Consider the following 288,358-nt stretch of genomic DNA (forward strand, 5'->3'; position numbering starts at 1 on the left):
AAATGCAGCTAAGAATATTTTCCTGCAACCACCACATCTTTCTCCCTCTTAACGCTGACACATCTTTTCTTTTCTTTATGGTTTTTATGGTGTTTTTCTTTTTTTTTCTTCCTTTATTGGCTGAAAGAATTCTTCAGTTATAATAACATTATAATAACGTTGTATCAACACCAGGGAAAGTACATGATACTGCATGTGCAACACTGAACATAGAAATCTAACACACACACTAAGCATTATATACAGCAAATATATATTGGATTAAAACATATCTCATTCTCAGGGTACTTGTGGTTCTCCCCCCAACAAATCTCTTCTTCTTTTACTTAAGCAATAATAAGAAGTGGCAACAGTAATAATAATGTGTATGCTAATCTTGCTGCAAATAAGGTTTCCCATACTACCAGTAAGTCCCAAACTCTATTAAAAAAATCTGATATTTGGTTTAAAAGCCATTGCTTTCAGAGAAATAAATAACCTTACAATCAGCAACTTTTTTGGCATTATTTTGCTCATATAAATATTGCGTACGGAAGAACTAAAATGATTTACTTCCTCCAGTCACAATAATCATATTCGGTACTCATAGTCACTGCTGCTACTTTCTAGTAACCCCGATTGATCAACACAAGAAAAAACGCTCTGTGGAGCGTTTTCATTATGTGTTTTTACATTTTTACACATAATGTAAAAACACATAATGTGTTTTAAAGTACTTTCTTCAGCACTGTTCAAAAGTCTTGAGCCAACTAGTTTCCATACACGTTTTGTTAGGAAAATAGCAAATATAATATATAAGGCAAAAACTGAGTTTTTACAATTCTAATGAGCTTGAAAATTAATATTTCTTACGATCAACTTCAACACAGGCTGAACTGTCAGAAAAGCTTTCTTCTAATTTCTTTAATTACTAGGACCTTCAGAACTCTTCTGCCTTTTGTTCTCTTCTATGTCTATAAACACATCACATTGCCACACTGCTTCAAAGGTCTACAACTTCTAAAACACCCTCAGGAAGCCTGAGAAATATGACTCGAAACCACTTTAAAGCTTGGAAGGAAAATACGGTATAAGGAGACAAGACGCCCTCAGACGTCTGCCAGGCAAGCTCGCTCTCCTCATTTACGTCATTATTGTATTTTCTATACATTCATTTTGTTTTTTTGTTCTTTTTAAAGATGCTTTAAGCAGATTGTAGTTCAGCAAAAACAAATGCAAAGTGCAGGCCTTTACTTGACATAGGTTTGAGTACCATTATTTTTTGTATTTTTTTTTTTTATCTATATGGATATAGTACAGGTATAGAACTCATTAAATGTTTAGTAAAATTTATTTGGAATATTAATGATAAACATCAAGTGAAAAAAATGTTTTCATCAGAAATTTAATTTGTTTTTTAAGCATGTATAAGCAGTATACAAACAATGTAGTATATCTACATACTTATGCAGGAACATTGTATTTTATTGTGTTTAAATTGTAACCTGTTATTATAATGTACATATTAAAGTCATAATAAAGTAACATGATATTTAGAATCCACAAATATGATTCCCTATATGCTGACATGTTGTCAATACAAACAGTGAAATAAGAAACATAGTTTCAAGTAGCTCTATATAGAATTATTACTACTTTTACACTTAGATCAGTCTATTGACCTTCAAGGAGAGGTCAGAGGTCAGATAAGACATGCTATTATAGATCCTTATACAGCTCATCAGTCTTGTAAGAATCTAAATTTTTAAGTTATAAGGCATTTTTTCAATTTTGGATCAATAAATTATTAAGCTGACCTTGAAGACCTTGGTGGTTGTAAGCCAGGTTTGAATGGATTGTTAATATGACTCCTATCTACACCCCTATAAAGTCTTTCATTCAAAACTTTTTGAGTTTAGTTAAGTTTAGTTACAGGCAGAATGATGACATGAGCGCACACAACCAAAAACATAACCTTCTTGAGTTAATAATGAGTAGCTGGAGACTTTTTGCACAGTGCAGTACACTAATGAAGGGGGGGGGGGTTGCTTGGTTTAGGGGAACTGACCCTCTGCCCCTGACCTCAAACAATGGCGTATTATTCTACTTTATAGTCGCCTTTTAACTTAAGTTACAGATGGTGTATGTATTAAATATCAACACCCTGGCCTTGAAAGCATACAGCCTTCTTTGGATCCAACCTTGGACTCAAGTCCAAAACATTTGGTTGTTAGTACAGTTATGACTTTGTCTTTGACCCTTAAATCCCTAAACTGATAGTCTTTGAAAATAATTATTTACCATACAGAGAGTAAGAACGGCTTACGGGAGATTTACTGTTATAAAATGTCCAATGAATCAGTTATGCAAAGTGTTTTCTTGAGTAGTAATGATAGAAGCCTGCCCTCTAGTGTCTCTTATTTAGTAGAACAGCCATGGCCTGTTAAGTTTTTTCTGCACACGCCTCATTGAACCGTTTTATTCTACATGCAGATCATTTGTGCTTTGGAATGTGAAAATGTATTAGTGTGGCATTGCGTCCTTCAGCGTCACCTTTTCCAGTTATACCTTACTGCATGCATCGTTGTTGCTGTCGTACCAGTGCAGCAATAAATAACCAGCATCTTGCATGTTGAGGTTCACCGGTGCCATCTTTGCTCTGCCCGTGTCTCTCCACACTTGTGTTTACCAGTGCAGGATCCCATGACAGTTACCATAGAAACTTCGGCGCCTGGCACCAGCAGAGCCAAGAGTGGAGTTCATTTCTGAAGGGTCTCCGTGTGCAGGAAAATAAAGCCTGCAGCTGAGGGGAAAAGCACGTTTCACACGATCTGAGAGAGAGTATCAAAAGACTGCTTTATTTCTTCATGTCATTTACAAACACTGGAAGATATTAAAAAGGACATTACAGAATTGCTCATTTTCATGGTTTGTTATGATCACTGGCATACATTAAGAGCAGAAAGGTTGTAATAGTGAATATTAACACTGATATAATGTTACAGATGGACAATTGTAGTAGTCTTTACTTGTCTCTGTATCTTTTCAAATGTGTATTTCTATGTGTCTCCTAATGTCAATGTCTCATGCACTGACACAAAAGATTAGAATAATTTACTGGAGAATGTCACATTGACTGTCCATTTACATGCTACACCTCAGCAATGGCAGGAAGCATACAGGCTCGAGTGCGTGCCTCCCTCCATGCCAGCGTGCAGTCAGAGATCCACTGAGAGATGAGGGACTGTTTGATGGCTGGATTCAGCCTCTCTCCCTCTGCCTTTCTGCAAGCTATGCTGGCCTCTGACCTGGCCAAGGTGTGTTTTGGGGAGATGTTTGGAACTGAAGTGTCAGTTTTGCTGTTTAATTCAGAGCAACTGCTCTCATGTTGTTGTGGGAAATCTGGATTTGAACCAAGGGCAATGCTGTGGGCTCGCACGCACACTCTGCTCTCCCATACGCTGCCGTGCTGCCTCATAAACCTCCCCTCGACAAATGCTCTCCTCCTACCTCCTGAGAGGGTAGAGAAGCTGTTCTGGTGTCCATAAATATACTCAAGAGGGTCAGAGTTGCCAAACTTCAGCTGTCTGTTTAGTTCTTTCCCCTCTGCCTGCTGCGCATCAGCAGCACGTGCCTCCTCTTTCGAGTTGTATTCAATCCACGATGGCCTCAGCTTCTGCTGCGCAGTGTCCTGCTGCTGTGTGTGGAAAGTGTCCGGGGAAACATCCCGGCTGGGAAAAGTGGGGTGGGCCAGGTGGCAGATGGAGAGGAGGTAGTCCTCCGATGACAAAGCCTGGCAGTGACCAGAATTATGGAGCGTGTTGGCTTCGTTCAAATCTCTAACCGTCTCCTCGCTGCCCTCTCTGATTGTGGGCAGCGTCAGTCTCCTCTTGGAGAGCAGTCTGGACCGCGGCCGCATAGCTGAGAGAAAGACAAGACGGGAGAGGTCTCATTTAGATGGGGAAAAAAACTGTGTAATGTGAAATACTGCATCCAAGTCTCAAAAAAGCAGAATCCTTTAGGAAAATATAATCACCATTTGGAAAACTGGATATTTTGATAGATGTGACACATTCCTGATAGGGTCAGATGCAGCGTATGCAATCTTACTTCCTAGTTTACAAAGTGAGAGCCCTGTTTGTGTGTGTCATTTATGTCGAAACTTGCAATATGTGTCTCCACACGATACAAATAAAAAGATTAATCTGTGCACTATTATCTCACGAACTGACTTATAACTTCTGGAGTTAATTTCTCATTCGTACACACTGTTGTGTTGCATTGTATTTGCAAAAATTTTTCCTCAGTTTCTTTTGAAAAGCCTCTTGTTTAATCACCTCATCAGTCTAATGTGTTTTTCTAATGACATAATGTGCATCTGGACATTGCTCACATTGCCCGAAGCTCCCAAAACACAACCGACTACAACTGCTGGCTGTATCGATAAAACCAAGTAAACATAGAAGCCTCTCCTCTCCCTTCCCTTCATTTCAGGCACCGTGCGCTGCTTACTCTGGAGTTGTGTGTGTTGACCGTTCAATATACAAACAATCCCAGTGAGAGGCTGCACACACAGATGACTGTTTTGTGGGATCTCAGACACGTAAAGCCTCAAACTGTTTCAGAGTGTGGAGCCCAGAGCGTAGCCAACAATATATGCTTGTATTGACCTCATGACAAAAATAGCGCAAGCCAAACCAAAATGCCAGCCTCTCCCAGTTTCTTCCAAGGTGTAACCACTGCTAAATATAGACCACACCTTCTGTATACAACAGCTAAAAATGGTTCCACGGCGGCAGCTCGAGGCTGAAGCACAAAACAGGCACTCTGTGTGTGTGTTCGTCATGCATTCTCAGGAATAATGTAAAGGTTTTCTGCTCAATTTGCCTTCACACTCACCTTTACGGATGATCTTTGTTGAGTCCACCGAATCTTTTCTTGTCTCTTCTCCTGGTGCAGCTTTAAATAGCAGCCTGCATCCGTCGCTCTCGTCCTCTCTTTTTTTTGTCTCCTCAATTTTATTTACGATCCTCTGTTTTCATCTGCTGCTGCTTGTTAATTGTGCTGTGAAGCTTCAACTGTCTCTGACCAGAGGCAGAGGCAGAATGCAGGTTTATCTTCTCCTCACATCCCCCCTCCCTCTCCTCCACCTCATCCTCCTCCTCCCTCTCTCTCTTGCTCCCTCTCTCTCTCGCTTACTTTTGGTTTGCCCTCCTTCCCTGCTTCTAAAAATAGACACACCATCCATTTCCTCAGCCCCAGCACTGTCTCTGGCTGACTGTTTTGATGGAGCGAGAAAAACAGATGCAGAAGAAATAGGGAAGAGGAAGGAGACTCAGACACAGATGTAGCAAAGGAGGGGTGATGAGAGAGAGAGAGAGGGAGAGAGGAAGAGAAGAAAACAACAAAACAAACAAACAAAGTGGAGACAGGTTTATTTTTTCCACATTTTTTTTCATCTTATAAGACGCCATTTCTAAAAATGTCTCATTGTAAATGAACACAGTCAGCCACTGTAATTTTGGTAAAATGTGCCAAAATGAATGATTCCTTCTAAAAACAAAAATGGAAAAAGGACTGCAGAGCTGTAAACATGTTGTGTAAAGTTTGTGACATACATCATGCAGATAATCTGATCAGATGGGTACGTTTGCTCTGTGTATGCATGTGTGTGTGTTTATGCGTGTGCGTGTGTGTGCACATAATGCAAACAACACATTGCAGTGATCATGGGAGCACTGACTTATGGAAACCCGTCTCATGATTCACATGAGTCAACAGTTCCCCTCTGCAGATACATTTCTGACTCTTTAGACCTTTAAAAATTGAAATGCTTTTTACACCTGATTGAGTTTTCATAGACCGTGTTTTATTGTGTTATTATGTTTTATTATGTTTCATTAATACTCAGTGGCATGCACTAGCAGACTGCAGTTTACAGAAACAAAGACTCAGAGCCCACCAGGAAACAGTCTGAATTTCTGGTTAAAAACACATCTAGACACTCGTCCAAAAACACTTTAGCTTGTCTTAAACTGGACTATTTGAAAAAAAGAGCATTTCGAGGATTTGGAGCAGACATAAAGAGAGTTACGTAAACAAAAACAGTGTCTCCTCTGCAGTTCGTGGTAAACGGGGCTGCTATTTGTCACTTGGGTAAAGACTTCAAAACTGGGTCGCAGGTGGTGGGATGCACACAATACTTTTCATTTCTCCTAATCAGACTTTCATTGCTGCTAAAATTGAATTGATTTCCTTTTAATCTAGAAGCCTCTTTTATAGTTTATTTGGGTCGTTCATCTTAAACGATAATATTCTGCTGGGCAAACTTCTTGCTTGTAAAGAGGATTCAGTTTTTGTCGGTCAGTTGTGGCCATCTTCCTGATGTACTTCAAGATATTTATTGTCTCATCCTGGACTGTGGTTCTGACACACCAGTCCTCGGCTTTCCTCCTTACCGTACAGTCTCAGGGTGCTGGATTTGGGGTGAACCCTTCTATGCATGGTCAGAAGCTTCCTTATCTTGATATCTTTAGCTTCTCCTCCTTTGGCCAGCTTATTATCCCAGCAGGGTGTCTGATCCCTGGCAGGGCATGGGAGTTGATGAGCAGGATTTTGTTCTTCCCATTCAGTTTACTCCTCAGGACCCAGGTGGTGCACAGGTTGGTGAGTCTGGTTTTGTAGTCTCCAGGGATGGATCTATCTACCAGGAGCTGGTGTTTCACCCCTCTGGTATTCCTACAAATTCTTTGCTCGTGTATTAAATCATGTGCCTCTTCATCTTATCTGCTATGTGATATCTGTCTTTCTGGTATATCTCTTCAATCGACTGGCTAAGGCTGTAAACGTTAGTGTGGCAGTTTCCAATGCCTCAGGTATAAGCAGCTTGTACTTCTTAGGCGTCACTTTCTTCATTGCATGTTTCTGCAACTCTGATAGTTGTCCCTCTCTGCCACCTTGATCTTGGCCTCTACTATCCTTCTCCATGGAGGCCACTGCTTCTTCTGGCTGTTTATCTTTTTGCCAAGCATCTCTGTGATCACTGCTGCCATGGTGTAGATCAGCTAGTTGGTTTTGGTGATGGTCGCATTATGGATTGTCCATAATGCCGCATTCACATCTTCTAGTAGACCTTCGGAAGGTACTTCACTTTGTCTTGGTAAGTGGATACAGAGGGTCCAAGTTTCCACCTTCGTCATGATCCTGCATTTCAGGTCAGCTCGTCTTGCACTCAGTGCTCCTTCTTTCGTATCTCCCCCGCGACCTGACGTTCTGGCTTTCCCTTGCCGTAGCATTTGTGTTGTATCTCATCAATCTCCAGTTGTGATAGCAGTTCTTTCTTCCGAATGTTGGAACACTAAGCTAGTAGTTGTTTCGTCGTCAGTCTGGATGTCGGGTATTGAAAATTCCATAGGTCACACCTCCTCTTCATGTAACCTCTTCCGTTGGGGTTACTTTTGTAGTAGCATTCCAACAGCCCTGTTCTCATCTCTTGCCACCTTGTGCCTTCTTCTTCCAGTAGCCCACTTCTCATCGCCTGACGAGGACCTTCAATTATCTCTCTCTCACTCACACTTGACAAACCAACATGTATTTAAACAACAATATACCCTTGTGTTTGGGGGAAACACTTCCCCCCTTACAGTATTGATGACTGCACGTGTGTGTGAGGGCGTGTGCTGGAGGCAGCGTGACCTATAATGTATAAAATGAGTCACACATCTGCCTATATCAGCCTATAGAAAGATTTCTGTCTTTTTATAGACCTCTAATGAACTAGTCACAAGAAACTAAATTTGCTTCACACACACATGCACACAATGGTGCCTGGCTTGCCTCAGTTACATCACTCAGACTGTTTAATACAAACAGGCACCACACTGACTGCACAAGTTGATGCTTATTTTGCTAATGACAAACACTAGGCACATAAATGACCGAGCTAGTTCTTACAAAAACAGCAGCAAGCAAATTTCTGAAAGAAACAACAAACAAAAGATTATTTTAAGCAACAGCTGTGATGATATCTGTAGCTCTATGTGTGTTTACAGGGAAATAGCTGACTTATCAAGAGCATACCAGAGGCTATTATTCTCAAGCTCCCACTTTCTGATAGCTTTCAACTGTACATGAGCATAATATGATATGATTTGTGTAGTGTAGAACTGGGGTCGCTGTAGCTCAGGAGGTCGAGCAGGTCACCTATTAATCCAGAGGTTGGTGGTTCAACCCAAACCTCAATGCCAAATATCTTTGGGCAAGATGCTAACCCTCAGTTGCTCTCTGATGCCTCTATTGGAGTGTGAATGTTAGATAGTAAGCACTTATATAGAACGAGCATAGAAAAAAGTACTTGGATGAATGAGGCAAGTTGTATAAAGCGCTTGGAGTGCTCAGTTTGAGCAGAAGAGCGCAATATAGGGACCAGTCCTATTCAACATTCAGAACAACTTCCAATTAGCAGCTACATCATGATATTTTTGGATAACAAAATTCAAACTGAAGACAGCTACCTTGTTAGTTAGTCCAAAAATCCAAAATGTAAAATCAACCGCCCATTTCTTTCTCCAAGCTTTACAAAAATTTTGAATTACTTTTTGTGTTTTTTAACCAACATTTGTTAAAGGTTGTGGTTATGATTGCTAAAACCCATGGGCTTTTTACTTACTCTAAAATCTTTTTACAATACAGCTTTGTGCTTTTTAATAAATGTCATTTTAAAAAAAGCAGATCCGTATCTACCACAGTATTAAAGTTTAATACTTATTCATTCAAAAAAGTGAATTGTTCATTCATCTAACAGTTTATATGCAGCTTACAACACCGTGTGACTGGTTACAGATAATGTCAGCACTGTCACAAAGCTGCACTTCTGGACTTTTAAAGCTGATGTAAAACACATCTATTCAGTCTTGTTTTATGCATATCTTCTCACCATCATTAGCCCCATATTTACAACCACTTGTGTATTCACTAAGAATTAGACAGTCACAGGAGGATGGCTGTGTTTTGCGGCTGAAGGGAGCTTGAATGTGCTGCCTGAGGGATTCTTGGAAATGGTTGGATACAGCAGTTGTCCTCTGAAGGGCAGAGAGTGCAATTTTCCACAGAAAGATGATTATTTCCAAGAAAACGTTGTTTGCAAATTATTGAGAAAAAGAAATCAAATTATAGGGAGTGGACAAAATAACAAGAGGAGAGAAATAACACGTGTATAATGCGTACATCATTCTGCATACAAGCTGTCCGGTTTGAAAATGCATATTTATGTGGATGACTGTAATCTAATCAAATTCATGGTTCACAATTAACTGAAGTCTTACTTAATTAAATTTTCTTGTGTGGTGTTTTCTGTGATTTGCATTTTTTATTCACCACTTGTGATCTGTGGAGTACATTACTGAGTACAGCACTGTAATGAGCCAGGATTGCTGTCATTTACTAGCTAGTCCCAAAGCCATGAGTCAGTTTTAAAAAAGAATCCACATAAAATATAACAAACAAACAATAACCAGGCTCAGTACACCATGAGACATATTTGTTCATGTCGCCAAATAATATAGATTTGGACCTCGAGAGGCTTTTTTGCTTGAAGCAAGACTTGCTTTGCCTTTAGTTCTTTTTCTTTATCACAAAATCTAAAGCGCTCTGCTGTTTTACAGAGGCCTTGTCAAGCTAAGGTCAGTCATATTTTTACTAGTGCTGGTTCAGATCCTGCTTAAACATTTGCTCAAACTCAAAAAAACCAAACACATCCTTCAGGAAACCTGTTTGGAAATAAAGGCTGTTGCTTTTCCAAACAGGAAATGTTGCCTACAGATACCCTCAAGGTGTCTTCTTAAAAATCCCAGGCGGTTTACACATGTTTATGTTGTTTCTCTTCATAAACATGTAATTCTGGGCTTCATCTTGCTCACTTAGTTTGTTCTTTATCTGGTTAACTGAAGTGTTCCCGGAACTCGCCCATCTGCTTTTCCCCGTCTCATTATGAACTCCTCTTCTGCACCTGTAAAGCTGCTAGTTTCTGGGAAAGATTCTGTTTGCACATGTGGCTTGTGTGCGTGTGGACCACAGCTGATTTGATTCCTCCTGAATGAAAGATTCAACGACCTTCTTTATCGATCGTACCAACATGGGTTAAACCGGGTCAGTTAGACAGTCTTAATGTTCTTTTGTTCAATAAATTTCCAAGTCTTACAGAAAACATTGAACTTAAGAACCATTTTGGTCTTACAGGGGCTATCCAGGATTACTTTCTGAAGAAATGGCAGGCTATAAGTTATAAGACCAAACTTGTCAAATTGATGTAAAAGCAACAACAAAAAAAAGTCATATGTTTGGTTCACAATTAATAGGCTGCGTGAACATGTTACACCATGCTAGAAGAAAAATGCTAACTTTTAAATGTCATATACTTGGAATAGATCCCATATGTTTTACTCTATTGAAGTGGTTTTGATTTCTGGAGGACTATTGATTGACTATTGAGTTCAGGAACGCCTTTCAACATAGACTTTCATTTGTGAATCATTTTGATCCAAAAATTTACTGGTGTGAGCAAATGAATAAATTTCATTATGCCATTGAATGTGGCAAATATTGACATTCCACTGTAAATTAATATTTCTCTTCTTTTCAGACCTGAGGAGGGCAACAACTGAGCCTACGAGGATACAAATATTACACTTAACAGCATTGCAAGCATACACTGTGCTTTTTGTTTCTCTTCAAGTGGCACAAAATGAAATCTAACAGCCAGCGTTGCTGACCACGCAGCCTTAATTTGATGCACATGCTCATGTGAAGCATTTATGAGTAAATTTAATATTCTGATGACAGATACAATGGAACAATGGAAATGACTGTAGCAAGAGTCGCGTGGGCACTTTATGATAGACTGTACAAGCCAGGTTTGAAAAACTCAGAAACAGAACAGAGGGAGCATGTAAATGAACATTTGTAGTGAAGTTTGAACTTTGTTTTCTAAATCTGAGTATGTGCTCGATGGTATTATGGTTGCAGAATTTGCAAATGTTTCCCCCGAGAATTGTGTAAGTGTGTCTCAGTCCAGGTGTCTGTAATGTGATTAGAAACTCTGGATGCACACTGAGATTTCTAAATGTGTTGATTATTCTGCAAAATGTTTTCTCGGAATCTTGTTGCGTAATCATATTTTGACGTGTGTAGAAAAAGAAAAATCTCCCAATCCGTATTTCCAAGTATGTAGAGATTTTTCGGTGCGTAGAATGAATAAATATAAAGTACCGAGGCACAGTGCACACTAAGTGGGGTGGGGTCACAAATATGCGTAAACATTTGCAGCTCAACAAATGCATTTTGTCAGTGTATATTTTCAAATTTGTTCACACATTAGATTTTTTTCATGGACGTACATTTCTGCACCGACATATTCTGAAAATTTCCAAATTATTTCACAAAGATTATTAAGGACACAGTGGTTGTGACACAGTTTCACAGCTCTTCAGATACATTTGCAAATATCGCTAGAGTAATACTTCCTCATATAAGCTATTTATTTAAAAACAATTTTTACTGTCAATAAGACAGAGCAAATAAGTAAAAATGTGAATAAATAAATGCGAAGCCTAAAAAGTTCACTTTAATTGCTTATCTCTGTTACAAAATGTCATGCATAGCAGCTGTTTTATTAGCTTGGCCTGTGCACCCAGTACAGTATAGACCATATGAAATTTATAGTGATCAAAGTAAAACCCATATGACATAAGAGAGTCATGAATCTTAATTACAAAAAAGGAAAAAGAAAAAGGAAAGGTAATTCATGTCCTGGGCTAAATGTTGTATACAAGGTTGCCAGAGGTTGCCAAAGTCAAATATCTTGTAAAGTTCAGGTCAGTTTATTTCCTGGTCATGCTACACCAACACTTTTACCATGATTACTTAGATTTTGTCCATCTAAACTTTGTCTAAGCACCAAGTATTCACCAATGTCCCTCATCAAACTGTCATACTGTAGCTTTACTTACACAGGTAACACCCTGATTGTAATAACATGTAATAACATTTGTCTTGATGCATGCTCAATTATACAGGTAAGAAATACCAAAAGGTTGATTCTGTTCATCTGGACGTAGCGTTTTCAATGGGAGAAACGTTTCGTAACTCATCCAATGACTACTTCAGTCTCACCTGACCTTAACCTTATAAACAGTACATTTTCATAATAACTGAAGCCAACCCACTGAATGAACAATGGGCTGTGATGTCAGTTCTTTGATATTTAATATGAAATTGCTATTATCACTGATCAAAGACCACTGATCAATGATCAATACACCTACAGGCCAGTGGACACCCTTTCAATGATGAGGATGTACACATTCTAGACAGGGAGGAACGCTGCTTTGAGGGCGGAGTCGAGGAGGCCATTTACGTGAAAAGGGACAGACTATCTCTGAATCGAGGAGGGGGCCTAAGGGTACATCTTTTGCCATCTAACAGTGCTGTGATTGCAGTCATTCCCCAGCTCTCTGTGAATGGTACTCATGGCCATTAATCAACAGTCATGACAATTTGCATATTAATGATCAAGGAACTGACCTCACAGCCCATTGCTCATTCAGCTGTGCTAGTTTCAGTTATTGTGCAAATGTACTGTTTATAAGATTGGGGAAACCTGCAGTCAGCTGAGACTGAAGAAGTCACTCAGATGAGTGACGAAATGTTTCTCCCACTGAAAACGCTATGTCCAGATGAACAGAATCAGACCTTTGGGATGGAATAACATTACATCAAAAATCATGGCCCTAACATTATCAGATTTTGTTGTCATAAAGAAAAGCAAGAGAAATGTTAGTGCAATGTTGAGAGGAATTAGCTTCTATGTTTTGTATGTGTACCTGGTGCCAGGTATTGCAATTTTAAAAAGGAATATTAATAGATTAAAGGACAGCTTGTAATAATTCTGATGGCTACTCACAAATAGCTGAGTCCATGGCTGGTTTGTGTGTCCGTATTGTCATGTGCCACAATAACAAAAATCACGCTTGTGATTGCAAAATACCACAGGCACTTAGTCTTTAATAAATAGTAAACATTAACTTCTGTTTCATATATACATGTATTGTACAAGAAGACTTGTAGATGCAGTTGCCGCACATTAAATGCACAAACAAAACCTTTTATACAAAAAAAAATAAAGATAACAAACTGGCCTTCAAAGTTTTTCTTTGGATAGAGATACCATAAAAAGCCTTGCATACTTTCCTTTTAAATTTTTGTAGTTTTCCTATAGAAATAAATGCATGAGGGACATCGCTTTTAGCAGCCGTGACAAACAAAGCACCCTTGAATGTAAAAATGTTTTAATAAAAATGTGTATTTTTTCTTTTTCTCTGGTTATTTTTTTGTACTGCTTACCTTAATGACATATTATAATTTACTATTTAAGCACCAAGTATTTGGCAATGTCCCTCATCAAACTGTCATACTGTAGCTTTACTTCCTGAGAGATAAGTAACTGCTCTGGAAATGACAACAGAATCCAACCAGTGTAAACTTTTGCAATTTAGTTTGCAGTTAAGTGAAATAGAAGCTAAATGTCTGCTTTGCGTATTGGCCACTCAACTGAAATGTATTCATATTTGTACTGTGCAAACTGCAGTCCTGGGCTGTAATCTGAAATGGGATGAAAATTTGGATTCTAGGTGGTAGATTTTGTTGCCGTGCGAGTGTCAGTACCACTGTCATTTTTTAAAATCTACATTATCACTGAATTCTTAAGCAAAACAAAGGGTGGTTTAGGGAAATAAAAGCCGAGCTTTGTAAAGTGCTGTAATCCTGGATGTACATTTTTTTTAATTCCTTCTGCTTCTCTTTATTGTGTGTGCACAGGCAAGGCGATTTGCAGCAATCGGTACCCTAAAGGGCTTTACTCAAAGCAACTGTGCAAACATTTGACTGATATGACAGCTTTTTTTTTTCTTTCTTTTTTTGGTGGAACTACCCATTAGAAAGCATTGCGGCAGATAAGCGGTGTTTTCAGACAAAGTGTTCATCTCTATAAGAGAAATGATAAGGCTTGGTTTATTGTACTGCGTGGCCTCTCTTCATCCTCAAGAGAAAGTTTCGCTTCTCCTCTAGGAGCTCCTGAATGCGTTTGTTCCTGGTTCTTTCTCTAAGGTTGATCCGATGCTTTGGGATCAAGTTGTTCTGAGAGATGTCGCTCTCCGAGTTGATGACCCTGCTGTAAAAAACATCGATCGAGTTGTCTTCACTGTTTTTCTCAGCACTTCGTGGAGGTCTTAGAGTGGAGATGGTGGTGGTGAGGGTTGTTGGGTTTGCATTTGTGGTGGGAGGTGAGGCAGTACCTGTGTTTGAAGATGTTGTGTCAACAGGTATATTCGCAGGGATGTACTCCGCCTGATCCAGCCAGGATGAAGAGCTTAGCTCTGTCATGTCATCTCCATTTATGATTGGGAATGCCATGGTGAGGCTGTCCTCTATCACCATGGTGTTACTGACCACGCCCACATTTCTGTAGGACACGGTGATGTCATCACCACTGGGATTGCTACCATTGTCTTCTGAAGAGGGAGGGAGAGTAGTTGTGTAATAACGTGTTTTCTTCTTTGGATAAGTCTTTACCACCTTAAATCTACTCTTATCAACTTTGGCTTTTAAGTTTACGCCACTTTTGCTATAGGACACTGTAATGGCATCACTACTGGGATTGTTATCACTGGGGACTGAAACATCGACGCTTTTAGTCACTGGCACAGTGATGTAAGGCATGGCTTCATTGGGCGTTGTGATATCCTCGACAAAACTGTTTTCAGTTGGTATTACGAGATCATCAAAAGTACTTAGTGTTGTTGTTCCAGCATTTGCACTGTCATCATACCACGATTGAGTTTGATCTGTAGCTTCCATGCTATTACTGACATATGGGGCATTGATTCTTGATTTAGGGAAAAGGGAGATCATTGCTGTACCAGTAATGCTTGAAGAAATAGTAGAAGAAAGATCCTCTATTGGGTGCTGCCCACTTGAATAGGGAGGGAAAGTAGTTATGTGATAATGTGTTTTCTTTTTTGGATAAGTCTTTACCACCTTAAATCTACTCTTGTTAACCTTGGGCTTTGTTAATACGTTTGTGCCGCTTTTAGTGTAAGACACTGTGATGTCACCACCATCGCGATTGTTGCTACTGGTAACTGAAACGTCAACGCTTTTAGTCACTGGGACATCTATGTAAGGCACGGCTTCCCTGGGCATTGTGACATCCTCGACCAAACTATTTTCAGTGGGTATTACGAGATCATCGAAAGTACTGAGTGTTGTTGGTCCAGTATTTGTGCTGTCATGGTACCAACATGGAGTTTCATTTGTAACTTCTACGTTATTAATGTTGTATGGCACATTGATTTTTGACTCAGGGAAAAGGAAGCTTATCGTTGTACAGGTAATGCTGGAAGAAATAGTAGAAAAAAAGTCCTCTGTTGGTGGTTGCTTGGTTGAAGGAGGAGTAGTTGTGTAATGATGTTTTTTCTTTTTTGGAAAAGTCTTTACCACCTTAAATATATTCTGATTAACTTTTGCCTGTGAGTTTAAGCCACTTTTGGGTGCTGGTTTTGGGTTCTCTGGTGGCTTGTGCTTTGTAACTTTTATCTTTGGTTCAGTTTTCTTTTGAGTATTCGAATTTGGTGGAGCATCTTTTTTAGGGGAAGGTTTAATTTTTTCCCCTGGAGTCTTTTTGGGGGGTTTATTTGCTGAAGTTGCCTTTTTGGGAGCAGTGCTTGATGAAGTAGTCTTTTTCACTGGAGTAGTGTTTGGTGGAGTAGTCTTTTTTGGAGACGTGATAGCAGGAATAATCTTTTTGAGGGTAGCGTTTGATGGAGTAGTCTTTTTGGGAGCATTGTTTGATGGGATAATCTTTTTGGGAGAAGATTTTGATGGAGTAGTCTTTTTTGGAGAAGTGGTCAATGGAGTATTCTTTTTAAGAGTAGTTTTTACTGGAGTAGTCTTTTTGGGAACATTCTTTGATGGAGTAGTCTTTTTCGGAGTAGTGCTCGATGGAGTAGTCTTTTTTGGAGTAGTGCTCGATGGAGTAGTCTTTTTCGGAGAAGTGTTTCCTGAGGTAACCTTTTTTGGAGTACTGTATGACTTCTTCTTGGGATTGAGCTTTGGTATAGAGGGTTTTCCTGGAATGCTTTTCGGGGTCGTATTCTTTTTTGGATTCTGCTTTGTTGGACTCATCTTTTTCAAGGTTTTCTTTGGCGGAATAGTCTTCTTAGGCTTGGAGTTCTGTAGGATGTCTGTCTTTTTACTGTTTTCTGCTGGCTGGGTCATTGGCAGAGTGGTTGTTGTTGTGTCCGTTTTCAAACCAAATGTTACTGGTGTATTTGTAGATGTGTGCACCAGATTTTCAGTGCTGTTGTTTATGTCTGGAGGAGGCAAAGGTAGAGGATATGTAGTAACACTGCGAATGGTTGTGGACTCCCTGGTGATTGCTATGGAAGAAGTTGTAGGGTAAACAGGGGCCCTGGTGGTAGCCGGTGAATGAATGGTAATCATTTGTGCGGTACTCAGTGGGGTGGCATGAGGAGCTGTAGGGGAAGATGTAGGAGGATGAGCAGTAGACGGTGAACTAATGGTAGAAACTGATGTGATGACAGCTTTGGAGGGTTGTAAGGTGGTGAAGCCAGAGCTTGGGATGCTTGTGGTTGGAGGAGATGTAACTGTGATGGATGTGGCTCTGGGGGTGGAGCTGGGGACAGGCACTATGTTAGGGACATTGCTGCAGGATTCGCAGCATATGCGCTGGTAGTCCGGTAGAGAGCAGTAGCGTTTCAGCACCTCCATGCGACAGAAGACAGACCGGTCTCCATGACAACGGCCTGTAAACAAAAAAACAGAAAGCTGAACAGAGAGGTAGAAGCTACGATAATATGTGTGTGTGAGATTGCTCTATGCTAAAGAACGTGAACAAAACTATATTGTTACAAATTGGCATTACTCTCAAGTTACGCAGACATAAATCCATGCACATGTGAGTGAAAGTACATGTTGGTTTCACGCTGTTAGAAGTACAGTAGTAAAGCCAGACCACTAGCAGAGGAAGGAGAAAAAAGGAGAAAAATCCACACATCAAGAGCATTGATGAGATTCATCCAGAGCAACTGAAATGGGAAAATAAGGGTCGCCAGTCTTGTGTTGCACCTATAAGAGATCAGGATTTTTCATCTAATTCTGCTTCTGCTCATGTGTTTCTTCATTTTTTTCAGACGTGCAACATTTTCAGTTCAATATTAAGTCTACCACTTGACTTGTACCCTTTTTGTACCATGCCAGTCAAAAATAACTACTTTCTTATTGCAGTATATACCAATCTGACAAAAAAAATCTAACCAGTGAACATTCCCATTAGGAGAAAGATCACACTTTTTAAAACGATTTTTATTGATACAACTTTGCTTTTGAGAATGACAGGAACTGAAACAATGAGATGTACGCCCCGCCCTCCCCTCTCAATATATAGATATATTTTTTTTCTTAAGAAAAATAATTCAACTGTATCGAAAGTTACAAGTTCACAGTCACTTTGGTAAAACACTTGATTACTTGGAAATCAACCAGTCAATCTGTTTATCGATTGAAGAAGAAAAAGAAAACAAAAGAAAACAAACAAAGATGAAATACATAAATGATATTTGCTGCTTAAATAAAATACATAATTTTCATGTTGATGTAAAAACTGGAATGGCACATTAAGTGTCATATGAAACATTTACAAAACATTAATAAAATTTCCCTGATAAATCAAAGTGCATATAGACGCAGTGCACGTAGTCCATCTGAATGTTTCTTCAACGTTAGCCAAACGTTAGCCAGCCCCACGCAGCAGGCCAGTGAAGCCACGAAACAGTTACCCATAGTATAGAATATTATAGAAGAAGATAACAGTCATGAACATTATTAAATACAGTCAACACCAATGTTATATACAGTATCGCACTGCTAGGTCTGGCTTGGTCTCATACAGTCCAACTCCAGCAGAAGGAAACCTTGGATAGCTCGCTACATAGTCACAACAGAAATATGTGTTCACAATACAATGACAAGTCTGAAGTGTTTTTTTCTTTCTTTTTTTTCTTTTTCTTTTTTCTAGATGCCACATGTGTCAATACCCTAGGCCCTTGGAAACCCTTCCCAGTAGTCGGACATTGGTCCAACATCATCTTGGTAGGTTTGATGGTTGGCGGGTGTGAGTTTGTTACGTTGGTTTGAAGCTGCCTCTATTCCGAGTGAAACTTTGAATGAGTAAAGCCATCTCTTTCACAGATAAATGCCATTACATTCAATCCAAGATAAGGCATTGTTCATGTTTTCAATGTTCACCAAAATAAAATGAGATCATCGGACGCTCTAAAATCAAAGTTTATGAGGTATTTCTGTATCTGATCGCAATGTGTAAAAGCCCAAATGATGAAGCACCCTCTCTCTCTCACACACACACACACACACACACACACACACACACACACACACACACACACACACACACACACACACACACACACACACAATCACGCAACGATTAAGGACGCTCATTCATCTAACGCATACATCCTCCCAAACACACATGCACAAAGACGCGCACCCACACACACACCAGTGCACTCACGCACGGATTGATACAAACACACAGGTGATGGACGCAAATGTGCATGACAAAACGTGATCCTGGCCGTAAAGAAAACGAGAAGCAACAGTAAACCACTGATCCATCTGAGAAAATGGAGAGGCAAATAACTGACCAAGTCCTGCATAATATAGGTCTAACCCTTTCCCCCAAAACACTTTACCTTTATTAAATATTCATCTGTATTCATGTAAAATCAATAAAAAAATACACATAACAGTCAAGGATCTAAGCGATCAATAGCAGTCCAAAGATTTTAGGCAAATAAGCTACAGCTTATTCATGGTAAAACATTATTAATATTATTGTTACTCATATAGATTTATATTTATAGTTATATATAAATACAAATATATTTATAGATGTATTTGTTTAAAGTCTGCAAGCACAAATAAGCTGCATTTATTGAACTTTTGTATAACAGTCAAAGAGAGGATGGCTGATGATGAGGTGAAATGGGAAGCAACCTCAATTGGTCAAACTACCCTGTTTTTTTTTCTTTCTTCTTTTTTCTTTTCTTTTCTTTTTCTTTTTTTTTGTGTCGTCACCTCAGAAGACCCACAAAAATCAAAAGGTTTACTGACTTCACTTCCTGCTTCTGTGCTGAGTTCCTGTCAATCTGAGAATGGAACGTGGGATGAGACACCACTCTCATCCCCAAATGGAACCAATATGTCAGATGAGCACTTTAGCAAAGATGTCCTCAGATCACATTCACAGTAAAGCTTTCATATTATATATATATGTATATATATATATTTTTTCTATATAGATATTTATACCTTTTCTGTTTATTTTGACACCTGTTTCTCCCCCACATTGACAATGCGCTACAAAAAGAAAAAAGCGCAGCTGCATGATAGCACGCAGCTAGCTCGCGCAAATCACGGCCGCCGAATGCAGAGGGGGGGGGGTCCCCTCGCACGTGAACGGCTCTTCGACACATCTCAGGAGATGCCAATGAAAACTTGTTCGCCTTGCCACTACGAAATCCTTTTCACATCAAATTTTTTGTTCATCTTTTGAGTTTTCGACTGGCCAGCGGTTACAACACAATGCTCCACAAAGGAGACAGAGAGAGAGAGAGTTAGAGAGAGAGAGAGAGCAAGAGAGAACCAACTAGCACACGCAGGAGCCAGAGACCTCCCCCAGTCAGAGCCGTCTCAGACACAGAGAGAGAGAGACAACATCCCCCCCACCCAAAAGAGAAGCGAAAGCTTTTGCCGCTCGCTCACGGGCGTGGCACAGGCACAAGGCTTGGGGCAGGGGGCGGGTCAGGGGGCCAGCCGGGGCCGGCCCTGCAGGGACAGGAGGACAGAAATGGGCAGGGCCCAGCAGAGGACAGACATGCAGCTGCAGCTGCTGCTGTGGAGGCCAGGCTGGGAACTATAGAGGGAGGTTTTACGTGAGGAGATCTTCGGGAAGTTGGGGTTGGGGCGTGACAGCCACTGGATCAAAATGTTGCCGTTCTTGTTGAGGTCTGGTGGGCCCTCTGCAGAGAAACATGGAGAGAGGCATGGAAACATTAAGAACGACTATAAGGGAACATGAGCAATATGTAACAATTTTTCATCCTTATCCTTTTAATTCTTTTAGCATCCATCACACCTAGCTTCTACACTGATGCCAGGGGCTAAATCTAGTTTAGTTTTATCTGTTTATTAAATATATTACGCCTCCAGAATGTGTCTCTGACATTTCAGCTGAAGCTACGACTAAAATCGGTTCAGTTTGAACTGACATATTTACATGCAATGACAGCGACCTTGTGACAATTTATTACTTGGTCGCGACACATAATGTGTTGAAATTATATGTGTATTATCATGCCAACAATACCAGCTGAAGGCCAATTTCAAGCTTTACCAAATTACCTGTTGGTGACATGAGCAGAATCTCCATACTCAGATTGCATGGTGGCTCAAAGCAAGGCAAGAACAGGACTCTCACACTGTGGATTATTGCCCCTGTTATGCTGCCACTTTGTTAGATATTTATCACTTTCTATTTATTTATTTCTTACTTTTATAATCTTGATTTGGTTAGTCAAGCAGTTTTACTTCATCTTTAGTTACATATTTAGGCAAGTAGCTGGTTAGGAGGAGAATGCTGTCACAGAAATAACTGCATGTAAAACTTAAAAAAAGAAACATGGTGTTGTGGTAACCATAGGCACTATACAAAAGATGGACACAGCCCCTCACTGATTTGTGGAATACCCTTAGTGTTACCATCTTGGTTTTTTAAAAACTGAATGTAATCTATTTCCAATTCTGCATGTTCTACATGGAGAGAAACAAAATATATCTATAGCACCACTTCATTATGTACATCTTTTCAACTGCTCATTAATGCAAGTATCAGTTCAATGCATTTATGCATGTACACATGGTCAAAACCAGTGAGCAGTAGTTCTCTGAGAGAAAATGCTTTGTTGATGCCTTTTGACTGCTTTAAAGTGATAGCAAGGTAACAGTAACTCCAATGAACACTTGTTACAACCAAGGTATGCAATGAATACCTCTCAATGCATAACACATTAAATCTAGCAAAAGGGCTACAGCAGCAGAAGACCACACTGGGTGCTTCCACAAGTCACACAGTCTCACCAAAACTGGACAACAGAAGACTGAAAAAACATCAAACATGGCTGGTTTGTTGAGTTTCAATTTTTGTTGAAGGATTCAGATGGTAGGGTCAAATGTTAGTGTAAACAACATGAAAGCATGGATCCATCCGTCTTATATCACTTTTCAGGTGTGGCGACACCACAGCCAGTTTGAGTATTATTACTGACCATGACCATCCCTTTATGACAGCAGTGTACCCATTCTCTGATGGCTGCTTCCAGCAAAATACCGTGCCATATTACAAAGCTAAAATAATCTCAAACTGGTTTCTTGGATATATTAATGAGTACACTGTGCTCAATAGTTCTCCACAGTTACCAGATATCAATCGAATACAGCACCTGTGGGATGTGGCGGAATGAGGAGATCACATCATGGAACTGTGTGATGCTGCCATGTCATTATGGCCCAAAATCCCTGAGAAATGTTTCCAGCAACTTGCTGAATCTGTGCCATGAAGAACTAAGACAGCTCTGAAAGCAAAAAGGGGCTCAAACCAAGTTCTAGCAAGGTGTACCTAATGAAGTGAGTACCCTGGACATTTTAAACCTATAAAAAATACTCACAGGGTGGGCTCGCACAACACTTACTGGAACACGGTGTCAGGCGACAAACTCTTATGGTGTCTGGCTTACTGTCGAGACACAGGCCGATGGTGTTGTCCCTGGTGTGACACAAAGCCTGTCTCTGCTGGGTCCCATTACCACATGTCACTGAGCACTAGGGATACAAAAAATAAACACACAATGCAAAAAAATCATCACAAACTACTTACAAAATGTGAATAAAGTGCAAGCATCTTGAAGGCTCTAGTTTAGCCCACATACCTGTGACCACGGTCCAACTCTCCACTGGGTGGGGCAGGGAAATCGGTTGCAGGATCTGCGCGACTCTGGTCGGTTGTCGTTGCAGTGTTTGTTGTGGATAGCACGTGTTGTGTTGTCATCCGAAAGCTGGACGCAGCTCACCGATCGGACTTGCATGCCCGTCTTTCCACATGGCTTGCTGCAGTTCTGCCACTCGCCCGTCACCCAGCTGGAGAATATATGACAGCAAAGAGAGGAAAGAGCATCGAGGGACATCAAAACATATCGACCACAAAGGAGAACAAAGGGCGACCTGAATGCAGAAAAAGTTGCTTTAATCCGAGTGTGGATTCCTACTGTAAGTCACATTTTCACAGATGTTGTGCTTCTCATGTGAATACATACATGGGAGGAGGGCAGGCCTTCTGGTTGCAGTCCCTCATGTCACCTCTCGGTTTCATGTTGGACTTGTTACAGAACCTTTTATGAACCATCTTGCTGTCGACTTTTCTTCTGCAGCCGTATCGCAGGTACTGCTTTCCTAAAAAAGGGTGGAAAATCGGACATCATATAAGTCAAAGAAACAACGGTTTCACTGTGAGAATTTTCTTTGTTCTACTGTACCTCCACCACAAGGCCTGGAGCAGTAAGACCATTTCTTTGGGGCCCATTCATAAGCGCTGTCCTCCACTAGCATGTTGTTCTGAATTCCAGAGTCAGAGTCTGTTCTCATCAAGTACTTGTACGACAAATTCACATCCTCATCCCCGTGTAATTTCATCTAAAATCCGACAGATCATCATAAAATTAATGAAGGAATCAAGATAATGCATAATTTCAACCACAAAATGTGATATTATGAGATTATTATGAAATTTAGGTAACTATAGATTCAATTTTAAAGTCATGTTGTTGCACACCATGATCAGAACTCCATGTCTGAGAGGCCCGGTTGACTGAAGGGTCTCCTTGTCATTGTCATTCTCATATTCCCACTCCACCCCCTTCTCTATGACCGAGTAGGATTCTGGCTTCTCCATGTCCCCGTTTATGAAGAACTGTCCTGATGCCACATTTTTCACCACTGCAGATGGGAGAAAAATTGACAACACTGCAACGAGCAAATCTACATTCCAGTATCTGGCACGGAAGAAAAAAGAAGCTCGAATTTAAAATACCTAGAGTGTGCGAGGTGGCTTTCAGCTCTTGGATCAGTAAGTGCCTCGTTCCTCGGGGGATTTCGAGAACTTTAAAGAACCCTGAAATAAAACAGACATCTGGTTTGTGCCAAAAAGTCAATTTTACTGTTTCATACCAAAGAACTGCACCAAAGCCAGTAAAGCTCCCTTTCTAATTTCAATTAAATACCCTTGCGCACTACTGAAAATCCCTTCAGTCGTGATTATTTTCATCCAGGGAAAACATCTGATTCTGAGAATTTCGCTGTTATAACATGTAACTCTCCCAACACCAAGGGTTAGATAATACTGTCATAAATATTAGGTTATGAAGTGATTGTTGACGTAACTTCTTGGCAATGCTCAAATGGAAACATGTGAGCTTGGATTTTTACTGAGGTTTGCGGCAATTTTAAAACCTTGCTCTAGAGGGCGATGTTTAACCAAAAGATAAAATAAAAACAGAGAGTCCAGTCAAATGTTTATACTATGCTTACCAGAATGACAGCTGGCTGCTAGACTGGTAGGACTGAGTCAAGTCTCCTCTATGAAACAAATTAAGTGTTATTCAGTGTGTTAGTGGGTTACCTTGTTTCTTGGCGTTACGTGAGATGGTGTCTTTGAAGATTTTGCAGCTGGAGTTGTCACCTCCACACACTCCACAGTTGTCCTCCTGCTCCGAGGAGCCGACCACTCCGTCGCATCCCACTTTCTGTTAATAAAGAAACGTAGAATTTGACACATGCTGATCTCAGCACGTGTGCGGCTGTCTTTCCACGCGCATGCCCCTCACCTTACACTCCGCACCCACGCAGACACTGTGTGGGTCCTTGTATGAGCACCGCGTACCATCCAGGACCACTGTCTCCGTGAAGACTGCGGTTCTGGTCTCCTTGGACTGACAATGCAGGTAGCAGCGTTTGCTAGCTGGAAAGCGGACAAAAATGAACATAGAGAATGAAAACCACTATCCAAGTGATTGTCACAGAGTCACCCCTGTGGTCTGACTAGAAGATTTCATGTTTACAACCGACATGCGATTATTTTTATGCTCTGAATAAGCTCTCTGTGAGTCAGCACGACACTTTGTCTCATTGTGTCTGTCTGAGTGAGTCATACTACAACTGCACGAGCCCCCAGAGATGAAGCCTGGCAGATAGTCCGAGTGCGAACGAACACTCCTACTTCATCACATTTATTACAGATGGCTACAATCCAGAGACCTTGTCTTTTGGACCGTTGACACTAATAAACAGGTGGGAGACACGCAACAAAACTGCTCAGTTCGATCACGTGGAGAAAACACAATCTTGTCAGGTTGGACTGAGAATGCACAAACAATGTACAAAATCCCTCCTCAGTATTCTAAGTCTTTTGCTGCTCTGTGGCAGTTGACACATGCACACACATTACAGTGGAGAAGAAGAACTACAGAGGCTAAACAACAAAATATATAACCTCTATTTTCTGGTTCTTATCTGAGGAATCACCAGTCTAAGCAGACATGCCTAGACCTAGGTCTCCCCAGCTACCTCCTTCACTTCTTCTGGGGGGACACTGAGCCAGCTGAGAGACATAATATGTCCAACATGTGGGGCCTGCTCCCAATTAGATATACCCACAACACTGCACCTAGGAGGCATCCCAGTCAGATGCTTGAACTACTTCAACTGCTTCCTTTGAATGTGGATGAGCAGTGGTGGCTTTACACTGAATCCCTATTTATGCACTGTGAAATGCACTACACACAGGTACACACACACACACACACACACACACACACACACAGGTCTTTATCACCAGCTTCCACATTTATTTATAGTTTTCCCAGGTTATGATATGAACACAGTCTGACAGCTGTCGGTCCCAGCTGATTTCCCTCGTACTCCGCTCCTCTCTGTCTCACTATAAAAAGGGAAGGAAACCATTATCAGTCCAAATCGCCATCAGCTGTTCTCACCGGCATCTCCAGCACCACCCCGTTGAGCCCACTGCACCACTCCTCCCCTGCAGCCGCGCCCGGGACCACACCTCCGCCACATGCACCAAACTCTTTACCCCATCTCTAAGAGTGAGCCCAGTCGCCCTTCACAGGAAGCACATTTCCACTGCTTGTATCCACAATCTCCCTCTTTTGTTCACTTCTAGCAGGTCATGGCCATAGATCAGGGGTAGGCAACTCCAGGCCTCGAGTGCCGGTGTCCCTGCAGGTTTTAGATCTCACCCTGGGTCAACACACCTGAATCACATGATTAGTTCATTATCAGGCCTCTGGAGAACTTCAAGACATGTTGAGAAGGTAATTTATCCATTTAAATCAGCTGTGATGGATCAAGGACACATCTAAAACCTGCAGGGACACCGGCCCTCGTGGACTGGGATTGGGGACCCCTGATGTAGACTGATGTAATGGCCCACACCTCTTAATCCTTGAAATCAGGCGTTTGCCATTTCAGCAGTATAAAATGAAGCCCATAACTATGCAGTCTACCTTCACAAACATTTGAGAAAGAATCAGTTGTTGTAATGAACTAAATGGTATTGAGGATGGTACTGTAATAGGATGCCACCGTTGCAACAATTTAGTTCTTGAAATTTCTTCCTAACTTCAGACATACTGTTCAACTATGTACAATAATACATGCAAAAGCAAAAACACTCCGAATTATATATAGTGTTATATTTTAGATCATTTCAAAAGATATTTTGGATTCAGGTATTTTTTTCAGTTTGACATTGCAAGTATTAGAGTTAAGGTTAGCACACAACCTCAGAGGGTTAACACAAGAGATAAATATAGGTGAGGTTCTATGCATATAGACTGATAAACTATAGAAGAGAAACTAGAAGTTCACATTCAGAGCAGACACTGTACGTTGTCAGAGTCACAGTACACACACTTCTGGAGATGTCAAGCTATGAATTGAATTCAGTTAAACCTCAGTTTTTTTTCCCTCTCATAGAAGCATGTGTACATTAACACGCATGCAAACACGAGCGCACACATCGAAAAGTAATTTGAGATGGTAAAAGCTTTGCTGAAAAATTTGCCATTTGGAAATAATAAAAATGAAGAAAAACAATTTAGCAAAGCCTTCTTAGCTGATTTTGAGTAGCGTGACCTCTGTGTAGATAAAGAGACAGCTCAGCACTTTTCTCGAGGGCTGCCCTTTAGTTGGACGATAATTTAATATGTATCAGGAAGGCAGTGACATCTCAACTCAGAGGCAAGGGTGGAGCTTCACACTCACACAGTGTAGTGTCAAAGGTTTGGAATATTAATTGGATAAATTTAGGTTTGGGTTCTTTGTGAATATGAGAGTTTGTCCACATGTGCCAAATGTATGGATGCAGAAAAAGTTGGAGGAGGAGTTTAAATGACATCAGCAAAAGGGTGGAGAAAAAGAAGACACTGAGTTCATAGAAAAATGGTTTTAAAGTTGTGGCTTTTTACTTTTTTTTTGTGGGAGGGCGTAGCCATACTTCAAAGCTGCACCCACTGCCAGATGTCACTGATGATAGAAAAACACAACCTATATATATATATATATAAACGCTCCACAACCCAACCACATTCAAGACTGTGCTTCCTTCTGTTGTTGGCTTTCATTTATATTTATGACTTCCACAGTATATCATCACTTAAGGTTTGTCTGGTTCATATCTCCACCCCAATACATTGTTTGCACGTGCATACTCACGGTCTGGGTGTTCATAAGGCAGCCAGTGGTGCTTGTTGGTGTAGATTTCAGTCGGAAGGGCCCAAGCGTGGCACTGCTCTTCTCTTGGATCGCTGTAAATATCCTCACACTCGTTGGTGTTGCACATCTGGAATTGGGAATCCTCCCCCACGCATTTCCGGCCTCCGTTGTGCGGTCTGGGGGAGTGGCAGGTCAGAGAGGACGGGAATATTTTGCTCTAGATTATGTTTTACCTCTGAAACCTTAATCATTCACATTTTTTAATCAAGTGGCTCCTCTATCAGGAGTGACACAATACCTAAAAGTGATATTTGTTTTTATACATGCAGTGGTAAAGAGTTTCCTACCTTGGATTATTACAGCTGCGTGTGCGAAACTGTACTCCTCCACCACAGGTGCGCGAACACTGGCCAAACTCGCTCCATGCACCCCAGTTTCCATCTTGCCTCATGAGGTCGGGGGTCAGCCAGATGCAGTGACCTCTATAGCAATGCTGCAACAGTCCAAGCGCATAAGTTACCAATTGGAAATGTTGTACAATAAAACACATTTTCTTTGGCTTCCAGTAGCATTGCACTACACTTTATTGTACTAAAGCAGTGTATAAATACCTTCCCTTCCCCACACATGGTTCCATCAATGGGCGGCCCTTTCTTAGTCTTGCAGAAGAATGGATTGTCTGGGTGGCTACACCACAGCTGCTTGCATGGTTCAAATGTGCGATACTGTGGGACACAGAGAGAAACCCATTCTCATAGCTGAAAGCTCCAACTTCCAACACACGCTACTAGGATGAGATTAAACACTGAATAACGGAAGCACAAGTAGAGATGGGAGGAGAGATATCACAACAACAATAGCCACAACAATAGTATTATATCCAACACTAACAACACCAAACCTGTGCTGAGTCACTGCACTGTACATTATGCTCCACTGAGAGATACACAGCCATTCATGCAAACTAAACCAATGGATGTGTGTTTGCGTGAGAGAGACAAGACTCTCATAATGAGACAGCCTAGAGTTAAGAATGTCACCGCGGAGGGCAGAGGGCAAAAGGTTTCAAAAGCCATAGAGTGAGGTCTCAGTGACCTCTAAAAATGCCCCTGGACACAGATCAAGTCCAAATTCTCCTTCTTGTCTGATATGAGCCACAGATGAGGATATCAACCAACCAAACCGAAGTGAAGTCCAGTGTCTGAGGGGCGGTGCCCTCCTCCCTCCAAAGGCTTTTCTACCCACCATGACCCCAGTGGACCTTTACAGGTCTTAGTGTGAGTCACAGTCAGTGGGTAGACTGCGGTAGGTAATCAGCAGTAAGATCAGACTGGAGGATCCTAAAAGCTGAGGAGAAAACATGGAAAAACAGCCTCTGTTCTGGCTAGGCCCTTTCCCCTTGGATGGGAAAGGCATCTTTCCAACCTTTTCCGCTCGTTTAAGTCGCGAGAGTGCCAATATAATGAGGCTCTTCCTGCCAGGGCTGCAGTGATTTAACACAGATTTTGCAGAAGAGGACTCGGGATATGGTACTGTTCAACTGCTGGATTGCACCACAGCCAACCAATGAACCAGTAGCTTCACAGTTGTTTTGAAAGATTTTAGCGCCACTTTGAAGCATTTTAGAATCCTGCAGACTAACATCCAATGTTAACATCCAAACTATGACAATGGGTAGGACAGATAAACAAAGTACAGTAAAAAGAAAAAAAAATTGAAAATAAGGAGCAACATTACAAACAGTTACAACTTCAAATAGAAAAAGAAAGTCTGAGAAAATAAAAGACGAGGCCACATGTCTTCCAGGAGATGGGGTAACCTTACCTGCGTTCCTGCCTGCCCCGCCTTTTGTAGCTGAGGGGAATGAGTTTGACAAGAGAATAGAGGGTAATCTAGCAAGGTGTGCAAAGCCCCTGAACAAGCTGTCAGTCAATTAAGCAACAGCCTCCCAACAGCGTGCCACAGTGGCTTCACAGTCATAGAGCGGGTGAGGGTGACTGGGGTAAAAAGGCCTGGCAAGATGCTGCAGCTGGGTGAAGCTTTTCGTGTTTACAAAGAGCTGCTTGTGAGAGTTTCATGTAAAGGCACTGTGGTATCAAGGCATATGTAGTGTTATTATAAACAAATAAATAGTTGATTGCTATTTAACATTAACAACAGAAAAGAAGTATCTATCAAAACCAATTACCTGCTTTTAAGTAAGATGTCAATCCCACCAGAGGCCGGGAGAGGAAACAGAGGACATCAGAAGAACGTGAATAGCTGTGTATGAGTGACTCTCATTTCATTACAGTGTGGCCCTTGGTTAGTAAGGAAAACCTTCAGAGCTTAAGGGGTCACATAAAAAGTACATATGCCACAGTGAAATTCAGCAAACTGAACTGAATTAACTGATACAAGCAATTCAAAGCGAGCGAGAGGATAAAGCAATGCAAAGTTTGCAGAGGATGCCATTGTTGTGTTAGCGGAGTTTTCAGGTGTCCGTAAGCTAGCGACTGTATGCTAGTAAAGAGACTGTTTAGGACTACGCTGGTCTCTTACCGCGGTGCACGTCGTGTAGCCCACGCCAAAGTCAAAGCGGCACTGCTCGTTCATGGAGTAATGCAAACCAGGAAGTTGAGGCAGCGATGGCCAGTTGTGGTCAAAAGGGTCATCACGAAGACAGTCATAGGAACTGAAAGAAGAGTTTAAAAACGTGTTCATCTTTATTTTCTTTTTTCTTTTCTATGTACACTCTCGTCTGGCATTCTTTAGCCGTAAAACGAAGACTGGGACTAATATCATATTCTAGTATTAATAAATTAACAATTAAATGGTGTTATCACAATTTGGCAGACTTTAGTTTTCTCCCATTCTAATGACTTGAGCATGTACATCTGCTCACTGGATCACTTTCGCTCCACCAACCGGTTGCAGCAGATGGCACCCCTCCCTGAGCCTGGTTCTGCTGGAGGTTTCTTCCTGTTAAAAATGAGTTTTTCCTTCCCACTGTTGCCAAGCGCTTGCTCAAAGGGGGCCATTTGATTGTTTTGTCAATCAAAACGATCAAATGACGCTACAGCCATGGGGGTTTTCTCTCCACGATTGTAGTTTCTTTACAATATAAAGCACCTTGAGGTGACTGTTGTAGTGATTTGTTGCTATATAAATAAAATTGAATCGATAAAGTGGAATAAAACAGCAACTCTTCAATTTCAGTTTAATTTTGGGGAAGTAGAAAAATCTGGTGAGCAAAGACTGGTGTTGGCATGGCCCAACAATGTCTGCGGGTTTAAATGTGCTGTTGGGTGGCACGATGGCATGCGCCACATCGTATTCAAGCGATGTCTGAGGTGCTCTGTGCGTGACAGCTTCTTCCAATCCTCACCCGATGTGCTGCCTTCTCACTTGAACACTGGATTTTTCTACTAAAAGCTACTGTTTGATTTCTGAGGTGTGGCCAGAGTTCCAGCTCTCATCACCAGCAATGATCCCAAACATTAGAAGTGGATCAGTTTCACGCAGATGTTTCCTCTCTGTGTAATTTGAGGTCTACGATGAAAATCACAGAGCGCACATGCAAGTAATCAAAAAGGGACACTGAGGGAGTGAACTGGAAGAAGCAGCCACAGTGGAAGCAGTGAAGCTTTGCCCGAGAGAGAGGCATATAAAGGGAGATCAGTGATGAAACATTAGCAGAAACAAACAGTTTAATTGGTTCAGTGTGATTTTAGCACGACTTGTAGATTTCCATGCTGTCAAAGCACCTAAAAAGTGATGCAAAGAAGTAATCAAGTGCCTTTAGAAGTTTAGGATATCGCTAGTCTTTATATGTGTGAACATCATGGACGACATAATTTTATAGGATATTTGTAATTTGTAAAGTACAGAGTGTATCAAAAAGAATCATCTCATTCCAAAAGGCTATATCATTTAAAGCAGGGGTAGAGGAACTTCAGGCTTCAAGGGACGGTGTCCTACAGGTTTCAGATGTGTCCTTGATCCAACACAGCTGATTTAAATGGCTTGAAGTTCTCCAGAGGCCTGGTAATGAACCAATCATTTGATTCAGGTGTGTTGATCCAGGGTAGTATCTAAAACCCGCAGGACACTGGCCCTAGAGGCCTGGAGTTCCCCATCCTGACTTAAAGAAATGGAATTTTAAAACACATGAATGAATGCAAAGTTTTACATATAAAAAACTTACAATGTTTACAAGTGTTTAATATGCCCCCCTCCACACCCATAAGACAGTCAAACTTGTCCCATACATTTGTGAGCATGCAGCCGCTGATGTTGTTAGGCTACCTATCAGCAGGAAAGGAGGAAACTCACAAATCTGCTCTTTCTAGCAGTACATGTTTCCGTTGTTAACACTGAATGTTTGCAGAGTTAGAGCGCTTTGAAATCGGCTGATTCGGTTTGATACGCCCTGTATATTTTTTATTCAAACCTAATCTTAAAGACAGCACAGACTGGCAATATCCATGCATCAGCTGGATCCAAATCATACCGATGCCAGCACTGACCTTTAAAAGCCCATAAATCAAATACTTCTGTACGTGGGGTTGCATGTGTATGTGTCTGTGTCTCACTGTAGGTATCGTCCCAGCTCCTGCATGCTACATTTGGACCACTGAAAGCGGTGGAAAGCAGCTTGCACCAGAGGAGCCATGATGCTGCCCAAGTGCACCTCGTCTCCGCAGCGGTTTCCCTGGCCATCATGCTCCATCCCCAGCCTACACAAGAGCGAGAGAAAGAAAAAAAATGAGACATCAAGAGAGAAGTAAAGGGAAAAAAGATGAACCAGTGGAGACAGATTGGGAACGTGTGGGAGTTAAAGAACATGAAACAAAGGCGGGAGGCAGTGTTAATTCACTCAACAGATATTTACTGAAGTGGACCAGCGATCTAAAGCTGTAATGCATCAATCCAGTTCTTCAAGTGACTGCTTTGTTTTCTTTTGTTGTGCCAAGTTAGCAGGCTCGAACCATCATCACGGCAACGCACTTACACATGTCCGGTCTCGTGTGCCACCACAAAGGCGGAGGAGAAACCGTCCTCGTGGTTCAGGGTGCAGCTCCTAACTGGGTGGCACATGCCTGTCACCGGAGCATAACCTTAGCGACAAGGAAGAGAGAGAAAAACTTGAAAGATTTATAGACACACTAAAAGATTTATAGACGCTCAAACAATGATAGAGACAAAGCGTTACAATTTTGGACAGTCAAAAGACAATCTGTGACACCGCTCAGTCAGTCAAAAGTAGTGTTTAACCTCACACTAATCTATTACATTACATGAATTTTCACAAGAATTTTACTTATCAAGCTCATAATCACACTGGAACATTTCTGGTCAGTCACCAAAGTCATACTGAAATACACTGATTGGTGAGATGAAACCAAAGACACACTTACCTCTCACCCCAATGTCTGACTGCTATATAAAGATATATATGATGCATGATCCACACACCCAGAAAGAAAACTGTGTCACCCACATAAGAACAAATGTGTTTGGATTTGTGTATCTGATCCTAACCCTAAACCGTCCCCTCCCGCCTCTGCGTATGCTAATCTCTTGCTCCCTGTGAGCTTTTCTGTCCTGAAATGCCTTTAATTGTGACTCTGTGGCTGGCCCTTCTCTGTTTATTGATTTTCTGCTGCTTAAGGATGAGCCCAAGGGCAGCTGAAGGGCTTCTGGATAGCTAGGCCACTGCCTTTAGAGGCCTCTCCCCTGGGCCTGACTGTTAGCCTGTACTCTGCTGCACAGAAAAACCACCAACCACCAAAGCCACAGCAGCACTACGCAGCTATATGAGAGAAAGGCAGAAAGAGGAGAGATTTCTCTGAATGATGGATTTTATTTTGTCAGGGGAGCAAATGCATTTGATTTGGATACATGTACCATTATGCTAAACACATTATGAAAGCTGATTGTGTACATGTCTTTAAGTACCCTGCATTCCCGTGGGGCCAAATTCCTGCCGTGTGAGGAAGATGGCGTGGTCGTGATACTCGGCATCCCCTGTGTCTTGCTTCTGTTGCAGAAAGGCCCAGCGACACACGTTCTCCAGACTCTGGGATGGGTTTCCAAGTTCAATCAGGCTCATGGACTGGAAAGACATTCACACGCAAAGGTAAAATAAGAAGAGGGATCAAAAAAATCATACAAGAAACATCGTTTCTTGTTCTAGTTCTGAAACATTATCCTCCTCAGCCCTGTAGAGGGCAGTGTCACAATGTTATATATTGTCAGCATATCTTGTAAATTGCTGATGTGTACAACAAAAATACACACACACACACACATACACTCAGGGGGAAGGACAGTACTTACAAAATAATAAATGAACTCTGAATTGATAATTTCAGTCATGAACATGAACTAGAACAAAAGCAGCCTGCTAACGAGCTATGCACTAGTAGTCAAAAACATGCCCAATTACAAAATATTTACTTACAGTTACTTGCATAATGCCAACACCCACACAAACATCCAGATGCTTGCAGTTGCTTCCACTCACCTTCACCTCACACGCTCTTTCTCATTAGGATCTCTGCTTATCTACACCCCGCCCCCTTCGAAGCTTTCCATGTCTGCCTTTGCCTCTTTTCTACATTCGCTCTCTGTTTTCACGCATGCACAATGCACAGCTGAGAGAGCGCGCGCGGTGTGAGTGAGTTGCACTGAAGACATATGGCCTGCCTCTGTACACATGATGAAGTGTGAAGCCTGCACGCTGCGTAAACGCCCCGTTAGACAACGCACGGTACACCTATGTGGTTCCTCATGTTCATCAGTTGCTCGTGAGTGTGTTTTGGGGGTATTTTTAATGATCTTTCAAAATGTGTTTGCAATGGTGTGTCGTGTGTAAATGTTGTGTTGGAGTGTGTGAAGTGTGGGAGTGTGAGTGCGCCCGCATTCAGGGTCACACAGCCAATCTGCAGGCTGTCTGGGTGCAGCTCTGTTGCCACGGTAATTGGGAATGATGGACAGCCGGAGCTTTGGCTGAAGCTGCATAGGGGCTGGCCCAGAATGACCAATGTAGTGCGGTGTGTGTGTGTGTGTTTGCACGCGTGTGTGGCGCTCGTGCGTGTGCGAGTGTGTGTTTCCAGAGTTCTACTGGGACTGTGGACATGTAGAGAGAAGAGAGGAAGAGATAAGGCTACAGCAGCGTAAGTATATCACAGAGCACCTATCCAGCAATAAAATCACTTGTATCATCTGTTGTGGTAATCCCTGCCCTACTTCATTTCTGCCATGTCTTGCTTTATCGCTCTTTTTCCTCTCTTCCACTTTTCTCTCTTCCTCTTTTCAGCACAGATGTGCAGATAGTGTTACAGTCAAGAAGAAAAGGATGCCCCCACCCCACCCCGACACCCATTGTCCAGTCTCTCTCTCTTTATGAATGAGGGAGGGCTATCATTGATTGTTTATCTTTGCCTGGACTTCCCATGATTCTGTGCTGCAACCCACTGGGAAGGAGGCTGATTGCATAACGGGAAGAGCTTCTGTATGTGCTTTGGTGCTGAACTGTGAAGGCGTGCAACTTGAAAACACTCCCTTGGGATGCTGAATGCTTTTAGTTCCTCTTTTGCTCAGTCCACTGGAATAACAGGCTCTGGGCATCAGCGTGTGCTGATGAGTATGTGGGTGTGTCTGTGTGTTTGTTTATGACACTGTATGTATGACTTTGCCATGCTTTCTATAGGTACTTAAAGCGACTGTAGCAAAATAGAGAGACGAGGCGTTCACTTTCCAGGAACTGCATCCCAGTTGGTATTTCAGCAGAACTCGTGTAGTTTCAGGTCTTACCTTGCCGTAGCCCAGCATGATAATCCGCACCAGAACCACATTGATTTTTGCTCCTAAAGAACTGTCATGGTAGATGTCATTCACCTGGAATCATACACCGAAACACAAGGGAAAAAACAGCGTCAGTAGAAGAAATCAACCCTTTATAGAACACTTTAATATAACCTAAACAAACTCTGAGGTGTAACAAAGAACTTGGTTGATTGTAAAATAATTTGTCTGCGGTTGAAAATTTTAACAATTTTTCAAAGTTTCAAACAAGTTAACATTTTCATCAAAATGCTTATTTGCTGTCTTGGTAAGAATTGTCAGGGTGTCACTGAACAGTCACAACAGTTTTAAAGGTGTTGATGCTTTGGGATACACTCACTCGGTTCAGTGAATGCATCCCTACGGCTGTGCTGGATTCCCAACTGTGAGCTTATATTTGTATGAGTTTGGTACTAACACAGAAGGTCAAGTGGGATGTCCACCAATTAGAAGGTCGGTAGTTCAATTCTTTAATGTGCATGTCGAGTTATCCTGGGGCAACAGTATCCAAAGTATCCTTGGACACAGTACCCCAAGTGTCCCCGAGGACATCCATCAGATTGTCACAATGTGAATGGGTGAATGAGACTTGTAATAAGAAAAATGCTTCGAATTACTGCATTTGCAAAATATAAAACATCTTCATTCAGTGAGCGTCTCCTCACAGGTGATTCCCTTCTTTTCAAAACAGTAATGCATATTTATGTACACATGACCTGAAGCCCAATACTTGTCTTTATAAAACAAAGCTATATGTGAAAACACAAATCAGACATTAAACAGTGGATAACTTCCTAACTCCTTTGTGCAACATCCATACTGTATGTTGCACATCTGAGAATAGCACAGGTGGTGAAATAACAGCAAATGAGATGGCATCATGTGCCCTGCCTTGTGCTCGCTCTATACGGCTTCCTCTCCTATCCCAGGGTATTTCCAGTAATGCGAATGTAGACTAAATGTGGACTGCGAGCTTCTACTGTGTGTTACATGTGAAAAAAAGAACAACTTCAGAGAATTTTCCAACCTGATTCTTCCACCGTTTTCTGGAGGCTGTGTGTAAAAACAGCTATGCATACCTGCAATCCACGATTGGTCCATTCAGAACATGCATGCTTTAATCGAGGATTGCACTAGTCTAACTAATAAAGGATGTAAGAGTGAGCAATAATCGTATTTCGGATAAAAATTATTTCCTGTTACACTTTCAATACACTTCAGGCTGCTTGCGAACGGCTAAGATGCGCAGCTGCACTGGCCACCTGGCTGTCGGTTGGCTCCCCAAAGGCAGAAAACTTTATTCTATAGCGACATCTCGAAATATGGCATCTTCACAGGAAGCGTCCCTCAAGGTGCTCTCTCCCAGCTACAGCCATGTTCACTGGAACTCATGTGAAGCTGTTTTGGATGCTATTATTAGTAATGATCTGTCCCACTGCTGCTTTTTTACCCTTCATCTGTAAAAGGCTGATGGGGTATTGTTGATACATTGCCGGGCAGACGGGCAGCACTTACACCTACGTTTGTGAACGTGATAACTCGAGAACGGGATGACGTAGGGAGCTTTATATCGATATTATAGATGCATCTACTAAAAATCTCGGACAAGTTCCAATCTCAGTGACCTTGACTTGAAGGTAAAGTTGTGCATGGGATAACTTGGGCACGTGGCAATGTAGGATTCTCAAATTAGTCTGTCTACCAGGAGGTAGGTAGCACTTTTTACACTGCAGTGTTTATGTCAAACCAAGGAACTGATAAAAGTTAAGTTTTCTTTTGGTCCATTTTACCATAAGGCAGACTGTTGTACTATTATGCTGCCTACAGATTGAGGTTTAGCACTATTTTGCTGAAATAAGCAAGATGCTGAAATCTACACTTTACACTCTACACTTTAATCACATCTTGACTGTTTTACTTTAAAGTCTGCTGTGGTGGTGTACAGAAGCAAAATTACATATAAATGCCATGTTTCACACAGCAGTGAAGCCCTCATCATCCTTAATTTGCAAGACTCTCCCTCTCTGGGATGGGAAGACTCTCTGCCTCTCTCTCTCTCTTTTAACCCATCAAGTTGCTAAATAGTTGTGAGATGTTCCACCAGGTATTTTGCTGCCCATGCCCCAATTTTTCTAAACATGCTGCAGACATCAGTTCTGCGTTATTTACATTTTACTTACATTTGGAAAGTGGTTTGTGCCTCCAAAGAGCATATAGTGGCTTGCAAAAGTATTCGGCCCCCCTGAACTTTTCCACATTTTGTCACATTACAGCCACAAACATGAATCAATTTTATTGGAATTCCACGTGAAAGACCAACACAAAGTGGTGTACACGTGAGAAGTGGAACGAAAAACATCCATGATTCCAATTGCAGCAAAAGGTGGTTCTACAAAGTATTGACTCAGGGGGCTGAATAATTACGCACACCCCACTTTGCAGTTATTTATTTGTAAAAAATGTTTGAAATCATGTATGGTTTTTGTTCCGCTTCTCACGTGTACACCACTTTGTGTTGGTCTTTCACGTGGAATTCCAATAGAATGATTCATGTTTGTGGCTGTAATGTGACAAAATGTGGAAAAGTTCAAGGGGACCAAATACTTTTGCAAGCCACTGTATTTTTACCTTCTGCTTTATAACAGGGTTTTGATCTAGATGACCTGTAGATATTTTGGAAAAGTAGAAGTAAGTGAAAGAGAATTAACGCCTAAAATCTGTTGTTTTTAACCGCTACACATGCTTATGTTCTTATGCAGTCTTAATTAATTTATGAAGTCTCCTATGACCTACAAGTCATAAGCTACAAGTGACAATTATGTGACAGCACAGTGTTATAGTGGTCCTCAATGATGGCACACAACAAGAGGGGTTTTAGTTTAAACCTACTCTGGGGTTTGTACAGTCTCCCTCTTTCTCTGTGGTTTCTTTCCAGACTCTCCAGCTTTCACCCACAAAGACATGCATGTTAGGCTATGGTGTGAATGTGACCATGAATGGGTCTATGTCTTTTTATGTTGGGCCTACAATAGACCTACGACTCTGGGTGTATCCCGCCTCTTGCCCTGTGACAGATGGGATAGGCTCCAGCTCGCACTCGGATGGATGGGTAATTATAGATTACAAAGCTGATATAAAAAGTGCTTCATTAGAAAGTTGTAAAAAGGATATATTTATTAACTAAAGAGTGAAACAAACAAAATAAATAAATAACTAAAAAAGATATGACTTTTTATAACAGGAGCTCAACAAAAAGATAGAGGAGAGTGAGTCGAAATTTAGAAGGGATGGGTAAAGCATGTAGAGGCTGGTTAGGGAACTCAGTATCCCATGACCATGGATGGACGACAGATGAGAAAGATGCAAAGGATGGGAAGAGCCATAATACAAGAAAACAAGGTAATCTGTGGCAAAGTAGATGCAGAAAGCTCTCTTCTGTCTCTCTCTCTCACACACACACATACACAAAGCCACCGAGAGAGAGGTAAATTGGCACTGGAGTTGAGACCTGCTGTCCTCAGTTGGCTGTGCGTGGTGCCTAATGAGGCAAAGGGATGTAAAAACAGACAGCCATAATGAGATGGCTGATGGACATGCTGTGGAAAAGGAGAAACACACACAAATGCACGCACACACAAATGCACGCACGCACACACACACACACACACACACACACACACACACACACACACACACACACACACACACACACACACAGACGGAAAGAGAGAGAGACTAGGAACAAAACTGTAGACACATCCAGCGAGCGAAAGCTATGTGAAAGAGTTAAGGAATGCTATGAATAGAGACAGTGAGGCAGACGGAAAGAAGACCAGAAGCTGAGCGTAGAGGGGAGAAGCAGCAAAGGTTTAAGGGAAGAAAAGAGGAAAAGCTTGGAAAGGATTTTTACGTAGAGTTGTGTGAGAAGATTTTTTTTATCTTTTTAAGGGAAAAAAAGAAGGAGAATCCATGAGTGAGCTAATGCTTTTCCTTTTTTCTTTTTTTTTTTTTACATATGGAGAGTAAAGTTGGAAATTCCAGCATCTTGTTCGGAAAAATCCAGCGGCCTCATTCTTGAAGTCTGACTAGCAACTTGTTATCCACAAACTGTCTGGAATTTATTTACTTCATCACGTCAAAGCACAAGCATGTCTGCTACCTAAAGCAGTAAGAGCTTTACAACATGTTCTGAAACCTCAAAATAAAGTCATGTTTGGCTTTCACTGTTGCATTTATGTCATCTGGGACATCTGTTAGCTGCCAGCAGTCTGAAGTAACTTTCTAATGGAGGGAAATGTTATTATGGTAACATCAGCAGCTTTCAGTGCAAGAAGTATTTTGCATGAAGAAAATCACATGTTGAAAGCATCGGTGGTAAGTGAAAATAATGCAGGCTGTAATTAATCTGAGAAACTGACTGCAAATTTTTGTTTGACCTTTAAGTGGGAATGGAGACAGAGCATTGCTTATAGACAAGAAGGTAATACTTGGTGATTTGATCATAGGGGACTGAGCACTACTAAAAGTGCTGGATGTGTATTTTGTGAATTCACCTACCAGCAAAAATTGGCTTTCACTAGTAAAGTAGCAAGACCACCAACAGAGTGTAGCCCAGCTAGAAAAATAGTAAAAACTAATGTTTGATGTTCTAATAATTCAAATAAACATTTTTGGTTAACTGAGAGATACATGAATTAGATGACCTGTGTTGTTTTTCTATGAGTCCCTACTGCTGCCCCACTGCAGTCACCACTGTGTTCATGTTACAGCATCAAAAATACATAAGTAACTAAGGTTTATATAGAGAGAGAGGTTTTCAAGAACAAAAGTCACAAATTGCTTTTCAATACTGAACAAGATACAACAATTAAAAGGGTATAAAATGATAGAACTAAATAAAGGCTAGTCTGCACAAGTGGATCTTAAGTTTCTTTTTAAAGATATCAAAAGTGTCCACAGATCTTAGGTCAGCTTGATGGCCGGAATCTTACAGTCGCCTTTTGTTTTAAACCTAGATCTAGGTACAGCCAACAAGGACTGATCAGAAAACCTCAGAGATCTAGACGTTACGTATTGATGTATTACCTTATCTATATATCGAAGCACCTGACTGTGGAAGGATGTGAAATTGATCACCAAAAGTTTAAATTGAACCCTAAACTTTATGGCAGTAAGGAATACAGAATGAGTATTATATGGAACTTTTAGGGGACCTGGTGATAAGCCTCATAGCAGCATTAGGGTTCAGTTGTAAGCAATCCAGGGATGATTTGCTCAAGAAAAGATACAATGAATAATAATAATAAAGTCTTGACGAAATAAATGCATGTATAACTATCTATCTCTATTTCACATTAAATTACAATATATTTAAAATGGGCATTGCTCTGCAGATCATTGAAAACAAGCAAGCATAGGTGAGCCAACATGCTTTTCAAAGCTGAACATCATTCTTAGATATCTGCGCCATTTGTGTGAGTCGAGCACATGTGTTGAGGCTAAAAGTGATTGTGCTGTAGGGATGGGTATCGAAATCCGGTTCTTTTTTCCCACTGTTTCAATTCCTTAGAATTGTTTGGCATTTTTGATTCCCTGGCTGGCTCAGATGATGGCAGTTCTTGCTGCAGTCTACCGGTAGCGTCTCCTTTCAGGCCAAGTTTGTGGTAAAAGGCTTGCACCCATTTGCCACAGCAGATGCCCCCAATTTTCAGTAAGTGAATGTGTTTAATTGTAGGCAGGGACATTACTGGATATTCTTGTGTAATTGCTACAGAATAATTTATGTTATACTTTGTTATTGCTACAGAAGAATATTTATTTTATTATTTTACATTTACAATTTTTTTTCTTGTTCAAAGAGAAGATATAAAACAAAGTTCTAAGCTAATTAGTGTTCTCCTTTTTTAAAAATAAGAATCGATAAGAGAATCGATAAAGAATCGAATCGTTAAACAGAATCAAAAATGGAATCGGAATCGTGAGAATCTTATCAATACCCATCCCTATTGTTCTGTATTGTTTGTTGTCCAGAACGTGCTCAGTGGTGAGTGAGACAGTATATTTTTAGGAGTTGTGTAACAGAAAAATCAGCTAGCCATTAAGCTAACAGCCACAATATAAAATGCCATAGACTTATGCTAGCATCACTAGCATGTCGTGTGTGTGGGAAACATGGCTAGCAAGCAGCAGTTCTTGTACTTTGAAACTATGTGAGTCAATTCTGTTACTGTTAAAAGTTACTTTGGTTATGTAAGATTATCTTGATGCATTTCCAAGCATTTCCATATGCATTTCCAGAATTATTCCCTTCAGTTTCCGGCTTTAAAATAAAGTGATACATCTCAGGATGTTTATCGTGATATAATTACATTTATCCTTCAGCTAAACCAGTCGCCATGATTTACTCTGTGTTAGACTTAGTACCCAGCCAAGGAAATAGTGGAACCAGAGTGACAATATGGGAAAATACTGAATTACGACTAAAGGTAAGTAACAGAAGGAACAGAACATGCTTCAATATGAAAAACAGCACAGCAACTTGAGCTAAATCTCTCACCATTATAAGGTGATGCGTTGTTTAATTCAAAACAAGGCATCGTATGCTGTAAATGTGTTCTACCAGACAAATGTAATGATGGTATAAGGTCTAATTTAAGTACAAAATAGCATCCGATTTCAATAATACTAACGCGTAAGTAAATTCTCTCTCTATTTATTGCTGGATTCTGAATAGATGGAAAGAATGCAATGTGGGACACAGTGGGAAGACGAGGAAAAGTTCTCTTCGGGCGACCTTGAGTACGGTTACACTACACAGGTTTGTTGTTGTCTCTGCTTAACCCAGTCTCAGATGGTGTGTGAGTGTGTGTGTGTGTTTGTGTGAGAGAGAGGGTGACACAGAGAGACTAAATGTGTGCCACTGCAGTTTTCATCTTTCCTCCTTTCTGTTTTCCTGTGTGTGTTTACTTACTCGTAATTCTGCTCATTTGAGAATATATGTGTCAGTCCCTTGTTATCTTTGCAGGTTGAAGCATATGCCTGGGGGTGACATATGTACTCTGCAGGTTGTGCGCTGTGTTTGTTTAAGATGGACATAAACACTTTGGTCACTTTTCCCTGGGCCTGATCTCCAGCCTGTTTCCTTGACAACTGTTATGCCAATTAGGGGAAGTTGACTTCCAGGCGACCCTGATGCTCTAATGAGACATGCATGCACACATGCACAGGGGCAGTGTAGTGTCCTTTCGGTGCCAACTTTGGCTTTATGTGTCTTCTTACACACTTATCTCACAGATGGTAAAGGCTGGAGGACAGATATGGCACAGCAGACCGTAATCCAAAACACTCCCACATATTTGCCGAGATACGCTTATCCACTCACACGCACGGTCCCTGTGCCGCTCGCTGTCTTCTGACATTCTGAAAGGGCCACACTAGGTGTCATTCCTTATAACCAAGCCTATACATGCAAATCCAAGACAGCTTGTGTATTAACTACTACAGGCTCAGAGGTCAACAATGCACAAAGTCATCACTATCACATATTTACTGCAGCGAGAGATGACACTAAAATGAAAGGAGCACAAGAATAAGTGTGAAGGCATGACCAAACTTAATCATCAAAAATTACAGCAGTACATATTTCAAATTCAAATTAATTGTGTTGATTTGTTTGTTTGTGCTCATCATAATTGGGAATATAGGCCAGTTTTATTTATGTGTACAAACAACTCATGTAAAACAAAAACAAAACTTAACCCTAACCCTAACTTGCATGTTTGTTCAACTGCTGTCACCTCATTCACAGGTTCACACCTGCATTTAGTGTTACAATGACAGACTACGAATGCCTTCATAAGGACTTTAATACATTTAAGCCAGTATTTTTGCAGTGCTTCGTACTCGAATTTCATGTGTTTAAAGAAGCTCATCTTGGAAAATGGATTTCATTTATTAGGCGGTACGATTTTACAGAGATACATTTTGGAAATATGCCTTAAAAACATTCTCAGCTGCTGATGAGACAGAACTGAGTCATCAAATAAAATTTGGCTGAAGTGCTACATAAATTAGATAAGGCTTTAGACAGCTTCGCTACATCTTTTTTCATCGACACACATGGGAATATTTAAAAACTGAAACCCAGGATTTGAGTTCTCAGTCTCACAATGCTCCTTACACATTTGTGACACTTCTCGCTAACAAGGTGTCTATTATTACCTGGACTACATCTCCTTTCCCAGCTCTTCCTGCCACCTATTAATATGAGTTTTCACTGCCTCTAGGAGCTTTGGTAAAGACAAAAGTGAAAGATCTGCACCACTTTCCAGACAGCTCTTATAGACAGGATCTTTATCATAGTGGAGGCATAAAACTGTAGACGAAACGCGCATCAGCATCAGCGTGCCTCATCAAAATTATATATGCACATGCATGTTTGCACACACACACACACACATACGCACCTCCATTAGCAGACTATTTTGGAGAGTGTAATTAAGACTTTGTAGCACCTCTGCAAAGGTCTCCCTTAATGGGTGAGAGGAAAAGGCATATAGACAAATCACCGTTGGCAACAAAGTGTATCACCACTGCCGCAAGAAGATTACCGTACCAGTGCCACAGCACAACACATTCATTGTGATATTAAGTAATTGCTTAATATTGCAATAAGCTCATTGATTCACCGCTCTGACTGTCATTATTTATGATTAGCGGATGTACTACCTTGAAGACTTGAAGTGCTGCATGGTTGATGATATGCACTGTCGAACAAAGCACTGGAGTGAAAGCTACACCACAGTCTGTGCTAGAGAAGCTAGCCATGTGTACTCTATGGAGCTTGGAAAGAAAAGCGTCTGGACTTCTTTCCAAGCTCCTTAGACTACGATGACCTGGATGACTGAGAACCTTCACAGACATGTGTACCCTCATACTGTAGTTCTGCAGTCAGTATTGGGAATGTTTAACGTCCAATGCCCTATTTAAGTCTTGTCTGTGCATCGTCCTCACTGTTACAATTGTTACCCTCAGTGTCCTTATCTGAGCCCTCTACCCCATCTGCCTACTTTTACACTCACTTGTTCCCTGGACCTATTCTGGAACTGAATATTCCTCACTACACTACTTTGTTTGTCCCACAAAAAGCAATGTATGGGTGGGTTGATACAAAAAATGGTCCTCAGCTATAGTTTTGATACAAATACAAACAAATAACAGACTCTTGATACTTTTACTAAATAACAAAGGCAAAGCAGTTCCCAGCTTTCAACATTTGGCCATAACCCATCCATTCAACTATTTATTCATCCATTCTTGTAATTTTTTTAATGTATAGAGGATGAAAAGGGTGCAAGACTATCACAGAGAGACTAGACTCCACATGTAAGACCAATTTAGAATTACCAGTTAACCCTCAGGCATGTCTGTGGACACCTAGAACCTTCCTTGTGTTAACCCTCTCAAGGCAGGCGTTGCAGATTTGCAACAGTTAAAAGCTAACAACCTGATTACCCCACATACATATTTTATGCAGTATAGTCTAATGTCCATCATACATGTATTCATTCACGCATACATGCATGCAAAAGTCTATATGAACGTTTGAAGGCTTTAATGAGCATATCGCTTCAGAATCTCATATTTTTATACCATCCAAAATGAACAAAAAAAGTCAGTATCAGCCGTACTGGCAACAAATGTGAAGCATTATATTGCATTCGAGCATCTAGCAGGTTTTAGATATCTGCGAGTGATTGATACAGTAATAAGAAGAAATCATTTCCAAAGTGTAAGCCAGCAGCTGCAAGTTCTTACAGAGTTGTATTGCATCTGTAAAACCATCCAAATGTCCTGGTAAAACATATACTTGTGTTACACTTTTAAAAGTAATGTGTGTGTTTTTCTAGGCGGCAATGATTGGGTGAATTTCATAGATGTTTCAAAATTTTAGTTGCTTAACCTTTACCTAACTGAGGAATGTGTAAGATTTAGGAGGATCTCTCAGTAGAAATTGATATTGCAGTATAGTAGTCTATACATAATTTTGTTTTAATTAGTGTCCTGTATAACCACTATAAGTTAATGTTTATTCTTTTAGCTTTAAATGATACATTTAAACAGACAAACCAAGCACTGGGTCAAAGAAGATCTCAGAAAGGTTTGGGGGAGTAAGGGGTATTTGCTAAGTTGCTGCCAGATGCCACAGAATCCCACAAATTGGTCTTTGAGATCATGCTCACACTAGGCGTGGTTGCCTTCCACTGTGCTTGTGTGTGACTGTCCTCTTGCTGACCAGCACTCAAATTAGTGTTCTAGGCTTGATGTGCTTGAGTTTTTCAGTTTTGATCGGTTTTAACCCGTACTCTTGTGAAAGGAGCAACTCAACTGCTCTCCCCCTCTTGCTCACAAAACTGGATATCTGCGTTGAGGTTTCTCATGTGATGAGGGTAAAACATGTATTCCCTGACTGGTTGACAGTGGTTTTTGGACATTGTTGGCTGTGGTTGATTGAAACTGGTTGCAAAGAACGTGCTGCTCCTATTGACTGCTTTGGTTGCTAACAGACTGCTGCAGTTCCCTGTAGGTCTTTCTGTTTGTCTGCAAATACTTGCTAGCCCACAAATATAACTACTAGCCATTGGTTGCAAATGAAAATGGAGAAGGTTTGCCTGACATATAGCCAAAATCCCAACTTTTATTTTGAAGGCAAGCCTTCCATTTCTGGTTTGCGTTGCACTTTTCAGGGTTTCTTTATAAGTCAGAGAGCAGCTGCACCAATGTTTGTCCACCACTTCCATTTAAACTGCAAATGCAGCAATATACTAGCAACTAGTTGGGGAATACCACCTGGTAACAGGTCGTTCCCACTGGATCACTAACTGGTCTGTAGGCCTGCGTGACTGGGACTTTACCAAGCATTTTGCCAGTGACCATCAACCTCCAGCAATCACAACCGGTCATAGAATACTCATTTTTCTCTCTCAACTGGTGGTTTTCAGATGGTTGCAGACCAATCTCTAGGCCTACAGTGGGGCAAAAAAGTATTTAGTCAGCCACCGATTGTGCAAGTCCCCCCACTTAAAATGATGACAGAGGTCAGTAATTTGCACCAGAGGTACACTTCAACTGTGAGAGACAGAATGTGAAAAAAAAATCCATGAATTCACATGGTAGGATTTGTAAAGAATTTATTCGTAAATCAGGGTGGAAAATAAGTATTTGGTCACCTCAAACAAGGAAAATCTCTGGCTCTCACAGACCTGTAACGTCTTCTGTAAGAAGCTTTTCTGTCCCCCACTCGTTACCTGTATGAATGACACCTGTTTGAACGCATCATCTGTATAAAAGACACCTGTCCACAGCCTCAAACAGTCAGACTCCAAACTCCGCCATGGCCAAGACCAAAGAGCTTTCGAAGGACACCAGGAAAAGTATTGTAGACCTGCACCAGACTGGGAAGAGTGAATCTACAATAGGCAAGCAGCTTGGTGTGAAAAAATCAACTGTGGGAGCAATCATCAGAAAATGGAAGACATACAAGACCACTGATAATCTCCCTCGATCTGGGGGTCCACGCAAGATCTCATCCCGTGGGGTCAAAATGATCATGAGAACGGTGAGCAAAGATCCCAGAACCACACGGGGGGACCTGGTGAATGACCTGCAGAGAGCTGGGACCAAAGTAACAAAGGTCACCATCAGTAACACACTACAACGGCAGGGAATCAAATCCCGCAGTGCCAGACGTGTTCCGCTGCTGAAGTCAGTGCATGTCCAGGCCCGCCTGAAGTTTGCCAGAGAGCACATGGATGATACAGCAGAGGATTGGGAGAATGTCATGTGGTCAGATGAAACCAAAGTAGAACTTTTTGGTATAAACTCAACTCGTCGTGTTTGGAGGAAGAAGAATACTGAGTTGCATCCCAAGAGCACCATACCTACTGTGAAGCATGGGGGTGGAAACATCATGCTATGGGGCTGTTTTTCTGCCAAGGGGACAGGACGGCTGATCCGTGTTAAGGACAGGATGAATGGGGCCATGTATCGTGAGATTTTGAGCCAAAACCTCCTTCCATCAGTGAGAACTTTGAAGATGAAACGAGGCTGGGTCTTCCAACATGACAATGATCCAAAACACACCGCCCGGGCAACAAAGGAGTGGCTCCGTAAGAAGCATTTGAAAGTCCTGGAGTGGCCTAGCCAGTCTCCAGACCTCAACCCCATAGAAAATCTGTGGCGGGAGTTGAAAGTCCATGTTGCTCGGTGACAGCCCCAAAACATCACTGCTCTCGAGAAGATCTGCATGGAGGAATGGGCCAAAATACCAGCTACTGTGTGTGCAAACCTGGTAAAGACCTATAGTAAACGTTTGACCTCTGTTATTGCCAACAAAGGTTATGTTACAAAGTATTGAGTTGTATTTTTGTTATTGACCAAATACTTATTTTCCACCCTGATTACGAATAAGTTCTTTACAAATCCTACCATGTGGATTCATGGATTTTTTTTTCACATTCTGTCTCTCACAGTTGAAGTGTACCTCTGGTGCAAATTACTGACCTCTGTCATCATTTTAGGTGGGGGAACTTGCACAATCGGTGGCTGACTAAATACTTTTTTGCCCCACTGTATGTGACTGAGGCTTTAGCCACATGACCCTACACTGTTGCCATCGCCATCAAACCTTCAAAATGGCAGACAAGTTAACAGCACATGGTTAGGTCACATGTTTGCAAAACCTCAACTGAAGAAAAGCACTCTTGCATAGCATTCTCGATTATTTAATACCGAGATGTCGAGAAAGCACTCAGGTTTCATGCTTGGGCACAGTGTTGCCAGCATTTTAGATTGTGCATCTGTAAGAATGAGAGGGTCTGCTTGACTCGAATTGACGACCGTTTTGTTGTTAAGACACCTGTTCTTATGACCAGGGCATTGTCTCCTGAAACGTGCAGTGTATCTTCACACTAAAAACTAACAATTCAGATTTTATGAACTTGAAGTCCATCGCCTAAAATTTAAATGAGTTCCTACGAAAAAAGAAAGAAAAAATTAAGAGAAAATAAAGAAAGAAAACGCTGTTATTTTAAACAATAGCCTCTTGCACTAAAACACAAGCGAGCTGCTTATCGTTTAAAGGTGGCTGTACAACAGATGTTGTGAATAAATGTCTTTTGTTGGGTGAACTGAATGTTTTAAAGCGAACACGTGTTTAAGGAAAGTAGAGGTTTGCATAGTTTCAAAGCAGCTCTTAGTTTCAGCCTCTGTTTTAGCTCGAATATAAAGACAATATGGAGCTAATATTAATTTATGAAAACTCTCATCAAGTTGTTTTTACTAACTGCTCAGTATTAAGCACTACACTAATGCAATAACTCCCAATCCTACTTATAATTACCATTAGTTAGCATTTCTGGCAAGAAGTATCCTCTACATATCTCTGCTTATCATAAATTTACCTCCAGTATGTCTTCCAATAAACCCGTGCTTTCACTCCTATCATACTGAGATTTTTTTCCCCCACACCATTGAGGATTTTTTGCCATAAACTACCCAAGTCAGGGAGGAGTAAACCAAGGAGCAACACTGCTGGGAACCTGGGAGAGTGCGAGGAAGGAAAAATAGAGAAAGCAAGAAAGAGAGAGGGAGAATCAGACAGAGCACACCCATCCTGAAGTGAGCAAAGCAAACTTTCAAGAAGAAAGTCGCCCAGATGCCACGCGTGGGAGGCAAAACCTTATTTATTTATTTCTGTTTATCTGGCTGTCAGTAATTTATTCTGAATGCGCTGTTTAAAATACTCCTTCTCCCTCTGTTTCTCTCTCTCTACCCCACAGATGAGAGGGGGGCTGTGACAGGGCTGCGCATTCCCTTCTCCTATATTGTCTAACAAATATCTAAAAGGGGAGGCAGAGAGCACAGCGGCACTTGTTCTTTCTCAAGCGCTGAACTTAGACAAAGAGGTGTGGAAGGATTTGTTGCACCTGCATAACAGTCGGAGATTGGTTCCTTGCGCGGTGGGTCGCGGTAAAACAAAAAGCAAACAGGAGCGCACACAGAAAACAGATGCGCACGCACGCACATCTACGAATGCATGCAAACAGCACGCTCAACGCAGGTTTCATTTGCAAAGATTAAAGTCTGCAGTGTGTTCAGTGTCGGACCAACACACAAAAACATGTGCACACAAACACACACACACACGTAACAACACCTGGGTGTGTAAATGCTAAGTGTTGTTGTGGCCTGAAGCATGCTACCTGCTGTTTTTGCATCTCTCTCTCTCTATTTCTTTTTCTCTCTTATGCACACACACACTCACAATGAGTGATGACATGACACAAAGCCTGATGAAACGATATGTAGGAGCTCCTTCAGCAGAGAGGGCTCACCTTACACACACACACTCATGCACAAATGAAATCTCATCATATTCAGATAGAGAAGACAGGATTACCCGCGGCTGATTGCTGGATGAGAACATGTAGGAAGGGAATTGAATCCCATTCAGTCGGTGGGTGTGTGCTACCCGTTTTCTTTGACCTCTGTGTGACTTACTTTCTATTCAGCTCAAATGAAACAATTTCCCCATTTGATGATTTCATTTTGGGGCATCTGGAAATCTCTGTATGACCTGTGTACATTAATGTGACGCTTGAAATATGTCCGATTTGCCTAATTCAATCATGCATCATTTTACCTGACATATATTCATTCACTCCTCTGTCTGTCTGCTTTTGTTAGTGTGCTTACCCCTTTGTTAGCTATCGACTTACAATGTTCATAAGTGTGAGAAGGTACTTTTGAACATGCTCCTTCCCGTGAAACTGGACCACTGAGTCGTCTACGCCCAGCAGCACCTCGATGTTGTAGGCTCTGTCAGAGGTCTGTCTGCGCATTCGCCCTGCTCGCGTGTGGTTGATGCTCTGCTCCACACCACGGTACAGAGACTCCAGATCCATCAGGCCACCAAGATCTGCGCCTAGAAACAGAAGGCACATCAATACGGTGTTGTGAAAAACTAACATACATCATGGTTTGCTTTTTGGCTGATTTTGCTTACAGCCTTTTAAAGAAGCCTCTACTCCAGTCCTACAATAGCACTTTCAGTGTTTCAACATAAACAGCAATATTAGAGTTTGTACAATTCTAGTGAGCTTGAAAGTCAGTATTTGAAAAGACCACTTTATTCTTCAACATAGTCCGAACTCGCTTAGAAACGCTGTCTTGAAGATTTTTAAGTAGTATTAAAGTCTTCAACCTTCAGGCTCTGTGGAGGCCAATACATGACTGATAGTGGTCCATTGTGTGCTTTTCTATCCAGCTATGCTTTTACTGTGTTGGCAGTGTATTTGGGATTATTGTCATGCTGAAAAATGATGCAGTTGCCAATCACATCCTTTTTTGTATTTTATAATTCCATCAATTTTGACAAGATGTTCCCTTCCCAAGACTGTGAACATTTCTGATGAGTCTTCAGTGAACAGCAGCTGGATAAGGTGAAGAGCCAGATGGATCTCTCAGGTCTTGTGCAATGTCTTTGCTAAAAATTTTTTAGACACTTTTCATCTGCTGTAGATAGATTTTTATGCCTGCCACCTCTTCTTCACTTCGCCCAGTTTCCTTAAAATTTTGAATGGCACACTGCACACCATCCTGAGTTGAGTCAGGTTAACTTGTTTGCTTTTTTTTGCTCCAAAAATCCAATTTTATGCCCGTTAAACTGTCATGTCCAGCATTTTTTTAGGTTAAACTAAGAAACTGAATTAAATTCTTTTGCAGCAGGCTGCTTGTCACAAAGGGTCCAAAAATACAATTTAAAACAGGTTCTTGGCTAAGATGTCAGTTATGTGTAGACACTGATTCATCCCTTGAGTTAGTTGCGTTTTTTGTGCTATGTGTTATGCGACTAGAAAACAAACAAAGAAAAAAAAATCCCCTGAAAACGTCTTGATTCACGCTCAATCATCCAGATAAGGACATCCCATGAAGTCGATTCTGTTTATCTGGATGTCACATTTTCAGCGGGAGAAACGTTTCATGACTCATCCAAGTGACTTCTTCAGTCTTAGCTGACTGCAGGTTTCCCCAACATAAAAATGGTCAAGTACAAGGACTGGACTGAAAATGAGTGAAAAAGCAGCATTTGTCCTTCTTAAAGCCTGGAGAATTATTGGTCAAGACTGGCTCCTTGGAAGCAAAATATAAAGAAATGAGGGGGTGGTTCAAGACTTTTGCACAGTACTGTATGTACACTCCTTAAAATCTGCTCAGCTCAGCTGGTGTGTGCCTGCTTCTGCCTGCTACATTTTTGTAAACACAATATGCTTACTGTCTGTGTGCTGTTCGTGTTCACATCCATATGCACGTGTACTTATCTGTGCACTCGCATGTTGATGTCTGTATGTCTGTCTCTCATTTCCTTTCCAAGACACCAGTTGATAGACTCGAGCATGTGCGTCCCTTGTAGCTGGTGGTAACGGTGCAGCTATCCTTCACAGATCCTTTCCTAATCAACCAAATATTTCTACTCCCATCTGAATAAAAGGAACAGATGGTGCTTGCTAAACACATGGATTAAGACAGCTCCCTTACACAAGGGGTTGCCCACCCTGCACTCTTCTTGGCTTGCTATATGCTCGAAAAAAATGCAAATCGCACCAGAAACTGAATTTAAGGTTATGCTGTCAAAGAAGATGCAACATAAAGCAGCCCTGATTTGTTCAGATCGCTAATTACATCCAGGTATGTCGGGCTAAGCGCTGTGTTTTGAGTCTTTTTGGATAAACTCCAATCCTGCCTCAAAAAAAAAAGAAGAAGAAGAAAGCTTTTATTAAGTTTGAAATGTCAGATCTGATCATCTTTCTTCCTCCATTTTAAGTGAGGCAGACTCAGTGAGGCTACAGAAGATAAACTGTCCTGTCTCCAGAGCCAAGGCCATCCTTCCCTAACGCGCTGTCCTTCTTCACACAACCCAACCCCGGTCTCCTTTTCTCTTTCATCCTCCTCGTATATGCGAGCATCGTGCGGCCTTGCTCGTAAGGAAGCCATGGAAGGCCAAGCCATGCAGTCTGGAACATGTGGTCTCAGTGGATTCAACAAAGCGCTATTCTCACTGACTCCAGCCAAGGCCTCCCACAGCCAAGGATGACACATAGCACAACTCAAAGAGTGGCGTGTGTGCGTAAGAGAGAGTGTTTACAGGTGTTTGTGTGTGTGTGTGTGTGTGTGTGTGTGTGTGAGTGAGAGCGCTCTGTGGACAAACATTTCCAATTGGGCAATAAATCATTGTGCCAACAGGCACTTTAATTTAGTTGAAACTGGGCTGCATGGTTGAGAAACTGTAATAGCTGTACAGTTTGTGACTGTAGACACAGGCATAGACATCTTTATTCATATTCAGAACATGCATTTGTTACCATCAGTTAAAAAGGGGGGAAATGCAGATGTCTCCATAATGTTACCAATAGGGGCAGGTCTTATTTTTCCTTACAAACAAAATATAATGTGAATTTTGCACTCATATAGTTACTTTGAGACAAGTGTAAACACCCCCGCCATACATGGTAAAGCTCTGGTTCTGTGTGCACGCCAGCAGCTTGATGAAACCAGAAGGGGAAAAGATGAAGACATTTTTCTTGTGTCAAAGCTAATTTCTAAACCACCAGGTTACATTTTTCCGTTTACTTGGAGAAGCGTACTTTGCTAACTTCTCCTTCTTTGGACAGCTAACTTCAGCAGTTGCCATCTGCCTCCATCTCCAGCATCCTCCTCTGTCACGCCATCCCTCTCTATGCCCTCCTTAACTACATCAATGAATCTCCTTTGTGGTCTTTTCTCTCCTGCCTGGCAGCTCCATATTCAGCATCCTTTGTCCAGTATACCCACTATTCCTCCTCTGCAAATGTCCAAACCATCTCATCCTCGCCTCTCTAAGTTTGTCTCCAAACCCCTCAACCTGAGCTGTCCCTCTTATATTCTCATTTCTAATCTTGTCCATTCTGCTCAATCAGGAAGCTTACTAACCAGTCTTAAGATAGCTTTCTGTCAGCTTCAGTAGCATACTTGAAACGTTTGCTGCATGAGTCCCAAAATATGTACCCAAAAACATACAAGTGGCATGTTTTGAATTTTCATTTTCGAGCAGAAATTAACAGAAGTCTTCATGATGCGAGCATAAGCTATTAAAGCTTAGGGATTGTCTAAATTAATCAAAATGCCTACATGATTAGATGCCATGTGCACACTTAGAGTAAAAAACAAACAAACAAAAACAAAACAAATAAACCGAAAAAACACCCACAAAAGAAAACAGAAAAGAAAAGCCTGCTTGTGTGCATCAGGAACGATAACATTAAACTGGAAAAGATCTACAGCGGTGCAGAACGCCTGAGAGCCTGCCTGCTTCATATTCCAATTATTGTCACCTGGTGCCTAATTTTGTTTTTTTTGTGTTTGTGTTGTCTTGTACATCACAATGCAGAAATAATGCTGATGCAGAAATAGCAAAAACGTGTGCATAAAAATCCCCCCGACTTGCAGGAAATGAAGTATTTGATGCTAAAAACATCCTGTGGGAGGACCCCTAGATTGCATTCAGCTTCATTGGGAGGTGCTGCATACGAATCTCCATTCAACATGTGCCACAAGGGGTGCAGCTGGACTGCCGCTGCTTGGACACATATGGTGCTGAGTAGAGGGGGGAAAAAAGAAAAAGGAAGCAAAACAAGACGGAGATAAAGGGAAGACGAGGCGAGAGAAAGAGAGATCTGCCACCTTGTCTCCCAATCAGCAAGGGGCATTCTGATTTCCCACTCCCTCTTATGCAACGTTTCCAAGACAACGGGCTCATGGGTAAAACAATAACCACGTGGTTAACATTGGCTCCTGAGTTGCTAACAGAATTAATCTGAAAGTCTGACTATTATCCCATATCTGCCCACATTCCAGTGAGTGACAGAATACAAGCAGAGAAACAGGAGGTGGGGGGCAAAGACAGGCAGCATTATCCAGAAAGAATTAAAAGATTTTTTTTTTGTCTTTCCACACATACTTTTGTTCTGTTTCATAGCACATTTCACACAGACACTGAGCATTTCTTCTCCTTGTTAGCAGTGGAAGCTGAACTTAAGGCGGTGTACTTTTCACAACAACCCTTGGCTCTTCCTCGTTATAGCTGCCTTTAACGAGGCTGATGTCACAACCACACCATCTGCTTCTAAAGACAGGTCCAGATATTTTTACCTTTTGCTTATGTAATGTTAAGGGAAAAAAGTACAGGAACAAAAAAAAAGTATTGTGTTCTCACTTTTAGTTCTGTGTCGCCACAAAATTGCAGTACCTTGAAAACAGTGAGTACAACAGTGCAGGGACATTGCATAACACCGGACCACAACTGTACGGAGAGTGGATGAGAGAAATAACTCAAAGTGACAAAAGCAGAGTGGCGAACAATAAATGACTAAACCAAACAAGGTTGACTTTTTAAACCTGTTGTTTCATCCCACTTCTGTCCTTGCTTACTCTTGCTGCAACACTATGTTTCTCTCTCTTGCTTCAGCTGTTTAGGAGCAAGATTTTCAGAGAAAAGCGCGGAGGAATAAACTGCAGGAGAGATCAAGGGAGGTGGTAAGAGAGGTGAGATGTAGAGCTGAGGGGGTGTGATGGATGGATGAGAGGGAGAGCAAGAGAGAGATGAGACCAGAAGGACCTTGGCTGTTGTGAGTTCCGCTTCAAGTTCCTGCAGTGATGGAGAAATTCGCTCTCTTCAAGAGCAACAACCTGTCTTGAGTCTGTCTGTGTGACTGCAGGCGAAGCGTCGGGGTGCACTGCTGTGTTTCTCACAGCTTACAGCAGGCATTAGCCTCTGAAGCCAAACGGTTAACACTATCAACCTGTGTATAGGGATCTGATCGTAACAATGCTTTTACTGTCCTTTACACAGTGTCAGGCTGAACCCTAACTATCCTCCTCCTCCTACACGCACACAAACACACACACACTCCTTCATTTGTTTCCTACCTGCGGCTCTCCTCTTTCTGATGTGCCTACCCATTATTAGTGCTCATTTACATTCTCACACTACCGTCAGTGTTCCTGTACGCCATACCTCCATGCCCCCAACTGTCACATGCACACCTCTCAACCTAAACACAAGCTTCCCCACACACACACACACACACACACACACACACGCACCCACACGGAGCTCTTGCTCTCCCAGTGTTTTTATTCAGGTGGGGTATAGACCGTGGCCTTATTAGGAGACAAAGGTTCTTTGTCTTTCAACCTTTGCAAAATGTCAAGAATGTCTAGGTGCCCACTGCCCGGGGCTGGGGTGGGGAGTGGAGGGGGGGGGGGGGGGGGGGAGTGTTGGTGAGGGGAGGTGAGAGATCCAGTCCAGCGGTGACTACAAGCCACAACAAGAGAGGGCGTGAATGGTGATGATAATTCAGGTCAAGCCACATTTTACTACAGAGCAGCGGCCTTTGGTTTAAAAGCAGCTGGGTGTGACGCATCACTCTGATGGAACTGACCTATAATGGTCACTCTGGCCAGGTTAGAGATAGATGTGGATGACAGAGGGAGAGAAAGAGTGCATTTGGATTATATTGCATGTTATGGACCAGACAAAGAGCGATTCAGAAGACCCTTATGAAAAGGATATCGAGGGAACAGTTTACCCTGCCCGGGATAGGGTTACCGGGGCCCCGCCCTGGAGCCAGGCCCGGGGAGGGTGCCCGAGGGCGAGCGTCTGGTGGCCGGGCCTTAGTCCATGGGGCCCGGTCGGACACAGCCCGAAGAGGAGACATGGGCCCATCCTCCCGCAGGCCCACCACCCGCAGGAGGCGCCATAGGGGTCGGGTGCATTGTGTGCCAGGTGGCGGCCAGGAGCGGAGGCCCTGGCGGACTGACCCCCGGCTGCCAAGACTGGCAATAGGGACATGGAATGTCACCTCTCTGGTGGGGAAGGAGCCTGAGTTAGTGCGTGAGGTTGAGAGGTACCGGCTAGATATAGTCGGGCTCACCTCTACGCATGGCTTGGGCTCTGGAACCAGTCTCCTGGAGAGGGGCTGGACTCTGTCTCAGTCTGGAGTTGCCCCTGGTGAGAGGCGGCTGGCTGGAGTGGGTATTCTAATATCCCCTCGGCTTGCTGCCGGTACGTTGGGATTTTTCCCGGTGGACGAGAGGGTTTGTTCCCTGTGCCTTAGGGTCGGGGAACGGGTCCTGACTGTCATCTGCGCTTATGCGCCGAGTGGCAGTTCAGAGTACCCAGCCTTCTTAGAGTCCCTGGGGGGGGGAGTGGGGGGTGCTGGAAGGTGCTCCACCTTGAGACTCTGTTGTCCTGCTGGGAGACTTCAATGTTCAATGCTCACGTGGGTAACGACAGCGAGACCTGGAGGGGGGTGATTGGGAGGAACGGCCTCCCTGATCTGAACCCGAGCGGTGCTTTGTTATTGGACTTCTGTGCTAATCACAGTTTGGCCATAACGAACACCCTGTTCGAACATAAGAGTGTCCATAAGTGCACGTGGCACCAGGACGCTCTAGGCCGTAGGTCGATGATCGATTTTGTAATCGTATCACCAGACCTGCGACCATATGTTCTGGACACTCGGGTAAAGAGAGGGGCTGAGCTGTCAACTGATCACCACCTGGTGGTGAGTTGGATAAGGTGGCGGGGGAGGACGCTGGACAGACCTGGTGCACCTAAATGCGTAGTGAGGGTGTGCTGGGAACGTCTAGCACAGGCCCCAGTCCGCGAGATCTTCAACGCACACCTCCGGCAGAGCTTCAACAGCATTCCGAGGGAGACTGGGGACATTGAGTCCGAATGGACCATGTTCAGCGTCTCCATTGCCGAAGGTGCTGCATTGAGCTGCGGCCGCAAGGTGGTTGGTGCCTGCCGTGGTGGTAATCCCCGAACCAAATGGTGGACACCAGAGGTGAAGGGAGCCACCAGGCTGAAGAAGGAGTCCTATCGGGCTTGGTTAGCCTGTGGGACTCCGGAGGCAGCCGACAGGTATCGACAGGCCAAGCGGAATGCGGCTCGGGCAGTGGCTGAAGCAAAAACTCGGGTGTGGGAGGAGTTCGGAGAGGCCATGGAAAAAGACTTTCGGACTGCCTCGAAGAGATTCTGGCAAACCGTCAGGCGTCTCAGGAGGGGAAAGCGGTGCTCTACCTGCACTGTGTATAGTGCTGGCGGAGCGCTGCTGACGTCGACTGAGAAAATTGTCAGGCGGTGGAAGGAATACTTCGAGGACCTCCTTAATCCCACTGACACGTCTTCCGAGGAGGAAGCAGAGTCTGGGGATGAGGGGAATGACCCGCCAATTTCCAGGGGCGAGGTCACTGAGGCAGTTAAACAACTCCTTGGTGGCAGAGCCCCTGGTGTTGATGAGGTCCGCCCCCGAGTTCCTGAAGGCTCTGGACGTTGTAGGGCTGTCCTGGTTGACATGCCTCTGCAATGTTGTGTGGAGATCAGGGGCAGTACCTGTGGACTGGCAGACTGGGGTGGTGGTCCCCATCTTTAAGAAGGGGGACCGGAGGGTGTGTTCCAACTACAGGGGGATCACAGTCCTCAGCCTCCTTGGGAAAGTCTATGCCAGGGTGCTGGAAAGGAGAGTTCGTCTGCTCTTCGAACCTCGGATACAGGAGGAACAATGCGGTTTTCGTCCTGGTTGCGGAACACTGGACCAGCTCTTTATCCTCTCGAGGATACTTGAGGGTGCATGGGAGTTTGCCCAACCAGTCTACATGTGTTTTGTGGACTTGGAGAAGGCATTCGACCGTGTCCCTCGGGGTGTCCTGTGGGAGGTGTTGCGGGAGTATGGGGTGTCTGGCCCATTGCTACGGGCCATTCGATCCCTATACAACCGTTGCAAGAGCTTGGTTCGCATTGCCGGCAATAAGTCGGACTCGTTCCCGGTGGGTGATGGGCTCCGCCAGGGCTGCCCTTTGTCTCCGGTTCTGTTCATAATTTTTATGGACAGGATTTCTAGGCGCAGCCAAGTGGCGGAGGGCTTTCGCTTTGGTGGCCTCAGAATCTCATCTCTGATTTTTTGCGGATGATGTGGTTCTGTTGGCTTCATCGGGTGAGGGTCTCCAGCTCGCACTGGAACGGTTCGCAGCCGAGTGTGAAGCAGCGGGAATGAGGATCAGCACCTCCAAATCTGAGGCCATGGTTCTCAGCCGGAAAAGGGTGGAGTGCCCACTCCGGGTCGGGGATGAGTTCCTGCCCCAAGTGGAGGAGTTCAAGTATCTCGGGGTCTTGTTCGAGAGTGATGGGAGAAGGGAGCCGGAGATCGACAGACGGATTGGGGCTGCAGCTGCAGTAATGCAGACGCTGCACCGGTCCGTCGTGGTGAAGAGGGAGCTGAGTGTAAAAGCAAAGCTCTCAATTTACCGGTCGATCTACGTCCCTACCCTCACCTACCCACGAGCTGTGGGTAGTGACCGAAAGAACGAGATCGCGGATACAAGCGGCAGAAATGAGCTTCCTCCGAAGGGTGGCTGGCCTCTCCGTTAGAGATAGGGTGAGAAGTTCGGCCATCCGGGAGGGGCTCAGAGTAGAGCAGCTGCTGCTCCACATCGAAAGGAGCCAGCTGAGGTGGTTCGGGCATCTGACAAGGATGCCCCCTGGGCGCCTCCTGGGTGAGGTGTTCCAGGCATGTCCCACCGGGAGGAGGCCCCGGGGCAGACCCAGGACAGGCTGGAGAGATTATATCTCTCGGCTGGCCTGGGAACGCCTTGGTATTCCCCCGGATAAGCTGGAGGAGGTGGCTGGGGAGAGGGAGGTCTGGGCCTCTTTGCTTAGGCTGCTGCCCCCGCGACCCGGCCTCGGATAAAGCGGATGAAGATGGATGGATGGGTTATGGATGTATTAGAGCTACGGCATGGTGGCTTTCTGAAACCAACACTTTTTCAGACCTGAGCTTGAGCACATTCCTCTGCCTCTTCATTCTATCTGAAGTTCCCAGGTGGAACACCTGGAGTGCCTCCAACCCTGACTTATAATCTAAGATGGTGCCAGTGCATCTAAACATTAATAAATAAACATTAATAAATAGTTCCTAACTTTTTCTCCCCCCATTGGCCAATTTACACATGCTCTTTAAATGACAGTAACTTTGTTATTTTTTGTGCTAGAGACAAAATTCAAAAGGTTTCAGAAAGAAGAAAAGGTCACCTTTACTGGGGATATTATTATCAATGTGTCATGGTAACAGAAAGCATTCGCAAGGTACTGCTGTCTGAACACAGGCAGAAAAATCAGGGCTAAGGCCAAAAAGTAAAATGGGAAGCAGCACCTTCAGATTTCAGGAACCAGCTCCCAGTTAGGAGGTGGGAGGCATACACCCTCTCTACTTTTAACCAGACGTGTTAACCTTAACCCTGTGTGATTCAGAGCATTTTTGAGTTTGTATGTATTATTTTACATTGCTTAGCAGTATCATTATCATATCATAAAATATCTCAAAAGCTTCTGTGCCATATACAGTAAGATGGGTCCACAGCATAGAGAACATAAGCTTGGTTATTTTGTTAGCTTTGATCTCTTTTTGTGGCGTAGGACTGCATCTAACTGTCAATAAAATCCACACATCTACACTGGTAAGATTATGTATTTGTGACTTGCTAAATAGGCCGTACGCAGAGCACCGACCAGGCTCTATCCATGAGCATGCTGCTGACTTTACTACTGGAACACATGCAAATTGGGAATCATGTCACTCCCAGCTCTTAACGCATCATCTGGGTCTCTTCTTTTTCATTTGGTTTGGCAAACAATCTTTAATCACAAAAACGTGAAACAGCATCAATACGTTTAAGGAGAGAGTGCTCGGTGTTTAAACAGCTATCACGTGTGTCCACTGAGAACAGCCACAAGCTTCCCAGTTCTTCTAAATTTCCCTCTAAGTCGAGTCTTACAGTCTTACTTTAAAGTCTTTCATGACTTTAAAGAAAAGCCTTAGAAAATAAGGTTGGTGTTAAGTGTCTATGGCTGCTAAATTACAAAAGATTATGCGACTTAAATCCACTCCCATTTTTTTCTTTATTAGGTATGGGGAGTCCTGGAGGATAGAAGCCATAGCTTTTAGGGAAACTGATTGTTTTATTGTTTCGCGGAGAACTCTTGATAATTTTGCTGCTTTGTTTCAGTTCTTAGAGTGAAAAAGTGCTCATATTAAACACGGAAGCGAGCATTATACCAACAACATGTGGCTCTGTCTACGCAAACAATTTGTCCCTCAGGAGTGGTTCAAATCTTTATGTGTGCTTTAGTTATTTTTCAAACACAGTGCTTATTTACGAGTAGCAAACAGCAGGAGGGGAGATGCTAAACTCATTAGTCCTTACCTGAGTTCAAGGCTGCTTGTCCAGAGGGAGGCACAGACATCCACACACACGTCAACTAATTTGCTTACAGACACGTCTTGGTTGCATAGCTCAGGGCACAAATATTTTGTCTCCTCAGTGACAGCTTTATGCGTTGTCAAGGTGATGAATCGCTCGGACAGTGGACTGTTAATACTGCTGCTAGCATCTGGGCAGGTAGCAACATGTCATGCTGTCCCAAACAATGTCCCTATACTGAATGCTCATTATACCTAAGCTGCCATATGACAGCTGCAAATGCTAGAGAGAGAGGATCACATAGTGAACCACAGTCCCCCGTAATTACACCGCTGTTAATTATTTAGGTTGGCAATCAGCAATCTAATTTTACATGGACAGTTCCCTGAAGATCATAATAATTATTCATACATCAAGTACTGAACTTGGCCTAGTAATTAATAACTGCTTTAGGTTAGGGCTGTTTATTTTCAACCGGGAATTTCGATCATGCTGATTAGATGTTTTGAGTGGTTGAGCCTTGGCTGTGATTCCCACATCCAAACACCCATAACATTCAGTTTGTTGAATTTCATTTATCCGTGTTCCACGAAGTGGACTAAAGGGTCTTTTTTTATTTAATTTTTTTTTATTATCATTGCACGAAGAAGCTTTTATTATTAGCAGGTGAGTGGGTTACCTATACTCGCTGCTGCTGTGTGGATTTCTGGTGGTTCAGGAGACAAAGCAACCTTTAGCTCTGCCTTCTTACATAACCGTCTGTCTGTCAGAAGCACACAGGGCCGCTGGCTGCCTGGGAGGTGCTGCGGTGCACGCCGATCCCCCCCGTGTCCTCCTGTACCGTGGTTTCATTAGTGGAGCTGAGCCTTTCCTTCATAAACTCTATAATGTATGCAGCACCTACACATTCATAAATCAGAGCATCCAAATGAAATAAGCCTCGCTGAGGTTTGAACCTGACATAATTCATAGTCAGAACGGTTCGATCGCAAATGTGCCAAAAACTTCAATGGCAGCATTTCAAGCCGTGAGGACGTCCATAATTGCGGGAAAGACGAGCAGTCCGCGTGAACATTGCAAACAGATCTCAAAACAAATTAATGCAATCACTGTCATCCACTGAAGAAATATTGCTGGCAAAGATAAATCATGTCCCCCAAACTCTTTCTCTTCGCTCTGTGGTTGGATGCATGGAGCTCAATGTAAACGGGAGAGCTTTAGTGTTCAATAAGAGAGTAAAGCCAAGCTTATATAGGGCTTACCGGTCTCTTTCGGTCTGAAACTGACCTGTTTGAGTGCCTGTCTGCCTGTCCTTCTCTGCGTCTGCCTACATCAGTCTCAGGACATTTATAAAGGTCTGTTATGAAATCACAAAAAAAAAAAGGGAGGAAAACAACCACAACCACCACAGGCCGGCAATGATACACAACGGCGCCAGTATGTAGATGACAGCATTTGCAGACCAGTTGTTTAGCTTCATCTCTTATTACTGTTTTATCACGCGTCACTGCCTGAAAAGGTGTACAGCTATAGATCTGTCTTACTGGGAATCATGGTGCACAGCAAGAAGACAAAGAGAGAGAGAGACTGACAGTAAAGTGCAAGGTCCATCTAACAGAGTAACAATAAATCTCAGCATCCCTTCAAGCCAGCAGGAGGGTGTCTCCCGCTGGATGGTTGCCTATCTCACTATCTGCTAATCCCCATCATATATCCTCTTTATCAACCCTATAATTACCAAATGGAACTGCTAAATTATTTCAATGTGTTTAAATGCAACGAGTGGTAACAGCAGCTTATAGAACAAAAGGTTTAATGCAATTTAAAATGGCATGAATTGAAGTGAAACAACTTTTGAAAAAATGTACTTTTCCTGGTTATAATAATTGGTATATTTGGTCACTTGTGGGTAGTTTAACAAGCTGTAAACAGAGAGTGACATTTTAACACCTTAAAATATGTAAATGTAGGGAACAGTGGCCCCATTTCCACATCGCAGCACAGGCATTAATTTGAAGAATCCGATATAAACACCAGCGAGTCGCTAACTTTGCCCTTCTGCTGTTTGGGCAGCTAGTGTAAAGCAGCTTTATCAAAGCTTTTGGGGTTTTTTTGTGTTTTTTTATTTTGCAGCTAAAAACTGCTGCCTGCTGTGGCTGAAAACAATGTGGTGGAAAGTGACGAAGGAGAACAAAACAGTGAAATTGTGGGCTTAAAAACAAAACAGTGAGTTAGGAACTGACAGCATCTGCAGAGTTGGGTCATAATTATCATTGAGAGCAAGTGTATATAAACAAAGTTACCCAAGGCTAAGTTTAAGCTCTGCGTTTGCAGTGATGCTGTGGCTTTCACTTGTGCTGTTGATTTTCCTTTACTGTCCTTTCACCTCTGCCTACTTTTAAATTGCATTCATCAAGGCTTTCAGTGGGTTGTTTGCTGCCTCCCTCATCCACGCAGTGTCTTGCCTTGTCCTGTCCTCAAAGAACAGCCAACACCAGCCACCTGAGACACAGCACCACTTACGAAAGGACAGCCAGGCAAAATCTGTCAGCCTGAGCACTGAAGGGATGGATGGAGTGGGGGAGGTCTTGGAGAGGGGGAGTGGAGACAAGGAGGAGGAAAAATTACTGAAATAAAGGCAAGAGAGACAAGAAGAAAAAGTAATATGATATCAGTGAACTGGGCTACCAGTAGTAGGAGTAGATACTAAATTCTCAAGATGAGAAATCAAACATGAAAGCTTGGCTTGCAGTTGTAACGTGCCTCCAAAGTCTGGAAACATTCTCTCAGTATTGCATCTGTAATGCTATCTCAACTCACTAGCCACTTTGTTAGGTACAGCTGTTCAATTGTTTGTCAATACAAATCACTAATCCGCAAACCACATAGCAACAACTCAGTCTATTTAGGTATTTACACACAGTCAAGATGACCTGCAGAAAACAGCATCTCCACACACACACACACACACACACACACACACACACACACACACACACACACACACACAAGAAAAAGCAAAAATTAAAAAGAGTCAAATGTATGCATCTAACCTTACTCCACAACAAGATTACTTCTGATTGGATCACTTCCAAACTTAATTAGTTCTGATTGGATCTTGTCTCTCCAGAATATTTTCATCTCGCTTTTATTTGCTGACGAAAGTGTCAGTACATTTCATCATAGTTTTTGACATCATGCATTAGTTTTTACTTAGTGATGTTTTTGGTAGAAAAAGAAGGTCATTAACGAAAAATATGATGAAAACTACAGGTCACCTCCTGACACAAGTAAGGTGTTTCTAATAAAGTGTCCAGTAGGGGTGGGGGAAAAAATCGATACTGTGTAGTATCGTGATATTTTGTTTGCTAATAATGTATCGATACAGGGACAGCAGAAATCGATATTTTGTTACAAACAATTTTTTCTCTGAAGTCAACATGCTCTGGAGTCAGAGCATGTTGACTTCACAGCATGTTGATCCTTTTTCTGAGCAAGAATCCTGACATTCCTTCACTGTCCAAATGTGTTTAACTTTTTTTTTTGGCAGCAATAAACATGACAGTTTACTTATTTTAATTTAAGACATGTTTAATTTTAATTAAGTTTAAAACTTTTTTATTTAATGTAAAATTATATTTTTTTAAATTTACTTTCAAATTCTTCAGTTGCTGAATGGGCTGCATAGTTTTCATAAATTGCATAGTTCAGAATAGCTATAATTGTACCAGATGGTTGCATTCAGTTAAGTTGGACTAGACTGTAATACAAACCGTTCAAGTTTGTCAACAATAAAACTGACTGAAATGAGAGAAAGACTGAGTGTGAGACTTTGATATTAGATGAAATGAATATTGATAAAGTTTACCTTTATGTGCAGAATTTAAATATCGCAAAATATTTTTAAAAAATCGCAATAATATCGTATCGTGCGTTAAGTATTGTGATAATATCGTATTGCGAGTTGTATGGTGATTCCCACCTCTAGTGTCCAGTGAGTGTAGGCACTGGACGATATTACTGTATTGTCATTTTAAACTTCAGTTAGATATTCAGGCTTCATTCATGCTTTAAGAGGCAAAAGCAGAGGGCAGCATGACTGGTACACATATTCCCCAGAGCCACAGATTAAGAGGAAGAAAAAAAGTTTTTGTAGACTTTATTTTTTTCACATTTTCTTTAAATAGACAGATATATTTAAGAGACTTTACATCATTTGCTTTTTTTCAGCAGTTCTATGTTAGAATGCAGTATTTTCATTTAGTTAATTAGCACCATTTAGCACCTTTGGCAGCTTGTAAAGTCAGCTGGTTTGTAAAGGTTTTCTAAAACAGGCTGCTGTAAAGCAAACACAGTACCGTCTGTACACTGCAAATGCAGAGCTCACGACATGCTACGACACAAATGGACAAAGCATGCATGGCAAAGCATCAAACAAGATGCATGTAATGTGCGACGTATTTGTCCCCTTAATCTAAAGTTAATACGTCTCTGAGATTATCTCCGCATCTCTATAGCCTCATGTCCTTTTTGGTTTTTATCCGATTTATTGTCAGTTTTTATTTCTAGCGTCCTGTTTACACCTGGATGAACTGACGAGGTGATCACGGGTTGGAGCGGCGAACACCCGCAGGGAAAGTACGTGGAAACAGTAAACAAATACTAATGCAGCAGCTCACATGTGTGATTGGCCTCCATAAAAACCAAATGAGCAGACGGGTTACAGGTGTCATTAGGCCTGCTGACTGACGACCACCCCCGAGTGTTTCCTCTAGCTTTCTCTTCCTCTTTGCATTCTTTCTCTCTCCTGTTTCCTTAATTCCCTCATTTATTCATTAAATGTACCTTTGGAAGTGCTTCGAAAGGTTAGCTGTAGAGCGCGAATGGGTGAGAGAAAGGGAAAGTCTATCTAAAGGTGTGAGACAATATGTATGCAAATGTTCTCTCCGAGCAGCTCGCCAGCAGAGCGAGCGCATGCCTGCCACGGGGCAGCTGAATGAGAATTTATCATCCAATATATCCTCATCATAAATGATAAAAAAAACACATTTGCCAGGCTGTAAGATGGCTATAGACCATCTCTACGCCAGCTCCCTAAACAGAGTAGTAAATCAGCACAAATTACATTGTAATGTTTTGAAGAATTAAGGCATGAAGCCCTTGAATGCACCAAAGACTTGGACATAAGGAGGTGAACACACAAAAATAATAATTTAAAAAAAAAAACAGAAAGAAAAAAAAAGTCTTTTGGCATTTAAAAAAAACACACTAAGAAATATTACTGCCTAGTGGGCCTACAAACACACAGACGGAGTTCTTTTCAATTGCACAAGACTCGAGCCAGACGGGGGAGAATTAATAAGGCTCTACAGAGTATCGGTGTTACTAAATTGGCGGTGTTTCATAACAAAGTCTTTCAGAGCAGATATCAATTAGAAACAATTAAAAGAACCATTCATCATTTTAACAAAGCGGGCTCCATACAGGGAGCAGCGCTACAAGAGAAGCTGATCAAACATAATAAAGAATCCTGTTTCAACAGAGCTCCATAACAGAGATTTATGTTGATAGAACTGATGTGTTTTTTTTATTTATTTATTTTTATTTATTTGCAAAGATCCCACCTCCGACTGGCTCCACTGGACAGAACTGTGCTTGTCTATCAAACAAACACATGGCTACTGAAGCAGATTCTGTGCAGAAATATTGACAACACACACGCACGCAAAAACAAATTTAAAATTCAAGCGGGGAAGGAACTTCCCAGTAAAACACACAAACATGTCCATCCTTAGGGCATGCCAGTGCAGCCCGCGTGTGGGTATGAAGCTTTTTACCAGTCTATCTGTGTGCGCTCGGTTGATTGACAAACAGTTTCCTTCTTTCCTGGAAAACCCTCACAAAGGCTTCCCATATCAATATCCAGATTATCTTTGCTTTGTTGGAAACCAAAGTAGATATGATCTTAATGCAAAGATGCACTGGGGGAAAGCAGGCCATACACAGTGGCACACAGTGCGACGACAACCCTCCGAGCCTCCAGGCTCACTAATCAGTGCAGTGTCTTCCGTGCAAATGTAACTCTATACCCAAGCAGGGAGGATAGAGGAGCTACCAGCATGGCCTCCTCTGCCTCTCTGTCCTAATGAAGCTCCAGGTAATCAAATCACTGCACACACAGGCTGATGGCCAATAAGCGAACATTTGGGTGCTCCTAATGGGAGCATGACAACGTTTTTACATTTTCAAATGACCTCTTTCTTTTTTCTGAGTCTACTTATCTACTTATGACCATGATATTGCACATTAGCAAATTTGTTTAATATGCCCAATGTGTCATTTATCTCTGCATGCCCGTTAAAGCACTAAAATATTGCAATAAGCCTCGTCTGCTGGGGGGTTCCCATGATGCACTGTTTCTTCTTCACGCACCTCTTTTCACTCACTATATGTTTAATCATTAGTTACTATCTCTCTCTTTCACAGTGTGTCTTTAGCCCTGTCTCTGTCCCCTTAATCCCAACCTGTCATGACAGATGAGCCTAAGCCTTGTTATGCTGCAGATTTCTTAATTAATTGAGTTGTTCTGACTGGTTTCCAACTGGGTGGCCAGTATGCCATAACCCTAGATGCCCCTTTTCACTGTCTAAGTGATATGGACAGCTGCATGGCACAAACTGTTCTCCAGTTAAATACATGAATACAATGAAATCCAAAATCTTATAATGAAACCATCCAAACTTGGACCCCTTACATGCAAACAAGAAGCAAGCTGCCAGAAACTTTGGGGTGTTTTTCAACTCATCCCTAACCTTTTAACAATCACAAAAGTTAACAGTAAAAGGAGCAAAAATGAAACCAATATTTGCAGCCAGGCTTTTGTTTTCCTTCAGCTAGAATACTGCAACTCTCTTCTTTCTGGTCACTCTCTCCTCTCCAGCTGGTTCAAAATGCAGCAGCTCAGCTTCTTACTGGTATTAGCAGACGGCATCATATTACCCCGATCCTGGCTCATCTCATTTGGCTCTCTGTACGCTTTAGAATTGATCTTTAAACTTTACTCGTCACTTTTAAAGCATGTTGCGGTCTGGCTCCAAGCAACATGGCAGATACGATGGCTCCACATGAGCCTTAGATCCTCAAATGCCTCCCTCCAAAATCAAGGCTCAAGTCTTGAGGTGACCATCGGGGCCTCTTGGAATTGGAAGAATCTGCCTGAGGAGGTAAAGCTCGCAACATCTATCACGTCTTTCAAATCACTTGTAAAAGCACATTTTTATGAACTTTCTTTAGAGCAATGCCAGTTCTCTCTTTTTTCTCCTTCTTAATTGTTTGTGCCTCTCTTTTTTTAATTGTCTCATGTATTTTTATGCACTGTTTTCTTGCGTTTTAACTTCTCTTTAACTTTATTCAGTTTTATTTATGGCCATAAGCTCTGGCTCGTTATCTCATTATCAAGTGAAAAAATGTAAAGTCAAACTAAAGCTCAGTGAATCTTTTCAAATTGTCAAACACTAGTCAAACTGCTAAAATTAATGGCACTGGTTGCTGGGAAATATCCATCATTCTGCTCTTGTTCTTTCCTGCTGTGACAAGTCTAGGTTTAAATGTTAAAAAAAAAGTGGGGAAGAAAAGAATGAAAAAAATGTGCTTTGGATACCATAGAATAGAACAACAAAGAAAATCTGTGTGCAGGTAAATATAGCTCTAAACCCACATGATATTTTAAATCATGGGTGTCAAACATAAGGCCCAGGTGCCAGAATCGGCCCAGTGCACACTTCAATGCAGCCCACTGGATTTGGAAAATGTAGAGTAGGGCATAAATATTAGAGAGTTTTGCAGCTTTTCCTACTGATAAAAGCCTTCCCCGTGGCCATTCATACTACACCAAAGTAATTACTATATTTTTCAGACTATAAGACCGAAAAATACGGCCTTATAATCCAAATCCTTTAATTTTCTTAAAAATCGATAGTGCACCGTATAATCCTTGTGTATTAATTCTGGTTGTGCTTACTGACCTCGAACTGATTTTATGTGCTACATGGCGCTCAAAAATCTGTCAAAATGTTTTAGTATGACTTTGGTAAGCTACAAAGTTACATCGCTTGATGGATTGTTGGAGCAGTACGGCTACTGTAGTCAGGAGCCTCGCGGAGGAAAGTAGTGACATGGACAATGACAAGAGGGATCCGGGCATGCTTGATGCCGAAATCGCCCAACCGTTAAACTCAGACACTGAACATGAAGAATTTGATGGATTTGTGGAAAAGGAATGAACTGAAAAAGTGAGTGTATTGTTCTGTTTTTTTTGTGTTACAACTGAACAGTGTTGAGAATTATTGTGAATGAGTTGAATAAAGTTTGACTTATCTGACTGTTTTGCTTCGCTTAATGCGCCTTATAATCCAGTGCCTTATAATCTGAAAATTATGGTAAGTATTAGACAGTAAAATCCATTTTTTTTCACCATCTAATATAGAAATGTGTCTTTTTTTTATGGGTGCAAAATTTAAAAAAAAAGAAAAGTGCCTTTTCTGTGAATTAACAAAAATCTGCTTTTTAATGAATATATTACAAGACAGCCTAGGCAATAATCTACTTTAATTTTTTTAATGCAATTTTTCACATTTATATCTTATAATTTAAAGAGTCGTGCCGACAGATCTTTCTTTAATACAGCAACATTTCTATGTCACGTAATGCTGATATGTTATGACGATGTAAATATTTTTTTAAAAATGTAAACAGTTAAACTTCTTTACTTTGATAGAATGGGGAGTTTCACTGGTCCGGCCTATTTAAGATGAAATTGGGATATATGTGGCTGACAGTGTAAAATGAGTTTGACATCCCTCTTTTAAATGATCAAGGATACATCAATTAAGCCTGTTTGTAGTGGCTGAAGTGGATGTGTATCTCAGTTGTCAAGCAGCACTCTGTCATGCGCATTTACATAGCTCGCTCTCGTGCCTCCAAACACACTCTCTCAATTTGGGGATCTATTTAAGCTGGGAAATTTCCTCTCTCCTTCTGACATGTCAGTACTGCAGACCTGAATCCTTATTTCAAACTCTCTGACACTCGAGCATTCACCTGTAGGCTCCAGGAGGATGTTTTCTCATCACTCTAGTGATGGTGCCTATAGATGCCAAACTCTAACTAGATTGTGATCCTATAATAAATGAGAGCTGTGTGACTGAAAGTATAAGGTAATGTGGCAGATTGCTATTATGATGATGATTTGAAATGTTTTTGCAGACAAATGACTGCGTTTGATTAACAGGCTGTGAAGAATCACTAGAACCACATCAGCAGCTGGGATGATACCGTGCATGAGGTTTGCATAAAGTTTTGTCAAACTCCTTCTGACGAACAGATTGTGTGATAGCCGAGTGTAAATTTTAAAACATACTCTCGATTCTGTAAATATTTTGTGTGGTTAGGTTTCCAGAATGATGTTTCCTCAGGGCTGGGCAGTTGATTGAATTTTATTTTCAATAAAATATAAGCTATCCAAGCTAAAACACTTAGTGTGCCACAGCCCATTTCACAATGATCATCTAGCTTTGCTGTTGTTATAAATCCAGCACAGCCCTTCAGGGCACCGTGCTTTCGCCTGTCCCTAAATGGCCCAACTCTCTCCCTGCCTGGCCCTCGCCTGGTAAGATTAGCTCAAGCCAAGAGAGCAAAAAGAGAGCATTTGATCAGGAATTTTAACTTTAATTTTCACATTTATTAATTTGAGGAAAGTCACATCTGAATCACACACGCACCATATCATAAAGAATTCAAGATTAACTAATTACCTTTCAATCAGCGCGTTAACAGTGATTAAATCAGAAAAAAGCTCAGCGTTATCCGAGCACACGTGCTGGCAGGTGTACAGAAGCTGCTCAGCTGCTGTGTGTTCTCCAGCTTGATTAAATAATGAGAGATTATAATACGCACGCACACAAAAACAACGTTCCCTGTCCTCCCAATCTAGGAACTGGCAGTAAGACCTGTCTCATTCTCCTCGCTCAGCAGAGCAAGTAATATCAACTAATCCTAGACACAGAAAGACACTGTGGGGCTGAGAGCAGGACAGAGAATACATGATAAAGCTAATGTCATTATTAAGTTTTTGTACTGAAGCCCTTTCTTCAGCCATTCAAACTTTTAGCCTCAGACCCCAGGATTCTGCAAGCCTGTGGGTTTAAGGAAATGTGTGATTTTTCTGTATGTGTGTGAGTGCTTTGTTACCAGTGCATACCCAGTGTGACACCATGCAAAGAGTCGCAATCCCCAACAGTGTTCATTTAGAAGAGTTCACATTGGCAGCACAGACACACACACGTGCGCGCGCACACACACGCACAGAGGAAGCTCCCAGGCCTATCCTATCCACTGTGATGTAATGAGATATCTGCTGTTTCCCATTTGAGCCTCTTTATCCTCCACAGAACAGAAACAACTGATGGAGATGGGATGGGGATGGGAGAGGATAGAAACTAAAGTGAACGAAGCAAAATCAGATTCCTCTGCTTCTCTCTTTTCTCTCTCTCTCTGTTTAAGGCAGTAATATGTCTCCATCTATGTCTATAGTATTGTAATGGGTGGGTCTCACTACCCTGCCTGAGGAAATTGCTTTATAGTCCCTCTGCCCTCCTCTATATGTGGACACACACATGCACAAACAGACCCCACACACTCTCATGGCAGTAGCCCCAGTGACACTGCTTAAATATTAATGACCTGATTCTCTCTCATTAATAATAGCTGTGGTGCTGATTACTCTGTGAATACCACTGAGTGTGTGTGTGTGTGTGTATACACATGGAAGTATGCCTACTCACAGTGCGTGAGCCAAGTATTTGTTCTGCCTGTCACTGGCATATTATACTGTGAATGACTCCAAAATGATCACTGACATTGCATTACTGAGGTAAATTAAATATTATTAAATTACATAACACCGGGGATGTTAAAGGTTAATGTACGATGATAAATCCATTGTAATTTATGTCAGCGTTGGTGTTTGTGTTTTGCAAAGGACAAAAGAGCAGAAGTGTGGCCGGAGGATGCAGGGATGATATGAAGAGACGTGCACAGACACAAGGGAAAGAATTTAACGTGGTGAAACAACGTGCACACACACGCACACACAAATAAATACAATTGCAAATGCAAAGACATACAGAAACACTCACACAGACTAGCATTCGCTCAGTTAAGCCATGCATGAGTCGTGTGCGATGCAGCTGGCTTAAGCTAGCTTAGTACCAGACACAACACACAACACACACACACACACACACACACACTAAGGCAAAGGGAAAGCAAGAGTAGACATCAGAATCCAGTGGGTTGTAATGGAGAGCTGTCCTATCCTCTGCTAAGAATAGCAAGGGCTAGCCATGAAAAGGAAGAGAAAGTAAGGCTGCAGATAAAAAGGGGAGTGTGACACCAGGAGCTGTGTGTCCTTTAGGAATGATGAGTCAGGGGAATTACAGTGGCACACATGTCAAATAAAAAGAAACCCAAAAATGACATATTCACTAACAAATGATTTTTTGCTTGTGATATGCTGGCTTAAGATAAAATACAACTACAGGCATCGCTTTTGCAAGAAAAGGGCAGCGTACTAATGCCTCAGCAGCATGAGGTGCGCGCACACACTCTCTCACACACATTGCGTGTGTTCGTACTTGAGAGTCTCAAACACCTGAAAAATTCACATTTCTCATTTCCCTGATGAATTACACTGAGCTGTATTTAGACAGGAGGAAAGAAAGTGCTAAACAACAAGAAGAAGGAAGGTACTGTGTGTTTGTTAGGGTTGTAACACAGTCACAGGTCAGCTGAATGTGGGTCTAGATTTAAAGGATCCACATGCAGTGTTGTCTCAACAATCCATGTAACAATTGTTCACCCCCTGCCGGTGACTGATGCCTTCAGGGGTCGGTGCATTGGTGGTTCTTGGTGTCCGGGGCTGGGCGCTCAGGTATGTACCAGCTCACTCCCGGTGGCTACTTGGCAGGGCCTGGCGCCTGTTGCTCGGTCAGCCCTCTTCTGGGGCGCGGGGGGCCCTCGGGCCTCCGGCCTCTGGGCCTGCGGCTCGGTTCACTCTGGCACAGCTGGCTTCTGGCAGAGCCGGCGGGCACGCCGGTGCAGCCCCCTCTAGCTTCTGCTCGGTGGCTACTGGGTGACCCCTCGTCTGGGGATCCTCAGCCCTTCCCATGAGGGTGGCACGGATGCCCCTCCGGTGGTCCTCCTTGGGCTCTCGCACTCTGGGGCCTCTGGATGTCTGGGGCCTGGATCTCCTCCATGCCTGCTTCATGCCCTGGGGACAGGGCTATGGCTCTCTACATCCTCTTGCAGACCATTACATGTGGAAACCATTTGAATACAAGCGCGCTGATCCACACAGGTGTGCACACGGGTGTTCACTGCTCGTAGACTTAAATTACACCTTTCTTGGCTGCTACTTCAAAGCACATTGTGCGCTGTCTGTCCTGCGTGCTGCACAACAACATTGAATATTTAGTATTTACTGCTGTTTACACTTAGCTAGATTAATGCGATGGTGTTGTGTTTAGTATGTTGCTTTGTTTTTTTTGTTTTTTTTGCTTGTTTTCTATTCTTTCTCTCTCAACAGGTGATCCAGGAGATTTTTTTTCCCTTTCTCACTGTCCCTCTCCCCTTCTGTTTTTCTTTTCCTTCCTCTTTCTTTCTCCCTTTCCTATCCCTCACTCATGTCTGTCCCGTCTGTAACAACTGAAAATAAAATAAAATAAATAATAAAAACAAAGGTCGATCAAATGGACCAATACGGCATTGTCATGATGATCCATTTGGCAAAATAAATCCATTGGGTATCCTTGTTGGTCTTCAGACAACAATTCTGACGGCTAAAGAACCAAATGGGACAGGCAAAAAAAAAACCCCAAAAACCCCCCCCCAAAAAACAAAAAAAACCCCCCCAAAAAACAAAAAAACCCAAATTGTTTTAGTATCCTGCTCCTCTTCTTCTTCTTTTTTCTCCTCTCCTCCCACTTGACTGACATCTTCCTCACTACCCAGTGCAACCCTAACCCCCCCCCCCAGGCACAAGTCAGACTTTAACACCCAACCTGCTGCCCACCCACCCCAGGACATTCTGGCCCTGGCTGTCGTTGCCTGCACTGTCTGTCTCTAGCTGATGGAAATCATCTTATTAGAGCTGTGCTAATGTCTGCTCTGGATTCCTGGGACACTCCGGCTGCCCCTATTTTAATTGGCTGCCTCTATTAATATTTCATTCGTTTAAATACAGCACGCCACCTTTCACTCTGCTGCCCGTGACCCCGCTGGTGGCTCCTCGCTATGTCAGACTGGGAATATTGATAGGGGAAAATTGTTTTAACAGTGACACACCGCATTATTGCTTTGGATATTTTGTGAGCTGCATAGTTTAAGTTTGCTTTGTGAACGCCTGAGTGAAATTAATTTGTTGTGGAACTGATTTGGAACTGGAATCGATCAGTTATGGCAAAAAGACACAGTAATTGAAAGCGGATGAGAAATGTTTGTGTAGCTTTCTACTTGATATGTCACAGAACTTCATACACTCGTTAAGTCTTGATTCCCTTGTTAGGGTTTGTAAGAGAGTCGACGTGTCATTTGGAGTCAGCTAATGAAACTACAGAGCAAAGAAATGCTATAAAGAAGGTATCAAAGTTCTTCCAGCTGCTGTTTTCTATCATCCATAATGTCACTATTAAAAAGCACTAAGAGGAGCTGTGGAAATCAAGGCAAAACCTGGAAGACCAAGAAAAGTTTAAAATAAAACTGTGGTTCTGGCAGAATGAAATGTTAAACCCCAGCACGACTGCAAAAGATCTGCAGGACCAGATGAAACTGAAATTTTGTTTTTTTTGGTGAAAAATGTGGAACTGATCTAAACTGTACTTCAAAATGTATTTATAGGGACATGTTAGACACACAGGCTTTGAGACTGGTCTGCAACCACGTGGCAACAACTGTATCCTGTGACTGGTGGTGAGTGGTTGCTGGCAGTCGCTGTGAAACTGACTGGTAAAGTCACAGTCACACAGGCCTAGAGATCAGTGAGTGACCCCCCCCCCCCTCCGTTAGGGAGCGATCGCGAGGAAAAAGTGTGTTTTCTGCAACTGTTGCCGGTAGTTTGCATTAGAATGTGGACTTATCTGCAAACACTCGCAAACTATTCACCAAGTGTGAAAAACTGTTCACCTTCAAAGTAAAAGCTGCACATTTTGAAATGTGTTGGTTGCAGCAATAAGGCACAGCTTTTATTTTGAAGCTGAACATTTTCTGTGTCCGGTTTGTGTCACACTTTTCAAGTTTCAATGTAAAATAGAGGTGACCATGTCAATAATAAGGAGGTTTTCAGTGCAGTACCATATACTTGTATGTATGATTTCACCTGGTAACAGCCACCAGCCTTCAGCAGCCGCTCACAAACTCGTTGGGGAATGTACATCTTTTTCATAGCAACTGTTTGTTTCCAGGGGCTCAGCGACCGGTCTCTAAACACTTCATTGGTGTGACTGAGGTTTTATTTATTTTCCAGTTTTCAGTTTCAGAAGCTACTCAATAAGTATGGTGAGAAGGAGTAACTGACATTTTAATTTTATGTGTGCTACAGAACGCAATCTTGCTTAATTTTATTTTTTGCAGAATAAGCCCAACAAATATCTAAGTGAGACGCATGCTCACTCTGTACTTGCTGAAAAAATGCAGGTGAGCACATTGCTCACTCAGGAATGCACAGATACACACACATACGTGCAAACACAAATGCACAAAGAGCCTGGGGCTACCACCAGGACAGAAGTGCAGCTGGAAGAAGGAAAGGAGGAAACACAACAAGTGGAATAAGTTAGGATTTGTGGCATGAAAAGTGAAGAGAAAGAAGAGAAGAGGTAAAACAAATGAATGTAACTGTTGCTTTAGTTCACAATCCTTCATCGACTCGTTACATTTAACAATTATTTTCTCACCTTCTGTTGTTTTTCCGGTATTGTGGTTGATATTTTTTGACAACAGCAACTCTGGGCTTCCCTGGCGCTGAATCAGGAATCCTCCACACACCTTCTATAAGGATTAAGTACTCTATCTGTAGAGTGCCAGAGAGTCTGATGTGCATTCCCTGTGTAATTTTGCGGTTTATAGTTAAGCAGGTATTTTCTGCTCGAGGTGAAATTCAGTCAGCAGGGTCTTTACTGTAAATTGAGGTGGTTGCATTATTCACCATATATTTGTTGGTTTGTTTGTTTATAGAAAGAGTTCTAATACATTTATTATATAAAGCCATTCATGGCCCAGAAAATGTCTCATAAATTGATGTCACCTGAGTCAGGTTCAAAAAAACAGTCACCCTGTGGTGATAGTTAAGAAAGGAACAGACCTATGTAGAGATGCACCATACTGACTCCTTTGGCCCCAAATATTACAGTTTTCAGCTGATTCAGTCTGTGCCAGTTAAAAAAAAAACACCACACTTCAACAGTGCAATGCAAACTTAACGTCATATCCTGTTATTATCAGTGCAAAAAGTTTGAAAAACTGCTACTAATAACTTGGTTAAAGATTCTGCTGTAATGATTTTGCTTTATTCCAGTGCCATGATGATAAATGATAGTGTTTTTAGTATGAGTATTTAGTATTATTAGTATTAGTATCTAGTATTCTTCTCAAAGAGAAACTTGAGAAATCAATACTTAAATCACATAAATCCCACGATCCCATGTTCATTCATTATTTTAGTGTAACATCAGTGTTTTAATTTTATTTGATGCTATTGTAATGTTAGGTGTGTAATATTAGTTCAAGGCTATACTTCGCAGGCTCTAAGCAATTAGCAGCTAATTTAATTGCATTCAATTAAAAGCAAAACACTTTAGACACACTGGACCGGGTAAGCAAAAACAGCTGTAATGAATTTCAACTCTTCAACAAAGTAATAAACCAAGTAAAGTTATCAATACCAAACTACTGTCTGCTGTTCTTAGTCCATAAAAGTTCAGTATTTGGAAAAAGCTGAGGATTTCCCACATTACTTGGAGCCTATAAGAGCTAGCATTCAAACTTGCCATTGCATTAGATTTTATTTGACAGTCCTAAAAGTGAAAATGCAAGCACAGGTAGGATTATAATGTGACAGCCATGGCAGCAAGGAGTCAGTCCGCACATGTGTGTATGTGAATAATGGCAGCTCCTGCGGCCTTCAACACCCATCTGTCATACGTCAACTAAGCTCTGCACTGCTGCCATCTCAATCAGCTGACATAATGTTCCACACACACACTTTCTCTGTCTCTCCCTTTTACACGCATTATTTTGACAGCGTGCCACCGTGAGTGTGAGTGGCGAGAGAAACACACACTGTGTCCCCACAGCATTCCCTGATTAACGAGATGGTTTGTTCTCTTCCTCAGACATCGGCCAATCAGGCACGAGGACACAAATCTCTCCCCACTGGTGATACTGAAGGCCACCGGCCACTATTTATTGGCAATCTCAGCCCTAACTGCCCAGACAGAGAGAGCAACACGCTTGCACAGGCAGACACCACCAACGTGTCTGTCTGTGTGTGTTTTTCAAGTCAAATCTGCTACAGGAAATATGATGGCAGGCATATAATAAATATAAGTATTACAACGATGAAATAACAGCTTGAAAAACCCCCCACAAAAAAATACAAATACACAGCAACATACATGGAGGAATCTCCTCATTTTTGTTTGTGTTGGTGTTTGAATAGAGTGCAGGTATTAAAGCTGCAAATCACCACATCAAGGCTGTGATTAAAGCAGATTAGGCCTTATAATGGTGTTTAATTAGTCCCAAAACTCATGCACATCAAAATCAGGGGCATGCACATGATATGAGCACACACACCAGTATTTGTAAGCATTTGTGTTTTATGTAGATGTGATGTTGCAAGAATGCATGAGGCCAGCATAAGGACAAATGGACCTTCTACACTATGCATCTGCAATTCATTAAAAAAAACAATGGTTTATTTGAACTTAACAGTTTCCACAGTGATGGTTAGAGGCTGGCTAACATATTGGCTAATATTAGCTATTTGCTGTTAGCCACTGCACTATGAAACGGCTAACACATTAACCTAAAACGCAAAGGATCATTGGTTTGAGACCATGGAAAGATACAAATCCCTCAAAGGATGCATCAGGAAACATCCGCGGTGTGGTGACTCCTCTCCCTCACTGCCCAACCGGTCATGGCAGATGGCTGCCCCTCCCTGAGCTTGGTTCTGCCGGAGGTTTCATCCTGTTAAAAGGGAGTTTTTCCTTCCCACTGTCACAAAGTACTTGCTCATAAGTTGTAAAAGTTTTCTTCAGAATACTTATGCTTACAGTATAACTCACCTTGAGATGACTATGGTTGTGATCTGTCCCTATAATGAATAAACATGAATTGAAATTAAATAACTGTGCAACTGAAAGACACTATATGCTGACCAAATATTATCAACATCTATAAAGACCAATAAAGGATAAGTGAAAATTTAACAAATTCAGAAGAGATGAGAGAAAACAATGTTTGCAAGTGTTATGAGTTTTTACATTATACAGTTTGTCCACCAGAGGACAAACTTCGCTGTTTTAAAACCACATTCCACAATAAAGTTAAATTCGATTCAATTCAATTTTATTGATATAGCACCAAATCACAACAACAGTTGCTTCAAAGCGCTTTATACTCTAAGGTAAACCCTACAATAATACATACAGAGAAAAAAACCCCAACAATCATATGACCCCCTATGAGCAAGCACTTTGGCGACAGTGGGAAGGAAAAACTCCCTTTTAACAGGAAGAAACCTCCAGCAGAACCGAGCTCAGTGAGGGGCGGCCATCTGCTGCGACCTTGGGGTGAGAGAAGGAAAACAGGATAAAGACATGCTGTGGAAGAGAGAGACAGAGATTAATAACAAGTGTGATCCAGCAGAGAGGTCTATTAACACATAGTGAGTGAGAAAGATGACTGAAAAGGAAATACTCAATGCATCATGGGAATCCCCCAGCAGTCTACACTAGTGATGGGAATTCTGGCTCTTTTTAGAGAACCGGCTCTTTCGGCTCAACTCACTAAAAAGAGCCGGCTCTTTCAGCTCCCAACCGGCTCTTCAGGTTGTTTTGTTGCTTTAATTAATTTATTATCAACAACAATATACAAAAAGGAATTACTAATGTAAAAAAACATGGTTTTTAGTATATGTTTACATATAAATATATATGGTGGCCCCTAGAGACAAAGCACGTACAAACTCCAAAACACATTGCTAGCGTTAACTGAACTTCCAAAACAGAGCTACCTAGATCACTTAAATTATATAATTGAAAGCATGTGTGTATTGTTTGTGTATTTATACACAAGCACTCACATATATTCAAATAATTTAAAAAAAATTTCATTTACCTGTTACTACCACACACCAAATCCGGTCGTTGGTACTTCCTGGCTTGTGTAGCCACTAGGTAACAAAAGCTCAACACTGCCCATAGCATCCTGAAGCACTTCCGTTGTGTTTTGGAGTTTGTACTTGTTTTGGAGGTTTCACATGCTTTGGAATTTGTATGTGCTTCAGAATTTGTATGTGTTTTGGAATTTGCATTTATGTTGGAGTTTTTACGTACTTCGGAGTTTGTACGTGTTTTAGAGTTTGCACGTGCTGCTTCTAGGGGCCACTGTAAATATACTTTTATTTATTCACTCCACATAAAATGTAATAAATAAATCATATAATACAAAAACCAACTATTTCCATTTCAACTTTTAACTATTTCAATTTTCAGCTTTTTCCTTTTAAACAAATTTAAAGTGAAACAACACAAAACACTGCAAACCACAACACAATTAAATATAAATTAAAATATGAAAACAAAAAGAACATGCATATTCTCTGTCATATGGGCCTGCATGAATAAACTTTCTGAATCCTTTATCATCTGCAACTGAAAATAGTTGTGGATGATTACTATACCTTTCTAATGTGATGTTCTTGTCCCTGGCTCTATTTTCTCTCCCTTTCCCTCCGCTCTGTTCCTACCTACCGCCCCTCCCCCCTCTGCTCAGCGCAAGCACAAGGCTCGCGTGCGGAGTGAAGCGGAAAAAAAGTGCGAAAGAGAGGGTGAGAGAAAGAGAGAGAGAAAAAAACGCGTCCAATAAGGAGTTGGTTCGCGTCGTTCACAAAGATTCGGCTCTAAGAGCCATTTCGTTCGCAACCGACACATCACTAGTCGACACCTATTGCAGCATAACTAAGGGAGGATTCAGGGTCACCTGGTCCAGCCCTAACTATATGCTTTAGCGAAAAGGAAAGTTTTAAGCCTAATCTTAAAAGTAGAGATAGTGCCTGTCTCTTGAATCCAAACTGGAAGCTGGTTGATGTAACATCACTGAAAAGTCTTTTAATGACAGGCGAACAGCTAGCTAGCTAGCTAACAACAAAGTAAGAGTAAATACATGCAATTGAAGTAAAATTAACCAAACAAATAAATAAAAAGTAAAAATCAGCTTGATGCAAGATGATTTCATGAATTATTAGATGAAATATTGCCTTTTTGTTAACCTCTGGGCTTAATTGGAAGGATTATTGAAAGGAAGGATTGGTGCTGTAGAACTTCAGCTAAACATTAGTAATCGCCTTGTTTATCTGTTTTCACAGTAAAAATAACCCATGTAGAGAGGTTGTGACAGTGTCACAGCTTTTGCCAAAGACATATTCCTGTTTTGTTTGCTGAAATCTGAAAACAGCTCCTCATGGCAGTCTTTTTCTTTTTTTTCTTTTCCTGAAAGCACTTGACAGCTTTGTTTGTGAAACATTTAATTGTGTTCCCATCAGTTATTTTAAGAAGATGTTGATTGTTTACAGCCTTTCTTTGTTTAATGGCCCCTAACATCATATCTCAGTGACTAAATTACTGATAATCCTGCCATGAACTACAGCTTTAGAACCCAGGCAATGTAGCATCTTTGCATCTCTCCTTCACTTCACTTATCTACTCATGATCCTGTTTCTATTTTAAAACCTTTGCAATCTAGTTCAAGTCAAAAAACAATAAACAGCATACGTAAGACATGTACACTGTAAGACAGATCCTAAATATACATAAGTGATAAACTACCAGAGGACTTATTAGAGAGGAAGTCTGCAAGCCACTGCACTCTTGTGATATTGACACCATATCACATGCATAGCGACACAGTGGGAAGAAATGTGGAAGAAAAGCGAGAAGTGAACTTGGCCCAAATTCTGAACTGTCGTGCATGTGAGTCATGCTGAATATTGCATAGTCAGAACTGCTGTGATGGCAAACATGGCTCAAAGTTATTTCGGCATGCAAGCTAGAGGACAATTATTATAAGGGAAGAGGGAGAAGCGGGGAAGGAGTGAGAACATTAATGAATAGATAAACTGCAAGATTTAAATCTGTAAGAGTTAAATCCGATTTTAAAAATCTTTATTTTGCTTGAAAATGTTAATAGCCATCAGATGCATTTATTTTAACTCTGAGTGGCATGCTGACTGTATAACACTAAGACTTAAGTAAATATTAATTAGGTAAATAGTTATGTTTTTAAAAAAACGCACTCCAATTATATACTCGGCCCCTGAAAGTCACATTCACCTGGCCATTTGCTACCCCAGCTCCATCTCCCCAAAAAACTAAAATCCTGAAGCCTCCCAACCCCAAAAACAAATTCAAATCCATACACTGTTTTCTATTGTCCAGGATGGACACTGCCTTTTGCTCTATGTCACCTGGGATAGACTGTCCTGCAACCCTGAATATAATACAGTAAGAGGTCAGAAAAATGGATGGATGGATGGATTTAAGCTTTTTGGATTTAGATCAGAAACCCAAACAAAATAATTCATTTGATTTTATTCATTATTTGTCTTTCAAATACAATTTTTCTTTCAATATAGTGTTGTATCCCTTTTGGGGGTCTTTAGAGGTGTGACGGCGCATAAGCTGGAAGGCTAAGAAACAGAAGACAGCAAAAGAGAGAGACAGATGGTTGAAAGTCAGGAAGAACATGCTGAGAAACAGAGGTCAAAAGGAGAATGCATGGGTACAGAAAAGTTAGCTGTGCTGAATGAGCAGAATAAGCACAGAAAATACATAGAAGCCTAAATAGTGCCAAAAAACTGGGGTTTATCAGACTGCCTGGGAATACTTTCAGAAATCTCCCAGAGTTCTGAGCAATGGTGAAGTCTGGAGAAAGTGAGGGATCACAGGGGGATTGTGGGTAATATGCCAAGGAAGCGAACTAACTTTTCTCTGGTGTCAGCACATCTTCTGTGGAGACTGATCTATCTCCCTCTCATTGCTACAGGATGACACACATGGCAGGAGAGGTAGAGTCTACACATAAGCTGCTTTTTGACAACACACACCCATACGCACAAGCAAAGAGCGCCACACTCATGACATGCCAGCTCGCTCTGTAATTCTCTCAGTGTGATTGTGACCACAGCTGCAGAGGAGTATTACATAAAAGCAAAGACCTTCAGTAGTTCAACTGACTGCACAAACCACTGCTTTATTTATGGCCATTAAACACTCCGCAGTTGGAACAAACTGAAATGTTTTAACACATCAAACTGACCCTGATATGATTTTTAAAGGTTTTACTTATTGGTTATCGTCATTGCTCCTACACAGAAAAGTCTGGATTGTCTGCACAATGAAGTACGTTTGATTTAATGTAATGCCCAATGACAAATGATCTCATTAGTTTTCTTCACCACAAGAAGGAGACATTTATCTTGAACATATCTAAAAACGGAAAACAATATGCAGATTCAGTGTTATGTATTTCATGTCCAACTACATAAAAGTTTCTTATGACCTCTCCTTTTTGAATTGCCTGAAAAACATTTTTTCTTCTCTTCCTGACATATAATTTTTCATTTATATGTTTAAAGTAACAAGTCTTGCAGACTTCAAATTAAAGTGGACATCGCAAAATCAATTATTTTGCTTTTCAACAAAATATTATGCCCCATAAAACACGAGAAAACTTTCCAAAGAAAGTAAAAGCATGGCTGAATGTGCTTTTTTAAAAACTTTTTTTTCAGCTCACAATGACATCAGAAGAGCATCATACTACCACCTCCAGCTAGAACAGAACCTTTGCCAAAGCCTAAGACCTCACGAACACACTTTGCATGATATGGGACTGAGACCATTCAAGTAAAAGTTGCACCTTTTAAAATGAGTTACTTTTCAACAATAAGGCATTTCAGAAAGCATGAGTTTCCGTAAAAGTAAATGTTTTCCATTTCTGGTTTGCACTGGACTTTTTCACGTGTATTACCACCCAATGTCTTCCATGCAAACTATAGGCAGCTGCAGCAATCAAAAACAATTTTTGGATGTGGCACCCTGTTTGTAACCAATTTCACCTTGCGACAACTAGAAACCTCCAGGAACCCTTTTCCGGGGTCGCTGTCCAATCTGTGGGCCTAATCTTAGATGATATTTGGTAACCATGATGCTAGCTAGAAAGGTACAGCCTCGTTCTGGAATGGGTGTGGCAAGCAGCAACTCATTTGCATTTAAAGCAACAGACGCTAGAGCAGACTTAAAAGCTAGGGATGTACAGATATCCTGGAAGTATTTGTATTATGAGCTGAGATTTCAATGATTCTCGGGAAATGTGAGTCTAAAATGAACCTGTTGTAAAATAACTGTGAAAAAGCCAGTCTTCATTGCAGAATACGTAATGCTGGTGTTTGAACACACGAACCACTAATGAAGGTAGCGCATTATTTATATTTTTGCAGTATTATGAAAAAAGTGTTTATAGCAACATTTTGCCAATGTAAACAGAACATTTTATACTGCTGCATCTTCTCATTAACAGACTAATTAACAAAGATATGTGTTCGCTTGTCTGTGTCTAATCTGCAGTTTTTGTCACTTCCTGTTTCCCACGCTGTCAAACCGAGTGCTCTTCTCATTATTCTGATAATCATCTTGCCAGACTAATGTAAGTCAATCAGTATCTTTAAAATGCAGCTCAGTTCTGTCATTCACGCACCTTATCCCAGACGCTCAGAAAGCCTCATCCAAGTTATCATCGTCCATTTGCTCCAATATCAGCGTCAAAACTCTGGAGGTCAGTGATCTCTCGTTATTGAAATAAAGTAGTCACAGGAAATGCAGTGTCCTAGTAAGTGAGCAGTCAGAAACTCTTTCTCAAAAAGTTATTTCTTAAAGACAACAATGTTAATAAGAGGAAAAACTGTAAAACTCAATCTTAAATTCATAATTTAAAACAGAAATTATGTTTTATCCAAATAGCAGATTAGTTCATTATCAATTTTTAACTTTTTAATTTCACATTTCTACTTAATTGTGACCAGTTGCATTATAGATAAATAACAATGCATTACTTGGCCTTTCATCCACCCTCATAGTGACTAAATTGTGATGCTGCAGTCCTATTACAAAAAGGGTTTGCAGAGCCTGAGTTGCAGAGTTTGTCTCCTACAGTACCACTACTGTATTACTGTAATTGCTCCACACAAGCACATATGATTAAAAGTCAGGGATCAGCGGTATATCAACCACAAAATGACCCATCTGGATTTGACGGTCACTCCGGGTCAGTGGGTGCAGTAAACGGAATAACAAAACGGGTATTTTCATCTCCTTCTAAGCTCTAATCGGGCCTTGTTTTCTCCTCCTCCTCTTCATCCTCTCATCTCTACGCACTCGCCGCTTTTGTTCGAGCTAAATCTGAACACATCAGACTAATGCTACAAGACGTATCAGCCGGCTCGGTGGAAGAAAAGACACAGGAAGAAAGGGATGATTGATGATTCCCCTTCCCCTCCCTCATCTTTCTTCATGACATTGAAAAAAAAAAAAAAGGCACTGATTACAAAAAAAAAAAAAAAGGAGACTTAAATACTATGTTAACCATCAGCGAGTTTTCCCAGAGTCATAACTGCATGCGTCTATCTTCGATACTTGCATTATAGCCTTTGTGGAATGAACAGGCACAGAGCTGCGCTTTATTCAATTAAAGTCCCTAGGGGGCGCAGCGGCAAATGAACTGCAGCCTAACAAACTCCCACCACTACACATCACCCTGCTAATCAGGCAAAGGCAACAAAGCACACACTCTCTGACATTTTCAATCTCGCTGCATTGATATCTGAGCTTTACTGCTATCGTGCAAACAGAAACACACAAACTCAAAAAAATAAAATGCTTAATTTACACAAGCCACAAACAGAAACAAAATATGTGGTTTGACTTTATTACCAGTAAATTAAGAAACTTAGTTGAAGGCAACTATATCAATAACACTAACCTTTCAGCGTTATCATATATCACCATGTGAGTTGGCTGTAATATCAGGTGAAGTACGCGCACACACACACACACACACACACACACACACACACACAGAGAATAAAGTCTAAAGAACTGTGTATTTTAAATATCACATGCTGCATATCTAAAAAAAAAAAACTAAACAAAAGAACAAACCCCTTCTCTACACACTCACTAATAATTTTGCTTTTGAGGAACATGTTTACTCGTGCTTGTAAGCGCTACACACAGGATGGGGAATCTGCTGTAATAGCGCTGAATGCATCTCTGTCTCCACAGGGATGAAAGCCTCATTCACATGAGAGGCTCCATTAACCTCCGAATCAGCTGCTTCGGTATTACATCCTCTTCACACAAACATTCCTGCATTAACCTACACGGTTTTTCAATGAATGGTTTCTCATCCTGTGCGCCATTATATTGCAATTTGAAGTCCCCGTACACCCACACAGGCACTTTAAGTTATTTTGGCTGATTATAGTTAATCTCACACTTATGCTGGGTTGAACTGCAATGGAAGTCAGTAATAAACTTGGAGTAGTTATCCAGGTTATTTGGTTCCAAGCTGCCTTGCCATAACAGATTCAAGTGAATAGAAATTATCCTGGGAGGAACCATAATCAGGAAAAATAACTTTTTATTTATTTGTACCGGAGCCATGTAGAAGGTTTAACCCTTGGAAACAATGTCAAAATTCTGCCAAGGCGCAGAATTTTTAGGAATGGCAGCGGATCTGGCGCTTCTCTGAGGTGTGCCAGATTTAACACAGCGTGTGTGTCACTGTGTGTGTATGTGCATGTTTGCAGCACTGTGACAGTAGTGGGAGGAAGGAAGTCACACACCATCTCATCTTCCTTGAGCGTCTGTCCCTTAGGTTGGCTGGTTATATAACTGATGTCAAGACAGAACGCTGGCCACCTCTAGGGAGGTATGTGGCACGAAATTGTAGTTACACAGTACCTGCTGCCTTGTGCCAGCCCTGTGATGAAGCCTGCACAGGTAGAAATAATGTATCTTATTGTATTAGCCTTGCACACTTTCAGTCCAATTTATTACTTTCGTCAATTAGATCAATATTATACCACATTTAAATCTGAAGCAATAAACCTATCTTTGTTTTTATTTATTTTGTCTTTAAGTATATTTTATACCTGACTAAGGCTTAACAGCTGTATGATGTACTTTCAATGCCTGAATAAGTTGTAAACATGCTATATAAATACACCAGATGTGGGTATGCGTCCTCAGTAAGGCTTTGCTCTGTCCTTCACACAGTTTCCCACCACAGTGGGAGAGTTTCTGTACAGGCTGTGTTTTTAATATTCAGCGCTGTCTGACTTCCAGCCCTCCTCGTCTGCTCTGTGCTCTTGACGCAATTTCTGTATTTTTAGCATAATAGAGAGGAGATCCCTTTCTTGGACACTCGTTGGATACTTCGAAAACAGGATGGCGCACGTCTTCTAGAATCACAGCTAGAATGTCTATCTCTCTATCTATCTAAATCTAAGCTAAACATCTAAGCTGTGATCTTTTCAATATTGCACTTCATTTACAATTTAACTGACGGTGCTGAAAAAAACAAAAACCCAAAGAGAACCCTTTTGAAGAAAATCCAGTTAAAAGGCCGCACATTTAACTGTGCCGTCGAATTTCACCATCAAGGGCAAGGCTCTGAATATTTGAACACCACACCAGAGGCAGTGCAGAGGCTCAGAAAGGTGCTAATCTTGTCAGAGCACTATGATCACCATGATTATAGTGACACTCTCTCAATCACTAGGCCTGTAATAACGCTCTACCCCTTCATCCCTGTAAGGCTTCCCTTCTCTTCCACCTCACTCACTCTCTCTTTGTCTTGCAGGCAGACAGGCACCCACGCACAGACACATGCGCACACATGCACACAAACACACAAACACACAGACAGACTGTGTGTGCATGGGTCAGTGCGGCACCGGTGGCTGCAGACTGGAACAGAGGTCGGCCGCACCCTGCTATTATCCCCAGAGACCTGTTCAGTTTAAAGGCAGTGCTGTGGCACACTGAGTGACAGCTCAATGGAAGGCCCGCTGGGAGCTTACAAGCAGGTGAGGAGTCAGACAAACCAGAGGGAGAACACACACAGAGGGACATAGTGCAGACACACCGGCAAATACACACCTACACACCGGCAGACACATAAACATCAATGCTCCTAGTTGGCTGTGAGTTAAACAGGCAAGGGATAAAACTGTCAAATGCAGTGGGAAGCACACATACATGCAGGGACACATGACTACACAAACACACACATGCTGAGTATGGTAATAAGGCAGTCATGTTCTTCAGGGATGGAGCCAGTGGCCACAGAGAGAGAGAGAGAGAGAGGAAGCAGCTGGCTGTTAAAATACTTCCCCTCCTAGCACTGTAATTTCCTCCCAGAGGCACACCTGGCCAACACTCATTCACACATACGTACTGTATGCGCGTGTGTGCTTTGTGTATGTTTGCGCACAGTGCATGCATGCATGTGTGTTTTCGCATCTGCGTATGTGTTTCTTCTTTAGTTCTGCTTGACTGCGCGCGCCTGTGTGTGTGAGTGTGTGTTTATGCTGTCACTAATGTTCACGGCTGATTCAAAGTGGATCCCTGCTGCTCAATATAACACCCATATTATTATACAGCATTACAAGTTATTACAAACACGAGGCTCATGTTACAGAGGCAGCTATTGGCACAAAATCTGAGACTAGTATCTTTTTTGGAAAAAAAAAAAAGAAAAGCCTGCAAAACTATTGTTAGAAAATTTGGGTATAAATAAAAAACTCTTAATTCAATGGTTTCCATTTACAGCTCTCTATATTTATTTTGGACAGCTAGCTTTAGTTTTGCCCCTATTTAAAAACAGTGAGGTTTTTAAATTAATAATTTTTGCTGCCAACTTTGGGGTTTCCCTGCTTTAGATGCCCAGCCTTGGAAAATGACTTTGTTTACACAGGTTACATATGGTAAAGGTTCTCCTCTAGAACCGCTTCTTCCAGAAGGGACACATGTTTGGTACTAGATGTTCTGGTTTATTTTGGTAGTTTGAGCAATTCTGGTTGTGAGCTGGTAGAGAGAGACTAAGGAAGAAAACGGTGGCTGTGGCTCAGGTGGTTGAGTGGGTCAACTATCAGTCGGTAGATCCATCCCTGATTCCTCCGTGTGCTAAAGTATCCTTGGCCAGTTGCCCCAGTTGTGACAGTGCAGGTACTTCAACTTCCTCCATCAGGTCAAAGACAACAATTAAGTTAAGCTGACTTAGGTTGATCCTAAACTGGCTGAAGGTAAGAATGTAAGCGTGAATGGTCTGACATCATTAACCATTTCTGTGTCCAAAGGTTCCTTTGGTTCCCCAAAATGAAACAAACACTGAAGCTCGAGAGTTAAGAATTCTCCAAATTCTTACAGCTCCAATAAAATGATCAGTGTGGCTGTTCTCCCAGATGTTGCAATAAAATCTAGCATTCAGGCACCCATAAAAGAGGCTTTACAAGGGTTTAGCAGAGTTAGAAATTAGCAGGAACTTAACTCATTAGTTTCCATCTAAAGGTGCTGACTTGTTCTAAAATAAATAAATACATAAAATGTACAGCTCTCCTATCACTTTGAACGCAAATAAAGACACAAAACTTAACAACAGGAATGCTTGGAGAGTTTTGAACTTGGGCTAGCTAACGTATAATAATGTGCTATCTGCTATGCTAGCTACAATGTTGCTACCTGCTATGCTAGCTACAATTCTATGCTTAGGCTAATATAAACACAATATAAGAACGATGTAAAACTAGGGTTACATTTTTCCTCAATAAAAGTTTAGGGTCATCAATGAACAGAGATAAAAAACCATCATACAGCAGGAAGAACTGAAATGGAGCAAATCTCACCAGATAACACCGGAGATCATCCCACAACATGAGATTAGTCATAAATTTCTCCATGGTTTGGATTACGCACTGTGAGAAAGTTGTGGTCTTAGCAAATTATCAACAGTGTTAAGTGTTCAAATATTTGGTGTTTCAGACACCGTCAGCCCTGTGGTTACACAATGAGTTTTTAAGGATTTAGCTTAAACACATGCTTCACAGGAACGGCTTCTGTTTTTAGGGGCTTGTTTTTATTAAATAAAATAAGACATAAATCATGACAACATGTTAAAAAGACAAAAGCCTTAATGAACTGAGTAATAGCTTGGAGCCAGAGGGTTGGTATGGACTTATACAAGCAGATGGGGAAAAGTTTAAAAATGGGACTTTGGTTGTGTGGAAGTCGTTTTTTTTTCTCTTCATGCATTTAAAGCTTGTGGTCTGAAACAAAGGGGTTAAAAATGACTCAAGCAAGAGAGAATGTGACCTTCCCAGCATTTCACGTAGCTATTTGGGATTTCCATCAAGAGGCACGCCATAATGCAAAGTGTCTGCTGGGGCCCCGGTTACACGCTGAAGATGAGTTCAGGCCATTTATGAGTTGCGTGTGCTCACATCTCTAAGTGCTTAGTCATGAGTCGCCTCTTAAAACCCTTGCACCATATGACTATCCATGTGTCACACCGGCAGACGGAGAGGTGGGGGCAACAGTGGTGGAGGGGATGCAGTTTAAGGAAATAAAAAAGGAGTAAAGTGAGAGAGTTAGGCAAAGAAAGATATACAGAGAGAGAGCGGGACCCGAGGGAGCCTCCTTCATTTTCTGGATGTGGGAGGCAGACATTAAGCTACAGTGACTAGCACTACTGGCCTCTGTCTGACCCTCTCCAACTTCCTCTTAGCTCAGGCCAAGACTGACACGTCATCGTATCGGCGCTGTGCAACGTGGCGCACACGAACAACACAACAGCACCAATCTAACAACAGCTCACATCAGCCCTGAACGTTAAAGCGGATTAGGGTACAGCACAAAACATGCGAGAACACAGAGAATATCACCGCCTGCGGGGTAAAACAAATGTAGGCTTTGTATGCATGTATAAAGCCCCGTGTAGCTGCCACAGCCCTTCGCCAGCTAATTGCAGGCATTTCCCCCCAAGGTTGCAGGGAGCCTTTCTGCCTTGAGAACAAAATATCAACCTTGGGAACGAAATGTCAGGGAAAACACAAGAGCTGCAATTAATTACATTTATATTATGTATATAAGTACAAAATAAAACCAAATGATACCACGCAAACAGAATGTTAGGCTACGTTCACACTGCAGGTCTTAATGCTCAATTCCGATTTTTTGATCAAATCCGATTTTTTTGTCTGCTCGTTCACACTACAAATAAAATGCGACAGCAAACGCTCTCTAGTGTGAACGCTCAAAGCGGCCCGCATGCGCAAAAGAAGATGTCACACACAACGCGCTCTGTTTAGACCCAGAGCAACAGTATTGTTTGACTGATGGCCCTTAATATAAAGACTTCGGTCTTCACGTTTCCCAATTTTTGCTTTAAGTTATTTTGTTATTTACATAATAATGTAAATAACCTAATAATGATCCTTATTGCCGTTTAAGAGAGGAGCGGTGCTTCAAAGGATAGCTGTAGATTTCTGTCAGAATCTGCAGATTATACAGTACAAATAAAATGTTTACGTTGTCTTCCCAACAGTTTCGCTGACATCTACACTGGATGGCCAGGAAGCGTTCGCGATGTCTTCTCGGGCGCTTCTCTGGCGCTGATAATTGGCTTCAGTCTTGTGTCGGTGACGTAAAAGGCGGATTTAATGCGACTTGACCGTTCAAACAGCAGTCGCTTTCTAAAACATCGGATATGTATCGGATTCAGTACCACATACGAAAGTGACCCAGATCGGATTTGAAAATATCGGATTTGCGCCGTTCACACTGTCATAGCATGATTGGATATGGGTCGCATAGGGTCAAAAAATCGGATTTGATGCGCTTTCGCCTGCAGTGTGAACGTAGCCTTAGAGCAATGCATCATCTAAAGCAATAGATCCGATGTAATTAAGTAATAATGCAGGATACAGTAGCATTAATAAAGAATATTTATGTGAGATTCAGGCACATGTAAAAGAGTTTGTGAAGAGCGTTATGGGGAAAAAGCCCTCCAGTAGTCCATCTGTTTGGGCATGTCTCAGCGCCCTGGACAAACACTGCAGTAGCACTAAAACACATGCTTGCATGCATGCAGCTGGAGGAACACATGCACAGACAGTCCTGCCTCCAAAGACTAAACATTCAACTACAGCCTTATAGGCTGGCCTCTGGAATTTGTCTGGGGCATAAAGTAAGCAAAGCAAAGTCAAACTCTGTATAAGAGAGCAGACGATTAAGGAAAATTAGCTGAACAGAAGGGCACTGACCAAAAACCAGATAAAATGAGATAAAATGAAATTACTGGGGAGGAAGAAATGCCTTATTAAAAGATGGGGCTCTGCCCGCCCAGCAGTAAAAAAAAAAAGAAGACAAATACGGCAATCCTTTGCTTTTTTATTGCCCCAGCAATTAATTGACAAATGTGTCACATTAATAATAAAGCTCGCTCTCTCCACTTTGGACATTGATTTACACCTTCCTCAGCTTATGGTGTAAGAAAGTGATCAATCTCACTCCTCCTTCATCTCCCTCTCTCTTTCTTGAGCTCCACTATTACCTTGCTAAATATAACTTCCTTCCCTCTGTCTTTAGCCAGGAAATGAGTCCAGCATTCATTATCTGGCTGTGAATTACACAAGCCTGGCATAGGAGATCTTCAGAAATGATTGATCTATTATTAATTAATTTGCTAATGTCCTCGATTGATCTACAGGTGGGGAGTGATTGTCTGGGAAAGAGAATATGAGGGGGATACAAGAGGAAAGTAAAAAGAAGAAGAAGAAGAAAGAATTGATTTATTTTTAACCTGAGGAAGGTGGAGAGAAGAAGAATCTGTGTGTAAGATCTATACTGCATTTCTTGTATAGCGCTGAGCGATATGATGCAACAACTGGAAGGTAAACCTTGTGTTTACATAATGTTGTGGTCTAGAATAGCTAGGACAAAAATGATAAAAAGGAAAAAAGAGAGAGAAACAAAGAGAGCGATCCACATCAAATGCTACTGGGAGCAGCACATGCCTGCTCGTCTGTCTGTCTGTCAGTCTGTCTGTCCGCTTAGCCTTGAAAATCCCAGCACTCAAAGCCAGACGACCACAGAACTCATGCCCACGCCACACACGCACACAGACACAAACGCGCACACACACACACACACAAACGGGCTCGCACAGTAGCCTGTTCTATCCTACGCTATTGATCTGCACCCCACTCTTCATTAGAAAGAAAGATTCAAAGGCAAGAAGGAGCAGTGAGACGTGTTGTGTGTGCCTATGTGTAAGGCTAAGTGTAAACGTATGATCAAGGGAGTTGTGTAAGCTGTGTGTGGTTGTATATGTATGTGATTCCATAAAGTTCTTCTTTCTTTCTTTCGTTTTTGTAAACCCATATGCATGTGTGCATGTATGTATGTGGATGTACTGCCAGGTATCAGTAACAGTGGGAGCAGATCTGTGTTACTCTAATGCAGTCTGTCCTCACTGGGTGTTCCTATGGAAACTCTCTCTCTCTCTCTCTGTATATTATTAGACATTCTTGAGTCAACTGCTCAGAATAGGAAGACACAGATCTCATCTATTGCAATGCACTCAGTATAAAGTCCTTCAGCTCACACCTGAACTGCGCGGCAGCTTAATTTCCTTGAAATTATTTTCACTTTTGCGATCGTGGGAGATACTGACTCTTGAACTGGTCAGTTTATTAACTTGTAGACATCAGATCAATGAGAGCAACTGGAGGGTCACGTCTACTGACTCGGGCCTGAGGCGTGCAGAGCAATAGCGGCGCTCTATTTTCTGGTAATTTTTCGATTTTTGTTTGATTAATTCTTTTAGTAATAGCACAAAACAAGAAGGCCTTGTGAAAAAAATACTCACATACCTCCAAACAAAACAAAAACAAACAAATTTAATACTAGTAGGTTTTTGTAACATGTAACAGACTAATTAGTCCAGTTCTTTTTTGCAGACTTTTTGCAGTTCCTTTGATTTAGATCTGCTAAATAACAAACAGTATTTCTCACACGACGTTAAAGAAAGAAGCTTTCCCAGCAGATTCTGACAATAATGCGTGCTTTACATTTGCTTTAGTCAGTATATGAATGACTAACTATAAACAGGTGTGTTTATTGAACCTTTTTACAATTAAAATAAAGAAATAAATAATCTGAATCAATTTGTATATTTGTTTCTATTTGTTTAGTTTATGTTAGCATATAAGGAGGTTAGGATTATGGCTTGATGATGTAGACCTTTCAAAAACTCATGTATCTAAAACCTTCAGCTCTTTTGAATAGTATTGTATCTGTGGTTCAGAACAAACTCAGTGAGATTGGAAAAATTTCAAGCTAGATTCAAGGTCAACAACAACAGAGCACGACACGGCAGTGGAAAGAGTGAAGTTTCCACAACGATCTATGTAAATATGAGTTAACACAAGCTAGTTTACTCCAACTGCAGGTACCAAGCTGGGATCAGTGGGAAGGTTGCATCAGTAAAGGTTTTTTAAACCCAACCCCCACATGAACCATCATCTTTTTTGCATTATTTTATTGCTAAATAAGGTTGACCACTCATCAACCTTTAAAAAGAAACCTTTTTGCATCTAAATGTGTTTGAAAATTTAATATGGTTGAAGGTCATTGTCAAACAACATATTAATAGCATTCTTCTGAGTGGTCAAATGACCATGAACAAAGAGCAACACACTGCCAAGGTACACAGACTAGTATTACCAGAATAAACATGTTTATAGCATTTATGTACAGCTATGCGTAAATTATGTTTCTCATGTAATCACAGGGTTATTGTGTTGCACATTGAGCCTCCGGACAGCCAAAGCACCGCAGCTGTGCAATGTTCAACTCCACCGATTGATGGAGTTCAAACAATTTAAGACTAACTTCTTCTTTTAGTTGCTGCATTGTCTGGCAATAAATTTACATTTATATCATAATATTCAGAATATTGAGTATTTGACTATATACTCATCTTCCCTTCCTCTAATTCGTGAGCTGACACAACATGGGAAACCTTTATATTTTGCTCGCCAAAATGACATCCATACCTGTTGTTTCAGTTTATTGATTTCATCTGTAGAGTGGAAAATGGAGGCAATCGCGACGAGAAACAAAAGACTTAAGACGCAGCTGTCAATTATTAAGGGAGCCAAGGCAGTGCATAATTCTGTACAGGAACACAGAGGGTGGTACCTCACCAGTCACACATGTGTGTCTCCATATGTTACTCCTTCCTCACTGGAAAATTAGTGCAGTGACAAGATGTGTTTGAGGGTGTGTAGGTGTAATCTTTTTGACAGTGAGGCACGCTCGCACTGTGACTCACTGTCTTTGCACACAATAGTTTGATATGATTATATAACAAGGTGAGCGTTAGGGAAGAGTTTATTTAATGGGAGAACAGCTTGGGTTGTGCTTCAGCATATATTGTTGAGAACATAACCATGGCACAACTAACACTTGCACGACTTATCCAGGTTTAAAATTTAGTGTGAATGACCTGCACTTAAGTTGGAAGTCAGTGTTACTGAATAACTTCCACGTGTGGCTAGCTCCGATATAAAAAGAGAGGAGAGTGTAGAGCTGAATCGTGCCTAAAGAGCTTCAAAAGTAGAGGACAGTGCGATGAGAACTACAGACTAACCTCTGGAGTGGTAGTCGTTCGCTGCGCTGCTGATGGGCACTTTCTTAACGGCTGAAGAGCGATAGACGATGTGTGTCCTTCCTCCTCCCCCCTCCTCCTCCTCTTCTATCACTCCATCGCCCCTCTCGACTGGCTCGATAAAAAACTCCTCTCTCTCTGTCTTGATCATACCGGCCTGAAAAAGAAACATGACTCATTATATCATAGTAATACTTATCAGTCGCTAACATGACACCCAGCTTCTCCTCATCCAATATGTGCCTCCATCCCTCACCTCCCTGATAATTTAAAGAAAGAATCGAAGGAGAAGAGAAGGGGAGAGCGGTGATCGCTCCTGGGGCCCCCGCAGAGGTCCAGAGTGACACCTGGCATCTCAAATGGCCAACACAAGAGCAGGAGATGAGACTGTCCCACTCCCATCCTCCGCTAACACATCCTGTCAGGTAATTCCCCACATCCCTTGTGCACACACTCACACAACACACATCAGCCATGCTCACTGGGAATGTGCATGTGAACAGGGGTGAGGAAGAAGAGGTGGTGGCAAGTAAAGAAGAATACCCACAAAACACACACACAAAAGGGGGTTGCGTACACATACATGGGGAAAACAGGCACTGGGAAAATTGCCCGTCACTCTCTGTTATTCCATCTGTCTGTTTAAGACAACTGGTAATTACCAAGGCAACGCACTGCTGTAGAGGAAAGAGAACACACAGAGAGGATTGCGAGGCTTTTGAGAGGAAGAGAGCAAAAGAAAGAGGGTGATAAATGAAGGGAAAACATTGATACGATCAGCATGTGCCTGTCGGCTTTTCTCTCCGCTCTGACAGGAGAAGGAAAATATGACGAACAAGCTGAAGACAGGAAAGTGAGCTGATGATAGAAAAAAAAACATGCGTTACAGATGAATGAGGAATAAATAGCTGCGTGTGTACTGTACTGCATAGAGATTAGCTGAAGCAGGTGGAGTCAGAAGCCTTACAATGATACCAACACCTCAAATAAAAACAGGCAGTCTATTAAGCTCTGATAATGTCTGGGGGCGTGGTCAACATGATCTCTTAAAAAGCAGACCCCAAATGCATGTCCCCCTGCAACACAGTGCCAAATTTAAATGCAAAGTATGCCAACAACTGTTACACAATAAAGGCTTATTGAGAAAAGAAGGCTTTTAATCCAATACAAGGGTTTTTAATATGAACAGTTTATATGAAGTGTATTGTAGCGAGTTCCAAGGTTTTTAGTGAAACTCCTGGACAAGCATGCTATCTCATAATAACCTATGTGTTTGTTCCATTGTAAAACTCAAGACTCAAGACACATTACAGTCCAACTGATATAGGATTTGATGATTTTATAATCTGATATATACCTGAATGCCTAATATGGTAAATATGAAAGGTTACAAAGGTCGATCAAGATGTCATTAGATCAATGGAATGAGTACATGACTTAAATAATTAGGCTGGCTCTTCAATGAATGTGCCATGCTACCTTTAAAAAAATGGTGCTAGTTTGGTTTTATATCCAATATAAGATACTGGACCTTTAGAGCAGCGGTCCCCAACCCCCGGGCCTCGGACCGGTATTGGTCCGTGAGTCGTTTGGTACCGGGCCGCGAGAGTTGAGGCTCAGGTGTGAAATGTATGGTTTTCAGGGTTTTTATCGGTTTTCAGTGTTATTTTGTTATCGTTTTTATCGTTAACTCGGTTTTCTTGGGTCTTTTCACGTGTGTTATGAATAAATCTTCTTTTTTTCGATACTGGTACTAGTTTTATTTTGTTGTATTTATCCGCGACACCTTAAAGGCCGGTCCGTGAAAATAATGTCGGGCATAAACCGGTCCGTGGCGCAAAAAAGGTTGGGGACCGCTGATGTAGAGGGACCTCGAAATCCCTCAGTCATAACCAAAAATTAAAATAAGCTTTGTCTGTTTATTTGCTTGGTGTGTTTATTTATGTATTTGGAGAAATTCAAAGCATTTCTGTTTTTGCTTGAGTTTTTCTAGGACATTAGATCATTTTCTTGTGATTTAGTGGACAAATACACACGAATGATGAATTTAGTTGATGCGATGTACAGTGTGTTTTTTGCCACTGCGCTGTATGAATACAACTGATTAGACTTCATGCTGTGTGAGAAAAAAGTTAAATAACACATGCACTACATTTGTCATTATTTCTTTTTCTTATTCAGTGCAGTCTTTAAAAAATCAATTTTATTGGCTACATCTGTATCAGTAATGTCTCTATAGTAGAGTACAGGGAGTCTAAATGCATCAAATCTAAAGAAATATGCTTGGTGGAAAAAAGTATGCGTAGTACTTATTGACTTTTCTATCAGAAATGGAGAATATGAATTTGTATGCTCCTAGTATTCCTCAGAGAGGCTGATTTGAAAGGATATTAGCAAAAGTTGCCCCTTAGAAATTAAAAGGTGCTCTTATTCTTGCTCTCTTCGTTCCTTCCTCTGTCTGCCTCTCTCCTTCACCCTGCCAGTCTGATGCTTTAGTCCCAGAAGGATGTTGACAAGTCACTGACCTGCCTCCCCTTTTCTCTTTTTCTCTTTCTCTTTTCTCGGCTCTCTCTTCCCATCCCTCTATTTTTTCGAGCTATGGTGCAGCATTCTGATTGGATCTGATGGATCTGCGATGGTGCATGCCTTCCCACTCTAGAATACCAAGCAGATGTGAGAGGAGAGCCGTGTCAAAGAAAAAAAGATGACATGTAGGACTGGGAGACATGCTTAGATCAACCAGAGCCCGCATAGTGGGGGTGGAGGGTCAGAGAGAGGAAAATGAGTGTGATCATATAAGAACTGGAGAAAAGCTTTGAGAAAGTGATGTAAATAGACACTATAATAGAATGAACAGTGAAAAGCACCGTCTTTATCTCCTCTAAATCATGGACACCCAAGTCCAAGCCAAGGGGATTAAAGGGAGGCTTGTCCAAATGCTTTGTCCGGATGAAGCAAAAGTTCAGATACAGAGTCATCAAAGCAGAGTCATTCAAAGACACAACTGAAAACCATGTTTGTATGTAGGCAACCTGGACTCTGCTAGCTTTGCTACTCAATTAAGTCTCTCTTATTTGAAATTTCCTTTATTGGTCTTCATGAAAAAATGAGGTGTGTTACTGTTTGTCTCCCTGTTGTGAGAAAAGCTTCAACTATAACACTTGCTATTAGAAACGGAAGCAGGGATTTTCATTTACACAGGGATCATTTTGTTTAACTCCCATGAAAGAAAACAGGAAGAGCATCAGCACATAATTCAGTTTTGTCAATTTCCATAAAACTCACAAATGCTCACAAGTGTAATTTTTAAAACTTTGTAGTCGTAACCTCTGAAGTCTAATGACTTCAAACCACGCTGCTTTGGCAGTCGTTGCTTTCACGTAAAATCTTTCCCGCTTGAATCACACCGATACGCTTAATGGTGAAAGCTGCAAAGAAACGTATCCTTGACTGACACTGCACTACTTTGACTAAGGAGAGTGATTTCTGCTAATTCGATGATCCTTGCAGTAAGTGTTGTGCAATCTGATGGCTCTGCATGACGTGTGGCATTTGGCTGATGGGTAACTTCAATAATAGTGCACAAAAATGTTGTCTCCATTTAAAGAACACTGTTTGCAAATGTCTGTATTCCTCTAAAATTATGTAACATCAGAAACACACATTAAAATGATGTCATCTGGTGATCCGTAAAATCTCAAGCTTCCTGCCAAGTGGATATTCAGCTGCTTTTATGAATTTTTTTCATTTCCTTTGTAATTGCTGTAGCTTAAAAAAATCATCGCCCTATAACTAGTTTTGCCTGTTCGGGGACTGCTCTAGGCTCAGCTGCCTTGCTAGCTGCTGTTCTCTTATTACGGTAAATTCATTGTGCTCCTTTGGGTGATGAGCCTCACGTTTTATTAAGTTTGACATGTTAAAATTTAGCTTATTAGCTTCCCTCCCCTCATGAGGCACTTAACTCTAACAGAATCACTCTCTACATTTCATCATCATCTAAAAACCTTTTATAATCTGTATATTAGATCACACACATAAAGCAACCTTGGGTTTGGGTGAAAAGGTTGGGAATGATCGTGAATTTCACAAGGAGGATTAATATCTTTTTCATCATATGAATGTAAATATATATTTATATATTCACTTTATGATAGCCGTATGTGATAGGGCTGTGTATAGCTGTAGTCCTGGTAGAGTGCCTGTTGGCTGGGGTTCTCTCAAGTGAACGAGATTAAGACTTCACTTTGGTTCTGATCAACAACCAGTGTAGAGCATTGGGACTTCTTAGGTTTCTTTGGTGGGGTATATATATTTTTTATCTGATATAAAAATGTCAAATTGCAAGAAGCAGCATTTACATCCCCTAGTGAACACAACAATGAGACGAGCCCAGGCATGTCTGAGAGCAAGAGCAGTGTGTCAGCTTTTGATGATGATTTAATACCTATAAAGGGAGCTACTCCACAAATTGAAGCGCACTATACTTCGCAAAATATGTACGAAATTTATTCTGACACAATTTTCACCACTTGAGGCAAAAAGATGCTTTCAAGTAAAAGTAGTCTACAAAGGAGGAGATATTAGCAGCTGGTGACGTGCAACCAAAATGCAAACATATGACTTTAAGTGTTGCTGGAGCACTCGTTAATTACATAGTGAGTGCTTATGCACAGTTGATAGATATAATGCGGTGTCACTAATATTATAGTGAGGGTGTGATGGGAGTGTCTGGCAAAGGCAAACCTTCACCTCCTGCAAAACTTCAGCAACATTCCAAGCGAGTCTGGATGCTTCATATTCCCCAATATAACTCGAAAAACTAGATCATGGACAACACAGGTAAAGTTGGCCACCATCCTTAAGAAGCCTTATCAAAATTGGTCAAACCTGTGGGACTCTTGAGAGAACTTACAAGTACTAATGGGCTAAGCAGAATGTGGTTTTGGTGGCTACCAAGGCAAGAACCAGTGTGATGGGATTTCAGTGTGGTTTGGAACAAGAGAAATTCTGTCAGAAAACTCAGAGGGGTGAAGCAGCTTTTAGGCAAAAATGTGTGTGGTGGGAGTGGAAGGAATATTTTGAGGATCTCCTGAATTCCAGTGGCATGCCGTACTTCCATAGAGGAAGCAGAGAACTGAGTTATTCATTAGCTGTTCGGCGGCTGAGGACAGATGAGATCCACCCTGTTTGTCAAAGCTCTCGATTTTACGGCATTGTCTTGATTAGCATGTCTCTGCAATATTGTACTGTCTTATTCTGTCAATGTGTAATAGTTTAGATTGCCACATGTTAATGTGAGTTATCGTTTGCATACAGTGTTGTGAATTTAGTCTGCCATAATGGTTGATAGCTAACTGTCAAAAAAAACAGGCAGGCTGCTGCCATGCTGTCCTTGCTGTTGTTTGACCTCTTTGCAAAGGTCATTGTGTGCACTGTAATTTATTTTAGATTTTTGCAAGAATCTGGATCTAGGGTCTGAGATAGATAGTAACTGATCATCCTGGAAAAATGGACCACATTGTCTTTAAAGGTGAGACATCTGAAATAAATTGCTATCATTTTGAAAAAAAAAATATAGAAACAAATAAAAAGTTAAATCCAAAAAAAGGAAAACTGCTTGTTTCTCCAGGTTCACATCTGGTTTAGAGATTAGTTATTACAGAGCCAAGTAAACGCTGTGTTCTCGGAACACAGTATTTTCTCAGGGAGAAAGTAAATTGAGAACAGGGTCCTCCAAAGGTTTCCTGCTGTTGTGACTACTTTTGCCAGGTTTGAGTAAGAGATAATCTGGATTCACGGTGGCAAACGTGTCTATTGTAGAGATTAGCACACCAGACATATAAACCTACATAGTTCTAAACAACAAGTCCAGTAAAGAAAACCCCAATGAAAAATGGGTGCCATGTCTCCAAATGTGGGGAAGGAAAAACATGGAGACGGGGCTCTATTATTCATGTTTGGGTAAAACATGAGACAGCTAATGGAGCTGGAAGAAATAAAGATCAAATAAAAGAGGCAAAAGCCAAGAAAAAAATAAAAATGAAACATTTTATTGAAATTGAAAAGTACCTGAAGGCATTAAATGTGTAGAAATCTGACACAGAGTCCAAGGACAGAAGGAAAATTAAGGGAAAGGGCTCAGCAGAACAGTAAAGGGGATACGAATGAAACAGTTAAATCTGACCCTTCCAGCCATTCTCTGACCACAGCCCACCACTGAAGGTTTCACATCAACAAGCCTGAGAAAGCACAACCACCTTCATGTCAGAGTTTTTTCCCAATATCCCACCAAACAGTGAGACCCTCCAATTCCGATTCATATGCATCAGTGGACAGCCCCTGCTCGACCTTTGACTCCTAACTAAGGAAAAAAAAAATTCTAGTGAATATCCTACATGAGACATCAGCAGACAACATCATGACTCGGATGATGATGACAATAAGGCGTACAGGGAGGTCATTTCAACCCCGTGTAAGGTCAGACATCATGTCATCTTGACAATCTCCTCAAAAAATGGACAAAGAGCTCTGCATAGCAGCTCTAACCATGTACCAGTCTAGCCAAGCTACAGCCTTTGTGCCAGAAGCCCTGACAGCAACCATGTACAAAGCTCCTGCTTGATGCGTGCTATCTTTAACAATTAAGCGATGGGACGATATGACCCAGACATGTGTTTCAAGTGCTATCAGAAAGGACATTGGGCTACAGACTGCCTTAGCAGGGACAACACTGAGAGACATGCAACTACTCTGACTCAGCTGATGGTTGCAGTAGACCAGGGGTGTCAAACTCAAATACACAGTGGGCCAAAGTTCAAAACTGGAACAAAGTCACGGGCCAACATTAATATTTATTGAAAAAAAAAATCTTCCTCTAGATATAAGAATGAATCTTTTCTTATGGACTCAAACAAGTTTTGCTGAAAAACTGAATATGGAACAAGCAAAGCTTAATACTAAACGATATATATATTAGCTGTATAATACCAGTAGGCCAGCTCTAATAGTAATCTAATAGTAATTTGGCAAATGTAATTAGGCTGCGGGCCAAATTTGGCCCGCGGGCCAGAGTTTGACACCTATGCAGTAGACGGTGCTACACCTACAACACACACAGGTGATAGCATACACACCCTATGCTCACGCTTAGTAACACACGCTATTCCCTACCAAACCAAAAGCTTCAAACTCCTCCACAGGTTAGTGGCACCTGTGTCTCGTCTGTTAGAGGGTGAAGAGAAGTGGTAAGAAAAAAAACTTATGTGTAATGATGAATGAAGGAAATTGAAACTTCAAACATTTTTGCTGTCTGCCTGATGCCATGATATAATGTGTTGTTTGGGTATTTGAACCCCTGAAGGCCTCACTGTAATTAAACTTGAAGGGTTTGAGCCTGACCCCCACATTTTCAGGCCTGATCAGCTTTAATCAATAGAAGCTGTCAGGTGGTAACATAAGTGACCTACTTTTGGTAGATGCTGGGAAATGTACACCACACACACCAAGGTACTGTGGCTTTATTTTTAAAGCCACAGTACCTTGTATTATTTTAACACTTTATTTTTAAGGTGTTAAAATAATACAACAATAACAAAGACAAAAACATGATCAAACAAGGCAAAACATAATGAAAAAAATTAATTTAATAATGGGTCTTCCTTTTCCCCCCATTAATATAGTTAGCTAAAACCAAACTGAAAATGTAAAATCTCAATTTAGCTAATTAAAAGAATAAAAAGCATATATATATATATATATATATATATATATATATATATATATATATATATATATATATATATATATATATATATATATATATATATATATATATATATATATATATATATATATATATATGTATGTGTGTGTGTGTGTGTGTGTGTGTGTGTGTGTGTGTGTGTGTGTGTGTGTGTGTGTGTGTGTGTGTGTTTATAAGCAGCAAAAGCAAAACTGAAAAGAACAACCACTTCTAGAAAGTAATTGAAACTAAACTGAATCGTAAAATCTTGATCCTTTGCACTGAACCTCACGTGTCTCTATAGATATCGATAGTGACTTCAAGAAACAATGCCACAGAGAATTTATGACCACACACTTGTTCATGTCAAAACATAAATGTGCATTTAACAAACACATAGTTTAACATGTCTGATGTATCAAATCTGCTCCTCAAGAGACAGATAGGAAGATTTTGGCCCTCACTCTGTTTTGGTCAAATATAGTGAACTTTCACTTGGCGTGGCAGACATCGCTTTCAAGTGCTGCAGTGTTTTAAATGATGCTGTGTTGCTACCTGTTGCAGGGGAAGGGGAAAACAACTCAACCTGATATGTCAGTGTCTTGGATATCTTGTTTGGGAGGCCCCTTAGAGATGGATTGGGTCCCACCAACCGCTGTGAAAGTGGGATATTGCAAATCTTCATCTTCTGTGCTATCCCAAATTTACAGACAGATGAAGGATGGCCTAGCCACCTCAACCTGACAACCAACAAGTGCAGACAGTTTACTCCCTCTGGGTTAGGGTTACTGCAATACTACAGGAAGTTTAAAGACAGTGACTCTGAAATAGGCATCTGAGACTGTCGTCCTTGGTTTTACTTTTCAAGAAGAGAGTAGAGTCCACCCATGCTAAACTTTCAGTAAATGACCTAAGAGACAGCCAGTGACACTGAAGAATACAGTTACTTGAGATATGACCTTCTAGGAAATATATTAGAGGGTCACCCAGGCAACTGGAGCTTCAGCGTGTACATGGCTTTAGCCTCTGAGGTTATTTCGTGAGCTTATTCAAAGCTAAAGTCTTTCTTGGTTGGTTTGGGAACACTTTTAAGTCTCCCAGAAGGGCTGGAGGAGGTCCCTAAGGAAAAGGAGGTCTAGACTGCTATTGCAGTCTGGAACCTGGATCTCAGTAAGCAGGAGAGAAAGTAGATGAGGAGCCACAACCAAGATTTTTACATCTTCTTAGTATAATGATCGTAGCCTTAAGTATGTAAATATGCCTGTATATACCCAATCTCCTCCTTAACTGGTGGGCGAATCTCAAAGGAACTTTACACAAACATCGTCGTGCATACAGTGATCATGAACATGTATTATAAATCCCAGTTCTACTGATTTTCATATTTATCATCGCCCTGTGAATGCATCCATTTGCATTTGTTTGTCATGTCATGTTCAGTGTATGTCACCCATACGTAACTTCATGGTCACCAAAATTTGTATCCACACTCAAAACGATGCCAAAATTATACTTTTTTTTAAAAGAGTGAAACAAATGCAGCTTAAACTTAGCTTAAACAACCGCCAGTGAATTGCCATTCTAATCGACTATCAAGTATGAAAACATTAGCACATAGAATGCGCCACATATTCACTTCTGGCTCACACTCAAACAATCATTCATGTTCACAACTCAGCAAACTGTGCTGTATATAATGGGTTTTCATTACTCTCACGACAACTGAGACAGTGACACTAACCACAACCCTCCCTCTCAGACCCTGATGTCCATCTGAAGAATCCAAATGCGGATCCTAAACTGAGTCTCACTTTACATCTGGGGGATATTTGAAACCACACTGAGCTCTATTTGAAGATGTGAAGGTAGTAACTTGAGTCCAGGGTAAGTGTCATGAGGAGGACATGAGACAGAGTAGCAGAAAAGCCGTGTTGGAGTGGAGGAGTGGATGTTGTGGTGAGGATCAAAGTCACACCCGGTTGGGACCCTCCAGCTCAGTCCAGTGGCAGTCATTGTGTGTGTATGCGTATGTTTGATCTGGTGTCACTATATGTGTATGTGTGTGTGTGTGTGTGTTTGATCTGATTCATAACCCTGCTACTGCTGGCTTACTTCACACACAGTTGCACACATGCATCCACAGGCAGGCGGAGCAGGCACAGTCACACAAACCCAAACACACATCTTCGCACAAATATAGCTTTGATAGTGACTCACTCTCACTGTGTAACCCTCCATTCATTCACCCTTTGAGTCATGAGATAATCAGTGTCATACAATAGTAAAGCTGATTTGGAAAATTAGAGACACTTCAGAGAGACAGATTAAGAGGAGACGTCATCGCAAACATTAATACTGTTTTAATTACTCGCATCAGCAGCAAATTATAGCTTTTGGCTCAGCGAAAACAAGCTCTGAAAAAAAAAAAAGATTTGTATTGTGGACTATAAATACGGCTCTGGAAATAATGTAAATTTATATAACTCAAACCCAGCCTTTAGTGACGGTAAATATAAAAGAAACTGGAAAAATGTACCGCTTGACTCTCACTGGGGAGAGATGGAGAGCAAAAGCAGCAGAAAACTTCAGATTAGGACAGATTCATTAAGTGAATTAAACTGTTTTCTTAATGTTGTCAGGAGTGAGGCATTTTCCCAATTATGTTAATCCGGGATATGGAAGCAGGATGAGGAGAATAAATCTGACACAGCAGAAAAAAACATGAATCTAAACACATTAAACGCATAAAGAGAGTCAGGCCTTGTTGTACTTAAACTTTCTGAAAGCTTTTCTACTTCAGCTCCCACACACTCATAGGATGACCGAGTGTTTGTGTGTGTGTGTGTGTGTGTGTGTGTGTGTGTGTGTGTGTGTGTGTGTGTGTGTGTGTGTGTGTGTGTGTGGTGTGAGCCAGATGCCAGTGTGATTTAAGCCAGAGAGGACTTAGTGACACTGCCTCATCCCTGTCACCCTGCTCAGCTCATTACATAGAGTGGTCTCTAAAAATGGCCACTAAAAACAGAAGGAAAAAAAACCTGCAAGCACTCACCTACACACTCTCTCTCTCACACACACACACACACACACACACACACACACGCACGCACGCACACACACACACACGTCGCAGCTCTGTCCCAGTCGCCCTTATATGTCTTCTTTCTGCACCTCATTTCTAAATTGTGCATTTTTGACCTACATTTCAGATCACCCTATCTCTATGTTTCTCCCTTACACACACACACACGCACACACTAGGGGTCATTTCAGGTTTAAAATTTTCACTCAGGCCGACACAAATTAAAGATCTACAAACACAAATTGTCTAAAACAAATTGAAAAAAAAGCAAAAAACAAAGCAGTCAAAGGAAGAGGATGAGACACGAGTATACAGGAAAAGCCCTCTGTGAGTCCCCTACAACACCACTCTGGGGCTTTACTCTTCCCCATTGATGCACTTATGGAATTTTCTGTTTCTGGCCAATCAGCTCTCTTTCCTGTGTCCCCTTCCCCCCCCCCCTTTTTTTTTTTTAAACTTCTGCTATTGCATCTGCAATGATTTCAAACAGTTCTGTAAGCATTCCATTCTACTTTCCTCCATTTCTTTCCATTAAGTAAGTGGGGAAGGCCTCCGATGGGTGAGAGTGAAGACCCAGGTGCTGGAAAAGGACAAAAGCAGAGTGCAGCACGTATTATTTTAACAGACTAATAATAGCAGTAGTAAGCCAAACTTAGTTAGCCTGACAGCACGATCTGTGGAAATTTTGGTTCGGGGTCAAAGTTTTGACACAGACAGAAACACAGTTGCTGACAGTCTGGCAGTTAGACCTAGCCAGACAGACAGTTTGGAGCTGCCTCACTGTCCCGTTGTCTCTCTCCCTATTCCTGTTGTTATTCATTAGGACAGAAGCTCCCTCCCCCTGCTGTCTATCCAAACAGAGATTATGAATCAGCAGTACAGGCAAGAGGACAAGTGTAGACAGAATAAAAAGAGGAGCCAAAACAACAGAAATATGTGTTAACCAGCTGGGTAAAGGTGTTTCTTTCTGCTAAAAATGAGACAATTTAAAAGTGACAGGTGAGAATTAAGTGTGACATTGCGGATGGTCTAGAGAAAGACTTGAGGGAAATTATGGGTCAATGAATAGTCACTGAAGAACACATATAAGAGATAATTTAAAAACCTAATCACAATTAGCTCAAAACTGGAATAAATCAACTGATTCAATTATCAGAAGCAGCCATACTTGGTCTCTACTGTTGTCTGTGTGGCTCAGGTATTAGCAGAGGGCCTGTAATTCCTGAACAGAGTGTCAGGTTTGACTTGAAGAGCCAGAGGCTCCATAACATAAAGCTACTCTAATCTCACAGGAAGGTTTATTCTAATCATGAACAACTGTGTGGAGAGGAGCTGATTTACAACACTGTCCCAACAATGACAAAACAATGCTGTTAAGAAAAACTCAGAACTCCAAACAAACCCTGGGGCGCTGTAACAGAGACGGTCTCTGAGGAAATGCACGCCTATAGGGCTTCGTGTTTGTTTTCACCTTGGCAATTTTCATTATATCCAGTGTACATTAGGAGTTAAGTGAAAAACTATTAGAACAAATTCAAGAACTTTGCAGGGTGAAAATATTAAAGGTGTTGAGTTAATTTTGCAAGACACATGTGATGTGGATGCTGGAGGCTACGAACACAGACATATATAAACATATATAAGACAAAATTAAATGATATGCAAATCTGTTACCTCATATTTTACTCAGAACAGAATACAGAAAACACATTGAATGTTTATGTGAGAAAATGCGCCATTTTAAAAAATATATATATTAGCTCTGAATTTAGTGGCAGCAATATTTCTCAAAAAAGTTGTAACAGACCAATAAAAAGCTGGGAAAGTATGTGATGCTAAAAAGATATTTTGCAGCTACGTTTTTTAATTGGCAACAGGTCCGTAAGATGACAGGCAGAGTTAACAGTGAAGATGGGCAGAGGTTCACTAATATAAAAAAATATGTTCCTATGAATTATGGAATTATTTGAATATCTTATGATATACAGTACACAATCATCAAAAGATTCAGAGAATCTGGAAAAATCTGGGCTGTCTGATGGAACTACATTCATAATTCCTCCAGAAATCACTTTGTTGGGGGGAATTTGGTTGTTGATAGGACATAGGTTTGAGTCCTTTATTTATAAGTGTACAACTGTATCAAAGTTAGGGATGGGTACCGATAAACGGTAGTAACCAGACCGAAAAGCAGCGCACATTTCGGTGCTTTATTATTTTTTTCCTGAGATGTCATACACTTTGGATTCTAGCCAATCATTTTACCTTTCCAAGGATAGTAGGCGGGCCCAGGTACGTACGTTCTTTTAGAGCAGAGCTACAGATTAAAAATGCCCAAGGCGAAGCGGTCAAAAGCCTGGCTTTACTTCACAGCAAAAGATGCAAACTCAGCAGCCTGCAACAAGTGCTTTAAGCTGATACTGTGCAAAGGAGATAACGCCTCGAATCTGATGAAACCTGGCGATGCATAGCGTTTTTTTAAAGCCGAGAAATGTACTGTATTTGATAGCTTGCTGCAAGACCGAGCACCGAGCACATCTACTGCCGGTGTAGTAAATCTCCATTAGCGAGTTAGCGTGGATCGCCCCGTGCGTGAGCTGGACAGTGCTTATCATTTTGCAGAAAAAAGAGACTGCTAAAAATAAAAACATGAGGTTTTTGGACAAAGTTTGTGTTCTCCATTCTTTAAGCACCGGTTCGAGCACCGTTTAAGCACCGGCACCATGTCAAAAGTACCAATTTGTCACCGGTATCAGATAAAACCTAAACGATACCCATCCCTAATCAAAGTATTGGCGACTTTCAAGCCTTTGAGTCGCCGAGCAGCTGAATAGGGGAATAATGTTGACGCGCCCGCTGTTTAAAACGTTAGTCAAAGTTCCAAGTTAAAACTCCTTTATTTGTTATCAAATCCTTAAAATCCGTAGAAAAACAGTGATCAAAAACATTCCAAGCTTGAGCGGTCAGCAAAAGTCGACTTCCCCCATCACCCACTCATTCACAAAATTTCCCTCGGGCCGTGTACAGGTGATATAGCAATCACTATTACTGACACCACGTGACTCAAAGCTACGCCTATCCATAACATTTGGATAGGCGTAGCATTTTTACAGTAATAATTACACATCCAACACCACAACTCACAACACACACTTCATCATATCACAAACACCCAGTGAGACAACATAACATACTCAAAAAGTCCACCAAAGTTATTTTCTCATGTCTTCTCTTCTTTTCTTCTGTCTGCACATGGTCAGTCAGTCATAGGCCAGAGGTTACCAGCACTTAGCCTAAATATAGTCAGTCTGTAATGTACATCTCATAACATTAAAGTCAATTCAAAGTTAGTTATGTCACACTGTGTCAAAATGTCATAGTCATGGGTCAGAAGCCTCCTGAAGAAGGCATATCTTTGTGATGGGTCTGCACACATGGCTGGTTGGGGTCTTAATCCAGACCTGACGCACAAGCCCCTTTTCATCTGGTGCAGCTCCGGTGACTCTCCCAATGATCCAGGAACCACGAGGTGCAGAATCATCCACTATAAGGACCACATCTCCGGGAACGAAGTTGCGTTTAATCCTTCCCCATTTCTGGCGCTCTAATTCTGTGACTGGGACTCTCTTTGCATATCCTCTAGATATAAGATCTGTCATGAAGGCAGTGTAGTCTTTGTGAAAGTCTTTATCTCTGATGAACCTTTTCTTCAAACCTAAGGCTCGTTGCTCAATTGCACGGTTGTCAGGCATTCTTATGTCTCGGTCTTTTAGTGGCAGGGCAATGCTGTAGTGCCAATCCCCCAAAGTCACCGTCTTGCTGGCCAATTCCAGGAACTTCAAGTCTTCCTTTGACAGCCCCATCTGTTCATCATTGCTGCTCTCAGGAAAATCCATCTTGAACTGCTGTTTCCATAGCTTGTCCAGTATGACAGCAGAAACTGTCTAGAGCTCTGGGCATATTCATGCCAATCAAAAGCTCAACATTGGCCTTAATTTCTGGCAAATGAACGTGCTTCAAATGTGGCCAGTCATCCAGGTCCTGTTGATTTGGGATGTTACCAGTATCTACAGGCATTTTATGCTGAGTGAAGAGGTTAGGCATATCACAGTACATGTCACTGTCCAATCCAGCAACTTCAAGTTCAGGTACAATGAAACTGTCCACCACTTTCTCCTGTCCCATGGTGCGCAGGAGAATCTTTGTCTTCCTCCCAGCAATATTCAGCTTGTCCATAAGACCCACTGTACAAAAGGATGCTGAACTCCCATGGTCCAGAAAGGCATACGTTTCCACTATTCTTTGACATCTCTTTGATTTTACTTTAACTGGCACAATGGCAAGCTTACAGTCCTGTTCACCGGCCCCAGTAAGACCACTAGTCTGGATCGTAACAGGAATGTTATCTGCCTCATTATTAGGTTTGACTTCATTCTTCTCTTTGTGGTGGATATGGAGTATACTTGCATGTCGGAGGCCACAGATTTTACATGAAAGGCGTTTTCTGCATTCTTTGCTTATGTGCCCAGTACACAAACAGCCAAAACAAATGCGGTTCTTTTTAAGAAAAGAAATCTTCTCATCATGAGGTTTCTTATCAAGCAGAGCACATGACTCCAGTGTGTGTCCGCCTTTGCAGAAAAAACAAGCCTTCACAGTGCTGTGACGATCTTGAGCCTCTATCTGATTCTGTCTCTCGACGTCAGAGACTGTTGTGGCGAAGCTACTTCCTTTAGCTTTTAGATGTGGAGAACATTTCCCTCCATTGCTGCCCTTGGCTGCTAGATGTGTTGCTGGAACGTCACATAGATTTCCAAAGATGGGATCTGTTACAATTTTAACTTGACGCTCAAGGAAGGAAACAATGTCAATGAATGCGGCTCTGCGATGTTGCCTCTCCTGAATGTCATATGCTACTGTTCGCCATTTGTCTTTTAACTTATATGGCAGTCTTCTAATCACAGCAAGCATATTGGCAGGTGTATTTAATTCAGAGAGATCATCAATCTCTTCCATTGCATTGCAGCATCCACGTAAGAACAAACAATATGCCTGAAGAGCTTTTCCATCTTCCGATCTAATCAGTGGCCATGAGTGAACTTTGTTCAAATAGGCAGATGCAATCACATGTCCATTCCCAAAGTGCTCATACAGCAGAGTCTTTGCCTTTACATATCCAGCACTTCCAGACATATGTTGGCAGCTTTTAACAAGTTCATTGGGCTGCCCCTTGGTGTACTGTGCAAGATAATGCAGGCAGTCACCAGCATCGCCAGTCTTTGCTTCTATGACCTGTTCAAACGAGCGCATAAAAGGCCTGAAAATGTAAAGGGTCACCATCAAAGGTTTGAATCTCCCTTTTGGGCAGTGAAGAAAGACCTTGCTGATGGACCAACATACAAGTTAATTCATTTTGTTTTTCCATAATGGACAACAGATTTTCATTGGCTACTGGAAGAGCAGCTTGTGGCTTAGGCAAAGGTGGAATTGATCCAAAAGCATCAGAAGGCCCCATAAAAGCTGGTGCAGGCCTTTCCCTTTTGATATTCTGTTGCACTGTTTTTACTTGAAGCTCTGCATTCCCAGTGATTGCATTTCCTTTTGTAAGCGTCTGAGGAACAAAAGTCTCTGCATCCGCATTAAGAATTTCAAGGCTGTTTCCCTTTGTTTTAAAATATGATTCCATTCCATTAGATTTCCGTGAAGCGACGCTCCGCATAGCGGATCCAGTTCTCAGCACGTTCACCTTTGCAACAGTTGCAGCTATATCTGCTTCAAGCTGAAGTTGTTCTTTCTTTCTCCTCAATTGTTCCTCTTGTTCTTCAAGAGAGTGTTTTTCTTTCAGCATATGTTGACGTGCGAGCAAGGCGGCCATTTCAGCTTCTGCCCTGAGACATGCAGATGAAGTAGATGATACTCTTGAGCTTGACCTACTGCCTTGATTTGACACACTGTCGGATGGCAACACGTCATCATTAACATCGTTCTGAGGATTAAGAGATAATTGTGGTTCTTTTCCAGTGTGCTCTCGAACCTCCACTTCTCCTCCCAGGGAAGTTTCCTGTGACTGTGCCTAGTCAGATGATGGCCTCCCTGAATGTTTATCAGTTTCAGAAAGCCATATGTTAACATCCTCCATAAACCCTTTATTGTATTTAGAGATGCTTGAGAACCATGTATTTTGTTTATCTTTCTCATCAAATGAGATTAGAGAAAGTAAAGATTCATGCAATGCACTGGAATCCTTAAACAGGTGTGTTAACTCATCAAACTGTTTTTTGACTTGTGAATGATTTTTATCATCTTTCATTAGCTCTTTAAGAGACATAATAACACTTTTCATTTTGTTTACATGCCTTTTCCGATCTGTTTGGATGGTTTCAATTTTGTTTGCAAGAGCTTTCTCAGTGAGGGAAGTTATTCTTTTATCCTTTTCAGTTTTTCCAACAACAGATGCAGCCTGTGATCCACTCATTTTAAGCATTCAACATAAGCAGCATGCCAAAATCCAAAACAAAGGCAACAGCAATTCCTTCAAACTCAGGTGAACGCCTGCAGAGCCACAGCACACACACACACCAAACCGAATAGCAAACGTAGCGGTGGGCGTGTCACAAAAACATCTTCGTATGGTCAGAATCCAAACTGCGTTCAAACAAACAATACGCAGCACAAAAACACAGTTTACATACCACCGTCGTCTTCTCCTTATCTGTCAGACTAGCCGATTTTATGGGTGTAGTGGTGGCGGTGTGTGGGCTCGCGTCGGCGTTTATTCAGCGCTGATTGCGGGACGCTCCATTGCCGTCGCGCTTTTTGCTGACAAATATTGGCGACTTTCAAGCCTTTGAGTCGCCGAGCAGCTGAATAGGGGAATAATGTTGACGCGCCCGCTGTTTAAAACGTTAGTCAAAGTTCCAAGTTAAAACTCTTTTATTTGTTATCAAATCCTTAAAATCCGTAGAAAAACAGTGATCAAAAACATTCCAAGCTTGAGCGGTCAGCAAAAGTCGACTTCCCCCATCACCCACTCATTCACAAAATTTCCCTCGGGCCGTGAACAGGTGATATAGCAATCACTATTACTGACACCACGTGACTCAAAGCTACGCCTATCCATAACACAAAGTATCTTGTTAACACTTAACTGTTAATTACACTCCCAAAAAGTTGATTCTTTTCATCTGGTCATAGCATATTCAGTGGGAGAAACGTTTTGTCATTCATCCAAGTGACTTCTTCAGTCTCAGCTGACTGCAGGTTTCCCCAACCTTATAAACAGAACATTTGCATAATGACTGAAACCAGCACCACTGAATGAACAATGGGCTGGGAAGTTACTTTTGGGGATTTACTTACCTGGATAATTGAGCGTGCATCAAGATGTTAATTACACTGTATTTACTGTTTATAAACCGTTTTAATGCAGTGTAAATCAGCTACAAGGGCATTTAAATGTTCATATGAGAAAAAAATGAAACTTTGAATCACTTCTTTCATAAAGAATTCAACAGATGTTTACAGTCTATTTATATACACTAACAAATTAATGCAAGGATAAAAGTAAATGCATTAACAAACCTATGGCGTGAGTTATGCATGTAACAGATTACACTTAAAGCATTGATGCTGGCAAACGAGTCGACAATGACCTCTGCAAGGTGAAAAAAGACTAAGATGTGAATAAAAAGCTGTGGAACAAGGTATTAAGTGACCTTGCTGAGATAATTTTATAAAGTGTCAATAAATCTGTCATTGTTCCAAAATTGTTTGTTTTTTTTTGGCATGAAAAACTGATCTGCGGAAATAATTTGAAACACAAAGTCCACAATTAATTGTGCAGTCCAGCTGATTTGTAGGGAACAGGGCTGACACACATTTTAATGGACTGAAGGTTAATCTTTACAGATCTTTAGCCTTTGTGTGCTCCCAGCCTTTCCTGTGCTCATGCCAGCAAACACTCTTAATGATACACACACACACACACACAAAGCTCCAGCCAAGTACCCATCAATCCTTCTCACTGCCCAAGCCCTGCCATCGATCAGTGAGTATGTGTGTGTGCGCGCGCGCGCGACTGTGTCTGCATTCTTCTTTTGGGGTGTTCACAGTTTTGTGCGTGGTCGTACAGATTGATAAATGACCCCGATTAGTGGCAACTGACCGCTCTATGATTGCAATTTAAGTGTAGCGGAACAGCTGTTCTCGGGGCAGTGTTGTCTAGAGCAGTCTGCGATTAATACAACAGCACTTTAATGAATTACAAATCAACCACAGGCCTCGGATCTGCTGGCCGGTAATACGTACACAGCTCCACCTGTGAATTTTGAGGTCTGTGGCAAAACCATGACATATTGTGTTATACAAGCATCCCAGAACCAACTAGAACCAACCAAATAAAACAGCAAGAAAATTCAGTTTTTTTCACATCTCTCCATATTCTGTCCGTATTACAGTTGTTTGTATAAGCTGTCAGCTGGGGTTGTTGGAATGTTTGTATGAAGACTTGAAGACTTCAAAGTGGCTTTTTTCCCACTCCTATCTTGTCTTTTCCAGGTAAGACTTCTCACTATTTTTCTTTCAGTGTCACTGTTCTTTCCTGACCCATTGACCTCTCCCTGATGCCTAAAATCACCTACAAACACACACTGTGACACTTCCACACACGCACATAGACACTCCGATTAACGCCCATCCTCAACCTTATCTCTACTCTATCTCTTTATCTTCACATCTATTGGGTATACCTGTAACCTAGCAACAGAGCTGAGCAAAGACCCACCCCTACCTGCTCACTGCGCTGACTCCTAGCCCTAACAGCCAATCAAACCGTGTCAGGGCAGCAACAAGAGCCAATCAAATTTTTGCTATAACTGGGAGTTGCCCCTTGCTCTCCACCCTTTTGACCCCACATGCAGGAGTATGCATGTCCATGCAATGCATGCTTACGCATTACACAGAAGGAGAGGTCTATAAAGACCACAGAGACCACAGCATTGGGCTCTGTGTTGATTATGTGAACCAGTACTTTACTAAAGAGGAAAATAAAATGTGTGATTGCAGAATTCTTGATGAACGACTGCAAGAGTAGTCTTCCAGACTAAGACATATAAACTGCTCAGTACATGCACAGAATACACTGTGAATAAAATGTTAGGTAGACTGCTTTTCATACCGAATTTTCTCTGCAAGGCCTGCTCCTTTTCTACTCTTTTTTTTTCCGCCTCTCTTGGCTACTGACATTACAAACTAATAAAAAAATACCCTCTTTGCTGTCGTGTCTCTTTGACCACTGCTGAATACTTCTTGATTTATTTCTCTAGATGAATCAATGCGCGCTACTGCTGTACTATTGTGGTGCAAAATCAACATGTACCCGTCCAAAGCCATCGGTGTCGCTATGTGGCCAGAAAACATGAACACCTACTTTGTTCAAAGCACATTTTATTTTTCCACCCTAACACTGCGTTATTTCCTTCAGAACCCTTTTGTATTGACATGCCCATACTTCCTCTTTGTAGGATAGACTATAGTATTTTCTTTTTTGCAATAAAATCAATACCCAGATACAATACACCTGAAAGCTGAAACTAAAAGACACAAACTGCGGGCTTAAAAAACCTGACAAACAGCATCGACAGTGCAGGAACAAATGGTCTACAGATGTGTCCCACCCACATTATTCTACGGATCCCAAAGTACCCCTGGTATATAATCAATATTAAGTGCAAAACCTTAAAAATATGTAAGTTAAATTTTAACATTCAGAGCTTATAAAGCTTATTTATATGTACAGATCTATATTTACATTCCTTTTCCCCAGTTGCAGATAATGCTATAATGATCAATTGCTTTCTTAATGTCAATCAAGCACTCATCAACAGTAAACTTACACTCTGACTTGGTGCTCTTCTTTTGGAAGTTTTGCTTGAAATCCACCTTTATATCCGTCTTATCCTTTGGTCCTTATCTTTGAGTTTTAGCTCAGTTCTTGCTGTGTCACATCAAGCACTTTGTAAACAGTGTTTTAAATGAACATATTTAATGCATGCAGGTTTTTTTTTCCTTGGCTTATCTTTCCTTCTTTGATCTCTCTATCCGCCTGTCCTGTGTCATCGCCTCGTCGCCTCTCTCTTCTTGTATTTTTGCATTTCTGCTCCTTTCCTGGAATCTGTCACAACTAATGCGAGTGGATGGGAGGAAGGTGGCGTGCGAGGGAGAAGATCTACCTTTGAATCGTTACAGCACTCCCTTGCACTGTGTCAATGGGGAGGAAGGGGAGGGGGAATCAAAACTGAAAAATTTTAAATTTAATCAGCCTCTAGTCGGATAGATGGAAGATGGGAAAGTAGACAGGGGGAAACGAGATGCTGGTCCGAACAAATACACACAACTGCTATTGCAAATATTCCCTTTCACATGGGCCCAGACTTGATGCACATACTGGAAAGCTGATCTATTCACTCTACTCACAGACAAATGGTCTTCAACTAGCATTTCAAAAATTCCAGGTATGCCGTCCATCGTAGCTCTACCTGACCTATTGCTTGTTCGTGTGTGCCTATAGATTTGCATGTAAGTGTAGGAGGAAGGTATAAGGCAAAGCTGCCATATTGAGACCAGCTGTAGGGTTATTTATTAATGCAATTCAGTCTGTCATACCTTTTTTCCCATCCTAAATTTCCATATCTTATTTCAAGAATACCCTCATAGTTGATTATGTTGAAACAGTGAGCTACAGATGCTGTTGGTATACTTTATGTACAATCGAACAGTTTATGGTGCACCACTCATTTTAGATATTCAATGCCTATTACTGCACCTCAAGACTTATAGATAATTTCTCCCCCTGCATAAAAAAATCAGTTTTTGATTATTTAGACTGATGATTTTTCAAGTCCAACCTGGTATGAGTATGTTAGTGCTTCTTCTCCAGATGCAACTTTGGAATCTGAAAAGTGAACCTTATGTGGAAATGGCTTAAACCTGATTTTTTTTTTTTTTTTTTTTTTTTACGATTATGTGTTTGCAAAAAGACATCAGTGGCTGGTTTCAAGTCTTGCTGTATACAACACAAGCTTTACTTTTGTAAATTATGGTCCCCATCAGTGTCCAGAAGAATGTTAAAGCAGGGCATTCATTAGGGTGGGGCCACCTTGTTATTGAGAAGTTGCCACTGTATGACTGGATTCACAGTCACCGTGCACCACCCGTGTTTGTGATGTGGTTTCACAAAGCTAAGACGGAGATGGTGAAAACAGCAAAAAAAAATGCAAACCAGTAGGTGACGTCATGGTGGCTATGCCCATCTATTTACAGTCTATGCATGTTTTTGTGTCCAGCATTCCTGTACTACAACAACTTCACGTTCAGCACATTTAAAATTTTACAGTTATGGTGGTGTCAAAACTGTTAAACTGTTTTAAATTTTACATTTTTGAAAAGGAAAAAAATTATAAAACACACTTCTCGCTAAGCAGAACTGCGTCTCAGTGATAGATGAAAAGTTACCATCAAGGTCTGGTTCTTACTTGATAAAGTGGTTGTGAACTGTCTTATTTTATTCATGCTAACGATCAGGTTTGCCTCCCTGCCAGACTGTGTTAGTACAATTTAAATTACTCATCACATACTGCAGACTGGTCCAAAAAGCTTTCCCCCCCAGAGACACTCATCAGGAAAGAGTCTCTTGAAAATTTGATCAATTTTGTCTGGTAACATTAAAAAAACTGTAGAAGAGCTATATGATTTTTTTTGTTTTTATCCCTTTAATGTGTGTGAAGAGCCAACAAGAAATCAGACAGCTCGGCTGGAGTCTTATTCACGTATGCGCTCTACCAGCTCAACTGTGATGAATGCTAATGCTCGTCCTCACAGGCCTAAAACTGGGGAAGCAAAAAACAGAACATCCAGATACTTAAAAGTGGAAGTTTGGAAATTCTTTTGGCCATATGTGCCACAAGCAGCTTTCATTTGAATGAATAAGGCGACATCTTGTAATCCAGTATCCAGCTGTCCTTGTTAAATCCCTGAGATTTAAACATATTAAATCTGTTCCTTACATTTTATTTGTGTATTTGTTCTTGGACAGGCTAACCAAGTTGGAGCATCTCTCTTATTACAGCTCTACACACTATGACAAGCTTATAATATTATTATTACTAAGGGAAGAGAACAAAAACGGGAATTCTTAACTAAAAACTTTTCCCTGACTATCCATTGATCTAAAATGTAATCACTGAATTGCACCATACAGTGAAAGGCAGCGATGTGATTAATTTCTTAAGTCTGTGTATTATGTTTCTCAAACTGTTTTGACTTAATAATACATTTTTTGCATTTTTTTTTTTCCTGTAAAGTCCCTACTTCCTGTAAGCTGCCACACATCAAAGTCCACTACACCATATTTCATAAATTTCTCATCAAGTCTTCCAGGCATATGCCTCTGAGGTGTCAGTGCTACCACCAGAGGGCAACACTGTGGCGTTCTGGGTCCATAGGAACTCAGTGGGCAGCAAGGTCTGCGAGGTCTGTCTGGTGGGCAGAACAGAGAGAGCAAGACAGAGACGAGGGGAAGAGGCAGAATGTGTGTGGGAGAGAAAAAACACTAAACAGAAGGTGAGGCGAGACAACTGAGTGGGGGGCCATGAGACTGAGATGTACTCAGAAGGAGTGTGTGTGTGTTTATGTGTGTGAACATGAGGCTTATGTATGAGATCTTGCATAAGCTCAGGTGTCAGCAGGTGCGTGAAAGCACTAATACGAAGCCGTGCATTGGCATCTGTGTGCGCGCATGTGTATGCGTGTGCATTTGTGTGCCTAAAGACAATACCACTCCCTCATTACCCTGTTTCCTCCAGTCCAGCACTAATGAGGAGCCTCACCATCACTGTGGTAATCAAGGTCAAGCCTAGGCCAAAACACAGAATCAGACACACCAGGCAGACGCACACTTTGTGGAGCCAGTGAGGAAGTGATTGTGTATGCACAGCCACAATTAGCAACACATTTACAATAAATAGCCATTTTATATAGCTTTATTTCACAAACGAGAAAGGAAGGCAAAAGCAAGAGGCAAAAGGGTGGAGTTCTATAAGCCTCCCATGTGATCCCAACAGTTGCTAAGAAAGGATGTGGGTGTGATGTTATGTCCCCCCTGTCTTCGCTTCCTCCTTTTTTTTGTGAGTTGAAGACAGAGAGACAGGCAGAACATGAGGGAGAGGATGCATGATCGAACACAGGTGGAGTCAGGTAGAAAAAGTGGAAAAAGCAAAGCAGCATAAGGATGAGAAAGGGGGGAAAAGGGGGAGGAGGGAGGGAAAAGCAGGGTGATATACAGGGGTATAAGGCTTGGAGGGGGGGTTGGGGTGGAGGGAGTAATTAAATGAAAAGAGCAAGACTTAGCTCTTTAGTCTCATCCCTCAAGACCAGCCTGACACTGCTCCAGCTAGCTAATGTCATAGCAACAGGGAGAAGGAAAGTCTAATGGGTGCGGCACAGAGAAAACGAGTAAAAAGCAGGTACAGGCGAGAAAGAGGAGGTAAGGGAGGAGAAACTGAGTGATGAAGGATGTAATGTTTGGAGGAAGGTAGGAAAAAGAAGGAAAGGAAGACACCCTGGAACTAAGGAAGACACAAACACTGTACAGTCAAGGACAGAAACATTGGTCTGTTGGGAAGGATATGAAAAAAGATGAAGACATGAAGAAAAAAGGAAGAAAAAACAACAGGAGTGGAGGAAGCCACAAAGAGTGAGAGGGGTGGCAAACAGCCAGAGGAATAAAAGCCATGCCGTCCCTTTTCTCGCTGTCCATATGAATTCCCCACTCACTTCTTCTGTTGTGCAGCTGTACCTGTGTTTTCCATTGTTTCTATATCTAATCTTCTCCTCTGAATAATTAACTAGACCATCAATAATTCAGCTTTAATTAGCAAAGAAACATCAGACAGATGTGAACTTCACTGCATCATAGTGCAAATAAAATACAAGCAAAACACACACGGTGGGGCTTCAGTCTAAAATAGGAGAGGCAGATATAAATTATAAGCAAGAGATGGGTTAAAACTAATACAGGTGTGAAACCTGAAATGAGAAAATGTTGTTTGAAAGTTGTCATATTTACAGGATCATGTGGTTCAGACTGCAGTACTGACTGGAATCCTATTCCAAGTTTTACTGCGCGAATATTTGAGAGAAATTTAAAGTTTTTCTTACAAAAGTTTAAAATAACAAAGTGCATTTCATACTTTGTAACAGGAAGTGCCTGTATACTGCATGGTCACTTAGACCAATTGTATTCCACATTGCCTTATCAGCAGTTATTGTTTCCTTTATGAGCACAGAACAGTTGAACTTATTAAGCTGTTCTAAACAAACAATCAAGCTGCCTGAAAAGGGAAGCGAATAATCATTTTAGTCCATTCTTGTTTTGGCTTTCCTTTAAAAGCTGCAAGGTAACCAGCCATAGCAGATCTGGAGTCTGGACCTGTGGGCCACTAAAGCAGCTGAGGCATCCCAAATGGATAGAATCACACACTATAAAAAAAAAAACTTTGTAAAAATATCAAGGGTTGCAGTTTCAATTCAACTTGGACCAATGGATGCCCACAAGTGACAGACCAGATCATAAAAATGTGCTTATCAATGCAGGGCTACTCTAAGCCAGAAAAACACAAAACGAAAATGTTAACACACACAACCTCAACCCTCCAGGAATGTGGCTTAGCAAAAAAACAGCTGTTGGCATACTGGCCAAAATATTGGGCATTTTAGATACAGAGTTAAAATTGTTCAAATCTTATCTCTTATATCACATCTAATTCACTATCTAATGCATCTAATTCTTTCCCACTGTCCTTTGGTGTCCCACAGGGCTCAGTTCTGGGTCTTCATTTCATGCCTGCTGTTAGTTTTAAAATAAATTGCAAATTACTTACTGTTGAAATGTTATTATTATTTTAAATATGAATGACTACAATAAAAGACTGCTAATAAGATATGATCCATTTGACTTTCCCTTGATGGCCTTTACATCATCTTATTTATCTCAACCAGCATCAACTCCAGTAAATCTGCCCTGGAGTGCTTGTAAGCAATGCAGAATGCAAACAACTGCTGGATCCCATGGTTCCATGCATGCCCAAGCTGGTGGTCAACTGACTAACAGCAATGTGGTAATGAGAGATCATCAAATTTTGAAGACATTCAGTTTCTTCAACCAACAATGGGCGAAATAACTGTTTTAAGGCAACCAATTGAAGTGACTGGCAATGAGAGTGAAGGGTATCACTAGCTAAATTATGAGGGAGTGTTAGATACATTACCTAGGCAACCAGATTCTTGACTGTGCAATAGCAAACAGCTGTCAACTAGAAAGAGTTCAAGACATGGGGTGATCAAGCTTTTAAGGCGGTGACGCCTGACCTGCGAAATTCTCTGCTTCCACTTTCAGGTTTGCTAGTTCCACTGACATTTAAAACAGCAAAGGACATGTTTGTTTATTTGGTGATTTGCCTACAACAAAAACCCTTTATTCATTGTTTTTTTCCTCCTAATTATGATACATTTAAATATTTGTATAAATTCGCTGTTCTTTTAATTTCATATTCTTTTCTCCTCTTGTACTTATTTTTCTTTGTGTCATTACTACCTGTGAAAAGCACTATAAATTTTGATCGCTTACCTTAAAACATTTTTCTAATACACAAATTATATATATGTTAAAAGAAAGGTTTGTCATTCTACAGAATCTATGGTAATGGTTTGAACAGTGAGCCACACATTCAGAGACATCCCACAACAGCATCTATGTGGTACTGACAGACGACCAGCTATTGCCAGAACAACTTGTTTCCTGCCTGTATCTAACGCCTGTGTACATCTGTGAAGGATTTATGGTGTGTGTGTGTGTGTGTGTGTGTGTGTGTGCGTGTGTGTGTGTGTGTGTGTGTGTGTGTGTGTGTGTGTGTGTGTGTGTGTGTGTTGCAGCCCAAATAGAGAGTACACCAATAAGATCTGCCTCTGGATCGATCGGACTCAGACTGTGCATGAGTTGACAGGCCGGGCTTGTTGTTTTTTGATTGATCCAGACTCTGTGTTATGTGGGTGGGTGTTCTAAGTCTATGTGTGCCTACAAAATACTAAGAAAAGTATATAAAATGATCCCTCTATACCTTTATACAACTACACAAATGATGCATCTTATTATTTACAAAAAATTGGAATGAACAAACTAGTGCTTAAGCATCAAACCCAGTGTTAAAATGTGCAACTTTAGACCAAAGATAAAGATGTAGCTATTGGCATAGCTAATTCCTCTACATCAACAACTGTGCATGTATTTTCTATAGTAACTCACTCATGGAAGTTGTACCGAGGCTTAGTAAGGACACTCTAATGTGGGGATTGTAATTTAAAGGTAGCTTTAAATTCTGCCTCGACCCCATATCATTTTTGCTATTTTTTTTATGTTAAAAACATCAAATAATAGCTGATATCTCTATGATGGACGCCTGATATGAATAAAAAAATATAAATGTAGGCAGACTAGAGATGAAATTAAAGGGAAAAGGAGGGAAATAAAGTTGGGAAAAACAAAAGAGGTAACGGATAAAGCAGAGTGGCAGAAGCAGCAGGTTAGCACTAATGGTCAATGACATGTTAGCGCTGTGGCTGGGCTTAGCACAAGCGTGTGCACTGCTGAAATATTTACACGGCTTACAGAACCAGAGGCTCATTCACTTCAAATCAGCTGGAGCAGAGAGGGAGAGCAAGCCGGGCCACTTTCCTCCCTCTTTGCTGCAATGTAGCAGCACACGTAGTTCAAATGGATGGAGACTTTTTGTTTTACTTATTCATTTTTGCCCCCGTGTGTTGGACCTTTGCTTCAGTTTGATAACGGGCAAAAAGATGGTTTAAAGATGAGGAAGTAGAAAGACAAACTTGTTTCTTCCTGTTGGCTTCCCCACTGTTATCCTATTCTTTAGCTTGACCCTGTGTACACTGTGTGTCTTTCTTCCTTTTTTTATTTCCCTGTTAATTCTTTTGCAGTGTTCTGTGCTTTTGGACTTGGACTATTCTCTAGGACATCTTGTTCTCTACATCCCTCCCATCTCTCTTCCACACGCATATTTTTAATATCTCTCAGTCTATATTAAAAGAACTATGAGGATGACTGACAAGCTGCAATCAACTTTGATTTCAACATTTCATGCAGGCCTGCCTGCACCACAGTGTGTGTGTGTGTGTGTGTGTGTATGTTAATGTCCCTCTGCATGCGTATGTGATCCTACGACGGTGTGTGAAACGGAAACATCCAAGCTCCTCGGTGTGTCTTTCGGGAGCTTGTCAGCTTCAAAGACAGGGGTCAAACCAACAGGCACCTGACACAGGCTAACTTCGCTTGCTGCTGCCATGACAACAGAAAACAAAACAAATTAAAACATACTGTATTTTCATAATGGCAGTTCTGTCTCTCTCCCTGTTCTCACTCACGTTCTCTCCCTCATGCTGTACAGATGACTGGAGAGGATTCAGGAAGAGAGAGACAAAAATCTGTCACTTGCATTCTCTCCTGTGAAATTTTCACTCTCCCTCTGTAGTAGTGTTTTTGCTTTCTGCTGTAAATGATTGAACTTATTCACCTTTTTCCTCTATGTTTTTTTTTTGTGCTTTCTGGAAGCCTGAGGTGGACATGCCTGGAAGCGAAATTCCTCCTGATCAACTCTGACAGCTCCAGTTTAATATTTCACCACTGGACGGGCACAGTTACGCATAGCCATATTGTACACATGCAGGGCATGCACAGAAGTGTTTAAATGCAAAGTCCGGTCACGCTGATGATAAAAAAGAGGCAGCGGGACTCCTCCAGGAGAACTTTCAGAGTCTTACCTAAGTGACGGCTTCTTGGCGGTACCCACAGGCTTTAACATGGTGGTTGCTGATGGCAGTGCTAATGACAAGTTATGTTTTCAGGCAAAGCTGCATGAGGTTGTCCATTATCCTTCTCCCTACTGGCCTCTTCTCTCATTCCCTCCCACTCTCCCCATCTCCCTCACTCCTGTTCTTTCTCTCACTTTTCTTTTTAATTACCTGATGTCTCCTCTTCTGGCCCAGACGCCAATAGAGATGTGAGCAGCACCGCCTGCACTGAACTGTCTGTGTACATCTGATCTCTGATCTTTCCTCTGTCTGACTGTGTATATGAGTGTGTGTGTGTTTCCCTAAGTGGGCCTATTTTGTGTGTATCTAGACACAACCTGTCTGCACTGTCTGTCTGTGAATATGATTGTTTTACAAGCTTTAATATAATGTGGACATACATCTTTTTGATGAAATGTATTGTTTTATCGCTCATTGATCTTTTGGCAGAAAGAAAATAAGCCCTATGAATGATTAACAAATATAAAAAAACAATGCATTTATTCATTTTTTAAATGTTTTAATTTAACCCTGCCTCTCGCCCTATGAGATTGGCCTTAGCCCCTCCATCACCCTGAAATGGATACGTGGAAGAGAATGGGCAGATGGTTTTAATTTACATTAAGGGTAAGAAATATGAAATAATATGAAACAATATATATATATATATATGTTCTTTTTATAATATTCAGATTCCTTGAGATGCACTAGTATGTGAGCATGATGTCAGGCTATTATCATAATTTAACTCAAAGTACCATCATGCCTAAATACTGCCACAAAGCTCCTAACATATACTTCTATGCTGAATGCACAAAGTAGGCACCCCATCACGCCACCACAGGTATGCCTTATTTGCTGACCATTGTATAGAGAGGCTATTATAATTACAAAATTAGGGTGGGAGGTCAAGGATGATGTCGAACTCTTAGAAACTCGCACAAACTCACCTATGATCCAATTGGCTTTGATGGGTTAAAGCCACTGACAGCCAAAGCGAATGACACTGAGGATTGTTTTAACGTGAAGGGACTCCTCGCATACATGTAGCACCCAAATAAATATTGTTGCAGACAAAAAAAACTGCTCAGGAGAGGGTCAAGGAGTATAAAAAAGGCCCCAAGAAGTTTAACTGTTCCTATTTAACATTGCATCCACTGGATCTGCTGAAACAAGCCCAATACATGGTGGTCCTAGACCACAATTTAAAGGACCAAAAGGATCTGCCATTATCCGAGTGTCACTCACCAAAGCTAGGACACTTGCTATTATACTGTGTCTGTGCTCCAAAGGGGACAGAACTGTGTGTGGAGGCCTACCTACTTATTAGACAGGTTATTGTTGTGGCTGATTGTCGTTTCTGAAAACGATGGTACGAGTTGTTTCCATAATCAATCTGTCTAACCTCATTATTGTTTAAGCTTTTGACCTACCAACATTTAGGAAATAGTGAAAAATGTCCTGCTCAATCTCCCAGGACCCAAGATGACATTTAAATATCTTTTTTTTTATTTTTTGTCAAGAAAGTCAACAAACTTGTTCTCATTAAACGAATGCATGCTTCAAATCACTCTTTTAAGATTTTGCACTTCAAATGCAAACAGACTGATCCGACATATTAGGCTCCCTGCTGGTGAGTAAATCTGCTTGCGCTCTCTGCACCAACAAGGGTTTACGTCACAAAAAATAGACAAAGTACAAGAGGGATTAGAATAAATAAAACAAAGTGGAAGCGACAAGGGGGAGACAAATGACAATGAGAACACAAAACATAGTTTGGAAGGTTCTGGGAAGATGATCATAAAGTGATTCAGTTAAGCTGTCGGGACAGCACTATAGAACCTACACAGGCGGGAATCAGAGGAAGTGACACTGAGGCACAAACGGATTTTGGTTATCTGTCAGTCCTTCTTCTCCACTCGGTAGATCAGAACAAGGCTTTCTGTGTGTGCCATACACTTTTCTTTTCTGAATATCCAGGTTTTTGTACACTTTTCTGTTTCCTGTGACTGATCTCTCCAGGATGTCCCTTCTCTCTCCTGAAGTCAAGCTCAGGTTTCCCATCTGCGACATGTGTGAGGACAGAGACGGCTTGTTGCACTTCAAACAAAACCGAAAGGCCCCCGGCACCCTTGGCGCTGCTGCAGAGACGACTGGATACCGAGACGGGAAGTCACCTGCCAATGGGGTCATCTGCATTCGTGTGTTTGTGTGTCTGTGTATGTGTTTGGCAAGGATATAAGAGCTTTCATTCCTCTTGTCATGCTGGCACAAACAAGTCTACATGAGGAGGGCTTTACATTGTGGTTTTTGAAAGAAAGTTTTTCTTTTGGCACCAAATATTTACCCCCTGTAGGCCTGAAAGATTTTTTCCAAGTCATTCTTCATTTAATCATTTTGTGATCATGTTTATTACAGAAAAGTGCCGAATATATGTTGTTTACAGCTTCACTAAAGCTAGAGATGTTTACAAGCAGATGTTTATAAGTGTAAGTTCTGCCAAGAGTACTTTAGTCAAAGTAGGACTGTTAATTTCATACGCAGAAATGGCTCTGCTGTGGGACATGTGAGTACACAGAAAGCTTAATGACAGGGAGAACAGCAGCAAGACCCCCTCACAGAGCAGGCAACAGTGCCAGCAGATCCTACACTGACTAAGCTGGATATAACGTGAATAGCCTGAAATGGTGCTGGCTAGGGTGGAGGTGTGTTTGCAAAGTGGCTTGCAGAGGCAGGAGCAATAGCATGCAGGCTTAAATAGCACGCTGCTTATGGAATATGACAATAGGATCCACAGAAACGTGTCATCAGCTGATATGAGCTGGCATCTAGAGCAGCTGATCTGCTGGGATGGCTGGCTCAGCTTAACGCAGCGACCTGCCAGAATTAAAACTACGCTGAATTTCTGAACAAATCAAGGGTGTAGTCTGAAAATAGATAATAATTTAAACATGCTGCAGTCAAATAAAAGCAATTAAATACATTTTTTCTTCATCATTTCTGGATCAACAGGAGTTTTCCTCATTGCCCAATTCCTGATAAATTGGGCAATGAGTTCCATGGATAGAAAGTCCATCGTCTCAGTTTAATCCTAAAGCAAAGCTCAAGATTGTGTTCTGGTTTTATTTCTATATGAATAAAATTAGTGTCATACTGGATAACTAATACACTGAAGCATCATCTCAGCACTATATAAGATTATAAGTCCTCCACCAGCAATCCCCAAAAGGAGAAAGAAAGAAAAAGAAAACACAGACCCGTAAAACATGCCACATTGAGAGAAATTTCCACATCAGACCAAGTTTTAACAAGAAAAATAAATCCAGAGAAAAGGACGGGAGAAAATCAGATCTGGAGTTCCAAAGGGAGCATTTGAAAATTGAACTATTTAGCCCTCTGACAAAGTCAAACAGAATCCGTGTTTACAGTGTGGAGGTTAGACAAGATCCTCTGAGGTCTTAAAGCTTTGAAAGCACATCTATGAGCTCTGTTTTTTAAAACATTCTAGGTGTGTAACGGGCAGGGATATATGGCACTATAGGGACAGCCAAACTACATTTCTCGGTAAGAGGATGGTTACCTTTAAAGTAAGCACTAAAATCAGTAAATAGCACAGAAAACTACTGCACTGGGTGAAAAGCCAAACTAAGGCTGCACATTCTAAACTGTGTATGTCTATAGGATTGCCCTTTGTTTTGTGGTCCAACCTTAAAGTCAGAACAGCTTTTTTTTTAACAGTTATGTTAGACAGTCAGACACTTCAGTAAGGGAACCTTTTCAACCACTAAATATGAAACTCAATTCATTTAGGCATGTAGCCATAGTACAGATGACCTTCTCGAGTCCAGAACTGAGCATCAGAATATAGAAAAAAGGTGATGTGATTTGAATGTGGCATGGCTATTGGTGCCAGATAGGCAAGGATTTTCCCACAAACCAACCTGTTGGGTTTACAGAGAAAATATACAATGAGTGGTAGTTCCTTGGGCAAAAATACCTGGGCATTCTCTTCCGACCGCACGAGGAGAATGGCCAGAATGCAAGAAGACTGCACCAGGTGCCATTCCTGCCAGCTATGAACAATGAGTCCAAACAAAATTAGGCAACAATTGGCCCAAGGACACCAATATTGAACGAAAAAACCATTACCTGCTCTGATGAGTCTTTAACTCTGCTACAACATTAAGATGGTCACAATTGAGCAAAAACCACATGGAAGCAATGGATCCATCCTTCTTGGTATCAGTGGCTGCTGGCAGTGGTACAACAATCTGAGCATTGTTTAAAATGCCACAACTTATTTGAAAATTGTTGCTGACCATGTTCCCTCTTTATGACTACAGTTTACCTGCTTGCAGCATGATACCGTGTCATGTTGCAAAGCTCAGATCATCTCTCACTGGTTTCTTGAACATAACAATGAGTTCACTGTATTCAAATGGCCTCCACAGTCAACAGATCTCAATCCAATAGAGCGCCTTTGGGATGTGGTGAAACAGGAAATCCATATCTTGGATGTGCAGCCAACAAATCTGCAGGAACTGCGTAATACTATCATGTCAGTGTAGACTAAAATCTCTCAGGAATGTTTCCATCACTTTGTTGAATCTATGCCACGAACAATTGAGACAGTTCTGAAGGAAAAAGAGGGCCCAACTCAAAATCAAAGCATCCAGTGAGTACAGCGTTCAAATTAATGAGAAGATAATCACGCAAACTGGGTATCCTCTCTTACCTTAGGCTAAAACTCAAACAGCTTAATATTACAAGATGTTGTATTGAGTGGCTAGACTTGATACAGTCTGATGACTGATGGCTGCACTAATTAAAATAGAACGCTTATGATTATCAAGAACATGAGGGAAAATGAAAGCGACAGATAGAATGAAAGACTGAGTGAGATGAGAGAATAAAATACTCCATTACTGTCAGCATATTATGCACCACACCAGAGTAATGATTATGAATGGGCCAATAAAAAACATGGCTAAAATATTTTTTTATTGCTCCTCAATAGGGATTAGAAACTTGATATTTTGAGTTAGTTTTACAACACGGAAGCTCTGATGACATAAGTTGTTCGAATAGTAACTTCTGTAAATACAGTAGGTAGATGCAAACACAAAACTGCTTTACTGAATTTTCGCTTGACCCTTTGCCTCAATGTTCCTGTGTTCGTCACGCAAAAAACCCCAAATGCACATTGAAGGTCAACTCGTCTTTATGTCACAAACCTTGTGCCACTCGGTGAATAGAAGCCATAAGAACTGTGCACAGCAGGCAAGATCCTAGAGAGAACAGAGTACAGAGATGTCTTTTGAAAAGCATAACATCATCTATCAGCTGGAATCTTGTTCAATCTGTATGGAGGAGATGCTTCAAGACGTGTCAAGGAAAGCTTAGTGGTAATGCTATTGATATTTCTGCAAGCTGTAAGGTTACAGAGAGCTGCTTTCAAATGAAACCGCCCGCTTTGAAGAGACACGACTATTTAGACACTGAGAAGGGCGGCATAAACACAAAGCTCTGCTCACAGATACACAGTGAAAACATAAGCTGTGTAGCAGTTTTCATGGTTAATTTTCAATGGTTTACAAGGGTCCACAGATCATACACCTAATGTTTCAGTGAATTATAACAACATCGGTGCACTCAGAACATAACCACTCCTCGTTGTCATGGTAACACACAGGGTCAGTAGGTCAGGAATATGTGCGGTTTTGCATTTTAGTGATTTCAGGCATTTATGTCACACACACATAACGCGCACACAGACTGCATGTCGGCATTTATCCAGCAGTCACCATGACCTCTCTCATTAGCCGGAATTAGCCTAATAATTCCTGGACAGGCGAGGGAAAGCTACTAAAACTGGGAAAACTGCCACATCCCCTCAAATTTCCTCACACTTCTTTAACCCTCACTGGGTCAGGAGAGGGCCTAGCGAGACAGACTAGGCCTCAGGGGATTGATGTGAAGAGTGGAGATGGGAGCTGCCACAGGAACCACAGGAAAAAATTCTGTGTATGGCGAAGAAGTAGAGCATAACTTGATCTTTCCACTCTCATTCCCTCTTTTCATATGCATGCACTGCACCTTATCTGCAGCACACACAAGTAGCTGAGGATTCAACTCTTTAACAAAGATGATCATGGCTTTCCTGTGTGTTAGCTGGGATCCATTAAACTGGAAAATATATATTGTGTTTATTGTATTTGTAAAGGTGGGACTGATACTTATTGTGTCTGCTTGAGCAAATGTGTCATGGTCCTGGGTCGTTGACCCAGCGTTTTGTGTTTTGTGATTATTTCCCTCTGTTCTAGTTATTCTGTGTCCTCCCCCCTTGTGTCCGGTTCGGGTTCTAGATTTCCTGTTTTGTTCTGAAAGTCTGTGTCTGTTGTCATTGTGTTCAGCTTGTGTCCTCCAGTCATCATGTGTATTCAGATCAGCTGTTCTTCCCTCCTGTGTGCGATTACCCGATTACCTTGTGTGTGTGTGTGTGTGTGTGTGTGTGTGTGTGTGTGTGTGTGTGTGTGTGTGTATATATAGTGGGTGTCGGTCTGTGTTCGTTGTCGGCTCGTCTGTGTTTCTTGGTATCCTGGTCCTTGGTCTGCGTCTCTCTGCTCCGCTCTCCGTTTTGTAAAATTTCAGGTTTGCTCTTTAGTTTCTCCCAGTTTAGGTTTCCGTTTGTAATTACTCGTGCTTCATTGCCTGTTTTTGCCACTACCACCCTGTAAATAAAACGTCATTCGTATCATCAGTTTGCTGCATTTTGGGTCCTCCTTTTCCTCCACACCACACGGCTCCCTCCCCCAGCCGTGACAGTACGAGCCGACCAAACATGGACCCAGCGGCATCCGCACCTCCCGAGGAGCTTTGGGAGGAACTAATTGACTCTGTTTCCAGGTTGGTTAACCTATGGCTCGAGCATGAGGGGGAAGAGTGTCTCCGCGCTGTAGAAGCCAGGCTACAGCAGCTCATCTCTGCTCACTCCTGGCTGCTGGACTCTCTTCACCCGCTCGCACAGGACTTCATACTCAACGAACTGCACCTTCACCCACCAGCCGCTACCGCTTCCCAACTCAGCCCGGCGGCGAAGATTTTGCCCGGCCCGCCGGAGGTTTTGCCCGGCCCGCCGGAGGTTTTGCCCGGCCCGCCGGAGGTTTTGCCCGGGAGGAAGCGACGATCGCGCCGTCGGCGCATCACCCCACAGCCGAAGACTAGGACTTTGGAACTGCCAGCTGTGGTGAGTGAAAAGGACCCTTTTTCTGTTTTGGACTGTGTGTCTGTTTATTCCGGGGCTGTGTTTTTTGAGTCGGCTGCCCTGCCGGTAGCTCAGTTAGCTGCCCAGCAGCCACTAGCTCAGTTAGCCACTCAACCGTCACCCCCATTACAGTCACAGCCAGACCTATTAGACACTTGGTTACAATCCATAGCTCAGTCAATAGCTCAGTTGACAAGACTCATCCGCCTTATTATCACCTATTCAGCCATCGTTGTCACCAACTCCTCCTGCACAACAAGTTAAGTCCATCCAACCCGGAAAGAACTATTTTTCACCTGTTCATGTCAAGCAGAGAGACACACCACATAATATTGTAATCAGTCCTCAAAAGCTGGCCAGCCCAGAGACTGTGACACACTCCAGGGCCTCCCCAGAGGCTGGGTCCCAGCCCCCGGCCGACTCTGGACCCCTGGAGATTAAGAAGCCAGCTGAGGACTGTATCCGGCTGTCGCTGCCCGAGCTGGGTCAATGCTCTGTGCAGCTGCAGTCTGCCTTGTGTTTGCCAGAGGCCCGTGTGCCTGCTGGTTCTGACCCGTACCTGCCAGAGGCCCGTGCGCCTACTGGTTCTGAACTGTGCCTGCCAGAGGCCCGTGCGCCTGCTGGTTCTGAACTGTGCCTGCCAGAGGCCCGTGCGCCTACTGGTTCTGACCTGTGTGTTCCAGGGGCCCCGGTGCCCACTGGTCCAGAGACTGTTTTCGCTGGGGGGCCCGAGGAGCCCGTCCAGCCTCCTGCTTCGCCTGCTGGGGTCCCGAGGAGCCCGTCCAGCCTCCTGTCTCGCCAGCTGGATGGCCCGAGGAGCCCGTCCAGCCTCAAGACTCGTCAGCTGGGGGGCCCGAGGAGCCCGTCCAGCCTCAAGACTCGTCAGCTGGAGGTTCAGGAGAACCTAGCCAGCCTCCTGCCTCGTCAGCTGGAGGGCCCGAGGAGCCCGTCCAGCTGCCAACTGCAGCCTCATCATCCTCGCCAGCTGCAGCTTCATCCACGCCACGGGCAGCAGCAGCTTCTTCCACGCCTGCAGCGCTACAGTCTCCGGCTTCCACGCCATCGCCTGCTGCAGCCTCATCATCCTCGCCAGCTGCAGCCTCCGAGCCTTCATCCTCGCCCGGTGCAGCATCGTCATCTGCCTCGCCTGGTCCGGCCTCTGCTTCAGCCTCGTCTGGTCCGGCCTCCGCTTCAGCTTCAGCCGCGCCTGGACCAGCCGCTGCTTCGGTCTCGTCTGGTGCTGCGACGGCCACGCCACCTTCGGGTCCCGAACTGCCGCCTCGACATCGGCGGTCATCTACCAGGCCGCTGGTGGAGCGTCATCGTCAATATGGACGACCTCCTAGACGCCGCCGCTGCCTTCCGCGCGGTCGGCCTCCAGACTTGTGTCATCGTCGCCATTGCTGTCCGCACGGTCGGCCGCCTGAACGGTTTCCTCGTCGCCGCCGTTGCTGTCCGCACGGTCGGCCGCCTGAACGGTTTCCCCGTCGCCGCCACTGCCGTGTGCACGGTCGGCCCCCTGAACTGCCTCCACTCCGCCACCGCTGCCTTCCGCTCGGTCGGCTTATGGATCTACGTCGCCGACGTGGCCGGCCTCAGAAGATGAACTGTCCTGGACTTCTGAGTTGTCAGCCTCCGGGCCGGCCTCCTGAACTGTGTTTTGTTCTCGTGCTCCAGCATGTGTGTTTTTTGTTTTGGACAATTCTCTCGGTTCGCTGGAGCTTGTGTTGGTCCCTCCGTCCTGGGCCCCCGCCGCCCGCCCTGGGTTGGTCGTCTGTTTTTGTTTTGGGCTGTCTGGAGCCAGCCCTTGGAGGGGGGGTACTGTCATGGTCCTGGGTCGTTGACCCAGCGTTTTGTGTTTTGTGATTATTTCCCTCTGTTCTAGTTATTCTGTGTCCTCCCCCCTTGTGTCCGGTTCGGGTTCTAGATTTCCTGTTTTGTTCTGAAAGTCTGTGTCTGTTGTCATTGTGTTCAGCTTGTGTCCTCCAGTCATCATGTGTATTCAGATCAGCTGTTCTTCCCTCCTGTGTGCGATTACCCGATTACCTTGTGTGTGTGTGTGTGTGTGTGTGTGTGTGTGTGTGTGTGTGTGTGTGTGTGTGTGTATATATAGTGGGTGTCGGTCTGTGTTCGTTGTCGGCTCGTCTGTGTTTCTTGGTATCCTGGTCCTTGGTCTGCGTCTCTCTGCTCCGCTCTCCGTTTTGTAAAATTTCAGGTTTGCTCTTTAGTTTCTCCCAGTTTAGGTTTCCGTTTGTAATTACTCGTGCTTCATTGCCTGTTTTTGCCACTACCACCCTGTAAATAAAACGTCATTCGTATCATCAGTTTGCTGCATTTTGGGTCCTCCTTTTCCTCCACACCACACGGCTCCCTCCCCCAGCCGTGACAAAATGAAACATACAGTAAATCAATGACAACTTTAAAAAGTCATTTAAAGCACTGTACACTGATATGAAGGGTCAGGATATTCAATAAGAGAAACCTGAGAATGTCTAACTTTAATCTAACACCAGGATCAACATTTCTGATATGACACATTTGAAACTAGGACAAAAATTATGGTTCAAAAGCTGCTCTATGGTTCACAGTAGAGCTGTCTGTCTCTGCTCATATTCCTCTGTTACACTGGACTCACTGGATAGAAGCCTCACCAAATTATATTTCACCTCCATGGGATGAAAGTGCAGGGTTGATTCCTACCTAAGCAAAGCCTCAGTATTTGGTGAAATCCAAAGCAAAGCAATGATAAACAGCATTTTATTTGGAAGAGATGGGTGGAAAATTATATTCTTATTCAGAGATTTGTTCTGTGCTGCTGTACTTAAATTATAGTATAAAGTATACAGTGTATAATCATTGACTTGGTTGAAAAGATTCTGCTTCCTGCTGTAAATGGAGTTCATAAATGGTTCAAGGCTCACTTTCATACTTTGATAATATAATATGTGTGCAGTTTGTGTTCTAGCTGAAGCTACAGTGGGGGGAATATTTATCTGATCTCCTGCTGAATTTGTAAGTTCGCACACTTACAAAGAAATGTAATTTTCCATGGTAGTTTCATTTTAATGGACAGAAACAGAATATCAACCAAAAATGAAAGTTGTGACTTGATTTGCATGCATTGAGTCATATAAGTATTTAATACCTTACAACCCATCCAGAATTATGACTCCCACTATACCCATGTGGCACACAGATTACAATCAATCAATCAATTACAGATACTTTTTTTTATCTCAACCCATTATGTATATAAAACACACCTGTCCACAGAATCAGTTCCTTCCACTTCAACCTCTCCACCACCCAGACACAACCAAAGAGCTGTCAAAGGACATCACAGTCAAGACTGTAGACCTGCACATCACTGGAATAGGCTGACAAAAGCTGACACCTATTGGTGTAATTATTTGGAAATAGAAGAAACATAAAATCCCCTTCAGTCCTGAGCGCCATGTGAGATCTTGCATTATGGGGTGGGGGGAGTGACCATGAAGTGGTGGATCACCCCAAAACTACATGTGAGGAGCTTGTTAATGATCTTTAGGCAGTTGGGACCACAGTCACCAAGAGCACCAATGGTAACACACTACGCTGTAATGAATTGAAATCTTGCTCTGGCCGCAAGGTCCCTCTGCTCAAAAAGGCACATGCACAGACCCATCTCCCAGCGAACATGTAAATGATTCAGAGAAGGCTTGGGTGAAAGTGCTGTGGCCAGATGAAACCAAAATTGAGCTCTTTGGCATCAACTCATCCCGCTGTGTTTGGAGGAAGAGAAATGCTGAGTATGACCCAAAGACACCAACCCTACATCAAACATGCAGGTGGAAACATTATGCTTTGGGGTTGTTTTTTGGCTAAGAGTAGAAGATGACTTCCGCATTGTATTGTAAAATATTGGATGAGAAGCTCCTTACCTCATCCAAAATACCGAAGACGGATCATTGGTAGGTCCTCAAGCATGACAGTGACACAAAACATACTACATCTCAACCCCTCCTGAGATGTGTGCAAACCCATCTTACATGCTTTCCAACAAGTGTTTCTCCACCAATTACTAAGTCATCTTACACTTATCAAAATGTGGACATTAGGACATTAGGATTTTGTTGTTATGCACATGTGAGCCGATATATAATTCAAAATAAAAATTGCACATCATTAAAAACAGAGAAAAAAGAAAAAACTTGCACTTAAAATCACTTAAAAGCCAGAAATGTTCCCATGCAAACTTACATCTGACAAACAGCACAGAAAAAACATGTTGTCTGGCAAACATTTATGCTTGTATCAATATAGATTTTATGACTCAAAACAACAAGTTTGTAGTGTAACCCAGAAAGTCTGAAGAGAAGAATGAATCATGTTCAATAGTAAACAGCAGTTAAAGAAGGTGGGTAGCAGCTGTCCTCTATGACAAATGCCTCATGTTAAGCCCTGCCTGCCAACTATATTCATTACAGTCTTGTCAAAATCACAGAGCAGTTGGTTAATTTAAATTAACCAGCAATCCAGAGACTTCATTGGCAACAGCAAATTAGGTAACTATGTTTGATACACCCCCTGAGCTTCAAGTCTTTCTTGCAGTGTTGGGATTCTGTAAGATTATTCATTTTGTATAACCTAAATGGATTTGGTAGGTTGTACTAGTGTGTGTGTGTGTGTGTGTGTGTGTGTGTGTGTGTGTGTGTGTGTGTGTCCTGGATCCAGTCACATCTAGCAAACACATATGAGTGTAAAAATGTGCTTTTTTTTGTATATACAAGTCAGCCACAACATAAAAAGCACTGACAGGTGTGTACAAAACTAATCATCAGTTGATCATCTCACTACAATGCATGTTCTGGTGGGACACCCTTGGCTTCTAGTACCCATTTGACACATACCTCATTGTTATGAGTGGCTTTGAACCAACCCCCTCATATAGACGGCCCTTCCCAGTGGAAGGGCATCTAAAAGTGCACAAGGAATACAATAAAGAGCCTAAGCTTTTCACCCAACTCTGTCCTGGATTTTAGCACTGCTGTGTCACTCACTAATGTTGGAAGTAGGGGATGAAAGAATACACTGCTCAGGTTTCCCGAGACTGGGTGTAACACATTTATACTTCCAAGATCCCAACTTGGATCTGTGGAGACCCACCCCAAATTAACCAATGTATCCACTATCAACTTCTCACAGGACACAGGACAAATACAGAGGTCAAATGTCCATGTCCCTATACAAAGCAGAGCTGTTCCAGAGACTCAAGGGGCCTGTACAATATTGGACACGTGGTTATGTTGTGTGTGTACTGGCACCCATAGTAATTTTGGTGCATTAGCATAAAAAATTCAAGGTTGTATGACATTCTCAACAACAAAAAAAGAAGCAGCACATAGCTATGATCACCATGTTTTGCTTGGACCTGGAGAAATAATGTGCAAGCGCAGCTGTGCTTTTGCAGAAAAAAAACCAAACTATTAGCATAGTTTAGATGCCATTTCCAACAAGCCATTCTGCTAGCACGGTCTCAAGTGGCCAACTAACTACAAATTTGCACACAGGTCCACACTCACTCCTTCACCATGCTGCGTCAAAGAATATTTTCACCCGCACTAATGCAGTGCAGACACATAGCTGCACATGCATACACACCTTGCAGTCAGAATGGTGTGTTGTTGAAGTGAGTCAAAAACGCTGGCCGCAGCACATTGCTAATGTGTTGATGAAGGCAGTCCAGGCCAAGGGAGTCTCTCTCCTGTGGAAGACAGACAGTGTGCGTGTTCGACAGACGAGTGAACATCACTGGCCTCCGCCTCAACCCTCTCTGGGAAGCTGCTAGCTTGAGCCTGCAACTGCATCCCCTCCACTCTGCTATTCCTTGTACGTTAGCCTGTGATAACATGGAAGGGAGGGATTTATGCACATTAAAAGGCAAGAACATGTAGGAGCGTGCAGGATTAGCACAAAGTAGGAAAAGCAAAAGCGACTTAATTTCATTCTTTACTTTCACACGCTGTCTTAACAGCACTGAAAAAGCAAATGGTTTCGGCTTTAGGAGCTAAAATTGTGCTAAACATTACACTAAATTACATTAAAATTCCTATTAATTTACTGTGCATCAGAGGGGTACTATTTTCAACTTGAATCTGCAGTTTGCACTACATAGTTGCAAATGCTAATTTTTTTCTCTATTGATTATCTTATTATCCACTCCTTATAGCCTAGCAATTCCAGAATTAGTGGCCACGCTGAGGATGTCCAGCTGTACTTCTCTGGAGATACAATGTACAAAACTGTTGATTAAGCACAGCTATTCAACCATAAATCACATACAAAGGGACCACAGCGTTCTCACAGGCAGGCCCACAGGGAGAGACACGAGCACACTACAGTTTATACAGCAGAAGTACTATAAAGAAACACTTAACATCTTCTCTCATGAGCTGCAAGCTTCCACAATTAATTAATAAGATGTTTATGCAATGGTGTACCTGAACTTAGATGCTCCTGTTTCATATTTCACAGCTTTCCCTCGATCTCTCCCCCTTCCCCTTTCGTGTGCGTGTGTGTGTGTGTGTGGCTGCTCGAATGCCAGTGCCATCATCAAAGGATATGTCAAAATGAAGGCACTGGCAGGGGCTGCTATCAGGATCTCAGACAAGCACACACATAAACATGCATACGCACACACACTGCTCCAGCTATGCTTTCATATCACGCCCTGGCAACGCCCACTGACTGCAGCATATCTCCACCGGTATCACCAAGGTTACCAGCGGTAGCCAGGGATACCATCGGAGCCGCCTGTGAAAATGTAGAATATGGGTGTGGCCAAAGTCTAGTTTGTCAACGCTCACATGTACGTGTCAATAAAAAAATAAAAAATAAAAAAACTGCCACTATGAAGGACACAATTTTATGCTCCTTGAAACCTTATAAACTGTGTGGTTTCAAAGTTGGATAGTTAACGTTTCATGTTCTTAGTCTTAAACAAAAAAAACAGCCTGGACATAAAATAACTTACATCTAAAGTGCATCCAATATGCAAACCTTGTGTTTGCTGAGCCATCCAGAATCAATCACAGTCTCGTTTTGTTTTGTTTTTTTTTCTTTTTCCTTATGCAGAGAAGAAGCTGATTCCTTTCCAAATCTCACTTAGCACTTTACCCTTAACAGTTCTCAGCTTGCCATCTTTGCCGCAATCTTAGTACAGCAACATGTTATTAAGAACCCAGGTGCTGTTTGATCCGTCGGACCTCAGCTTGTTATATTCCACCTCTTTGCACACCTCTGCATCCATAATAACGCGTGCATGCTCAGATCTGACAAACATTTCGCATGCATCACTTACACTGGGGTGAATGTATTAGTCAGTGAGTTAGTTAGCTGATGCGATATCTTCAAGGACCCGCGATTAAAAATTGGTGTTTCCATGACAAAGGAGGGCCTCCGCCAGCACCCGTGCATTCATGGCACTCACACACAAATTGAGAAACAATATTCCCAGACATGCTCCGAGCTTCACTTTCTTTGCCTGGAGAGGTGTGTTTGCATGTGTGTGCGTTTGTGTCAGTGCAAGAGAGAGAGAGAGAAAATTTGTGTCCATTTATATAAAAAAAAATGGAGGGTTTTTTTAAAGGTATAATTTTAAGTATACAGTTATACACAATTGAATATAAATCTGTGTGTACTTGTCATTTTAGTAAAAAGTGATCCTGGAGACATCAACTGGAGCTCGCACTATGACAGAGGCAAATTCTGGCAAATGTTTATATGACTGTCTGTCTCTTTTGTCAGTCTGAGGCCAAACAAAGCAACGGCATTGCAACTGTGAAGTTTAGTTTGACAAGACCAGACTTGAAAAAGACACACAATAACAGAAACAGTAGTGTGGACTCACAAAACTAACTAAAATTAAATAAACACAAGCAACATGTCCTAAGTTTTTGTCAGTTTGGTCAGATTTATTATACCAACCTGCCTGATGAGGATTTGGTGTTTCTGTTTATTGTGACTGTGATATATAAATGATTAATTTGTTGCAAGTGAAAAATCCCCCCAGAAAAATCAAGGTGAAACAACAGAAGTCAAACTGAAATACAAACAACACAGATCTCAGATCAGACCACATCAGAGAAGTTAGACTCTACAGCGGTTTTCACCAGGAGCGCAGTTTGCTACAATGACATGGACAGAGGCATCGCCGAACAATACCGCCCTTACTTGCTGTGTATTTATAAAATATAAAGTAGTAATTACATGTAGTACATGCTGAAGGACGCTGGCGTGATCCCATGGTAAGATGGTCTCTATTTTTTTTTTTAACTCACATCATAATTATAAATAGATATGAATTCCTGCAGGTGAGATTAACATGCACTTAGAGCTGTCAGAATCTCAGAGCTCTCTCTTTATTTCCATATTTTGTGTGGTGTGAAGTAACAAAAACAGAAGACACCAGCGGCAGAGCGAGATCATTTTTGTAGGGCTGATCTGGCTCAGACCATTCTCCTAGCAGCCAAAGCCATCATAAGGAGATTTTTGGTGCAGTACTGTATATATTTCATCTTGTGACCACCAGCAACCGTTCCCCACCTGCATTTTTCACTAGCAACCAGAAGTTGCTGTAGGGGTTACTATCTAAAGATATTCAACAAGAATTAATGAGACACTGAAACTTCATTGTGTCATCTATTTGCTTAAACCAGGGGTGTCAAACACAAGGCCGGGGCGCCAGAATCAGCTCAGCAAAGACCCCAAACCGACCCACAAGATGGAAAATGTGAAGGAGAAGATTGTTTCCTACTGATAAACACTAAAAATAATTTAATTATAGATAAACAATGACAATTAAAACACAAAAAAAGGTGTTTTTTTTATCTACTTTCTACTATAAAAATTTCAATTTCTTGCATTTACTGCAGCAAAGTTTCTTTATTGCGTAGAAAAAGTGAGATGTGCTGTTAAAATTGAATTTCCTTTTCTTATATTAAATAGGATAAAATGTGTTGTGAAACATCTTAAAACTGACAGAGACGGGAGTTTTGCTGGTTCAGCCCACTGCAGTATGAAGTGGCCTGTATGCATGCGGCCCTCAATGTAAAATGAGCTTGACATCCTTGATTTAAAGCATATTATGATATTTGCAGTTTGTTGGGGATAAATAACTGCAGCCATTGTATAGTTTATCTGAGTTTGTGCATTCATATCTTGACTTTAAAGACTGCATCTTCAGCTATGAACGACAATATCTGGTGGCAAAACACGTGCAAATTATGAGTGTGGACGAGCCCTGATTATGGTGGTCGTGCTGCTCAATTTATACGATTTTTGAAAGGACAACAAGTAAGAACAGTGTTTTCATATTAGCCTAAAGATTCATGAAGATCCCTCTTATGCGTAGTACTAGTAGTAACATCTCAATTTTTAATACACTGCCCTACAAAACTGGTATTTAATTAGATAATAACTTTTCCAGTTATTATTTAGTTATTATTTCCAGGTATTGCCTTATTAAACACCGTAATGTTATCGAGTAATTAAAACTTGCCTACCAGCTAAATCTCCTCAGTAAATTTTTCTCAGTAAAAGAACAGGTAGAGTCACACCCTCCACTACATAAAGAGTGTCTATGCAAGCACACAATAGGAGCAAGGGAAAGGAGCTAAGGACATTCAGCGCGCATACATTATACTATATGTTGTATCACATATAATGTGGTGTGAAGAAGTGTTTGCCCCCTTCCTGATTTCCTATTGTTTTTTGTTTCAAATCATCAAAGAAATTTAAATATTAGACAAAGATAACAGAACTAAACACAAACTGCAGTTTCTAAATTAAAGTGTTTACTATTACAAGGGAAAAAAGCTTTGACTTATCTACATAGGATTCCAAAATCTGCTCTACAGGCTCAGGGTAATATAACAGATAATCCCAAATCTATAAACAGCACACATGCACTGACACATACAGAAAGGGGGAAAAAAGGAAAAACATTTATACAGCATCTCCTCAGAGAAAACTCCAGCAAAATAAAAGATGTGGCAAGCTATCAAACTGACAATCACTGGGGAATCCCACCACTTTCAAACAAATAAATATGTGCTTGTGCACCAGTAAACCCTCCGACGTGTACTATCTCACAAAAACACACACACAATTTCACAGGCGCATTGACATACATGTGAAACACTGTTTTCCTGAGCAGCTGGGTACAGTAGACACAGTAAATTTGCCCCATTTGAGCTAAAACTGAGATTTCATCTATTGCCCGCAATTACTGGGGTCTGGAAACAGAGTCAACAGCCACAGTTTTATAGAATCGCATTGTCTAGGAGGGAATCAGCCCCTTTTCACTTCTGGTTTGAGCTAAGCGCTGCTGGTCTGGGCTTCAGCAAAAGACACTTAAAGCTATCATATTCTGAAAGAGAGCAAAAAATGACTTGAGCTCCTTTTGGAAAAGGTTTTTATGCAATTTGCTGAGAGACATCCTCTGCGTTCTTTTTCATGTAATACTTTCTCAGAGATCAAACAGACACCTTAATCCTAAGAACACACACAGGCTCGTGCTTGCTACTTCACATGGTAGGGAGAAAGCCTATACGTTCAGTTTGTTTGCAATTTTCTTGTGTGTTTGTGTGGTTCATGCGGGCCATTTTTGTTCTCTGCAAGCTCCCTCGTATTGCCATTATACATCACAGCAGAGCACCAGCGAATGGTTGTGTCAAAAAGGCTGCCTTCCTCTCCGCCATATCTCATAGTTACCTCCTCTAACCAAATTACCCCCAACCCCTGCTTCACCCGCCCCCTCATCCGTTAGACACTGAGAGATGAGTTTCAGAAAACAGCTGCCTAAAAAAAGACAGCAGCCATGTCCAGTCGCATCTCAGAAGAAATGAGAATAAATGAATAAATTCCACAAAGAAAGATCCCAGCTTTTCTGCAGAAGCTCAAAACCCATTTAGAAGAAGAGTGATATTTTCCTGTTGCTTATCAATTTTACTACCATTTACTATAACATTTATAGCCAGTTTGTGAATGCTTTTACGATCACTGAAAATCCTCCTGCACACAGGGAAGCATGAAGCAGCGCCTTTGTTCAAAGTAAACAGAGAAATGCAAGCAAAGTTTCCCACTGTAACGCAGAGGAAAAGCCTGCCTGTTCATTCATGAACGCTTTAAGAATCAACAATCTGTTGAGAAAACAGGTGGAGACCACAATGCATTTTGATCTCTGCGCCATCTGATGTCAATGTGAATATCGTAATATATCACTTTAGCGAATCTTCCTTTAATTCAATCCAAAATGCTGCAAATTCTTACTGGATCAAATGCTATATGGGACATCAGAATGTGAACATCTGGGGCCAATCATACATCTGATTGATACAATACATCGGTTAAAATAAAAACAGAAAATACACTTGAATGCACTGTTTTCAAAATATTCTTGGAAATAATTCATGGAGACTGACCATTATATTTGCAGAAGCACATATTTGCCAAAAATATCAGTATCAGGATTTATTTTGGCCGATAAAACCAATTTAAAAAGTAAAGAAGAGATAAGAAACACCCTTCAATAATATAATAAATGCTGATGTTGCATAGGTTGGCCACCAGAGGGAGCTTTGCAACACCTGTTTGCACCACAGAGTAATCCATGATGATTTTGAAACTATATAGTCATTTTATCATAGTAAAGACGTGTAAATAACTACATATATCACATGTTATTGAAATCTATGTTATATATGTCTGAAAGGAAAAATAATTGGCTAATATATCGGATTTATAACTCACTAAATACCGTTATTGATACCGGCCTTAAAATTCTGGGTTTACTAAATAGTTTTTTCACCTTTATCCAAAAATGACGGATGTCATACCAGGTTTCTGTCCTAACTGTCTTTAAGTGAACAATGCAACTTTAAAGCTGACAGTGTACTATATTTCTCATGCAGAGCTTGAGAGTGACATGATAAACTGGGCTCACTGGTAACATTAGCAGGTAGAGTACTCAGTGTAAGGCAACAACAGCTTGTGGCTCAGCCGGGGCTATGACCTCTACACACTGTAGTGGGAGGGAGGGAGGAAGACGTGAAGAGGCCAAAAGAGAGATAATGATGGATGGCCAGGGGAGAAAAGAGAAACAGCAAGAAAAAGAAAAGTGCATCAGACAAAGCAGACTTCAGTTCAAAACATCAGCCATATCTGAACACCTTTACCTGCCTTTGTCATGCTCTAAACACCTCAGCATATCCTCACACACATGATTAGTTAGAGGTTATTTAGTTGAATTAACGCTTTTAACTGTGAGACTGCACTTTCAAAGACATGAGCACAGCTGCCAATAATTGTGCTGATATATTAAATACAGAAAAAGCAAAAGGAAAGAAAACAAACAAACAAAAAAGACTTACAAAGCCGCCATCAAGCTCTGAAACACTGACAACATGAAAACACACTTGTTTTGCATCCTTTTTCTGCCCCAGTGTCAAACTTCTAAAGGTCTACACAAAAATTTGGCCACTTTAATTCGTAAAGACTATTTTTTTTTTATCTTTAACTAAACCGATACGGTGGAAAACACTTGGAAATGACACACAGTAGCTTATCTTACAAAGACATGTCGAATTTCCCAGAGGAACCCACCCGAGGGATTAATAAAGTTCTATCTTATCTTATCTTATGTAGTAAATACAACATTTACAACTATGGTGCAACATTTTCAACCCTTTAAGCAGTTTAGAAGAAGTCTTTTTGAGCTATGCCAAGACTTTGTTATACAAAAAAATGAAAAATTTACCTTAATGTTAGCACTTACAACGAGCCAGATCATATAAAAAAAAAAATGCAGGATTTCAGTGTAATTTTGAATAGGATTCATTCCAAAGCACAGATTTTAGCATTTTAAATCACAAAGATCAGCTCACTAGGTACTTCGAACTTTATATTAGCTCAGCAACTAAACAAGCAGCGCAAATACAGTCTACACATGCTGCATTTTTACCTGCAAATGATCCCAGTGCATCTGACAACTGACCGCGGAGCTCACTCCTACAGGAAAGCGTTCGGCTCAGTTGGCACAAAGCCAACACGCCCAAACAACAAAAGGCACAAAAAATATGAGTGGCTTTAGGAAATTACATTTGGCCAAAAATATATGACACACAGTGGAAAACTCCATGGCGATTATGATTGATTCCAAACTCTTGACCAGAAAAAAACTCAGCTGACAGAAGAACTGTACTGCAAATACAGCCGAAATATGAGGAAGCATGTTTCCCAAAATTACTGAATAAATGTAATCTCAAGCACTTTATCTGCAGCACCGCTATTTGCTCGAACAGTAAATCTAGTGTGTGCAGCCCTCTGTTTTACTATTTATTGATCAAATCTTATTCGTGGGATTTGTAACTGAATAGATGTTAATCCTTATTCATTCTTCCTCAGCGGGTACTTCACAAATACTCGTATGTATTTTTTTTTCTTTTTCTTTTTTCAGCTGGTGATAAATAAAGAGCTAGGTTGGGGGAATAAAAACACAGGGGTGAATGATGGCTTCATGCTGTCACACGCCAGCAAAAAGGACAGAGAAGAGGGTCCTATCACATCGCATCACAGTCAGCTGCAGCCACACCCGCCCTCAGAGCATAAACCCTGCTGCTGAGCAAGGACAGGAGAGGTGAGGAGGGTGGTATCCCCTTCTGTTATCCTCCTTCTTCTATTAGTCTCAACTCTCCAAAATGTCTTATTTCAGCTGTATCTCATTGCTCATCCAGCTTGCCTGTCATCCAGCCATTTCCCTCCCCTCTTCGCATGCTGCAAGTCTCCCAGATTTGGCCATGACAGGGATTTGTGGGGTGGATCCCAGCCTCAGGACAGCGCTTGCAGAGTATAGTTTGGTTGGCGGTTTGTGTGTGAGTAGGAGTGGGTGAAATGGAAAGAGAGAAAGAGGATTAGAAATGAACTGTGGAGATAGAGCACAACCTGACAATAAGTCCCTTCTCCCCAGTGTGTCTGTAGTTGAGTGTCAGCTTGTGTGAAAGAGAGAGGCGAAGGATTAGCTTGTGAGAAAGGAATCATTTCCCTTTGTATTCCAAGTGATGCTGTCAATCACTGCACTGTAAAAAGGAGCACTCACTGTGTGTGCGTGTGTGTGTGTGTGTGTGTGTGTGTGTGTGTGTGTGTGTGTGTGTGTGTGTGTGTGTGTGTGTGTGCGTGCGTGTGTGCGTGTGTGAGAGAGAGAAAGCGAGAGAGGGAATAGGTTGGTAGCTAAAAGAATGTTTTGGATATGGCCATAAAAAAAACCAATAGTCATAGTCTGACAGCAGAGCTATTTTAGCATTTATCTTTTGCTCCTTCATTTCCATTTGATATAGTTAATACACCTTGTGACTAAATGGCACCATGCATTTCAAAAATAAATAGCGACATCGCAGTAAAGGAGACCTGTGCAGCACTTACACAAATGCAAACATAAATGGTGGACTAGGAAATTGTTTAACCTCATTCTTTATTGATCACTGATGGGATTTTCTTTCCCCTTTCCACAGAGGCCAGGGGTAAGGGCTGGCTATGAAAGGAGCTTGACGTGTGGGGGTTGACGGACACTTCAGCCGAGCAGATTTGTTTTAATCTGATGATCATATTCAATATACTGACAATCGTTTAAATTTAAAGTAACTGATCGGGATATAAGCTTTCTAGCTGTAAACATTTCAAAAAAGCAGAATTTAATTGATTTATGATGACAGGGTTTTTAAAAATATACTATCTGCTTGCAGTTTAACCAGTTCTTTTATCTAGTGCTCAAAAAAATTAAGGGAAGTTATTTTTTGGTGTAATTATAAATCCAGCCTTCATGAGTTTTTCCTGGTAGTTTGAAGGTTCTGCACTGTATCTTAGCTGTTTCTAGGACTGTGCTCTTCTGGACAGAGGCCTCTAATGTTGTGGCTGGAATCTGCTGAAGCCAGTCTTCCAGTATTTGGGTTAAAGATCCTAATGCTCCTTTACCACTGGGACCACCTTGGACGTTAACTTCCACATTCACTCCAGTTGTTCCTTGAGCCCCTGGTACGTCTCTGTTGTCTTGTGCTCCTTATTCCTGATGTTGCTGTCTGCTGGGATTGCCACAGTTACAGATGTGGTTTCACCACTATGTCTGCTTGGTTGGCCAGTAGCTACTTGGCTGTCTGGAGCTTGAAGTCTCACGGGACTTCAGTGCTTGTCACATTTAGCCCCCTTTGATGGTGTCTCCCATCATAAATTGGGGAATTCTAGTCTGTATGCAGCACAGATGTTTGTGTACACTGTCCCAGCGACTTGATTGTGCCTTTCAGTGTTTGTGGTCCCAGTCTGCATCATATATCTTGCTACTGTATGCAGGACTGTCTCTGGGGCCCCGTTACATAGTCTGCAATTTGGGTCCTGTTGGTTGTTGGTAGACTTCTGCCTCTGTGGATTTGGTGTTTAGGCGCTGTTCTTTCTCTGCCATGAAATGAGCCTCTGTGCTGTCCTTTAGGCCGACATTTTCTATCCACTGGCAGGATATCTTGATGTCAGCCACTGACCTTTGTACATCTTTAGCATGGTTCCCACTTGTTTGTGGGATACCCAGATACTTGAAGCTCTCCTGTATACCTGCTACTCTGCCTTCTGGTAACTCCACACCCTCAGTCCAGATTACATTTTCTCTCTTTGCAACCCTTAGGCTACACTTATCCAGTTCAAATCACATTCCAAAGTCCTGGTGAGATGGATCAGTGACTTAGTGCCTCAATCATTCCTTTGCATATAGCTTGATGTTATCTACTGTATGTACAGGAGACCACTTATGGTCACTTTACTCCTGAATCTATATCTATATTCACATTTGGGCTTACGAGGCTGAGGCCTAAATATCAGGGACAGTGCATCACGTTGGTATATTCCATACTTGATGGCAACTTGTGCACTTGCCTTGTAATTGTCCTCTAGTGATGTCCCACTGAGTTTCTGATAAATATTATTAGTGCACTATTAACCTTGTACAGTGCCAAGGACTCCAATATTCATGTGTGAGGCATTCAGTTGTAGGCGTTCTTGAGGTCAGTCTAGGCGGTGCTCAGGTGGACTGCCTGGTTTTAAAGTCCTTGCATATGCTTTATCGACCAGGACCTTGTGGTTTGGCCTTCTGGCACTTTAGACCCCATGCCTTTCTGAGCTATGCCTATGTCTTGACTCATGTCTACTCAGCTTGGTTGCTGCAATTGCTGAGGGGAACTTCCATCTTGTGGAGAGGCAGATAATTGGCCAGTAGTTTGATGGTGTCGTACCCTGGATCAAGATTGTTCTACTCTGTGTTAGCCAGTATAGATAACTACCTACTGTTAGCAGCCCTGTTATTTGTGCTGCCAGGTAATCATGGAGTGCTTCTTTAAGATTCTTTAGCCAGTAGGTGTGGAGCTTGTCAGGTGCTGTCTAGCTCTTCAAAGATTTATTGTTGGATGTCTGGCTTTGTGATGTTGACTGGCTCTTGCTCTAGGAGGTTGCTGTGGTCTGCTCTGTGTGATGCATCTTTCTGTCAGATGTTTTTCTAGTAATGCCTGGTTTCAGCTCTGGGTACGTCTGTTCTTGTGCTATTTTTCCCTTGTAGCTGAGCGATGGATGATCGGAAAACAGGCAATTTACTCTTTTGGCCTCTGCTTCTCTGGTCTATCACTTTAGCCAAGTGGCCAGAGCTGCAAATCTTTCTTTTTTTAGAGCCTCAGTTATGAACATCTTCTTGCACCTCCTTTTCATCCAGGACCTACTTCTCAGGACACCTTTCTGCACGTCATTTACCCAAGTAATATCCTTGATTTTGGATTCCAGCCCTATATTCTTAATGGGGGGCTTCCTCTATGCATAATCATATACTATTATTAATGTGTCAGTGGCATATACAGTTCAGTAAATAATTCTTTGATCTCCTGCAGAATTTGTAAGCTTGCGCTTACAAAGAAATGATCAATCACTATCTTTTATGGCAGTCTAATTTTAATGGGGAGCACCAACCAAAAATCCAGAAATATAAAGCACATCAGATTTTGGCCAAGATCTTCATCCTCAGCTTATGCCAAACATCAGAATTCTTTGAGTCAAAGAGCATGACTCAAATAACCACTCATTGCAGTCAAGGTTTGTGTGTTTGAGAAGAGCATCTCTTATCTCTTCATGTTGAACCTTGAAGTAGATGGCCTACAGCAGCAGAGCACCACGCTGGGTGCCACTCCTGTCAGCTAGAAACAGGAAACTGAGGTTACATTTCTCATGGACTTGCCAAAACCGGACAACAGACTGCCTTATGTCAGTGCTTCGGGGTGCTAGTGGTGGTGTAATGGTGTGGAGGGATATTTTATTGGCCCACTCTGGGCCTCATTGTACCAACTTAGCATTGTTTACATGATGTGTTATCTAACAAGATAACACATCATGTCACAAAGCTAAGATTCACTCTAATTGGTTTCTTAAACATGACAGTGAGTTCACTGAACTCACATGGCCTTCACAGCTTCCAGATCTCAATCCAACAGAGCACCTTTGAGATGTGGCAGTTTTATAATATAATGCAAGTAAAAAAAATAAACTAATAATAATAATAATAATAATAGTAAATAAAAATAAACAATAGGGCGTTGGGGGAGAATTTTTCTGAGATTAGAGTCAGAAACTTATGAGAAGAAAGAAAACAATGAATGGGTGGAAGGATTTTGCTTGATACACAATCCATAAAAAATGCACTCTACCTCATCAACAGTGACTCCATTTGTCATTCCCTGTTTGAATTAGTGGGTTTAATTTCACTGAATCATTTATATTATTTTTCTTGGAAATGTTAAATATGAGAGTACGTTTGACTTTTCTTTCCTTGGTAATTTTTTAATTTTGTTTTTAGCCATGAACTTACTTGTTTAAGCTCGAATAATACTCATGAGTAATGACAAAGTATTGCTTTTCTCTCACATTCTCTGCCTTGCTCTGTATTATCTGTATTGATAATAATAATAATAACAATAATAATAATGATGATGACGCTTTTGTTGTTATTCCATCTCAGATGTTGTTTAAACTTCTTTTTAATCCTATTAAAACCTACAGCAGCTGTTGATAAGGTGCATGACCCTGTCCCTGATTCAGAGGATGCATTCAGCCTAACAATGCAGTTGCCAAATCTCACACAGTGCTTTACATGGTCAAGGTCATCTCAAAGTCTCCATTACATCTTGGCAAACAGATTACATAATTGTAAGGCAGTATCCAAAGCTTTCCCTGTACATGTTGGCAGATGATCAGTCACAGTGATCAAAGCACTAGATGTGTTTCTTTGTTTTTGCTGCTCCACTCCAGCCCCCACAGAGTCAGTTATTAGAATACAATATATTATTATATAATATATTACATATGCTGGTACTGTAACAATTCCCGAGATCCTCATACACTGGCAAAAAACCCCAAACCTAACATGCTGGGAGAGAAAAAGTGATTATTTTTCTCTTGCAGAAAACAAAAACAGAAAGCCTTAGTAAGATGAGGAGGGTGTGAGTTTCTGTTTTGAGGTGCGATTCTTGCCGCTTAGCTGCCTGCTGCACCAAGCAAAATGTTTTTTGAACTGTAGATACTGTATGCCGACAGAGATGCAGACAGATAGACAAGATCTGTTTCGTTAAGGAACATGCAAACTGAAAACCAAAATGAGAAGGCACAATCCAACTAATACAAGCAGGCTGGCAGAAAACGCACACGCACGGACAGGAACTGTAAACATATATTATCTATGCTCGGTCAGAGTGTGTGAGCTTCTGGATGCAAGTAAGTGACCTCGGATTAGTCGAAACAATAAAAAGCCACAATTCTTCAAGTTAATTAAGACAGCCCCGTTCTCTATTCCTTCTTTCAGAGCACTGAGCAGGTGGTGATGGTTATGTCGTCGCTGTTGTTCTTGTTCAGGTTTGCGCACATTAAGATTCTGTTGAGCTGTGCTTCCCCCCCACCCCCGAGTTACTCTCATTTTCCTTCCTCCCCCACACTCCCTCCTGTCTGTCTCTTTCTCGCTCGCTCTCTCCCTCTCTCTCATGTTGTGTTTTGTTTGTGAGGATTATGTGGGGAAAACTTCCAGACAAGTGGAAGCTTTAAGACTACAAAGCCACCTGTGTGGTGGCTGGGAGGTAAAACAGTGTGGCCGCTGGAGACTTGGGTCAGGTCAATCAGGGGAGGCAGGCAGAAGGCTTGTTAAGATGCTGAAACAAGTAAAGGATGTCTCGTCCTGTTTCCAAGATCCTCCTCGGAGGCTGCTGGGACCTACAGAACTGCCGATGTGGCCAACATCGATCAGCTTCCTGCAGCCTGTGGGGCTGGCTGGCTAACTGAATGTCTGTCAAGCTGATGGTGGCTGTCCAGCAGGCAAGAAAACATTTCCAAAAATGCTCATTTCTTCTGAATTGCATTTTTTATTATTCATTTTTATTGTGCTTTCACTTAGCTCGTCTTAACTTGATGGTCAGAATTCAATTTAGTTTTATCCCTGCATTTTTCTCCTCGTTGTAAGAAACTGGGTGTGACAGGCTTAATTTGTTTATCTTGATCCTGAAATGCTCTTTGTCCAGTCAAGTGGTACAACTCTGGATCATTGTCACTGCCTGAAATGACATGCCTGATTGCTGACAGCCTATCCCAGCTGTCATAAGGTGAGAGAAGCGGTCACCCTGGACAGGTCGCCAGCCCAGGGCACATAATGGAAACAGGAAATCCCAATACCATTAGCCATATTGGTTCTGGCTCCAGGAGGCTTCACTCTTGCACTGCAGCCCTGAACTTCACCTGGACTTACCTGGCGGCGGCGCATGTGAGAACACAAATGTCTGAGGCAATTTCTAACTGGCAAACTCACTAATGCAAAGTCCAGATCATGTTGTATTGCTTCAAAGAGGGAATAGCACAGCAAATTTTTCAGAGACACAAAACTCTATGTATAGAGTTTGCAGAACAATATGATAATAAAAGTTAGAAAACAGGTTTCACCAGAGCAACTAATGAACTTATGCTATGATAATATATATTATGGATACACTTGTGATTTTTATTATGATAACTCCTGTTTTGGGTCTGTGAACATCTACCTTGTGAATCAGTGGAACAGTTCTGCTTCGGCTGTTGAGTTATGGCAGCTAAACTTTACCCTTAAAAAAATTCTCCCATAGATTTCCACTCGGGATTCACTGAGTGCCTCGTCTCTCTCTTAAAATGTCTCCAACGAAGTGCCTTATTTCATCCCCACTGCCACGTCATTTGAGCTTATTTTACCAGGTTTCGGCATATAAAAATAACTCTCTGTAATCATGACATCACAGAGGTGATTCCCTTAAAAATCACCTGGGGTTCCACTGCGTTATTTTCCTCGGTGAATCCTGTTATTTCAACCACTCGAACAAACCTAGAGCTCCGAGGCAGCCAGCGCTCTGTGAATGACAGAGAGTGAGGGGAAAGGATGGCAAGGGGGCTGGTTAAGTGCACTGAGTGAGTGGCAGTAATCACAGCTCTGGTAAAAGCACTCATTTGCTCTGTGTTGCATTCCTCAGAATGGGCCTCCTCTCCATCTGATTCTAGCTCTCTTTCCCTCTGCTTCTCTCTCGATCTGATAATAGCTCTAGATTGAGTAATTGTGTGTTTGAGTAGCGCTACACTGTAGGGTGGAAACCTGCAATCAGATACTGAGAACACAGTTCTCTCTCTCTCTGTCTCTTCATTCATACCATGCCTCAGCAGTCTGGCCTCTCCACACCCAGCCCTCCCTTCAGCCCTGCAGTTCCTGCAGGGCTCACCCCTATGCTTCGTTTTTTTTCTCCCTCTCTTTCTACACACAGCTTAGTCTACACAGCCAGCGAGGGCCGGGGTCAATAACAGCTGTGCGCCGTGCTGTAATTGATGTCATCATTTCAATTTGAGCTGATTACAGTTGAGAGCTGCTTATCGTGTGACCCGGGGTGGAATAACATGCTGTAGGGCCCAGCGAGCTGTCACGCCTGACCAAGCTTAACTGCTGGACTGGATGGATGGATGAGTTGGCTCAGCCCAGGGCTTCCTTCTCTATTGACTTCTAATGCAGAGGTAATGACTGAGTGCATTACAGGGGCATGGCTGGCGCAAGTGTCTGTGTCGCTGGCATTTAATAGTTCTGGGGCTATTATTGTGATAGGCCTGCCCCTCTGTCAACACTCTCTCACATGATTACCCCTCAGTTGGCACAGAGCTGGGTGCATGTGAGTGTGTACTCCCATACTGTATGCATGTGTGTATGTGTGTATGTGTGTGTGTGTGTGTGTGTGTGTGTGTGTGTGTGTGTGTGTGTGTGTGTGTGTGTGTGTGTGTGTTTAGAAGCTAAAACTTTACCATCTTTAATACTTAAGGTAGAACAGTAACAACGTCAGTTGCATTGAATTAATACAATGATGTATTTTTTCATAGTATGTAGTATTTGCAAGGAATGTGCCAACTCCAAGCATCCACCCACAGAAAATAAATAAATAAAACACCTGTCAGTGCTTTGGCATTTCTCCTTGCAGTTCATATCTGAGTCTTTTCAATGAAAACACCAAAATAACACTGCCGCCTTCCGGCATTCCTGCTGTGTACTAATAACACACATGAACAGACTGCGGCACACAGCCACGCATAAATACGGCACATTAGAATCTAGAAAGGGCTACGCCTTCAGGACTAATTATCTGCTAATATAATTATAGCCACTTTATGAAAATACTACACATAAAATATCTTCTAGTTAGTAAGATCTTGAGCTTGCTGTTAACACAAACAGCGGGCACTGCCCTTAACCCCCAACACCACTTGTGCGATCAACACTTAGGAGCAGAGCTGCTGCTAAAAACAGACAAAGCCCGCTCACTAAAGGAACACTGCCTCTTACTGTCTCCTTCCTTTTTGCCGGAGCTCTGAATCTGTGGGTGTTGGGGAGCCACATTCTTTTTCTTTCTCTTTCTCTGTCATTTCCCTGACTCTTTTAATACCTTCATTAGGAGGGCTCTCCTGTTTGCTGCTACCGCTGCTGGCCAAAAAACACGAGACAGAGAGAGAAGTGAGGGGTGGAGACAATAAGAGAAATGTGTGCAGTAGTTTTTGTCATGCAAAGAGGTAAAGATGGTTCAGATTAAAAAAATTTTTTTTTTCATTTTACCATTTGCTTGAGCATTTGACTGAATTGCAAAGGTGTGTTTTCTGTTGTGTTTATGAGGACTGACAAGGTATGCAACATATATCCTATCTGTGGAAATGTGGGTTCTGTTATCCAGGTGTGTATCCACCTTGATTTTAGGAGAAAAAGCCAAGATGACAGGTAACTCACTTCCTCTGTTAAAGCCTTTAGGATCGCTTCTCATACTCCCAGATTTTTGGCCTACCCAGACCCTCTGTTCCCACAGTAGACTATAGCTGACACCCCATTTGTCACAACATGCTGATTACCTGAAGCAGAAAGCCTCAAACTGGAGATAAATATCTGCATTTGCCACGCTGCAGTCGCAGATTATATTTGTCTGCTAGTAGGACAAAGCATTCATCTCTCAATCTACCACAGTTTAAACATTATTCAAGCATTATCTGCTTTGTGACACGATTTGCTGCACAGTCTTGACATTACGGTTGGAGCTCTACCTGTAAACGGCTGTCTAAATATTCCACCGGGAATACTGACATATTTCTGATGGAATATGTCGATATTCCAGGTGGGGTATGTGGATATTTCACACTTTCAGTCATTTTACTCCATCATCTCCTGTCTGTCCATAATTTTTTTTTCTCTCTCCCTTCTTTTTATAAGATTCTTCTTGTCTTTACAAGCTTTCTCTTTAGTTGTTGTGTGTTCGCATTTATGCGTGCCAAACTTTAAAGTTTAGAATGAACTGCTGCAGTGTAATCCTTGACCATTTCAGCCTGTGTGGCCACTTGAAAGACAGGGCCACTTCAAACTTAATAGTGTGCATAGAGCGCTCGCTCTGATTATTTGGTCTCATAAGCGGAGCTCATCGAAAGCAGAATTTTATAAAAACTTAAAGAAAAGCATTACTAGGAAAGAAAAATTAATTTATATGATGTACAAGCCTCCCAAGTGGAAATTACTGCATCTCTGGCTGACAGTTTACAAAGCTACCCTGTGTCAGTCCTCAGAATCTCAAGGTGAGAACGTTTTAATGGATAATTTTGTAATCCTCGATGTCCTATAACTGCAGGGGAAAAGGAGGTCCTCTGACCCTTGACCTTCCACAATCAGGCCAACACAGTCACAAACACGGCAGGAAAGCCACAAGTATGGCCAATCACTCTCACACATACACATAGACATTAACATGTCTCTATATGGAGTTCCAGTTTCTCACAGTTCATTTGTGTCTCAGAAAGTGTAAGAAAACTCCAGATTTTTGTTGTACAGTTTTTCATAAAACCGCTTTTATCTAAGCAAATGTTTCTTCCTATTAAGGTCAAAGCTGAACCGTAAGCTCAGAGTGAGAGAGTTTTGTTTTTTGTTAAATAATGATGACAAAGTCTTAAATATCCATTTAGCACTTTCTTAACCACTTATCCAAATAAAGCGGAGCGGGCTGAAGCCTATCCCAGCTGTGCTAACACTGGACAGATTGCCAGACAATCACAAAGCTACTATGAAAGCATAGACACACCATTCACAACTACAGCCAATTTAGAATTGCCAGCTAACCTCATTGAGGCAACCAGAGCACCCGGAGAAAACCCGCATAGGCAGAGAGAGAAGATGCACCTCCTGCTCCGAGTGCCAACCACGGCACCACCTCGCCTTCAAATTTGAAATGTAAAGTAAGCAGCAGTCCCCAATATGTCCCTCTATCTTTGCAACAGCACAGCCAAAAAAAATCCTGGAACAATTCTTCTGAACCTCCAAACTCAAATACCGAATAAAGCCTTTCTGACATGGCTGCAGTTGGAGGGTTTTCCACTCATGCTGCTGCATACGTTAATCAGATAAAATCAAGACTGTGATTCTCTGAATTGTCAGATTTTCCTCCTCTAACAGGGATTATATTTGAAGACACAACATTTTCAAAGTCAAACAGGTAAACCAATAACCTGGCGCTTACATAGCCAGCATACACAAAAGCATGACCCTGAAACCACAACAATTATGAAGGGAATTATTTTATAAACCTTTTGCTTTTTTTTTTTTTACATGAAAAAATAAATAAATAAATAAATAAATATATATATATATATATATATATATATATATATGTATACACACATGTATATATAAATATATATATATATATATATATATATATATATATATATTTTTTTTTTTTTTTTTTTTAACTTTGAAATTCTCATTTCTCTTAAAAGAAGACCGCAGCAGGCAGGTTTCATGGGAGCCAAACTGATATATTGATATATATCTATATATATATATATATATATATATAGATATATATAGATATATACATATATATATATATATATATAGATATAGATATATATAGATATAGATATATATATAGATATATATCAATATATCAGTTTGGCTCCCATGAAACCTGCCTGCTGCGGTCTTCTTTTAAGAGAAATGAGAATTTCAAAGTTAAAAGAGCATTGTGCAAAGAAATGAAGCTTGATGTTTTTACAGCACCATAGTTGTATTTAAATTTCATTTAGAATGACAAATGCATGCATGCACACACACACACACTGCTCAGTTCTCACCATCTATGGTATTCTGCCCCATTTTTGCCTTTAAAAGAATTTAAGAGGTTATTATTATTATTATTGTTAGCTTTGGTTTAAGTTGTATTTTTTCATTTAAACACTACCTTTTCCTTTTTGTAATCGCTCTTCCCTTACCACACTCCTGGGTCATAGCCAGCTAAAGGTTCTTGGTTGTGAATGACAACAGAGGGCAGAAGACACTCTAACCAGGTGTCTGGGTCAATAAAAAAAGAAAGCGGAGGTATTATTTGGTATTTGGTATTTATTTATTTATTGTCATTGTCAAGAACAATGAAATAGCTGGGCAAAGATGTCCTGCGCGGCTCTTCTGGCTTTAAAAAAGACGGATGTGGGCACAGCTAGGCAGAACTTGGCTGTATTTCTTGGCATGGGAGATAGGTTGTAAGAATTGATTAGTAATGATGTGAGATGTTCAAGGGCAGAGAGAAACAAATTAAATCTAAGCAGACAGCCTCACGTGATTATTAAAAAGGCTTTTTCTTCTCTTTTTCTTTTGACTCTTTCACGTGTTACCTACAACGCTGACATCAATACTGCAAAAGAAGATACGATTTTTAAACGATTCTTAAGCCTGTCTTGAGAAGTCTTTTCATTTAGTTTTATACTCCAAAACACTTTGTGTCATTACTTGAGGACTAAAATATATTTTAGTGCATTTCAAATCTATGTATGTTTTATATTTTATGTATACTGCTTACATTCTTGAGTTAATGTGTAACTGAAAAGCAACAGGACATAAAAGTGGACGGATATTATTTTTTAGTGAGGAGACTGACAGACAGATATGTGGATACTGAACATATCACAGACAATGCGTATGAAATACTGCAATATAATATCCACTTTTGGTGACAAAAAATATTATTCAACTTATTTATGATTATGCTGAGTCTCTCATATCACTTGATTATGATAAGAGAAAGTTCTTGGGCTGGTTTAATACCTAAAAGGTCCACACAGACGTGAGGGGCAGCACACAAATGCTCTAGTCTTTCCTTACATGCTGAAGAAGAAGAAGGATGCCCACAAGCACAGGAAAAAGTACACATGGCACAGCAGAAACTACATGAGGAAGATGGTGACTAGTGCTGATGCCCCGATTCACTGGCAAGAAAAGGCAGTAAGAGTCAGCTATGTAAGTATTTTGCATTGTTACCCTGAAATAGACATTAGAAAAGATGTTCATGCAGGATAATTAGATATAATGGCTTAAACTAATGTAATGAAATAAGGTTGGTTTAACGTTAGCGGGCTACTCAGCAACAATCCCAGCATTTCTGTCTGTGTCCTGTTAACAAAATGTAACGTTAAGCTGTCGAATAAGCAGTCTGCCACCACAATGTCGGTGATGTAAGATGAATAATCAAATTAGTGTTCATCTAAAATCACCAAAATTAGTAAATTGGTGTGAAACTGGATATTCAGAATTGTGTACTTCTTCTGGTATCTGTACCAACGACTAAATTTCTGGTATGATGACGTCCCTGTGAGTTACTACTGTTTATAATACCAGTGGAGTGTTCAGGAACTCATCCATGCAGATTAGGGATTTTTCTAGTGACTAATTTATTAGTCGTTTAAACAATAGAAAAAAATGTGACTAGTTGACTAGTCTAAAAGACAGAAAACTGTCAGACTGAGCAAACTTTAAATGAAGGTAGTTGCACACTAAAGGAACCTGTGTAGTTTGTATTTAGGATATATAGATATATATATACGATTAAAGATGTTCCTCGTGAATCAGATCATGTTTAAAATGTTACTGAAACGTGCTAACTCACTATAGCAGTGCTAGCAGCAGTAGCTGTGGTTTATTTCATGTTAGCAGCCACACGTTGGTACGGAATATGGTTACATGCCCCTTTAGCTGCTTGATTATATCCCGGTTTATCCTGATACACCATACAGCTGATCCTATTTTACATCGAACACTGCAAAGAGCCCAAACAACAGCACTGTTAGTACAGATGTCGCCTTTTTCCTTTCCTTTCCTCTAACTTCACTTCAGACAAAGTGAGTGAGAGATGCTTGTTTTATGCAGGTGTAGCGCAAAGGCAGTCCACCTATACCTGCAGAGAGTGTTTTCTGTCAATGTGGGCAGTGTCACAAGTATGTGGTACAACCAGTTTGTGGTCCACTCTTGGTCTGTTCACCAGCCGCGAAGAAGAGCGACGTTATAACATGCAAAGATCTGAAACCGAGTGTTCAAAACACTTAAAAGTGTCCACTGCAGCCACTCTCTGTGCTTTTCATGCTGTATTTTTGATTTTTTCATCACTCCCTTCACTTTTCTGCTCCACTTTTTAACCACTCAGCATTCCACCAACACATAGGTTATCCATGCCCAGCAACATGCAACTGGTATTTTGAAGGACTACAAGGAAGTACGTTTGCAGAAACCCATCTCCATGTCCACACAGAGACACGTATGCAAACAGACACATTTGTGGGACCATAAATTGCACTAGACGGACCTGCCATGGTCTAGTTGACTATCACATCCTGAATGTGGATAACATGGGATTTTGTTCCCCATTTCTTACTATGGACAGATCAAGATTATATCAAAAAAAAAAAATCAAAATCCATGCACACAAGTAGCATGTTTAAATAAAAGAAAGCAGTGCGCTCAACAAACCAATGATCAGCACTGGCTGATCTGTTATGTGTAACCAGCTACACTGCGACAGTAATCTTTATTAGAAATTGCCAAAAGGCTCTGAAATGACAGTCTGGAGCAAGCAGCAACAGCAGTGAGTTGCCACTGGCTGGTGTCAAGCTAAGTGGGCATGTCAGGCCTATGCTGTCCTGGCACCTTGCCTGCTCTCTCAGTTGCTCGCTCAGTCCCTAGTGTCCCCAACCCTAAACGGATCCAGTTGCTGTTGCTCAGCTCCAGCGGGGGGCCGATCTGGCTGACTAACAAACCCTTTTTTCTAATGAGGAAAACTCCTCCCCAAATCTCATCAGCGCCTGTGCAAACCCCCATGTGCATATTTCCTCATATTTGCTTGCCTATTTTCTTCCGCCCCGAGGCATATCTTTCACACTTGTCCATTCCACCTCTTCCCCGAGCACCGGTCTCCATCTTTCTGCGTCGTCTCATTTCGGTTCCTGTGCACAGTTTTCACACCGTCTATATCTCACTTCTCTCCCTTACTGACAGCCATTCACCAACTGTTTGCCGTCTCCTTTCTTTTTTCTCTATTCATCATCAGCTCTATTAAAAGCATTTACAATTTGAGCTCTTTGAGCAACTGTTGTGCAACCAAAATATTTTGTGGTGGCTATTTAAATTTGAATGCTGTTGTAGTGTTAGCGACTTGTCCACACCTTCTGTATCTATGTATTACAAGCCTGCTAAATGCTATTTTAATAGCTGAAGTAGTGATAAATAAAGAGGTTATCTTTGAAACATCAGTAATCCCTCCTTTTCCTCTTTGCATGACTAAACTAAAAGAGGCAAGAGGACAGAGGGATGAAAACATGACTCAGGCTTTTCTCAGGGCAGACCTAGTGTTGAAGCTTGTTTAGAGGACACCAGGCAGAGCAGGATGGTTGACCCCACGAGTGCTTGTGAGGATCAAATCTTTTATGATCAGCTCTATCCATTCCCTTGTGTCTCCTTGTGTCATTTTGTCCACAGACAACTTTTCAGTCACGAGAGAAGAGCACAGGTCACACACTTACCAGGCCATCACAATTGCTGATCGCCACAGTGGCTCCTGGCCTGTCTGTGATGTCACCCACATACAAGCATTCATCGTGCAATGGCTCAGAGTACCGGATGCTGTCGTTGTCATCATGCCACTCCATCTTGGCTCCGGGTGCAACCAGCCTGGCATTGTGGCGCAGACGTAAGTGGAACTCCCGGCCGAAGATGGTGACGTTGTAGTAAAGCCTCTCCTGAGGGGGCACAGCTCCTCTTGGTCCTTCCCACTCATCATTGCCTTCTCCTACCTCCCTCCTCCGGCGCCTACGGGACTGCCCTCCTGCCATGCTGCCAGCCGAGACGGCGTGTGACAAGAAGCGGCCCTCTGCGTCCACACTGATCGGCCTAACCAGTCCATACTCCCCCAGGATGTGCTGCAGGGAGTCTAGGAAAAGGACAGGTAAGTTGGGTGGGAGGGAGGAAGGGAATGAGACAAGAGAAGGTGAAAGATGGTAAAATGCACAAATGTGGGAGGCAGTCAAGAGGGAGAAGTAGAAAATTAAAAAAAACAGCACGAAGAGGAGGGTACGTCATGGGTGAATAATGGGGGATAAATAGTGGGGAAAATCAGGAGTCATGGGAATGGAAAAAAAGAGGTGGGGGGAGGAAAAAAGGGATTAGGAAAATGTCAAGTTTGGCAAGGAATTATTTATTCCTTATTCCAAGCTGCGGTAAGGGTAGCACAGTGATAAATAAAAAGTGAAATCAGTAACCTTTCACACACACACACACACACACACACACACACACACACACACACACACACACACACACACACACAGCCCCACCCATGAACCTAGAGGCGACCCCCGTGCTCGGCAGTTTGCGTTTGGAAACGGCAGCCTCAGCAGTGCACGCTGCGCTCCTGACACCTTCTGTTGCCCTTCCACCATCAACGGGAAAGTCAGTACAAGATCAAGGTGCTAATTGCTGCTTTATCACGCTGTTATATCACCCACAACCTGCTCAAACCGAGAATAAACAGAAAACCTCTATTAAAAACAACAACAACAAAACTGATCCAGTGGCTCAGATCCCCCCCCCCTCAGCCGCTTCTTATCAATATGAACTGAAATGCATCTGTAACCACTGTTCTCATGATCATCAATATCTATGATTAAGTGATTATATTTAAACTGTTCGTACAGATAAGTATAAGACACACGTTTTTAACTGATATCAAATGACGATTTCTAAGATTAGAAAGCTCTTTCTCTTTTAGTGACATGTGACACTGACGTTACAGGTGCAACCTCGCAGCGCTCATACACTAACACATAGCCTGCACACACTGAGCCAAGGCCACTTTATGGTGTCAATGCCATTACACAGTCAAACAGTATGTTTCTGTCACCTTGTATATGGTCCCCGGATGCAGATCCACTTCTTTCTTTCTTTATTTTAATATTTAAGTATCCACCTATAACATCTAATTCATAAAGTTTGCAAACCGATAAAAGCCAAACACACAGTGTAAACATTTCTTCATCCTCCATGTTGGAGGAATGATTTGATAATAGTGTGATCAATAGGCTGACATCCGACTCCAGCGTCCTGTGACAGATCGATAGATGCGACAGCGGCCGAATCGGATAATGTTAGGCTACTTCCCTGCGAAATCCGACAGTAAACCGGTGCATCAGATGCCCTCTTACACCCCAGATAAAATTATACCCTGGACAGGGGGGGGCAAATCACAACACTGCTTGCACCGCTGAGGGACCTTCGGAAAGTCCCTTTAAGCACCACAGCAGGACACGGGCTACAGAAGTTGCAAATGCGCACCACAATATCATTTGCAACAAAACTGCAAAAGCGTGGCAAAAATGAAACACAAGCAAGAAGCAGGACAGTGCCTCCCCGCTACGATGAGCTTCCACACTTCCAGTGAGCGCGCGAGAGCCCCCGCGCAGCCCAGCTGATAAGATATGATCAGATAAGAAGAACAACGTAAACACTGACCACGCTCAAGTGGACTCCACTCACCAACGCTACTGGCGATGTAAAGGCCGCTGGTGTGCAGCAGAAAGGCCGGTAGAATAATTAGGACAGTATATCCTGTTGAGAAACCCATGGCAGCTCCGAACTGCGCAGGTGAGAGAGTGGGACTCCGGGCTCCAGTGTGGTGAAGTTCCCCGCCTGGCGCGACCAGCCACGCCACGACAGCAACAGCACAGCAGCCCGCAACTAGACTGCCAAGTGCACCGGGAGAGACGGAGCTCTCCTCCCCTCTCTCTCTCTCTTTCTCTCTCTCTCCTCCTCCTCTCCGTCGAGGTCTCTCACTCTCGCTCGCTCACTCTTCTTCGCTCCCTCTCTCACTCAACTCTTCTCTTTCCGCTCTGTCTCTCCTTCTTTCTCCCAACTTCTCTCTTGAATTCTGCGTGCTCCCACTTTTTTTCTATTTCTCTTACCTCTTACAACTCTCTGAAACTACACACACACGCACACACACAGACCGGCCGCCGGGAGTGTCTCCTCTGTGTGATAAGTGAGGATATGTGAGAGCGGTGGCTGTGCTGCGGCTGCACTGATGGACCGACAGACAGCTTTTTTTTTTCTTTTTTTTTTTAAAGAAAAGAAAAGAAAGAAAAGAAAGAAAGAAATGCGCTTCATGGTACATCAAGCGCATGTCACAAACCCGAAGCATTGATTCTTATTTTTTATTTTTTACACTTAGACACCCTTTCCGGGACCATAACTGCTGTTAAACCCTGCACTCCACCGCACTCCGACGAGCTGCGAACCTCTTTGTAAACTTTGAATATTCCGTTAAGCTTTCTTGTTTTCAGTACGCAGCAGCGCCCCGCGTGGTGTGCTGGTAGAAATGCACTGAGTTTTGCAGGGCCCAAGGGTCCAATTTACAGCCAGCGAAAAAAAGAAGAAGAAGAAAAAAGAAAAGAGAGAAAAGAGAAGCCTTATAGCCATAACCTGCATTGCCCTCATTTAGCACATCATTTACCCTCGTTGACCACTAATCTTCAACTGTTGTAAACAGAAATAAGATGCATGACGTGAACTACAGAAACGAGGCAAACCATTTTTATTTCAAATTCCTTTTTTTCCCTTTTAAGAATAACATTAAGGAGAGGTAAATAAATAAATCTTTAAAATAACATCAAAATCAATTAATTTAATCTGCTGAGTCGCAAAATAAGCTTTTTTTAAAAAAAATTTTTAAGGCAGCAGATTTATTTATAGTCTTTAGTTTCTATTCATTTTTATTCTTGTGCCAAGATTTTCAAAGCAACAAAAAGCGATCAAAGAGTTCCAAAGATGCAAAACACTGTTTACTTAGTTCCAAATACTGCAAAACACATCAGATTGAAGTGCAAAACAATCAGCGTAATTATAATTGACCGTTCCTCCATGACATCATTAGTTTTAAAATATGATCATCTGACTAATATATGTCCTCCTCAATGCGGTCAAACAGCTTCTAACCTCAAGGGCATGGATTTTGGGGTGTGCTGTGGTGTCCTGCACTGGGATGTTGGCAGCAGATCCTTTGGGTCTTGTGGGACGGCTTCCCGCAGATGCTCGATCAAATTGGGATCTGGGGAGTTTGGAGTCTGGATCAATGCCTTGGGCTCTTTGTCATTTTCCTCAAGCTGTGCATGCCTGCATAAAGCATTGTGCATAATTAGATGATGGTATTAATTACTCTTTCTGCAGAAGCTCAGTCAGTGTAGTGCTGCTTGGTTGCAACCTAGAGGCAGACAGTTTATGTCAGGTAAATAATGGGAAGCCACAGGCAACTGAAAATTGTACATTTTTAACTTTTAAAAAAGTTAATTGTCTGAGTGGCCTTGCTATTAGCGTCTAAAAATGTAGGTTAATTAAAATAGCTGTTTTCCTGTTGTAACATTTTTTTTATTATAATATTTCAGATAAAAGGTTCTGTTTAAAACTGCTGTGAATCTGCTGCAGCTCTGCTCTAAATATATTGTTACCAAGGTTTTCTTAAATGCGCTTCATTGAGGAAATATACTCAGTATAAAGTAAGTCGACTTATATGATTTTGTGCCTTACCACAAATCTGAAATACGAATGATTCGTCTTCAGCTTTCTTTTTATACTTAACACATATATCACTGAGCCTCTGGCACTGGAGTGAAGTTCACTCTTGATGATTAATAAGTGCTGAACACAGAGCTGTATGGGTCAAATTCTATTAATGATACTGTAATTTCCAATCATTACAAATCGTGATATGAATTGACTTATACGCTTTTTCAGTTTTCCTTGGAGACACTTTGTTCGCTGTAAATTTCGGATGACTACAATATTCGAAAAAGTCACAGCTGCCTGACAAAACTGTCAGCTTCACAAATAAAGTTGCTTACTGTGAGCATTTTAGCATTCTAATTAGTATTTAGATCAAAGCAGTGCTGTGCAAATAGCCTCACAGATCTGCTACAGTGGCTTTTAGACTCTGATTTCTACAAAGATCTGGTAGCTAATTCCACACGCCACTGTGTGTGTGTCTGTGTGTGCTTATGTGTGTCAGCTTTAAACAAAAAGGCTTAAAGAAAGGAATTTGTTTACGTATCTCCAAGCTTATCAGAGGAATCTTGTTACCGATTAGTACGATGTACCGTGTCAGTCATAATTTGCCCAAATTTGGCTTTTCCCAGTATAGTAAAGGTGGTAATATACACTCACCAGACACTTTGAAACGTGCACTTTGCTAGTACTGGACTGTACTGGACCTATTTTTGCCTTCAGAACTGCTTTAATTCTTCATGGCACAGATTTAAGAAGATTGTGGAAGTATTCCTCAAAGATTTTGGTTCATATTGATATGATGGCATCACACAGTTGCTGCAAATCTGTCGGCTGCACATCCGTGATGCAAGTCTCCTGCTCCAACACATCTCAAAGTTACTCTATTGGATCCTGTTGGGGTTTTAGTGATCATGGAGGCCAATGAAATACTCAATGGTACGTTCAAGAAACTAATCTGAGATGATTTGAGCAGCATTTTCCAATCTTCTGTTGTTCAATTTTAGTGAGGCTGTTTGAACTGTATCCTCAGTTTCCTGTTCTCAGCTGACAGAAGTGGCACACTATGTGGTCTTCTGCTGCTGTTGCTCTGCTCCAGTGCTGGATGTGCTGTGCATTCAGAGATGCTTTTCCGCATACCTTGGTTGTAAAGAATGATAATTTGAGTTACTGTTTCCTTATGAGCTCAAAGCAGTCTAGCCGTTCTCCTCTGACCTATGAGATCAACAAGGCATCAGAGCACTTCCACTCACTGGATATTTTTATCTCTTTCAGACCATTTTCTGTAAACCCCAGAGATGGTTTTGTGGGAAAAACCCAGTATGAGCAGTTTGTGAAATACTCAGACCAGCCTATCTGGCACCAACAATCATACCACAGTCACAGTCGCATAAATCACCTTTTTCTCAATTCTGATGCTCGGTTTGAACTTGTTAACTATGTCTACATATCTAAACTCAATATGTTGCTATTATGTGATTGTCTGATTTAATATTTGCATTAAGCAGCAGTTGAACGGGTGCATCTAACAAAATGTCCAGTGAGTGAAGACCCAAGACGATTCTTTGGTTTGTTCCTTTGGAATCATGAGAAACAGAATTCTTTATTAATCCCAGGAAATTATGTGGTCACAGTTGCCCTATGATAGTAAATAACTAAACTAAAATAAATTATACAATATATTAAAAAGTTTCAAAATATAACAAAATAGTTCTAATTAAAATATCCCACCATTTTACACAAATTAAATATATCTAGAAATCTGGAAGACTGCTGATGAATGTCCACATAGTCACTGCCTTTGGTTCTGTTTGTGGTTTCCATGCTGTCTGAACTAGATTTTCTTATATTCCGTGTCTTTAGTTACACTGTAAAGAAGCAACTTCAAAATGATTATTCTAAAAAATAAAAATAAGAATAAAAAAGCTGAGCTAAACCAAAATGAATCTAAGGCCACCTCATATGTGTAAATGTTATTTTCTGAGCCTGAGAAATAGTGATGTAGGAAGAAACAGAAAAAGTAATGTTAACATTTCAGTGTCTTGCCGACATAGTAATGCAGTGCACTGCTTGAAATAATTAGGAAATAGTTTACTTTTGGCAGGACTGCTCACCCTGTCAACAGGATCAGTTAATGAGCAAAATTCATTGGGTAAGTTATTGTTATATGTAACATTGAAATGGTGTGTGTTTCAGATATGTTTCCTTATTATAATTACATCACAATATTAAAGATTTTTGTACGAGTATTCTGTACTGTTTCTATGTGAATAAAACATAATAAAGTGATGGCCATAAATGTACAGAAACGCCACTGAGGGTAGGAGAAAGGGCGGAGAGCAAGGATGAACAGGAGAGACAAAAAACAAATAACAAAACAAAAAATATGAAAAGGATTTTAAAGAAAACATCAAGGACACACGCACAAAAACAAAAAAAACCTTGTTACATCAAAAAGAAAAGCCAACAAAAAGTAACATGAGACATGTTAAGGTCAAAAAAGAGAAAGGATAGAGTAAGAGAAGAATAATGCAGACAGGGGGACGTATCTGGGCCAGCATGAAAGCACGCACATGTAAACACAGTCCAATTATACCTGGAGGTCTTCGCCATACAAACACACAGTGACCCTCTGCTGAGAGAGAAAGAGTGCGACTGTGTCAGTGTGTGTGTGTATTGCGCAGTGAGAGGTCATCTTTCACCAAGCATCACGGTTACACCTTGGTTCGCAGTGCCTGGATCTTCACAAGCCTGTTTGGGTACAGGGGAACACAGATGCACACACACAAAAATACCTCTTTTTCAGGAAAAAGCCACGCCCTGCTTTGCCTCGAGTTCCCACCATAACAACGCACATGTAAGCGTTCCCGATCTACACACCCTGCATGCCAGTCTGTGACCAGTGGACACCCTGCCTCCATATGAACACTTATGCCGTTACCCGCATATACCCACCACCCTTCACACCATCTCCTCCCACCCCTCGCTCCTGGTTACTTTGCTGTTGCCATGGAGATACCAAGCCCTGCACCTTGAAAAGTGCACTTCGAAGGAGTCGAGGAGAGACAGACAATAATATCCCTATTTCCAGACAAACAGACACACACACGAGCGCACAAACTCTTGTGTTTGTGGAGGTTATTATAACTAGGTTTGGCGGTGCCGGGGTTTGTGTGTGTGTGTGTGTGTGTGCAGGCCTATGTTTGTGTGTTTTTATGGGAGGTGGGTGTTCAGATGTCCATTGCCTGTGCATGTGCAAACAGATTGCGAGTGGAGAAATAGAGCTACATGGTCAGACGAGACAAGTGGAGAAAATCTGTTGTGTTCTCAACATGTTGCACTGTTTCAGGGCTTCATGCGTTTAATATAGATTTTAATTACAAATTGTTATATTAGATTACCCCTTCAAGTGTCTATCCCCCACTTTAATGAATTATGGTTATCCCCGGGTACTGGCATTCAAGTGAATCCTTACTAGATTATTAATACTACATAAAATCATTTAAAAATATATTCTGGTTTTTGCTCAAATTTGTGTTTTAGCAACTTGATTATGCTGCATGTGTTATACTGAGTGAGCATATGCTGAAAAGTGTCCTGCAGGGCCACCATTGCCAGTCTCTCCAATGACTCCTGCTGTCCTAGCAAGGTCAGGCAGCAGGCCACCATGTGTCAGCATTTATTAGCATATCTTATGAATGCAAGGACAGGTGTTTCCAGCGTCTCAAAGAGGTTACATGATGAGACATCAAAGCCCCATGACAGCACATCAAGTCAAAGCCATGAACTCGGACACAGGTGTCTCCTGAAAGTCGATTGTCATAACTCTACATGGAAATTAATGTGTGATTGTATGCATTTGTGTATAAAAAGGCAGGTGTTAACAATGTATTGCACGTGTAAATACACTGGCTATCATATAAGTTCTCATAGCTTATAGTTGCATTTCATGTGTAGACTATGAGGAATATAATGGGTTATTGATGAACCCCAAAAGCCCAGAAGAAAATGAAAACTCACATCAATGATTTGATTTGCTTTGGTGCCACAGTTTGTCTGTACAAATACGCAGTGGAAGTAAAAAGGAAGTAAAAAAAAAAGACTGCACAGTCCTGTGGAAAACTAGCTACAGCCTTACTGCTTCCGCAGGATTTGAGAGGATAAGTAGGATCCAGGTGCTGCCCATCAAAACCGCTTGATTAACTGATTCTCAGCAAGTGTGACCAGCTTTTAAAAGCACAAGTTCTGACAGGTTGCTGGTCTCAAAAATTGAACTCTTCACAGGTAAGGCAAGGCAAGGCAAGGCAAGGCAAGGCAAGGCAAGTTTATTTGTATAGCACAATTCAACAACAAGGTGATTCAAAGTGCTTTACAGAGACATTAGAAACAAGAACAAATAAAAAGCATGATTTAAAATTGATTAAAACAAGCAAATAAACTAACTAACTAATTAACAAACAAACAAACAAACAAAACAGTATATAAAATCAAAACAGATAAAATCAGAACAGTAGATAAAATCAGTAGTTAAATGTAAGTTTTGAAATTTAAGCTTAAAGTGTGGATTTGGTGCTTTATTCAAATGCAGCTGAGAACAGGTGAGTCTTCAACCTGGATTTAAATAAACTGAGTGTTTCAGCTGATCTGAGGCTTTCTGGGAGTTTGTTCCAGATATAAGGAGCATAAAAGCTGAATGCAGCTTCTCCGTGTCTGGTTCTGACTCTGGGAACTGATAAAAGACCGGATCCAGATGACCTGAGGGATCTGGATTGTTCATACTGGGTCAGGAGGTCATTGATGTATTTTGGTCCTAAACCATTCAGAGCTTTATAGGCCAGCATCAGAACTTTAAAGTCTATCCTCTGACGGACAGGCAGCCAGTGTAAGGACCTCAGAGCTGGACTGATGTGGTCCACTTTTTTGGTCTTAGTGAGGACTCGAGCAGCAGAGTTCTGAATGAGCTGTAGTTGTCTGACTGATTTTTTAGGTAGACCTGTAAAGATGCTGTTACAGTAATCAAGCCTACTAAAGATGAATGCATGGACTAGTTTTTCCAGGTCCTGTTGAGACATCAGATCTTTTATCCTTGATATATTCTTGAGGTGATAGTAAGCTGACTTTGTTATTGTCTTAATGTGTTTTTCTAAGTTTAGGTCTGCATCCATCACTACACCCAAATTTCTCGCCTGGTTTGTGGTTTTTAGATGTATAGATTGAAGTTCTCTGGTGACCTGTAATCGTTTTTCTTTGGCGCCAAAGACTATTACCTCAGTTTTGTTTTTGTTTAGCTGGAGAAAATTGTGGCACAACCAGTCATTGATTTCCTCAATGCATTTACCAAGAGCCTGTACAGGGCCTCGGTCTCCTGGTGACATTGTGATATATATTTGTGTGTCATCTGCATAGCTGTGATAGTTTATTTTGTTGTTGTTTATAATCTGTGCCAGTGGGAGCATGTAGATGTTAAACAGAAGGGGTCCCAAGATGGAACCTTGGGGAACTCCACATGTGATACTTGTCTGCTCAGATGTGAAGTTACCTATTGATACAAAGTATTTCCTGTTTTCTACGTATGTTTTGAACCAGTTTAGTACAGTTCCTGAAAGACCTGTCCAGTTCTCCAGTCGTTTGAGTAATATGTTATGGTCAACTGTATCAAATGCTGCACTGAGATCCAGTAAAACTAGGACTGACATTTTTCCACTGTCTGTATTCAGACATATGTCATTAAACACTTTGGTCAGAGCGGTTTCAGTGCTGTGGTTCTGTCTAAAACCTGACTGGAAGGCATCGTAGCAATTATTCTGTTTTAAGAAGTAACTGAGCTGTTGAGAAACTGCTTTTTCAATGATCTTACTTAAAAACGGGAGATTTGAGATCGGCCTGTAGTTGTTCATTTGTGTCTTGTCAAGATTGTCCTTTTTCAGTATAGGTTTGATTACAGCAGTTTTTAGTGATTCTGGAAACACACCTGATAATAAAGAAAAGTTGATGATCTGTAACAGGTCTGACTCTAAAGTCTTTGAGACCTTTTTGAAAAAACTTGTTGGCAGGACATCTAAACAGCAGGAGGAGGAGTTCAGTTGACCTAAGATGTCCTCCAGGTCTTTGCTGTTAATAGGTTGAAACTGTTTCATGGTGTTTAAACAGTTTTTTGGTGGACACAGTACATATCCTGGATCTGCTGTTGATGTACCAATTGCTTGTCTAATTTTTTGGATTTTTTCAGTGAAGAATTTGGCAAAGTCATTGCAGGCCATGGTCAAATGAAGTTCAGCTGCCACTGACACAGGAGGGTTTGTTAGCCTGTCAACTGTAGAAAATAAGATGTGGCTGTCCTAGAAAATTCTCGCCAAGGTCACACCAGGCAATGCTCAGAGAAACTGCAAAAAACCCAATGACGGCCATTGTTTTTTGGACCACAGTGGAGATGTACACACATGATGTGTATTTTCTTTACATGACTGCATAGATCATCACAGCTGAGGCGCCGATCAAAGCTGTAATATAGCTTGTGCATTTATCATCAATAGTGTTTTTATCAGTCATGGCACCAATTATGCCAGATACAACATAAAAGCATGAGCTTGGGTTTGAGGCTGGATTCTCCATCACCATGATAGACATCTCAAAATGGGCCTGTGCCAAGCTTGACTTCATTGCCTACCTGAAATAACCCTTTGCACGGTTCAGCCAATGAGGGTGTCTACATTCAACACACAACAAAAAACCTATGGTATAGTAGGATTAAATGCAAAATATTTAGAGAACACTAAAGTGGTCAGTGGTGGATACACCAATACAGCTCATACTCTTTCCTAAGATTTTTTCCTTCAAATTTTTATGCTTCATCACTAAAGCAAACTGACTGATTTTGTCAATACCTTTCACAATGCCAATCCACTGCAGGACCTTCTTCAGGTGTGTGTTTAGTTTGGCAAATACACACAAGGGCATGCACGCACAAACACACACATGCAAGCCTTTGCTATCATGCACCATATGTTATCTAAGCTCTCAGTGGGTGCCTGTGGCCTATTTCCCTTTACTGCCCTTAACTGATCAGATAACTGATCGCTGTGGAACTGGAGCATGGAGGTGCCTTTTGTTTTTCAACTAATATCCAGCTCCTATCTCTGTGTGTGTTTTACTAACATTACGGCATTGTTACGTAAAAAAAGAAAAGTTTGTTTTTTTATTTAAATATGCAAAAAAAAAAAACTAAAGAAAATAATTCTTAATAGCTGATGGGGAAATGTTTTGTTTTGTTTTCAGTACTTTATCAGCCCTAAATTAATATTTCTTAATCTTCATCCCACATAAGAAGATTAGGAGGATTTTTTTTTTCTGGATAATTTTAATCTTTGCCTATACCTGGCTTGTGCCAGTGACCAGGGCAATAGGAAACTCGAAATGGGCCTGGATGATCGAGGGCAGTCTGGCTTTTAATTCCAACAGTGCCTCATCCCACACAGAGGGAGCCATGCCAGAAGAGACAGATTCTGCTCCCTGACCTCAGTGGCACAGTGGTCACTGATTTTATCCTGACCACAGGAAGCTCAATGTCCTGCCCAAGAATGAGTACTATTGTAGTACTATAATTATCCATGGGAGTTTGTATGTGTTTGTGAGATTTAGGAAAGAAATAAAAGGGGGGGGGGGGGGGGGGGGAGTCCAGGGCTCTGTGGAGCCGGGGGGCGCTACTGCACTGGGCCCCGGTCTGATGGGCCTGGGCCCCCCTTCCCTGGCGGGTCGCGGAGGGTGGGAGTGCCTACTGGGGTCAGCGGGGGAGCTGGCCCCAGGGAGGGGTTACCTGCCCCTCCCTTCCTTCCCTCCCCATCTCCAGCTGCCTCCCTCTTCCCGCTCCTCCACAACCACCCACACATGCAGGGCCTTGGAGTGGGGGTATGTCACCAGGGTGCAGAGGAGGCTACCCCCCCCCCCCCCCCCCCTGTCCCCTTCTGGCTGCCTCTGCCTCAATTTTATCCCACAACTTAGACATTCACATTATTCACACTCTCATTACACATACATATAGGATCTTGGGGGTGGGCACAATCACGGAGTCCAAATCACCATCAGGGTGTATACCTCACCCCTGACGTCGTTGCCCACCTCTCAATTTTAAATACACTTAGACATTGAGGGCTAGCAGGAGGGACTATGCGCTTACCTGCTGCTCCTTGGCAGGAAGCTCCATGCCCTCCTGGGTTTTAATTGCACCTTAGAACACATATGCATCAACACTACAATGAGCGGGTGGAGGGAGGTTTGGAGTCTTCTCCCACCCCCATTCTCTGCGGCCTGCTGGAGCGGGAGGGCTAGTAGGAGGAGTTGGCCGTCCGACTGCGGTCTGGGGTGTGGGGCCTCCCTGCTGCTGCGGAGTCGGGGTGGTCTGCCTCTCCCCACCGCAGGGAAAAGGGTAACACCACCTGGGTCTGGGTGCAATTCCCCCCTCCAGGGGCAAGGGTACCTAGACCCGGTTTGTAGAGTACGCTTGGGGAGTGTGATTGTGTGTACAATCACACAATCACACTTATGTCTGTCTCCACGTTGGTTGAGTGTGGAGTGAGTGCATATGAGAGCATGAGGGTGGGAATGGATGTTTGTGTCTGTGTGTGCCTGTATGTCTGTGTCTATATGTCAGGTTGGGTATCAGACGCCACCTCTCTGGGGACACCTCAGGCCCTCCAAGGTTTGGAGGCCTATCTCCACCCACCACCACTTCCCCTGCCGGTGGCGGACTCCCTCAGGTGTCGGTGTGTTGGTGGTTCTTTGTGTCTGGGGGTGGGCGTCCGGGTACACACCGGCTCACTCCTTGGCGGCCGCTTGTCGGGGCCTGGGGCTCGCTCGGGCCCCTTTGGAGGTGGGGTGCCCCCGGCCTCTCGGCCTGGGGCTCGGTCACTCAGGCACAGCTGGGGGCCGGCGGAGCTCACGGGCGCGTCACTGCAACTCCCCCTGACTTCTGCTCCGCGGCTGCTGGGCGAGCCCTCATCTGGGACTCTCCTCAGCTCTTACTGGAACAGTGGCGCGGCTGCCCCTCTGTTGGTCTTCCATGGTCTCTTGTGTTCTGGGGGCCTCTGGATGTCTGGAGTTTTGATCTCCTCCATACCCGCTTCACACCCTGGAGGACGGGGCTGTGGCCCCCCCACACTCCCTAGCAGATCATTACATGGAGAAACCTTTGGAATGCAAGCATGCTGATCCACACAGGTATGCACACATGGGTATTCACAGACGCGGACTAAAGCTTTCTTGGCTGCTGCCTCAAAGCACACTGTGCGCTGTCTATCTTGCGTGCTGCACAATATCGTTTATTATTTAGTAAATATTGATATCTATGACTAGCTAGTTTATTGTGATGGTGCTTTGTTTTCTCTATTATTATGTTACTCTTTGTTGTTTGCTGTCTCCTCTGTTTGTTTGTTTTTTTTTTGTTTTTTTTGTTTTTTCTCCATACAGGTGACCCAGGAGTTCTTTTTTTTTTTTTCTCTCTCTTCCCCCCCCTTCTCACCGTCTCTTCTCCCCTTTGGTTTTCTTTCTTTCTCTCCCCCTCTTTCTCTCATTCATTCCCCCTGTCCTATTTATTAAAAAAAAAAAAAAAAAAAAAAAATGACAAAGGATGAACTGAAGCTCTGCCATCACGTAATGTCGCATACTGCTGTTTCTGATGTCATTTAAAAAAAAAAAAAAAAAAAAAGAAGGAAAAAGAAAGAAAAATCCATGGCATGGAAAAAAAAGGCATTGAAATGTCTGGATTGGGTTCTTTTTTTAAGGCTCCTATGACAGGATCAGGTCATCGAGTAGACAAAGGTGATATGCTGGAAGACAAAGGCTGAAAATCTTCCCCTGTTCTGTAGCTCGAAGTCTGACAGCTGTGGAATCTTTGTTACTCAGTAAATCACTAACTGTTTAACTGCTTGCCTGTTTTCTCAGTTACTGTTTGTCCTTCCCTTTTAGCAACAGGCACTCCACCTGCTTTACCGCCTGTCAGAACATTTGATCATCCCCACCCCTTCACTCAGCTCCCCTGTATAGAAATATCAATATTCAGAATTCACTCTGCAGCCAGATTGCCATTGTGTGTTTACTTTAACACTGCAAGCTTATTTCCTACCTCTGTGCCTGTCTGATTACCTGATCTGACATTTTATTTGCCTCTGTCTCGGTTTCAGTTCCCTGTCTATAAGTAAGAACTTAGCTGATTGCCAGTCTGAGCCTTTTCGTGTCTTTGCTTAAGCTGTGATAGTAAATGGAGGCTAAAAAGTGTACTTTGTATGAATTTTATAACCGACAATAGCAGCCCTAAATGGCAAATCCAGCGGAAGATGGTAATTAAGTCACCCAATATAGCCAATAGCACTTTAATTTATGCTGTTTTACCCATTTCTGTACAAGAAAGAAGAAAATGCCAATTTCCAGCACCATAAACAGTCTTTTTTTCAAAACTGTGCCAAACAAATTATTTGGATAAAATTGATCTTTTTTTTTAACTTATAAAATCTATTTCCAACTTGCCACAAGAGTTATTTTCTCCCCATGGTTAATTATATTTATTATATTTCAATATTCAAAAACATATCTGCAACCCAACTAACGCCTGTGCTTAGAGAGCCCTGTAGGCCTCACAAATTTATCTACAATTTGCAGGGCAGTCATTTATGTAAATTTGTGCTTGTAGCATTTTTTCTCTGCAATTAAGCCATGCTTGCAAATCCCCTCTGTAGAACAGGCCAGTGTGATCATTCTGGACTCAAAAGCTCGGGTTCAGAGTTTGATGGGAAAATAGTTAATTGTTATTGGTCTCTTCAAACAGTAGTTTGAGGTTTAAAGTATTCCTTCAGAGGATTTAAAGAAAATAACGTTGACACGAGCTGCATTTAGTTACCTGTTTCAGTGTGAAGGAGTGTTTATAGAAAGAATGTCTTGGCTAGCATTTCTGTAAAGTGGACAAAGCAATTTTTGGCCACAATGCTGCTGCTAAGATGGGATATTCCCTCAGAGGAACATCTAGCTCTCTAAAAAATAAGAGTTATGATTGCATGGTCACACACACACACACACACACACACACACACACACACACACACAGGCATGCATGCGTACTGTAGGTACATTATCAGATCTGCAGAAAGCAAGAGGCCAAGAAGGCCTTTCTTCTCCTCTTGTGCATAGTGTGAGTTCGGGGTCGAGGCTGGTGCAGTCACATCCTGCTCTAATGGTGCAACATTGGCATTACAGTCTCATGAGAATAGGATGATGCAGTATTGTTCCATTATTGTGGTGGATTTTTTCAGTGATGCTGTGGACTCTATTACTTCTTACTTCCTGTTAATCAAATGCTTAGTTTATATCAACATATAGGGTGTCAGCCAGTTTTAATCATAATCCAGATAATGGAGTGTGTGAAGGTGTTAACAAACGAGATGCTTTGGAAGTTGTATTGAAGGAGTCTGCTGATCCTGCTTGAATCCACGATTTGTTTAGTGTTTAAAAATAAAATGCAGAGAGGAGTCACAGAATGATCCGCATTAACCATTGTTTTCTTTCTTAATGAAAATTACTAAAAAAAAATAATAAAAAAAGGTCATTTCAATTCTTGATAAAGTCTGAACGCTCTGTGACACATGCAAATATAGACAATAGTTATGCATTAGAGCGTGAGCTGTGTGTAAAACAAGCAGGACTGGTGGGTGTTCCCTGTTGTCTTAACTCCAGTTGCAGTTTCAGCAGGGCCAGCGGTCCGAGATCAAAGGATAAACGATTTAGGGTGTCAGGGTGAGCACTGGAAGTGGCTGGCTGACAAATTAGGGCATCGGTAAGGAGAAAAAGACAGAGAAAAGGCGACTATCTATGTAATGACAGAAAGAGCAAGAGATGTGGAGGAAAAAGGAAAAAAACAATATAGGGGAGGCAGAGTGGCCAGTTGAAATATGTGAGGGTGGTGCAGGACATGTATAAGGGCAGTGAGACAGTGGTGAGCTGTGCACCAGGAGACAGATGGGTTCAAGGTGGAGATGGGATTATATCAGGGATCATATCTGAGCTCCTTCTTTTTTTGATGTTGGACAGGTTGGCAGAAGAGATCAGACAGGACTCTCCTTGGACTATGGTGTTTGCAGATGACACTGATCTGTAGTGAGAGTACGAAACAGGTGGAAGAGAGCCTGGGGAGGTGGAGGTATGCTGTGGAGAGAAGAGGAATAAAAGTCAATAGAAGCAAGACAGAATACATGTCTGTGAATCAGAGGGCGACGTGCAAGGAGAAGAGGCAGTGAAAGTGGATGATTTTTAATACCTGGATAAACCATTCAAAGCAATGGACAGTGCACAAGGGAGCACAGGTAGGATGATGTGAGCGAAAGTGTCAGGGGTGATTTGTAACACATTTTGTAAGCATAGCTGCAAGAGCAAAACGCAAGGTTTAAAAGATGGTAGTGAGACCTTATGTATGGTTTGAGACAGTGTTACTGAGAAAAAGACAGGAGGCCAAGGTTGAGATGGAATAGTTGGAAACGATAACAAATTGGGAATGCTGACGATGAGCAAGATTAGAAATCAGTACATCAGAGGGACAGCTCAGGTTGAGAGAGTTTGGAGGCAATGTTAAAGAAGCAAAGAGATGGTTTGGACACGCGCAGAGAAGGGATCGTGGATATAGTGGGCAAAAGATGTTGAATACCGAGTTGCCAGGCAGGAGGACAAGAGGAAGACCTCAGAGGAGATTTTAATGATGTAGTGAAGGAGGATGTGGAGAGAGTTGGTGTGACAGAGAATGGCAGAAGGCAGATGATTTGCTGTGGGGACCCCTAAAGGAGGCAACTGAAAGACAGTTAGTACCTTTCATTTGAGCAGATTATGAAAAAAAAAATGTTTCTAGAAAAGGTTTGTTCACTTTATTATGAATGATCGCGAATGAAAAGTAAGCTGTGTTATTCTGATGTTTCCAATCACGTTTAACTCAAAATATTATGTATTTAGATTATTCACTTGTTTGGCCAAGAGTTAGCTTCCATGCTTTATCCACGTGAGTACATTAGAGCTTTACTGATGAAGTGCCTATCAAACCATAAGAGTAAGCGCACATTCGTATTTTGGTTCTCTTAGCATCACGAGCCACGTTGTTAAAGTGAAGTCATAAAAGAAGAATGACCACTCTCTTCTTCCAGCGGATATTTATAGTGTCTCAAAAGACTAATAACTTCCACCAGGACCAGACACCCACCACATGGAATACATCAGAACGGATTCCGATCTCCACAATTATTATATTCTGACAAACACACGCACTCACTACAACAAACACAATTGTACAGAAACCAACTATCTGTTCTTTTCTGCTATTTTAAGTATGCAAAACATGGCAAGAGTGGGAAGAAAAAGACCTTAGAAGAGGAAGAAGACAAGTCATATCAAGTCCAACCACAATTAAAAAAATTGGAAGACAGCAAGCTATCAGAGCGTGGTGAACAACTCGATGTTCCAATCCATATTTGTCTCCGTATTATAAATACTTATCCCTGGATTAACACAGCTAAATGTAAAATGTGTCATACTATTATTGCTTTGATAGTAAAACATAATCACTGCTCTAATCCTAATTAAGCTTGTGGCATGTTTTGATAGCATTTCAAAATAGTAGGACACTCACATTACACATTGAGCCATATTTTGAATACCAGAGAAGAACATTTCATAAGGACAATCAAACACAGTGATGCTGGTGTTCACCACACAGAGCCACAAGAGAGGAGGACCAGAGCTGAAAAGTTCCTTAGAGTTGATTAAATGTGTTTTTCAGTCATTACATATATTCGGTTTTAACTACAATATCTTACATTAAACTCGAACAAAGTTCCACCAACAAGCAAACAACAACAAATAAAAATAAACAAGTGTTATAGGTGCATGATTCATACAGGACTGATGGATAAACACTACGCCAAAGTAAAGCAGAGCTTATCCTCATTGCGCAGTGGTGTCCAAATCAAGGCATCTGGGCCTTTTTCCATTCATACCAATGCTACTAATATTTACGCTTCACTTTTGTTTTTCATAGCTCTTTTCATTTATTTTGAGTGTGCTGTTTAATATTTTCACATTAACACTGGATTGAGTATTAATTTCATGTGAATAGAGTAGCTCCCAACAATAATAACAGAGCAAATTACCAGCCAATTCTGCAGCTCCCCTCAGATCTGCGTTCCAACACCCAGACTACAAAACTATTTAGTATGTCAGAATAAGATTTAGTATGCCTTCAGTAGGCCACACCTGGCCTCTTGCTCTGAAGTCTGTTTCTTATCTTACTAAACCGACTGAGTCGGACTACAAGTGCTGCTGTTTGATGTTTGCAATACAACAGAGAGATGATTCTGATGTGTAAGAAACATCAGGTATTTACATTAAAAACACGCTTTTATACAGCATTCTGATTCAAAGTTATTTATTAGATGAATTAGCTCTTACGCTCTTTTTTAAAAAGGGGAGAAGAAGGAAGAAGGAGTGCAGTTTTTCCTGCTATACTGTCCCAATGCAAGTTTTTAAATGACGAAATAATGTAGGTCTTGATTGATGGGTTTATATATCTAGAAAGAAGTTTACAGCAGAAATTTTCTTTTAAATTACTGAGAATCATAGTTTTATTAAATAGCTCTATATAGCATTAGTATCACTTTAACCTTCAGATCAATCTATCAACCCTGAAAAGAGGTCAGAGGTCAAATGTGACATGATATTTTACTACGACGATACACAGGACAATTGTAAAAATCACTGTTTTCGAATTATAAGGGTTTTTGTCCATTTTCAATCAATAAATCATTAAGCTGACCTTGATGACTCAATTATTAATGGACTGTTAACATGACCCCTACAAAGTTTTATTAGAATTCATTCACTTTAACTGACATAATGAAAGAATGACACGCACACAGGTGAACACTGCCAAAAAAAGAATCCTTCAGAGGTAAGAATATTCATCAAAGGATTTACTTTAACAGAGCGGTGAAACAGTCCCTGTCTTTACTCTTTAAGTTGCCCTTTTAATACACAGAGCTACTAATTAAACTCAGATGTTGTACCAGGTGCGTGGGTTTTCTTTTTCTTTTTTTTTAGCATTACTCAACCTTTCCAATCTTTTTTTGGTGAGGTCTTTTTTCCACATCCTTTGAACACATTAAATTCCAACTGAGCATGAAGTTAAAAAACAACAAAAAAAACACATTTAAATGACTGTTTTGATTAATTAAAAAAAAAAAGTATCTATTATCCCCTCATTTTGTAAACTCGGTTGTACAAACAGCTAAAAACACTATTATCCAAAAACATGTACAATCATATGAGTAGTACATTTTCTTTCATAAGTCGGTAACTTTGTGTGATTGACATAAAACTTCACTTCAAAAAAATCACTACCACAACCATTTTCTTCACTTTATATAAATCACTTCTAAAAACAATGCGATGCTTTATATCCCTTTTGCAGCGTGGCGTGTTTCCTCTTATGTGCGCGCGCTTATGTGCGAGTGTGTGCATATCCTCTGCAGCACAGAAACGCACCCCAACACAATTTAATTTGGTTTAATCTCAGCCCTTCCACTGGGAACGCAACATATAATTAAACTTTATGGAACTGCCCCGCAGCTCATGCGGAGAAGCAGATTGTCTCACATACACCGACTCACTGAGGATGCAAAATAATTTGTGTCGATGCATAATCAAATCATTATATAACTTACGATTTCAAATTCAACACCTAAAATAAATATTGGTAAATCCTGAGGACACGCGGTTCATAAATGAACAAACTGCATGACTAATCGTATAAACCTATAATACATCTTTCCATTACATCAAAGTGCATGGATTTCATTGATTTGATTCTGCGCTTCATTATTTTTCAATGTATGTGGGAAACCACTGAGGATGCAATAACACCAGTTATTAGAACAGTACACAGAAATTGGTTCTGAATAGTTTTTATCTAACTCTCATCCTGTCTGTGCATAGCGCTTGAGTGTTACATTGCACTTTTTTTTTTTAGTATATAACATGGTGATCTGTCTTGCTGGATCAGGCTTAGCAAGGTAGATTTTTATTGGACTTTCCATGGAAAAGGAGAGGTAATGCCCCAGTGAAACTGGGCTCTGGGTCTTAAGGCATCACCTCTGAGATGGAGAACGATCAACTGTGCACAGACATGTGGATCAAATGTTGTGTAACCTGTAGATGCACCACGAGCAGATTCCAAACACATGAGAGAAAAAGCTGCTTTATACATTTCATCCACCACTTGGAGACTCGTACCGAGTAGCTGGTGTGTTTTCTGCAGCTTAGGGGAAAGCCAGGGGTGTTTTGTTGATGCATCTTTCTGTATCTACCTTGTATGTGGAACAAAGGCCTGCTCCCCCGAGACCTCCCACATATCCCACTCCTCTTCTTCCCTGACCTAATTTACCTGATTGATTTCCACCCAGCTGGCCACTTGTGTAACAAGAACAATTCTGAGGCGTTTTCCTGCACATGTGTACGGTCAAGCTGATTTAGGTTAAGGTTTAAAGTTCCTCTTTTACCCGAGCCTTGTAAAGTATAAAGTACATCACGAGGTAAGACGTGTGTTCCTCTCTTTTTCCCACTTCTCTTCTATTTTGACTGATTTTTTGTCGAATGTTTTGCTACTTTCTTGAAAATCCAGCCAGCATAAATTACCTTTGACAGCTGACAGTGCAGTACAACAACATCTTCTGCAGAGACGTTACGAATTCAACAGATTTTGTAGACAAGTCAATTTCCCAAGCAACATGACTCTTTCTCTTCTTCTCCAAGTAACATTAGTGCAGTTCATCTGGGTCCCACATACACATGCATACACACACAATAACAGAGTGTACTGCCAGTACTTCTTCTAACACTCCCTCCATGTCCCCCTGGCCTTGCAAAGTCTGTTTCTCACACGACCACACTATTAATAAATTCTCTTTTCCTTGCCTTCTCTGTCACTCCTATTTGCTCCACCCCTGGCTTTCAGGCAATTCCCAAATAATACCGACACATTTTTAACATAATGTTAATTTATTGCTTTTGCTTCAGGCAGAATTTGGAAGTCACACATGAAGTTTAAGCTGCACTGCACTGACTAGGTGAGAAAAGCATAGAGACATAAAGATTTTGAGTAATCGCATTTTAGGTTTAGGAACTGATTGAACTTTTGACCTCCGCGAGAAAGTCTGAGACATATGAGCACATCTGCTGTGTGAGGACTCAAAACATTACTTCATTGCAGGTAAAGTGAAAGCAAGGCAATCAGCACTGTTTCTGTGTTTGACAAAGCATAATAAGTGATTCAAAAGAAAGAGTTATCACTGAGGTTTTTCAATTGTGGGAGAAGAGGAACCTGCCCAACAGTGTGGCCTGAAATACTGCATGCAAGATGAATTTAAGTAAGTGTCTGCACTATACTCACCAAAAAGTTTTACGATCCCGGATTTCTCTAATATACGTCTAATGGTGCAAGAAAACCTGGAAATTGAAGTAAAAATACACATTTTACAAGAGGTTAAACCTTTCACATAAAAAGGGGGAAATCCAGATAAGGAGTATTTGTAACGTCGTCCTGTGTGGGGTGTTTGCACAACTACAGCAAGTAAGGTCAAGTTTAAGGCCAAAAGTCTATCTGTGTAAAACGCTCACAAAGGATCATTTCCGTGTTGGTTTGTTCTTCCCCAAAGGTTTGTTGATGTGGTGATCTGTTTAAACCGTGTATGTTTGTTTGACCGTTCATGTTTCTTACCAAGTAATAATGTTTTATAGCGAAGTCAGTTTTCAGATTTCAGCAATAAAATGTTTTGAATGTTTCAGTTTTTCTCATGCATTTTCTGAAAGCATTGCTCAGTTTGTTAAAACTTCAAATACAAATGTGAACACTCAGAGACATGAACCTCAGAAATTTCCATTAAAGACTTCATTCAAAACATGGTGCTTTAAATTTAAATTTCTGAATAACACACACACATAAAACAACAATTACTTAACAGACATTTGTAAAACAAAAACAAAAAAACAGTACAGAAAATGGGTTTTTTGTTTGTTTGTGTTACACTATGCTTTACACATCGTAATCTGATGTATAGCGAGTATATTGAGACCAAATACAAAGCAAATAGGGGAGAATTTCAGCTTCTGTGAAAGCCTGCGCTGAGATTGTCACATGAACTGTGGGTTCATGTGACACAAATGATAATCAGAAGTGGAAGGCTAGCTTACTGTTGCTGTTTGTGGGCAGCTGGAGCTATTTAATTTAACTTCACTTTTAAATAAAGACAACAAAAACAAAGAGTTCTTGGAGAAAAATAAGTTAACTTTTCAATGATCTGAAAAATCTCATTATAAATGTAGTTCTTTTATTGGCTCTTGTGGGACAATATTTTAATATTTGTCCATATTTACATATTTACAGTCTGAGCACATCAGAAGGTTTGATAGTTACAAAGTAAACAAACAAGAACATGAGAATATATTTTATATTTTACAATATAGCTCTAGAAACACAGCTGGATTTGTTAAGTGTGAACACTTCAACACAACCAATAACAGAAGATGATTACTTACACTTTCTTATTTCTGTATGCTACAGTGTTACTTAAATGGAGACTGGCTGAAATCCATCCAACCATCAATCCATTTCCTTGCACTTATCCAGTTCCCAGACATTGCAGTTAAAAGGCAAGGTAAACCCTTGACAGGCGGCCAATCCCTTACAGGGTCATCACAGAGAGGCGGACAACTATTCACACTCGCACCTACCATCAATTTGGAATCACCAGTTAACCTAGCAAGCATGTCATTGGACTGTTGGGGGAAGCTGGATTACCTGGAGAGAACTCATGAGCTGAAAGTCATTGGAGACAGTTGTTTGACTAGCTCATACACTTGGATCATCCTCACCCTTCTCCTGACTCACTCCTACTTTCTGTATCTGCAAATACAGTGGAGTCAGTAAAGTCATAACATAAAATGATGACGTTGAAATGTTTGCTTACTGAAGCACATGTCTATGTCTTTCTGTCCAAAGGCTTTAGCCACATCAGAGTTTTGCAGGGCAATCAGTGGTACTAAAAAGAAACTAATTAGTTTAACTGGCAACAGGTCAACAACATGAGCATCTTAGACAGATGAAGATGGCCACAGGTACACCAATCTGCAAAAAACAAACAACTGGATCTACAAATTGAGGAACAATTTCAAAACAAAATTGTGAAAACCCTATTTTCCACAGTACATAATAAAATCAAAAGATTCCTAGAATTTGGAGAAATCTTGTAAGGGGAGTAGGCAGAAAGTCAATATTGGATTCCTGTGATCGTTGTGCCCTCAGGCAGCAGGATTCATGAGTCAGGAACACTCCCAGAAATCACTGTCTGCAAACACAGTTCATAAATGCAGGTTCGAACTCTGCAACCTGCAAAGAAGAAGTCCTTTTGGGAACATGATCTAGAAACTCCACGGTCTTCTCTGAGCGAAAGCTCATTTAAAATAGACTGATATTACTGAAAACTGTTCTGTGGTCAGACAAATTGAAATTTGAAATTATTTTCTAAAAACACGGCCACCACTTGGGATTAAAGAGGAGGGGAACCGGGGTTTATTATGAGCACTCAGTTTTAAAGCCTGCATTTCACTAGTTGGGCCCGTGTCCTCATTTGAGGTTTGACAGCGTTTTAGTAGATAAAGGTGAATGGCTTGGACGTGAATTGAGCTGCGGTATGGGCAAGGCCTCGAAGGGGACTAGCGGCGGCTCCCTGGCCTGGCAGATCCCCATGTACTAAATAGAAGTGAAGAAGTTAAAGAATTGAAAATGGGAGAGAGAGAGAGGGGCACATAAACGAAAACCAACAGCTTGTAGAGCTGGGGGAACATATATAGATGAGAACCAAAAGGAGCGTGTTGGGAGACGTGGTCCCTCTCCCGAAATTCAGACAGTTTATCTCGAACTCTGATGGTATGGGGTGCATTGGTGCCTATTGAATTAGCAGCTTGGACATCTAGAAAGGCATAGTCAGTACTGAAGGATATATGCAGGTATTTGTGCAACATATGCCTTTGTCTTGCATATTTCTGCAAGACAATGCTAAACCACATCTATTACATCTATTACAATAGCATGGCCTCATAGTAGAAGTTTCAGCAAGTGAAAACTTCTCTTGTTAAAAGCAGAGGGGATGCTTATTTACATTTTACACAGCATCCCAACCTTTTGTAAATTGGGTTTTGGGGTTAGACTGCAAGTATTAGATGATAGTTCTTGGCTGCCCAAAGAAACCAAAACTGCAGTGTCTTTGAATTCAGTTGACTCAAATGGCAGGATATAGTTGTTTAATCTTTGTAAGACATGGGCGCAGTTAATTTACAGAAGCGAATCACACTTTATAACAATTTGCTCCATGTCTTGATGATCAGAGTCATAGTGGGATGATACTATTTTAAAGGGCCATGTGGCTTTACCTGTCCTTTTAAAAGCTTACCATCATTTTCTTTTATTTATTTGTTGTGATTTTGTGGCAATATCTTTGCAAGTCCTAAGTTGATGTCATCAAGTTTCAAAAAGGGAAATGTTATATCATTGTTCTGGATCACTTACTGGCCATACATGGTTAAAAATGAACAAGCTCAATGTTCAGTGCCCTTCCATTTAAAGTTAAATGACTTCAAACTAATTTTAACTTGCCATTAATGAACTGTTTTACTCCGTTTTGTATTGCAGCTGGACATTGATTAAATGTAATATAGTAATAGTGATACAATGATATTGGCCCCATGTGCTCCAGATGAATGTTTTCTGGGCACACAAACAGGCTGTGAGTCAGGTTGGGAGGAAGAATTCACAGCTAAACAAACGTAGGCCACCAGCCAGGCCAACCCACTCTACTGGCAGTCATGCATGGACATGAGATCACACACACACACCTTAGCACACACAGACTATAAACTTGGAGCATGCACATACTTAATAGTTTAAGACCGTGGTGCTCAATCACTACACACATATCACCGCTGCTCTTCCCCATGTCTACTGATACTCGGGTAATATTTTCTTTTTCACTCTCAATCTTCCTGATTCACCATTTGATAAATCTGGCCCTGACGCTGTTGTTATCTTCATCTCTTTGAATGGCTTTTTCTCCAGCTACTGCACTTATCGTGTTAGGCGAGAAATCAACAGCATTTCCACCAAGATATAATCCTTTTTACAGTGTGAACATACTGCTTAAAGTCAGAAGTACCTCACAAGAAGAACAAACAGAATAATGGAGGGTCATAGAGTTCCCTAGCTATCATTTCACCACCCCCAACATCATCAGTAAAGAAGGGCAAAGAACACATTTATCTCACAGGCTATTATAGATCTTATTACTCTCTCCTTTTTTATTCCAGCCTACTTACAACATAAATACAGGCCATCTATTTAACAGGATTAGGGGATACGGCTGCTTTCCACATGACCAGGCCAAAAGCTCCACACAGAAATCCTTGGTTATCTCATAGCCTTAGGCTAATACTTGTGCTAACTGCTAACACCTTCATCTACAGAAAGAAAAGACGAGGGCTGCTCAGATAGAAGTGATCCAAGCCAGTGGGCCTCTAGCCTGGGTGATTTATCTCATCCTCTGCCTGCTGCTTGGGGAAAGTGGGAAAGGAGCATGTGGCCTGCACAGAGTGTGGCAGAAGTGCCTCATAGCACTGTTGTTGTCTCAAACCGGGTTCATTTAAAGAGCACAAAAACAAGCCAATGAGCTGTTTTTCCATGCAAACAACATTTGATTCATTTTTACATGAAGTGTTTTTTTAAAACACCTCCTCCAAATATAACATTAAATAAATCTGTGTTTAAATCAAACTTTGGCTTCAGATCATGCACTCTGCCAGAACAGTTAAAAACATATTCACAGTAAAAACTGTACTGAAGTTGTCACGCTGGCAGCCTCAAAAAAACTCTACTTGTTTGTGGGTTTAATGTTGCAAATCACAACTGACAATAACCACATTCACAGACAAGACTGGAACTCCAGTATGCTCACTGAACGTCTGCCATGTCTCAACCTGCATGTTTTTTCAATGGAGTGGGATCCATTTTAGCTTTGCTGTTGTTGCCACTGTGAAAGGACTGTAACCCTGGTAATAAAGCTTAACCTTGCATTGTATAATTAGCGCTGGAAAAATGTTTATTCTAACCCAAACACTGTTCTTTTCCATATCCTAACTGACAAATTTCTCCCCAAACCAAAGTAAACACTTTGTTTGCTTTGCTTGTCAGCTGTTCTGTCTAACTAGAGCCTTTTAAAGGGATACTGAGAGGTCCTGAGGGGTGCTAGGATCATGATGGTTATGATGACTGTTCTGTCCTCACTAGATGTGGGCGTGATTTAGCTTATCCAGTTTGACAGACAGTGAACAGAATGAGAAGAAGAGAATGCTTTGAACTGAGATTCTTCTTTACTTCGATCTGCATCTCCAGTTTACAGGCCATGTTACTGAGGCTTCTTATACATGGTATCCTTTATCCATTTTCATTACTCTCCTTTCTCTTTTCTTTTTGTAAAACTAAATAAACACAAAACAGATAATTACCTTCTCATTCACTGAACATACATAATGTACTAATTGAAACTTAGTTTTCATGACAACCAGCAAAAAACATAAATCTTAAGGTTGCCTAAATTAAACATAAACATCACCTTCAGTTAACTAGCATTATTGATCATAGCAAGTTAGCAAACACATGCTAATATACAGTCGCTAGCACACAAGTAGCTTTACAAATGAGTAATGACCACACAGCTGAAATAGTAACTCAGTATATGCACATTACACATGCATCACAAATCAGATAGTTAAGGTTATAGTATGTAATGAAAACTTACAGGCATGCGTGGGCAAAAGTTTCACCTCCACTGAGCACTTGTAGCAAACTAGCTGGGCATAACAACTTCCCAAGTACCAACTGTGGCCACAAGAGGGTGCCAAATCATACAAACAAAAGCATATTCCCACATTAAAGTTATACCAACACACTCCCCGCCTGGTATAAAGTATTTTATACCACTCCGTCTTTTACTTTACTTTTTAGTTTCCTGTATACCTCAGTCTTTCTTTATAGTTTCCTTGGGGAACAGAAGGATGAGCTGAGAAACTGGACGTAGGTAAATCCGTGGAGCACCTTGTTTCACAACCCTAACCTCCACCTTTCTGATTTTATTATCTTGACTAGGAATGTTCTTAACAATGAGACCAATAGGCCATTCATTTCGCTTGGTTTGGTCATCCTTCAGTAAGACAACGTCTCCGACTTGCATGTCCCTTTTGTCATTGATCCACTTCTTTCTGGACTGCAGTGTTGTCAAATATTCTTGTCGCCATCGTTTCCAAAAGATGTCGGCTAGACATTGGACATGTCGCCACTGTTTCCTGTATAGGTCTTTCAAGTCAAACACCCCTTCGGGAGCAGACACAACGTTTGCTTTCTGAGTAAGAAGCATTGCTGGTGTCAAGACTGTCGGTGACTCTGGATCTGTACTCACCGGAACCAATGGCCGAGCATTCATAATTGCCATCACTTCTGCCATCAAGGTGACAAGGACTTCATGAGAAAGACGGGTAGGCCCAGACTGCAGCAGCATGGCATCTAAGATCCGACGAGCAACACCAATCATTCTTTCCCATGAGCCTCCCATATGGGATGAGTGTGGTGCATTAAAGGTCCATGAGCAGCCTTCATTACTAAGGTAATTTCGGACCTCTGAGTCATCTGTAAAGATCCTTAACTCTCTACAGGCACCGACGAAGTTGGTTCCACGGTCAGACCTGAGAACCTTGGAAGGTCCTCGTATGGCAAAAAACCTTCTTAAGGCGTTAATAAAGCTTGAGGTGGACATGGATTCAATCACCTCTATATGCACTGCTCGTGTTCCTAGGCACGTAAACAACACTGCCCATCGCTTGTTTTCTGCTGTGCCTCCTCTTGTTCGTCGTGACACTACACTCCATGGTCCAAAGACATCTAGACCAACTCTGGTGAACGGGGGTTCTATGCAAAGCCTATCCTCAGGCAAGTCAGACATCTTTTGCTCTTGAGGCTTTCCTCTGAGTTTGCGGCATATGACACATCCATAGATCAAGCTAGAAACCAGCTTTCTTACGCCAATTATCCACAAACCGGCTGAGCGAAGTGCCCCCTCAGTTAAGTGGCGACCTTGGTGGGCAACTTCCTGGTGATGATGTCTCACTAACAAAGTTGTCACATGGTGTCTCTTTGGGAGTATGACTGGGTGTTTTTCATCATATGGAAGGTCAGCTGAAGAGAGCCGTCCACCTACTCTAAGCACTCCATCCTGATCGATAAAGGGGTTCAACCTCCACAGAGGACTTGCTTCGGAAATTTGTTTCCCTCTCTCCAATTGTCTCACTTCTTCCGTGAATACAAACTGTTGAACACTCCAGATCACTCTAAATTTTGCCTGTGTTTGTGGATTTTGAGGGACTTGTTTTGAAAGCCTGGACCTGCATCTTGCCACGCTGATGAGCTTCGCCATTCCATTTATCAGAGTTTTCCATGAGGAGAACCGTTCAAATCTCTGTGGACTGAGAGGTCTATCAGTAGCCTTAGTTGTCAGGGTGCTGACTTCTGGGCGAATCTCTGCATCGTGCTGTGGTTCAACAAGGTCAAACTTACTTAATGTCACTGATGGGGATACCTGTTGTTGGGCCTGCTTTAGGAACTGAGGACCAATGAACCAGCTTGTTTTGTGCAGGAGACTTGCTGCAATCGGCCTTGTTGCGATGTCAGCTGGGTTGTTTTCTGTTGCAACATAATTCCACTGTGTGCATGTAGTGGACTTCCTAATTCTGGAGACTCTGTTGGACACATAGATGTAAAATCTTCGCGAAGCATTATAGATGTAGCCTAGCACAATCTTGCTGTCTGTGTAATACCTTACGGCATGCAGCTCAAGGTCCATCTCCTGACAAATGAGCTCTGCCACCTCTACAGCAAGAACTGCAGCACACAGCTCCAATCGGGGGATGGTATGTGCAGGCTTGGGTGCTAGCTTGGATTTACCCATGACAAACCCGATGAAGCACTGTCCTTGTTTATCAATAGCTCGTATGTAGGCAACTGCTGCAATAGCCATTGACGAGGCATCTGAGAAGACACAAAGCTCTTGGTGCTGCATGGAGGACAGAGAAGACGGAATATAAGGCCTGGGTATGTGCAGAAGCTCTACCTCTGACAGGGAGTCTTTCCATGCATTCCATTGTCTTTCTTTGGCAGGTGGAAGAGGATCATCCCATTCACATGGTTCTGTGGTAAGTTCTCTGATGAGGGCTTTGCCTTGGACAGTGATGGGAGCAATAAAACCTAACGGGTCATACAAGCTGTTGACTGTAGAGAGTATGCCTCGCTTAGTGAAGGGTCTTTCTTCCTTGGAAACTTGGAAGGTGAAAGAATCTGATTCAAGACTCCAGCTCAGTCCAAGGCTACGCTGAACAGGAAGAGGATCTGTCCCTAGGTCTAGGTTTTTCAGGTCCTTGGCCAGATCATCAGCTGGAAATGCATCCATTACCTTGCTACTGTTTGAGGCAATTTTGTGTAGCCGTAAATTGGACTCAGCTAACATCTTCTGTGTTCTTTGAAGAAGACTGATGGCTTCTGTTTCTGTAGGGAGTGAAGTCAGACCATCGTCGACATAAAAGTTTCTGGTAACAAACTCCCTTGCATCTTTGCCGTGCTCTGCCTCGCCTGCTTGAGCTGCTTTTCTCAGCCCATAGATCGCCACAGCTGGTGAGGGGCTATTGCCAAACACATGCACTGTCATGCGGAACTCTGTCACCTCTTTTGTGAGGTCATTTTCTCGGTACCAGAGAAAACGTAGGTAGTTCCGGTGATCTTCCCTTACAGTAAAGCAGTAGAACATCTGTTCCACATCCGCAGTTATTGCTATAAGCTCTTTTCGAAACCGCAGTAGCACTCCAACCAAAGTGTTGTTCAAGTCTGGACCACTTAAAAGGACATCATTCAATGACACCCCCTCGTGTTTGGCGCTCGAGTCAAAAACTACCCGTATTTGTCCAGGCTTTTGTGGATGGTATACTCCAAACAATGGAAGATACCAGCACTCTTCCTCAGGCTTCAAAGCAGGTGCTAACTCTGCTTGCTGACTGTCAAACATCTTCTGCATGAACTTAACAAAGTGATCTCTCATGTCTGCCTTCCTGTCGAGACTCCGCTTGAGAGTATGCAGTCGTTTGAGAGCTTGCTGGCAGTTGTTTGGCAGTCGCTGCCTATGTGTTACAAAGGGCAGAGGCGCGACCCAACTATTAGAGTTGTCTTGGTACATCTCACTTTGCATGATCTTGAGGAAACGTTCATCTTCCAGTGAAGGTCCGGGTCTCTCATCGTCTTCGCTCTTGATGAACACTGTATCACCGAGGTTGTCTGTTTTGACCCCGTGATAAGTATCCATGTGGCTTTGAGTAGTGCATCTCTGCTGGACTGTTAACAGCTTTTCCTTTGCATTCATACTGTTGAAGCACGGGCTGAGATATGATGGTCTCCCATTGAGCAGCACGTTAGTTTTATAGGTTCTCACAGCAGAGCTCGGCTTATGCGTGCGCCCCAAACAGACATCTCCTATGACTACCCAGCCAAGGTCGAGCCGTTGAGCAAATGGAGCATCTGCTGGTCCATTGTGTTGTTCTCTCACTTTATGCAAATTAAACACATCCCTTCCTAGGAGCAGAAGGATTTGTGCGTCTGAATTGATGGGAGGGATTTTGTGTGCAATGTCTTTCAAGTGAGGAAAATGTTGTGCAACTTCAGGAGAGGGTATCTCAGACCGGTCCTCTGGAATCATATCACATTCCAGCAATGGAGGTAGAGGTACCTTGGTGTGAGTGGTTCAAACTGATGTGCTGGACTTGTGTATGTCCCATGATCGTGGTGATCGCTGGGTGGATGTTGCGGTCTAAGCTCCTGATGTGTGAGGTCCTCCTCTTTCCACAAAGGTGCTTTGGGTAGAGCCACAGATGAGCTTGGATATCCTTTTTTAAGGTATGGTGATGACTGTGTGTCATCTTCAGCAGGAGTATTTTCTTGAATATTTTGCACATATGACTGTCTGTCAATGTAATCTTGAACTCTTTGCTTACAGTCTGCAGGGATGATTGGGAGTTGCCCGCTTTTCTGGGAATTTTGTTCCTCCAGCTGAACCGCTGCCTCTAAGACCTGTGCTTCAGCTGATGCAGCAGCAGCCATTTTCTTCACCTGGAGAATATGCAGCTGTGCTTGGATTTGGGCTTGTTGTTTCATAGCTTCCGCTTCTTGTTCCGCATAAGCCAACTGCGCTTGTGCAGCCTCTGCTTTGGCACGTGCCCTGAGCGCTGCAACGCTTGCTGTTGACCTGTTGGAAAGTTTTGAGCTGGAACAGTATGATCTTGTCTCCAGAGATCCAAGTGTCTCTACCTGCTGGGCTTGGTTAGCTGATGGCTCAGACATTGTGAATACAGTAGCCGCCTTGAATGGTGAAATCTGCTGAATTGTATGCCTTTTTACTGTTCTGTCCTCACTAGATGTGGGCGTGATTTAGCTTATCCAGTTTGACAGACAGTGAACAGAATGAGAAGAAGAGAATGCTTTGAACTGAGATTCTTCTTTACTTCGATCTGCATCTCCAGTTTACAGGCCATGTTACTGAGGCTTCTTATACATGGTATCCTTTATCCATTTTCATTACTCTCCTTTCTCTTTTCTTTTTGTAAAACTAAATAAACACAAAACAGATAATTACCTTCTCATTCACTGAACATACATAATGTACTAATTGAAACTTAGTTTTCATGACAACCAGCAAAAAACATAAATCTTAAGGTTGCCTAAATTAAACATAAACATCACCTTCAGTTAACTAGCATTATTGATCATAGCAAGTTAGCAAACACATGCTAATATACAGTCGCTAGCACACAAGTAGCTTTACAAATGAGTAATGACCACACAGCTGAAATAGTAACTCAGTATATGCACATTACACATGCATCACAAATCAGATAGTTAAGGTTATAGTATGTAATGAAAACTTACAGGCATGCGTGGGCAAAAGTTTCACCTCCACTGAGCACTTGTAGCAAACTAGCTGGGCATAACAACTTCCCAAGTACCAACTGTGGCCACAAGAGGGTGCCAAATCATACAAACAAAAGCATATTCCCACATTAAAGTTATACCAACACAATGACACAGAATGTGCCGATTTCCACCAACTGTTGGTATTAACCTTCAACTCAACAAACCAACCTCTTAAATATCTTATATTAGTCTCACCAGACCAGTAGCAACAAGTGTGAGCAATTCTGGGCTACTGGTTGGCTTAACTCTACCTGCAAAAGGTTTTGTTTAAGGGATGGAAATTAGAAAATACTCTTACAAGGATGCAAATTAGTCCATGGCCATTATGACATATGACCTAATCTGAACAGGACTGGTGACAACCCCTAAAAAGTCTAACGATATAGTGTCAGGTTTCAGACTTGTTGAGATCAGTCCCACGCTCGACGCCATCTGACTATTTTACGAAAACTCCATATGAAACATAGTCATGCTTGTTACTAGTCTGCAGTTCTCTATATTTTCATGTAGGGGGTGTGGAAGAGGGCATAGTCTCACAGCAGAAAAGAACGAGATGCTCCATCCCTGACATTATAAAAGATCAAGGAGCTCTAAAAGGTCGCCGTTGCCATATTCTCATTCTCAGTGGTATTGACACTTGGTATTTCTCTGATCTTTTGTTCTAATTAAAAAAAAGAAAGAAAGAAAAACAGTTGCCACGGCTGCAATTGAAGCGTGTTTGTGAGCTGTGAGTTGGTCGTTGTCTACGTTGCATTTTTTTTTAATGTGTGTATACAGTATGTGTGTGTTTGCATGCGTACACTTACACTAGGGCAACAAGACATTGGAATGGACTATTTCAATTTGTATCATGAAATCAATTCCAAGAAAATCTATTTTTGCTCTCAGTTCAGAAGGTAATAATGCAGACTAGAGAAAAATACACTTTGTGATTAACAGTCAGAGATCGGCGAGGCACTGACAGCAGCAGCAGCTTTGTTCTGATGTGCAGCCTTGTCCCACTTTTAGAGTTAATTGACAAAGACAACAAGTAAACAAATAGAGGCATGGCAGGAGATGGCGTTGTCAACTTTAAATTCACACATCTTTTAATAATACCTTGCTAGCATTAATGTGCGTCTTTGTGGTATAATGCCTTCCATGTTACTGTTTACTGTCCGCCCACTAGTCACAGTTGGTTTACCATGTCTGATGACGACGTTTTTGTGCAGCCACAGGTGCTGGCAACTCTTTGAACACCATGCAACAACTCAAAATCCACCTTAAAATAACTGTCAGTGAAGAAATCGATACTTAGGAGCACGCAAGGAGTTTCGGGAGAAAAAAAATCAGAATGAACACAAAATCTAATGTAAGCTGGGTCCTTCTGTCCGCAGCACAGCTTTAGAGAGATGAGACAGTGTAGACATGTTTAGCTCATGATGCAGCATGCCAGTGAGACAAACCCATGTAAACTGGAACTCTTTTTATTATTAGCTTGTTTTTAAAGAGAGGATGTTACATCCTGAAAATATTACAATCCCGGTGAGAGGATGAGGTAAGATGTAAGCACCAGCATGTCCTGGCACAAGTTCTTCCCATGTGTGTGGAATCGAAAGGGCACTGAGTTTTGATGGACCAGTGTTTGCTTTATAGCAAGTTTGGGCAGAGTGAATCAATTTTAAATCATGCTTTTTATTTGTTTTTAATGTCTCTGTAAAGCACTTTGAATCACCTTGTTGTTGAATTGTGCTATATAAATAAACTTGCCTTGCCTTGCCTTGAAGACACGGTGAATATCCCAACAGTGACTTACCACTGTAGGGGAAACGACTTTGAATTGATAGTTACTTAAAAAAAACACTTTGCAGTGTGATACGAAATGGCTGGAAAATCCTACCACTCACTTGACTTTATTGCAAAAAGTGCAAAATTCACATATAAACGATAGAATAAAGAAAATCGACCCTACTATTCAGTGTGAAGTGCAGGAATGTCAGGTTTGATTTTGTATACAGTGTCCATCAGTCAGGCATCTGCCTTCCAGGTGGCCCAAGCAGGATTACTCAATCAGCCACGTATGCAAGAATTTCTCTCAGCGTGTGTCGATAAATAGCAATAATCAATACACTGATCATGTTGTTGCTATGTGAGCACAGATCAATGAAGGCAGCCACCCCTACACATAGGTGCTCCGTGGCGGTGGCGGTGCCTTCACAGCACTCAAGATGAGAAACAGACTGGAGCTTTTCAGAGATGGAGAAGCAAATTTGTGTGTAGTGTCAACATTTAAACAAAACCAAAAAAAATGGAGACAAAGTAGATCAACCATGTGAATCACTGATAGCCACTGCCCAACATAAACCACTGTGTTAATCACGTGTGGTTCAGTACTCCCAAACACGGGAAAGCATCCGCTACATACACACTGATAACTGGCGAGTTCAATTCAAGTTCAGTGAGAACTTCTGAAAACAAAAAACCCACACCAGCAGACATGTCTTTCACTCTGAAGGAGTAACGTTAAATCAACATAATCACTTAAACACCGCAAGCATCAACAACATATTCTCCATAAGTTAGATCTTTGACAGGTAACACATAAATCCACGAGGAACCCCTTTACTTCTTGAGAGGATGTATCATGGAAACAAATGGAGAAAAATGAGATGGAGACAGAAGGATGGATATTCAAACAAATGAGCTGGTAAATCCTCCATTATTTCCTATATAGGTTCCATATCCCTAAAAACTGGGGTAGATCCAGAGTTTTTTACCAGTTCAGTGCCCTTATGTTAGCACTCTCTCGAACATATGTACTCATCACTAGACAGATCACGACTGTCTTGTGGCATCAAAGCACGAAAGTACTTGGCAGCTGGAAGTGTCAAGAAAAATACACAAACACACCACACATGGCCTACATCTGTCTCGCCATACAGCTGCTGTCTTTCTGTGGCTTCAGTAGTTTTTAAATAAATGAATTTTCCAAATGGAAAAATGTTTCCAATGTTAAACGCTCCACCTTCACGTACTATGTTTAGATTGCATCCATCTAACCATAAATCTATATGATATGACACATTCTCTGAACCTTTTTTTTTAAGTATAATTTATAATAGTCACAGTGACTTTCAACCAAAATCACCATGGTTCTGTTTACACTGAAATAGGTAGTTACAAGATTAGATTTTTATTTATCTTAGAACTTTAACACAGTTTTTTATTGTTACTGTTAATGTTACAAAAATTTAACCATGGGTACATAAAGAAAATTCAGCAGTGCTATATAATATGGCACACAACTAATGGTGAGATCCTACCAGATTTAAAGTGGAATTTCTTAAAATTAGACTGTAATTAGATTTATGTACCAAATAAATGCACTATTCAAGTGTCCTCTTTTATTACACATAAAAATGTAATAAGGATAGTTCTCCTTTTTCTGCTTACTCAACAAGTACCATCAAATTGTGCAGGACGTAGGCCCATGTGATCTTCTAATGATGGATCCAAGCCTAACTTGATTTTCGCTTTCACAAACACTGTTCAGCTAACAAGCAGAACTTCAAAGGACTGTAAGAAAACTACAAAAAACTGAATTGACATAAATTAAGAATAATTGGTTTTGTATTAATATGTAAACCCAAAATTGAACATGACAGAAATAACCAAAAATTATTCTTGCTACCTACGAACAATTTTACTTATATATTTTTTATTTGGAAAGTTTGTGATTTTTTTGTAATTTACATTTTTTTTGCTTATTTGCTCTCTTTTTTTCTGTTATTCTTTATTTTCTTTTATGATGAAAGTGAATGTGAGCAGGAGGAGGAAAATTCCCCGTCACTATTGTATCTACATAAAAAAAAAAAGAAGTGAAAATTTTTAAACATACATCCCTGTAAAAACATATTCATTTTACTCTTCTATTGGTAAGTATTTATTGTGAATTATAGGTAAATTAAATTCAGAGGAGTTACACCCTCAGTCACAGTCAGTATTATACAGTGCTACCCAAAATTAGATTGATCTTGACAGAATGCTGACATACTTAAAAGTAACACTTAAAAGAGATTTAAAAGCCTTTGTTTGTGTAAGCTAAGCTTGCTCAGGAATTTGGTGACCAAAGAAAATGCACTTACCTTTGATGTGTTTATCCCAAGCAGAGAGTATAATAATGAAGCATCCACATCAAATGCTGTGGGATTTAATTACACATCAGCTTCACCTTCTCTGACATCCCACTGTGCACTCATTTCTAAATATCAAGAAACATGAAAAATGGGTAATAAAAACTAATAGATCGGAACTGATAGAGTTGTGTCTGTTGCTGTAATTTTCACAGCACGAGGCGGCAAGTATTAAATTATTGTTACTGGCTGACATCCATATGCCAATAACAGATTGGCAGGCTAGAATTAGAGATGGGGCCCATCCCAGTGAGAGGCAGGTTGCCTGCCAGACACACCTAACTCTAACGCCAAATGACCCCTGGCCCATTATACTGCTGCAAAATGAAAAAGGTTAAAAAAAAGTGAAAAGTATTTAAGAATAGAACCACCAAAGGTGAGTGTAGGGGTTCGCTACTGTGTATGTGCATATATACATAGATACTACAGTGCAGGTGTAGATTTGACAGTTCCTTGATAACTCACTGTCTGTGCAATCGCTGATATCCGTTTGCATTATAAAGACAAACTAGGGTTGAGTGTTTTTGTAAATACTTCTCATTCTCAATGTAATACTCTCCAGCTGTAAAAACACTGGCTCAGTGCTGATGCTCGTTCATCACAGCTCAACTGCTGCCAAGATACACTGGGAAGAGCTCAAAACCCATGCAGTACATGAGTACATAAAAGTCCATACGCAGTGTTCACATGACTGCATGCACCCTTACAGTTATTGTATGAAATCACCACAAAATGGATTGAGATCTTAAAAACAGCTTAAGCTTCACATCAGCCTCTGGTAAGTCTTTAATCTCACTAACACTGTTATCTACCAGACTACTGTATCTATCTGGAGAAGAAAAGAAAAGTTAGAGTTTATTAAATTTTTGTTCTTAATTTCATGAACTTTGTTGAATGTGTAACTTTCTTGAATTGCTGCCATCGAAAGCAGTGTGACAATGATTCAGGGGGTATAATGGCTAAAGGTGAGATCAAAAAGGTCTTTATGGTCATAGTTCCCCCCCCCCAAAAGTTTACATTAAATACTGCATGTCAAGGTCTGCAGACCATGTGGAGTGGAAAGTAGCAGACCTAAATGCAGATGAACGAAATGTGGAAACGGAACTGGCCAAAAAACAGAATATGACCCAAACATGAAAAACTAGATAAATGAGAAACTAATCACAATAAAGCTAAACTGGAAAAACTAAATACACAAAAACCAGGAACAATGGGAAATACATGAATACCTGAGACACAGGAGGAGAGCACAGCTGGGAGTAATCACACACAACGAGACCGGGAGAAAGCAAAACTGAAAACACTAACATAGGACATGAGACCTTCAAAGTAAAACAGGAAACATGAGAACATGAGAAGCACAGACATGAAAACACAACTTGACTAGATGTAACACAAGGAAGACAGCGGCGGCGCAGAGACAGAAACCTAAAGACCAGTAACTATAAACAACAGTGAGAATCAAAATGATGAAAAACAATAAATCCAAGAATATAACTTAATCAAAAAACACAAAACACTGGGTGCCAGACCCAGTACGTGACACTGTAGCTATTGTAACCAGATTAGATGCTACTAGCATATTCGCTGATCTTCTCAGTGACAACGTCCTTTCAACCATTACATTAGAGTGGTGAGATTCATCTGCCTGACAATTCAACAAAGCAGACATATGACATTTAAAGGCTTAAAATGCCAAAAAAATAAATAATAATAATAACTGTAATGGTCAATGGCCATTATACAAATATATGTACACTCCAAGGACTAATTATCCACACAAACACAGTGTACACAAGTACTTATTTAGTATACAATCTCACACACACACACAAAGCAAATGAAAATTCCTGGCTGTCTGTGTCGGCTGCCAATAATGTATTCGACAGCACACCCCCAATATTTACCAAGCTCTCTGTGTCTGCCGTCTCCTTAAAGGTGAAGACACCTCAAAATGTCTCTGAAGATCACCAGCTGGAGTAGACTTTTAATGTACAATGGGGAACACAGCATCACAACGCACACAATGTGACACGATTAATGAACATATCGCTATATAAACTGTAAGGGAAAACAGAAAAGGCAAACAAATGATGTAGCCGGATGCTGGATGATCTTTCAGTAATAGCAGTGGCCTATCCAGGACTCCCTCAGCCAACAGGGAAACATCAAGGATTGAAAGAAATGGGCAGAATGATGCAGAGACACCTGAGGCCTGCACTACTAAGCAGGATTAGGTAACTTCAGGTTTAACTCCGTGCTTTCAAGAGGTTACAAAAGGCAGTTTATGTCATTCTTCAGCACATTGCCATGGTAACTTATGCTGTGGACCTAACCTGCAGCTTATATTTCGAAAAGGAGATCATCCTGTACAAAACTACCTTCTGATGACCAATCTGCTCACTGGAAAATAGATTCATCATTCCTGGTAAAACCCTTATTTTGCAGATTATAAAAATAGGAGAGTATGTTTTAGAGGCCATCTTTTACTGATGACCATCAATAGAACCTAGAAACCTTATTCATTGCATTTTGCCCTGCTGGCTACAAAACATTTCGAAACTATGAGACTAACGGGATTTATTGTTGTAATGTTACCTTAAATCTAGCAACTGCGGATCTTATATATAATTTGCAAGTCACACAGTTTGAGAAAGAAAGAAGGAGGCAAAAGCTTTCATGCATTTATGCAATATAATGCTTTTAACTGCCGTGAGCTTCCGTTGCTTTAGCATGGTGATACTGATAGGTTTACTAGCTTTACAGCAGGCATAGTTTTTGCCCAAATTTCCATTCTGGTTTTAAATAGACCTTATTTGGGCCATATTTGCACTTCTGCACTTTAAAGAACCCATTTTATTACAGGACATCTCCTATAAATCACACTCACACACTACGGATGTGGCTACAGCAGCACTGTTGAATTCGCCCAGTGTGCAGGTGCTGATCACTAAATTGTGCATTACATGAAACCAGATAACAAAATTGTTATTATTATGGGCATGTTAAACGTCCCCTACAATTCAGGAGTTTTTCATAGCTTTTGAATGTGGAATGTTCACAGTAATATTGACACTATTTTTAAAATGTTTTAAATGTGTAGCAGAAGTCCATTCATATGTGTTGATTTGGGGAAATTCCTGATTAACACTGGGATTTCCAGGCTTCTACCGTTCTACCTTTAAAAGCCGGAGAGCAGTCAAATGCTGGAAGTGGAAGCTAAATTGGCTAGTCATTCATATGTATATTAGGTCGTTACCTAGGAATTCTGGAGGGAGGGGAGTGGGGGTGAGTGATTGAGGGGGTGGGGGAGTGGAGTGTTTCAGTTTGCCATCTTAGGGAGAAATCAACACATGACCTTTGTATGTCCTTTGTTGCTGATATTTATTGATGAAAACAGTACAAAAAACCAACCATTTGTACACAAGGTCTAGCTGTGGGGATGATTAAAATCAAATCAAATCAAATTCAAATTTTATTTGTCACGTACACAGTCATACACAGTACGATATGTAGTGAAATGCTTGGACAACTGCTCGTGACCTAAAGAAAACAAAAAAGGAAAAGGCTATGAATAAGATAGGAAATAAATATGAAAAATTAAAAAGGGTAAATTTAACTAGGAAGGAATAAAATATAAATTAAGGTTAAAAATGAAATAACTGTACAACACAAATTAGAATGAAGGGTAAATTTAACAATTAACAACATTATCCAAGTTCAAATTTTATTCGGCACATGCAGTGGCAGGTTGCCCTGCAGTGGAATGAACCCGTCCCCCGACTTTACACACACAACACAGACATCACATGGGGATACAAGTCAGAGAACGGTTGCATTACAGAAAAAACACTGAAATGTACACTACAATGGGAAAGTACAAGAGGAAAAAAAGAGACCTCTACTCATGCTGGGCGATAGGAGGACAGCATGAGAACAGGAAACAAAAAAAACTCCTCTGCACAGAAAGCACATAAATGTCCACAGTACAACATTATAGAGCACGTGACCAGCAACAGGGTTGGATAGGGGATAAGAAGTAATCCCAGGCAACACAGCAGCCATCCTGCCACTGCGACGTCTCTCCAGCGCGGGCCCAGACCCACCTCGTGCTCCCAGGAGGCAACAAGCATCGAAGGCGTTGGAAGGGGATGGGGGATGTGTGAATGCTTATCAGTGTAAATGTATGTGTGTGCGTGTCCATAGTTAAGCTGAGACAGTGTCCTTCGCCCTACCAGGCTAAGTAAACAGTCTGCCAGCCAACCCAGGTGGCCTTGCATAGAGTGGGAAGAACAGTCAAAACACAGTCGTTATCAGGGAGTTTTTGTTCGGCTCCAACTCATGAGAATTTCAAAGCTGTTCTTTAACACTCCGACACTGGTCTCTCAATCTCCCGTTTGAGAGCCGCGAGCTTCTCCATGATGTTATCAAACTTGCACTCCGTGGCCTGTCATTCTTGTGCTCAGAGAACTCACGACTGCAGTGAGCTGCTCCACGATGTGATCCAACTTTCGCTCAGAGGTGTTATTCTGAGTATTCACGGCAGCCGTAAGCTTCTCCAAGATCTTAACCATGCTGCACTCAGTGAGCCCATTCTGAGAAGTTGCGCCTCGTCCCATCATTTCAATCCCAGCGGGCAGCCTCGTGGGGGTTTGAACAGCCGGTTCCGTTTTCTTAATTCTCCGACAAGCCAGGGCCAAGCCAGCTCCGATCAGCAAGAACCCTGTTATCATGGTTCCGAATAGGTAGATATATCTTCAGCGTCCTCGATCGACAGGCACACGACCCTCCATTTCTGCCACCCGTCCATCGTGTATCCGGCAGGGAAAGTCCCTCCAGGGTACTCGGGCTCTCCCAGTTGATCAAATCCCTAATTCTCTTTTAGGTTTTAGAGAACGGACTGTGAGAGAGTGTTCCAGGGAAAGTAATACACACGAGACAAGACAAGGACACAAGAGGCTAAGCAGGGAAGATAAGGGGAAGGAGGAGAGGAGAAAAGTGCGACTGCCTTCGTCGAGAGCCAAACGATTTATTTGAATTGATTTCCTTACATTAGTAATTTGAATTTTAAAATATTCACTTCAGTTTTTGAGTCCTACAAATATATATATATATATATATGTCCAAATATGTTGCAGTAGTAACATATTTGGATATAGCAAGTATTTTTACTTCTTTTAAAAATTAATTAATCAGTTGATTAATTTTATTGTTGCAGGAAACTTTAGACTGAGGGTTTTGTAATAAAAAAAGTAATGTCATTACATAGGTTCCAATCCCGCAGAAGGCCTCTAGTACAAATTTATATTATAACTGGGAAGCAGAACATGTCTTGTAATGCTCCACTTGACACAGCAGGAAAAATCTTTAGATATTCCAGAAGAAGGGATATTTGGACTTTTGCCCAAAATAACAGCTCTGATGGTGCTAGACTCATCCACTCTGTGGCTGCTTTATTCCCACCGACTTCAATTTAGAAACTGTGAATCTAGCAGTATTCACTGCTGGGCCATGTGCGAATATTACACACAGCCCCTTTCTCAATTTGATGACACATGTATCGGTCCCGCTGCTAGCTGTTTAATAAAGTCATTGACAAAGAGCCAGCATGAGACAGTGTCTGAAAGCAGTTTCAAGAGTTGTGTGAGAGTTGGCAGCAGTCTGATACTGAAGGAGATAGAGATGCTCTCCCGCAGGGTGTGATTTAGACAGGAGGCGGAACTGAGCTCTGGTGGGCTGTGACCCATTTAACCCCTGGAAGTGACGCTGCTGTTCTTTCACAGTTAATATCAGGGGTCTATTTAATAGGCATTAATTATACAGGTTTGAAACTTTTTACATACACTATATTGCCAAAAGAAGTCACTCACTCATCCAAACCATCAAATTCAGGTGTTTTAGTCACTTCCATGGCCGCAGGTGTATAAAATCAAGCACCTGAGCAAGAAGACTGCTTCTACAAACATCTGTGAAAGAATGCGTCGCGCTCAGCAGCTCAGTGAATTCTAGCGTGGTGCCGTGATACAGTGCGATATCACCTGTGCAACAAGAGAAAATTTTCTTAATGCTAAATATTCCACAGTCAAATGTTAGTGGTATTATAACAAAGTGGAAGCTATTGGGATGGAAACTCAATCATGAAGCAGCATCACAGAGTGGTGTAAATGGATGCTGAGATGCATAGTGTGCACAGGTCACCAACTTTCTGCAGAGTCAATAAATGGACTGGCTCTTATGTAGTGCTTTTCTACTCTACACAACTTGCCTCAATCACCTAAGCACTTTTTTCAATGCTCTAAGGGCTTTCTATTTAACATTCATACTCTGTTGGATGCATGGAGTGCAACTTGGGGCTAGTACCTTCCCAAGGATATTTAGTATTCAGATTGGGGATTGAACCACAAACCTTCCTGTTAGTAGGTGACCTGCTCAACCACCTGAGCTACAGCCACCCAGAATAAACAGTCAGTCTCTACAAACATCCAAACTGCATGTGGCCTTCAGATTAGTGCAAGAACAGTGTGTACAGAGCTTCATGGAATGAGCATGGCAGCCTTAAATCACCAAACACAAAGCAAAGTGTCAGATGCAGTGGTATAAAGCTCACCGCTACTGGACTCTGAGCAGTGGAGACATTCAATGGAGTGACGAATCATGCTTCTTTGTCTGGCAATCCAATGGACAACTCTGGGTTTGGTGGTTATCAGGGAGACAGTACTTGTCTGACTGCATTGTGTAAAGTGTAAAATTTGGTGGAGGGGGATTATGGTATTTCAGGAGTTGGGCTCGGCCCCTTAGGCTACGTTCACACTGCAGGCGAAAGCGCATCAAATCCGATTTTTTTGACCCTATGCGACCCATATCCGATCATGCTATGACAGTGTGAACGGCGCAAATCCGATATTTTCAAATCCGATCTGGGTCACTTTCGTATGTGGTACTGAATCCAATACATATCCGATGTTTTAGAAAGCGACTGCTGTTTGAACGGTCAAGTCGCATTAAATCCGCCTTTTACGTCACCGACACAAGACTGAAGCCAATTATCAGCGCCAGAGAAGCGCCCGAGAAGACATCGCGAACGCTTCCTGGCCATCCAGTGTAGATGTCAGTGAAACTGTTGGGAAGACAACGTAAACATTTTATTTGTACTGTATAATCTGCAGATTCTGACAGAAATCTACAGCTATCCTTTGAAGCACCGCTCCTCTCTTAAACGGCAATAAGGATCATTATTAGGTTATCTACATTATTATGTAAATAACAAAATAACTTAAAGCAAAAATTGGGAAACGTGAAGTCCGAAGTCTTTATATTAAGGGCCATCAGTCAAACAATACTGTTTGCTCTGGGTCTAAACAGAGCGCGTTGTGTGTGACATCTTCTTTTGCGCATGCGGGCCGCTTTGAGCATTCACACTAGAGAGCGTTTGCTGTCGCATTTTATTTGTAGTGTGAACGAGCAGATAAAAAAATCGGATTTGATCAAAAAATCGGAATTGAGCATTAAGACCTGCAGTGTGAACGTAGCCTTAGTTTCAATGAAAATAAGGCTACATTCATGCTCCCAACTTTGTGGGAACAGTTTGTGGATGGCTCCTTCCTGGTCCACCATTACCGTGCACCAGGTCCATAAAGGTCCACAAAGACATGGATGAGCGGGTTTGGTGCAGACGAACTTGCCTGGCCTGCACAAGGTCCTGACCTAAACCTGATAGAAATATTTTTCGGAATTCAGAGACTGCAAGCCAGGCCACATCCAACATCACTGTCTGCACTCACAAATGTGTTTCTGAAAAAAACACTCCCATAAACTCACCAAAACTTTGTGGAAAGCCAAAAGAGTTGAAGCTTTTATAGCTGTTATTGTTGTGAAGGCATATTCAACCCTATCGATTAGGAATAGGCTGTCAGCAAGTTCATATGCATGTGAAAGCAGACGAGCAAATACTTTTGGTAATATGTGTATATCACCTATAATGAATTTAGGTCACTAGGACCATTATAGTAGAGAGATTGTTATAATGTTATCTGTGGATGTTTGTGTTTGGTGTTATGGCTCAGTGAGTATTATATAAGATTTGCAAACTCGTTGTATAAAGGGAGCTGTGAAAGCTGAGCTATCAGCTGATGTGGACTGGCATTGATATGATTTCAACTGAGAACTGAGATTGTGGCTCCTGTGGACTGACATTATTATCAATTAAATGAACTTAAGCATAATTTCAGCAAAGGTTATTATCAACTGTTTGTTCTCATATTAGGTCATTATGGCTATCATGGGGAAAATCTGCATGGATGTGCAAACCTGTCTCAGGATGGGTTCTGATAAAATTCACTGGCTACAGTAAAAATGCATAAAGAAAAATCACACTGGGGCCTTTGTTGAAACGAAAATATCATTCTATGAAGCTGAAGATCCGGATCACTTCTCTTCTCTCCTTTCAATAATTCAATTGCAGCTGTTAATTAGATACCACTGTGGTCCACTTGTTGTCTCAGCTGCCAATTAGGGAGCAGCCCATGCGTAAATGAGGGAACAGTGTGGTGAGGTCACAGCTCCCCTCGATTAGGTGGCTTTCCTTACAGATGAAGGGGCAGTGCCTTAGAAGGGAACGAGGGGGGAAGAAACAAGCAGTTTGGTGACTGTCCAACCAAAAGTTATGCAACACTCATTGATTGAGGACTGTAAACATACAGCAGAAGTCACTTACCCTACCTGAAGTAAGTGTTCTCCCCGTCTGGAGACGAAAAGCTAGGTGTGTGTGGGGTCTCCTCTCCAGACATCCCTAACGATTTAGAGAGTAAATGATCCGCAGTGAAGACGGCTCACACAGTTGGACTTGGCTTCTGCAGGATGCATTTGCTGCACAACAGATGCAGAGAAGCTTCTGTCAGTTTCACTAGATTTACTTCAAAGGGCAAATACAGTTCTTTTAGCATCTGTTTGAGGCGGTTCGACTGTAGTTCGGGACATTATGTACTAAGTCAACATGAAAGGACTGCAGGTGTCATCAGGTGGGGAGAAATCTTCCAAGTATTAACCCTCTCAGGCTCAAATTAAACTTTTTGTTGCTAATGCACAACCAAGTCCTGCAACCAAGTTTTTTCTTTACTTCTGAGTAAAAAAAAAAACTCATAAAATATGTATGTGGGGTAATCAGGTTGTTAGTTTTTAACTGTTGCAAATCGGCAACGCCTGCCTCGAGAGGGTTAAGACTGTGTTAGCCAGCAGTGGTCATTAATGTTCGATGAGAACCATTTTCCCTTTATCCAGTACTTTGGGTTGATTTACTCTATTACTAATTTATAATAATAACTGAATATCAGCTTACAATTAAAGGAGCAACAAAATTCTTTAATTCAAGATGCACAAAAAAAATACTGGCAGGAAACATAGGAAAATCCATTCTGCTCACTGGACAGTATTTATCTTACTTATCAACAGAGGAATGCTATGATTATGCAAGTTTAGGTGAGTAGCAGGAAATGTTATACATATTATTCTTTCCTTTTCATTTCTTTTTCTAGAGTGTGCCGGGTAAATACAAACAGATTTTCTTCCCCTTTGTGAAACAGTAGATGCTGCTACTGAGAACAAGGTGAATCTACCCCCAAGCAAAAAACACAACCTGATACACATGCATATTAATCAACTCTTTGTACTTCTATCTTTCTAAGGCATTTCCAGACACAATGTGTTCCCTTTTCCATTACCCAAATGTTAACTATCCCAGTTAACATAAACTAATTATACCATGCGTCTTAAAGCTTTGGGAAAGCTTTTTGAAGGCGTATGAGTAGAGAAAGACAAGACGAAATGTCCTCACATTTATGTAACGCCTTCATTTCATATGTCAAGAACTCTAAAAGTCATAAAGATAGTCATAAAAATGTATACATAAAGACACATGCACATTTTAGTTATAGAACAAAACTGTTGCCTAATATGCCAACAGACTCCAACAGAAACAAAATGATACTGGTGATATTAATATTATTTTGATATATTATTATATTTTTATTAATATTATTATTTTTACAGGATTTTGAGGCAAAGTGGCTTCCTAAAGATGTCCAACATGACAAGATAAAAAGAATATACCGGTAAGCCTTCCAAGCACTCCTCGTTATCGTCCCTGACCACGAAACACTGCATGACTTTTAATTTCACAACTTTTCCACCTCTTCCATCATAACATTTTTTCTTGTCTGCATACTGACTTCTTTATAAGAACCTGTAAGTATTCCAAGCTCCTTGATTTGTGGTTCAAAAAACACCAACTCTTGTAGTTAAGCTTTGAGGTTCTGTTTTTTATTCAGAAACTGTGGCTTCATATTGACATTCAGGTGCACACATGCATGTGTGTGTGTACATTATTAATATGTAAACACACTAACTCACTTTGGCCCCAGGCCATTATCTGAGGCAGGTCCAAGCAAAGGTCTCAGGGTTATTAGAATGTCATTTCTCTGTTTTTGGAAGGGGATCAGATTTCCAATTTCTCTCGACCTCACTCCTCTGTACCTCCCCTTGGGCTCAACAGCAAATGAACAAGGTCGCCATGGTAAAACAGGCCCCGCCCACTGTCTGATCTGCCTCAGGCATCCCAGTGGTAGAGTTTATCCAATCTATGTGGAGCTAAAGTGCAATAAACAGCGCATCACGGTGTGATTAGTTTTATGTCTGTTACCATAAAATAACAGTGAGGATTTAGAACATTTTGCCACATGCTGGAACTTTTTCAGCAACAGCTCGAGAGCTGTGCTGCTTCATTTGAGGTTTCGGCGAGAGAAAGTGAGAGACATGTTTGTGGTAAATGGAGAGTCTCTCACCTTCATGTTTTGTGTGAAATAGTCTCGGTTTTTTAGCACCCCCTCATAGCACCTCAATTCACACATTGACCCCTTTTTCAAACCACTGTTGACAACCACATAACCCTGTAATAGAGGGTGTCAGGAGCAATCTGGAGACATTGCTCTCTGGGAGGGCCCCCTCTGATATGTCCCACTCAGGACATATTCTGTTTTACAACAGATGAAAAACTTGCTGCCACTGTCTCGTCTTGCTGTTACAGGATTTATTTTATTCTCTCCTTCTTTACCCTCTTTCAGTTTAATAATCATATCTAGGTAGTTATGAGGAAGTATCCAATATCAGATAGATATATCAAGTTCATTAGGTCTGAAGTGCAACACCAAACTAATGTTTGGATGCTTTCAGGGTTTTTAATATTATTATTATTTATGCTGCTGCTTATATGCTTTTGGAACTGTTATTAGTACATGTTTAATATTCAATATGACAGATAAACTATAGCACACAGAGACAGGGTAGACTGATTCAAGATCACAAATGTTATTTGTGATAAATTTCAGTAAATGTTATGGCTCATCAGACAACTGCAAATGTGCAAATTACACAGGGTCTACATAAATATTGTAGCGGGAGCAGATAGTAAGCATGGTAGCAGCTAAAATGCTCTCTATATCTACACAGAAGAAATTCGGGCATTGAAATAAGCTGCTGGTTACTTATAGAAGCACCCAGAGCCCAATATACAATCTCTCTAGTTAAATGAGCGACACACTGGAAAACAAACTTGAAGCACTGAACTGTTGCACTGTGACTGCTGACAGCTGGATTGACAGATGGATCTCCAAGATGACGGTTTGGATCACCATCCACAGGTCCCTTCCTGCAGGATGTTTTGTGGGACAATATTGGGGTCATTTACAGGCCCAACTTTAGCTACATCTGAAGAGATCTGGCTTTTTTTTTTTTTTTTTGGCTTTTGCTGTGTGTAAAATGTGTTTGGGCAGCTAGCAAGTTTATTGATTTTATCTCATAAGTTGTTGATTTGTAGTCCTATTATCAGTCTTTCTGTCCTGCCATAACACAGCAGCAAGTAGACCCAAGACAATCTTTTTATGGACTGTAAATGCAGATATGGGGACATTCTTTTTACACTCACTAGCCCAGGGGTGGGCAATCTCAGTCCACAAGGGCCGGTGTCCCTGCAGGTTTTAGATGTGTCCTTGAACCAACACAGCTGATTTAAATGGCTAAATTAGCTCCTCAACATGTCCTGAAGTTCTCCAGAGGCCTGGTAACAAACTAATCATGTGATTCAGGTGTGTTGACCCAAGGTGAGATCTAAAACCTGCAGGGACACCAGCCCTCGTGGACTGAGATTGCCCACCCCTGCTCTAGCCTCTTCATTTGGTGCACCTGTTCAACTGAACATTAAAACAAATATGCAATCAGCCAGTCACAGAACAGCAAATTAAAGTAGAAGATGTTGATGTTCTAACTGAACAAGAAATTGAAACTGACCATCAGAATGGCTGGACTATTTTGACCTGACAGGAAGTTAATAGAAACTCAAGTAACCGCTCGTTACAACAAAGGCATGCAGAAGAGCATCTCTGAACAGATGGGCTACTACAGCAGCAGAAAACAACACCAGGTGTAATTCTCAGCTAAGTGGATGCTGAGGCTATAATTCACACAGGCCAAAGTTAGAAAACAGAAGATTACAAAAATGTTGGTCGGTCAAATGAATCTAAAATTCTGTTGCAACATTCAGACAGAATGTGGCACAGACAAAAAGGTCTCAAGCTGCTGGTGGTGTAATAGTGTGGTGGATCATTTTTTGCACATTTTGGGTCCATTAGTGCCAACTTGTTTTTTCTGACCATTGTCATTTTTTCAGTGTACCCATCTTCTTCCAACAGGATAACATGCCATGTCAGAGAGCTCAAACCATCTCAAACTGGTTTGTTTTTGATGTGGTTAAAGGTAATTGGACACATGCAGAGTGTTCTCATTCTAAACTCCATATTCCTCCAACTCTGTTCACCATCCTTGCCCAAACTGGTTCCGTCTTTAAAATTAACAACGCTGATTTGTAAAAGACTTCGGCTATTAATTTTCAAATAGCACATTTAGTTTTCACTGTTATCCCACATTCTCTTTTAGCATAATCATCTTATTATTTCATTCAACGTTGCTTGAATTTGTGTCTTTAATCCTGAATAATATTTATTTTCATAGAGTAAATAAGTCTGTGTAACCATTTGTGAAGCATGGACACGTGGTTTTTTGATTTGTGATTTTACATATATTTTGGCATGACATATAGTCTGGTTGGTATTAAATATATAGCCCACCTTTTCCCACATTAGCAAGATATGACAAATCTGAAATGAACCCCATAAAAAACTAAACTCAAAGAAGCCTGCACTCTTTACAAAGGACAGGGAAGTGGTGTGCTTCATAAATGCATCCCTTTTTATACATGGATTTGATTTAATTTGAGGCTTTGAAATTAGGGTTTAGGTTTAATAGCCTTTTATCCCATCTGCTGCCAGTATAATCCTCTTTTAAATTGAATCCAGAGTTTTTGTTGACAGTGAAAAGTTTGGAGTGCAGCTGAAGGTAATTTATTGATTGCTGCACTTATCACCTGAAATATAATTCAGCCCAAGACTTTATTTGCCTATAATGTCTCTATGCACTGAAAAACATTATCATTTAGTTTGTAATATAAAATGTATTTCTAATTTGTTTTATAGCACAAAAATAATCAAATAATAGTATAAATGCTTGAAGCATGAATATCAGTTTGCAGCAAATATGCTATGTAACTAATATCTGGTCACATAAACAAGATGATACTGACTGTCTGTCTGTCTGTCTGTCTGTTAGTCGGTCGGTCAGGCATGCAGCAAAAGAATAAACAGCATGAGCACAGACAGTTTAAGTACACTGCTGCTGAGATGAGATTAGTACATAATGCAAGTGTAGCACATGGGTGGCCTGAAGTCACCCATGGCTTTATATTTGTGGCCAGCATCGGTTACTTCTGATTGTTTTCTAGTACCTTAAAAAGTGTTAGAGCAGTGTAAACACAAATAATGAAGTGGTTGTCATAATGATCAGCTTGCTTAACTCTTGGTTAGATTATACACCAGATGATTCATATATTTCTTTATCACAACACTCATGAATATTGTGATGCTTTGGATGTCAGACTTAGCAAAAAGTCAGTTGCACATCTTCAGCTTGCAAAGTTACCTCAGTATGTTTTCAAGCAACTGAGAAAAAAAGTTTTTTACAGCAATCAAGTTCCAAAGCAGCAGATGGATGCTAATCTGGTATAAAGGGATGAGAATTCATATCACAGCGAATGGGTTGCATTGATTCTTTGAAAAGACTGCAGAAAGCTGCGGTAGGCAGAAATGTAGAGAAAAGATAATTAAAAAAGAAATTAGTAGAAAGAAAAGTTTTCCCATATATGCTCAGAACCCTTCCCACCGGATGAATATGGGTCTATATATACATATCCACAAAAAAGGAACACTTTGAAAACACAGCACATCTCAATAAAACATCATGCTGGATGTCTATACTGATATGGACTGGTTAATGTGTTAGGAATGAAAGGATGTCACATTGTTTAATGGAACTGAAAATTATCAACTGAAATCAAAAATACCCCAAAAATCAAAGTGAAAAAATGATGCAGCAGTCTAGTTTGTTTTGCTGAAATGTCATTGCAGCAACTCAGAATGGTACTAGTTTGTGTGGCCTCCACGTGCTTGTGTGCATGTCTGGCAGCATCAGGGGATGCTGAGACAACAGGGCAGGGGGATCTCATTCCAGATGAGGACCAGGGTATCACTGAGCTCCTAGAGAGTTTGAGGTGACACCTGGTGACATCAGATGGACCAAAACATAATGTCCCAGAGGTATTCTGCTGGATTTCAGTCAGGTGACTGTGGATGCTAGTCAGTGGTATCAATTCGCTTATCCTCCAGGAACTGCCTGCATACTCTTGCAACACGAGGCCGGGCATTGTCACCTCTTACAGCCTTCACACAGCATAGCTGCATATATGGTCTCATACACACACACACACACACACTGCTTGCACACTTCTCTTTGGAACATTTCATTGTGGTTAATCGACCTCTGGCCCACTAAGAGGATGATGGCAGGCATTAGAGGAAAGCAGAGAAATACCTGGGCGGGCCAGGTCATTAGAACACCACCACTCATATTGGAAGTTTGTAATACCTCATCCACATGAATTAGAATGGACTTGCATAAGCCAAGCTGTCTCTAAGAGGTGCCAGAGGGTCACACACCACGTTGCATTTGTGCACAGATCCTATGAATGCACAGACTGAAGGGTGCATGCAGAAACATACAAGCAATGCCTCTCTACAAGTTCCTGCAGCCTTTAAGGATTAAGAATCCTTTCTTTCCACTATCCCAAAATGTGCCTCAACTGTGGCAGCTGGAACACAGATGTGTATGCCATCGCTTGTTTGAACTCAGTTTAATTCAATTAAAATGTATTGTCATGATATTTTAATTGACTAAATATGTTACTGAATACATGAAAAACTGAAAAGTATTAAATGTGTATTTGAAGTATTTGGACAAAATGTCTGTATAATTTTGTGTGCTTTGAAGCTGTGATTATTTTTTTTTAGACTTTTAGTTTAGTTTAAAGAAAATTTCAGCAGTGCCATGTTGTCCAATGTTACTCTATTTCATTGTTTCAATGGTGATGTTATGCACAGTATGGAGGGTACTGTGACAGTAAACACAGTTCTTGGTTTTGAAATAAGGGAAGGCACAAAGCTGATGTGTTATTGTGTTATACATACTTACGTAAACACTAAAGCGGAAATTTAAGTACATTCGATGGAAATTATATTTTTGCAACTTTTTTTTAGTATGTGAATCTCATCTTATTCAAATATTGAAGCAATAAAGATAATATACTTATGTGGGGCAGGCAGGTTTACAGTACTTTTGCTCCCTAAGGCTAAGATTGCCCCCTTTAGCAGAGACACACTACTGTCCACCACTCTCTGTGCATGGCTTTCTAGCACCCCTTTGCCTAAAAACCCATTTAGCTACAAAATACTGCAATTAATGTCTACCTCAGACATTGTTGTATCTACAAAATGACATTTGCATCTTTTGTTTGAGTAAATACCCTTTATAAACTGGGATTATTTTAAAGAGAATGATAGATGTTTAGTTGCTCATGTATGAAATATGTTCAATAGTTTCATTTAATAGTTATTTGTAACTGATCAAATATATTAAAAAGATTTACAAAAAATGAAAAAAAGTACTCATCATGCAATACTTACACAGGTAATAATGGCACGTAGATATAACATGGAAAGTAAGAAAGAAAGAAATCCTTTTTAAAAAAAACAATGTTTTCTGTCTGTTCTTTCCCTTTTTACCTGATTACTGTTCTAGTTTTAGATCTTTGATAAAGTAGTTTAAATTTTTGTTCCACTGTGTACAGAGAAAACAACATTCACTGTACTTTAGCATAAGTAGATCTCTTTCTCTCCTATGGCAGAAATCAAGTCTCACCGCACCACTTGTCTTACAGATGAGTGAGATATAGCCCAACAGCCCTTTAATCTGCATTCCAAAACTCACCCCAACTATTTTATTGCCAAGATACCGCTCCGTATACCTGGAACGTATCTTCTGCATAGTAAGACATGCATTATAAAGGCCCATAAAATCCTACTTTTGCCTCTTTGTTTTCCCAGAAGAAGCTGTAATAAAAGTCAAAGCTTTTCTGTCTTCTGTAAAACAGGAAAAAAGGAAGTGTAGAGTATCCCCAGCGGCACAGAGGTTGTGACCAAGTGTTGTATGATGGCTGTCCCCTTTCTGTGCCTGTCCTCTTTACAAGCTTTACCTAAAGCTTCTACTGACAGACATCAGCTATGTTGTGTATATGTCGTGTGTGTGTGTTCCCCCAAGTGGAAATTTACAGATCACTATATTATGCAAAATGTGCTACACATCCTGAACCACTGCTGGCAGATGGATTATTATTTACAACACAGTTAATGTACCCTCATGGTGAAAATAAATGTGTGTGGTGGTGTTAAGTGTTAAGGTGGTACAGCTTATAGCTTATGCAACATAAATGAATAAAGCATGCTTAAAAACTCACCTGCTAAATTCTGGGCTTTTAGCTAGCATGGATAACTGCCCCTTCTAAAGTTCATGAACTCAAACAAGAAACCTAAAGTTAATGTTTCACTACTGTTGATTGCATATGCATAAAAAGTCATTAAAGATATAAATTAATTTGGGGTGTGAAATCCTGACAAGCTGGTGTCTTCTATGCAAACTATGTGTAACTGTGGCAATCTGCTAGTGACCAAAGCAACTGAAAAGAGGTTAGCACTGCATTCCTCTGTGTGACAACTTTACCTGGTCTGCAACCTCCAAGACCCATTGCCAACTACTGTGTGAATATACAATCTCTAGTAACCAGAGGTTATCAGACACCCTAGATCTATGTGGTAGAGATGTCAGGCTGAAGGATATTGAAAGTGTGCAACTTGTGTTACAGTTTAATTAAGCTGGATGATTCAGAAAGCTTTTGAGTAATATGTGAACTTCTGACCACAATGGTAAAAGCTGAAGTACTGATACAATTTCCTACTCAAGTAAAAGCAAAAACAGCACAGGCTATGAAATGTATTATAACAAGTGAAAAGTAGCTCTTTGGAGGAAATTTCTGCCAGTTATTTTGTGCAAAGCTAACTAATCGTTTTTATTAACATAATAATGAAATAAAATTAAGGGAATATCAACTCTATTTTAAACTAAATTCAAATTATAATGAATGTTCTCGGCTTGAACATCTGTTGCGTAGAACAGGAGCAGAGAAAACAGAGGGAATTTTTTAAAAAATGACTTTATTTGCTGTTGCCTGCATTGTAACTGTAGCTCATTGTAACTAGAGTTAGGGGTTAAAGTGGGGTTTGGCATATGTGTCTCTAGTGTATTAAAAAAACAACAACACTAATTTCTATTGTGAGCTTCAGTGTATTTTTTGTGAGCTAAGCTGTGCTGCTGCTCTGAGGTTTACTGTTCTCCACTCATCAAGATAAAAGCAGATATTGTATGAGCTTCCACAGAAACAGTTTGCATGTTTGATGATAAATGTTTAGCTGTTATAAATGCTGAACTTTAAATTATCTGCCACTTAAAAAAAATGTTGGCCTCTTTATGTTCACTCCTCATTGATATCGCCAGCTAATGCAGGTGCTGAAATACTGTGAGTACAATTTGACATCTGCACAAAAACACAACTCTAGAGGAGTCTAACTCATTTTAACCCGGGTGTAATTCTATAAATGATGAATAAATTACATGTTTTTTCTTTTCTTCTTCTTGTTGTCTACCATAAAAACCAGTAATCCCAGCAATGCACCACTAGGATAACATTTCATGTGTTATTGTTCCCTCCATTTAGCTTCAAATCAGCTTGACGTTTAAAGGCATGCAGCGACAGGATACAGTAACTGCCTCCAGGTGTGTTAAGCCTAAAATAACAAGCCTGCTTTGAAAAAACATAAGAAGTGGAAAGTAGGGATGTTTGTGTAAAATACAGACGGTAAAAGTAAAAGAACGTTGACTCAAAAATAAATACTAAATAAAATATGACTTAAGTTCTACTTAAGTACAGTAAGTACATTTTTCTACTTCAAAACTCACAGTGCTGGAGTGTTTATCTATTTGTAAACACAAACTCACACATAGTTAGATATTAAGTTAATCAATTAAACAAAACCTAATATCTAATTATATAAATTAAAAAGACATAGTTGCTTTAATAAGGACATAGATACAATTCCATTAAGACGACATGCTGAAAAAAATGTAGTAGGCATGCACATACATGCGCGCACGTATATTTTCCACATCTCAACCTCTTGTGGCGTGATGGTGAATTAAAGGGGGGAGCTATGAGTCAGTTTCCCTTTAATTAATAACTGTGTCTGTTATTATAAAAACCACACTCATCTTTAGCAGGGAGGAGAGAGGACGTGCTTCCTTTATATATCATAAAACCAGGGAGGGTGGCAAAGGAGAAGTTTGACATGCGAACCAGCCGTCGGTTAGCAGCCGTTTAATAGTAGCAGAGGTTATATATCTTTTTATGCGGTTGTGTGTTTCTAGCAAGTCTACACACTTCCGATGCATTTTGCATGTATCTGTGTGTATGGGGTTATCGGGACTCAAGTCTAATAACAACCTTGATACTGTTCTCACAGAGGCCTCTGAAGTTGCTTCCACTCCATCAAGTCAGTGTGTGGTTGCCTGGCAACCGAGGGTCCGGTGTTCCCGAGCGACGTTGTTTGTTCCCTGCGAATGATCCGCCAGAGAGAGGGAAGATGGGCGGAGGTGAGGATGAGAGTAGGAAAGACACAAATTGGTAAATGGAAGACGCAGCCTCGAGGGGCCCTGAATCAATGCCTGAGCAAACAAGCTCCGTCTGTCTCTCTCAGCCAGACGCCATCTTTCTCCCCGGTTGTTCAGCTTCACTGCCTTGTCTTGCTCTCGCTGACCCTTTTTCTTACAGATACTCTTTTATTCAGTTTTGACTGTTTTACATACACTTTGTCAACTAATTAAATCCGATTTTTACTTTAAAATGTTCCTAATTTCCTTTGAATTATTCAGCATTTTGTCTTACCCCACAGGCTATTGTCTCTTTTTCTCTTCTTCCCCACTTCCAACCACATCTTTTCTATTCCTGACCCATTAATTAAACTACGTTAAAAAAAGGGTATTTTTGTATTTTGACTTGATAAGGCAAATGGTTTTAATGCTCTTAAAAGACACACTCATCTATTGGCTGATCTTTCTAGTTAGGTAGAACCAACTAGATTTTTATAACAGCAACATTTTTTGAGAATGCTGACTGAGTTTTTTGTTTGTTTGTTTTTAATCCAAAAAGCATCGGTATAACTTCAATGGTTTTCTGCTTTCTTGTTTACTTTTTCCTCACAGAAAGAAATTTGAGATTATAAAAAACTGGGACATTTTGCAACCTAGTTTTTATTTTGTTCCTTCAGACATCTGTGCCACTTTTGCTTAGCAGTATATATAAATGCAAAAACCGCAGGCAGCCCACAGACTGATGCTTGTCATCAGCTCAAGCTGGTGGCTGAGCAGCAGAGAGACCTGTCAGTCTGCTGACTTGTGTCTTCAAAGACAAGGCAAACCATTTTCTATATTTTTATTATTATCTAATCATAAAATGGTCCAAAAATACTCCAGCAACTGCATTTGCATGAGTAATTTGGGTAAAACTTACACCATTAGAGGAACTATTCTAGTTGGATTTTACGGTACACGGCCCTGTTCATTGGCTCTTCAATGCAGTGAAGTCATCCTGTATCCTTAGCAGAAAAACAGCCCCATAGCATAATGATTCCACCCTCGTGCTTGACTGTTGAGATGCTTTTCTTTGGGCTCCACTTAATCAGACCACAGCAGCATTTAGATGTTCACTGGCAAAGTTAAGATAGACCTGTACATGTGCCTCCTTGAGCAGGTTGACATTGAGGGTGCTGCAAGATTTCAGTCCATTACAGCATAGTGTGCTACTAATGTTGTCCCTGGTGACGGTGGTCCCAGTTGCCTTCAGATCATTAACAAGCATAATCACACCAATAGCTGTCAGCACTTCACCAATGTTTTTTGCGGATGGTCTTCCAGCCCTTTCTAGTGTTGTGTAGGTCTACAGTCTTGTCTCTGACATCCTTTGACTGCTTGACTGTAATCTGTGTGCCACATAGAAAAACATAGAGCCGTGGCTGGGTTTTAGTGGACAAAATACTGAATATATACTGTATATAAATGTTATATTTCACTTAACAAATAAATGCAATGAATGCAAATCAACGTCCAACTTTTATGCCATGTGTTTTTGTGGAGTTTTGATTGATATTTCGTCTTTCTCCATTAAGTTAAAATACCGTAAAACTTAATGAAAATGTAATTTCTTTGGAAGTGAGCAAACTTACAAATTCAGCAGTGGATGAAAAAAAATCTTCCCTCCAATATATGATATGGCCAAGATGGACACCATCACATTTCATGCATGTTACTAGTAGAGATGGGCGATCCGATATTACGTATCGGTATCGGTCCGATACTGACCTAAATTACTGGATCAGATATCGGAGAAAAAAAAAAAGTAATCCGATCAATTAAATATCAAAAAAAGCACCTCACAAAACTTGCAACATGGCATAACTCGGCTCATAACCGTAGCACGTTGGAGCAGTATGCATCATGTGATAGAGCGGCTGTGTGTATTTGTAGCCTTGCTACCAAACCAGCATTTCATCTCCGATGAAGTTATCCCAGAGAGAAGTAAAGCAAGTGTGTAAGCTCATCTCTGAATGTTTGTAAAGCGTTCCCACATTAAACTTAAAAACCGATATATGGAGCGACTGCCTCTTCTCTCTCTCTCCCTCTCCTGCTGCTACTTCAATCCTGAAACTGATTAATGATCAGCTGATCGGCTTTTCTGTCGCGACTCCGTCTCTCTTGTTTGTTTTTGGCCCACTTCTCGCCAGAAAGAGGAAACCAGCGGCTAAACAACAGCAGCACATTTAAGCTTGATAATCTGTTGTTAGAATTTATTTAATATTACTTTCTACACCAGGATCTTTTTCTACATAGCTGACGGCTGGTAACTGTGCAGGGGCGGATCTAGCAAAGTTTAGCCAGGGGGGCCGATAGGGCATTAACAGGGAAAAGGGGGCACAAAGACATACTTTTCTTTCCCTATTAGTTAGGCTGCTTAATATTTCTGCTAAGTACTCTTTAAAATACCAAAATAGGGAGGATTGAGTAGGTTTAAGTTTATCAGATTGATCAGTATTGCTGAACTATGAAATATTTTGGGTGCAGTGTATTTTTTACATACAGGTATAACAGAATAGCTTTAGTGTTGTTGTTTATTTAAACTTGAGTATGAACTTATACAAAATGCAGCAATATATTAAAAAAACAGTTTTATTGATTAAAAAACACTATATCGGATTCATATCGGTATCGGCAGATATCCAAATTTATGATATCGGTATTGGTATCGGACATAAAAAAGTGGTATCGTGCCATCTCTAGTTACTAGAGACCGGCCACATATGTAGTGCGCCTTATAAATTACCCTTAAATTAAAATCACAAATAGCTCATGCGATCGTCTTGTCTCCAGACAGCTTACAACAAGCTGGCTAAACAACAACAACAGCAACAATTAGCTATAACCTAACATTAGTGTCCTAAAACAGTCATACGTTTTCCTCTGATAAACATTTTGATTACATTCTTACTTATGAGACTCATATGAGTTTTTCCACTAAGTGTTTGAGTCCAACAGAATTACATCCACTTCAAAAAAAGGTTTAATTCATGCCAGCTAACATCAGCAAAAAAAAACCCCAGCTTTTACCGCCAGAAAAGTTCAGGATCTCCTCAGCAACTCACCTCAGTCTCACTGTCATTGGACAGATGTGAGCTTCACCCACTCATATCAAACTCATTTGGAATGGAAACATATTGACAGCTGAGGTAAACATCCTACACTCAGGCGGAGTTGGTTGTCCTACGGCGGCCACTGTATTTAGGCTCATGCACTTGAACTGACAGGGTTAAGAAAGCAAATTTGATTGACTGCAATCTGCAATCTACTGACATCTGGTGGTGAGATTGTAACCACTGTAACTTTAAGCAATGTTTGTGTAGCCTCTCTAAATATCTTTTCCTATTCCGTTGTGTATATACAACATTTCTAAGAGATTAGCAGGAATGTCTGAAAGTATGTTTATGTAGGTTATAGTTATAGTGTGTGTGCATGTATGCCTTTGTTTGTGTGTGTGGTGAACCACGGGAAGAACAGCAGAAGTAGAAATATGCTGTTAACTGGAATCCTAGCAAAGAAAATAAAACCACTAGATGGTAATGTGGGCTACTGCACTGCACATATTAAAGCTAAAAATGAAGGTCGCTTTAAAGGAAATTGCTTACAATTGACTGGAGTAAGACATTACATTACTTATAGATCACTTTCTTCTCTTATGGGGTGAATATTGTTGACAGAACCTTGTGAAAAATTATAAGCACTAAATGAGTAAGTACAACACATTTATATTCTATTTGTTTGGAAGTTTATCATCAACTTTGATTTATTTTTTTATATTTTTAAATATTACTTTATATATAATATTTACTTTAAACCACACATCCAACAAGATCAGCTCATACTTCTTATGAGTGTCCCTTGTGGCGCTGCACTGCAGTGAATTTGCTTAACATGAGCAATATTTCTCATACAGTGTGCAATGTAAGGGAATAAAGTTAGGCTCTGCTGACTTTCACAAGCTGAACCAAAATAACTGTGGCTTGACCAAATCCTTTATGTGGAAAATTTGAAGATCAAGTCTTGGTTTTCATTTTGAGGTCTGGAAGCGCTATGACATCAGTGCATATCTTTGTAACTTGGTGGAATCTTGGATTTATTGTTTAGCAAGCTGACATTTGGGTAAATGTTATGAAAGCCTCATATTTAACTAAGTAGTCTTTCTCTACGGGATTGTGCATTAATGGTTCCTGACAGATTTTGCTACACAAAGGTTGAGAGAAAATCAATTTACTGAAGTTTGTCCCAAAAGACTCAGGTTCAAAGCAAACACTGAATGCACACTGAAGCGTGAGAGTCTACCTGGCCTTTTCTGCTTCAGTTCAGCTTACTACATCACTGGGACCTAACCATCTAGGTGGCCAGAACACACAGCTAGGCAGGCATTAAGCTTCACAAAGGACACGATGTACTCAGCACCATTTCTTGTTCTTTTCCTCCTTTTTTGCCCTTTCCCCCTTCGTTAACCTAATTATATCTGTCCTTCTTTCCCCTCCCTTGCACTGCAGTGCTGGCGTTCTCGCCGCAGTAATGACACGGTGTGATCTCCACAGAGTCCCTAGCCAGCGAACTGGGGTCACATATGTTGTATATCATCTCCTGAACACTTCCATATGGAAGCATGCCACCCATGCCAAGATCTGACACAAACAAAGTGCCTCTGCTGGAGCAGGGAAAGAAACTAAGATGGAGATACTGAGCGAAATAGCTGGGTGAAACAGAATAAGCAATAAGAAAAACACAGTGAGAAGGGTGGACAAAGAAGAAGAAAGGAAGAGTGAAGAAATAAATAAAGAAGCACTGAGTGTGAGGGAAAGGAGAAAGCAGAGGAACAGCTTATTAAAACTAAAACAGGGAGAGTGTGAGTATGATGGAAAAGAATGCATACCAGAACTACTTTTTCCCTGTCTGGCTGTTGACTTAGGCAGACAGAGGCAGTCATAAACAGGAAAGCTTTCAATGATGAAGCACCATGCTGCTACTGCAGGTCTCTATCTCCCCATCACTCTTTTAGAAATATATTTTTTCTCTTTTTTAAAAAAAATCTCAGGCCTTACTGGTTACAATAGAAACTGAAAACCAAAGCTGTCACAAAAAAGTCATGCTTCTCACCTTCTTATGTAAGTGGACCCGCACTGAATGACTTTGCCGATAAAAGGCTCAAAACACAGTTTTTAAATTTGACTTCAAGGTTGTCTCCTCATGAATTCCTGCACAAATCTCAGCTCTCCTGGAAATCCTCTTCTGATCTCTTTGCACTGAACAATGAAGTCCCAAGAAAGTAAAATCCAGCAAGCCGGTGATATATTGAGTGACACAGAGTTATTGTACCTCAAAAAAACTTTTTGATTTGCACTACAAACATGCTCCTGATTACCCTCCTGATCCTGACCTGATGACCTTTCTTTGGTATAACTAGTGATAATCTTCAACAGGAAAGGGGGTCCATTTGACACAAAAGTTGATATTATTCGTGATATTGATATATAAGGTGTCAGAAAATGATTTCTAGGGAAATGGAGCAGTAACCCTGGAAAGTAACTCAATAGGATACCTTGAAGGGACATATTTATTTTGCATTTTATGGACAGAGATGTGAAGTATTTATATATATAATACAGAATAATATATACATATATAAATATTAATATTAGACTCAAATGCTTTCTGTCGCTAAATGCTCACCAGCTATGTGCCATCTTCCTGTTTATCATTTAGTAGTTGGCTGGTAGCAGGAGACCTTTATGTTAGCTGCTTTAGTTAATGAGTTAAGAATAGAGTTGGATGAAGTAAGAACTGAAAGACATTGAAATACACGGTAACCCTAGTGAAGTGCAGTGTTGGGTCATCATCTCCTTCCATTTTATCCACTGTTAAGAAAAAAATCTGGATTTAGAAGACTGTTAATTAAGTTAACCCGAGTAATTTACTAAATAAAATCTGTCTGAAAAAGGGAAGTAACCTAAAGGACTCAAAAAGCAATACATGTTGCCATGATCGAAAGAAACTCAAGAAAATATGACAAACAAAGTCATTGACATCGATCGGTCAGAAAACGGAGAGCCATTATCCACAAATGGAAAAAAAAATCCATTGCGTCCTGGAGGTGCACTGATGACTCTTCCAGGAGGTCACAAAAGAATCAAGAACCACATCTAAACAACTGCAGGCCTCACTTGCTTCAGTTAAGGTCAGAGTTCATGTTTAGTAAGAAGAATCTGTTCAAAAATGGCCTCCATGGGAGAGTTCCAAGGAGAAAACTGCAGATGACCAGAAAGAACACAAAGACTCATTTTACATTTGCCAAAAAAACGTCTTGATCCTCAAGGGGAAATAATCTGTGGACTGGTGATGCAAATGTTGAACTCTGTGTAAAGTTTGAACCCCTTTACACCTGGTCTAAAACTAACCCAGGGTCTAATACAATGAACATTATACCAACAGTTAACATGGTCGGGGTAGTGTGATGGTCTGGAGATTCTTTGTTGCTTCAGGTCCTGGACAACTTGTTGTAATTGATGGAACCATGAAACCCATCCACATGTCAAAGCATTGACCATATGACTGATGTCAGCAGTGTTGATAGAAAGGCCCAAACACACCTTCCTAATGTGACAACTATAGGACCTCTCCTTCCATGATCAGGATATAAGAAGTGTGCAACATCTGGGGGAAAGTGATAGTTCAAGCTAGCGTTTGGTAGAATACGCTATGTGCAAGTTTCATTAAAATTTAACGAATACCAAAAATCTATGAGGAGCAGCAATATTGTGGACAGTGAGTCCTTTGCCTGGATGAGCTAATGAAAGCAAAACAGTTTTAGTAAAAGTATGTGAGTAAGTCCCTTAAGAAAATACAACCATGCATAGTGATTCAAAAAAGGTGGAATTTAATGAATGCAACTTTTTGTGAGACATACATTATATAACATACACACGAAAGCATGCACATCATACACATCCTCTAACAATGCACTAATAGTTTGGTATACCCTGAGCTAAAGACAAATGAAGGAAGGACAAGACCGAAGGAGACAAACAAGTTGGTTGCCATGCAGACATGTGTGGAGGTTGTGAGGACGCTGTTCTCCCACTAATCAGCCTATCGCCCAGACAACATCAAGTTATATTCACTTTTTATGGCAACAGCCTGACAACAGTTAGCTGCTCCTTTAGGGGTAACATATGGCATGGAGTGTTATTGGGGAGGGGGGGCAGCCTGTGCATAGTGTGTAAACTTAGAGGGCATGCAAAGGAGACCTGCACACAATACATGGACTCATTTCCAAATAAACACAACTGTGGCAACTCTTTGTAAGGGAAACCCTGAGCAAATACATTAATGAACTGCACAAACAGAAGCTTATACTGTTGTAATTTTTTTAATACATGCCAAACATAAATACATCAACTGAGTATTTTACAGCTGCAATATATTAGGTTTTGGTCACTTAGGATGTGGAACAAGAAGAAGTATTTATTCACAAAAATGTAGAAAATGCAATTTTTATTCAAATGTAACGCTGGATTGAGCAAATATGACAAGTTGTACCACAAAAACAAAAATATCAGCAGACAGTCTAATCCAAATAGAACAAAATTCCAGATGGTATTCTAATTATATCTCAGAAAATTGTTTCTTTTTCATTTTTGAGACCCACTTTGTTGGCAAGCACATTGCCCTGGAGGAGTTTTAGCATCTTACAGGTTAAGTTTAAAATATACTAAGAGGTATTAAAAACAAATTACAATTATTGCAGCATTCATTCTGGTGGTCAGCATGCCAACTGCCTGAGCACTGCTTGTATTAGGGTTAGAGTCTTATATCAGAGTACCAATCGAGCCATGTGAAATTAGCTTAGTTGTTATTCCTAATGAACTTTTGCCACATTTATTTGTATATATGAAAAATTTAATGTCTGTACTTTTGACAGATTCGGGTTCTTTTCTATGGCAAAACAAAAAGAACAGTGAAATCTTCATCAACAGACCATTTAAAAAATCATCCTAAAAAGTAAACGATATTAATCTAAAATGTCACAGCAATCGTTTTATATGTCCAACATAAGATTTTTAGGCAAATCAGAGGTAATTGAGTCCAAAAGGTTCTAAAAATGTAATTATTTGTGATGGAGTGACTATGTCATTCTTATTTCCCATCTGGTTAGGTTTGGATGAACATGCATGTCTTTGCACTGCTGATTTCCGCTTAAAAATAAGTACATAATATTCAATGGGATTTTGAATGTAACCTACCAGAGTCTGACGCCCACATGTCTGTGAGGGACAGCAGACGAGTGATCACAGAGAGATGTGATCCTCCTCACACTCCACAAGACAAAAACAGCACAGTCAGACAGTGCTAAAAATGAGATATCGTGTTGCCATTACCCATTATGAAGTGATGAAGACGTACTGTGAAAAATGCAAATATATCCCTTTTTTTTAACTTTTCCAGTCTAATTTTCCTCTGGAATATCAGGTTGGTAAACACTGTTCGCATCACTCTTGGTATTTAGATAGAGTTGTTCATGTTTTGTGATGAGGCTGAAGTCAGGACAGTCTGGTGTCCTAATCAGGGACCATATTGAAGTATGTCTGTGTTTGTGTCTGTTCGGGTATGCGAGGCAGCCAAACACGTGGTGCACACGCGCTCTCACACACACAAGCAAACGTACAAACACAGCATGCTCTGCAGATGTAATCCGCAGCCGGCAAACAGGCAAATGCCGTCATGTGCCATGTTTTGTCTCATATACTTCAAGTTTTATTAAAAAAAATTATATGAAAAACAAAATGCTTGTGATTGCGTGACACCCTGTTAGTGTCAAAGAACAAGAATCCGTGTTGGAGGAGGATAATGGGAGCACAGTGGACGATCCAAGGAACACTCAGTTGCACACATACCTGTCCTTGAATTCTCTGTTCCTTCACCACAGGTTTCCATGGAAACCAGGGAAAAGCAAGGTGTGTGTGTGTGTGTGTGTGTGTGTATGCGCATGTACGAGAAACAGAGAACAAGAGAGGGAGTTTGCAGGTAAGAAACTGCTCGCACCTTACAGAGCTCAATCCATTTTTAACACCTGGTTGTTCCCATTAAAATTTAAGCATGGAGTGATTTTTAATGATAAAAGAACGCTTGAGGTAAAAGGCTGCAACTATAGTGGTGTAAAATTCAGAGGGAAATTAATGTGAGGAGATATAGCTATGCAACAGCCGAATGTATTATGAAAAGTTGCTAAACAGTAAACACCTCTGGGGAAGACCTCGTGTGATCCAAGTCAACAGCTTTACCCTTGACACCAAAGTCAAAGATCAAGCACATACTCATCGGGCTCATTCTCAGGCAGCACTCATCAGCCGCAGCAATACCAATGATGTATTTACAAGTGGCAGACAGAGAAGTCCCAGTGAATTTTTAATGATAGTTCTGTTTGAAATTTCGAACAAGCTCAAATTGATTCATGATTTTTTAATGGGGCCTGTGGAAGCTTCCGAGATTGCTGATTGTTTCTCTCCCCATGAGCAAACATCCACGTCGTGAGGAAAAAAGGAGGACATGACACAGACAAATTTCCTGCATTTTCCTCCCCACGCGCTCAACACAGATTTTAAAAAGGCCACCTCTTGTCTTGATATTATTGCATGTAACTTGACGGGAGAGAGTTAAGGCTTCTGGAGAGCTTTTTGTCGCTCATTTAAAACTCTGTGTGCCTGAGCTTGGCTTTGGAGTTGGAGGACTGGAAAAAAATAATCTTGAAGAGGTCAAACTAAAAGTGTTTTGGGGAAAAAAAACAAGATTCCCAGGCCTTCAGCTAAATGAATGTCCCGTTAGTGATCTCGCATTTAGAAGGGTTACAGTCTGGCACCATTAATGTCTTATACATATGGTGCTATTGTTGGATCAATTAGCTTAACTTGGGAAACAGCTATTCAGGGATTTTAAATACACAAATAAGCTCATGACTCAATATGCAAACCAATGGGGTTCCACACCCCCTTCATCTGATGGGCATTTATATCTGATAGGCAGGTACTGTCAGATGAGTTCATTTTTCCTGTGTTACAGCCTAGCATTGCTTCCAGTGACAGCATGGAGATACTTGCTCAGTAATAAGAAAATAATGACATCCCACAGCTGCTTAAACCTTCACCACATCCTTTTTTCCTTCTCATGCCTGCGACACCTTCACAGTGCAGATGTCAAAGTGGCGTTCGTGGTACTTCAGCATCCAGCTAGCACTACAGAAGCAGAGCGAGCATGTACGGGGTAGCATTTTGGGGTTGTTTTTAAGTGGCAGGTAATTTCAAATGCAGCTTTTTAAACAGTGCAACAAATATCAGCAGACATATAAACGGTTTTTGCAGAGTTTGTCACAAAATTTGTCTGTGAGCTGTGTTTCCCAGGGCAGAAAAAATAAAAGATGATTGTGCAACACTGAGAGAAAGTATGGAAGACAGCCAGGAGAGGAAGGTCAGAGATGCTCCACAAGTGACATGATAAACTGGAAGTCTTACATGTCACGTATTAACTAATTTTACAGTTTTACAATGAACTATGGGATCTTTGTTTGATGTTTTGCGGAATTATGTTTTTGTGAAACATCTTGCTACGCTAATGTTGTGTTATTCAAAGGTTGCATGAAAATGCCAGGACATTTAGTGCAGGCTACGCTGGTCAGTTTGCAGTATTGTGGAAAGATTTACAGCAATACACTATGTGGTGTTCATGTTAGTTTACTCAGCGGTAGCACACATCAATTTAAATTCAAAGTGATGATGCTGATTTGCTTCACTCACAGCATTCTTGCTTTCATGCCGGCTTCAGTATTGTCTAGTTTTCAGATATCCAAGCGTATCCAAGTGGATACTGCAGAGGTGGTCTCCACTCTGGTGGCCTCGGGATTTTATCTTTGCTTTTTGCAGGTGATGTGGTTCAGTTGGTTTCATAAGTTGACCTCGAGGAGTGAGATTTAACATCTCCAAGTCCAAGACAATGCATCTCAACTGGAAAAGGGTGGAGTACCCACTACAAGTTTGGGACAAATTGATGCCCTTAGTGGGGGAGTTTAAGTATCTAATGGGCATGACAGAAGTATTAGGTTAAATCTGTTGTGGTAATTAGAGAGCTGAACATAAAAGCAAATTTGGCAATTTACTGGCCTGTCTATGTTCCTACTCTGACTTATGGTCACAAATGTCAGTAGTGACTGAAAGAACAATGTTGTGGATACAAGTGGCAGATATTAATTTCCTTTGAAGAGTGGCTGGCCTCTCCCTTAGAGATAGGGTGAGGAGCTTGGTCAGTTGAGAGGGACGTGGAGTAGAACCGCTACTGCTCCACATCGAAAGGAGCCAGTTAAGGTGGTTCTGGCATTTCCTACCTGAAGGAGGACCGGGTGCAGACCAAGGACTCGTTGGAGAGATTCTATCCCTCGGCTGGCTTAAGCATAAAGTTGTTGAATCCCTGGATGAGCTAGAAGAGGTGGCAGGGGTGAGGGAAGTCTGGGGTTCTCTGTTTAGACCGCTCTTCCACAACCTGAATCTAGATAAGTGGTAGAAAATGGATAGATGGCTAATTATAATTTATGTTTTTGATGCTTTATTGATTCCACAAGAAATGTTTGTGATACAGCTGCATGATAAAAAGTAAGAATATTACAGTGTACAATAAATTAAAAAAAAAATAACACAGTTAAAATCAAAGTGCCACAGCTATCTGGTAAAGGCCTTATACTATGAGATAGTGCAGGAATGTAAATATTTACAGTGATTTAAAAAAAAAAAAAACAGAGAAAAGAAGAAGTTAGTTAAAAACAGTAAGACTGACATTTTATTTGGTTTGTTTTTTTAAATTTGGTGTTATTTCCAATCACTTCTGTTCTGAGAATTACGTTTGCTTTAAAACTTATAGTTGGAATTTATAGCTTACAGACAGAGCACTGTTTGGCTCACACAATGCTTAGCCTTTTACCCTACAAGATAGCTATGAGAAGTACTAGCTGGAATTTTTAATTTACTATTAATAGCTTAATGGTGGCTGATGTTGTGAGGTAGCTCTTTCTAAAGCATAATATATAAAAATTCAAACTAAAATTCTATTGGAAGCTGGAGTGGGTTGTTGTATTGCTCAAGGTCTCACTATTTTATGGGTGCCAGGTAAAGTTCAGGCTCAGCGGATTCTCAAGTAGCATGATGACCTGCTGAACAACCGGCTGTATAAAGAAAGCTGTATGTTAAAGTTCAGAACTGGATCATTATATCTGCTGTAACACGTGTGTTTTAACGTGTCTTTTCCTTTGTTTGTTTTTTTGTTTGTTTTTTTCATTAAACCTATATAGAGACTGATCCATGTGACAATTACACATGTTTATGTTGATTACTCTAGCTTTTACTTACAATGTCGGATAGAAAGTTACATAAAATTTGTTACTGTAACAGATGCAACATATTTTTGCCTGTGTGTTTTGGGAGCTCGGTTCTGTTGCCAGTATCTCAGTAGAACATCTGTGCATGCCTGTCAGCACAGGGAAGCTTTCACATCTTTTCTGTTTCGGGTCCCATGGCAGAGAATTTTCACTGCTTTCCAAGTTTCGCTGCTTATTTAGGTGAAAGATTCAGATTAGATTAATCTGGAATAAAAGTCTTTAGCCAGTTAGCAAAGTAATATTGTTATTTTATGAAAAATATTAACATTTTATTTCATCCCACTAAGGTAGAATTCGTTGCTTACTGTGGGTCATGCTAATTCCATACTCTTCAGCTGTGTTGAAAAGAAAACACAGAAATTAACCAATTAAAAAAAGACTTTTTGATTAATGCAACAGGGATATCCAGTTTGGGACAACAAACATAAAGTGATCTGGCCAAACTGTTAAACTGTCTTCCATGTTCAGTGTGCATTATTCTCTTACACTGAATAAGAAAAAGAAATATTTCTCTAAATGAGGTAACACTATTTTACAGAGTATTACAAACTTAGCCTTTTTAGTTTCTTATCATTGGTTGCATTTGTTGAAATTGAATGCAGAAAGCCTAAAGAAGCCAAACGATAATTCTATTTAAGCTGATTAATTTGATTCATCAGAAAGTCAGACCGATGCTGTAAATCTCAGTTGTGCGTTCTCTCCATGGTCTTGACATCTGGGTACAACATGGAAGAAAACTGGAGTTATATTTTTTTTGGGGTATGCATCACTGACCAGCTTCCATTCAGTGCATGAGCCATCAGACAAATTTTCTGGAGTACTGTCTGGAGCTTGTGCTCCATATGCATTGCTTCGTGTGACTCTTGCGTTCCCTGATAGTTTTAGTTGTAGAGCCATATTAGTGCGAAGCATCCCAAGATGAAATAAAAAGTAATTATCCTTTCAACCTACTTTTTTCTTTTTTTTAATGAACACATAATGGCAGAGACATATTCAGCAGAAATCGAAATATAATCCTCACAGATCCCTTGCTGCCAACCTCATTACCTTATTTAAATATCGGAGCTTCTCTGTAAAGAGAAGGAATGCAATGCAAGATAATCTTCAGAAATTGTCAGGTCAGATTTCCTGATGCTATTTCGCCTAGAAACTAACCGTTTGTTTGTTTAAAAAATGCCCATAAGGTCACCGGAGAAGGACTTTACCATTCAGGTCTTAGCCTTGCTCTATCCGGCGCTAATAAATCATGAGCTGGTAAAGTGAGGCTGCAGCTACTGCTTTGTGGATAAGGTTCAGGTGTCCATCCCTTCCCCTCCCCTGCCCACACTTAATTTATATTATAGGTGTAAAGCAGTGTCTGCTCAGCTAAAGGTCTCCTCCAAAACCCTCACGGCCACAGTTCTCCCTGGCATGAAATAATTTATGAACAAAGTTGCCAGGTTTTATGAGACAAGAGTGTCAAGTTTGTGATAGCTTTATCTATTCTGGACACGGACTCTGACTGTCTAAAATATAGATCAAAGACTGTGCTGTGGGTATAGATTAAGAGAATGTGGTGTAGAAAAATAATTTACAAAAACAATATTGCCTCAGTAGTTCGGCTCTGTGTTTGTGCAGGAATAAAATCTTGGCGCATATAAAACACAAAACAAAAATATCTGTTAACAACAGAACAGCGCTATTGTGAAAGTCTGACATTCGGGAGGGGTGTTACCTCTTTTCACGTAAAGAAGACGTAAAGAAGACACCGAGCCTGGGGGGTGATCATTAGACCGGGAAAGAGCCACGATCCATCTATCTGTGCCGTTTGAAGCAGCCTGACAGAGCTGAGATCTCTCTTCTCTGCCTCTCAATGTCACACTAACCCTCTGTCCCTGATGCATTTTCTTTTCTTTTTGTCTCATCCCATTCTCCCACTCATGCCTCCTCATCCCTTTTCAGTCAGGCTATTTGTCCACATGGCTTTTTATTTTTCCACATCTCTATTTCTACAGTATATCTGAAGGCAAGCCACATAAAAGACCTCCCTAAATTGGATTGGAGATGAATATTGGTGAGGTTTTATTGATAACAATAACAGTATGGATTCTACTTGTAGGACATATTCTTTATTGACCTTCATTGACTTCTGTAAGGGTGCAGAGTAACAGAGTAAATAAAGGTGCAAGTATGCCTGCATTGATAGGAAAACTGGTAAGCTTGGAGGCTTGCAATTCCTATAGAATGGACAATTTGGATCTTAACTTGAACCAATTCCCAGTTCTCAGACCTATACAGTGTGGGTTAGCAGAGGCCGCATACAATATACAATCCTGGCAGATATTTGTTGTCTTTCTGTAGAGGAGGTCAATACCATTACGCTGCTTAGAGATTTCCATCATCCTCCACTCTGACTCTGAGCTCTGCATCGTCTCTCTTTCAACTTCAGAGGTCAGAGGGACGGAGATACAGAGAGAGCCCTCTCAGTGTTCGCTGGCATTTCTGCTCCATGGATGAGCGGCGACAGGAAGGAAGGCTGCCATTTCTGCAAGAACAGGCGCGGGGGTCAAACTGATAGACTGGATTCTGACAACAAACACTCACCAGGTGCCGGTTAAAGAGATGGCAGGGCAGCGAGTACAGGTGCCCTCACTGGTTGTGTAACAGGAGAAGGTATAGTTCAAAGTCTCCCACCGCTTACACAACAGACTCTGACCACCTCTCTGCCGTCTGCCACTGTGTCACACAGGCTCTGTGGACTGCTGCGTGGCCATGTTCCTTTTCTATAGAAAATTTGCTTCTTTCACCAGTTTCTGCCTTCCGCTTTAATAATTTGTCTGCGACCACTCAGTGTCACCAAAATAATATTTTACTGGCTGAAAATCTAATCAGAATAGAGTACAACACTACAAAATTCCAAATTTCTCCATATTACCTATAACAAATTGTGACACAAGAGACTGTATTGAGAAATTAAAAAGACTTGCATCACATCCACAAAGCATCTATTTTTGTGTCTGCTGGAAAGAATTCCAAACAGGTCCACGCTCATAGCTTTGCCACATGAGTGACAACAGGTTGATGGATGGTTGGAAAGGTGAATCAAGGTGACTACCAAATGAGTATGAAATCAGAGTAAGATGCCCGCATGTTTCTGCTGTTGAAATCCTTTACCTGGTTTTGTGACAACAAAGCTATCATGTGATCTCTGGCACGGGACACAAAACCGCCTTTCCCAGAACTCTCAGGGGCTCACACACCAGCTGCATCATTATCTCTTCTCAACTCTGTTCTTCTACTCCGTTTGTCTCTCGCAGTAATTCCTTCTCTCAGCAAATTCTTGACAAACATGGTTTAACGCATTGATAATGTTCTCTGCTTCAACAAAAATTGCTAATCTTTACCTCAGCATCAGAAATGGAGTGGAGGGAAGGTTAAACATAGTCTTTTCTGACTGTAACGACCAACCTTTCCTTGCATGGAGAGTGGTTTTGTAATGAAACAGTTGTGGCTTAACACACACTCTTTCTGGTGGTAGGAGCTTGAACAGTGCTGTGGACAGTAGTGCTCGTGTTCCAGCAGTTTTCCAGCAGTTTTCCAATTCGATCTTTGGAATTTCCCATTGGCAGCCGGAGCTTTGGTGGTTCCTGGTTCCTGGGTTCTTCTCTCATGGTTCTTCTCTCATGGTTCTCAAGCTGGTCAGGTCTCGTGTTTGTATGCATCTTTTCCACTCATCTTTTGTCTCCTGAAGCAGTTGATTAAGGCCCACCAAACGGGGTGGAGCATCCTGTTCCTGCACTGCTTAGCACACACCTGTTTCACATGTACTCATCGTCGTGGCAGTACTTAAGGACCAGCTCCAGCCACTAATCACCACCAGATTGCCATCTTCGATTTTGGTAATTCAGCTCTCAGTGTTACCTCTGTGTTTCTCTAGTTACTCCAAAAATTTCCCCGAATATTCCCAAGTGTGCTCGCCCTCTGAAAGAAGCTTCTCCTTTGATTCCTTACTGGTACCATTAGCCTTCAGAATCAATCACCATTAACCTATATTACCTGCCTGCAAGTCCACCCTCTAGTGTAATTACCTACCTTTGAAACCATGACCTGTGCTCCCTTTACAGCATTCTGTTTGGATCTCTCAAATTTCCCCCCCTGCTGTGTTAACTGATCATTGCTTCAAGACTTCTGGTTTGTAAATACAAATTTTAAAAGAACAGCACCATTGGTGTTTAGTTTGAGCTTTGAGCTGGCCTCACTTGCCATGACATTTTCCTAAACATAACCAATTAAGACAAGTTTGTGTCTTCTTATTGACCTTGCTAAAGTACTGACACATCCAAATAACTTGCAAGTTATTTGGATGTGTCTACAGTACAAGTACAGAATCAGAATCAGAATCAGAAAGGGTTTTATTGCCAAATGTTGAGCGGGTTTACAACATTAGGAAAATGCTGAAAATACAGTTGTTTAAAGAATGATCTTGGGATCTGCAGTTCTAGAAATGGCTCCAAGAGACCCTCCCAGCATCTACAAATCTCCAATTATCCATTTTAATCTGGCAAAGAGAAACTACCAGTTGTAGTCAACTAGGATCACTGCTAACAAGAAGTCAATCGGCCTTGTACTCATCAAGTTAAAAGACATTGTATCAGTGTATGCAAACTTTTGAACAGAACTGTAGCATACAGGAATAAGGTTTGGCTGTACGTAAATTTTAGAGTTTTTAGTAAAGAAGGTGAGGACTAATTGGAAGCATCCTTTGCTAGCATGCTATACACACACAAGTCCCAACACCAGCATGGGAAATCCAGATTTCATGCTTGCGGCTTGAAACCTATGCATCGTTAAAGAGAATAATTATGATGAAAAGAGTGATTTAATCTGACCTGTTGGTGGAAACATTATTTATAATTCAACCGCCTCATTGCTGGCTCTGTGTTTGAGTTGTTATGGTATATGCAAGCATTCTCATTCCCATACAGGCAGCAGACATGAACTCATTGGCATATTTGCCTTGAGGACTGCTGCAAGACATAATGAGCCAAGTGAGTTAAGTACATGATAAAGCTAAAATGACTGCTTATAATGAAATGAAGAGATGACAGCAGCAACTGGCCACAGAGGAAGCTGGCAGTACCTCGGCTCTCAGATGTTGCTCTGCTCAATAGCGATCGATATTCAGACACAAATGCCCTCCAACTAAACATACACACAGACACACAGCAGCTGCTGAAAGTCTCTATCTCCCATAATCAACTCATTTGTCTCTTGACTTCCCATTCCTTGCCAAAGCTGTCATCAAATAACAGTCCCTAATGCCTTTTTTTTGTTTCATATGCACATTTAGTTTAATCCTAGAATCTAACTGACACACTGGCTGGAAGATATTTTTAGTTTAACATACCCAAAACTGCAACGTAGGAATGAGCCTTGAGTTTACAATCTTATGTAGAAATTATACAGAGCTGCATATCTAATTCAGACATACATCAAAATGTAATCTGTAATTTATTATCAATAATTAGTTACACTATTTAGGACAAACTCTAAGTTGTGACCATTTTTCACTTTGTATGTCACTCTAAGCTCTTGTCCTACATTTCCCTTTACATTTTTAATCAGTTTCTAACCTTCCATTAGGTCCAGTTTTAAGTGTATACATGTACACACTGGCACTGTGGTCGGTATTCTGATATTTTTTCCATAAGAAATCTCTAGCTCGTTTTTTAAGATTGTTTGATCAGCCTGAGGAATATAAAGTACTTGCTCATAAATAAAAACGATAAATAATAAAGATACAGTACTGTGCAAAAGTCTTGAGCCACCCCTCATTCTTTACATCTTGCTAGGAAAACAGGAAATAGGTACAACAATGGTTTTGAAATGTGTTTCTGAAAGGGACCACTAAGCCAGGTGGAGGATTCAAACTGAGGATCTTCTTGCTTTGAGGCAGTGTTTTTGCATACATTAGTTTTCTAATATTGTTACTCTTAAAAATCATGTATTAATGTGAGTTTGTCTGGCTGGATTACAGCGTAAGAGCTGCTTATTTCCACATTTTCACAAATGCAATTTTCAGGTAAATTCATGAAATAGTTTCAACCCAGATGCCCGTGTGTAAACAAGCAGTCTTTTGCACTTGTGAGTTCACGGACGGACAAGATGAGATGTGGATTTTCAGCACACACCAGGCTGTTTTTCTCCTGTCAAACTTTACTGACCCATCCAGCACACTTTCAACCCAGCACACGATGTTTTGAAAATGTGTCAGACGTACTTCCAAACTATGCCGATAACATCCGCACTCCACATGTGTGTTTGACTGGATCTGGGCTGAATTATTTTTACGCTACAAGTTCCACTTATTCCTCTGAGTGGGACTGGATCAGAAATCTTTCTTGTTTACATGTGAGTGTGAGGCAGATGGGTAAACAACACAGACAGCAGCCTCTCTTAGAGATGTGCAAATTCAGCTTACCAACGGTACCTGCCACGCTCTGCATTCTCTTTATGCAGCTGCAAACCAGCTACACCACAAAAACATAAAACTAAATGCCAGGGATGTTCAGAATTTTAATAGTTCGACTGAGGCACGGCACAGAAACACAGTTCAACATAGATCCTCATTATCATCAGCGTGTGCAGGCATTTATATGTAGGTGCACAGCTGAAGACATAATAGTGAATGTGAGCTGCGTGGGTGTTTTAAGTTGTTTAGTATTTGCCAGAAAGTGTTTAGGGGCCCTCACTGTCTGAACAAACGACACTCCGAACTTTTGAACCCAAAGCCTGGATTAACAGCTGACCTGGGAGCAGCGGAGTCTGGGAAAGTATAATTAAGGTTGATTAAGGAACATTCCTGGGGTCTGTTTCTGCATGTTAAGTGAGCTGTGGAGGTTGCAGAAGACCCGGGTCCCTATCAAAGTTCATAGCTGAGAAGGAAATCTGAATCTTCATCACGAAAAATGCGACATGGCACCACCTAGATGCAATCACGCACTGAAAAAGCATGCAGAGATATGTGAAAACTTACAGCCACACACACACACACATACACAAACTCCCTTATTGTGTAGTTGCACAGCAAAGTGAATGGAGAGGAAAACAGCTACGAATGTTCTAGAAAGCCAACCAGTCATTACAGCAATTATCCCTATGGCGTCCACAGTATAATTAGATGAACCATGCAGCACTGTACCTATAAATACTAGACTAAACAACAGTAAACAAAGGGACAACCGCAGCCAGCAACCTCTCACATTAGACTTCAGCTCCCTCCCACAAACCCTAACAGCAGCGGCATCAACAATAACCGTGGCAGCGCTGACAACAGCAGCAGCAGCAGCATAAATCAGCAATAGGATGCTCACAATTAAACATTGCTCAAGTCATTTATTACAGAAGCAGACACAAAGGCACAAAGAAATGTTTTCTTGATTGAAACCACTGCCTTTTACAACATCATCAGCCCGCAGCTCTGCTCCCTTTCATTACAGTTTTCTCCATACCCTCATTGTTTCCCCTTTCCTGTACTCTCTCCATCTTAAAGCAAATGTGTGTCACTTTCGATCAGTCTGGTTTGGCAAAAGTACTGAAACGGGCCTGGAGATAAACTACGCCTGTGTTTCTGAGAGCTCAGGAAAGATCGCTGGTGAGCGAGCCGAGAGGGCAAAGTAGGTCAGAGAAAACAGGAGCGTCACGTCATGCGGGGTGGACCTATAACCGAACAGGTGTTTACCAGGCTAGTAAATAGCTCTGCGGTGTGACTACAACTATATTTACAACTTACTAACAAATAGCAATTTGAAAAACACCCAATTACCTGCCTTAGTCAGTCACATAAGCTACAATTCTGTTAACAGTATTTTGATCACTCCTCCATCTTTACCTGCTGCACCAATAGTAGCTTTCAGGTGAAGTTCAGGCCAAGAGTGAAGAAAATTAAAGTCTAGGATTGTTGTGCGGGGTGAATGCCAGTTACTCTCGCAGGCCAACATAAAGTCCCACAGATATCTTTGTAGAAGTGTTGCTTTTTCCTCAAAACAAATAAGATTTCTCTCTCTCTTTGTGTTTTTGTGTGAGGAGGCAATGTACTGTGAATCACTACTAGCTTATACTACTTATTTGTTTAACCACGGTTCAGTAGCCTGCTCAGTGACGGACCCCTACTGTTAAGGTGTTTACTTCTGTCCCTGTTTTTTTTGTTTTTTTCTTATTTCATGGAAGCTTTAAAAGTTGTACATTCTACTCTGCTGTACTTCATAAGTTTTTTCCCCCTTTTTCAGAGTCCAAGATGCAAAACAGCATATTAATTTTAGATTTTACACATTTTACTTCCTGAATGTTTTTAAATTTCAAGCATATTTTTTCTTTATAAGCAGTCCTATTGTTTGTTTGGGGTTTTTTGTTTAGGGTAGGGGTGGCCAACACCAGGCCTCAAGAGCCGGAGTCCTGCAGGTCTTAGGCTACGTTTACGCTGCAGGTCTTAATGCTCAATTCAGATTTTTTGATCAAATCCGATTTTTTTTGTCTGCTTGTTCACACTACAAATAAAATGCGACAGCAAACGTGCTCTATGAACCCTCAAAGTGGCCCGCATGCGCAAAAGAAGACGTCACACACAACGTGCTCTGTGTAGACCCAGACCAAACAGTATTGTTTGACTGATGGCCCTTAATATAAAGACTTGTTTCAGACTTTACGTTTCCCAATTTTGCTTTAAGTTATAAAGTTATTTTGTTATCTACATATGGCCTAATAATGATCCTTATTGCTGTTTTAGAGAAGAGCGGTGCTCCAAAGGATAGTTGCAGATTTCTGTCAGAATCTGCAGGTTATACAGTACAAATAAAATGTTCACGTTTCTCCAACATTGTCTTCCCAACAGTTTCACTGGATGGCCAGGAAGTGTTCACGATGTCTTCTCTGGCGCTGATAATTGGCGTCTGTCTTGTGTCAGTGACGTAAAAGATGAATTTAATGCAACTTGACCATTCAAACAGCAGTCGCTTTCTAAAACATCAGATATGCATTGCATTCAGTATCACATACGAAAGTGACCCAGGTCGGATTTGAAAATATAGGTGTGTTTTTCACACTGTCAAACCATGATCGGATATGGGTCGCACGGGGTCAAAAAAGATTTGATGCGCTTTCGCCTGCAGTGTGAATGTATCCTTAGATGTGTCCATCACAGCTGCATTTCTTGACGTTGTCCAGAATCACAGCTGATTTTAATGACTAAATTACCTCCTTAACATTTCTTGAAGTTGTCCAGAGGCCTGGTAGTGAACTAATCATTTGATTCAGGTGTGTTATCTAAAACCTGCAGGACACCGGCTCTCGAGCCTGGAGTTGGCCACCCCTGGTTTAGGGGTCCATTAATGGTAAAGTTGGTTGATGTTAAATTCCTTTTTTTCAGTTTCTCTTTACTTTTTTGAAAGTCTAACTTCTTCTTTTTTTAATTACAGCTTCACAATCCTTTGGTAAATTTCAGCCATATTTTTTCCACACATGTCAGTGGATTCCTTTATAAAGGTACATTACATTGGCAGAGGTCTGCCCTGTTGTTCAGGTTAAAGTGCATATTTACAGAAACAATAACGTCTAAACGCTTCTTTAGACGACATTTTGAAGACTTAAAAACAAATACAGGGTACGGTCACAGAGACCCAAGGAAGTCAAGTGGAAAAGCTAGAACAATCAACTACTGGCGTTCCCACATTCTTGGAAGCAGAGAGAAGTTATTACCACTTTTAACACTTGCCAAAGAAGATTTAAAAAAAATTCCCATGAGTAATTGCAATTTAACCATAATACACAACTGTTAAAGCAGTGATAATGAGCAGATCATTTCATATTTGACCTAATGTAACATCAACTATAAACAAACTAAGGAAACAACACATCACTCTGTATTGTTTTGAGAAAAGTCAGGGCATAAATTGCACTTTTATTTTGTTTCTCTTTTGTTTTTTGTTTGTTTCTTCGTAAAATGCATGCTGTGAATTCCTGGCATGACTTCTCAGATGACAGCCTTGTGCTTTGGCTGTGTTCTTTGTGGATAATATATGTTGGTGGCAGGTTTGCTGCTGCTGAAGGGAATGCTCATGTGTGCGTTTTCAAGCAGGTGTGCTTGTTGGTTGGCGCATCCTCCATCTTAATTAGGTCTGTTCCACTTCTTAATGTCAGTGCTAATATTAATTTATTTAAACACTTTACCCACCATGTTACCTAATTTTACATTAGCACAGTGCAAACTAAGGTTGCGTTATTTACCTGCCCACATCAGCGTTTAAATCTTAACATTTTAATCAAGTCATGTGGAGGTTTTGGGTTTTGCAGATAATAACTTCAATAAGGAGCCCAATAATGCTTGAAACAGTAAATTCAGCAGAACAGTATTATTTACATTGCAGCTGATTGCTGACGGTGTAAATTTCATAAATACTGTGCGGCAGAGCAAGCCTGCAGGAAGCATGCCTGAGCCGAGTGTCTGCCTTGTGCAGACATTTTATGATACCCTTTTATTGCCTATGACATAAACAGCACATGACATCTTAAAATATGTTTAAAAAAGGCTCGTCCCAAATCCTAACAATAAAACTCAGCAATGAGAAACAGCTGTTGGATGAGTCAAAATAAAAAAAAAACTGGCAAAAGGAGGTGAACAAAACATAAAATATCATATTTGAACACAACTGTGTCTAACTAAGCTGCAGCAGGACATGATGCTTACGTCTCTTGTCGGGTGAGTTTAACCCCATCGCACACTGACAGCAGGTGACTTTGGTTAATGCATTTCACATCTGCTCGACATGCCACCTGGCTACCCTCTAAAATGCCTTAAAACACACACGCACAAACACACAGAGAGAGCGAAGGAAAGAGAGAGTGTGTAAAACATTAGACAGAAATCTACTGAAAATTTCATTGGCATCCACTAATCTTTCATCATTCAACCCAGTCTCGGGGCAAGTCATGAAATAGTCAAGAAATGCAATCCATTTGTTAATGTACATGGACACAGATTGTCCTTTGTTTTTTTTAAGAGTCAGATTAACTTTGAAACTCATACATTTCAAATGGAAGTGTGTTTCACGTCATAACACTTTTTTTTTTCCTCGATTCTTCTAATGAGCATTCTCATCCATGCAACCTGGAAAAAAGGGGGATTGTAAAGAAATGATGAAAGTTCAGTTCTAACCCAAACCTGTAAAGAATGAAAACACAATTAAAACTGTGAATAAAATAATGGTTAAAAAAAAACAACAACACAAAAGAAAGTTAAAAGTCCCACGTGTCATATATGCCAACAGCTCCTACCTGCCAACTACTACAGACAACTGGAAGCATTCCAAGTGGTTTCCATGGTCACAAATAGGAAAAAAAATCCATGACTGTTTCACAAATTGATTTTTAGACTGGACATGTTTGCCCGTGCCCATGAACACAAATCAGTAGATTCAATTTTGTGAGTATTTCACAAGCTGATGTGAGACATGTAATGAAATGTATTTCAATTCAATTTCATGACGAGTTTGTAACAACTATTATCTCATGGGCACTTTATGTTATGAGGTCAGGTCACCTTATACTTTTCCACAATGCACTTTCAGACCTGCTGCAGCTGCTGATAGGCTTAAACAAGGTTCACTACCAGTACATTACAGTACAGTGATTTTCTCAGTAAAGTGATTGGGTAAAGTTCAGAAAATTGAATGGCAGCAAGTCATGCGGTCTGTATCAAGCTATAAAATATATCTTACTGTGCAGCAGCTAAAGCCAAAAAAGGCTTAATAAAATGTTTTTTTATGAAAAATGTTGGGTACTACTAAAAGTGCATCGGCAATGTTAAAGAAAATATTCACTTTTATAAGCAGAAATTTTGGTTTTGGAGATTTTAGGTTCAGTATTTAATATATAACAGTAAGATTCCAGCTAAAATCTTCAAAGATGCACCTTGCGTAATCTCCTTGTCTTCATACATATATCATTAACTAAAGTTGCTTCAACTGATTTCAAAACTGGCAGAGCTGTACTGTTGTTTAAAAAGGAGACAGCAATTTTGAAGTTCACTCTAGACTTGTATATTGCCAGTTGCATCCAAAATACTTCAGAACTTTTTCATGATCAGTGGCAAGATGCTATTATATAAATTTCAGACCAGGGTATTCAACTGATGCTGCTCTCATATACTAAGATTTAATATGGATAGTGGTTTGATGTTGTATTGACTGACCTTCAAAAGGCTTTTGATCGGATCTTTCTATTGTAGAAGCAAAATTAAAAGCAATAGGGTTAGGTAATGTTTCTGTAACTTGCCTGAAATCCTATCTGTCAGAAAGAAACCGTATGTAGACTCAAACAATGGCTCCTGTAGGTCCCCTCTTGGAAATGTTAATTGTGGTGTACCACAAGGCTCTATTTTATGCCCATTGCTTTTTTCCCCCCATCTATGCTAATGCCACGTCTCAGGCTGTGTAATCAGTGAAAAAAATCCCAAGAATAATAAAATTGTGTCAGAAATTACAATATGTTAGCCTCTGGCTGGTATTAAAAGTAAACTACAACATTTAGATTCTTACGCTGGGGGGACGAAAGCATCCTTTTCATTAAAAGAAATGTAAAGGTTATGCTCTGCACTGATCTAACCAAACTGCATGTGAGTCATGGTTTAGCAACCTTCAGGAAAGAACCAATACCTAATCACAGACAGCTCAAAATAAATTTGTACCTTATATTCTTAATTATCCAAATCAGTAAAGTCTGGTGTTTAATAACTTCTGTAGACTAAAGTGGTCAAGTGTTCCAGTAGTGGTGGATTACTTATCTTTAAACCTCATGTATAATATTCATAGCAATACTTCTATCGTGGTTTGGAGACCTCTTTGCAGTCCCTCAGTTATTTTCCATATGTTACTCTTAGTGTTAAAACATAGAGACAAAAAGAAACTATGGAACGAATCATGCTTCTGTGTAAACATTCTGAATTTAGGCAAAATGTTAATTTTTTTTCTTTTTTTTGCCTGTCCCATTTGGTTCTTTAGCCGTCAGAATTGTTGTCTGAAGACCAACAAGGATACCCAATGGATTTACTTTACCAAATGGATCATCATGGCATTGGTCCATTTGATCGACCTTTGTTTTTATTATTTATTATATTTTATTTTCAGATGTTACAGATGGGACAGACGTGAGTGAGGGATAGGAAAGGGAGAGAGAAATGTTAATATTTTTGTTAATCACAATGAAGAGTGTTGCACAATCAACTCAGTATGTACTTTGTTACAGGCATAATGATGGTAATGGTTGTTATTTTAATGTTATGGTTAAATAATGTCTTTGAATTCTAGTTAGCCAGCTTGTGATTGTTTGTTTGTTTGTTTGTTTGTTTGTTTGTTTGTTTGTTTGTTTGTTTGTTTGTTTGTTTGTTTGTTTGTTTGTTTGTTTGTTTGTTTGTTTGTTTGTTTGTTTTAAACGTGCACTTTTTCTGTTGGGTTTTCTGTCATGTAAATCTTCCAAAAGATCCACAATGGAAATAAGCTGACCTTTATGATTAGTTTTTGACTATCCTTATTGTGGTATATTATTACATCCACAGTATCATGGTCTTTATTCATATATGTTTTAGTCTGTGATATTGTTTGGTTTGTGATATGCACTGGAAGTAAATAAAATTAATTAATCAGTCATTTAAAAAAATCCAAAATTCCTTCAATTACAGCTTACTACCCACAGTGTGTTGGTGAATTTGTCTGCAGAAACTTTGCCCTCCGCCTGTGCTTTCTAATTTTCTTCCTGTTTTTCTGCTGTGGGCAGAGTGGGTGAGTATCCCCCACAATGTCTATTTGCATGAACCCTATTATAAAGTGGCAACCATATTCCATTCTTTTAGCACCTCCTTCTTCCGTGCTTTCTGTCATGGATGAATAAAATGCAGATCAGTGTGCCTATTTGACCAGTGGAAAAGCTGAGGACACATAAAAACACAAAGAAAGGAGGCAACAGAGAACAAGATGTAGTGTGTATGCACTGAGCCACTTTACCACAGATTTGTGTGAAAGCGTTTATTTGTTCTTTAAAATGTTGCCTCCATGAAACAGTTCACTGCTTTGTTCATGCTAATGCCTCTTTCTCGTCATTAACTCTCCAGGTAGCTCAACCATAGCTGTTATCACTCTCTTGCGCTTGGTTATCCTGGAACACTGCACAAAGTTTAAATGTCTACACAGAAGTACAATTGTTTTATTATACCTTTAGGTTAGGTTATGATACAAGGCTTTTTTCACTTTAAAGTACAGATTTTTATCCAACGCTACTGCTGGTAACTCCCATCCCAGCATCCCTTCGAAAATAACTAAGTCACACCCTGTAGTTAAACAGGGTATTAAACACACACAGACACACACGCATGTGCTTTTTACACAGAAACAAATGAGCAGGTGTCATTACCTCCACAATAAAATGTTTTGGTCAAACATTTTCTCCAGATTATTTCATTTTCCTTGGTTTTCATTCAGCAACCATAGAACTCCTTTGTGATTTCCACTCACGCAAACTCTCAGGTCCAAGCACTGGCCAGGCTCTGTTAGGCCTGCGTCTGGTCTGGCACGCCAATGCTCAGCTGGACTCACGCAGATATACTTCATGTACTCATTTCTGGAGCTTTAAAACTCGAATCCACAACCATTCAACCCAAAGAAGTATTCTGAGAAAATGTTAGGAGGAGCTGGCTGCACATCACACGGCAACTGGCCCAGTAGTCATTCGTGAGCGTGTAAGTACACACACACACACACACAGACTTAGACGCACCAGCAGGAATTTCAGAGGGAAAGGGAAACAGTGGGGGGGGGGGGGGGGGGGGGGGGGGGGGGAGTAAGAACAACAGGGGCGAGACAGAAAGAGAGAGTACATGTGTAAGAAAGTGCAGAGCCTTTGAAATCATGCTGCCACGTCAACAACTTGAACTAATGTCCTCCTTCTGATGCACTAACACAGAAGAACACATTTGGCTAGCTGTCACTACCACGAATTCCACTTCTAACAAAAACTAGTTCATGACCTCGAGAACAAAAATTACCTCTTGGACAACCCTTAATGTTTTCTTCCAACTTCCTGACACCCATTTTAAACCGATTAAATCGACTGAATTAAGGCAACATGTTTAGAAAGCCTCTGGTTTCCATATGATAAGCAAGGTGAGAATGTTTTTTACTCTCACAGAGCATTTTGGGCTAAAAAAAATGATCCGTGTGGCTTTTTGCACACAACTTTTGCTGCATTAAAAGCATTTTATTAACTGTATAGAAGTGGGCATCTACTAACAACGCAACAAAAATACATTTACACTTATTTTATATTGTTTTGAGTGCAGGTTTGCCTGCATTTGTTAGTGGCTTTCTCAGATTTATTCTGCAACCATTTCATCATGTCCTCACCATTAAAAAGGGCTCAGACTCTTGAAGGTCTGTTAACTACAACTAATATAATGAACAACAAGTGAAGCAGACACAAGCGCAGTACTGAAAGTCCACAAAGTTCTGCAAAATCGAATTTCCCTGTGCAACCACAACAGTTTGAAAGAAAATGTTAATTTGTTTTTACAGTCAGTAAAGAAGCAAAACAGAAGCAGTGGATGTCACACTGATTACAGACTGGTTATGCTGCATTCTCAGCAACATTGCGGACTGTTCAAGGCATGCATGGAGTCATGAGGAAAGTTGCAATTATTGGAGTGTTGGACTGATTAATAACCCTGTTGTTTAAGAGTCAAAAACTAAATAAATGGCTTTAAACTTTAAATCCACAAGCCAATCAGGGGCCTTTCTGTGCAGGATTTCTCCAGGCACCCTTTCACACCTGGGAGGACTTCAATCCTCAATGCAACCCTGAATTGTATGAGAACTTAAGAAAATGAAATGCTGAAAAATCCAAATTAAAACAAAATTTGAAAAAATAACATACGATTTATAAATCAAGTGTAATTACAGAATTTATAACAATTACAAAGTTTAGCAGGTTAAAATCGATATTGTGTTTGCTTGTCCTTGAGAAAATATCTACTTATACAGGGTGCATCATCAAGAATCATCTGATTTCAAAAGGCTTTTTAAAAAAATAAAGTAATGGACATAGAAGCTTAAAATGTGAGGCTAAACATAAAGTTTTACATGTGTCCACCTGTGGACACAGAACATATACCCACGATGACACCCCTCATTAATAGTAAGTTTTGCATTCCCTTGGAGAAATGCTTCAGATGAAGGTAAAATAGTTATTTACAGCTGTGTTTTAATATTGTATTCCTGAACTCCCACTGTCTGGTAGGAACACACTCAATTGTCTTTATTTATGGGGAGTGAAACCTGTAATCCACATTTCCTAGCTCATCTCCTCAAGTGGAACAACATAACTGAAGTCACTTTAAGCGGAGCGGTTCACAGATTTGTTGCCTTGTGTGCTGTGACTGTTTACTCAGCCTGTTCAATAATGGCCGGAAAGGTACCCCTGTTTGTGTGTTATTAGTTTAGCTGGATTGTGTTTGTCTTTGAAAGTGAATCCCGGTAATAGCACAAACATTTTCTTTCGACTTTATTTAATAGAAACACCACAGGTAGAAATCCTGTATGGATTAACAGCGCCATCTTAGCTGATGCTAATAGCGGTAAAGACTAATTCAATGGCTTTTAATGTCTAGTACAGCTAAACTATGCTAGCACAGTGATAACTTAACCTAGGACCTTCAGAAAACTGCAGCCCTGTTCACAGATAGCAGTTGGATACTCTTGCAGCCAGTTCTTCTCAAACAGTAACACATCTGTAGCATTTTCATAGTGTTTCCCTAATCTAGCCATGTGTTATAAACAGATCATCTGTTTATGTGGATCAAAGTTTGGAAAAAGCTCCAAAGGTTAATATCAGGAGGGTTTGTGTGTCAGTTATGTCACACAATTTGCCCCCAGCTTGAGTACACCTTTGCTTCAGTTGCCAACATTTAGCTGCAATTCAATTCAATTGAACAACAGTTGCTTCAAGGTGCTTTATATTGTAAGATAAGGACCCCACAATAATATCGCAACAAGAGAAAAAAGCCAACAATCAGATCGCCTCCCTATGAGCAAGCACTGTGGTGACAGTGGGAAGGAAAAACTCCCTTTTAACAGGAAGAAACCTCTGGCAGAATCAGGCTCAGGGAGGGCTGTAATCTCGATTTGACACTATATAAACTGATGTTAGCCTTAATGCATCAGCTAATACTTAACATTCATTTGAACAACCTTTTCTCTGCATACTGTTTGAGATAAGAACCAGCTGTGCTCTCAGTATGTTCTCAAGAAGAAGGACCTCTGTGGAGGTGAAAGTGTAACAAGAAAAGACTTTAGCCAAAGATCTTCACACTCCACACTGACCTCAGATGGCCAGAAATCCAGTCATAATGTAAGTAGATGAAGGAATTTTAAAAAAAAAAAAGCAAGGGGCAGGTGCACACATACACACAGAGAGACTCCTTCATTCATATTTAGATGCCGAACGGAGGAAAAACTGCTAGTCATTTTCCTTTTTTCTATATGTGAATAACAATAAGTGGCAGTACTTAATAATCAGTCAAGGAATCACTCAGTTTTAATTACTATTTTTAGCATGTGATCAACATACTGTATAGAATGTAACTACTAAGTACTTGTACTTGCAGCTTGTAAAACCACCATCTGCAATAACTTGAAATAATTGTTTTCTGTATGACTTTTTCAGTCACTCACATTATTGCGGAACAGCTTTGGCCCCCCTTCCTCCTTACGGCAATGCTTGTCTTCAGGTCCTGACACACAATTTCAAACAGTCTTTGACCGAGGCATAGCAACACTTGGATACTTTCTTTTTAATACATTCTGCTGTCAATTTGGTGGCCGACACTGGATCATTGTGCTGTTGCATGATCCAGTGTCGGCCAGGCCTTAGCTTTTGACTCTGGAATCCGGTGGTCCACAGAGGAGTTCATGGTTGACTCAGTGACTGCAAACAAGTCCAAACCATCACACATTCACCACCGTGCTTGACAGCTGGTAGGAGGTATCTGTGCTGATACGCTGTGTTTGGTTTTCACCACTTGTGATGCTGCACTCTATGACATCTCAGCATTAGTACACACCTGAATGCCCCAGACCAACAAATTGTCAAGACTTTTGCACAGAGTCCTGCAAATTAAAAAATTATGTACATGTTTTCAAGATTATTTAAGATAACTTATGAAAGAACAACATTTGTTTAGAGTTCTGATATTATTCTTTTTTAAATGCACACACTGCTATTCTGGCTAACAGTTTGGAGTGGAGTTTGATTTATTGGTCAGCATCAGAATAATCAGGAAAAAATCTGATTTTCCTTGTTTAAAATTTTATGTGGCACATCTGAGATGTTTTTCATTCTTCACATTGCTGTCAGGATCAGATCAGTGCGCTGTGCTTGTCCAGAGGTAATCCTCTGGCTCCATCATGTGCCCGTGAATGTTAATGCAAAAAACTGTCATCCTCAACCTACTTAAGGTACTAAATGTTAATGTTAAACTTTATTGATCCCCAATGGGAAATTCTAGTTTCATTTGCTGTTCTGGAGGAAAACCAAAGGTCAGTCTCAGCTAGATAACAGCACCCGTGGCGCTGTTAACGGTTTAGTGTCTTACTAAAGGACACTTCAGGGGGTGAGTGCGCTTACTGAGACAGGTGCTTCAACCGAGACAGTCCTCCTCGGCCCACAGTCTGGAAAAAGTGTGTCACAGAGAGCCGTGAGTGCGCAGGTTTTAATTTTGAGCAGATATTCACATATTCTAATGAAGCTGGAGGAAGGCTTGGCTGGAACAAAAACCTGCAAACTTGCATACCCTTGGGTCTCATAATCCAGCCTTCGCCAGCTGTGTGACACACTTACTGCTACGGCAACAACTGCCACACGATGCTCCTGAATCTAGTTTAAAAATGTTGAATTATCACCTCACCGTTGCAAGCCTGTGCTGCTCAATTTTACAGTTTTAAAAACCCACGCCTATCTATAGAGAGCCACAAACCGAAGATAGATAGATAGAAGATAGATTTCTTTTACAGTATCTCACAAAAGTGAGTACACCTCTCACATTTTTGTAAATATTTTATTTTATCTTTTCATGGGACAACACTGAAGATATGACACATTGATACAATGTAAAGTAGTCAGTGTACAGCTTGTATAACAGTGTAAATTTGCTGTCACCTCAAAATAACTTAACATAGAGCCATTAATGTCTAAACCGCTGGCAACAAACGTGAGTACACTCCTAAGTGAAAATGTCCAAACTGTGCCCAAAGTGTCAATAATTTGTGTGGCCACCAGAGATGGGCAGTAATCCAATTACTTTTTTCAAGTAACGAGTAAAGTAAGGGATTATTATTGCAGAAAAGGTAATTAGATTACTGTTACTTTCCCGTAAGCACGCTGCGTTATTGCGTTACTAAAACTGTGATTTTATTTGGGAGAATGTCTCATGACAATGACGTAAGCGAGTGCGACGCAACAGCTGTGTGCAGAATAACAATAATATAATAATAATAATATAACGAGTGCGGGAGAGAGTATGAGCGTGCAGCGTTTAAAGCGTGGAAGTACTGACCTTACTTTGAGTTTGATTCTGTAAAAAGTGGCAAAAACATTAGTCTCCGCTGCTCACTGCGTCGGAAGAAAACTTCTTTTTACAGCAAAAAAACCCCTAAACTTCCGAGCAAGCACCGAGTACAGTGCCATGTAATGGGAAATTCACAGAGAAATTCGCGGATTCCTGCACCAGGGCAAACATCCGCCTGGCCCACTCCCGCTATACAGGTGAAAATAAAGCAACAGGACCACTAGTCTTTGGCTTTATTTATTTTCTGCTGTGTTTCACTTGCATTTATTTGAAAGACTGAGTGTAAACACAAAAACCTATTTTATTTTATGTGCTGGAATGTGCAGAAAATAGGTTTAAATGTTAAACAAATTTCTTCCAGCCAGTGAATGTTGCATATAATTTAATGTTTGCTTGATGCATAAAGTTAAAAGATTAAAACTAATAAAACAAATTTTAAAAAGAGACTTTTTCCATTTGATTAAAGTTTATATGGTGGATTATGCAGAAAAAGTAGAATTGGGCTGAAAGATCTATTGCTTTCTCATCTATTGTCTATTATCTATTTAGGTTGTAAATCATGTTTTTAAAAAGTAACTAAGTAACCAATTACTTTTGAAAATAAGTAATCAGTAAAGTAACGGGATTACTTTTTGGGGGAAGTAATCAGTAATTAGTGATTACTTTTTTCAAGTAACTTGACCAACACTGGTGGCCACCATTATTTTCCAACACTGCCTTAACTCTGTTGGGCACGGAGTTCACTAGAGCTTCACAGGCTGCCACTGGAATCCTCTTCCAGTCCTCCATGATGACATAATGGAGCTGGTGGATGTAAGAGACCTTGCGCTCCTCCACCTTCCATCTGAGGATGCTCAATTGGGTTTAAGTCTGTATGGTCTTTTTGGAGGCGTGTCGGGGTTGTTATCATGTTGGAATACTGTCCTGTGGCCCAGTTTCTGAAGAGAAGTGATCATGCTGTGCTTGAGTATGTCACAGTACATGTTGGCATTCATGATTACCTCAGTTAACTGTAGCTCCCAAGTGCGAGCAGCATTCATGCAGCCCCCAAACAATGACATCCCATCACCATACTTGACTGTAGGGAAGACACACTTGCCTTTGTACTCGTCACCTGGTTGCTGCCACACACGACTGACACCATCTGAACCAAATACATTTATCTTGGTCTCATCAGACCACAGGTAATCCATGTCCTTAGTCTGCTTGTCTTCAGCAAACTGATTGTGCGGTTTCTTGTGCATTATCTTTAAAATAGGCTTCTTTCTGGGATGACAGCCATTTGATGCAGTGTATGGCATATTGTCTGAGCACTGACAGGCTGACCCCCCCCCATGCATTCAACCTGCACTCATACATCCATTTTCGAAAGACAATCTCTGGATAATTCGCTGAGAATGTGCACTCAACTTTGTTGGTCAACCATGGTGAGGCCTGTCCTGAGTGGAACCTGTCCTACTAAACTGCTGTATGGTCTTGCCTACCTTGCTGCAGCTCAGTTTCAGGGTGTTGGTAATATTCTTATAGCCATCTTTATGTAGAGTAGCATTTTATTTTCCAGATCCTCAGAGAATTCTTTGCCATGATGTGCAATGTTGAACTTCCTGTGACCAAATTCAACATACCTGTTCCCCATTTGCATCTGAGACCTTGTAACACTAACGAGTCACCAGGAAGGGAAAACAGCTGATTGAAAATGTCTAAATTGTGCCCAATTAGGGGTGTACTCACTTTTATTGCCAGCGGTTGAGGCAATAACGGCTGCATGCTGAGGTATTTAGAGGCGACAGCAAATTTAATTCAGTTCAGCTCAATTCAATTTATACAGCACCAAATCACAACAACAATTGCTTCAGGGCACTTTATATTGTAAGGTCCTACAATAATACATACAGAGAAAAACCCAACAATCACATGACCCCCTATGAGCAAGCACTTTGGCAACAGTGGGAAAGAAAAACTCCCTTTTAATGGGAAGAAACCTCCAGCAGAGCTGTGCATCATCACTTTGTTGAACCAGGCTCAGAGCCCCCCCCTGAGCCTGGTTCAACAAAGTGATGATGCACAGCTCATCAGTGAGGTGGTGGTCTAGAGGAATTTGAGAAAAATGAATGACGGGGGTCTCTTACAAGTTAAAAAAAAAAAAAGAAAAAAAATCATCAGGATGGGCAGACCGCACTTTCACTTTTCAGAAGACAAAATTGCTTCATTTTCTCCCAAGTTATATACATAACTGACAAATTGCTTATAACATTAAGCTATAATATAAAATATCTCTGACTTTCTTCCTTCAAAATTAAACCTTTGAATTATATTTAGCATATAGAGCCTCAACACAAGAGGTCAAAGTGCCCTTCACCCTCAGCGTTTCTGAGATCATATTCACAAGAACGGTACAGATGGAAACCACAGAATGACTCCGACTGTGTGGAGCCGTGAGAAAACTATATAATCTGAGCCAGTGATCTCCTGTTGGCAACATCTGATGAAGTCACCAACCGAGGAAGAGGAACAGAAATACGCACGTGTTAACCCAAACCTGAGAAAGGCTGGGAGGAGGGAGGAGAGGAAAAAAAAAAAAAAAAAAAAAAAAAAAAGCAGGCACGACAAGGAGAACAGATATAGAATTTATTTTCCAATATCCATTGCAAAGAATAAGAGGTGACACGGCTTGAAACAGATAATACAGAATTTATTTTCAACCAGAAGTAGGAAAATACATAGCTAGGTGTAAAGGAAACGAGCAGAACCTGTAGTCAAAGAAAAAAAATAATATAAGAAACCAAAAATAATAAAAACTAGACCAAAGAGAATTGAGAGGACGGCTAAGGGGGTACAACGGAAAGCATTGTTTACCATTCAGTTTCATTTTAAAACAGTATGTGTTGATTTGAAAACAGCTGCCTTGATTTCTCATCTGGGTTAATGAACATTCTACAACATTGTGCAAGTGTTTTTGTCTTCTTCTTTTCTCCTTTTTTTTGCTGGTATTTCATGAATGGTAAACAATAGTTGGTCCAGTGCATAAACACAGTGACACAGATCAATATATGTACTCAGCTGACTACAGATAGACAATCCTGATCATTGAACAACTACCACTAAATTGGCAGGGAGAAGGAGATGAGTAAATATACAAGATGGATGATAGGAGGAAGAAAAAAAAAAATGCTGTTCAGGTAACCTGGAAGGGTAAAGATGGGAGTTTTAAAAATAATTAAACAATCACACTGAAAGATGAAATAGCTACATATTCCAGGTAAACATCTAAAGAAAATCTGAATGTGTGAATGTTTCTGGGTATTATTGCCAAGTTTTTAGGACCAAAAAAAAAAAAAAGAAAAAAAAAAAAAAAAGAAAAAAAGAAGGGGATGCATCTGAAAAGAGCCGTCAGGTTGAGAACTCAAACTGAAAACGGGTGAATATGCGGTTCAGGAAAAGGACAAAAGTGCTTCGTTTTCCTTACAGCCCTACATTTCATGAAAACTATGAGCTGGATTTAATATAAAAAAAAAAAAAAAAAAAAAACACCATAACAAAACCCTGAACTGGACTGGAGAACTGAACTACGAGCAGCTTTGGTGTGCACCCATGCAAAGAGACGCAGCCTGGGGAGAAGGTTAGAGAAAAAAAAAAAAAAAATTACAACTTAAAACCTCTTTACACCTAAAAATGAAACAATGTAAGGAAGAAAAAGGAAAAGCCAAAAAAGTGATTAGTCACTGGGGCTTACAGGTTGTCACAACTCAGCTTTGATTTGACAAGATTCAGTCCGACGCCATCTGTGGTTTAACGAGAAATGATGAAGAGGACGTTTTTGTCAATAGTAGCTAACTAGTTTGACAGATTTAACCACTGTGATGCACGAGAACAGAATGAGATTGACTAGTAGTACTCAAATCATCACAGTACCAGTCTAGCGGCACATCATTTTACACCTCTCACAAAATAATCGAAAGACACAGAAAGAAAAATAAAAAATAAAATGTTTTTTTGTACTGAACTGCAGCCACTAGAAGACAGCTCTGCTGCCCTAACCTACAAGCACTAGCACTCTCCTGCTAGTGCCATGCAAGATCCAAAATAAAGCTGAAATGTAAAATAATAAGAAGAAAAAATTAAAACTGCATATCCCTGCGCTCAAAGTCGTGCTGTTACCAATGATGCAGGGATTTGTTTTTCCTTTTACCCCCACCAGTAAGCTCTCCATCCTTCACTGTGGGAGGTATTATCCAGAACATTCAACTTCTGATCAACCCAGCAAAGACTACGTCTCATGATTTCTACAGAGGATTTGGTTTGTGATGGGATGAGCCGAACGGGGAAAGAATTGAGTTTAAGTAAAAACAACGTAGCAAACATAACACCATCGTAGAATTCATGATTTACACATCAACAAACACAATTCAATCTGTTTAGAAAGGAAACATGAGATACATCTTTTATTCACACTTTACAAAAAAAAGAATATTAAAAAAAAAAAAAAAAAAAAGCTACCCCTTGAACAACTACAATACTAATGCCATTCAGGAAAGAAGGAAAAAAAAAATGCATTAAAAAAAAAAAATTAAAAAGAAAAAAGATGGGGACCAAATTTATTCTTATTTAGGTGCTTCCCTCTCACTTTAAAACCTGAATTTCAATGCATTTAAAGTAATGAGATCTTTACTACAAATACAACAGGGAAAGGAGTGAGGGAAGCTGCATATGACCCTACTAAGTGCTTCTCATCTGTATAAAAGCATGACTGTTTAAGTAGCCATCTTGCTTGTGACAGATTTAATTCATTTTTTAAAAAGATGTATCAAATTCATAAGCAACAGGTTAGCCCATCCTAAGTCTGCTGACCCTCATCCCTTGTTTATCCAATCGCAGAGAAAGGAGGACCTTCAACCCTTTCCAAATTATAGAGGGAGGGGCAGGTCCACAAATGGCACTATAGCTGCAGTAACAAGGGTAGGAAAACTATACAAAGTGGTTGAGCAAAGGGGATTAAAAGATGCAGCTTGTGTAAGATAGTCGAGAGGTTAAAGTCCAAGATGGGCAGTTTAGGGTGAGAGGTGTTAGGTTGATGGACAGGCTTAGGGAGGTTTAAATCTGTGGCCGGGCAGGGGAAAGCTAGGGGCTGTGCGTTTCTGGGGGCATGGAGCTGTGTAAAAAGAGAGCAAAACATGAGTGGATTTATAAAGACAGGAAACCCTACTCATGTTCCTAAGAAAAGGAGAAAGGGTTGGTAGTGAAAGCATACCTGATTACTAGAGAGCTTAATGAATAGCAAGGATATACACATCATCATAACATTGTCACAGCTCATAAAAAAAGGAAAATAAACATTAACAAAAACCAAAAAGGACATAAAATCTTCACAAATGTCTCAACAGTATTTAAAAATAAAAGGAGAAAAGGTTGTTCAGGCGTTCGTCGCATGTAAATAGTGCAAGACAACGTCAACTGCTACAGTGAGGCACAATGTACATATATGTGGGGTTTATATAGGTTTTGCCAGTTACATCACTATTGAGCAAGTTATAGAAATGAACAGATGTAACTCATACTTGCGCGTCCTTTTGTCAGAAGTGATGGCAGCGGTGTGGATCAATGGCTTTGTTAATGGGCAAGAAGCAACAGTTTACTCAGTGTCTATTTACATATCAGCAAATGCCAGCAAATCATTAAAAAAAACTGCAGCGAGAAAGGGGAAAAATATACTGATGCATTAATTACAGTTAATCTCAAGGAAGTGCAAAGTTGTGACAGCGAACGCCTTGAACAATCTCTTCTTACGTCTTTTGTACAAGCTGGTAATATCAATTCATCTCAACATTAACTGGATAAAAATTTAGCCTTAGTTTACAATACAATCTTTTTTTTCTGATCATAATTTACTGATCATAATTTACTCTTCGTACAAAAAACGCCAGAAAACAGGTCTTTTGTGGTTCATATACAATCATGTAAAGACTGAGTCTAGATTTCTATTCTGTACAAACACTTGTGAAAAAAAACCCACGGCTTTGTGTATGGAATTTATGGCTGGGGAAAGTCACTACTGGCCTCAGTGCTACAGATCTGCCTGCAAATTACATGTGGTGTGTGTGTGTGTGTGTGTGTGTGTGTGTGTGTGTGTGTGTGGGGAGCTGGATGGCAACTCCTGACAGTGAGAGGAATGCTGGTTTTATTCCTGTGTATCGGCCATTACTCGCTGTCCCTGCCCTAAAAGCAATCAAGACAAATACTGGTAATAGCCCCCCCACTCCCCAATCGCTTTGCCCATCAGCCTAAATCCCCTCACCGCTTGGTCAAAAAAAACAAAACAAAAACAAAAAAGGTGACGCATGGGCCACATGAGCTCCTAAGCACAAGACTAACCTAACAGCTATACAGGCTGGGGTGAAATTGTCAGCAAACAGGATGGTAGCATCTATCAAATTTTCACATCGTGGCTTTTCAGCACTACACACCATCTGTGTGAAACATCAAATCTAAGCTCGGGATTCTTGTTTTCTAGGCATCTGTGGATTTTGGTAGCAGTACCAGGTCCAGGGTCAGAGGTGTAGACTATCTTGTAGCACCACGGGAGGCCATGACTACACAAAAGGCCTCAGCACCACAGTATGACAGCAGGAAATCTCACCTCATACGAGCTGCGCTACATCCGCCTCCTGGGATACTTAAACTACCAGCAAAAAGCTGCTCTAATCCCAACACATCTGCCTCAACAAATGTGTGTATCCTAGAAAACCAATCATGTAAGCTGGCTGCCCAAACTGTAGGGGATAACTAGCACAAGCAAAGGATGGAGTATTGAGACTGACAAGTCTGCTGTCTTTGCTGGTTTCAGGTTTATACAGGACAGACAGACATGCAGACCATCAGCCATGGAGCTCTTCAGTGGAAAGTCATTTCCTTCAGCCAAAATAAAAAAAAAAGTATCCCCCCCTCACTCTTAAACCAAACAGTGCCCTAAGTGACAAATATGAATGAGCTACCATCCCTTCTCATTTTAAAAGACAGAAGCAAAGTGTGTAGGGTTGGTGGATCTTGAGAACAAAGGGGAGTCCAAAAACAAAATATGGTACACAAACAGGACTGAATTGAGCAGTTAAAAACAAAACAAACAAAAAAAAAAGAAAAATATAGAATATCTATAACATTATACGAAATCCCTGTCAGCCAGACCTCACTGTATGAATATTTTACAGGTTGTGTTTTTATGTCTTCCTCCTTCAGTTTGGTGGAGGGAAGAGCTGGTAGTGGGAGGAAGGAGGAGGGTTGAGAGGGAGAGGCTCCCCCTGGTGGTTAGGCAGGGTCTCACTACCTGCGTGTTGGCAGATGGAGCCCATTCACCTGGGGGGGCAGGTTGGGCAGGAGCAACTCCAGCTGAGCAAAGAGGGAGAAGTGGTCAGAGGGGATGTGTGGATGTGGGCAACCGCTGACATTGTTCTCTACAAGCCAGTGGTGGTCCAAAGGGCCCAAGATACCCAGCACGTTCAGGTGAGGCTTCGAGTAGAAAATATAGTCGATGACACCCTGAGAAGAGAAATAGAGAAGTGACTTTTGCATAGTTTTGTGTAAGAACAGACTGGTCCTCAATATCGTTTAAAAAACAAACAACAAAACAAAAAAACAAATACATTTAATATAAAAAAACAAACAAAAAAAAACAAAAAAAAAAACACCACATATGTGTAATTACCTTAAAATCGAAGGTGTAGTTGGTATAAGGCATCAGGCCGTTCTCATAGGCGGTCTTTAACTTGAAGCCATGGGTGATCCTGCCATTAGACGTGCTGTTCTTGCCATTGCAATTGAATTTGGTCAGACAGTCGCTGTAACGGAGCTCCTTGAAGTCCTTGTGTGTGCAGTCCACTCCACCAGTACTCAGGTACTCCACTACGCCTGAACAGAGAAGAACTGAACCATCAGCATTTAAAAACAAAAAAAAACAGATGATGATGACGTCAACGACAACAACTTATCCCACTAAAATATTGTTAAAAATAAAACAGGTGGAACATGGACCATTTTTTATTAGTTAAGAAAAAATACACCGTTTGCAAAGGAATTTGTGAGACTCCATTATTATTTCAACTCAAATTTGACTATAGTAAAAAACTTATAGCAAAAATATATTGCACTACTGTATGCAGTGAGCAGGCTAACAATTCTGTTCACCACCACAAAAAGGCAAATACTGATGTAATTTATGTTTTTATGAATGCCAAACAATTATTTTCATCTATTTATCCAATTATAATCAAACCCATTCTCAATTGCAAGGCAAGAGAAAATTAGGCAAAACAAGGTTGTCAGCATCTTTAAAACATGCCAGATTTAACCATCCTTTACTCGCTTCACTGAGATATGTTCGGCAGCAACAACATTAATCAGCTGTTAACATAAACTCAGCACTTCACTGGAGGCACCTCAAACACTTTTTTCATATTTATTTTAAAAAAAAAATTTTAAATTGTATTTTATGAACAATCGGTGCACTCGAAGTAAAACATTTTCTTAAGAGCAGGTCGAGTACAGCCTACTTACCCGAGTCAGGCAAGGAGTTGAGGTCAGCGCACAGCACCAGTGGAATGGCATTCGTCTCGCCAGAAACAGAGGACAACTTGAGGCTGCGTGTGGCCTTATCCACTATGCTTTTCACCTCTGACAGGAACATCATGGTCTGGACCAGCTTGACATCAGAATACTCTGGGTCCCAGTGCATGTGAGCATTGGCTACAAGGAGCAGCTGCTTTTCCATGCCATGGAGAGACTTACCAGCTGAAATGAGTGGCAGAGAAAGAAGGGTGGGGTGGGGTGGGGCATTTATTAACAGGCATGTTTAACAGGGCAAAGGGGTACTAAGAGCATTAGGACAAACTGAACACATTGCCCTTGGCATAATCATCACCAAAATCCTCTGCAATACCTCTCGAATAAAATTCAGCGAGAAGATGAATTTGTAGTACAAAGGGCTGATCTTAACTGTCTACTCACAGGAGAGCTCCATCATCTCTTTGCGGACCTCAAGCAGCACAGCTACCCCAATGTTATCCTTTGTCATCACCCTGTTCAGCATAGCCTCTGAGCCCTCGGAGTTAGCCATGGCCAGCTGGTTAAACTCCACTGTGTGCTTCTGCACTGCACTGAACCTAAAGGCAAACAGGGAAAAAGAACTACTTAAAGCACTTTCTAAGCAGAGATGAGCAGAAATAATAAATAGAAAAGTCATAATAAGTTGGAAATACAAAGTATTAAGAGGTCCATAGAAATCAAAACCTGACATATTTGGCATTTCTCACATTCAGGGTTATGACTTTGCTATTGTGGACCATATTTTGTGCGATACTGGCAGTCTTGCCTTGGGGGGTCCAGTTCAAAATGCACAGCTGAATAGAGCCTACCCACCAACATATTGTTTGCAATCAAACTAAAATAAAATTAAAAACAAAATCCATAAATATTGTATCGGTCTGAATGCTACAAAGAAATAAGAATACTTTTCCTCTGACTCTACACAAAACTGGATGGCTTTAGACTTGGGAACTAACTGAAAAGCGCTCAGCCTTGTTTGGGAACCCACGTTTCATAACTATGAGGATTCACACAAAAATTTAGGTCATTGTGAAAGCACAAGAGTGCAAGTGGTTAGAAGAACCAAGATGATGATCTGGATGTGAGAGCAGCCAAATATCAATTAGGTAAGGTTTCTCATTTCATGGTCCTGCTATCAGAAGCTTTTGATCACCTTACTAAAGGAGTTCAGATAAGATAAGATGACCTTTATTAGTCCCACAGGTGGGAAATTTGTTTTGTTACAGCAAAAGTGCAAAGTTATGTAGCAGAAATTAGAAAACACTGGAATGCAATAAAATAAAATACAATAGAATAAAATATAATACTATATACAATAGAATAAAATAGAATAATATATACAATAGAATAAAATAGAAATACTATATACAACTGAGTAGGAAAATACAAAAATACAACTTCGTGAGTAGAAGAATTGCACAAGAATTGCACATATAGCAGTCTTATTGCACATGTGTGGGTTTGTGTGTTTGACCTCAAACAGGACCTCAAACCTGAGAGGTTGGGGTTAAAATTATACATGAATGGTGTGTATTATATAATTATTTATTCTTTAAACTTCACTGACTGGGTGCATTCTCTGGTAAATCACAACTTCTCTAAAAGAGACAACTGGAGGTGAGCAACAACTATTTGAATGCTAATAAAAGCTACATGTAAAGCTTTTCTTGTCTCTAGAACAGTTTTAACAAAATGTTAAAAGGTTTATCGTTTCAGTTTAACCGTTTGTTGCACATATTGTCTTTATGATGGAACTTTTTGACAGTGATAAAAACATTACTACTATTAGGTGCTATATTAATAAACCTTTTAGCTTTAACGCAAGCATTACTAAAGACAAACTACATTAACCACTAAAGAGTGAAACAAAACTACACATACCAAAAGAATAGTTTCACTTCAAGTTGAAAACAACAGTTAAACTTTAAGTAAAGCTAAAGCTAGATTAGCCTTTTTGGTAATTGCATTATACGGCTGATGGCATCACTGTCTGGAGACTACAATAAAAACTTAATAGACTTTCTCCTTTGAAGTGAAGTTAAACTGATAAGATATGCATAGCAATACTTAAGCATAGGTTACAGTGTCCCAGTGTAATAGACTGGATTTTGAGTGAAAGGTTTACAACATGATATTTCATTTCTTTCTGAGAACTACTGCATCCACTTTGTGGACACTAGAGACAACCCAAAAGGAACATCGGTCACTCAGACAACAGCAGTAGGTGACGTCAGGTTTAATTGAGATTGTTTTATCACTAAGCTAAGCACTGGCTAACAAGTATTAGTGAATATAGTGAAGCAGTTTCAATCTAATTCACCACAGGAACTCAAATCACTGCGAGCTATTCTTAAACCAAGAAATAGTTGCCACAGGACAAAAACTATAGACACATACTTTTCTGTCCTGTAAAAAATTGCACATCCATCCACGTGCTTTCGATCCGACTCAGACATAGTTCTGGCTCGTGACTTTGGACTGAAGAACCCGTCATATCCTTGTTCCTTCAGCTCTGGCAAGAAGAAATTGTAGTACTGCTCTGTCTCAACTTCCTGCAATTAACAGCAAAAAACAAGTTCCAGGGTGAACAGGAAAGGCTGTTATTCATGGAAGTACATCAGTTAACCCCCTCTAAATATAAGGCCATCTGGCTACATTAGCCATCTATTAACAGGATAGGTAAGAGACAGCGTGTGATAAATTCCCTGGCTTTTAACTCTGTAGGAAACTGACACCACCTTATTATTTTATTGTTTGTAATGATTTTATGGTATTTTTAATTTGGTTGTTGTTTTGATCTGTGTTGTTCAGCACTTTGGTCTGCCTGGTGTGTTCTTAAAGTGCTATACAAATAAACGATGATGATGATGATGATGATGATAAAATAGCCATGAAAATCTGCATAATATAATAACTAATGGTGATCTTTGGGGATGACACTGATGAATAGGAGAAACATCTTTGTGCAAGACATAATTTAAAGAGCTCCCAATTAACACTTCTTGGGGTATGTACACATTTGAAATGCAATACTATTCCCACCTTTTTATTCTTTTATATCTAAAATTTCCAAAACTCAGTTTGTATGTTTTATCGGGTTTTTTTGGGGGGGTTTCTTTCTTCTTCTTCTCACAAAAAAAGTATAACATTTTAATTTGACGCAGACTAGAGTTTACATATTAAAGTCTTTTCTGTTTTAAAATCTGGTTTTGAGCTTACACATTTTTACAAATGTAAAAACTAAATTACAACATTAATAATAAAACTGAAAGTGATACCAGAAGATTCAGGTTCAAGGAAAGTAAGACAATAATTTAACCTACATGTCCATTGAATAAGTATCATCTGAAAACATCACAAATCTCTGATTATTAGAACTGGTAGTCAATTCAGTATGGATGATCATGCACTAAATTAAATGGGCCAGGCTTGGAAGAGATTCGCAGAAACCAATACAAGTCTCTCCAGCTTGTATAGTTTTGCCTTTTAGCCGACATGACCCCTCCCAAGAATAGCTGCTACATCCATAACAAAACAGTGCAAAACTAGTTTTGCTTCACTCAGTATATGTGCTTGTCTTTACCCCTCGGCGGTCCTAAGGGCTGACAGATTGCAAAGCAAATAATGAACAGGTGGCGTCTGAGCTAACGTGGTGCATTTAAAAAAATAAAAAATAAATTAAAATAAAATGGATAACAAACAAATGGAAAAAAACATAATGAATTAGGCCTCTAACAAACACAAAGATCACTAGTTCCAATAGAAGCACCTGAATATTTAGCTGCAAACAAAGGTCTAATCTAAGCACTCAACCACAAAAGAAAAGTTTGCAATTTGTTGACACTGTCCATTAGACTGAACACATCACAATTTTCAAAACTGTCAACTGAACATAGTACTCTAATAAGAGTGTTAGCATAACAGTTTAAATGTGATATTGTTAAAATAATGAGTGACAGAATTTTGTGTTTGTGTGTGGTCATGAGAAAATTTTAGACCAATTTCTTGGATCCATTTGATAGAAAACAAAATGGAAACAATTAAGAGCCAGTGAAAGAAACTATGACATCTCTCACCTGCAAGCTGATGATGTCTGCATTGCAGCCCATGATCTCCTGCATTATGGATTTTTTCCTGTACTCCCAGTTTAGAGCCCAAGTGGGACAATAGCCATATAGCTGACGTGTGGCATACTTATCACACAGCACATTGTAGCACATCACAGAGAACAATGCTGAGGAGACAAACAGGAGAAAAACGAACAAAAACATCTTAACTGTGCACACAGTTACAATTAAAAATTCATTAAAAACAAAACAAAAAAACAACAACAAAAGAACCACAAATCTGCAGTTGCTTGCAACAGTAAAAGAAAATAAAAATGCTGAGTAAATCTCATCATTACGGAAAGCACCAAAATCAACTACCAATACTTCTTCAAACCAGGAATCAGATCAGCCGTTCTTTTTGACTCATTTGTTTTGCTTTGCTTCAGCAACCGAAACAATGCTTATACACTAGACTAAACACAAGTGGCAGAGCTTCTGCTCTAGAAAGAGGGGCGACACTAAATTTCACACCAAACAGATTATAAATTTGTGCACCTTTCAGATCATAGGAAACATTCAGCATGTTTGTGTCAAACTGGGCATTTTCTTGATGATCAGATACATGCGAATGGCAGTCAGTTTATGTGGGTGCAAGCTGGATCCATACTAAACTACATCAAACTTTGGTTTGCAAACTTTGTACTTTACATAACTGTAGCTTCCAGACTTGATGTCATAGTTTACAAATCCACTACCAAATGTTGTAACCTGATGACGCAGTCTTCTCTGGACTGTATACTACTATGAGGACACTTGTGCGCAGTGTACATCTTTAACAGGTCTGAGCTGTCTAAATGAGTTGCAGTCTGAACCGCTCTTTTAGGATCTACCAAATATTTGTGGTTTAAAGCCACAGTGCTCAACTGATCACTGCATTGCATACCATCCTGAAACTCACAACCACACAAGACAAAAACCATACAGGTACTTCTGTTCAAAGTCATGTTGTGTGTATTTTGTTCTTACCCGAGGGCCGTGCTCGATCAGTTTCCTGGAGTGTAATCCACGACCGGGGTGGGGGTTGTTCTGTTGGCACTGAGTTTATGGAAAATGGTTCAGCATAGGTATCAACATATTGTCAAACAGGGATTTATTTAAAGAAAACAAACAAAAAAAAACAAAACCACACACACTACATGATCTGTTGAGCCTGCTTACTGATTTACCTTTTCAGTAAAAATGACAACATATGCTGAAACTTCTCACAAAAGCAAGAGAGAGAACACTCACTGCGCTTTATAGCCCCCGCCAGATTGTCTAACAAGTAGCTCAGCAGCCTCCGCGTGCCATCAGGTTCCTGGTAGAGGCTCAGAATTTCTTGTGCAAGTGGGTTTCCTGTTGAAGGAAAAGCAAATCAGGCTAAATCATCAGTGTTTCCCCTACCCGAGACCTCCTGGGCCCCCAAATAAACATAGGAGGAAAAAAAGAAATAAAAAATGTAGACAGAAAAAAAAGAAAAAAGAAAAAAGGATACATTTATTTTGTACATGTCATTACCAATGAGCATTTGTTCACTTCCGCTTGAGTCTGAACTGTACACGTGTTTAACCATGTACTTCACTGAAATTGTACAACCCCTAACCACCCACCCACACGAGGGAATCAGGATAATGTTACTCAAGTGGAACACTTGTTAGGTTACTGTACATGCAATGAAATGTTGCCAACAGCAGTTACTCTGTCTAAAACAACAGCATGTATGACCCTATTTCAAGTTTGTCTTTAATAACAGAAGAAAATGATAACATAAACATCAGTTGCCACCACTGCCAATTCACCCTCTACTGTTGCTGCATCCTTAGAGAAATAAAAATACACCTTATAATATGGAGGGATTTCCAGTCCAGAATGGCTACAAAAACATTGAAGAGCCACTCACCTTTCAACCCCAGTGTTTGTAACTGAAAGAGTTTCCCCAATTCAAATGGCAGAACCCGCAACTGGTTGTTATTTAAAAGCAGTTCCCTGTGGAGGGCAGATGGGAAGTGGATCATTAGAAACTAAACTTCTAAGATTAAAAATAAATACATAAAACTCTTTGTCTTTCAAAAACATTTTCCGAAAGTCGTCATTTAAAAATACAAGCATTACTTGACAGTGTTAAAATGATTATGAATGCAGCCTTTTAAATTAAAGTGAGACATTTCAACAGATGGGACAAGAGTGACAACAGTGGTAAAAATCAGCAGCTGGTCATTGCAGAGAGAGAGAGAGAGATAGATAGAGAGAGATCTATCTCTCTCTCTATATCTATTTTTTTTTTTTTTTTTTTAAATTAAAGTAAGGTATGAAGAAAATAGTCCTTTATAACCCAATTTAGGATACAGGTTTATCACTTACCTGAGAGACACCATGTTGCCGAGCTCTGCCGGCAGGCTCCTGATCTTATTGGATGAGAGATCCAGGTACACCAGGTTGTGTAGTTTGGCAATGTCTGGCGGGATGCGTGACAGTGAGTTGTCACTGAGGTGCAGGGCAGTGAGGTGGGTCAGAGACCACAGGGCTGTGCTGAGACTCCTTACTCTGCCTGTGGCGAAAATGGGGAAAAGGCCAAACAGGACAATAAGTCCAAGAATCCAACGCCATTTTCACAAAGATAAATGTGAAAGAAAACTGTTCCCCATTGATATGAATAAGTCAAAACAGGTGAGCTGATTTCACAGTGGAAAAACAAAAAAAACAAACAAACATGTTTGCAATATTTCTCTTTGATAGTGAGGATTTAGTAATTACTTGTGTGCAGCTGTGCAAAGCAATGGAAAAAAATATGTGAGAGGAAAATAAATTTAAAAACCCCCAAATGATTTATCTACACAAGCAGAAGATACTCACCACTGATTTCCAGCTCAGCCCAGTATGACTTCTTCCCATTTGCTGCCTCCTCACTGGACATAATTGTGTACATCCGCCTGGGATCCGGCGGGTCATATTTTTCCTTGGGCATTCCTATAACACTAGAGAAATAATTTATATTTTAATTCACCAACAACTAAAAGTATACTAAAATGAAGTTCAAGCTCATAAATGTAGCCTGAAATAATCCAAAGTAAGTTTGAAGTGATGTGTCTCGCTCATCAGGTTAGCCCAGGTGACTGTAGCGACCACCAAGATGTGATTAAAGTCATAAGTTTCCGTTTACTGATTATAAAGCAATGAGTTTCCTTCATATGGAGCTGTTAAAATGTCAACAGCTCCCTATAAAGACCGTGATTTCGCTTGAGTTACATAATTTAACAGCGTAAAATAATTACAACTGTAGAGCCATATTTTCCACGCCAACTTGAAAAACTAGGCTCTTAACAGTGTGAAGCTTTAATTTGTGCAATAATTAAACCACATTTGTAAAAATTAGGTTAGCACATTTTTCCTCTCAGTGACGCTAACTGATTAGTCTAGCTTAACCTAATTAGGCAGCTATCGAACTACACATAACAGACGCTAGTTAACAAACTAGCTCGCTTGCTAACTAGCACGACGGAAAACAGACAAACAAAATTTACCAGTTAGCCGACGCTAACGCCCTTTTCAAGTGGGTAAATGGATAATACACTAAATAATATTAAAAGATACCATGCAGTCTCGCTTTATATAATACCAAAGCACTGAGTTGCGCATAAACACTAGGCCACGCAACAACGCATTAGTTAGCTGTCATTAGCTAGCTTCCACTAGCAAGAAGCACTATCACGGAGATAAACAGAGAGGAACCCAATGCACACAAAGCGACAAAGCTGGACTTGAAAGCAATTTTGAGCTATTTAGCTTAGCTTGTGTTAGCTTATTGGCTAAAAGCTAACATCCTAATTATGTGAAGCTGACCACTTCCTATTAAATAAGTGTTATTTCGGAAAATTACGGCAGCACTTCTAACATTCCGCATAAGATTTTGGTCAATTGGGTGAAAATGGGTGAGTTAAAACAGAAAGGATTCAATTTTTACCTGCAAGAGCATACCAAATCGCGAGGACGACTGCGTGTTCTCTTTTGTTTTCTAGCTACTTCTCACCCGTTTCCGCTGCTGTATCATGGCGACTGTAAGGATTTTTTTTTCCTGTGCCGATAACGGCGCCTGATCTTATTGGTCAGCGTGTGGAAGGTCCAACCAGCTGTTGAACCACAATAAATATCAAGTGAGGAATGATGGACCTTGAGATGGAGCGACAAAATGCCATTATTCACTTTACTGTGGCTTATCTAGAAATCATGCTCAATCAAGCACAATGATTATCACGTATTGTGTACTCTATCGGCATAATGATGTAATGCTTGCATCTGTGTGGAAGTAAATTACACACAATGACAAAACTTTTCATAGAAAAAGGCAATATAATTTATTGAGAAAAGTGAGTTCTTCAATTAGTTTGACTTAATTAGGCCAAACAAAGAGGGCCACATTTTTATACAAAAAAATAAAATAAAAATAAAGGTCACCAACATGTAGCCACACATCTGAAAGCACATTGATTTGCTCTCCTGATATGTAGACTGTAGTATTGATATTTTAACCTTATATATATATATATATATATATATATATATATATATATATATATATATATATATATATATATATATATATATATAGTTTATTAGTTTACCTACAAAATAAGCACCAATATGAAACGTGAAACACAGACTCTTTTATTTAACACTGACAGACATCTAGGAGATGATCCTGTAGATAAGTTAAGGACTCTTCCACATGGAGAGGTAAAGCTTGGTCGAGGTCAGCCTGAGATCTGGACAGAAAGGCTTCAACGGCTTCCTGAACGGCAGGTCGTGATACCCTGTCATCAGGCTTATAGACTGACATGCCAACTCTGCCTCTGGGCTCTGTTAATGAGTTGCAGAGATAGCCTGTGGATAACAGATAACGTAAATTAGGAGGACACACAAACAAACATTGTAGAGTTAGACAGTTGATTGACTTATTGTTACAGTGGAGGATGTGGTACACTGGGTACAAAAAAGTGACTGTAACCTATGTTTTAGAGGCATTCACCAGGAAATGCAATGACAGTGATTTAAAAAAAACATCACAGGGCAATAATGCCACAAACAACAGTGCAAACAAGACTCCTGTCAGCAGGAAATGTGCAAGCTCATCCAATAGGCACATATTGCAATTTTTAATCTATTTATTTACCTGCCTCTATAATTTGCTAAATACTGAAAAAGCTGATAACGCTGTGTACAACAAACATTTATTGTATCAATGCAAAATTGCCCTCATTGTCGCCATCAACAATCATCTTGTCTTCAATATTATATACTTCATAGGAGACCATTTATCTACCACAGCTGCAGATACTGCGAAGCAATTTCCAGCTGTTTACCAAAATCTCACCTTTCATTGCTTTGTTATAGCTGAGCAGCAACATCCAGAGGAGATGCACCAACTCCTCCCACTTGAGCCACTTTTCAGTGCCATCCTAGAGATTACAGACATTAATCAGTGGCATTGAATCATCGTTTATGGTCACTTGTTTTGTTTTGTTTTATTTCTCTCAAAAAAATTAAATAGAACAAGAAACAAGAATCACAAATTTGTGACTTGAAAACATCAACAAGAAGCTGTCTGCGTCTCTAAAGTGAAGATCACGATGATATAAATCATTCCCATAGTATACTCAATTACAGGCTCACAATTATGTTTATTTTGAGGCTTTATTAATATACAGATGTTAACAGTAGCTGATGCTTTTTTCATTGTCCAATAATAGAATTTGGAAAAAACATGCAAATGAGGACACAGCACACTTTATTTGGTTGTATTAAATGCAGTATACTGGTACACAAAAAGTAGGCCTGAATTAAAGACTTGGTCATGTTAGCCACATTAGCCATGCACTGTTCTGTGGGAACACTACTATTGAGATAATGATGGCAGACTGTGAGGCAACTAGATTTAGCTGGCTAAATGTTGTTTAATCCTAAGCCAAAGCTGCCACTATAAATAAGAAACACAAGTCTAGTGTTTCAGGCAGTGTATCAACAGTTTCCTTTCAAGAGAAGACAACATAACGTTGCAAACTTTGGGAAAATCTACACAAGGTAAATAGCACACACTAAAGAACAGTGGAAACCCCTCCCCCAAAAACATATTCTGGGAACTAAAGTACTGTAAAGAAGTTGGCCAATGACATAAAAATGAAGATAACAATCAGGAATGTAATATTCACCATAGGGTCTGGTGATACAGTGCAGTGTTTTAGAAAGTGAAGCAGCAGACTGAGCGACATGGGCAGTGAGATTTTCACTGGGCATGCATAGTCCAGCAGATGTTCCAACAGCTTACATCTCAGCAGCTTACTCTGTAGGCTCTCCAACAACAACATCCTGGGAGTCAAAAACAGATCAGTCAAAGGCAGCTTGAAAAACTGGTGGGAAAAAAGGGTCAACCTTGCTATTAGAATAAATATATGTTTGCTTATATAATTTACTTAATTGATGTACTTACAAGATTTAAATATATTTCCATTAAAGCAATGCAATGAAAACACAATTATTTATTTTTCCATACAAACAGCCCTTTATTTAGTTTAAGTGAGGAGTTTCTATAATACAGACAGGTAAATTTTGTTTGTGATGATATTACCACTCATTACCACAAACAAGCAATATTTGGGCTGCAAAGGCAAGTACCCAGCAACATAGGCAAAGTAATAGGATAGGACAACAGGAAGCACTGTTGAGCCTACAGTGGAAAAACGCCAAAAAAAAAAAAAAGCCTGGAGACTTTTCAAATAAGGATTATAATGTTTTTAAAAAAGTGCCCTACAGGGAGGATAACTACAGAAATACTTAAAAAAAGAAAAATTGATTTCTGGCTTCTTGTATTTACACTTTCCACTTCACATTTTAGTAAGCTCCTTTTCTGTTTTGCTAAGAGTTCAAATGATTCAAGGTAAAAATGTAAAAATGTTCGCGTAAAAATTAAAAATAAAGTACTCATCATTCCATAAATTCTGATAGAAAATGGAATGAAAAACATTTACAGACTACTGAGCAAAAATAACGTGATTTAGTCTAGTAGATTTTTCCCTACACCATTAAATATTCTGAACACACGTCTCCTCCTCACCTGTGAGCTCGTAGGGGCACGTTACTGATGAGCATATGGAAGAGCTCTTGGGACAGCTTGGCAGAGGTTAGAGCAGGAGAACAATCCACCTCCAGAGCCAGAGAAAGCATCCTTTGCAAGCAAGACACCATTCTGTAGGAGACAGAGACATACACTTTAAAAAGCAGACAGAAATTGGAATTGTTAAAACCTTTCATAGTTTTAGCTCTGTATGCCAACACAGCAGATTTTAAATCAAACAGTCGAGATGCATTTTCAGTCCTGACTTTAAGGGGTTGAAAAAATAAATAAAATACATAAACTGTAGTCCTGGAAAATTACAGCTGAGAATATAAACTTCAAATGCATATATAATGTTTTGTTACAAATTTTTTGTGGTGGTGTAAAAAGCCAAAATCACACCACTAAATCACTGTCTAAACATTTCTATAGCTAACTGTGACATACATGCAAATCAGTTGTTTATTCTGCTCAAACTACCACTTCTTTATTTAAGAACAATTTATTCTAATTCACCTCATATATTCTCTTTCTTGGGTCGTTTCTCTACCCTTTCCATGCTCTGTTGATTTCATAATGGCAGAAAACAGCCATTTGATGACCTCCCTGTAAAAAAAAAATTAAAAAAAAATTAAAAAAAAGATATCAAAAATGACTTTAAATATGATACTTATAAAGAAAATGGCAAAATAATTAAAACAATCTGGTTTGTCACTGGGTGTATGTGATAATTATTTGTTGTCAATTGTATGAGTATTATACTTGATGAAAGATGTCATCATTAAAACTGTGAATGACCATTTGTGTCAACTAAACCTGAGTATTTTTGTTTGTTTTTGTATAAATGACGGTAGGTTAAAAATGAAAAAAACACCTCTCTTCTTAACAAAACATTTGCTTCCATACTGTTAAAACAAACCCAGCAGAATATCTTCACAGAAGAAAGTTTTACCCAGGCCTCCATCATAAACTCGCCAAGTAAGGGTATCCAACCTCAATGATATACAATCAAACTCAAGTGCTTATGTCCAAAGTTACCCATGTTTATAATACAGGTTGGCTATCATGCTCACCTAACCCGGGGAAACTGCTGATCACACGACAATGTTGCCTTTGCTATCGAATGGTGCAAGGAGGATGTAGAGCATTTGGCCCGAAAGTCGTCCTCCAAAGTCTGCACAATGTACTCCAGGAACATGCGCACCACATCACACCGATGCCTTTGTGTGTGCTCCTAAGGAGGCAAAAGGTTAGCAAGTAGGGAAATGATATTGGGCTGCAAATGTCTGCATTTTAGAGCAGATTGAAAACAAAAACAGCCTGACAAACAAGGTGAAACAAGCAAGCAAACTCAAAATGTTTGACTAGTAATGGGACTGCAAATGTTTTTCACCATTGCAACTAAATTATTTTCAATATGCTCTTGTTCATAGAGTTTTTGGATAAACTTCGTAAATCAGTACCTCATCGGTCATGACTGAGGTCAGTAACTCCCAATCCCACGGAACTGTGTTTTTATCAACCATGTGGTGCCTGCAATCACACAACATTCTTAGTCTAAGACATTCAAAGACCAAAAAGCAAGTGACAATTTGTAAGATATAGACTATGCAATTTAAACATACTCATCAAACTCATATTGCTACAGTCTCTTTACCTTTGTGACCTCATCAGGAGCTTAAAAGCCTGCACGCAGAGGTGATGAGGAGACTGTAGGTCGAGCAGAATGCCGTGGAGTAGGTGTGAGGTGATATCTCTGGGGGGATAGTAACCAGGCTGTAGTAGGTCAGACAAAAGCTGCAAAGTACCTTCTGGATAGTTCTCGTCAATCGTACTGTAAACCAGACTCAGACTCTGGCGACATAGCACCTCGGGAGTTACAAAATCTTCATCATCCTCTTCAAACTATGGAAAGAAAATGCACTTGCTTCAGCATTTGATCAGTTAATGAGGGTACCAGGAAATACAAATATAGATATCTGGGCAGCAGTCTCTCACCATTGCTTTTTGAGATGTTCCAGCTAGTAATTTCCTCAGTGTAGATGGGCACACAAAATGTCTATCCTCTCTACTGACCGCCCTGCAGTCCATGGTCTCTTCATTCATGTCTTCTCCATCACTTTCATCTTCCCATGGGAAAGACCCTGGACTGTAAAGTCCAAGATCTCCCTTGTACGTCTCAGTCTCCAACTGCCATTCAGGCGTATCTTCAGCTGATTCGGATCTAGGAGATGACTCAGCAGGGCTCTTTCGACTATGAGATATAGGACTTGTATTGGAGGGAGGGTCAGGCTCAAAAGGCTCAGAAGAGTTTGATGCAGTAGTAGGAGAGAAGGGGGATGAGTTACCAGAGCTGCAGGGTTGTCTAGATTTTTCTGGTTCGTCTAATTTTGGCTGATTCAGGTCAGAACAGGGGGATTCCATTTGAGCTTCGTCCTGTGATGACGATGCCAAATCTATGGATGTAATAGGTAGAGCTGAACTAACTCCATCGCTCGGACCATCGTGTATGTCCTGTGATGAAGATGCCAAATCTATGGATGTAATGGGTAGAGCTGAACTAACTCCATCGCTCGGACCATCGTGTATGCTATGCTCTTTTGAACTTGCAACAGAGTTTTCTCCCACTGAGCGAGGAGAATCTGCAGGGCTATGTAGGTGCTGTGGTTCATCATCTTGTACCTGTGTGTTTGTACATTCCTCACTGTTGTTTTCTTGTCCATCCTTAGGAGGAGACACATCAAACAAAGGCCCAACGTTAGAAACGTTTGGAGTCGTAGTAGTACTTAAATTACTATTGCAACAAGGTGCTTCACCATGACTGTTCAGAGACATTTGAGTACAATCTTTGGTCACATAGACAGAACACTTTGAGGTTTTCAGTTCTGCAACATGTGTTTCTAGAAAAGGCAATCGTTTCAACTTTACAGCTGGTGTGTTAGGACAGGGGGCTGCTTTATTGTCTTTTTTTGGATGTTGTGTTTCAGGTATTTGAGGATTTAGACGTCTCTGCTTTGGTTTTGGGTCACCACAGTCCTGCTGTGGAGCACAAACAACGGAGTCCATCAAAGGTGTTTTTTGGTTATTAAAATCTTGACTTTGTGAGATGTGATTTAAATTTGTATTTGTGTTTTTTGATTGACAGTCATCTGGTGGTAAATTCTCTGTCTCCTGCTCTGTTTCATTTTCAGTCAAGTCTACTAATGCTGTGCCAGTGCCATTTTGCCTTCTCCGTAGCTCTGGAAGAGTCCATCTTGGATCTGTGAGGTCAATATAATTCTAAAAAAAAAAAAAAGGAAAAGATAATTATTAAAAAATTAATATTAAATCAAATATAACCTTTGATTGGTTTTTTTTTTTCATTTCTGAAAGAAATAGGGGGAAGAAGGAAAATCATCCTTACCTTACTTCTAAAAGATTATTTAGCTTTTGTAACTATGTACCACTTTATCTTATTATAACAGGTCTTATTAATATTGAATTATTCCTGAAGAAAACTACAGAAATTACAAGAAAACTTGCTCAGAGAATTTAGGATACACTGAAGGTGGTCATACCAAATAGTGTCTGTAATTATTCAGACTTTATTTTACCTGACTTACCTTTAAGCTTTCTCACCAGTCCCTCAACATAAGCTTAAAAAATACTCTCTCCATTTAATTACATATTCATCTTCTGTGAGCTTCAGTTACAGTTATAATAGTAATATTTCAAATGCATAATATCTAACCACCTCCACAAATGTCAGCCAATGGTTTTGGTAGCAGTTTCAATCAACTCCATCAAAGGCAAGAAAAGTTTAACTGGTGACTTCCAGTCACCAGCAGTTTATTTAGCTGTTGTGAAGTCTCTGAATGCCACTGACAATCTATGGTCTCTGGTTATCAACTTGCTGCTTGTCAGTTTGTGTGTGGTTGCACCTCCCCTAATCAGTTATCAGGATCTGCCCAAGTACTGACTAACCAAACTGATTACCATCTGCAACTAAATCTTCAGTTTTCTTTCTTCTTGCTATGTCAAATGCTTTAGAAAAATTGATCAACAATCCAATGCAACACTCCTTGACTAGAGATGCGATCATATAATTTACTGACTCTTATGATGCTGTCAAGGTACTACACTATATTGCCAAAAGTATTCACTTGTCTGCCCTCACACATATGAACCTGAGTGGTGGTCCTTTCTTAATCCATAGAGTTTATTATGATGTTGGTTAACCGCTTGCAGCTATAACAGCTTCAAGTCTTCCGGGAAAAATTTTCCAGGAAGTTTTATAAGTGTGTTTATAGCCATTTTTGATTATTCTCCACAACTACATTTGTGAGGTCAGACACTGAAGTTGGACAAGAAGGCCTGGCTCAAACTCTCCACTCTTATTTCCCCCAAAGGTGTTCTATCAGGTTGAGGTCAGGACTCTGTGCAGTCAAGTTCTTCCACACCAAACTAACTCATCCATGTCTTTATGGTCCTTGCTTTGTGCACTGGTGCACAGTCATGTTGGAACAGGAAGGGGCCATCCCCAAACCTTTCCCACAAAATTAGGAATATGAAATTGTTCAAAATTATTTGGTATGCTGAAGAATTAAGAATACTTTGCACTGGAACTAAGAGACCGAGCCAAAGTCCTGAAGAATGATCCCACATGATAATCCCCCCTCCCCCAACCTTTACACTTGGCAAAATACAGTCAGACAAGTACATAACACGTCTCCACGGCTGTACAGTCCAGTGGTGGCATGCTTTACAACACTGCATCCAGTGCTTTGCATTGAGCTTGGTGATTTTTTTAAGGCTTGGACAAAGCTGCTCAGCCATGGAAACCTATTCCATGAAGCTCCCTTTGCACTGTTCTTGAGCTAATTGTCTAAACTGACTGCAGAAAGTTGGTGATCTCTGCCCACTACGCACCTCAGCATCCGCTGACCGCTCTGCAATTTTACGTGGTCTACCACTTCCTGGCTGAGTTGTTGTCATTCCCAATCATTTCCACTTTGTTATAATACCACTAACAGTTGACTGTGGAATATTTAGTAGCAAGGAAATTTCACAAATGGACATGTTGCACAGGAGGCATCCTATCACAGCACCACGCTGGAATTCAGATAGCTCCTGAGAGAGACCTATTCTTTCACCAGTGTTTGTACAAAAAGTCTGCATGCCATGCTTGATTTTATACACCTGTGGCCATGGAAGTGACTGAAACACCCGAATTCAATTATTTGGATCCGTAAGTGAATTCTTTTGCCAATGTTGTGTATCTCCCGGTCAAAACCCACCGGAAATAGTAGTGCAACTGAAAAGCTATGGAGTTTTCTTTTGCAATTTTTATAGATAAAAGAACTAATGCTTTATTTACGTTTGCTTTAATGGCTGATATACACAATGTCTGTATTGCTGGTTAATTGGTTAAACTTAAAACCCAAATAATTATACTTTATGGAAGGACAGCATGTACAGTTCAAGAAGAAGGTACAGAGTTGTTGTAATTGGTCTCACAGTTCTTTTGGAGGTGGCTCTCCCTTTAATATCTGGATGTATAAGACTAAGACCAAGCCACAGAATAGCGAGCAATTTGAGTCAAAAAGACACTCCTATCAGGTTATCTTATCCTTCCCCATGGGCAGTTTCTCATTTGACTAGCAAATGCTCGCCTGGTATAACATAACAAAGAGCTCCTTTACATAAAATATACAACAAAGATTTTGGTAGACACATTTTACTACGCAATTTAATCCGCATTAATGTTAACTATCATTCCCAGTTTCATGCACTATGAAAAAATTAAAACTATTTAGCAGCGCATTTACAGTACAGTAGTACAGTAGCAATACATTTATAAACAATAAAGACATACAGCACATACTAATGACACCATTTAAACATAAATGCTTGTTTGAGCAACAAAATTATTTTACAATAACAAAGTTATAAACAAAGCGCCAAATAACTTATTTACCTTTAAGCTAGGTTATAGCGTCTTTCACCAGTAATGTCGCTACATTTGACTTGTGCTGCTACTTGACCGCAGAGCGTTAATAAGCAGGCCGTATCTTTTAACTTTTGTTTGTTTTTTCTCTATCCAGGTGACGAGCAACAGTCTGAGAATACCTACTGAAATGTACCCTAGTTTCTACAGCAACCGAGTTTCAGTCCGCTTACCGGTGGGAGGGCGAGCTTCACGGCATCGACTTCAACCCGCACAGCGGAGAGAGGCATCGGGTCAGGCTTGGCAGTGAATGTACAGTAGGACCCGACGATCTCCACGTCGGAGTCGTCTGAGCTGAGACTGATCACATCATCCATTTCTCTTCAGTCATTCAAATTCAGCAGCCAATGCACAAAAGCATCACCTAAAGCAGACCCGTGACGGCCAGGGCAGTCCTAAACAGCCATGAGCTTCCGCCGTAGATGTCTAATTCCAATCATGTTTTGTAGAAAACACAAAATAATGCTTCCAATGAGGCGTGCAACCTTCGGCATTTCCTTGTTCAGATCGTAGATTACATGCGTCGTGTTCGGCAGGTGGGTTAAAACGTGGGTGTATCGCTACAATTCCTGGGTTGCTGTGAATTAACTACATAGAAGCTAGACGCCAAATTTGAAATCCAAACGCTTAAAATGTATTGATAATTGCAATGCAACATATGAAGTTTATGAACGCTTCCTGTTTTTTCTCCCCATAGCTTTTCTTCTATGACTGTGGCGGGTCACAACAAGCGCCATACTTGAAATGATCTCCACCTGCTGTACTGGAGTGCAACCTGCCAGCGCAGATTCTGCCTGTCCTCAAAGAAAATTAAGGACAGACAGAGATACTAAAGACAGACGAACACATCCAAAATACACCTTAATTCCTAAAGTGTGACTGGTTACAGCCAAAGGCAACGGAAACGAGAGGCCACACGTGTCTTTGGACTATCCACCTCACACGATCTTTTTCTAATTTATATTTAAATTACACTTTAAATGTGTTTTCCTCCTCGCCTCATAATGACTATCGATGCTAAATTTTAAACTAATGATCTATTTAGAATATATAAATAGCTTGTCTTACATCAATAAATAAATGATTAATTCTTAATTAGTGGTTCAGAGTGCACATTGAGTATATTTTCTAGGATGTACTACTTTTTTTTTTAAATTTATTTATTTATTTATTTATTTATTTATTTATTTTCGCCTGTCCCATTTGGTTCTTTAGCCATCAGAATTGTTGTCTGAAGACCAACAAGGATACCCAATGGATTTACTTTGCCAAATGGATCATCGTGGCATTGCCGTATTGGTCCATTTGGTCGATCTTTGTTTTGATTATTTATTATATTTTATTTTCAGATGTTACAGACGGGACAGACATGAGTGAGAGATAGGAAAGGGAGAAAGAAAGAGGAAGGAAAGGAAAAACAGAAGGGGAGAGGGACAGTGAGAAAGGGGGGGAGAAAAAAAAATCTCCTGGATCACCTGTTGAGAGAAGAATAGAAAACAAGCAAAAAAAGACAAAAAAAAAAGAAACAAAGCAACATACTAAACACAACACCATCGCATTAATCTAGCTAAGTGTAAACAGCAGTAAATACTAAATATTCAATGTTGTTGTGCAGCACGCAGGACAGATGTGCTTCGAAGTAGCAGCCAAGAAAGGTGTAATTTGGGTCTACGAGCAGTGAACACCCGTGTGCATACCTGTGTGGATCAGCGCGCTTGTATTCCAAAGGTTTCTCCATGTAACGATCTGCTAGGGAGTGTGGGGGGGCCACAGCCCCGTCCTCCAGGGTGTGAAGCAGGTATGGAGGAGATCAAAACTCCAGACATCCAGAGGCCCCCAGAACACAAGAGACCATGGAAGACCAACAGAGGGGCAGCCGCGCCACTGTTCCAGTAATAGCTGAGGAGAGTCCCAGATGAGGGTTCACTCAGCAGCCGCGGAGCAGAAGCCAGGGGGAGTTGCAGTGACGCGCCCGTGAGCTCCGCCGGCCGCCAGCTGTGCCTGAGTGACCGAGCCCCAGGCCGAGAGGCCGGGGGCACCCCACCCCCGAAGGGGCCCGAGCGAGCCCCAGGCTCCAGGCCCCGATAAGCGGCCGCCAAGGAGTGAGCCGGTGTGTACCTGGACGCCCACCCCCAGACACAAAGAACCACCAACGCACCGACACCTGAGGGAGTCCGCCACCGGCAGGGGAAGTGGTGGTAGGTGGAGATAGGCCTCCAAACCTTGGAGGGCCTGAGGTGTCCCCAGAGAGGTGGCGTCTGATACCCAACCTGACATATAGACACAGACATACAGGCACACACAGACACAAACATCCATTCCCCCCCTCATGCTCTCATATGCACTCACTCCACACTCAACCAACGTGGAGACAGACATAAAGAGACGCTGTACACACGATCACACTCCCCAAGCGTACTCTACAAACCGGGTCTAGGTACCCTTGCCCCTGGAGGGGGGAACTGCACCCAGACCCAGGTGGTGTTACCCTTTTCCCTGCGGTGGGGAGAGGCAGACCACCCCGACTCCGTAGCAGCAGGGAGGCCCCACACTCCAGACCGCAGTCGGACGGCCAACTCCACCTAGCCCTCCCGCTCCAGCAGGCCGCAGAGAATGGGGGTGGGAGAAGACTCCAAACCTCCCTCCACCCGCTCATTGTAATGTTGATGCATGTGTGTTCTAAGGTGCAATTAAAACCCAGGAGGGCTTGGAGCTACCTGCCAAGGAGCAGCAGCTAAGCGCATAGTCCCTCCTGATAGCCCTCAATGTCTAAGTGTATTTAAAATTGAGAGGTGGGCAACGACGCCAGGGGTGAGGTGTACACCCTGATGGTAATTTGGACTCCGTGATTGTGCCCACCCCCAAGATCCTATATGTATGTGTAATGAGAGTGTGAATAATGTGAATGTCTAAATTGTGGAATAAAATTGAGGCAGAGGCAGACAGAAGGGGACAGAGGGGGGGTAGCCTCCTCTGCACCCTGGTGACATACCCCTACTCCAAGGCCCTGCATGTGTGGGTGGTTGTGGTGGAGCGGGAAGAGAGAGGCAGCTGGAGATGGGGAGGGAAGGAAGGGAGGGGCAGGTAACCCCTCCCTGGGGCCAGCTCCCCCGCTGACCCCAGTAGGCACTCCCACACTCCGCGACCCGCCAGGGAAAGGGGGCCCAGGCCCATCCAGACCGGGGCCCAGTGCAGCAGCGCCTCCCGGCCCCACAGAGCCCGGGACAGTCCACCCAACCCCACCACAGAGAAAACTGCACCCACCCCACCATCCACTCATCTTCCAGACTACATAAGACAGTAAACGCCCAGGCTGCGATCTTCCTCCACCTCTCCTGTATCTCCCCCTCCTGCAGAGAGAGTTCCTGAAGAGAGGAAAGCTCCTGCAAGATGTGACCATCTCCCCCACCAGTTGAAGAGCCCCCCAGGTGGTTCGACGCACCGGCGGCACCCTGCTCCAGGGCCGGGCCCCCATGCACCCACCCGCCCACAACCCCGGCAACACACCAACCAGGATCCAAGCCCCCGAGGCCCGGCCCGGGCCCCAGCCCAGAGACGGAGCGCCCCCAGAACCTCACGCCCATCCCGGACCCACCCAGGGCCAGCCAGGCTACCAGGTCAGTAACCCACGTCCGTCAGCACAGACCCTCCCCTAGCCCCACTGCACGCAGCCGCGAGGAAACAGTCACCTGAGAGCCAACAGAGCCCCCAACCGGACATGACCGCTACCCCGGGTTGAGCCCCCCAAGGAAGATGCCTCTGGGGAACCCCCCGACGCCCTAAGCCTGTCCCTACCCCCACACCAATCACAACAGTGAAGGTGGGACCAAATTATGACCCCCCACCCCCACTAGGTGATGGAGCTGATAAAAGGAGTCCAGAGCAATTGATCTGATGTGGTGGCAGAGGCTGTATCAAGACTAATGTAATCTAATAGATAATTTCTATACTGGTTAGAATTAAGATTCTTTTTATTTTTCCAGTTCATGAGGACTGTTTTCTTGGCTATGCATAGGGCAGTGAAAATCATATGGGCTATATTCTTTTCTGAAGTGACATTATCTAAGCTGCCCAGTAAACACACTAAGGGGGAAGTTGGAATGTTACATTTCAGACACTTTGATAAGTCTTCACATATCTCGCGCCAAAACTTCTGAACTGGTGGACAGAACCAAAGAGCGTGGATGTAATTGTCTGGTGTATTGCCTTGACAGTGTGAGCAGTTGTTGGAAGATGTAAAGCCCATCTTGAACATCCGATGACCTGTATAGTGCACTCTATGTAGAATTTTGTATTGTATTAATTGCAGACTGGGATTTTTAATCAATTTAAAGGTTTTTAAGCAAATCTGAGACCAGAAGTTTTGGTCTAAGCTGACTGATAAATCTGCTTCCCACTTTGTTTGCAATAGGAAGGGATATTGATTCATCTAATTTAGAAAGTGTTCTGTATATTTTAGATAATAATTTGGGGGATTTAAGAGTAAGAAAATGTGTCGCACTTAGTGGTGTTTGTAATTCAACTTGACTGAGGTTAAATTTCTTTTTTACTATGGATTTAATTTGTTGATATTCTAAAAATCTTGTCTTGTTGATCCCATATTGTGCAACTAGTCTGTCAAATGGAATAAATTCTGTTCCCTCTAATATATGTTCTAAGTATTTAATTCCTTTACAACTCCATTCTGGGAAATTAATCATATTATTGTTTTGTAATATGTCAGGGTTATTCCAGATAGGTGTACGTTTGCATGGGATTAATGAAGACTCCGTTATTTTTAGAAACTCCCACCATGCTGTCAGAGAAAAGCTGATGTTGATACTTTTAAAGCATTCATGTCTTTTGATGTTTGAGCTAATAAATGGTAGGTCTGAAATCTCTAGATCCTTGCATAGTGCCTGTTCAACATCTAGCCAGGGCTCAACTAAGAAGGTATGTTTTAACCATTCTGAGATGAACTGAAGCCTGTTGGATAAGAAGTATTGGTGAAAATTAGGCAGATCTAATCCTCCTCTATCCTTGGTTCTTTGTAGCGTTTTTAAGCTGATACGCGGGGGTTTATCTTTCCAAAGGAATTTGGAAATATATGAATCCAGAGATCTGAACCAATCTTGTGATGGTTTGTTAGGGATCATCAAAAATAAGTAATTTATTTTTGGCAAGATCATCATTTTTATAGTGGCGACCCTTCCCATGAGTGATATGGGTAAAGATTTCCATCTAGTCAGATCGCCTTCTACTTTCTTTAGAAGTGGGATATGGTTTAATTTAGTTAAGTCTGAAAGCTTAGGAGAGACATTAATACCTAAATATTTAATATTTCCGGATTGCAGTGGGGCAGAGGAAGAATTATGGAAGGAGCAGTTAATGGGGAGAACTGTAGATTTTGGCCAGTTAATTGAATAATCTGAAACTCTTGAAAACCAGTTTATTAGAGTAATTACCTCAGAGAGGTTGGTTTGTGTGTTTTGCAGAAAAAGCAACACATCATCTGCATAGAGACTGATTTTATGTTCTATGTTCTTACATTTTATGCCCTTAATTGTTGTAGCCTGTCTAAATGCTGCTGCTACAGGTTCGATAAAAATTGCAAAAAGTGAAGGGGAGAGTGGGCATCCCTGTCTGGTGTCCCTCAGGAGACAGAAGCTGGAGGATGTCTGGTCATTTGTTCTGATACGAGCCGTTGGGGAATTGTATAATATTCTTATCCAGTTTATGAAAGAGTTTCCAAAACCAAATTTGTGTAAAGTTGCGAATAAAAATTTCCAGTTAACTCTGTCAAATGCTTTTTCTGCATCTAGAGATAATATTATGGTTTCGATGTTTTTATCGTATGAGTAGTCTATGAAATTAAGTAATCTACGAGTGTTTGTTGAGGAGTGCCGACCTTTTATGAAACCAGTTTGGTCAGGATGAATTAAGAGGGGGGTCATTTTCTCTAATCTCTTTGAGAGAGCTTTGCAGATTATTTTAAGGTCTACATTTAAAAGAGAAATTGGACGATAGCTTGAGGGAAATAAAGGGTCTTTGCCTGGTTTTAGCAGGAGACTAATGTTGGCAGAATTCATATTTGGTGGTAGTCTGCCATTTTCCTCGATTTCCTGCAACATGCTGTGGAATACTGGTGCCAAAATTATCCAGAATTCTTTGTAGAATTCTGCAGGGAAGCCGTCTGGACCTGGAGCCTTATTATTGGGCATACTTATCAGGGCTTCCTGGAGTTCACTTGGCGTCAGTGGCGAATCCAGTTCCATTGCTTGACTATCTAGTAATTTTGGAAGAGTTACGTTGTCAAGAAACAGATCAATTTCATTTTTAGATGGGTTTATTTGTGGTGAGTATAAAGTTTCATAGAAATCCCTAAAAATGTTGTTTATTCTTCCAGGATCATATATTGTGTTCCCCGATAAATCTTTAGCAGCACATATAGTTGTTTTTTCTTTATTTATTTTTAGCTGGTTAGCTAGAAATCGACCTGATTTGTTACTGTGTTCAAAATTCTGCAAGCGAAGTCTTTGTATAAGGAATTGTGTTTTTTTATTAATAATTTCATTTAATTCTAGTTTTGTTTTGCATATTTTGTTCAATGTTTCCTGATCTTGGTTGCACGCGTAGGCTTCTTCTAGTGATTTGATGTTTTTTTCTAATTCCTGAATGTTTTTGTTTTCTTCTTTCTTTTTGTGTGATGAGAAAGAAATTATTTTACCTCTCATCACAGCTTTCCCTGCTTCCCATAGAACAGAAGCAGATATTCCGGGAGTGTCATTAAAGTCTAAATATGAAGTCCATTCCTTTTTAAAATATTTAATAAAGTCTTCATCTTTAAGTAGTGATATATTAAATCTACAGTTTTTTCTTGGCGTAGTGTTATTCTTGTGCATTAGTGTTAAAGATACAGGAGCATGATCGCTGACAGCTATAGGATGAATCTCAGTGTCTGAAATGTCACACAGCAGTGAGCTGCTGACCAAAAAATAATCCAGACGAGAGTAAGAGTGATGAACATGCGAGAAAAAAGTATATTTCTTGGGTGAAGAGAGCGCCATGCATCGCAAAGACCAAAGTCGCTCATATACTGTTTGATTATATTTGTGGACTGCCAATTGCGCTGAGTTCCTGTTGTGTTGAGCCTATCCATGTCTTCATTTAGTCCAAGGTTGAGGTCACCGCCAAGAATGAGTGTGCAATCGAGGTGTTCAGAGAGTGCACTAAAAAATCCGTGGAAGAATGAGGGTTCATCAACATTTGGACCGTATATACTTACAATACATAGTTTTTTGTTCAATATTGATAGTTTAATAATTAGAAATCTACCCTCTGGATCTATAACTGTATCGAGTACTGTAAAATTAACATTTTTACTACATTTATTTTGAGTGAAAAGCATCAATTATCACACAATGCAATATCCCGTGTTATCTAAAACATGTAAACATAACATAAATACTTATTTAAATATATTTTACTGAAAAAACTTTCCAGAGCCATAGCACCCTTCTTCCTATAAGGTGACAGGGCAAACCACTGCACCGCCATGTCAACCTATTTTATTATTACGTGTCAAGGTACTTTCTGACCTCTGTATGACCTCTTTTTCTCATGTGCACCATATACAGTCCCTATCAAAAGTTTAAGAATACTTAAAAAATGGCAAAATATCATATTTTGCATGGTTGGATCATAACAGGGTAACCTTGATGACAACCAAGTGGGATGACAAGCAGATCCCACTTGAAATGTTTTCTACGTGACACAGTGGAGGGGGCGCCATAATGGTCTGGGGTGCTTTTTCCTTCAGTGGAACAATGGAGCTTCAGGAGGTGCAGGGCGTCAAACAGCCGCTGGCTATGTGCACATGTTGCAGAAAGCATCCCTTATGACTGAAGGCCCTTGTCAGTGTGGTAACGACTGGGTTTTTCAACAGCATAATGCTACAGTACACACTGCCCACAGGACAAGGAGCTTCTTCCGGGAGAATAACATCACTCTTTTGGGCCATCCTGCGTGTTCGCCTGATCTAAATCCAATTGAGAAACTTTGGGGATGGATGGGAAGGGAAGTTTTTACAAAAATGGACAACAGTTGCAGACAGTAGATGCCTTTTATGTGGCCATCTTCACCACTTGGAGAAATGTTCCCACTCTCATCGTGGAAACGCTTGCATCAACCATGCCGCGATGAATTTTTGAAGTAATCAACAATAACAGTAGAGCTACTCATTACTGAGTTTATCTTTGGAACTTTGTTTTCTGTTTTGGTAGGATTTACTGGGCTTTTTTTTGGAAGTGCGGTCCTAAACCTTTGATCAGCTGTAGAAAAAGCCTGTTTCAGTTCAATAAATTGCATGCTCTAAAATGCTTTGTCTCATTTCTATTTCCTCTTGTTGCATGTTGAAGCTCTACTTGGAACCTTGTTAAGATCCAACCATGCAAAATAGGATTTTTTGCCATTTTTCAAGTGGTCTTAAAGTTTTGATGGGGACTGTATGATCAGTCCTATGCTGTTTTAGTAATCGAAGAGTCCCCCATGACCTCTGAAATACCATCAGATGCCTGTCTCTATGGAAACCTGGGCAAATGTGGTGGGATCACAGACAGTTCTCATGACTGAATCAAGCTCCCCCTTCGACTCTGTCACCACTGGTCCATAGAAAAAAATAAAAACACACAGAGAAATAGCATGTACAGTTTCACACTTTCAATTCTCCTCAACAATCAACATTTTCCATGATTTGACTGGTGAATCGAAATTCCATCTGAACAGATAGGGGTCAGATTTGTCCTGGAACAGCCTTAATGTATTTGTAGCACCTGAACAAAAGCAGAAAACATTTAAATTAGTGTAATGTTGTGTATTTTGGGGTCACTTCAGAAAAAATAAACTTCAGGCTAAAAGAATGACATGCAGAGTATTTATGCTGCTCTGCTGTATTACAAAAATTGAAGTATAAATAACATATACTGTACTTGATTTATATTTATTTATACAATAACTAAAATTAGGTTTAACGCAATTAATGTATAATAAATATGTTAAATAAGCAGCTTTAAGTAAACAACTTGAGCCTTTCCTGACAACTCTGAGATATTTTTACACTTTTTACAATTTGTATTTATTCATTTATGTAGTTATTAAAAAAAATCACAATAAAAGATAGAGACATCAAACCTTTTAAAACCATCAATGCACTGAGCATCTTTGATAGTGTGCAATCTCATACATCACCACTGGAGTGCACTCACACAGTGGGAAAGAGCCACCACAGGATGTTTGCAGCAATCAAAGGTGTTTTCTTGAGTTACAAAAAAAGAAAAAAAGAATCACCAGACGTGAAATGTGAACTGAACTGATCAGAGTAAGATCTGACCCATCAATGATGCATTGAGGCCTCTGCACAATAATATTTTACAGTTTACGTTCCTGATATAGTTTTAGGGTCCTTCCTTTTGTTGAGCAGAATATCCAATACTACTGGGTTTACTTACCTGTACTTGTGAGCACACTGCTTAGAAAATGGGCACACTAAATGGTCATGTTGTTCCTGTTTGTAATATTACGTTACGATGCAAAATCTATGTGATTTAACACGTAAACACATTTAAGTATGCACTGTTTTCGTCAAAGCCATATGCTGTGAATGCACATGCATTTTCAAGAAAAATTAGAAAATATCTCTAAGCTGTGCTTGTTTTTCTCTGAAAATCTTTTTTTTATTTTTATTTTTTATTATCCTAGTCTCATGTAATTCGATGAAAAGGGATATTAACCTCAGAGGGCTTCAACTATCTCTTTATACGGTCTGTGCATCCCACTCTGAGAGAAGTATCAGGCAGGATGAGTCATAGCACAGTCAGACATATACAACCCCCTGACATCTATTAATGCGTGCATAGCAAAGTATATGTATGTACGTGTCTACAGCAGTTTCTTCTGTGCCTTGGAAATCGTCCTTATCTTTTGTTAGATTAGAGACTATCCTAAAAATGTCTCGCAAATACAATATATTATATAATAATGTCCAACACACAGGATTAATTAATTCCAGACTGCTTTGTTCACTTTATTACTTCTGAGAGGACAAATATTTCCCAAAGCTCATTCAGCTAGAAAAGGTGGTCCAAGTTCAGTTAGACAATGAGCAAGAGCTACAAAGACATCTGAAATCCCAAATGAACCTCCAAACATTCTGATGCCCGTACATGGACACAAATTAAGCAGGCAACACTTTATCAGCATCAGAACACACAGTTTCTGTTTTAGAAAGGTGAACAACAGCATGCCTCTGCTCATTATTAGTTACTTACACTGGGAATCATTATTTGAGGCCCACTGTGGTTTTAATGTTTATAGAGATCTGAGCAATGGACTTAAACTATAAAAGACACCAGTTCCTGTGTTTTCCAAGTCGCAAAATCAAACTTGTACTTGTACAGATTGAGGTGGCGAGTGAGTGCAGTGGTTGTGAATTTGAACCCACTTGTTTGCCTGTTATCCCTGTTCTTGTGTGGGTTTTCTGTGGGTGCTAAATTGGCCAAAGGTGTGAAGAATTACCTGGCTCTCTGTGTCAGTGTTTCTGTGGTCCACTGGACTGTCCTGCCTCTTACCCAGTTTCCTGGGATAGTCTGCAGCCAATCCTATAAGCCTGAATTTTGTAAAAAGTTAAGACATTAATAATACAGATTCTTTTCTTTGAACAAACCTGATGGAAAAAATATCATTGCTTGGGTTTGCGATAGGTTTTATTTTAAACTAACTTTAGTACAATATAACATAGGCAATATTTATGTTAACATTTTATTATTTTTTTTATATTGTCAGTTCCATTTTCAAATAAAACAAATAAAAGAGAAAAAATAACAATGAGCTACTTGTTTTATTATCTTATGACAGAGCTGTGGCAGCTGCTGCATTAAATGTCTCCTTTTCATTTATCCGAGCAAAATTTCTCAAATCAAATTGCCAAAATGAGGAAATAGGACCAGGAACTCCTATTGCATTTTATAGTAGAGCATTCTCAAGAGAGAAATCTCAGGATGTTGCTCGAAGATTTCATGCATCTGCTACTGATTTACTTTGCTTTCTCTCTGTGAGTCAACACAAAAGGATAGACTCAGTCTGAGTATGGTCAAGTCCATTCACTGCTGAATACTGAGTATAATGACACCTGGCAACATCCTCAGGCAGTCAAGGTTTCCGTCTTTATCAGGGGCATCAAAAAACATTCGTTCCATCTAATCTGACCATAATGTCCCTCACATTATATTAATAATACAGAAACCAGTAACATTGTTATTGTTTTCTTTTGCCTTGGGCTGTATTAATAAATATTTTCAAAAGATGTAGAGGCTCACAAGTCAGTTCTCCGAGGACACTTAGTATCATGAACATCACAAGAATTTCTGACAGAAATTCTAGCTTAGCTTTTCAAGGTAAATGACAAATTTAATCAGTGAGTGAACTGAGTTCACAAGCATGTATATTTAGTTTCGTAAAAGAATGTAGCACTATGTGCTAAATAATTGGCGTGTGAAGGTTTTTTGTGACAGTACAGAAATATCACTGGTCAGCTACATGCCAGAGTAGGCTGAACATTAGTCAGTGAAGAATACTGAGAAATACCTTCAAACTTCAAACAGTTTAGATATAAACTGAGGCAATCAGAGGGCCTGATCAGGTACAGTTGTCACAAAATTAGTGACAGCTGTTTTATCCCATCCTGTCCCAGCCTGTGAGTCGAGGCTCTTTGTGACACTGGCAGAATTAGCTGCTGTAAGACTGAGGTCATATCTGCTGTCTTGATACATTTGACAGAGAATGAATAACAGTTAAACAAATATTTGATGCTCCACAAAACACTGTTTTGAGTGTTCAATCAGTGTCATTAATACTGTGAAAGGATTTGCATAACTCTTCAAAAATCTATAATTAAAAATCTGATATTCCAGATCCTGCCCAATCGTGCCACAGAGCACCACAGTGTTTTAAACAAGGGAAAGATGGTTCCCCCCCCCCAAAAAAAAATATGATTCAGTGACAGTTTAGTCATAATTCACACAAAGGTCATTGGGTTTTTCAAAAATAACAGATGAGTTGGAAGCAATAAATAAATAAATAATAAAAGAAAACTAAATAAAATAAAGAAAAAACCCACCATACTATAAAGATAAGGTTTGATTGACTAAAGAAAAAAACATAGATATCATCTGCGCTTTTACTTACATACTGTAGTACCAGTACATGCCCCATGTTCAAAATTCAGCCAAGGTAAAACTATGTTATTATTATCATTGAAATAAAGAGACGTTTGAAAAGCAAAAGTATTCCAACGAAAAAGACCCTCTGTAAGTGATGTAATTGATTTTTAACACAGATGCTGTAAGTACCCATTCTCACATATACAATTTTACTATTGGTTTCAAACTAGCACTTGACCAAAGGCTGACTAGTTCAAGCTTTGTAACTCTTAGCTGATGGTTGTTGAAGAAGATTAGAAATCATTTGGGACTTTTTTGTGTTAGATCTTTGTGTATTATACCCATCAGAATATATTAACATCTGCCAGGTCACCGGCAACCTGTTTAGATTTAGGCTTGCTTTAGCTACATGCTTAAAAAAGTCCTATACATTCTGCTCACAATTTTTCTGTTAAAAGTGTCAGATATACAAAAACATGATAAAAAAGATCTGGACATTACCAACCCAAACCCTGGACTTGCTGTGCATTAGGACTTTAAAGGGAATTTTTAGAGTATCTACTGACAACTACCTAAAAACACAGACCCACACACCCAGTTTATTTTGGAGGATCAAAAACCAAAAATATTGGAAAGCACCGCTTTAATCTCAGTAATACATTGCATTTTATAGACTTAGTAGTTGAAAAATTAAACTCTGAAGAGTAAACACACAGTAGCTGACACACACTATTATGAAACCAAATATCATAAGCAAGGGATGGAACTGGAAAAAAAAACATGAACTCCATTAGTTACCCATGTCCCAACTATGACCTTTTACATGCAACCTCATTTGTGTTTAATTATTTTAATATAATAATAATTAATAATATAATAATAATTTTAATCATTTGGAGCTATTCCTCAGGCTTGTTTGTGAGGGTCACAGTGATCACTGGATGCTGACATGCACTCCTGTAGGGCTGTACTACTGAAAAGTGGTGGTTGTAAGCACTGTGCTGGCCACATTTTCATTTTCACAGAGCAGCATGGAGAAGGACTGAGCTGAACACCCAGCATATGGTTGAGACAGATAGTACTGTCTCATGGAAATGTTCAGCCACAATAAACAGAACTGCAGGTAGAGGAGAATAGATGATTGAAGTGAAATAACAGTTTACTGAATCAACAGGTGTCAGCTGCCACATCAAGGACATGAAAGTGTGAGCAAGAGATCGAGGTCTGACAAAGCTGGAAGGTGACAGGCAACACAAGCATGCTGCCTGAAATCAGCATCCACCTTAGGGTGTTGCTTCTCGCTCTTAAGTCCTGTAGGGCATGGCTGCCACATACCCTGCTTCGCACTGCCATCAGATTTCGGAGGGTGACTTTTTTTTTTTTACCATGCCTGTGTAGCAGCACAGTATCCCTAACAAGGTTCATTTGACTGGCAGAGTGTGCCAGATCTAGAGACAGTGGAGCCTGATGGACCAGAGCCCAATGACTCACTCTGCAATCTGTGACCCCAGGGGCTTATGAGTGTCACAACAGGATCCTTTACCAGGCAGATATATGCTGTAGCAATGAAGAACTGGGTGCTGTTTCAGAATTCAATGGTCATTTGATGTAGGATCTTTTGTAAATACAGCAACAATTTAAAGCACTGTTATGAGATTTCTCACTCCGCTACTATACAGCATGGATCTCATGGATGGAAACATCTGTGTTCTATAAATTTGTCATGCAAAAAAGTTCCTTGAGTCAAATTTAGCCACATCCAAGTTAAAATCAATAGTTTAAAGAAAATTAAAAGAAAATACCAGCAAAGCTCCTCAACAAATTTTGCATATGGGTTGTCATCAGTCTGGAATCTTTTAGATTATTTATACAGAAAATGATTTTAATTTACATGAAAGATAATATACTTTTTAAAAAATCTACACAAAAGGTATAAGAAATGTAATATTATTCTGTAACATTTTAAATTCCAATGCAAATTTAAGACATTTATTTGACCACTCATCATAAAAACTTATGTTATGAAACATATATATATAAATATTTTAGAAGTCTGTCAAAATTTGTTTAAAAAAAAGCAAAAACATCATTTTGATTCAAGAGTTGATGGATTAACCATTACAGAAAAATAATAAAATGATTTTGGTTGATTTGGGCATAAACCTTACATTGAGTGGTGGTCTAATAAATTTGTTAAGAACTGTATATGTGTGTTGTATTTGAGAGAGAAGCATGTCTGCCCAAAATGCTTGCACTTAATAAAGAGAGATATTTTCTGTATCACTAAAAAAAACAACACAATACACCGTGCAAGCTGAAAGAAAAACAGGCAAGGAGCCAAAAGTCAAATCCATAATGAATGCTCTGATGAGTTCTTGGACCGGTGGCAGGATAAACAGGGATACATTTCATGCTAGCTGTTTAATTTTAATGGTTGGAATGTGCACACGGTAGACACAGATTATTTTGGAGACTTTAAAAAAAAGAAAAGCATATGCAAGCAAATTACTTCATTTTCATAGCCCACAGGGGGTGCCATAGCCTGATTATAAGACACCTGTTGTGAAGGCAGTTTTCTTTTTCAAGTGTGAAAATGCTCAAATTTGACATGAGACTACATGCAGTTAGTGGTGAATTTGCATTGGTGCTTGAATGATAAGCAAGTAACCATTTGAATGAATGTTTAGTAGGTTAATTAGTTGTTCACAGTTGTTAGCGTGCTAATACACATAATAGTGAAACTATATTGTATATATGTACATATGACCTGGGTCCTGCGGTCAAATCCTGAATGTCCAAAGATAGAAGAAAGATCTCATAATCATACTGCATATAGACCAGATGCATATTTTGCCAGAGGAAAGCACAAATTAGATCATTTTCACTTAAACAGATGCAGGGTGAACCCATAGACTGATCTTTCCATCATATTAGCCTCATAAAAAAACAACTTTTCAAGGTCCTTTAGGTCTGCTGAGGCTAATTTGTTGTTTCTGCATTTTTCTATATGAATAATAGTGATGCCAAATTTGCTTGACTAATAACAGGCCCCCCTCCCCAGCATTTCATGAGAGAATTTGATACTTTTTCTCAATAGGGTTCAGCTGGAGCTCAAGACATTTTGGAGCAATTTCCTAGCTTTGCTTATGAAATCTGGCGGATTCCTCCGTCTCGGATGTTAAGTCTACATGATCGCCACACATTTTCTTCAATATTTGTCGGAAAGCTTTTCTGCAAGTCAAATATAAATGTTGATGCTTTCTAGTCATAGTAAATATTCCACTGCAGGCTTTCATGTTGCTCTGTCAACTACATATCTTATTGTAAGATAAGGTTATTTGTAAAGTACCCACGAAGTGTTTTCTATTTTCCACACAATTACTTTCTCAGATGTAATGGATGCAATACTTCTTCGAGAAACATTACTACAATTAAAAAGAAAATAAAATAAAATAAAAGAAGAATAAGATCTCATAATAGAGTACCTGAGAGCCCACTACTTGTCTGATAGTGATAGTTTGTTATACATGTTATGTAAGTCCTGTGAGTTCTGAGTCATTCCTCCCTTTTTCTCAGTGTCTCCAAATGAAGACAAAATTGGGACTTTCTGTGAAGTTTTCGGAGAAAAGACTATTGGATGCAAAAACTTTCACACTTCTTATGGCACAGGAAATTGATCCCACTGCTGAAGATAAAATGAGGCTTAATGTGCTTAAGACCCTTATTCCACACCCATTCTTTTTCATTTTCAGCCCAGGGCAAAGGGCCACCATGGCGTTAACTAAATTACTACAAATGCTCTGAAAGTGAGCGACTTCTAACCAGCTACAAATGTGTTCTTTCTCTTAAAATGAGAAGGGCGATAATTCCCTGATGTGTTTTTGCAGGAAGCCTATTCTCTACGGCCCTGGAA

The 288,358-nt window shown here is 40.8% G+C and overlaps 4 protein-coding genes across 8 annotated transcripts; all 4 read right to left on the reverse strand.

The window, feature by feature from the left end:
* Window positions 1–2,817: 2,817 nt before the first annotated feature.
* LOC147337894 (uncharacterized) lies at window positions 2,818–5,108 on the reverse strand. The gene is made up of 2 exons (XM_086263617.1): window positions 4,879–5,108; window positions 2,818–3,900 (listed from the first exon to the last, which is right to left on the reverse strand). The coding sequence occupies exon 2, from the start codon at window positions 3,896–3,898 to the stop codon at window positions 3,131–3,133; it is 768 nt and encodes a 255-aa protein (XP_086119743.1). The 5' UTR covers window positions 3,899–3,900; window positions 4,879–5,108; the 3' UTR covers window positions 2,818–3,130.
* Window positions 5,109–10,719: 5,611 nt separating this feature from the next.
* LOC147337895 (A disintegrin and metalloproteinase with thrombospondin motifs 2-like) lies at window positions 10,720–161,038 on the reverse strand. 3 transcript variants are annotated; one of them, XM_086312589.1, is made up of 23 exons: window positions 160,763–161,038; window positions 158,755–159,161; window positions 94,273–94,447; window positions 49,584–49,789; window positions 34,777–34,860; window positions 32,917–33,073; window positions 31,970–32,075; window positions 31,551–31,694; window positions 29,518–29,650; window positions 28,801–28,830; window positions 27,588–27,701; window positions 27,324–27,469; window positions 26,977–27,152; window positions 24,069–24,202; window positions 23,864–23,987; window positions 23,276–23,356; window positions 23,018–23,181; window positions 22,722–22,878; window positions 22,503–22,638; window positions 22,119–22,326; window positions 21,882–22,011; window positions 20,067–20,153; window positions 10,720–16,856 (listed from the first exon to the last, which is right to left on the reverse strand). In XM_086312589.1, exons 1-23 carry the CDS (start codon window positions 160,848–160,850, stop codon window positions 14,044–14,046), a joined length of 6,000 nt encoding a protein of 1,999 aa, XP_086168715.1. In that variant the 5' UTR covers window positions 160,851–161,038; the 3' UTR covers window positions 10,720–14,043. The 3 variants fall into 3 exon arrangements, with proteins under 3 accessions (XP_086168715.1, XP_086168722.1, XP_086168732.1); XM_086312596.1 differs by lacking the exon at window positions 28,801–28,830; XM_086312606.1 differs by lacking the exons at window positions 94,273–94,447; window positions 158,755–159,161; window positions 160,763–161,038 and adding an exon at window positions 60,169–60,292.
* Window positions 161,039–249,093: 88,055 nt separating this feature from the next.
* cnot6a (CCR4-NOT transcription complex, subunit 6a) lies at window positions 249,094–263,230 on the reverse strand. Its single transcript, XM_086312619.1, has 12 exons — window positions 263,122–263,230; window positions 262,014–262,135; window positions 261,522–261,708; window positions 261,061–261,146; window positions 260,412–260,516; window positions 260,148–260,216; window positions 259,149–259,306; window positions 257,470–257,624; window positions 255,475–255,629; window positions 255,025–255,258; window positions 254,177–254,379; window positions 249,094–254,010 (listed from the first exon to the last, which is right to left on the reverse strand). The coding sequence occupies exons 2-12, from the start codon at window positions 262,123–262,125 to the stop codon at window positions 253,795–253,797; spliced, it is 1,680 nt and encodes a 559-aa protein (XP_086168745.1). The 5' UTR covers window positions 262,126–262,135; window positions 263,122–263,230; the 3' UTR covers window positions 249,094–253,794.
* A 571-nt stretch (window positions 263,231–263,801) lies between these two features.
* Window positions 263,802–272,972, reverse strand: simc1 (SUMO interacting motifs containing 1). Of its 3 annotated transcripts, none has more exons than XM_086312631.1 (10): window positions 272,425–272,972; window positions 268,264–269,544; window positions 267,923–268,170; window positions 267,729–267,798; window positions 267,339–267,499; window positions 266,782–266,871; window positions 266,266–266,397; window positions 265,364–265,520; window positions 264,529–264,613; window positions 263,802–264,038 (listed from the first exon to the last, which is right to left on the reverse strand). In XM_086312631.1, the coding sequence occupies exons 1-10, from the start codon at window positions 272,566–272,568 to the stop codon at window positions 263,827–263,829; spliced, it is 2,580 nt and encodes an 859-aa protein (XP_086168757.1). In that variant the 5' UTR covers window positions 272,569–272,972; the 3' UTR covers window positions 263,802–263,826. The 3 variants fall into 3 exon arrangements, with proteins under 3 accessions (XP_086168757.1, XP_086168774.1, XP_086168766.1); XM_086312648.1 differs by having other exon boundaries at window positions 268,264–268,989; window positions 272,425–272,971; XM_086312640.1 differs by lacking the exon at window positions 272,425–272,972 and adding an exon at window positions 272,222–272,384.
* Window positions 272,973–288,358: the final 15,386 nt, after the last annotated feature.

Source organism: Aulonocara sp. 'chitande type north' Nkhata Bay, linkage group LG2 (genome assembly GCF_057382095.1).
Source record: "Aulonocara sp. 'chitande type north' Nkhata Bay isolate Kocher_YH1m ecotype deep benthic linkage group LG2, A_spYH_male_GT1.1, whole genome shotgun sequence".
Classification (NCBI taxonomy): Eukaryota; Metazoa; Chordata; class Actinopteri; order Cichliformes; family Cichlidae; genus Aulonocara; species Aulonocara sp. 'chitande type north' Nkhata Bay.

Coding starts and splice junctions, on each gene's coding strand:
- LOC147337894 (XM_086263617.1), bottom strand. CDS start 3,898: ATGCGGCCGCGGTCCAGACTGCTCTCCAAGAGGAGACTGACGCTGCCC.
- LOC147337895 (XM_086312589.1), bottom strand. CDS start 160,850: ATGGGTTTCTCAACAGGATATACTGTCCTAATTATTCTACCGGCCTTT. Junction 22,879..23,017: donor GACATGGAGTTCTGATCATG/GTGTGCAACAAC, acceptor GTCGGATTTTAG/ATGAAATTACACGGGGATGA. Junction 22,327..22,502: donor AAGGCCTGCCCTCCTCCCAT/GTATGTATTCAC, acceptor TATATTCTCCAG/CTGGGTGACGGGCGAGTGGC.
- cnot6a (XM_086312619.1), bottom strand. CDS start 262,125: ATGCCCAAGGAAAAATATGACCCGCCGGATCCCAGGCGGATGTACACA. Junction 255,630..257,469: donor ATTTTTTACAGGACAGAAAA/GTATGTGTCTAT, acceptor GTTTGCCTTTAG/GTTCAGTGCAGTGCAGAAGC. Junction 255,259..255,474: donor AGAGATGATGGAGCTCTCCT/GTGAGTAGACAG, acceptor CACTCATTTCAG/CTGGTAAGTCTCTCCATGGC.
- simc1 (XM_086312631.1), bottom strand. CDS start 272,568: ATGGATGATGTGATCAGTCTCAGCTCAGACGACTCCGACGTGGAGATC. Junction 267,500..267,728: donor CCTCAGTCATGACCGATGAG/GTACTGATTTAC, acceptor TTGCCTCCTTAG/GAGCACACACAAAGGCATCG. Junction 265,521..266,265: donor GTGCCCCTACGAGCTCACAG/GTGAGGAGGAGA, acceptor TTTGACTCCCAG/GATGTTGTTGTTGGAGAGCC.